Raw genomic sequence first — 267,377 nt, forward strand, 5'->3', positions numbered from 1 at the left:
CACAACCAAAGCAGCTCTTAATTTGAAATTTCGAAGCAAACACCCGCTCTGAACACGGAAGTAGCGGAAGCATAATGTTCTTCATGTCAACTGTTTTACGAGATCGCGCAAAAATTCGTTTCTTTTTTTAACCATCATTTTTTTCTCCATGTCCCCTCGGGGGACCACACGGTCCACACGGAACTATGGCTGGATGAAAACGATGTAATACATAAGGCACACCTACAAGTGGCGCTGTAAACAGATACACAAAGCCACGTGACACACCAAAACAATAAAAGAAGAACGAACGCATGCACATGTCCGGCTTGTCTACTATCGTACATTGCACACTGGGTTGTGTGAAAAATGAAAATAAAGAAACTATAGTACATTGCAGTGAGGTACGGTGAGTTTTATGGCTGGTGAGGCACTGACTCCTTCCGGTAAAAGCTGCTCATTAAGAGGTTAACAAGAAAAAGAGGAGAATAATTCACTTCGGTTAAAAATTGGTTTCTACTCTTTACTTCTGAGTCCTATTTATTTATTTTTAATAACTGAAAAACACTCTTGGGCTTACCTTTTCTTTGCAGACCTCGGATAAGCGGAAGAAGATGGATGTCTTTATTATTTTAATCATTATTGGATTTGTAATGCTTATTGGTGTAACAGTAAAATATGGGAAACTATGACCCCTAGTGGCCGGAAGGACCAAATAACAGGAATTGCCTATCATATTGGAACTTCATCACTTCTTATGCCTATGCCTCTATTTCAACATTAATAGAGCATACTGCATAATACGACATATCTGTGCACATTTACGTGTGAGCAATAACAACAACACAGAACAATAACCACCACAATAGCGGTAGCTGCGTCTACATTCAGTCTTCAGCTTCCGAGGACCCAGCCTTGTGAAGTTGGGCCGTCTACCGCAAAGACGCTAGATACATAAGAGTACTTTTAGCCTGTTTTCTGCTTTCCGCGGGGTCCGCGCTGAATATTGATGTGTCGGTCGCGAACGAATCGGCTTTATAAGCCGGTTCTTTGAAATGAACGACAGGAGCCGGTTCGCGTCGTTGGAAGCCGATTAGTTTTTTCCTCTTTTTTCTTCCTTTTTTCTGTTAAAGGCGGATGTCATTGGTCAAGATGCGTGGCGGAGTGGCTGTCTCCACACTGAGCAGGGGTAGGGGCGGGGTTAAAAACGCTGTGGTTCTCTCTCTTGTTTGTGAGAGATTTTACCTATTTTGACCTAATTTGTTTATTGAAATGGGTCTGGGTTTTTTTTTATATATAAAATAACATATTATATTTTTGTAGCTGTTTATTGAGGCTTAAATAAACTCATTTGAATAATGAACATTTGATATAGTAATAAATTAATTGAAGACAACAAAAATCTGGAGAGCCACTTGGGAGCCGAAAGAGACGGCTCTTTTAATGTTTTAATGAGCCGATCCAAAAAAATGTCTCTCTAAGAAGAGCCGAAATTTCCATCACTAGTGCGGAACTGGTGGTCCTCCCCCAATTCCGTCCGCACAGGATACGCAATCGGTTCTACACACGCGCGAGACTACGTCACTTCCTCCATCCGCGAATTTTTACGACAGCTCTTCTGCAACGTCACGTGCTGTGGTATTTATTGTTATAAATGGTCAATAACCATACTTCATATATGTAATATATTGGGCGTGGGGGTGTTCTTAGTGATTCTTATTAAAAGACGTTGCTGGCATGCGAATGTTTCTAGCTTTTTTTTAAAAAAATAATCTTTATTTATACACATGTACAGTACACATGAACAGCATATAAATAAACAGTATATAAATAACAGAAAACAAAGACAACATAGGCAGTGGTTACATTAAATAAAAACTAAAGCCGAAGAAATTGTTAAGGTTTTGAGAATCTTTTGTTGTCAGACTTGTTTATAAGTAGAATATATTGTTCAACATCTTTGAGGTGCCTACTGCACCTGCCACCTCAAACCAACGTGAGGGTCGATAAGGAACACTTGCTTCCCTTACTGTCATTATTCCACTTTGCTTGCCATCTCGTTACCATTTCTTTCCACACTAAATGACACTTAGCTTGTGCTCTTAGTGCTTGCTTTGCATATTTGTCTGCCAACTCAGTTCCCAACATTCCCACATAGACTGGAACCGACGCAAATCCAACATGAGTTCCCACACTTTGAAAAGCATGATTATTATTTCATAAACAAGGTCACTTCTTTCACCCACATTCCCTGATTTGATATTTTCTAATGCTGACAGTGAGTCTGTACATATTATTCTTAGTGGCTTCATTTGTTATCATTTTTAAAAATCCCATTCATTTATTTCCTCATTAACTGAAAACATGTGTGCTCATACCTTTTATCGCTATATGAAGTGCATGCACACTCTCCTTCTCCAGGAAAAGTTCTGATACTTTGTTGTAAGAGTCTGATCACCATCCGGTGAGCTTGGGTATAAAATCTATCCACCTCAGCAGTCAAAATCATTCATTCATTCAGCAGAGCATAAAAATATTTTCCATTTGACTTGCTGCTCTCCGCTTGGTGCTGCTAAAATATAAATAATAATAATAGGCGGCAGTGACAAGCACCTTCCAACTCACGTACGCCCCTTCAGGATGAGGAAGGTACTGCAAGCGCCTCCCACATGACATTTGAATTACACACGGTGCAGAAAGTCATGGTGTATAATAAATGTTTCTGCATCGCTCTTATCTGAGACATGCTGACAAACAGAAACCAGCAGGCGCGATGACCCAACTCAGTGCACTCACAAGGTAGGCAGGGCTCGTGCCCTGAGAAGAGATGCTTGACGCCGCCTCATTTTAGGTTTCCACCCTGTATTTGAACAGGAAATGTGCAAATTCAGCAGTTTTTACTCAGCAAACTGTTAGAAAAACAATTGGAATCCTACAGAAAATACGTTTACAATACAATTCGGTGGACAAATATTTTTTGCTATCGTTCCTTTTTAAAAATTTTCATCATAAGCTCTGACAGCACGTGTCTCGGATGCTTAAGTTTTACTTTCGCATCCCAGAGCACATAAAGACGGTGCATTCAAGCATGTTGCATTCGCTTCCTCTACACTAAACAATGACCACAATCATCCCCTTGTGTTTCAGAGGCACACGGCCTTTGGGCCACAATCCCAATAAACACAGCCGACGGACACTGGGACTCGCACACACACCCAGGTGTGACAAATAGAAAAAGCGACTATTTAGTGCATTGAAAAGGTCAAAGGTTTCTCTCCAATGTGTTTCTTCAAGTGTCTTTTCAAAATATGATTTCGTACAAAACTTAAACCACACACTGAACAGCTATAAGGTTTTTCTCCAGTGTGTATTCTGGTGTGTACTGTTAACTGGGATTTCTCTGCAAATCGTTTACCACAAACTGAACAGGTAAAAGGTCTCTCTCCAGTGTGTGTCTTTAAGTGTCTTTTCAAACATTGATTTCGCACAAAGCTTACGCCACACACGGAACAGGTAAACGGTTTTTCCCCCGTGTGTTTTCTCATGTGTATTTTCAATTCATTTGTTCGCGTAATACCTATACCGCACACTGAACAGGTAAAAGGTTTCTCCCCAGTGTGTATTATTGTGTGTACTTTCAACTCATCTTTTCGTGCAAAAGCGATACCACACACTGAACAGGTGTATGGTTTCTCCCCAGTGTGTATTCTTGTGTGTACTGTGAAACTTGACTTGCGCAAGAATTTTTTACCACAAAATGAGCACGCAAACGGGGAGTCTCCTGTGTGGATCTTCGTATGTACCATCAGATTTGCCTTGCTGGCCAACGTTTTGCCACACTGAGAGCATTTCCAGCATCTGTTGTCCGTGTCAGATGTCACATCATCAGTGTCAGGAAAGTGTGATAATGTGTCGTCAGTATCTGATAGCGGAGCTAGGAGTCCGTCTGCTGGTGATCCTCCACAGCGGTGTCCATCAGCTTCTGTCGTGTGTTGAGCTGAGCTGCTGCTTGGAGACTCCGCCTCTCTCTTCTCACTTTGACCTTTGTCGTCTTCATCTTCACTCTTCACAGAGACATTAACAACTTGGAGCTCCAATCGTTCAAGCTGCTCTCCCTCCTGGCTCACGCTGTGCTCCTTCTCTTCCCCTTTAATGTTGGAGGGCTGTGGCTCCTCCTGCTCCACCTGAGAGATCCGCTCCTGCTGCTCTGGGGGAAGATCTTCCCTGATGTCTGCAGGACACAAGAAAACAAAGACATGTGTTACAAAAGTCAAGCCTTGCTCTGTAAAACTTAGGTCACAACCGGATAAGATTTTTTTGGCCGTGCGATTTTTGGCGTTTCTCCCCAAATCGCCGTTTTTTATTTTGTTTGTGGAGAACGCAGTTGTGGTGACCATGAAGGACTAAGATCTTGACACGCATGGAGGACCTAAGAAATATCGGCCCGAGAGCTGGCCGCGCTAATTACATATGTGGGGTGCACGTGTGGCGCACAAAATACATAGGAGTCCAGCAAGTGTGACATATAGAAAAAAAAAGACATTTTGCCGAAACCTGACACCAGAAAAACGTACAAAAGACACGCTGGCTGTACGGACGACGCACAAAGATGTACGAAGTGCGTAAGCGCCCGTTGAGTTTGTTTGACATGACAAAGAACCTCTGCGGTCGGTCTATGGCTCCAAAATCAGCACGTCGCACGTCACACACGTCACACACGTCACACACGTCACACAGTGCATTTCTTGCGTTTTTGTTCATGTAGACCGGCCGTGGGAGCCGTAGACTTTTTTAGGCGTTGCATATGTTCTGACAACATTTCTGAGGATCTCTTGGCCAGGTCATGTTTGTAAATTAGTACATTTTACATGATAAAATAAAAGCCAAAGAAATAAAAACATGACTAAAAAACTATAGTCATGCATGTAAACATAATTAGCTTCATTTACTGCTGCTGTTCTCACAGTGGTAATTATCCTGGTACTTCTAACACACACACGGCAATTCAACACCTCCTCACCAGCGTGTCTTCTCATGTGTCTTACAAGTGTTGTTCGGTCATAAGAGCTTTTGTTGCAGATTGTGCAGAAATATTTTTTGTCTCCGGGGTGTCTCCTTATGTGTCGTTTTATATCTGAATTCCGTACAAAACGTAAGCCACAGACTGAACGTGTGGAAGGTTTCTTTCCAGTGTGTCTCCATGAATGTTCTCTCAAATGTGCCTTCTGGGAAAATCTTTGACCACCAACTGAACAAGTAAAAGGTTTCTCTGCAGTGTGTCTTCTCATGTGTATGTTCAAACATCGTTTCCGTTTAAAGGTTAATCCACACACTGAACAGGTATAAGGTCTTTCCCCAGTGTGTTTTCTCATGTGCACTTTCAAGTCATCTGTTCGTCCGAAAGCTTTACCACACACTGAACAGGAAAATGGTTTCTCTCCAGTGTGTATTCTTATGTGTGTTGTCAAATTGCCTTTCACGGAGAATCTTTTTCCGCAAACTGAGCAAGTAAAAGGTTTTTCTCCAGTGTGGATCCTCTCGTGGCTATTTAAATTTGACTGGCGGCTAAAGGATTTGCCACACTGTGAGCACTTCCAGAGTCTGTTGTCAGTGTGAGGCGTCATATCTGCTTTCCAGTCTTCATCGTCAATGTGAGGGGGTGGTGACATTCCCTTGTCACTATCTGATAGCGGAGCTAAAAGGCCGTCTGCTTGTGATCCTCCATCAGCCTCTGTTGTCATGCGTTGTTGAGTTGAGCTTCTGCTTTGTGGTTCCACCTCTCCCTTCTCCTCAATTTGACCTTTGTCTTCGTCATCTTCGCACTTCACATGGACACCGATCACTGGGAACTCATCCAGTCTTTCAAGATGCTCTCCCTCCTGACTGACGCTGTGATACTCTTCCTCTTTAATATCGGGGGTCTTTGTCTCTTCTTCTTCTTCTTTAATGTGGGAGGGCTGGGGCTCCTCCTGCTCCACCTTGGAGCTCCCTTCCTGCTGCTCAGGGGGAAGATGTTCTTCACTGACATCTGCAGGACACAAGAAGGCAAAATTTAGGTTAAAAAAGTAAGTAAATAAGATAAATGGTAATGGTAATGGTAAAAGAGAACAAAAGTACAGTCTTCCCTTGTTTATCGCGGGTATAAGTTCCCAAAATAGCCCGCAATAAAGACATAAGACATATTGCTGCAGACGAACCAAAGATTAATTTACAAGCTAGCAAGCAAGCAAGCGAGCGGTGACACAGGAGACAGCAGGACGGCACAACGGAGACAAAGTACCGAAGGTACCCATATTTTCATTTGAGAATCGATTTTAGAACACGAAGAGCTCGTATCGGTATTTCAGTGATATCCGCACATCACGAGTTGACTGTCCAGTCAGAGCCATATACCTGTATTATGTAACTTGATGCTTTCACTTTTCATTTCACTTCATTCAAGCCAATTAAGTAAACGGAACACTCGCAAGATGCCACCAAAATCACACTCCGTCCCTCTCAAATCCACTCAGAAATGCAAGCGTAAGGAATCGTACCATCGGCCGAATATAGAGAGCTGAAAATCACGTGTGGTATCGTGAGATTAATTTCAACTAGTGCCTGGGCTCCCAAAGTGGGGGACGTGAATAAAAATTAAAAACAATTAGCGCCTAAAACTCTCAATTACGAGTGCGCCTGAACGCCTCAGGGCGCAATGGAGAGTGGAGCAGAAAGCTGGAAGGAGACAGCACAGCACACGCTGTTGTTCATCGCTCTGTGTGCATCATGTGAACAAACAAGTAAGTTTGATGATTGTTTTGTGCATTCATAGTGTTTAATCTCAATGATTTTATTTGTATTGTGTGTTCCAATCCCCACACGGTGCAGCGGTGAAAACCTGTCACTGTGAGTGGGGCTTTATCGTTGCTTCTAAGTATTTTTGCACTAAGATACTGCTTTATCGTGATTGTTAAACTTTCCCCGTCAATTTGGTAATAAATTATTATGCAGATTTAAACCATAGCCATCAGTGGACAAATAAAAGTGATGCTAAAATTCAAGCCATTCAAACAGAAGGATGCCACCATCAGACTGGAATAAGACATTTAGGATGATTTCTTATGTATTTATCAGTGCTCACGTGAAACCTTATCAAAATGTAATCATGCAAAATACACATTTTGACCCAGAATTACTTTAAAATTACTTAACCAATTAACCATGTTCAATATTTGCAGAAGATATGTTGGATGTTTACTTTTTTTTTTTTTTTACCATTTGTCAAGTGCTCGTGTGAAACGTTATCCAAAAAGTGACCATGCAGAATACACAATTTTGAAATTACTATAAAATGAATACCAATGAATGATGGTCAATATTTCTAGTTAATTCATATTGAAAGGATTTGTGCTTTTTACGTGTGCAGGAGTGGGGGTACATGGCTTCAGGTCAAACGTCTGAAGGGCCACGCCGCTGTCAAAAGTTTGCGAACCACTGAACTCGAGTAAACATGTTGATAAATGTTACAGCTGAGAGCAGCAATGAGTGTCTTAAACTGTCTCGTTCTCATGAGCAACAATGTCAAAACAAAGCACCAATCTCTTTAGGAATATTGTGAATAATCAAATATAAAGTTAGTAAAAACGCGGGCGCAAGAATGAAACAAACCTGCTGTGTGTAACCCAAATTGAACAGACTTCTTGAAAAGGGTGTCCAGCGGTTGCTCGTTATCGTCTTTTATTCCAGAAGTTTCCTCCTCGTTCTCTGCCATCTTTCTTTCGTTTTTCTTCACACTCGATCTCTGCTTAGCTACGTGTTGCTAACTTCCGCAATTGTTGGCAGCTAACAAGCTAAGCTAGCCCGAGAAGCGCTCATGTACGACACAGACAAATATTAACGATAGATACTCTATTATACGGCATGTACGTGTACGAATGGATTGAAAAACAGCACAATAACGACCATGATAGATTTAGCTGTGTCTACATTCCACTTGTGCAACCCTGTCACGCCTTGTGAATTTGGAGGTCTCCTTCTTCTTCGTCGTCGTTTAATGACGGATGCAAACTATACTAGTGCAACAGCGCCACCCTCCGGACGTGAATGCTCGCTACATGGCTTACAGGCTATAACAATACAGACGACTTTTGGAATTTCCAATTTGGGGGAAATTTGTACGGTCTAGCCTTCCTCACACTTCCTGGTTGTGTGACGTGATCTCAAGTTTATCCTGTTGTCATGAACGACGGTAGGATATCAGATGCCATCCACAGGACGGTAAAAGGAGAGAAAAAAGAACAAAAGTAGAAGCGAAGTTGTTTTTTTTAAGTTTAGGTTTTATAGGAGAAAGAAAGAGAAGCTCTCCATTGGGAGATTTAGTTCCAGCTCAAAAATAAACCCGATATAAGTATGAAGGTGTGTTGCTAAATGGTGATTTTGTGTATTTGTTTTCAGGGGATTTTGTAGGAGGAAATCTGAATTGGTGAAAACACTGATTTTCATGGCAAATGACCTTTTCTTTCACATTTGTAATAAATGGATGTCTGTGGTATTTCTCTCATTTTTTTGTACAGTGGAGGAAATACTATTTTTTATTTACCTTGCCCCCCCCTACAAAGACACAAGGATGTGTATTTGAACAGAGAGAGACAGAATATCAACAAAATAACTGAGTGAAGGTTTTAAATGAATTTGTATTTGAGTAAAACTAGAGAAGCACTCAGAGGGCGCAGACCTCCGCCAAGCGCCATAGTTCCCCACATATTGAGATTCACACCAAAATAATAATCCTAAATTTTTGGATTATTTTGTCCAACCTGTTGGAAACTTGCCCTGTATTTTTTTTCCCAAGCGCTCTGACCATTTTTTCCTGACAACGATCCGGATCGTCCACAAAATGTAATCAGTTCTTCCGTATCCCATTCCCGACAATTCCTGAAAATTTCATCCAAATCCATTCAGAACTAGTCAAGTTATTCTGAACGCAAACAAACAGATAAACGCAGGCAATACATGTTACCTTTGCGGAGGTAATTGTATTGATCTTCAACCTTAATGTGTCTTTGTACTCTTGTTGGTCAGCAGGTCAGATGTTTCTTCGAGTTGGTCACCGGGGTTACACACATCTCAGGAGGAATTTTACGTCCACTCTTCTTTACAGGTGCTCTCCAGTTTTGAGGCTTTCTCTTGGCAAGTCAAAGTGTCCGCTCCCTTCACAGGTTTTCACTGGCATTAAGGTCCCAAGACTGGCTAGGCCATTCCATCTTCAGCGTTCTGACTGAGGCCTGGAAGTTCTCATCCAAGACTCTACTGTACTTGGCTTTGTTCATTTGGTGAAGTCTGACTGAACTCTGAGGGAGAACGTTTCCACCTCCATGTTTGACAATAGGGATGGTGTTCTTGCGCTCATCTTCAGCATTTCTCCGCCTCCAAACACAGTGAGTCGAGTTGATTCCAAAGAGCTCAATTTTGGACTGATCTGACCGCATCACATTCTCTCAAGTCTTGTCAGAGTCATTCAGGTGTTCATTGGCAAACGTCCGTCTGTACATGTGTCCCCTTAAGTAGGGGTCCCTTGCGGGCATTGCAGATCGATCCATACCTGCAAAGTGTGTTACTACTGTTTTTCTTGGTCACTGGGCTCCCAACTCCCTTGAGATCAGTATCTAGGTATTCCCTACGAACAGAATTAGGGTGTATGGAGGTCAGAATTATAGCTGGTTTGAGCATCAAATACTTATTGTCCTCAATCAAATACTGTACATATTCATTCATAACCTTTATTTTGGACCACTTTCTGTTCAAATAAACCTACTACAAAAACTATGGACTGTTCATGCAAAGGGGTAAAGTTCCAAAATCAGCAGCAACAAATAATGATTTCCCCTGTTGATGTAAGAACAATGCTACTGCGGTTTTTGGTCCAACAAAAACCCAATCGCATGAAAATCCAAACAATTTATTCCCATAAAAAATAAAGCAAATCAAATTTATTTGTTACAGACACCCAAAAAATATGAACAAAAACACATTTTATGCAGGACATCACTTTTAGCTTTATTGAAGACTGCTGCTGGCGAAGACAAGAAGGAGTGGGGAAGGAGAAGTGGAGGGGAGATGTACCTTTGTACTTTGCTGCAAGTCTTACATTCTTTATCAAAGTTTTTCTTTGGCCCCATGGCGGGTTAGTTCGCAGACGTACTCAATAAAGTAAAAGCGTTATGCAAAAACTGGGGGAAAATTTTTGGTTGAAAACCAAATGGTATGAAAAGTGGGGCGTATGAAAACTGAGGTACCACTTTCCTGGACTAGTCAATGTTATGGCAATGCATGGTGTACTCATACTTGCATACTTATTTCAATACACCATTTCATTCTCCGGTCTTGCAGCCTGTAATGTGCATACAAAGAAAGCACTGCTCTTCGTCAAATTCAGCACGGTATCTGGGAAGAGACCTTTTATTTAGATGAACTGCACAATGGCCATGTTCTGTTGGAGTCAACTGTCAGGATTCACGCCGCGGTCAAGTAAGTTCATTCACCATTTATTATGCACGGATGACTCATCATAGGTCAGGCAGAGAAAGACGTTGGGTGAACACATGAAGTAGCAACAAGGCAACAATGTCAGCATCACATAAAGAAGAGAAATAGTCACTTCTTCAGGTGAATCTGGTCTACAGTACACAGTGGTTGAGATGTTGTCATCTTCTCCTTGTCAGCGGTAACATTCTTTGTCTCTCCTCCTTCCTTCTCTCTATTCTCTTCATTTTGTAGTCCCACTTTGGGATTTGAAGGTGATGATAGTTCTGTGTCTTTTTGAGATTTTCTGGTATGAACGAAGGCGCTGGGGCCTTGCAGAGCCTCACCTTTGGTATGACGATGCCTGGTCGCACACTGCTTCTCCTCAACAAATGAAGCGGCAGCAGACTCGCCCGCCTCATGGCCACCGTGGATGCCGCAGCCATGTCGGTCAGCAGCTGAGGTTGGAGGCTGGCCCTCCGATCCCTCGCCTTGGGGATGAGGAGGACGCGTGAATTCTGGAAAAATTTCTTGTAGTGGTTCAGTCTGTCCGGGCCAAGGTGCTTAAGCTCTGCCAAGCGTTGTCTCCTGAGAATTTCCTGCACCGCATAACGCCGTTTCCCAATGCACGGAGGGCTTCCCGGGCACACTGTTCGGCAGGCTGTCGCAATAAATGGACTGCTTAGACCGGTAGTAATTCTGACCATGTGTTCTAGAACACCGTCATCCACAGGGTCTACCTTGTTGTTAAGGTAAAATCTGTAAGGCCAACAGGACAGAAGGTTGATGAAACGCTTCCAGCAGGACTTTGGTTCCTGAGCTTGGGCAACCAAATCCTGCAGAAGACAAATAAGGAATACAAAAAATGTTGTTCAAGTGAAGAACACTTTTTTTTTTTTGCATCAATGTCCTCCTGGAAGATAAAAAAATGGAGGTTGACATGGGGGTTTGCTCAATAAAAACAGTTCACGCAACTATATATACACTCCTGCTGAGTTAAAAAATGTCAAGAATGCACATTTTGCACTGTTGGATCTTAAGGAGGTTCTAAGTAAAGATTCAAAATGCAAAAAGAAGAAATGATAGTGAAACAAAAAAGCAATTTACTGCAAAGAAACATTAAAGTGAAATAGGCTGTTCATCAGCTGATCAAAAGTTTAAAAACCATAGCTAAAAAAAACAGCCCCACCCCCCTAAAATAGAAATAAAATGAATAAAAAAGGTGTGAGTAATGAGAATCTGCACTATTCTTGTTAATGAGGTGAAAAATGGGTTGGGCATGCTTGATGCCAGTGTTTCCAGGAGGCTCGTGGGAATGTTGCTCCAGGTGCTGAAGATGGCTTCACAGAAGGCATCCACTGTCTGGAACTGATGTCCATTTTTGTAAATCCATCCCCAAATGTTTTCAATTGGATTTAGATGAGGGGAACATGCAGGATGGTCCAAAAATAATGAGCTGATTCCTCTGGAAGAAGTGCTTTGTGAAGTGCAGCGCTTTCCTCTTGAAAAAGTCAGTCATTACCACTCAGACGAGGGCCTGCAGTCATGAGGGAAGCAACATCTCCACATAGCCGGCTGCCTGCCGTTTGACGCCCCTGCACAACCTGAAGCTCCATCGTTCCATTGAAGGATCATGATGGCGCCCCCTCCACTGTGCCGTGTGGAAAACATCTCAGGTGGGATCTCCTGGTCATGCCACTAATGTTGGAAGCCGTCAGGACCATCAAGGGAGAATAAAACTTTCTTCAAGCTTTTAATGTCCCATGTTTGGTGCTGTCCTGCAGATTCCAAACTTGAAGGAGAGGAGGCCTTTGAAGAGCTTTTTTCTTCTTAAATGCCTTCTCTGGCAGCTGGCGTCTGATGGTTATTGGACTGCACTCAGCACCGGTAACAACCTTCATTTGGGCTGAGGATGGTCCCGTGTCTTGATGGACAGCCAATGGGATCATCGAGCTCATTTTTGTTGGGTCTACTGCTTTACTTTTTTGTTCCATAGGGTTGCCGGGTTATGCTGGAGCATTTCCCAGTTGACTTTGGGCGAGAGGCGGGGTACACCCTGGACTGGTTGCCAGCCAATCGCAGGGCACATATAGACATTCATACCTATGGACAATTTCAAGTTGAGTTTCGACATTTTCAACATTTTTCCCTTTTAAGTGCTGTGCTCTTCAACTTTTGATGGCCAGCCTATTTTACTTTAATGCTTCTTTGCTATACATTGGAATACATCAAAAATGGTTTTGTCTCTCACACAAGCAGTTTGTATTTTCAGTATTTAGGAATGCAAGTTACAATACAAAACACGTTTGATTGATTGGACTATAAAAACTACCTCCAGCATAGGCCACTCCAGGTTGAAGGAGTCACAGAACTGTTCAGCACTTGGCTTCAGCATGAGCTGATACATCAGGTAGGCTGTCTCATAGCGGCCCGTGAAGAGAGCCCACTCCCTGGGCGTCATCATGCGGCCGCTGTCCCGGGCTTGGACATCACCTCCTGGAAATATAAGGAACGTGTATTACGCAACCTGCATGTTTTTTTGTTTTTTTACCCTCATATTGGTGTGGAGTTTTGTAGTTTACCGGTCATAATGAGCATTCTACAGCAGTCGGCCCGACCCTGCATTGCAGCCTTCATTAAAGCTGTGAAGCCGTGACAGTTCCGCCTCTCGATATCCAGTCCGGGAAAGTAGTTCAGCAGGTAGTAAGAGATGATCAGGTGACCTGCACGGCAGAGAAAAACAATCTGTAAATAGCAAACAATTGAAAACATGTTTATTAAAGTGGCTTTGCACATTTTTTATGTGAGACACCAACATCCTACATACCTTTTATCTTCTCCTGGAGCTCCGATCTATAATCCATGAGGCTTAAAGTTGGACTTAACATTTGAAGCATTTGAGTCAAGGTGGTCCAACACTCAGTATAAAGCCGATGCGAAATTGAAGAGGGAAAGTAATCTACCTAACAAACATGTATACGTATAAAAATGCACCCGAGCAGCATTTTCATGTGTCAGATTTTTCCGACGCTTACTTCTGGGAATTGTTACATTCCTACTAGTGAGGATAGGCGGCATATCTAGAGAATGGATGGATGGAAGGAGCAAACTAATTTGCCACTTACTAGCCACCCACGTTTCTTTACACGCTTGAGAGGCATTTTGATGACCTCATCTTTTGCGCCGGCAAATACGGGAGCCCATAGGCCAACACACCGCATTATGTTTATTATCGGCTTCCATTATGGAGAAAAATCCCCATACCGATATTGACCAATATTACATTTTTATAATATGGGCCGATATTATCGGACATCCCTGATATATTATCAAAACAGTGGTTTATTTGGTCCCAAAAAATGTAGAGAATAATATGTGGGACAATAAACATTTCAAAATGCACCTGCGTTGTTTTGTGAATCACTTAAATAAAAAAAGTACTTTTCTTCACACCAATGTTAAAATCTCGTCTCGTTCTCGTGGACCGAATTGGGTGTATCGTCTCGTCTTGTGAGTTGGGTGTCTGGTGACACCCCCTGGCAGCAGCGGTGCTGATTGGCGTTGATTCAATTTTAGCACATTTTTGACCGAAAGACCGTCTGCTATGAGTGAGAGCCACACATCCACACAGACACTTGCTATCAAATACTGGAAAGAGAAAATGGAATGGGTTCTTGATCAGCACAGGTGCCGCCTATCCGCAAGGTGTCATGGACATCAGCAGAGTTGCACATGGACGAAGGTCATACTTCGAGTACGTGAACAACACTATAGTTTATCATACATATGATAAACCATACATATGAGGTGCTGTGTTTACCTGCTTGTGCTGCAGTGATCAGGGCAGTGTTACCCTCATTATCCTGCCAGTTGACGTCAATATAAGGGCACTGAGCGAGGGCGATGACCACATCCACATAGCCATGGTAACAAGCTACGATCAGTGCAGACTGAAACACAAAGACAACATCAAGCATTCACAAGATGTAGACTAGACAGTGGCACACGATGAATCTCTAATAAAGCTACTTCTAAGACATTGGAGGGAAATTTCTCAAGGGGGGCGAGGCTATATAATTAAACACCTATAACTGTAACAGCCCACCTGGAATTATTTGTCGCTTTATAACGTGCACGGGCCATTTAAAAGAACATTCATGTTGTTTAACGGGCTCCACGTAAGTGTGCGCTGATTCTATGACTCTATAGATAATGAACACATCATTCAACATATAATGAGTGCCCAGCATGCCTTGTGGGCACTTTGTAAATGTTTGTTGTTAGCTACCCACACAGACTGATAGTTCATTGTTGTTGTGCTTGAACTGTTACGTGTCGTGCCGTTTGTTTCAGACTGCCGTTCTTTGTGATGACCGTCTGCCTGTCAAGCTAACTGTGGGCTACTGCTTGCACATTGAAGAGTGCCATCTTAAAGCATGCCGAAGTTCCACTGACTATGCAGAGTTACGATGCCATCTACTGGACAGAGTTGTAATGACAAACCATTCAGACAGTCCTATTATAATGTGATTGCTGATAGTGCCAAATCCTTAAAACAAACAAGATGGCGGCAAATCCTTCCAACACTAATTGTGGCGGACCGCCACAAATAAATTAATGTAGGTAAACCCTAAATTTGAATGACAGCAAATACCGTGTCTTCGCTTTTGTTTAGTTCTTTTGCACTATTGGCTTTATTTCTATGTCATAATCCTGAACAATTTTAAATAAAAAGTGTCAGAATCAGCAATATTGGTCGTCTCCTTACTTGTATCAGACCGCTAAGAAAATGTGCAGTATCACCTACACCTAGTTTCTACAAGGATAAGCAATTTGTGAGGATGATACCACTATTTCTCTTTCAGCCATTCAGTTTTAAGACGTTGGTATCGTTTCCCAAGGGATGAGGTCAAGGACTTAGCAAGCCTGTTAAAAGCTGAGCCCAATGCCAAGCTGCTTCTCAATGTGTCACTACACGGTCGACACATCCCATCTGCTACCAGGAGGATTAACCTGGTGCTTTGACCCCACATGACAATTAGATGTTTCCATTTGTCACAAAGCCCTCGATAACATTTGCTTCAGAGTACTCTTACTCTTCTGTTCCTGTCTGTCTCCTTCACTTCCTCCTCGGTCACTCCTTGCCTAATCATAATCTTGACGATGATGGCGTTGTTGTTGCAGCAGGCCTTAAAGAAGGAGATAGGCTCCGGGCTGGCTGAGCGAAGACTGCCAGACCCGACTGAACTGTCGATGGGGTAGAAGGAATCGTCGGAGGCGATGCTCCTTGTGTCCAAGTTATCCGACAGGGCCTCAAAGTCCAATTCCTCAAACTCCTGGTAGATATCATCCTCATCCTCCCAGTAATTCCGCGTGTAATCAGGTTCCACCTGGTCATATTCTCCTGGTTCCTCACTGTCGTCACCATCCTTGTCGAGATCAGTGATGGACATGACAGGCGTTGCTCCAACCTCTTTGTTTGGTCCACCGGCTCCTCTTCCAGCAACTCCATTCTCCCGAAGTTTTCCAGCTTCTTCCTCCGTTATTAACACCATTTAATCCCTCCCTCCCCCCACTCACTTGTTTGAATTGTGGCGGGATACCAGGACATCTCTAGCAGGACCTACAGCACATCCATTTTTGGGGACGAGGCTCATCACAGTATGACATCACTGCGCCTTCCGCCAACCAAGAGTCCAAAGCAGACGTCTCTCCAAACGCCAGTTATGACGCATCCCATTTCTGATTAGCCAAGTTGAAGCAGCCCGACAGTCTCCCTTAGTCCTTAAACGCTGACAGATCACCAACAGTGACCGTTGTTCTGTCACGGCATAAAGCTGTCACCGTCTTCTGGAAAAAGGAGCACATAATAATCTTGATGCAATATTACAAAATCACCACCAACAGCTCTAATCTAATACTTCCCTATGGAGGAACCTTGGACTCAGCCTTTCAAAGGCCAGCAGAGACTGACGCACACTAATCCATTGATTTACTCTCTGGCTCCAGCCCTCCACCCTGCGTCCCTGCAAGACTTCCTACAAGTGTTCCTTTAGTTGTGACACTTTGCAGGAAAAAACACATGGTCCAGAGCCTTAACAATGACTGAGGATGATGTATTTACCAGTCAGCAATACAACCATACAGGCAATTCATCTTTTATTTTCTCATTACAGGTAACTGCATTTTCTTTGAATGCCGCCAAATTCAATGCAAGCAGACTTTTATTTACTAATGTGTTGCCACAAAGACGAATCCTTATGTGATCAGTGCAAATACAAGAAATGATCAAGCTAGCCCAAGCACCATCTCATTTAATATGCTACACATTAAATTGGATTTTACAGCCATGTGACTTCATTTGCATACAGGATAGAGCAGCCACGCCTCGTCATAAAGTGGGTCAAGCCTGAGTCACCTTCACCTGGAGTATCTATTTCTGTGCAATGGAAATACTTCAGATCTAGCTCATTACATAGATATTATATGCTTACGTGCCTGTCAACATTTGCATTTGAAAATAAGGGTCATTTTCCACAGAATAAGCAAATACAAATGAAAATGTGAAAAACTAAAAGACAGGAGGCAAAGTGTGGTGGCCGGTTTGTCAGAGTAAACTCAGATGGATTATGTCCCGTCGCAACATTCCTCCAGTACACATTTCTAACCCACCAACAACCTCACACAAAATGGCAAAAAGCAAACTCAGCAATGTTGTTTATGCAGTGCAATGTAGTGAGGAGTGTAACAATGTCGACATCGGTGAAAGCAAACAACCTATTCTACACAAACGTGTGGCACAAAATAGGAGGGCTGTTTTTTCAGGCCCAGAGTCAGCTGCTCATTTGCATCTCCGTAACAAGGAGCATTCCTTTGAGGACAACAACGTCCCAATTCTGGATAGAGAGGAGCGCTGCTTTGAAAGAGGCATGAAAGAAGACGTCCACGTCAAACTTGAAAGGCCCTCTCTGAACAGAGGAGGTTTAGGCCATCACCTATCGGCTGCTTACAATCATGTCCTGACATCTCTCCCCTGAAGATTGTCACGTTCTAGGGCCCGCCAAGCACCTTATTCCACCCACCATGCATTTCCTAATTCTTTTTTTAAACCTTGCAGTGCTTTTGTGGCACACTTGAGTCGCCAAAATAGTCAGATGCAATCTGTAGCTTGTACAAAAAAGCAATCCAAACAACACGACGCACAAAATAACCTACCGGCTGCACCATGTGGGCAGACAAATAAATATCTACGCACAATGGATTAAAGGTGAAACGCTATCTTCAACCAACAAGAAGAGTCCAGTTGCCACCAATCAACCTTCTGCAGATCACCACGATCTGGATGGCTGAGAATCACACAGACATCAAAGACAAAGAGTTTTTGCTAGTCTTTAGTGAAGATGAGAAACACAAAGTACCTCAGCTTTTGTTTCCTGGTACTCAATTTCTTCACCTTTCCATCTTTCTTGTGCATCTTACCCCTCACTCGCCCTTCTGCTTTGTGTCGACGCACACGACACCACACATTTTTGACCAATCACATGCAGTTTTAACAGAAAATAAGACGAGAGGAAAAAAAACCCAGACTCGTTCACTTCAAAGAACCATCTCTAAGAGCAGTTTCGTTCACAAATGACCCATCACTATTTACAGCTATGTACTACGTACAGGTATGTATGTTCATCCCTGCTGCTGTAGACCTATTTGGATATTTGATTCAATTCTGGTTAAGAAAAAAAAGTTCTGTAATATCCCAGATAAGATTTTGGACATGGATTTACAAGCCAGATCATCTCAGAGACATCACGTATGTCTGCAGAGCTCAACGATAAGCATCTAATCAGAGGGAGTCAAAGGGATTTGAGGACCGACAATTTCACTGACAAAGCAAAGGAAAAGCTGGAAAATTTGTGATTTGAGTTTTTTTTTTAAAAGGCTATTTAAAGTTAATATTGTCATAATCCTTTGGCCACACAGACTGTTAAGACTGTTAGCTGAAACGTAATTGGATTGGTCCGAAATAGCCACACATCCTGTTACCTAGAACTAGGATCCCTCGCAGGCCAGACACCACTCATTTCAAAGCATTATTTTGGTTTAGTATCTGACATCCCAGTTAATAAATATATTAGTCCTATTTGATCACGTGATTAAGCTCTTGGAAATGTCATTATTTATTTTTTTGGTAGGCACCAGCAATGTACTGATCGTCCCTTGCGCATCACCTGTTTGGTCACATCTCAGTCAACCGGCTTCTGCTCAAGTCCGGACACAAAGGAAATGTGGAGTTATTGCATGGCGGCCACGTGAATCCTGCAAATGTTGGAAATCATTTTGAAAATGTTACTTGTTGATATTCCAAGTGAATAAAATGTTGTTGAAAATGTTATTTCTTGAAAATATGCATTTTGTCTTTGTGTCCAGGCTTTTAGGGAGTATTGTTTCACTTCATTTCTGACATGATGATTTGCCTTTTCTGTTGTAAGACAGTTCTGGCATCATACACTTCTCCCAAGAAACTGCACTTGACAAAGAAATCATGACTACTATTTATTTCCTTTCCCGACTGATGAACAAACCTCCGTTACTGTACTTTGCCTTGTTTTCAAATACAGAAATAAGTTCATTCACCTCTAGAAATGTCTCACAGGTCAAGGAGCTATTAAAAGGACATGGAGCAGTATTTCACAAGAAAAACAACATCCGTGAATAGATTTAAAAGGAAAAAAAAAATCCAGTGTCAAAAGCAATATAAAACAAACATACAAAAAAAACCTCTTTGCATTGCCATTCACTGCAAACTGTGGTTAAAAATACAATGTCTGTGTATTGAATATGACCACAAACTATGACAAAAAACTCAAAAATATGAATTTGCATAAATAGCAAACTTATTTAATGTGAATTTAATGCAATACATTCAGGTTCAACTCACAAAATGCAATTGTGGGGATCTAAAATACTGAAATAAATGCTTTGTGTGCCAACATTTGCATTTGGAAATGAGGGAAATTTGTCAGAAAATAAGGGAACTTGAATGCCAGGAAAAAGGGGGAAAATACGGGAGCTTCCCAGGGAAATCGGGAGGCTTGACAAGTATGGAGGCCTGTCACGATAATCAATAAATCAATTAACCGCACATTAACTAAAAACAAAGTCAATGATTTTTCTGGCCTCGATATATTGGCATGTGTGTTTGATTTCCTTGTCTCTACCAAACAAGTCATCCTGACAAGAAGCAACATTTGTGTGGGTGTCACAATCTGTCAGGCACGAGTAGAGCTGTCGAGTGCGTGACCCCGGTATGCAGAGACAAGGCGATGGCTTGCAAAAATGAAAGTTCTTTAATGTTGTAGAAAGGAGTAAACAAAAGGCGACAGAGAAAAGGGCTCGTGGAAAACCATGTGACAGGTAGAATCAAGGTAAGTAAACTGTAAGTGACGGCACTGACTAAGAGACGGGGAGCATGAGTAACACAGACAATGAACCAGCGCCACACATACGACGGCGCTGGCCTTTTAACCGCCGCTAATAAGAAATGCCCGCAGCTGTGCAGCCGCCAGGCGTAAAACGGCTTTATCTTCCACCACACAGGAAGTACAGCTCGCCAAAATAAGGGCGCAAACATGACAGTGAGGGGAAGTATTTCCCAGTGGACCAGACTTGATCGGCAACAGGCTTTTAAAAAACTATTACTAAAACTCAACTCTTGAATCCCCGACGTCACTTCCTGTCCGTTATTGAAGCACACACGTCTTAACTATTTCTTAAATGTCTTATCTTCTTGTATTATATCAACTATTACGTGATGGGAGTGTAAAGGTGATTATAGGGGTTTTAATTCATGTCTAGAGAGCTCTAATAATCGTAACAATTGTATTTAGAAATTCATAAACAGGTTTTCTATGTTGCAATTACTAAAATATTCCGTTTTATTAACATTGAATCCTACCTCATGGAAATCACTTTATTGTAGTGTATTTTAGCTTAATTCTGAAATTTCACCTGAAGGCTGAATATCCCTATGGTATACAGTATATAGATCTATATGCACTTTATTCAAATGTATTAAATGTTTTGCATTAAACAATAAGATATTGAGCTATAAACAAAGAAAATCCAGTTTCTTGATAGCAGTAGTTATTTAAGGACAGCATGCGCAATTATGTGCATTTTATTTTCATTCTCCATCATAGAAGCAAACATAAAATCCCCAATCAAATCCTGATGATGTCAAGCACAGTGAAACACTTCATCAAACATTCAACCATTTGCAAGAATGTCAAGCGTGAGTGTGAAAGCTGTGTACATGTCAAAAGTAGAAAATGTGTAAGGCAACTTTACACTACTGCAGTCTCCTACTTCACTTTTTGTTGTTGTTGTTGTTTAGCAGGGATTGTGTGACTCTGCAATGTCTCTCTTCTCTGGTCTTGTCTTCCTGGCCATGCCAAGGTGCATGTGTGATTTAAATGACTGGGCATCATACACCCACACAGTGTCTACACCCTCCCCGACAGTGTGTTCAGGAACCCAGTTGGGAAAGGGGAATCGACAGGCGACCACCTTAGCGCAGCTTGGTAACTCCTTTTCTAGCTTCAGCTCCAATTGGTCCATCTGTAAACGTCATCATCCAGAAATCACGGTATCAATATTTCAACTTTCTGTGGGGATTTTGCTCTCTTTACCCCATTTTTGCTGTTTTATATGATTTTCTTGCTCAAGTATAATTATACATTTTTATAATGTGACTTTGGGCACCCCTAATTTAAGCACATATTACATGTTGCATTGTGTGTGTGCTCATGTTATGTCAAGTTAAAGACTGGATGGGGAGGTATGTGCCAAACTTACCATCTGAGGGACTCCAAAAATGACAACATTTGAGTACTGAGAAAAGCTGACCTACAAAAAAAAATCAGGAAAATCAGTTAGGAATGAGGCAGTAAGATGTCTGACTGTCTACATCACCACACGAGTCTTACGTGCTTTCTGAGAATGGACGTACACTGACCTTCCATAAGTCAGAGATGTGAAAGGAGGTGGAGTGGTAAACTCCCTCCCTCCAGGCCTTGTAGCGAGAATAGCACACCAGCCAGGGGTTCAATTCAAAGCCTGATGCTTGAAATCCACGTCTTGCTGCTTCTATCACCTACACAACCAAGTCACACAAAGTGGAGTGCACATGCCTAATGAAACATTGCCATTGTATTCTATTCCATGGATGGGCATAGTAATAGATTTATATCTAACGGGAAAATCTTGAGTCAGTAAAATAAATCGAGTTTCCCATCACTATGAAACAAGCCGTTCTTATATGACTCGAAACGTCTCTCGTAAAACAGAAGGTGTGCCATCCAAACTACCGTTGAGATAAAATACATTTCATGTCCACAGTTTACCAACAACATTCTACTTACGATCCTTCCATCTCCGCTCCCAATGTCCACCAGGGTCCCTGATCTGACTCGTAGTGCGTTGAGGACATTCTCTACCTGTACGGTGGTCGCAGGGACAAATGGAAGGCAGATTTTCCTCAAGGCAGGGGCCACAAAAGGAGCAGCCACCGCGTAGAGCGCAACAAGGGAGCTTCCGACCACCCCAGTTACGAAGAGACCCATTCGGCTTCTACTCTTGCTTTCTTTGGTGATACATTGTCCCGTCGACTCCATAAAAGGATCATCTTCCGACATGATGGGCTTCCTAACAATACATAAAGACGGGGAATTTCGCCGGACGTACCGGCTTTAAAAATAAAACACACTGGATTCGTATTTTGACCTTTGCGTGCACCACTAAAATGATTCCGATGGATGGCTTGGCTCGCCGGGCTAAAGTTCCGCGCTGCCAATTGGACCCCATTTCCGGAAAAAAACACGACTTGTAAAATGAATCACTACATTTATTTCTTTAAATAAGTATGTAGAGAATAGTAGTCAACAAAATATTGCAGCTAAAACAAAACGATGCAATACACAGGACAATGGCAAAGTATCCACACAAATTCAAATAATACTTCTGAAATAATTAAAAGCAAACATACAAAATAATTTATCCAGGAGTGGAAGTGAAACAAATCACAAAATACCCTGAAATTTGAGGTTAACATTGAAATAAATTAAATCGATCTATTCTGTAACACTTGTTTGAATATAGCTTAATTTGGTTTAAAGTGTTAGTGTTATTGGAAATATGGCAGCTTACAAAGACATGAACAGCCCATTATTTATATGGTGGGTTTATTTTAACATAGAGACACAATATCAACATATTTTTGTACAAACACTAAATCAAGGTAATAAAGGAAAAAGTATTTGAGTGAAATAAGCATTTGATCCACACGCAAATGAATCCTGTCAAATGCAAATTAATTTAGAACCTTTCTTTCATGTATGATTTCAGGGATCAAACGATTATTTCCGACACCGTACTTCCTTGCAATACAAATTTCAATCACAATTTCACAATCATCCGTTGCCTCCATTCTTTCACTGTTTACATGGTGATCGTGCCACATCAGAAGTCATTAGACAAAGTACGGTGGACAGTGTGGTCCAAACCTGTCATGCCGTGATGGATCTGATGATGATAAATATGGTGCCTGCTGGTAGTTGGGCCATCGTCTATCATTAAATCATCATCCTCTCCTCTGTAGCCATCTCCCCCATCCTGAGAATAGCTATGCTTCATCACCAGGATGTTCCTGTGACTGGCTGGGGTGGTGTGGTGGGAGAGCCGTGGTGACTGTTGGTTCACCATTCCTGGAGGTAGCGGCGGTACATGTGCCCCACCATCAGGATCCGCAGCGGCCTCTCTCATGCTAAGGTTGCTGCGGCTACCGTGGACACTGCCGTGCATGCTTCCCTGCTGGGATCCACAGTGGTGGTCGCGAATGCATTTGGAGGAGGATCGTCGCAGCTTGTGGGACTTGTCAAACTCCTCGGCCATTGCGGCGTCAGTTAGGTCGCCTGATGGGACGTGTCGTAACGTGCAGAGCTCATAGTGGGGAGGCTCAAACTCTGGATGGAGGAGGGCGGGGTCAAAGTCATCTCTGCGAATGCACACAAACAGAATAGAATTATTTCACTGTAGTTTAGATTCCTAGATGGTCTTAACATTTTGATGAGGAGTGTATATTTTGACATTCCAAAACAAATCAAATGCTTCCCTCGCTCACGGTGCAAACAAATATAACACGCAGACTATGCGGGTATTGAAAGAAACACTCAAAGCAGGCTGTTCTTAGTCTACATATGGATTTTTACATACAAAAAAAAAAGAGTCCACTTTCATAACAAGATGATTTGAGAGATGACTCAACCTGCGGATGATGTATTTCTTGCGAGGCTGTTTGACCTGGATGATGACAGAAATGATGAGCAGAATGACCACCAGGCCGCATGTCACACCAATGATGGTGAGGTTAGTGTTGTCCAGAGAGTCCAGTATGCTGGGTTTCCTTTTCTCTAGTGAGACGCACAATGGTGAAAATAATATTTGTCTCAGGCATGGATGTGGGAGTGCAGATGCAGTAGCTGCTGGTGCTTTGGTGTACCTTTGCAGTGATTCTCGTCCCATGGATACACACAGTTTTGGATGCCGTTGCAGACCAAGGTGTGGTTGATGCACATGTTGCTGTGGCAAAAGAAAGTACCTCCTTCACACGGAGCTGGGAAGAAGGTCACATACAAAAACGCCAAATAGTGTAACTCCTTTTATAATGTGAAACAATACATAAAATGTGTAGAGTACACATAATTTGCCAGTTGATATGGTTCAAATCCATATTTAAAGGGTCCCTATCCTACTCATTTCAGGAGCTTTTAAAAATGATATTGGATCCCAGTGGGGCATTATTCTAATTTTCTTTGAATAAAACACTCCATAAATGTCAAGGCTTGTGTACAGGGTAAATCTTCTCCTCTTGGCTGACATACTCAGATTCCACAGTCTCCTCCCTGACCACGCTGTTGTCTCTGTACTCTGTTGCTGTCGGTACTTGGTATTCAAAACTGCTGCTCGTGAAGTGGCGAGAGCAGAGGAGCAGTGACCATCAGGTATGTCTTTAGCTCCCGGGAAAGCAAAAAAGTCTTCCCGATGCTGCCGATTCCTACATTACATACAATTCTTCTGTGTACATTTAACAAATGCAATAAAATCTGCACACATTTTGTGTGTAAGAAACTAAATAAATACATTTATTCATCTCTTGTTTTGACGCCAAGCAGCCAGTGTTGCTAACCTGGCGATTTTGTCGCTAGATCTGACGACATTCCCAACCCCCCTTGACGACATATTTTCTCAAAAGCGACAAATGTAGCGAGTTTTTCTGGCGTTGAGGAGTTTTTTGGTATTTGGGGACTTAAAAGTGTTCTCACTGAGCAGCAGCGGATGCTGTTGACAGGTCCGCCCCGCCCAAAGGCAGTCACAAGCCAGCAGTGTAGTGGCTTCCGCGGCACACTGACAGCATGATGTGGAGCTCTACGCGATGTCGCGGGGGTGGAGCTCGCCCTGTTTAACACAGTGAGCTCTAAAACGCAAATGTTTCTTAATCTTCACTGAGGCCGGATAAAAGAGGACGGTGCGTTTATTGTATTGATATTATATTGTTCGTCTATTGCTACTCTTTATTAGTAAAATTAAGTGGATTATTTTACAATTCTTTGGGTAAATGTACGTAATTGATACTGTATTGCTATATTTATTGTGACGCTCAGTTGCTATTACATATAATCACCAGAAGAGTGTGCTATTCACCAACCACAGCTGTTGCTGGTTAGCTGTTCCATTGTGCTAATTTAAAAAAGTTATAAATAGCCAACGTGTGATGGGAGAACTAACGGCTTAAATATTAAAGTTATTTTAGTTTGATGAAATGATGGGCATGGCCGCACGGTGGTTAGTGGTTAGCATGTTGGCCACACAGTCAGGAGATTCGAATCTCCGCTGGACATCTCTGTGTGGAGTTTGCATGTTCCCCCTGTGCATGCGTGGGTTTTCTCCGGGTACTCCGGTTTTCTCCCACATTCCAGAAACATGCATGTTAGGTTAATTGGCCACTCTAAATTGTCCATAGGTATGAATGTGAGTGTGAACGGTTGTTTGTCTAATGTGCCCTGCGACTGGATGGCCACCAGTTCAGGGTGTACCCCGCCTCTCACCCGAAGTCAGCTGGGATAGGCTCCAGCATGCCCGCGACCCTAGGAGGATAAGCGGCATAGAATGGATGGCTGGAAATGGTGGGCAATTTTCAATTAACAAATCAAGAATCATGTTTATTTGTAGTTCTAAACGTAATTAATGTGTTTTCAATCACTTTTTTGTCTCTCCTACGAGGTTATGATTTCTTCCTACAGCATTTTACATCATATGCAAATTAGATGATGATGTCATCTAGCAACTTCTAGGACAGCCAATAGCTAATTTTCTTACTGAGAAGTTGGCAACAGTGCCAACAGCAGCCTGGGCAGTTTCTTGTTTGTCCTGGTTTGCCCCGTTTTCGGTTTTGTTTAGGGATTTACTCGTGTGTATTCTTGTTTAGGGGTACCGGTGAGGTGACAAGACGAGTTGGTGTGTTCACCTCAGCGTCCCTTTTGTTTGTTTGGTGCCGGTGGATCAGGATGTGTTTATTTTGTCACTTTGGGACATGGGAGGGGTTTAGGTGGGTTTTTTATATTAGTTTATTCATCAATAAACTTGGGTGACTTGATTATTTTAACATATTGAATATGTCCCCCGGGTCATAACAGACACACACAATAGATGCATGGTTCTCATTCACACAAGCTTAACTCTCACGTCTACACAAACTTAACTTTCGCTTTTTAGAGGGGCGCAGCAACCTCTATTTAGACCGTGCACTTTCATTCTGGGCTCTTAAATTGTGTGATCATTGGCTACTTCTCAGATAGCAATGACGTCCGAAGAAGCAGGAAGAAAAGCTAAAGAAAATAAATAGCTTTTATGGACAAAAGATGGAAATTAACCACTGGCTAAAATCTGGCATATATGAAAATGTTGTCTAATATGCACTGTCCTTGTCTTTCTTAAATAAAGAAATGTACAAATCTGCAACTCTACATCTGAAAAGACACTTTGAGGATTCCATTTTCAAGAAAAGGCGACCAGCAGCACTGAGCAGACTTCCTAAAGTTGTGATGTGAGGAATGCAAATGATCTCGTGCAATTCTGATGACGTTCTCATACCCGACCGCTCATGACATTCAGATGGCGTAAAAATGAAAGCAGGGATAACTTAAAAACACACTAAGCTAACAATATGGCACTTTCACATCACGTAGACCAAAAGTACAACATTTTTAAACAGCTGGAAATGTAGGCTAGAAAAAATGGATTCACTCACGATCAAGGAAGGTGGTGAAGAGGATCTTGAATTTGCTTTTCCTGCTTCCCTCATCCGCCCACAGCCTGACCACGCCCAGTGATGATGTCAGCATGACATCGTTGGCAACGGTGGAGCAGAACTTATTCTTCAGGTGCTCAACCGAACTGCTGCCATCATAAATGGCAACAAAGTTACGCTTGCACTCGTTTGAGTTGTGCATCTCATACTCCAGAAAGCGCATGTAGATCTGTCGATGAGACGGGAGACTTTGAATCCTTTTATGTACCGTATACTGTATATACATTATATACATATGCACTACATGTACATATAAATATACAGTGGTGTGAAAAAGTGTTTGCCCCCTTCCTGATTTATTTATTTTTTGCTTTTGTTTCTCACAATTAAATGTTTCAGATCATCAAACTAATATAAATATTAGTTGATGACAATAAAACTGAACACAAAATGCAGTTTTTAAATGAAACTTTTTATTATTAAGGGAGAAACAAATTCCAAACCTACAAGGCCCTGTGTGAAAAAGTGATTGCCCCCTAAACCTAATAACTGGTTGGCCCCCCTTAGCAGCAACAACTGCAATCAAGCGTTTGTGATAACTTGCAATGAGTCTCTTACAGCGCTGGGGAGGAATTTTGGCCCACTCATCTTTGTAGAATTGTTGTCATTCAGCCACATTGGAGGGTTTTCCAGCATGAAGCGCCTTTTTAAGGTCATGCCACAGCATCTCAATAGGATTCAGGTCAGGACTTGGACTAGGCCACTCCAAAGTCTTCATTTTGTTTTTCTTCAGCCATTCAGAGGTGGACTTGCTGGTGTGTTTTGGATCATTGTCCTGCTGCAGAACCCAAGTTGGTTTCAGCTTGAGGTCACCAACAGATGGCCGGACATTCTCCTTCAGGATTTTTTGGTAGAAAGCAGAATTCATGGTTCCATTTATCACAGCAAGTCTTCCAGGTCCTGAAGTAGCAAAACAGCCCCAGACCATCACACTACCACCACCTTATTTTACTGTTGCTATGATGTTCTTTCTCTGAAATGTGCCATTACTTTTACGCCAGATGTAATGGGACACACACCTTCCAAAAAGTTCACCTTTTGTCTCGACAGACCACAGAGTATTTTTTCCAAAGGTCTTGCGGATCATCAAGATGGTTTCCAGCAAAATTGAAATGAGTCTTAATGTTAGTTCGCTGACGAAGCTCTTCGGATGAGGAGCGAAACGTCCGACACCTTCTTTGCAGAAGTACAGATGACATCTCAAGAAGCCTTTCCCTCGTTGGACGCATTGCTACCAACTTTGGGAGAGACATCCTTCTGCTGGTACGTATCTTAGAAAAGGCCACTCTTAAATTAGCAGATTTAAGGAACCACCTCAGATTCAATCTTAGATGCAGGCAGAGTAGGTTAATCCCCAAATGCATGAGGCAAGCGTCCCTTGAGCAAGGACATTTGGCAAGAAAAATGCAACTAAACTACATCAGAAAAATACAGAATTTGAGAATTAGGAGACTTAACATAGAGAAAAGAAATAAACAGTCTGAAGTAGAAAACTTCTATCAGAGATTGCAAACCAAGCTTACGCACGAAACCTATCAGGAGGTTTGTGAATTTATTAAATCGGGTTATATGAAGCACCATAGCAAAACCAAAGAAAGGCATAAGGGAAAATTCCAGAAACTTCTATTGGAAAATCGACCACAGCTTGTCGTAAACACTAAGGAGGGGGGGAAATCAGATCAATACTAAAGAAAATTGGATCAAAAATCTGTCAGACAGAAGCCTCTCGGAGACAGAGAAGGCAGTATTAACCAAGGGTCTCAACTTCTCAGTGACTCCTAAAACGATACCCACAGTAGACTATATCACAGCAGCTGAATCGGCCATCAGGAACAATAACCTTTCTAGAACAGAGGCAGGGGACCTTCGTCTGAGAATGTCGGCCCTTCTCAGTAGTGCTAAACCACCACCGTCCAATATCATGGTAGGTGAGAGGAAAGCATTAGCGGCTCTGCAGAAAGATGAGAGCATCACCATATTACCAGCTGATGAGGGCAGATGCACAGTGGTTCTCAACACATTGGACTATGAAGAAAAAATAAAAAGTCTAATTAGTGATGCCAACACATATGAGCAACTTAAAAGGGACCCATCCAGTAGGTATAAGAAAGAAATCATAGACTGTCTCCTCTAACTAATTGACAGACAGATGTATCATAGGTTATACCCTGGGGAGGCTACACCATGTATCTATGGCCTTCCAAAAATTCACAAGGAAGGGTTTCCCCTCAGACCCATTGTCTGTAGCATTGACTCTACCACGTACAATGTAGCAAAATATGTAAAAACAGTCTTATCCCCATTGGTAGGCAACACTGATCATCATATAGAGAACACAAAAGGGTTTGTGGCGAGCATCAAAGACCTCAGATTGGAGCCAGAGGAAACTTTGGTGTCTTATGATGTGACTTCACTTTTCACATCTGTCCCCACTTCAGCAGCAGTCTCGGTGGTGAGGAAGACTGCTCGAGGACTCAACTCTGCATCGGAGAACAAAACTTAGTGCTGACCACATCTGCCAATTATTGGAAATTTGCCTTAACATTACATATTTTCAGTTTAGAGGGAAATTTTACAGACAATTTCATGGTTGTGTCACCAGTCTCACCCATAGTGGCGAATCTGTACATAGAAGAGATGGAGAAACAGGCTCTCACATCCTTCTCAGGGACAAAACCTAGGCACTGGTTTAGATACGTGGATGGCACCTTTGTCATGATGAAAAAACAGGAAATTCAGTCTTTCACAGATCACATCAATGCGGTGGACACCAATATCAAATTTACTCACGAGGACGCTAAAGAGAACCAACTAGCCTTCTTAGACTGCAAGGTAATTAATTATAGGAGAGGACAGACAGCTACTTACAGAGGTCTTTAGAAAGGCCACACACACTGACCAATACCTGCTTTTTGAATCAAACCATCCACTACAACATAAACTAGGGGTTATTAGGACCCTCCAACATAGAGCGGAACAAATACCAACTAGTTCTGAGGGAAGGAAAAAGGAGACACAACATGTCCAGAGAGCGCTCTCTACCTGTGGGTACCCACGGTGGGCTTTTAACAAATGTCAAAAGAAGAGAGTAGGGAAAGAAACCCAAAAGTCCACAGAAGCAAAAAGGAGAGGAGTGGTAGTCCCTTATGTAGCTGGGGTCTCCGAAAAACTCCAGAGGATCTTATGGCAACACAAAATTCCTACCTATTTCAAACCAGTAAATACCCTGAGACAAAAATTAGTGCATCCTAAAGACAAGGCTCCAAACCAAAAACAGAGCAATGTGGTCTATTCCATCCACTGTAAAGATGAGGAATGCAAAGAGCACTACATTGGGGAAACTAAGCAAATGCTCCAAAAAAGGCTTTATCAACATCGCAGGGACAATTCTAGTGGTCCTCAATCAGCAGTACATCTACACCTTAAAGCAACCAATCACTCTTTTGAGGACAGTGAGGTAAAGATTTTGGCCAAAGAAAACAGATGGTTTGAAAGAGGAGTAAAGGAAGCTATTTTTGTCAAACAACAGAACCCATCATTGAATCGGAATGGTAGTTTGAGGTTTAATTTGGACCCTGTGTTCAGCAGGTTACTGAGACCAAAACCCACAGCTCTTAGTCTTGCAAATGAGGTGGAGCCAGGGCCGAGCCAGAACAATAGATGCTAACAAGCCAGTATCAGAGTCGTTCATACCCAACTACAGGGAGCTACACTTCCCTTTGATCGGAGGTGCTAATGGAAGGAGAGGATTAGACCACAACTCCGCCCAGGCTTAGTGTAAGGAACCGATAGGAGGAGGGTTTTGGCACACCAATTCCACCCACTCTTACTGTATTTAAGGCCTAGGCTACCAGCACTTGTTAGTTCGCTGACGAAGCTCTTCGGATGAGGAGCGAAACGGCCGACAGTAGTACAGATGACGTCTCAAGAAGCCTTTCCCTCGTTGGACAACTCCTGTATGACTGAGAGCCTACACAGACTTGAGTCTTAATGTTCTTTTTGTTCAGCAGTGGTTTTGGTCTTGGAACTCTGCCACACATGCCGTTTTTGCCCAGTCTCTTTTATGGTGGAGTCATGAACACTGACCTTAAAAGTGAGGAAAGTGAGGCCTGCAGTTCTTTGGATGTTGTTGTGGGGTCTTTTATGACCTCTTGGATGAGTTGTGGCTGCGCTTTGGGGTTATTTTGGTTGGCAATCACTTTTTCACACAGAGGCATGTAGGTTTGGATTTTTTTTCTCCCTTAATAACAAAACGTTCCACTTAAAAACTGCATTTTGTGTTCAGTTGTGTTTTCATTGACTACTACTATGATCTGAAACATTTAAGTGTGATAAACATGCAAAAAAATCAGAAAGAAATGTATATTATAGTTATGATTGTTCACTTTTTACACTTCTTTATGTGTGCCAAGCAGCAGTGCGCCAAAGACAAGGAACACTATCACCACGGAAGTGAGAATGAACATCATAAAAAGCGTGTAGACGTTCCCACCAATACTGGCTGCTCTATGGGTCTATGTTGCAACCATCGTTAAGGATAAAGATGATTGAATGCTAGAGGGGTCATGGATTCCGTGCGCTATTACCAGGAAGAAGAAGCTGAAGAAGAGGTGGTGATCCTCCCAGATTAGGCTGGGACAATAGGAATATTGTAGCAACTGTACTTGTTTTGAAGCAAAACGCTGCACTAAAGGATCCCAGCGGACTTGTCCTCTTGTTATTATACATTTTAGATTTTGGTCAGATTTCCCGCTATATACGACAAGGCCAAATTCGTCAGCCAAAAACAAATCAAGCATTAGAACAACTGAAACAGACCTTGGCTTTTGGCGGGGCTCGAACATACCACCTGCAGTCCACAGCCTCTGTCTGCAGTGCCCGGTTCTCCCTGGTGATCTGAGTAGATTCCACGTAGCCTTCTGGACCATTCAACTCAAACTCACAAACTGTAAAGAGCAGCATTTTAGTGAAATTATTTTTAAAAAATGACATGACACCAAATCTTGTTATAACATTGAAATTTCCTGTGTTAGATGTGTACTCAAATATTGAAATATTGGCTTTTTTTCACCTTGTATGGTCTATTCCTGGATGAATTTCTGTTGGGGTTTTTTAATATATTTTTATTATGTTATGGCCGCTCGTTGTGTTAAACAACAGACGAGACATTAATACAAGTAAATAATACAAATAAATAAATAAATAAAGTGCTATGAGTGTGTGCGCGTGTTGTGTGCGGCGTGTGCGAGTGCTGCGTTGAGGAGCCTGATGGCCTGTGGGTAAAAACTGTTTGCCAGCCTTGTGGTCCTGTTGTTGTTGCTTAATTTATTGGTATATATGTTTATGTGTTTATGTTTCTTATGTTCTTATTCTTTCATTTGTTTTCTTTCTTTTCTTGGGAGAATGAACAGAATAAGATTTTCATTGCATGGTATAACTGCTGTTTTACCATGCACATGACAATAAAACTCTCTTGAATCTTGAATCTTGAAAAGGGCTTTAGCAGGAACACTTGAGGTGACGGAGTAAGCTTGTTCACATTTCTAAAAGACACCATTCGCCTCGTCAGATTGGCAAACTTTGTGGGTCCATACTTCCCCACAGATGGAAATACAAAGTCAAAAAGCCACAAGACGTTGGAGTGTGGAAGAGCGTGCCAAGGTGGCAGTCAGTTAATCTACATTTCTCCTGCTAATATTTTCCACAGTAGCCAGCCTAGTGCTCATGGCGGCTAATGCACTGCTAATTCCTATCTGGCTTGTTCTGACACGCAAGCTAGGCGGTTAATATGCTAGCTGTTGTAGCTGTCACTGCCAGTAAAACATATCATGTTCCTCACAAATCAATATTAGTCAAAGTTATTCTATCCATCCATTCTCTTTGCCTCTTAATCCTCATTAGGGTCACGGGGTCAATGTTATTATTGTTGTGAATGTCACTTTCTTGGCATGCGTCCACGGCTGTGCTTTTTTGTGTCGCCTATAAGTGTTCTAGAGCTGAATTACTCGCAGTGTCAAATAAAAACACCTTAATTACGTTTAGAACTACAAATAAATTTCATTATTGGTTTGTTCATTTAAATTTAGCCATCATTTCATCAAAATAAAGAAATTGTAATATCTTATCTCGGTCATCTCCTCTCAAAGTCTAGACAGCGTAATACAGTCAAACCTGTCTATAGCGGCCATTGAAGGGAAACGGCAAAAGTGGCCGCTATAGACAGGTGGCCGCTATAGACAGGTTGGCGGCCATTTTGAATTTGTGCGCACACATATTAACATGTATTCACAAAAAGACTGGAGCAAAACCAAGAGACATAGGGGAAAACGCTCTGTTGACACATAAACAGGCAGGTAAATCTAGGTAACAGCTCCGGTGTGGAAACTAGTAATATCAATAACAACAATGAACCAGCGCTGCACATTCGACGGCGCTGGCCTTTTATCCGCCACAAATGTTAATTGACCGCAACTGCGCCGCCACCAGGCATGAAGCGGCTTCCTCTTCCTCCGCGGAGAAGGCACAGCCCGCCAAAAAGAGCGCAGGAAAGGGGACGCTCACTCCTGTCCTGCAGAACGTCACAAATTTCGATCTTTGATTTTTTTTAAAACACGATTTTTTTAAATTTTAGTGAACGAGCCCGAGGATATATGGCTTTTAATCTCTAATTAGTCAGCATTTAAGTGATATTTTAGATGTTTTATTCAGGTGTTTTGGCTATTTTAGGATCTATTCACGGCATTGCAAAGTGGGAAAATTACCGTTTTGGCCGTCATTGAATATTTTCAGGGTGGCATTGCAAAGTAAGAAGACGGCTTTTTTATGTCGAACTAGGACTCCGTAATTAAAGTCTACACACGACGACTTCATTACTTAAAAAACTAAACTTTTTCGTGCATGAAGCTTCTGCTTGAGTCGGCATTTTGGCCGCTATATGCGGTCAGATATTGACCAAGGGATACAAAATGGGTGGCCGCTGGCCGCGTTAGACAGGTGACCGCTATACACAGGGTCTATAAACACGTACATTTTCTGAGGGGGATTTTTCAGTGGCTGCTATAGGCAGGTGGCCGTTCTATACAGGTGGCCGCTAAGACAGGTTTGACTGTAATTAGATCCCGCTCTGTAAAACAGGGTGAGATACACCCTGGCGGCATCGCGCCTCGTGCATGCGTGATTCATGGATGCACAGAGCTCCACTATGCTCTCAGCGTGATGGCTTGTGAGTGCTTTGGGGCGGGGCGGACCTCTCAGCAGCACCCCCTGCTGCTCTGTGAGAACACAAACTGCAGAACAATACGTGCTTTGACAAGTCCTCAAATACCAGAAAACTCTCCAACGTTGCTAGAAAAATAAGCTACATTTGTCGCTAGTCGCGTTTGAGGAAATATTTCACAAAGAGGGTTTGGAATGTTGCAAGATTTAGCGACAAAGTCGCCACGTTGGCGACACTGGTTTGAATCTGGCTCCCGGAATTTTGTCTGCCAGTGATACTTTTCTAAAAACAAAATTTGTTGTCACGAGCACTTTACGTATTGTCATACCCACATGGCAATGCTGGCAGTTCTCCCAGACCTTTGAACTCAGGATCTAAAAGCAGAAGAAAAGACTCGTTATGAAACATTTACAAGCATTTTTTCCAAAGTTTAGTAGGACAACTCTGTGTTTTCATGAACAGTACAGTTGCACTTGAAATGATTCAACTCGCATTGTAAATGACATTTATTTTCAAAATGTATAAAAAAAAGTGAGTGTTCGTATTAGATGTGTTGAGCTTTTTGAAAGCAACAACCGAAAGTCAATAACTCGTTCTGTCATTAAATAAGCTTTAAAAACATGAGGTCATGACACACATTTCTTACGACACGAACCAAAAACCTCCGTTTTACCCATCCACACGCTGAGCCCGAGTTTAAAAAAAACAAAACCCTGCTACATATTGTGTCCTGAACCTTTGTGCTGATGAATCCACTTGCTCGGTGGATTATAGATCCAGATTTACCATCTTAGTTCTTATTAATCCTCTCATGTTTCTTGCCCGTTTTGGCTCCAAGCTTGCACAGATTATTCACATTGATTTCTATCTGCAAGAAGGTGCAGTACAACAATGCACTACCAGGGCCTCATCCAATAGGAGGATTAGATGTGCAATCAATTCATCTAAAGCTTTCTCTGTTGTTTTTCCATCACATGCATGTGTCATATGCATTGAAAAACTACCACGTGAAGAAAACATCATGGACGTTTTTTGTAAATTGGGGGAAAATAAAGGTAGAGGGGCCAGAATTTCCACCCGGGTGTGGTGCTGATAATGTGGTGCAAGGCCTGACTTTGCCGGCCATAGGATGCATTATGCCCATGTTGCCGAGCAGACTGGAAGCTGTGCTGCGCTTGCAGTACCGGGGGATTTTTTTTCCCATGAAAGTTAAAATACGGGAACCTATAAAAATGGGAGGGTGTCATGAAAGAGAGGCAAAGAGTTTCTTTGGGAAAAAAAAACATCATACAAATGTGATTACTGATGGACGCAGTAATATTTCAGAAGTGAGATGAGGTTTACTGGATGAACACAAGATATGCAATATGCATCAAAACTAAATTAGACAGGTGTAGAAATTCGGGCACCCCTGTCATTTTGTTGATTTGAATACCTCTATCTACCAAGCCCTGGTTAATTGGAACACAAAATGGGTTTTGTGAGCTCATTAAGCCTTGAATTTCATAGCTAGATGCATCCAATCATCTAATCAAAGGTATTTAAGATGGCCACTTTCTCTTTGACCTTTGCACACCACGGTATTACAGAGAAGAAGGATGCTGTCCTTTCATCCTTCCTAAAAGATTCAGTCATTTAGCCTCTAGCAAATAAAAAAGACACAAATACCTTGGTCTTTACATCTGAATGGGATGCTAATGAAGGTGATACCACCCAAACTACCATCGTTGAGGGGCAGAGGCCCCACTCCACTGTATGCTCACCATTGTCATTCGGACACCACTAAAGAGACAACCATTCCTGTCTGGACCTGCCTCCTCCTTTAGAGGATAAATAGACTGGATCTTGCACCGAGCTCTCAGACTAGAGTGTCCTATCTAGTCTGACTGTTGTGTGTCCCGCCTAGTCTTTGAGCGTGAACTGATGAAGCCTGCTCGAATGAGAGCCCAAACGGCTTCTAAGACAACCTGAACAGTCCAGTTGTGATCCATTCAATGCCCTGACAATACAATGACATGCATGAATGACAATATTCACATGCACATTGTCTTCCATTGGCTATTGTTTTTCTTTCCTGACACAACCCTCCCATTTATGCGGGCTTTGGACTGGCACTGGAGAGCTCCAGTGGCTGTGTATTGGGGCACTGGCTGGGAATCGACCCAGCTACAGAAGGCAGGAGCATGTGCCGCTGCTGCTACTCTATTTTTTTGCTTGTGAACTTTGGACTGTCACTTATATAGCACTGTTCTACCTTCAAGGTACTCAAACACTGTTAGCACATTTACCTACTGATGTGCAGCATCAGGAGCAACTGGGGGTTCAGTATCTTGCTCAAAGACACTCTGACATGGTCACGAGAGGACGGAGGATCGAACCGGCAACCTTCAGGTTGGGAGACGACCACCCTACCTGTTCGGCTAAAATCTTTTATTCCTATAATCATCATCAACAAAACACAAACTCATCGAACGATCTTGAAATCTTTCAAGTGAAAAGTACCGGTATCAGCATTGGCAATACTGGCCCTGTGCTACAAAATTTGCAGTATCGTCTTCCCCTACAGAAAAGCTTCAAATGATAAAGTAAAGCAGTTTATTTGGGGTCTTTTCCAGTTCAAACGTAAAAAAAAAAAAAAATCGCCTAAAGGAATTTCAGTCTAATAGAAAGAAAACATTTTAAAGATGTGTGTATACAAGGTAGTTTAATTATGTCCCGCCATTATTGATGAGTGGTATTAGACAAGAGATAAGCATTTGGCAAGCAAGACATGTAAGCAGATGGGAAACAGACTCTCATTATCTGCCGGTAAGGACAAATATGTTCTAAAATGAATCGTTTCAAAATCCAAATGGATTATTAGGTGAGCTTAAGTGGATGGTTGGCTGCAAGCAAAAAGAAAAGAAATGGACGGACAGACAGAAGGATGCAGATTAATCTTTGCTTGTCGTCATTGTAGGTGGCCTATAAAAGCTGCTGTTAATAAAGCCTCAGCCTCGGCCTCGCTTAAGCTGCTGCTGCTGCTGCGGCTCAGCGTTGACAAGCTGGATTCCCCTGAAGACAAGCTTTCATTAACTCTTGTGCATGTGTGTGTGTGTGTGTGTGTGTGTGTGTTTGTGTCTACCCTCCTCCCGCACCAGTTGCAGATCACATTTCCAGCAGCGTGAAACCACATTCTACAATATTTAAAGGAAGTTGTTTCTCGTACTGAATTGCCATTCGTAAAAAACAACAGCCGAAAATGCTCCCCACTCCTGCAACGGAAATTCATGTCCACGTGTGCACACAGGCAGTTTATGTGATCAAAAAGAGAGGGCAACTGCTGTGCAACGTAACAGCCGTCTGTGTCAAAGCCAGAGAACGTTAACGGACGGTGATTCCATGCCAAGAAGAGGAGTTGAGTGCTCGGAAGTGTAAATAATACCCGACAACACTATGAAAACTAATGAAAAGCTTTCTCAAGGTAGAGGGCGGAGTGGAGTGAAGAAAGCAAATGGAATGTAAAATGGATGAGATGGAGCAAAGAACACGGATGAATGATGGGACTGTGATTGGGCTCAGCGTCACACGCAGGTTGTATGCCAGGGCAATCTCTCTGCTAACTGACACCATATATTTGACATGTTGACACTGGCTATATTTTGTTTGCCTACATTTTGTTATTTAAAGATTGTTCACTTCCTGTGTCTAAATGTCCACATTTTCTAATTAAGCAATTGAATAAATAGCAAATAAAGTAACATCTTTATTATTTATTATTAACACAGAACACCTCTTTATAGTTTTACATGCATGAAACAATTTACAATGCATATACGTGAGGAATGAAAGGGATACATTAGCATTTTAGGTTTATTTTACCTTCACTGAAGACATCATTGCTGATGTGAGCGTTCCCAAAGACACCATGTGGCAGCGAGACACCACACGGACACCACCTTGCTGTTTTGCTGCGAGTTCTCTCTTGAATTCAATAAAGTTTCACACCTTCATTTATCAAAATGCTGCCATTTGCAAGGTTTTTGGCTCAATTTTGGGTTATTGAGGTGAGAAACATGATTAAATTCAAGAAATAAGTCATGGCAAAAGAGGAAGGTGGTGCCTGAGGTAGTGGCCTGAGGCATTGTGAGCGAGGTGTCACTACGCCAGTAACGTAGTTCTTAGGCGTAACAATGTGAATAACAATAATTATAATAATGTAACAATGTGAATAACAATAATAATAACAATGTGGCTGCAGCTTGGTTAATATGCAGGTCACATTACGGAAATGGAGCGTTGTTGGTCCCATTATGTGTATTGTAACTTCCAACGTCTTTATACAGCACCCAAGCCCCAAGCCATGACTCACCTTGTGTGAAGTTGTACCGGGCTGAAAAGCCGATGGCCTCCAGCTCTCCATCAGCCACAAACTTGATGTACAGGTACCTCCCACTGGAGCGGACATACATGGGGCTCTCCTGGCCGCAGTAGCGTCCAATGATGGGTGAGAAACCAAAGGGCCCATCACGGACCTCGATGTGGTCAAACTTGCACTCCCACGACGGCTCGATGGAATACTTTTCATCAAAAAACAAGTCGATGCACTGGCGGGGGGACGCTGGAACAGAAGGAGCTCTTTAGTCGAGACTGGAGGCTGAGATTATGTTTAATGTAGAAGCAGACTCACCTTCTATAATGTAGACGCATTCCCTCTCAGGTGGGTATTTGTCAGGGTAGTTGGGTGACGTGAAATAGCCTCCATCGGGTTCCTTCACCCAAGCCCCGCACTGCCCAGCTGGTGTCACACCTGAGTTGTTGGTCACTGGCAGCAAAGGTGTCAAAGTGTTTTATTGTCGTATACCAGTCCAAAGTGTCAACCATTTCCATAAAGCACTGAGAAATAATTACGGTACACACAAAGGCGCTGCAAAGTCGCAGATTTTTATCAGGACACTATTTTTTTGTGGGGAAACCCACCATTATTATGCTTACAATCTCTAAAATTAGGCATTTTCTTGGTAAAAAAAAAAAAAGTTGGGATGCTCCGATCAGGGTTTTATGCTGCTGATACCGATCATCCATGAGCGAAATCGGGAAACCCTGGGCCCACGAGCACCACATTGGGGACCTCTGGGCTATATGATATGAACGGGGAACCATAAAATACTTTTTCAAAATCACTGGTGGAGCTTAAGAGGATCAGACGGTTTCTTTTAGGAGAATTATGATACGAGAGCACACAGCACGCAAACCCAGATTCCTCCACCGACGACGACGAACGGCCATCCAGTCTGACGAATCCAACCACTTTTCGGGCTATAAGCCTTAGACCTGCGACTGCCACGCACACGTTTGGCTACATTAGCCGTCGCCCGACCGGTGATCGCATTGCGAGCTTTGAAAACTCACCACACACTGCCCCCCAAATGCGGTACAAAACTTTTTAACGTGGCACCCAGGCGAAACATATTTCGCAGCATGTTTTGCAGGGTGCAAAACTTATATCACTCTCACAACAACAGGAAGTCCCACACGGCAGACATGTTTGTTTTGGGCTTTGCGAAGGGAAAGTGGGTGCTGCAATGGTGGCGGAGCTGATCGGCGGACGTGATCGGCGTTATTAAGCAAGTATCGCATGCTTTTTCAGGGAAACCGGACGATACTGATCGGTGGCCGATGATCGGAGCATCCCTGGTAAAAACCCATCTCAGAAGAAGCTTATCAGCCCAAACGCTTAGCAAAATAACACAAGTAACGTATGTGGAACAAACAATGTAACTGTGTGGGGCTAAAAAATAGGCACTTACACACTAATATACAAACAAAGCAATACTATTTTATAGTCATTTATAACCGCAAGGCATGCTGGGTAAGCAAATTAATGTTACGTACAGTCGTGTCAAAGACATAGTCCAAGCTTGATTGGTGTGTCAAAAACAGACAACTTTATTACTCGTCTGAGAACACATGTGCTGTCCTATATTGCAAAAGCACCAGTTTAATGAAGCCTCAGGATTACGCACCCTACTCCTAATCCATAAAATAGCCATCATAACTCCCCTGTTTACATATGAAGAACAGCAAAAGGCTTTTGGCTTTTTTTTTTTGGTGTTTGCACTTTGCTGGCTCGGCTGAAAGGAACATACCTTGTGTTTTTGTTTTAGTGGCCGTTGCACCCGACAACTCACGTGAGATCAAATTTTCTGCAAAAGCTGACAGAAGACATGAAAGGTTAAATATAAGATGATAAAAGTTGAAGAATCTGCTTAAATGTATTCTTGCAACCACTGTAAAAAAAAAAGAGAGATGGGACAGAAAAAGAAGAAGGCACATTTAATATCGAGCAGGAACTTCTAAAACATGCTTACCCACGTACAGCACAAGTTTGCACAGCATCTCCGTTCCCCGGGAATGCATAACTCTCACGAGTAGATCCATCAAATGTCACTTCCCATTGCGCAACATATTCTTCTGCACATAAATTGTTCTCCAATTGGGACAAATCCCACCACAAAATAGCTCAGCGTCATTCTTCCCACAGCTCAAGGATTAAACGTCTGGCTCTCCCTAACCTTCCTATGTTTTTGCGCCACCGTTATATTAGAAATCCTCTTAGAGGAAACTGTCCTTGACAGAACAGGAAACAATCTGCTGTGTTTTCCTGCACTTTTGCATGAATTAATTACATCTACGTGCGTGTTTAGGAATGCAAGGACAAATCAATCCGTGTATTCAGTGTGATTACTGTAAAGCACATATAAGGTAATATTAAGAAGTACCGTACTGTATTATTACTGACAGTAATAGTAACAGTACTGTAACACCCCTCACAGTAACATAGTGCTGTGCTGTATTTTTTACCGTATTTGTTAGTGCTAGTATAAGACTATTGTAGTAAGAATTATTGCATTCATTTTTAATATTGTAAATCAAAAACTGTAATAACCGCCTACTGTAAAATCAAGACACATTTAGCCACAAAAAATGCATTTATTCTTGTTAATGCCAAACATTACAAACAATACAATGAATGAAACAGAATATGGCTTCTGGGTTGAATCTGGTCTGAACACGCCATCATTGTACATTTTCAATACGTTTTCTTTTGACGACCCATCAATAATAGAAACTTCTTCATTTGGAATTTCAAGCTTTTATAATTCTTCAGGTGGGTCTGATCTTAGGCAGCATTTCTTGTGCGTACACATCAGGGTAGTGTGCTGCTCTCGCACTTGTTCATTGGCAAAACTGATATGAAAGTCACCAGTGATGTGTCGGTCGCGAACGAATCGAATCTAAGAGCCGCCGGCTCTCTGAGATGAACGACAGGAGCCGGTTCGTGTCGTTGGGAGCCAATTAGGTTTTTTCCTCGTCTTTTTTTTTCTGTTAAAGGCGAATGCCATTTGTCAAGATGTGTGGCGGCTTCGCTGTGGCCACACTGGGGTTAAACACACGCTGTGGTGCTCTTAGAGCCGATCCGTTCGATTTGACCTATTTTGACCTAATTTATCTATTGAGATGGGTGTTTGTTTTTATCATAGTATATTATAATATATTTCTATAGCTGTTAATTGAAGTTTAAATAGAGCAATTTAAATAATAAACATTTGATATCATGTATTTTTTACATTTGTAATTCATTGCACACAATACACATAATTTGGTAATAAATTAATTTAAGACAAGTAAAAAATCTAAGGGAGCCAGTTGGGAGCCAAAAGAGCCGGCTCTTTCTATAGTGTGCAGAGCCAAACGAACCAGCTCTCTAATAAGAGCTGAAATTTCCATCATTAAAAGTCACGGTTACCTCTTCAGTTTGGTGATGCTAACTAATGTTAGCAAGGTTTTGCAACGCCAGCAAAGACATACAGAGTCTCCAGAAGAAGGCAATAGCGGTCCTTCCTCAAATGGACCACAGCCGTTAGACAACCACGTCCCTCGGAAAAGAAAAAAAACATAACCATAACCGTACTTCATATATGTAATATGTTGGGAGGTTATTTGATAAGTGACTCTTGTTAAAATACTTCTTTAGCATGGGGACGTTGCTACCGTCTTTTTTTTTCAACCAACTTTATTAATGCCTTACAAATTACACTAACAGTGCATAATAATAATAATTAAAGTAAGATACACCAGGGGACATGAGCAATGAAAATGAAATTGAATTAAGGATATTGAAGTAGGAGCACAGATTTATAGTCTTGATAGCTTTTTTGTTATTAGCAGAGGATATTGATTTGAAGTACAGCTTCAGTTCTTTCATGAAAACATAAAAAAGGGGTTTCACTCTGGCAAATTTACATTTGTCGATGTAGAATTTTGCAAGAATTAAAATGAGATTAATTAAAAAATATTCTTTGTCAGCTGGAGCATCATTCTTTACAAAGCCAAAAAGGACATTTTGCAGGAGGAGCTCAGAATCACAGCAGATATGATCTAAAATAAATCTACAGTTGCTACCATCTTATGACATCCACCAAGACTGAACTATGTGAAAACTTACGCAATGCACGTAGCGCCGACGTGAACGTCATATCCGGTTACGAATAACATACATACTGTAAATAAATAGAATAAAACACATAAAATGCAGTTATCTTTCAATGTAAACAACCACCGAGTGCGATGATGGATTAATCTAGAGCAGTGGTGTCCAAAGTTCGGCCTGGAGGCCATTTGCGCCCGCAGCACAGTCTAAAAATGTAATTTAACAAGGAAACTTTAAAAACAACAGCAGCAAAAATGGAAAAATCAATCAAAAGTCAAACTATTAAGATGTAGTTAAACTGTAATCTTGCAAGGCAAAAAAAACATAATTTCACAAGAATAAAGTCACAGTATGAGGAAATATTCAAGAAAAAAGTTTTATTGTCAAAAACAATGAATAAACTTATAATTTTTGGAAACTTGGGTTTGGGGAAAATTCATAACGTGGGAATAAAGTCAAAATATTAAGAAATTATTATATAAAGAAAATATACAAGAAGAAAGTTGAAATATTTTGAAAATTATATATATAAAAAAAAATCAACAGCAGCAGAAATTTTACCAGAGTAAAGTCAAAATATTAAGAGAAAAAAAAAGTTTTCTAATGAGAAAAAAGTTGCAATTTTATGAGAATAAACTTGTGAAATGAGAAAAAATATAATTTTAGTAACAATGTTGAAATAATGAAAAAATACATTGTTCTAAAATATAAAAAAAAAAATATGGGAATAAAGTTACAATTACAAGAAGAAAATTTACAAGAGGAAAGCCGAAATGTCTGTGATTATGAGGGGCACTCTAAACTAGAACCAGTGGTGTACGATGTTTGTTGTAATACCTCGAGAATAAACGCAGAATAGAAAGGGGGAAAACATTTCAAAGTGTAGCTATTAATAACGGGAGGGAACCACAAGGGGTCGCACTCTCACCACTTTTGAGCTGTACTGTACAGTACTGTTGAGTAATGCGTGGGAGTCAATTACTATAGTCTGCGGTCATCTTTCCAAATAAGGTATTTTTCCACTAATGACTTAATTTGGAAAAAAATGTATGCAGTGAAAAGGTAATAATTGCATCATTTTGTGATATTTATTGTTGTATTTATATATTTTTAAATTTTTCACAAATAACTTCGTCACCAATTTTTTGTTGTGTGCCCCAATAATTAGTCCTGATTCTGATTATGATGACGATTAACAAAATAAAAGCAACCACTCAATAATCCTGAACATTTTCAAGTAAAACGTGTCGGCGTCAGTATCGATATCGAAATCTCTCAACAGCCATGACAAAGATCCAGTTTTTTTAATTGATATTTGGTAATTAAGTACTTTTATGAAGGAGTAATTCTGTTACTATTTCAGTTACCGTCCGGGCAAAGTCATTATGACTAATCGCGTTTTTTAAAAAGTAATTGAGTTTGTAAGCCGTAGCTTTGTGACGTCACACAACCGAGTCCAACGCATCCCCGCGGGTGCGTGCGGGCGCGTGGCCAGGCGGCTGGGGGCCAGGCAGGTTGCGGGGGCGTGGCCAAGTGTGTTGAGCGTTGCTAAGGGCAAACTTGGCATATAAGTGCAAAATGAGCGGTGGTCCCACGCAGCCAGCAGCGTACTGCGTGACCTGAGGAATTCGGCAGGTACCTATAGATACTTCAGAGCTTCCAAGTGTGGAGGCGGCGAGCACTGCGAAAGCTGGCGATGGGGCGACCCACTGGATCGTAGAAGATAAATCCATCAGCACCTGGCCCCTGTGAGATATTGACATCATCTTGACCAATCTGACAGGTAAGCTTGTGCTCTGATTTGTCTTGATGTTTCGACATAGTATAACATTTACTGGAGATACTAACAGGATTTGCTTTCATGTGTTCAGATAAGATTTCAAATGCTTTACATTTCAATCAGCGCGTGCAGCTCAGTCAGTTTGTCATGGCCAATAAATCTAGCCTTGTGGTGGAATATTACGTGTGAAAACTTACAGTGGTCCTACTGTGAGTAGCGATGCTGTGACCTGCCAATGCACTCAAAGCCCTTCAGAGCTGCATTAGCCTCTCAGTTTCAAGTCAACCTTTCTATAATTACTGTATTGCTAACCTTTAGCAGCAGTAAAGATCCAAGGTGAGCTGCTACAGTACCGCTAAACTGCTTAAGAAGTGTTAAATACACATATTCTATTGGCTGTTATTAGGAATCCTAATATTGTTGAGTGTAAGAAAGTTGCATAAAGTGGGCAAGAAATTCTCCCTCTAAATTAGGGGTGGGCGATCCTGCAAATTTTGGTATCGTTTCGATACCAAGTAAATACAGCTCCAGTATTGCTAATACGTTTTACTTGAAATTTTTCAAGCTTGTCGAATGAGTTTGTGTTTTTGCCTTTGCAGGTGGTCCTCACACCATGTTTCGTGGTTCCGAACTCCTTCCCATAAGTTGATAAAAAACTTAATTTTGATCCGTAAACATGAGACTCACCGGAGAAGTCGTTGCAGCATGCTCTAAGGAAGAATGACATCACTTATTAGTTAACTTTTTACACGTCATTATGTCTCCCAAGCGGCAGTGCGCCAAAGAAAAGGAAAGCCATCACCATGGAAGTGAAAATGAACATCATGACCATCAATATTGGCCGCTTTTCTGGTCCCACCCGCTCAACTGTCGCGACCATCACTTGAATGCTCATGAATGCTAGAGGGGTCGTGGATTCTGAGCGCTGTCACAAAGAGATCTGGGAGGAGAAGAGCGGGTTATCCTTCCAGACTAGACTTGGACAATATTAAAAGAGGGTAGAAAGGCCTGATGGTGAGCGTCTGGTGGTTGGGCCTGCGTCTGTGTGGCCCGGCCGGGCACAGCCCAAAGAGGCAACATGGGTTCCCTTTCCAGCGAGCTCGCCACTCATAGGAGGGGCCAAAGGGGCCGGATGCAGAGTGAGATGGGTGGCAGCGGAAAGCAGGGACCTTGGCAGCCGGATCCTCAGCTGCAGAAGCTAGCTGTTTCATGTCATTCTTGTATTTACACTTTGTATCTCGGAAGGGAACTCGTTCGTAACCCGAGGACCACCCGTGTATTAGCTATAGATACATACGTGTGTGTATCCGCCCATCCCTACTAGAAATCACTTTCTTTTCTTTGCGCAGGCAACCAAACATATTCTTCCCTGAAAAATCACACACCATGAAGCCGCCTCTTCCATTTCCACGCTGGTTTGGAGCGGTAAGCTTGTGGCTGTGTTTGGCCCAGACTGTCATGCCGGCGGTCCTCACCAACTCCACGCGATTGGAGTCCCTCTTGGACAAGTACAGGGACAAGGATGAGGCGTGGTGGACGGCCAGGACAAGAGGAAAGCGAGCCATCAGCGAGGGGGACATGCACCTGATCTTAGACCTACACAACAAGTTGCGGGGTCAGGTCCACCCTCCAGCCTCCAACATGGAGTACATGGTAAGTAGCCTGTTTTCATTTCATTTGAAATCCGTGTGCTGATACTCATTTCAAAGCTTTTTCCAATTTCAACTACTGTTTGTGCTCAGGTCTTGATCATTGGCGTTGTCACTCTATTGTTCTGTTCTTTTCTGGGGTTTTGCTTGAAACACTTCCATGGAAATCACTCATGTAGGTTTTGCGTACAGTAATCTTGCTTACTCATAACTAAACTAATAACGAAACAGCTGTCAAAGCAAGACATCTGACCTGCAGGGTTCAGGGTGCCGGTGTCCAATGTGCAAGATGCGTCAAAAATGCTTGCGTGTCATTCACTCATTTGTTTGGAAGTAGGCTGGAGCTTCTCTCACGGATATCTGCAGCTGTGTGTCGGACGGCACGTTAAGTCCCCGCTCAAGCTTGACAAAGTCGGCCAGAAACACTTGGCATACCCGTCGTGGCAGCGTTGCAAGCGAATAGCACAGAGAGCAAGAGTGTGAGGTGCATTCGCAGACATCGGGTTGTTAGAATATTTTCCACTGTCCGCTGAAAACACTTCCCACCAGTTGAGAAGCGCTGGTTTAGAGTGTCCAATTAAACTAACACACCGTTTTTGGAGTGCGGGAAGCACACCTGTCAGCTAGGGATGCTCCGATCAGGGTTTTATACTAACGATTCCGACACCGATCTTCCATGAGTGAGATGGGCCGATACCAATCACACGGATTAAGTCTTTTCAATGTATTTATGATGAGTGGTATTGATCAGTGCCACCCTTAGACAATTTCAACGGTCCCTGGCAAATAGGTAATTTTAAAAAAGAAACTTTTGGGCGGATTGTCTTTTTTGGGGGTTTTATCCCCCCCCCTGTAAATCTGTCAGGTTTCAGGGGTGTCCAGCTTTCATCACTACTATAGCTGGCAACTATTTGTCGTTTAAGTATGACTGGCAACATTTCACTGCTGTATTTACCAAGCACATCGCCACTCAAACAGTCTTTATGCTATTTTGTGCTCATTTGTCATTCTATAAAGGGATAAAGTCTGAATTCCATCCATCTTCCATACCGCTTATCCTCATTAGGGTCGCGGGTATGCTGGAGCCTATCCCAGCTGACATCGGGCGAGAGGCGGTGTACACCCTGGACTGGTCGCCAGCCAATCGCAGGGCACATATAGACAACCATTCACTCCCACATTCATACAGATGGACAATTTAGAGTCACCAATTAACCTAACATGGATGTCTTTGGAATGTGGGAGGAAACCGGAGTACCCAACGGAGATTTGAACCCAGATCTTCCCGATCTGATTGTGTGGCCAACATGCTAACCACTAGGCCACCGTGCGGCCAAGTAGGAGGTAGGCGGATAAACACGCTGGCATGGATTGGAGTAGTCTGTGTCAAGCTGTCAAACTGAAACCATTGAGGTTTACAGACTAGCGTTGTCGGCTCAGTATGGGTGTTGGCAACCCTACGTGACACAGCACACACGTAGGGTTTGCCGCCGCATGCCGATGGTTTTTTTCTGATCGACTTTGACAGGAATTCATTGGCATATGCCGACCATGTGTTTTTTTTTAAACTGGCCGATACTGATTGGTGGCCGATCGATCGGCGCATCCCTACTGTCAACCCTCCCTTGGACTGTCCCCAAGAAACCCCCATATGTTGTCTTATTTGTCGCCCTCCCATTTAGTTTACTGTAAATGTCCTGTATTTTATCTTTCTTCCAAAAAAAATCCTCTCCTGCATCGAGGCGGAAGGAATTTCCCTTATTTTCCGTAAAATTTCCCTTATTTTCTCATGCAAATGTTGACAGCTGTGATGGGAAGAAATGGAGGTACCCCGAGTAAACCCACGGGGGGGAGCATTGGGAGAGAACATGCACACAACACACGGAACTACCTGGCTGCGAGGCAGACATGCTAACCGCATGCACCACTATGCTGCCCTTCACGTGTCCTTCCAGGGTTTGCACCCTGTTTAGTGTTTGTGTTTATATAGAATACATGTATTTTTAACTTCATCAGTACACAGTAGAACGACACCGTGTTGTAGTATCATCAACGCAATCATATCCTCATGCTTTCATACCCTAGCTTACCCTGCTGGCGCAGCTGCCGTGCCGTCCTCTTCTACCCCGTTATCATTTCCTGATCTGCATGCCTTCCCTTCTCTATCCCTCCCTCACTCCTATCGCTTTACTTTTTCAACTGCAGCCTCACAGTCTTTTCCCTGCCTCAGCTCACCTTCTCTCTCGCCATCCCTGCTCACTGCAAATCCTGGGAAACCAATGTTATCTTTCATTTGATCCTCCGCGCATTTCATTTGGGGTGCCGTGGCGGTCAATGTATTTCAAGTCTGTCAAAGCTCGCCGTTTGAAGTGAAGGCCGTGTTCGTGTAAATGTAGGTTACGTGCACTAATCCACTGTTTCTTCAGTGAGGGGTACTATTACCGATGATAATGATGTGGTTGATGAGGGCCAAGTTGGAGGTTTGCAGGCCTAAGGGTTCTTCTCCCTGAAACTCTTTGTCAATACACAGCAGCTTTGTTCATCAAAAACAGAAACCACACCCTTTCTTGTACGTTCCATTACAATGTCAATGTAAATGACGCCTTTTATGTACTTCAGATTGGGAAAACAGCAGGTCAGGTGGTAACATGACATATTTCTTACGTCTAGAACAGTGGTGGTCCTTTATACCCTCGCCACACTAGAGGGAGAATGTGCCAGAATGGCGTCTGAATGAAAATTTGTTGTTTTATTCCTGGATAATCAAAGTGCATTCTAAAAATTCTGACTGAATTCTGACTGCATTCCAAATATTCGGGCCCATTCTTGTAGCCGGACTGAATGTTTGAGCATGCTAAAGCTTTCGAGGTGGATTTGAAGTGGAAAAGTGTCGAACGGCATTGGAAATGTTACGGTATTCCAACAGCATTCCAAACATTTTGATCGCATTCGGGGGAAAAAAAACGCAGCCAGCTGCCGCTGAAACGTCGCTATGAAGCGGCGCCTTATTCACATCACTTCATACGCCAAGGAAGAGAGGAGCCAAGGTACCTCCACCAGCGGCTGCCAGCGTGGACAGTGCAGAGATGCTGACACCCAAGAAGCCCGCTGGAACATCATTCACCATTGACACCTTGCAAGGACACGCTGGAGGGATTATGTCTCACAGCTGGCCAGGGAACGCCTTGGTGTCCTCCTGGTGGAACTGGAGACCGGGAAGTCTAGACTTCCCTACTGAGACTGCTGACCCCGTGACCCGGATAAGCGGAAGATGTATAATTCCGAGAAGGAAATTGACAAGAAAGTTGAAATTGTAAAAAAAAGAGACAGCAGAAACGGAAAAAACAGCTGTAATTTTAGGCGAATAAAGTCAAAATATTAACAGAAAAAAAGACACAATTTTATGAGAATAAGCTCGTAATGATATGAGGAAAAATAATGTCATTTTAGTAGCCCATCCATCCATGTTCTGTGCCGCTTATCCTCACTGGGGTCACGGGGGTATGCTGGAGCCTATCCCAGCTGACTTTGGGCGAGAGGACTGGTCGCCAGCCAATGACAGGGCACATAGATAAACAACCATTCACAGTAGTTCACATTTAGTAGCATAGGTTGAAATATGTATAAGTTCTTAGCAAATATCAAAGTGGAAAAGGCGCATCCTTTCCTTTTTCACTATGTGGCCCTCACTGGAAAACCTTTGGACACCTTCTGGACTACATGAATGATCTTGGTATCAAAGCAAAGGGGGGATTTGGAGTGTTCCATATTTATCATACAGTGCCTTTGCTACTGTGTAGGTGCAAATGAAGATGCTCCTTCCGTTAGTTTTTGCGGTAGAAGAAGGATATTCGTACATTTTGAACAGCGTTCAAACGGCACAGAGTTTGTTGCGTTCGTCTTTTGTCATATGAAATGATTCACAAACATACGCTGGTTTCCGTCTGTTGGCTTGTTTTCCATGTTTGCCCGTTGAAGTGCTTGTGGCCTGTCTTTGTGTTCTCACCAGGTGTGGGATTACGAGTTGGAAAGAAGCGCCGAGCACTGGGCTCATACCTGCCGATGGGAACATGGGCCGAGCTACATGCTGACGCAAATAGGCCAAAACCTTGGAGCTCACTGGGGGAGGTGTGTATACAGAAAGCAGACATGAGAGATGAAAAACAATGCAGCGTATCTCTGTCCACCAGGGCCAACATGGTACGGCCACCTCATGGTAGCTCAGTCCGCCTTGCAGCATGCCCACGGCCCGCTGCCGTTGGTCCTTTGATGCTCATATTGCTTGCAATTCCTTACCTTTATTATCTCTTTTGTGATCTCATCCCAGCCGCTGCACCAGGAAGCTCACTTGCTGCTTCATCATGTACATTTGAAAATATATATTTTTTATTTTTTTAAAGGAGGACTTTATTCCCGTAACATTATAACTTTTTGCACAACTTTTTGTTGTATATCTCTCATATTATGACTTTCAAAAATACTCTTTTTTGTTTAATATTTCAACTTCATGCTACTAAAATTACGTTATTTTTCCTCATAACATTACCTTCAAGTTATTTTGTAAAATTACGACTTTTTCTCATTAGATTAGAAATTTTTTCTATTTGTATTTTGACTTCATTCTTGGAAAATTACTGCAGAATTTTACATTTTTGCTGGGATTTTTTTGTTTTCTTGTTAAATATTATTTTTGACAATGTGCCGCAGGCTGCACTTTGGACACCCATGTTGTAGGAAGTATTTTGTCATGTAACATTTTTCTCTCATGAACTTTAAACGTGTTGAAATGATCATCTTTGAGTAACGTTTGAGTATCTCATTGCCGGGCTGAGGGTCCTGGTTTTCGGTCATCAAAATGCGGCTCGATGACGGTTGACAGCAAAAGTGCAGCCAATATTGATGAGCATTTCTCGTCTCTCTGAGCTTTTTAAGATGTTCATTTGGTTTTGCAACTGCAGACTGAGTGCTTGAGTGTACGTGAATGAATGTCAACTGTTTTTATTGCTTTCCGTTCATAAAGCTTCAGGTGACGTGAGCTAACACGAACATCTTATTTTATACATGCGTTGTCTGTGATCCAGCATAAGACCCCTCCTTCATCTCCTCAGGGACCGTCCTCCCACCTACCACGTGCAGGCCTGGTACGATGAGGTGAGGTACTACAGCTACCCGTACTCCCAGGAGTGTAACCCACACTGCCCTTTTAGGTGCTCGGGACCTGTTTGCACTCACTACACTCAGGTAACGGCTCTCAAATGTACCGTGCATGCCTGCCAGACTAAATCATGTCTTCACCATAATACAGATTTTGGTATTGGGTGTAGTTTGTAACTGTGGTGGCTCCTGTGGCTTTTGTTGCACGTCAAAAGAAATCTCCAAAGCACAAAAGTGCCAAGTTAAATAAATAAATAAAAACATAGGTGTAAACGTAACTGAAACATTTGCAAACATGATTTATTTGGACTACTTTGGACTGTGTTTGTGGGAGGTCTTGTGTGTTTTCTCTCCATATTTCTCTGCACTCTCTAATTTCCAGAGCCTCCTCTCAACCAGTGGACCTTTTTTGGAGTGAAAAAGAAAAAAAGAAAAAAAAAAAGTTGAATTCATGGGATAGCTACTCAAGGGCTTTTATTTATTTTGGCTGACAAAACGCCTTTTCAGCTTAAATGCTGGTGGAGCTATAGCGGGAGTCGAAACAAAACAGGAGACTGTGCCACTGCAAGACTCCAGAAATGCTGGATCTGAGATATTCCAAAATTCGACCCACATGTGATTAAATCCGTGTGATACACTCGTCCTGCTGTAGCATTGTCACTCCAGGCAGTAAGTATCAGCTTTGTAGACTACGAAGCTGAATACTGTGTGTGCAATTGGTTTATTTTCTAGTTGGTGTGGGCCACGAGCAATCGCATCGGCTGTGCCATCAACGTGTGTTACAACATGAACGTGTGGGGAATGATCTGGGCGAAAGCCGTCTACCTGGTCTGCAACTACTCCCCACCGTAGGTTTTTGTCTTCCAATCAGATCCAGCTCCTTTTTTAAAGCGGTTGCACGTACAGTCGTCCCTCGTTCATTGTCGTGAATTGGTTCTAGATCCGACCACAAAAAGTGAATTTCAGTGAAGTAGGATTCCTATTTATAAATGGAATGTTTTCCTAGTTAGAGCATAGAAAACCTGCTTAAGACCTTCTAAATATTCTTTTTTTAGCATTATTACAGCCTAGTAGACATGAAATGACACTCGTCTGGTCACTTTTACTCTATTACCCAATACAGTAGACATAATAAGACAAAGTAAGACGTCTTCGACATACACAAGACACTACGTTAGCACTGACAGGATACTCGGCGTCTATTGTCTCAGTGTAACATTCCTGACACCTGGTCGCCATTGTAGTACTACTAACATTCATACAGGAGCTGCTGTCAGCCACAACTCACGCCAGTCACTGGCAACCTCCACACACAGTTGCTAACACTCAGCAACTCTACACTAGCCAGCTGACACACACGTCACTTCCCGAGCACCGCCTCTTAAAGGCACACACAATGTCACAGACATTACACTACACAGTGGTGTGAAAAAGTGTTTTTCGGCATGTTTGTCAGACTTAAATGTTTCAGATCATCCAATGTGGCTGAATAACAACAATTCTGCAAAGATGAGTGGGCCAAAATTCCTCCCCAGCGCTGTAAGAGACTCATTGCAAGTTATCACAAATGCTTGATTGCAGTTGTTGCTGCTAAGGGGGGCCCAACCAGTTATTAGCTTTAGGGGGCAATCACTTTTTCACACAGGGCCATGTAAGTTTGGATTTTTTTTTCTCCCTTAATAATAAAAAGTTTCATTTCAAAACTGCAGTTTGTGTTCAGTTGTGTTGTCATTGACTAATATTTACATTTGTTTGATGATCTGAAGCATTTAAGTGTGACAAACATGTAAAAAAATAAGAAATCAGGAAAGGAGCAAACACTTTCTCACACCACTGTATAACAGCGTCTAAATGCCTTATATTCAGCCATTTTTATGATTGATCATGCTTCATTTGGGCCAAGAATACATACAATTTGCTTGAACACTGTCAGCATGTGTTGTGACTAATAGCAGGCTGCAGTCAACCACGAAGCAGTGACCATTTATTAACTAATTTCTGTTTGGAAAAACCGAAATAGCGTGACGGAGCGACGTTTGAACTGCAATGTAGCGAGGTACGACTGTATAATCAAAGCGCGTCATGTTCATGTTCATTTCTTTGTTTCTTACAGCGGCAACTGGTGGGGTCACGCTCCATACAAGTATGGCGCTCCTTGTTCCGCTTGCCCAGCCAGCTACGCTGGGGGCTGCAGGGACAATCTCTGCTACAAAGGTGCGTAGATACAGTTTGGCTTGAAACCGCCTTCCATTTCCTTCAAAACACAAATCAAAAAAAAAAACGTCTGACCCCAATGCCCACTGCCAGTGTGCTGCGCCTTTGTCCTCGCATGTTGCTTGGAAACCGTCACCATGTGACCCGCAGGACTGTGTTGGGAAGTGTTCAGACCAGGAGTGTCCAAAGGTGTTCCAGCGAGGGCCACATAGTGAAAAATAAAAGGATGCAACTTTGTCACGTTGATATTTTGGAAAGCAACAAGTTATACTGTGTATTTAAAGAAAAAACTTTGTCATATTGGTGGGAAGCCCTTTATTAATACCAACTTTGCTCTTTTAGACATTTTTTCCCCTTTTTTAAAATTCCAAATATTTCATAAATATTATTTTTTTATTTTCTCCCCGTAATATTATGAATTTATTCCATAATATTTTGACATTATTCCATTAAAATACGTTTTTCTCCAACCTAGTTTTCCAAAAACTACAACTTTATTTTGTTTTGTTTCTTTCTCATAATATTACACCTTTAAAAAAAATGTCCTTTTTAAAATATTTAAACTCTACGTTATTAAAATGACATTATTTTTTCTCAGATGCAATTTTTTTCTCTCATTAGAATACGACTTTTTGTCTTAATTCATTCATTTTGATTTCATTCTTGGAAAATTACAGCTGTTTTTTCCATTTCTGCCATTTTTTTGTTGTAATTAGCACTTTATTCCCACAATGTTTTGACTTACAACCTAATTTTCCACAAATTACAACTTTATTCGTTGTTTGTTTTTTATGATATTACAACTTAAAAAAAAATAACATCACGCTTTAATATTTCAACTTTGTGCGACTAAAATTACATCATTTTTCTTATTACAACGTTATTCTTGTGGTATTACAATTTTTCCTCGTTAGATTACGACTTTTTCTTTTAATATTTTGATTTTATTCTTGTAAAATGACTGCTGATTTTTCCATCTTTGCCGTTGTTTTTAAAATGTTCTCAATATTTCAACTTTCTTCTTAAATAATCTTTGTCAATTTCCTTCTTGTAATATTTTTGACTTTATTCCCATAATATTTCCCAAACCTAATGTTCCAAAGTTTGTGACAGTTTGGTTTATTTTCCCTTTGATGCCTTACTTCCGGTTTTCGTGCCCTTATTTTGTATTTACTTCCATTTCTGCTCCATTCTGCGTTCTCATGCTTTGCTTCTCTGTTTTCCCGTTTTTCCCTGTTTAGTTGTTCTATTTAGTTCACGTGCAGGCGTCTCAGTTTGTCGGAGCATCGCGTGTGTTACTGCTCTTTCGTTGGTATCCTGTCGCACGGCAGCAGTCCTGGATGAATATACATTTTATCTGTAATCGGGTCCCATCGCTCGCATCCTGGGGTCGCCGCCACAACGCCAAAGCCAGGATGTGACAAATACAACTTAAAAAAAAATGTTCTTTTAATATTTCAACTCTGTGTTACTAAAATGACATTCTTCCTCCCCAGAATATTGTGTTTATTCTCATCAAATTGCAACTAATTTTTTTCTCTTAATATTATGTTTTCATTCTTGGACAATTAGAGCTGTTTTTTTCCATTTTTTTCTTGTAATTATGACTTTATTCCCATAATATTTTGACGTTATTCTCATCACATAAGTTTTTCCGCAACTTAATTTTCCAAAAATTACAACTTAGATTTTTTTTAAATAATATTACGACTTAAAAAAAATGTCTTTCTTAAAAGACTTCAACTTCATGCTGCTAAAATGTTATATTTCCTCGTAATATTACATTATTCTCGTAGCATTACAACCTTTTTCTCTTAAAATTTTGACTTTATTCTTGTGATGCTTTTCCGGTTTGCTGTTTTCTTGTTAAATTAGATTTTTAGAATGTGCTGCAGGCTGCAATTGGCTTCCAGGCCGCACTTTGGGCACCCCTGGTTTAGATACTGCGTTACCCAGAAGGCTTTGTGCTGTAGACCAGTAAAGGGAAGAAGGTATACCACGAGTGAGTACGAGGGTTGCGCTGTTAGAACAATGAAAAGTTGACATGTCGTTACGTGTTGCTGTTCCTGGCTTGACCCGGAATGAGGATTTTTATTTTTTGATAAAATGGGAAATTTACATGAGATGTTTTCAAAATGGGAGAGCAATGGCAAACAAGGGTAGGTGAATTTCCTGGTGAAAACTGGAGGGTTGACAGGAAGTGCGGCCGTATCGTATTTTATTGGCCCTCAGAACATTGTAGAAAGAAAACTAAACAAACAAAAAACAGAAAAAAGAGCAAAAAGGCATTTCTGACACAAATGTCTGCCTTTAAATTAGGGTTGTGTGATAATATCAACCACCGATACTTATCGGCCTGATATTGACATAAAGGTGTGATATCGGCCAAGATCGGCATCGTTTTTTTCGCTACATTGAAAGCCGATATAGAGCTTTTACCGTCAACGTTGCAGAACTTCAACATCAACAACAATGAATCATGTCGTTAATACTGTGCCGCTCGCAAGCCCGGGAAGAAGAAGTAACTATTTATTTAGAAGCAGAGTAATGACTGAGCTCACAACAAACTTACCTGCTCCGTCGGAATGGCGGGAGGGTTATCATTCCACATACCGTTCTTACGCACGGTGTTGTTAAAGGAAGAGCCAAAATACATCACACAGCAACGTAATAGGTAGACAACAACAGACAAGACACTACCAACAAATACGTAATACATTCATTATCTCCTCAGAGATGGGTGGAGGAGCCAGCAAAACAAGTGTACTCATTTAAGAGTATTGTTACTTTACTACAATTTTACTCAAGAAAAAGATATGTGATGCTACGCATAATCGGTATCGGTTGATATCGGAATCGGAAATTGATAGTTGGACAATGTTGGCGTATCGGCTATCAGCAAAAAAGCCAATATCGGACATCCCTACTTTGAGTATATTCAACTCATTTTGTTTTGTTTTTTAATGAAAATAAAAACATCACCGTATTTTTTTTTTTTTTTTACGTATTTCCCAGACTACGAGTCGCATCAGTCAACAAAAACATTTGCATTTCTTTACACATTTATTTCACAAAATTCAAGACCAAGAAGAGACATTTAACGACACAATAGCACACAGAACAACAAGCTGGATAGGTGTCCAGTATGTTAACGTAAAAACTACACAATAGCATAAGGAACATACCTGGGGGGCTGAATAGGCTAAATGAACATAACAAGCAAGCCACCGGTAAGCTAAGTTCACCGAGTTCCCGATCCCACGACACAGAATTCTTCATCACGGTAATGTTCGCTCCTTGGTTCGCGTCTGTCTGTATGAATCAACATTTAAAAACATGTTCAATTTTAAATATTTGGATTTACAAGCCGCCAGCCAAACTATGAAAAATAATGTGAAAAGGTCTGTAAAATATGGTAGTAATCACAAGCGCTTCCCCCCCTGACAAACGTAACAAAAGTTCAACATGACATGGTACCGATGTTTTCAGATGGGGGTGTTGACAGGCGTCCAGCTCCAGAGACCGAGGAGACCAACTACATTGAACCAGAGCCGGATGCAGTGAGAGAGAGGGAGCCCCAACCCAGGGCCCAAATACCAAACCCTTCACAGCCCTCCGAGGACGTCGACAGAAACCGAGTCGTCAGCACTGAACAGATGTGTAAGGAATGTTCCTTGCAGTGTTCCTTTTCCCCCCAAACGGGAAGGTTAAGGGATCATTCCAACAGGTGTTACTCTGGAATTGTAACTGTGAGCCACGTTCTTCTTGCAGCCCAGCAGATGGACTGTGACACGAAGCTGAGGGATCGGTGCAAAGGCACAACTTGTAACAGGCACGTTCATGCTTGAGATTCATGATGTTCTTCCTACGATCTCAGTTCTGCAACACCGGTGACCATGTTTTAACTGACCCTGCCCAGATACGAGTGTCCACCCGGCTGCCTTGACAGACATGGAAAAGTGGTTGGGAGCACATTTTATGACATGGTAAATGATCACCAACACTGATGCAACCATTGTGTTGCACAGTGGAACCTGTTTAAGTTTACCCTGTTTGGACCAAGTCATCCAACTCATGTTCTTATTACTTCAAGCACACGTCGACAGACACGGTCAACCGCACAAAAGGGGTCATTTCTATGAAAAACGGGTCAGTTTATGTGGACATGTGTTGTAGTATTGTTAAGTTCATCACCAGGTGTGTCCTATCACATGCTTATTCAATCAATAGATAGCACTGAATGCTTACACTCACTTTCAGATTGGGTATAGGATGGGTTTTGCCTGTGCAGACTGCATTTAGAGGTGAAAACAACATGAAAACCAGAGAGCTGTCTGTGGGTGGAAAACAAGCAATTGTGAATCGGAGAGAACATGGAAAAGCAATCAGAACCATTAAGAGATCTAATTCAGTGGTGTCCAAAGTGCTGCCCGGGGGCCATTAGCAGCTTGTTGCAGACTGTTTTTTGATTGGCCCACGGAAAATTTGAAAAAAAAAAAAGAAAAACAGAAAGCAGTAATTTTCCAAGAATAAAGTCAAAATATGAAGAAAAAAAGTCATAATCTAAAGAGAAAAAGTTACCAAGAGAATAATGTTGTAATATTATGAGTAAAAATAACGTCATTTTAGTAGCATAAAGCTGAAATATTAAAGAAAAACATTTTTAAATCAAGTAAATAAAGTTGTAATATTACAAAAACAAACAAAAGTTGTAATTTGGAGGTCAGTGCAAATAGCTACGTAGCTAGCGTTCATTCTACACACACTTCATGTACTACGTCCAGTTAGCATTTGCTATCAAACATTACACATAAACAACAAAGGAACATGATTTTGCAAAAGACAATGCAGCCCAAGTCAAGGCAACATATTAAAAGCCTTTCAGCAATGGGAACATTTTCCAATTCATCATGAAATAATAGTTTCAAAAAGGGAAGTATAGAAAACATGCATTTCTAACAATTGACTTTTTTTCAATATAGCTAGCCGCTACACGTGAACACATAAGTTTTGTTAGAGATAGAAGGACATCTTAACACTCACTTAGTTTATCCATAATCACAATAATAAAGCTGCATTGAAGGAGGTCAAAGCCGCAAAATTCTAGACTTTGTTTTTGTTGATACTTCGATTAATCGATTATCGTGACAGGCCTCGCTAGTCGGCGTATGTGACGGGAGATAAGGTTTATCTGTTTAAACGATACCTTGCTGTGTGTTTTCTTGCTTTGCAAATGACCCAGCAATCCAGCGTGTGTGGAGCTGCGCTGCATGCCGGCGTCATTGACGATGATGGAGGATGGCTGGATGTCACCAGACTGGGTAGAAAGCAGCAATTCCCCAAGTCGCACAAGAACGGCGTGCAGTCAATAGGGTATGAACTCCACTCTAGTGCTTTCTGGCGCCGCAGTAGAATGTGTATGACGTAACGTGGATTTTCATTTTAACGTCACAGGAAGAACAGAAGTGCCAACTCCTTCAAAATAGAGTCGGTGCCAGGTAAGAAGCAGTGTACGTTTTCCACGAGAACCTCTCCGTTATCATTGTGTTGTTTCCTTCTAGTGAAGGCGGTCTCATGTGACACCACCGTGGCGCTGTTCTGTCCGTTTAAGAAACCTGTGCGACACTGCCCGAGGTGACCCGACGACCTTATTTTGCTGTGACTATCCTGTTTTGTTCAAATAGACGGGGATTTTGAGGGGATCCTGGGATTCTTTTTTTTAGGTTGTACTGTCCCAGGAACTGTCTACGTGTGAGTCAAGGCAGAGTCATCGGAAGCAAATATTACTCTGATGTAAGTCATCAAAACATTTCGTTAAGGACGCTCTGGTTTGATGCCGCCGATTGGTGAAATCCAATACCGATACCAATCACATGGATTAAGTGTACATTTTTCAACTGATTTATTAGGAGCGCTATTGGCCGTGGGTTACGTTAGGATAATTCCAAGGTCCCCTGGCTGCCATGGGGCCCAAAAAATAGCTAATTGTTAAAAAATAAAAAGGGGGGCCCAACATGATTTGTTTTTCATGGGGCCCAGACTTCCTGGCTGCACCCAAGGAAGAATCAAATCACCTTCATTGAGACAAAAACATATTTGACTGTTTACCTCATTATGCTCGATTGTTTGTTCTTCAAATGGCGTATTAAATGAAAGATTTTTAACGTGTTATCCCCGCCAGATATTTTTCATTGTATGTGACTCTTCCGCACGGCAGACATGTTTGTTTTGGTTTTGTCACGCCTGCGCAGTGTGAAGGAAAGTGAGCGGGGAACGCTTCTCCAAGACATTCCAGCAAGACACTACACTGCACGCAGGCTGCAACCGTAGCAGCCAGACGTGATCGGCCTTTGCGGTCAGCGTTGAAAGGCATTCATCGGCGTGTGCCGATCACATGCCACGGAAATCGATCAGAGCATCCCTAATTTTGCCCCGGTTTACGTACATTTTCACTACGGCGTGCGTCCCGTCCTATTATTAATACACAGCGTGAGCCCAACTATGTTCTTAATGTATTTTTAATCACAAAATGTCCTTTGCGACTAACAAAGAAGCTCGCTTCCTAACAGCCGGAAGTCAGCTACATAGCCCGTCTATGACGGTTGACTCTGAAAAATGTTAACACAAAACTCCTTTTTATAGTTTTACATGCATAAAACAATTCTAAATGAATATAAATGATGAATGAGAGACATAAATGAGCTTTTAAGGTTATTTTTACCTTCAGTGAAGATGTGATTCTTGACGTCAGTGTTCCCAAAGACACCATGTGGCAGCCAGACACCACACGGACACCACCTTCCTGTTTTGCTAGGAGTTTCTGTTTTGTTAGGAGTTATAATGTTTCTCACCGTCTTTATCAAAATGCTGCCACTTGATTCTCCTTCACCTCAATAACCCAAAAAAATTGAAGAAATAAGTCACGGCAAAACAGTAAGGTGGTATCTGTGTGGTGTCTCGCTACCACATGGTGTCTTTGGGAACACGCTTCACGTCTTCAATGAAGGTAAAAGTAACCCACCCATCCATTTTCTATGCCGCTTATCCTCATTAAAGTCACGGGGGTATGCTGGAGCCTATCCCTGCTGATTGGCCTGTCTCCCTCCCTCTGTAACTGGGTGTTTAACTTTCTAACAGGCAGGCCCCAGTCAGTCAGAGTCCACAATCGCACATCCAGCTCAAGAATTGTGAGCACTGGGACCCCACAGGGGTGTGTGCTGAGTCCGCTCCTCTACACGCTCTTCACCTATGATTGCGTGGCCTCCCAGAACAACACCAGCATCATTAAATTTGCGGATGACACTACAGTCATCGGACTGATCACTGGTGGTGTTGAAACATCATACAGAAGAGAGGTGGCGGACCTCATAGCTTGGTGTCGTGATAACAATCTCCTTCTCAATACAGATAAGACTAAAGAGATGATCATCGACCCAAGAACAAGGGAAAAGGAGCCGCATAGACCCCTGTTTATTGATGAGACTGAGGTGGAGAGGGTGAAAACCTTCAAGTTCCTTGGCACACAAATCAGCGAGGACCTCACCTGGTCTCACAACACCCAACAAATTATGAAGAAGTCCCAAAGGAGACTGTACTTCCTGAGAAGACTGAGGAAATTTGGCATGTCCACCACAATCCTGAGTTGCTTCTACAGATGCACTATGGAAAGTGTCCTTACCGCCTCCATCACTGTTTGGTACGGTAACTGTACAACACGTGATAGGAAGGCACTCCAGCGGGTGATCAAGACCTCACAGAACATTGTTGGGGCAGCCCTCCCCTCACTGCAAGACATTTATAAAACTAGAGTCCTACGAAGAACACACAACCTCATCAAGGACAGCACACATCCACATCACTCATTATTCACACTCCTACCGTCAGACCGCCGGCCAATCGCAGAGCACATTTCGACAAACAATCATTCATACCTATGGACAATTTAGAGTCGCCAATTAACCTAACATGAATGTTTTTGGAATGTGGGAGGAAACCGGGGTACCCGGACGAACAGAACATGCAAACTCCACGGGTCCCAAGTTGAGACCATTTGAGAACCCGTGCTGTAGTTAACCATAACTTGCCTTTGCCAACAGTCTTCATTTTTAATCAATCAACAGTTCATCTTGAGATGCTTTTGACAACAGCACCGAATGTCTTGTGATTACATATCGTAGATATCAGTGATATCATATCGCCTTTTGTTTAACTCAGTGGTCAACTTATTTGTGGCAGAAATCGAGTATCTGCAGAGCAGCCATTCATGCTGGAGTCATCCAGAATGAACCCGGAGGATACCTTGATGTGATGCCAGTGGACCGAAGGAGGCAGTACAGTGGCAGTCACCAAAATGGCATCACTTCAGAGAGGTATGAACCACAGTGCTGATGGTGCTGGTTTTGTCTCATATTTTCTATTTAATACAGAGCAGGGATAAACTTGGCTAGTAATCCTTGGTACAGATATCCAACATTGCCGAATCGTCTCTGCCTAAACTTTGTACAACTTGATTTGAAAACATTAACCACTGATAGTGCTGTCTTTGCACAACAACCCACACATTCGTCCTCTATCAATCCCTTCCCTTTCTCCACGCTTTCTGCAGCTTACTAAACCCGACAGGAGGAAAAGCCTTCAGAGTGTTTGCTGTCATCTGAAACATTGTACCAAAGGACACACTCATCGGCATCGCACGAGCAGCCAAAAGGACCCGCAAGTAACCCAGTCAAGCACAAGGAAAACACACAAACTCTACACAGAGAGCCTCGAGCAGATTGGCATCCAGAACTTCCAGTACAATCCACTGCCACACCACACTGCCCACACACTCCCTAAAAGGTACTTTCATTTTGACAAGCCAAAAAAAGACTCCAGCACAAGAGCCACACACATTTCAAGTCTGGTCAAAATCCAGAACTTCGACAGCCTGCTGTGCCGTTTTGTGATAACTAGGTTGTGATTGGACCATTTCCTCCAGGGGGAGTGGTTAAGCAAGTTCATTTTCAAGTTGGGAGAATGACCATTGAGCTTTTACACACATCGGAAGTGTTTGGCAAGCTTTTATATGCTGGCTACGTACGCATAAAAAGTTAGGGATGTTCAACTTTCACGTAAGATTTCAGGATGAACTTAAAATTAGGGTTGATACCGGGCCGATATCAGCAAAAAACTGAGTGCAGTTGTCCCTTGTTTATGGCGGTTAATTGGTTCCAAAGTGAATTTCCGCACAGTGGGTTCCTTATTTATGAATGGAATATTTTCATAGTTAGAGCATAGAAAACCTGTTTCAGACCTTCTGATGTTTTTATGTTTTTGTAACCTTCAAGATTCAAGATTCAAGAGTGTCATTGTCATATGCATAGTTACACTTGTATTACCCAATATAGTAGACATAATAATAGAAAATAAGATGTCTTAGTCACAAATAAGACATTACGTTAACATTGACAGGATACTTGGTGGTAATAGTAGTAGAATGCTAACATTCACACAGGAGCTGCTGTCAGCCACAACTCACGCCAGTCACTGGCACGCTCCAAACTGCTAAATGCTAACACTCAGCAACTCTACACTAGCTAGCAGACACACACATCACTTCCCAGACCCTGCCTCTTAAAGGCGCACTCAATATCACAGATACTACACTACATATAACATCTTCTAAATGCCTTCTATTTGTATGTTCCTTCATTTAGTCTTTTTCATAATTGAAAATGCTTAATTTGGGCCAAGAATGCATTCAATTTGCTTAATTATGCATGTTTTTACTAATGTTTTTACTAATAATAGGCCACAAAATAGATCACAAAACTGTGATCATTTATTAATTAATTAATTTTTAAACAACTTCAATAGAGTGAGGGTGCAATGTAACAAGGGAAGACTGTATCAGATTATATCTACCTGTATCTAAAATCTCCCACATAAGCACTCCGATACATGCAGTCCATTTCCAGACTCCGCTCCAGCACTTCTATCCAGCAGCGCCCAGACAGAGCACATGTGATCGCAAAAACAGCGTGTGCTAACAAAGTAGCAAGGAGTAGGAGTGATGTTGGCCCCTGTGGCCGTATTTTTCATTAAAGTCTGAAAAAGATGAGTGTAAAACTTGTCATGCACAAGTTTCCCGTGGTGGCACCGACTCGGCGACGTTTAATACGGCCGAGCTCATCACACATCTGAAGCGGCATCACAAAAAACAGCATGAGGATTGTCGCAAGACCACGGAGGCGAAGAAACAAACCTTTGGCTCTCTCAAACAACCAACGCCATCGAAACATTTGCAAAACCGGCAAAAAGTCATTAGCGATAGCAGAAAATGCTGCTCGACGACCAGTCGGTGGTGAGTAATGTTTGAGTAATATCACTTGATCAAGCCTTTTCTAACGTTCCACACTACTAAACAACTATGTATGATTTGTACTGATACCAGATCAATATCAGCCAATGCTCAAAAGTTGCAATGTCAAATCAGGTACAGTATGTAGGATGATTTTACTCAAAATAGGATCATTTGAAGCTTCCGCTCTGATAACTTGTCATTCCCATCTGGCAACACTGATACCAATTCTAACTCAATCAGGGAATGTATCGGTCGATTCATGGATCACCATTCTGAATTTTACGGTCTATTCCTTGTTGGAGAACATCCTTCATCCTGAAATTTCACCCAAAAACCGAATATCCCTAACTTTTTGTGAGTATTGCGTATGTATGGTATTATTTTCACCGGAATGCAGTACTTCCCTTTTAGTACAACATTATTTCTTTTGAGAATAGGAATGTAGTAGGAAATGTCACAAGATCTTACTGAGATTAAAATGGGACAAGCCTTTTTGTGCAGAAAAAAACTGTCTCATGGTCACTCTGCCTGGGACGGTAATAAATAAATGAATGAACCACAATAAATGAAAATGAAGTGGATAACCAAGATATTGCCATGTGCATGCCAGTCTGTTTTCCTCGTCTCCTGCCTCCAAACAGGCAGGAAGAGGATTCAGCACCTTTCAGCACCTTGGTGCATTTCTTCCATAGAACAACTGCATGAACGCAGTGAGCCCTTTTGTCAGTCATGCAGTCTCGTTGTCTCGGTGGGTGGAGGCGGGGCTGCTAGCATACACACAGAGTGCAGGAGAGTGTAACGTAGTATAAATTAAATTAGTAGATTGCAATATATTGTTTTTTTTTAAATATTTCTTCATTGTACTTTTCTTACAAGTCATCTTGTGTCATTCTCGCAGATCCAATATTGTTTGTCTTGTTTCATACAGGAAAGGAAAAAAGAAACACATGAACTGTATATTTGTGTACATATTACATTCAAATGTTGTAAATAACATAGAAACTTGCAGAATGTGCTATGATATTTGTGTTGCTTGCATCATTCACTAATTTAACCAAGCAAGCATACACTGTATGCTTTTATTTTGGTAACATACTAACAGTTCCATTACATATATCCATATGTTAACAGTGAATGTTGGCCTCCGCCAAGGCTGCCCTTTGTCACTGATTCTGTTCAGAACTTTCATGGACAGAATTCATAGGTGCAGCCAAGGCGTCGAGAGGGTCCAGTTTGGGGGCCTTAAGATCTCGTCTCTGCTATTTGCAGACGATGTGGTCCTGATGGTCCTTTACTGGGGCGGTTTGCAGCTGAGTGTGAAGCTTCTGGGATGAGACTCAGCACCTCCAAATCCGAGGCCGTGGTTCTCAGTCGGAAAAGGGTGGATAGCTCCCTCCGGGTTGGGAATGAGGTCCCCAGGTGGAGGAGTTCAAGTATCTCGGGGTCTTGTTCACGAGTGAGGGAAGGTTGGAGCGTGAGGTCGACAGGCGGATCGGCGCAGCTTCTGCAGTATTGCGGTCGCTGTACCGGACCATCGTGGTGAAGAGAGAGCTGAGCAGGAAGGCAAAGCTCTCAATTTACCGATCCATCTATGTTCCCACCCTCACCTATGGTCATGAGCTTTGGGTCATGACCGAAAGAACGAGATCGCGGATACAAGCGGCTGAAATGAGTTTCCTCCGTAGGGTGGCTGAGCTCACCCTAAGAGATAGGGTGAGCAGCTCGGTCATCTGGGACGAGCTCAGAGTAGAGCCGCTGCTCCTTCACATTGAGAGGAGCCAGTTGAGGTGGCTCGGGCATCTAGTCCGGACGCCTCCAAGGTGAGGTGTTCTGGGCATGCCCAGCCGGAAAAAGGCCCCGGGGTAGACCTAGGACACGCATGAGGGACTATGTCTCATCGCTGGCCTGGGAACGCCTTGGGGTCCTCCTGGTGGAACTGGAGGAGGTGGCTGGGAACCGGGAAGTCTGGACTTCCCTACTGAGACTGCTGCCCCACGACCCGGACCCGGACAAGTGGAAGAAAATGGAATGGAATATGTTAACATTTGTGTTAATATTTTTTGAATAATAATAATATTTGTGCTACTTATCACAGCTTTTATTTTCAAGATTTCTTTCAATGGACCCCTGGCTGGCCAGGTATGTGCCTGACAGAATTGCAATAAAATCACTTTGTGAGAAAGAAAAAAAAATGATGTTTTTGTGCCTTGAGACATTGTCGAAAGCAGAGCAAACTAAACAAAACTGTTGGGGTTACGAACCAGAACTGGCGAATGGAAAAAAACACGAGTAATTGATCCTTCCATAATGTCTATTTTTGACACATGGCTCGCTCCTCCCCTTCCAAACCCTCGTGCTCGCTTGACGTTCTGCCACTCTTCACTCAGAAGCTCACAAGCTAAATGCTAAATGCACAAGCCCAGTCGAAGCCCTAAGCAAGCAACGCACTTATTAAATGCATTCAAAGTACAGAACGTATAGAAACTTCCCACTAGTGAATGGAAGATGATCCATGACGAGATGGAATTGGAGTCACGGTGTCGCCAGTCGCAGCACACAACTGTGGTGCATTAAAGGGCCGCCGAACAAAATCTTAACGCTTGATGAAAAAACATTACCAGTGAAGCATAAAGACATCAACATGTAAAAACGGTGTATGCTGTACATTTGACCTGTATTATCACATATTTATGAATAATTACCAACTTACGATCAATGAGATGTGATTTCTGTAGCAAAAAACATCCTATAATCACAGAAAAATATGGTATTGTTTTTTTCTGTAAATTTGTGGGGCCGTGAATACTGAATCATGAATGTGCAACAGTCATCAAAAAGACAGAAAAACACCTTACTTTCATCCCTGTGTTTGTCTTGCACACCGTATGGGGCGTTGCAAGGGAGGGAGAGACAGGCTGAGACAGGAAGTGTCAGTAATGAGGGAGTGGACATGCAGCCAATGTTGACGCAGACACTTTTTCTTTTCACTTTCCTTTTCTTTGATGACTTGGGAGATGGGCCGCACGGTGGTTAGCATGTTGGCCGCACAGTCAGGAGATCGGGAAGACTTGGGTTCAAATCTCCACTGGGCATCTCTGTGTGGAGTTTGCATGTTCTCCCTCCCACATTCCAAAAACATGCAGGTGAGGTTAATTGGCGACTCTAAATTGTCCATCGGCATGAATGTGAGTGTGAATGGTTGTTTGTCTGTATGTGCCCTGCCATTGGCTGGCGACCAGTCCAGGGTGTACCCGCCTCTCGCCCGAAGTCAGCTGGGATAGGCTCCAGCATACCCTACTGAGGATAAGCGGCATAAAACATGGATGGATGGACACTTGGGAGACACAATGAAGGGACAAAGTTAACTCGAGTAAAAAGAACAAAAGTAACGTCATTAGTTGTATTTTTTGCGTGCAGTATTAATCATTTCTGGGAGTGCGTCGTAAGCATGCAACCACAGTAAAAAAAAATGTAAATGAGAGCGAATAATCTCTTTTTAGCAATAATCTTTGACTGAAATCACATCCCACATTTCACCAGGGAACTTCTTGGTATAATATTAACCACAGAAAAAGTCCAGTTTAAATATGTAAATAGCTTGAGAAGGAAATGACCTCTTTTCCTGCGTATCACATAAACAAACCAGAGACTAAAAAAGACTTTCCAGGAGAAGAAAGGCAAACATTGCATGTCAGAATTCACACGAGCGTGCTGCAGAGGTGGCCGCTGGCACGAGTCTCCTGTGAACCGCTGTGGTCACTTAGCCAGCCTGTCAGTCACAAAACAGTCAGGCAGCCATCATGCCAGTCAAACGCAAACATCTCCAGGTGTTTAGAGGGAATTGGCTACAGTGGATGGGCTAAGATTTCAGTGTGTGTTTGAGGAGTCCATCAAATGCACAGTCAGCTGGTTTGGTCAGACAATCCCCCCCCCCACTGACTGAAAAACAGGTTTGACACTGAGGAACAGAAATAACAAAAACAGTATACAGTACCATTTCTTAAGAATTCTGTCATCTTTAAGTCATACACAGCTTGGAACAAAGTCCCGGTTTATTCATCACACACCCACTTACTGGAATTGCAGTGTCATTATATTATTACCCCTTTTGCACACCTCAAGCTTACTTTTTCATGATTGATTCATTTCTTAAGTGTCTGTGTGAACGTACTGTGACGGCTCATTTAACCAAAGTCAAATTCCTTTTTTGTGTAAGCGTACTTGGCCAGTAAGGCTGATTGTGAAAGATGACAAGAACAGAAGAAGAAGAAGAAGAAAGGACTTCTGGTCCTATGCTGAAGTTAAGTGACAGTTCCTTTCCTGTTGCCCGTGCCACCCTTTGTTTGTTCTTACTGATTTTGACATAACCACAAACATGTGAGCGATAATGAGGAATATAGAATACTCCAACACGTTGACATAAACGGACCCATAGAAATGACCCTTTTGGGTCTCAAACTTTGTCAACAAAGTTCGGTCAACCATGTATGTCAACATCATCCATCCATCCATCCATTTTCTATACCGCTTCTCCTATGTCAACATCATAATAAGTAATAATAATATTAGTATTAGTAAGCCTTCCTGGGAAAGTCTATTCCAGAGTGCTGGAGAGAAGAGTATGACCGTTAGTTGAATCTCAGCTAGAGATGTGGTTTTCGTCCCGGTCGCGGAACACTGGACCAGCTCTACACCCCTGCAAGGGTACTGGAAGGTACATGGGAGTTTGCCAAAACGGTCTACATGTGCTTTGTAGACTTGGAAAAGGCCTCACGGTGTCCTGTGTGGGGTTCTCCGGAGGTACGGGGTTGGTGGCGTGCTGCTACGTGCCATTCAGTCCTTGTACGACCGGAGCAGCAGCCCGGTTCGCATTGTCAGCAAGTCAAGCCTGTTCCCGGTGAACATTGACCTCCGCCAAGGCTGCCCTTTGTCACCGATTCTGTTCATCTCTTCTATGAACAGAATTTCTAGGCGCAAGGGGGTCCAGTTTGGGGGCCTGAGGATCTCGTCTCTGCGATTCGCAGACGATGTGGTCCTGATGGCCTCATCAGGCTGTGACCTTCAGCGTTTACTGGGGCGGTTCCAAGCTGAGTGTGAAGCTTCTGGGATGAGACTCAGCGCCTCCAACTCAGAGACCATGGTGGGTGATGAGCTCGGCCACCCGGGAGCGGCCCAGAGTAGAGCCGCTGCTCCTTCACATGGAGAGGAAGCAGTTGAGGTGGCTCGGGCATCTAGTCTGGATGCCTCCTGGTGAGGTGTTCAGGGCATGTCCAAGGTCCAAGGTCCCAGGGCAGACCTAGGACACACTGGAGGGATTGTGTCTCACAGATGGCCTGGGAACGCCTTGGTGTCCTCCTGGTGGAACTGGGAGAACTGGCCATGGGCCGGCAAGTCTTGCCTTCTTTACTGAGACTGCTGCCCCCACCACCCAGATAAGTGGAAGAAAATGGAATGGAGTAGATGGAATAGTACCCCAAGTAATAATATGAGTGTTTTACATGTTTTCCACCAAATACTGTATGAGTAGTACCCACTGACAATGAGTATATATCATTAATGCAATCCAGAAAGTCCAACAAACCCCTAATGTATGCTAACCCAATCATATTTTCCCATAAGTAATGATGCAAATCCAATGAATTCATTACGGACACCCAAAAATGTTAATAGGCAGCAATTATAGTTCAAAATGCATTCTAAAAACATATACCTGACAAATGAAAGGGATAAATGAACAGTTAACATGACTTTTACCAGAGACTTGTGGTGTTAGAGCTAACAGTGACAGAGTAAACCACGGATGATGTCATGATGTCATAGTCGGGCGACAGAGCTGGGCAACAATGGCTTCCAATGGCGGTTTCCATTTGGAGAGCATGCTAACAGGGACGTATGTTACAAACGCAGTGTATTAATAATACGACAAGATGCGTGCCACGACAGAAACAAGGTTCCACTGTCACTAATAGAAAATAGATTGTAGTAATTATTGGAGAACTGATGTCACTGTTGTGAGAAAAGCTTAGATAGAAATTGCAACAAAAAAGTCAATAAAGTAAACAAATAATGACAACTGACAATATGTAACACAATACACGGCGCTTCCAAGGCTTTTCTATGAGCTCCTTTCTATGACGGTACTTTAGGCGAGCCAAGTGCCCTTCTTGGAATTCTGGGCCTCTCGGCAGGACTCAGCCCCCTGACCTTGATTTGTTTGAACGTAGCACAACATAACCTGACATCTTTGAAAAGGGCCCCAAATGAGTTTGCGAGCCACACTACTAAGCAAACCACCGCATACGTCGAATGCGTCAGTAAATCTGCGCCAGGGCCTTCCAAATCCTTGACCTCAAACCCAACGTAACTATATTCTATACTCACGGCATTACCTGACATCCCGTGAGCCTTTAAATGTTGCTAGTTACAGGCCGTGAGCTCTCAAGCCCACAAGATTTCAATGCATTTAAATCTGAGGGGTCTTTTCATAGCATTTGAATAAACAGTCCAAGCTGGTATTTTGCGCAGGTCTAACACACTCCTGCGTTGCCAGTTTTAGCTATAAAACCTTTTTGATTGTGTGTGTCGAAGCAACATAGCAATTATCGGGGGGGGGTTTTGAGATATGTTTGAAATCTGAGCACAGCTGGACACGACCGACACACACCAAGAGGGCATGCGTGTGTGTGTGCACCTCGGAGGTTGAAAGTGTAGTTCTGCATGTGTCTGGCATGTAAGGCGCTTTTCTAAATATGACCGGTACCGCCATTCTCACGCTTTCTAACTGCCTCTTTAGGCGGGTGACTCCTGTGTGGACACACACCACGCATGTGGTATCTGCGGACAAGTATCGTATGTGGAGCATGTGGTTGAACTTCCTCTCTTCAGGCCTCCACCACTCAGATTTGGACAATGTTTTTTTTTTTTTTTTTACATAGTTAGCAGCTGTGTTTTGGTTTGCGAAACATGCTAATCATCTCCCACCGCTGGGTTTTCTGTCAGATGAAATGTGTTATATATATAACAGGTTCACTTGACTTTCTTACGGTGCAAAGCAAATGAGTCCAAGTCATGAAATGTCACTTTCATTATCCAAGGTACATTTGAGATACTGTAATAGTACGCATGTATGTTTTACATATTCTCATAGTGACTTGTTGAACATTTAAGGACCGGTTAAAAGTCAGTTTGTCTGTGCGATTGCCATAAAATGTATGAATTGTCATTTAAATGCAATTTCAATTCAATATTTCCCCCCCCTACAAACATACACTCCTCATCAAAATGTTAAGACCAGTTGAAAAACTGCAGGAATGTACATTTTGCACTGTTGGACTGTTGGAGCTTCAGAATGCAAAAAGAAGTAATAAAAAAGTCATTTATTAAAGTGAAATAGGCTGTTCTTCAGCTTCTTTTACAGGCGGCAAAGTGTTGGTGAAAATGTGGGTTGGATGTGATTTAGTGTCCGGTATTCACACTGTCATGATCTCTTGATATCTTCCTCCCATTGAATGCGGTGGGGTCGTTGCGCTGCGTAAGCAGGGCCTCTCGCGGCGCGCCATTGCTGCTGAGGTTGGATGCAGTAAGACGCTCATTTCAAACTTCTCATGGAACAAAAAAAGTCAAGTGGTAGACCCAAAAATATGAGCCGGAGGATCCCATTGGCTGTCCCGCAGAGACAGGGTGATCCATGGCCCAAATGAAGGTTGTTACTGGTGCTGAGTGCAGTCCAATAACCTTCAGACGCCATCTGCCAGAGAAGGCTTTTAAGACAAAAAAACCTCTTCAAAGGCCTCGTCTCCTTCAAGACCACAACATTCAATTGAACAATGGAGCTTCAGGTTGTGCAGGGGTGTCAAATGGCAACTGGCTATGTGGAGATGTTGCAGGGGGCATCCCTCTTGACTGAAGGCCCTCGTCTGTGTGGTAATGATTGGCTTTTTGATTTGATAGATACTTTATCTCCAAGAGAAAACGGGACAATGCTGCACTTCACAAAGAACTTCTTCCAGAGGAATAAGATCACTCTTTTGGACCATCCTGTGTGTTTTCCGTATCTAAATCCAATGGAGAACATTTGGTGATGGATTTACAAAAATGGACATCAGTTCCAGACCGTGGATGCCTTCTGTGAAGCCATCTTCACCACCTGGAGCACCCCGGCTACTTCGTCCAGCTCCTCTTGGTGGATCCCAGGCCAGTTGAGAGACATAGTGCCCTGAACTCCTCCCCAGGGAGGCGTCCGGGAGGCATCCAGATGCCCGAGCCCCCTCATCTGAATGAGGAGGAGCAGCAGCTCTACTCGTTTCTCCCGGATGACAGTGCTTCTAACCTTATCTCTAAGGGAGAGCCCAGCCACCCTACGGAGAGAAGTCATCTCGGCCGCTTGCACCCGCCACCTTGTCCTTTCGGTCACTCCTCACAGATCACGGCCACAGGTGAGGGTAGGAACGTAGATGGGCCGGTACACCGAGAGCTTTGCCTTTGGGCTCAGCTCCCTCTTCAGCACAACAGACCGATGCACAGTCTGTTTCATTTCACTTCACAAGATAACCGCCTGTCTTTCTGCTTGAATGTGTTCTGCATATTACTAGGAAAATATGATCTAATTGCTTTGGCGGGGGCAGCGTGGTTGTCTCCCAACCTACAAGTCGCTGGTTCGAGCCTCCGTCCTCCTGTTGGGCAAGATATTGAACCCCTAGTTGCTCCTGATCCTGCATCATCAGCAGTATCAAAGTGCTTTGAGTATTCGTGAAGGTAGAAAGCGCTATACCGCTGAAAGTCCACATGATTCTGAATTCAGTCCTTAGAAGGCTGATTATTTGTGGTCTCAACAAATGACCAATGTACTTTCTCATCTGCTGAACACTCTTACCCGTATGGATGCATATTCCTTTTCATAGCTCAAAAGCCTTTTGAGAGCAGCATCTTATGTAGTCATTTGGCTTATGCAATGCGCTATACTTCCCATGTTGTAAAAACACTCGCCCCCACATGCTGATTCAAACGCCAGGTCAAGGACTTGGCAGGTTTCCCCTGAACCACATGCAGGGTGTAGATGCCAGCAGTGTGGCAGAGGGTCAGTGCATCGTGCAGACTCGCTCTCCTTTCCCTCATTGCTCCCATTGCCGCCGTCCTTCCAGAATTACATGAAAATTTTCCACATTTGCTAAAAATAGCTAGCAGAATCCTGGACAAGCTGCCCGGTGCCGCTCTGTCGCTTAACGTACAGTTCTCATATTAATACACTTTATATTCATTCATTCATTTTCTGTTGTCATGTTTATGGGTCACGAGCGAGCTGGAGTCTATCCCAGCTGACTTTGGGGGAGCGGTGGGGGCCACGCTGGACACATTGCAATCGCCACGTTACAAATTGAACATGTGAAACATTCAGTGCTCCAGTTTTGCTCCAATATTGTGCTTTGTGGGTTAGCGGTTGTCATTCATCCTGTTTGATGACACCAGAGGTAGTCCAAAACCTCATGTGTGTTTGTGCGGCTGCCTGGTTTGGGGGGGGAGAGGTCAGTAAACAGGTAGAAATTCTACAAATAGAACCAAGTCACTTAACAAGATGGTCTTGAGGGAGGCCAGCCGGTTCCCAGCGTGCGTCAGCACTGACCTTTTCTGTTTACTGAAGGGATTTTCATTTTACCTTTTTCTAATTTTCACTTTAGCCACATGACTTTTGCCCAACTTGTTGATAGAACATTACTCAAAAAGCTGATTCAAGGCTATTTTGGTGGCGTCTATTAGCTTTGGACAACAAATAGAGAATAATTGGATTGCTGTCAGGCTCAGACTCCATCTGAATGAAGTTGACAACGATGCCATCTCTAGTAGGAATACCCAAATACATCATTTGATGGATTATTCCCTCGTGCTTCTTTTCACAAAGTGCTCGGGAGCCTCCATTCTCAGTAATTCATCTGGCAGTGGCCGTTTGCCAAAGATCTTTTGGCAATCACCTTCCTTGCGTTGCTGCCAACAATAACAACCTCTCCTGTGAGGGAGTCGAACCGTTTCTTCTGCAGCCCACGTGGACCTACAGCACCATCTGCTGGTGTTGCATGCGAGGCCTTGAGGCCGGATTCTCGCCGGGTCTTTCCGGCCAGTGATTCTCAACCTGATAGAAAGTGTGTCCCCTTCCGCGGGAACGCGCACGGCTGCGGAGGGGGCGGAGCTGAGGAAACGTGGATCGCGATCATGCTTTGATTGTTAAAGATTGCTATCGCGAGACATTTCTACCGAAATAAATTGTTTTGATTCTGCACATTACGTGTCGTCCAAGTTAATAGCGTTCCCTGCACTGTATGACAATGTCTTTTATTATCCTTCTCCTAATAATAGTGTAGTTTGGCGATCAGCCTGCTAACTAAACGGAGGCTAAATACTGTGACTGTGTACTAGATTCAAACGCGCTTTATTTCAACATTTTGGATCAATATGTTTCTGATCAGTACAGTAGATGAGCATTTCATCTACAGCATATGAGCATTTTACCACACTGCCAGACTCAGGAAGTTGCTGTCCTCCAGAATGACGTCCTCTGTGTCCAGATGACGACGCATAGCTTGTACCTGCACGCAGTCACATACAGTCTGTATCAGCTTGCATGATGTGGGGCCTCCAGGTGCCGGCCTCACCCTTTGGGCTTACGAGGTGAAATATCCACCCCAAGTCGGGGATGAGGCAGATCCACGGGGACCATGTCAACCCACATCTGCACCTGCCTTTGCATACACAAACATGAGTTAAGGACAAGAACCTACACGCTTCCATACACAGTATCAACCTTCTTAAAAATATTCAGGTTCCTCTGTGATATTCAGTCCCACCTGGTCCATCAAAGGCCGAGCCTCGTTAAACAACGTTCTGGCCTCGATGTGCTCCGGCACCAGCTTGCAATCCACAGCCGGAACCTCTCTCCAACGATGTAGGATCTTCAAGGACAAGTACTCATAGGACTCCACAGGTTCCTCATCTGGGATAACATACGAGGTTTGGTGCTGCGTACCTTCATGCATGAAGAGCATCTTGCCCGGTCCGAAATGAGGGCCGTCCAGACCGCTTTCTCTGCACAGTGTGATCCGGAGCTCTGAGGGCTTCAGGCAGTCTCTCCAGGCGTTGTAACCATCACAGGTGGACACAAGCAGCAGGTGAAGATGGAATGCCATACACGTTGTAACTTCCGACTGGAACTCACTGGCTCTACTCAGTGGGGAGTCGTCCGCAGGTGGCCCGATGTCGGCTGTAGAAGCGGTTCTCCAAGTCAACCGGTGTCTCTCCTATCAGGTCGTCCCCTCACACCATGTCACAGTCATGGCACCAAGAGCAAAGACGGGAAGATTGCCTGCATCTCCTGCTGAGGCCTTCCCTCGGAACAGCTCGTACGTGTTCACCCAGTCATTCAAAGATCCAAACTCGACCTCCAGCTCCTTGTTGTACAGCTGCAGAGTGCAGGGCTAGCCAGGAGTCTCGAATCTGTTAGAAGGCGGTCCTCGCATTGCAACGTTTCGTTATGTACGCACTCCCATAAAAAGGGGCAGATCTACTAAAGGTTTGTGTGTACCGGTAAGAAAAAAAAAAAGACGTGCAACCTTGATAACGTGTGCAAAGCTGATGCACTGTTCGTTTCTCTCACGTGAGCACAATAGCACTGGCACTGCGTGTTTGCGTCCATGAACATGCAGAAGATATACAGATGATCAGAACACACACACACTATTGAGACAAGGAGATGCAAATGTAATCATTTTGCACCTGCAATGTGATGTGATTTAGCAACCCTGAAACCTGTTTGCGGTCGGTGGTTTTGAGTCTATTTTTAGCATGTTTGGAAGGCAGGTGCAAACTGGCACGGCCGCGGTCATTGTGTGCGAATGGCAAACGATGCAGAGACAGAGAATCTTCCGTGTGCTCGTCAACATATTTGTAGGGTGAGAAATAAAATGAGTAGAGACATATCGTCTATCCAGCAATGCCATTTTGGAGCTACTGGAAGGGCTGATTTGGAGCCAGTCACTAATAGGAGCCATGCCATATCTCTATGGCAGGGGTGTCCAAAGTGCTTTTTATTTGGCCCACAGCACACTCTAAAAATAGAAATTAAACAAGACATTTTTTTTTTAAACAGCAAGAATTGAAAAATGAGCAGTGATATTACAAGAATGAAATCCAAACTTCAGGAGAAAGAATTTATCTAACAAGAAAAAGTCAGAATAACATTGTGAGGAAAAATCTTAGCAGCATAAAATTGAAATACTAAAAGAAAAAAGATGTTATTTTTGGAAGATTTATGAGAAACACACCAAAAAAAATTCACATTTTTGGAAAATTAGGTTGGGGAAAAGTCATATTATGGTTAAAAGGTCATAATATTATGGGAATAATGTCATATTACAAAAGGAAAATTTATAAGAAGAAAGTTGAAATCGTTTGAAAATTAAAAAAAAAACCCATCAGAAAGGGAAAAACAGCTGTAATTTTAAGAGCGTAAAGTCAAAATATGAAGAGAAAAAAGGTGCATTCTAACATTTTAAAAAGTTGCAATTCTAGTCCCATGTTTGGTGCTCTCCTGCAAATTCCAAACCTTGAAGGAGACGAGGCCTTTGAAGATGTTTTTTTCTTCTTAAAAGCCTTCCCTGGCAGATGGCGTCTGATGGTTATTGGACTGCACTCAGCACCGGTAACAACCTTCATTTGGGCTGAGGATGGTCCCGTGTCTTGATGGACAGCCAATGGGATCCTCCAGCTCATTTATTTGTGGATCTACCACTTGACTTTTTTGTTCCATGAGCCTCAGGATGTTTGAAGAAGTTTGAAATGACCGTCTTAACTGCGTCCAACCTCAGCAACAATGGCGCGCTGCGAGAGGCCCTGCTTATGCAGCGCAACGACCCCACCGTGTTCAAAGAGAGAAAGCTTTTTTTTTCCCCTCTTTGCCATCACAAGACCATTTTGCCTTTTAAAGGCTTTGCTCTCAAACTTTTGATCAGCTGATGAACCGTCTATTTCATTTTCATGCTTCCTTGCTTGTACACTGCTTACTTGCTAAACATTTGTCTCACTTTTTGCATTTTGAAGCTCAACTTAGAACCTCCTTAAGATCCAACAGCGTAAAATGTACATTCTTGCAATTTTAACACCTTGTTTTTCTACCCAACATCCAAGGAAATGTACATGTTTTTCCATTGACCAGCATCTGTAAGGGAATACTTGTATTTGTTCTAAAAACTCCTCTTTGAAATGAGTAGTAAGCAGTTGACAGCGAAGTCGGGTGACGAGGAAGAGCAGATACGTTTATTGACAGCTAAGATACAGAGGAGAGTTGAAAACATACAAGACACAAACGTACCTCAACTGTTGGTTAAAAGCAAATCATTTGTGCTAATGTGAAGCGTTATCACAAACTGAGCTCAAGTAAAAAAAACAACAAAAAAAAACGGTACAATCCCCGAAAATAAAACTTTCAACGCATCAGCGCAAAACGATCCAACAACAAAACACAGAAATGAGAGGTGAGCAGACTCCAGTCTCGACGATGAGCGGGGGTTGAGAAAAGCACGTTTTTATGCATTTACAATCTGTTTAATCAACAAGGAATCAAATAGAAACTAAAGGCACATGTACGTTGGACCAAACATGTCTCACAGGTGTTGTCAAAAAACGCTTTTACCACGTGTTGCTTTTTGTCGGAAAAGATTTTGAAGTAAATATCACACGTGGCTTTCTAGCTTTCATCTTCATTGTTTCTCAGAGGTGTCCAAACCTTTTCCACACAGAAAAAACTGAAGTATATTTGACATTCTTCAACTTTTGTTTACATGCAAAAACCAACGCAATGTAGGACAAAATGTGCTGTGCACTTAAATACGCACAAAAGCTACGTTACTCAGCGTTCAATTTCAGGATGAACCTAAAATGCACTTGTGTGTGTGTGTGTGTGAGTGTGTGTGTGTGTGTGTGTGTGTGTGTGTGTGAGTGTGTGTGAGACATCTGGGACTACCAGTGACTATCATTGAAACGCCCATAAAAATGTCTATTTTAGACACACTTTTCAATTGCCATTGTTCACTCGTAACACTATCCAGGTTTAAGCCAAAAATATGCCTCACACACTTATGAAACACATTTACAGTATAAAATGTACGCACACTCACCACTAATGAATGGAATGGAGTCACGGTGTAGCCTTTAGCCTGGTCGTCAGGCTAGCAGGTTAGAGAAGGCGTCTCTCCACGCCGCGTCTACATCATCACCACTGCTTTCCTGTTCCAGTGCCCGCACACGACGATGGCGCGTTCGAGGACCGCCGCACAAAGTGCGAAACCTCAACATTTAAAACAATGAGACAAAAACATTGTGGGCTTTTTCTAAGAGTAGCACACGCACGCTGTACATTTGAGCTGTATCATCACACATTTAGAAATTATTACCCACTTAGGCTGAATGACACGTGCTTTCTGCAGAAAATACAGCCTATTTTTGGAGGAAAAAAAAATCTTTTTTGGACCAAAAATCTGCAAATTTGCAGGGTCATGAGACGAAATGTGAACGTTCTCAGTGCATTTTATGTTCATCCTGAAATTCCAAATGAAATCCCATTATATATATATATATATATATATATATATATATATATATATATATATATATATATATATATATATCCCTTTTTGCGAGTAGTTGTTTAACTCAGCGTTGTGTTATAGGAGACAAAGTAAACCTTTTAACATGAGGTCATGTTTTCATTTTGTGCTGGGCCAATAAAAAATGAAAAAAAATAAAATAAAATCTTATAGGTTGAAGATAACACACTAACAGTATGACTGACAGGAAAATCAAAGCCCAGAAAGTAAAAATCCAAGGACAGAAGGCATCGAGTCTACTCAAGACAGCACTATGCACACACTCAGCACCCCCCCACTTACAACTGCAACAGCCGGGAGGAAGCAGGGCAGCTGCTGTTTTGTGGGTCACAACATAAGAACCTTAGCAAAGTGCCTCCTACCCGTCAAGAAACTGAAGAAACCTCCAACTGGACTGTTTGCACAGAAGAATGACGTTAGTGTGGTAAATCTCCCCCCCAGCAAAAGGGTTAGACAAGCGACCTCCTGGCTTAGTGTAGCGCTGCCGCGTTGGGTGTCGCCTTTAGATGGTGGACTTGGAGAAGGAAACTTTGAGATGGTGATTCCCGCCCATGTCGTAGTTGTGAAGATCTATGAGCACCTGGATGGCCTCCTCTACTGACGACATCTGGATCAAGGCCATCTTACGGTCCCTGGAGGAGGCGGTGGGGGGGAAGTGAAAAAGCAATATTACTACTATGAAATGAAGAAGAAGTTAGAAAGATTTCAATGTTCTTCAACGCTTCTTACTGAAAGAACTTAAAGGCCTTCACCGCACCCCCGCTGTTAGAGAACAGGAGACGCAGGTCCTCCTCTCCAATTCCCTCCCTGGACGGACACAGACACGGGGACACACACACACACACACACACACACACACAGTGAGGACACTGAAACTCTGAAATCAAACAAACTGAATAAAAAGACTTCATGTAAACTTCATGTAAAACTTCATGTAAAAAAACATCCCAACTATGCTTTTAAAACTTCCCTTTCAATTTGGTTGATCATTAAAATTCAAAAGAAGGTTTTAACTTTTTTGAGAGTGTTTAAACAAGAGAGAAATGCGAGAAAATGTTATTGCCTGTCTGACAAAAGTGTATAAAGTGTATGGTGAGGGGGTTTACAGTCTTAAAACACAGTCATTGAAAAAAAAAAAAAAATTGCGGATTTCACTTATTGCGGGCTATTTTGGGAACCTATCCCCCGCAATAAATGAGGGAACACTGTATACACAATGAATATAGAACTATATGATTTGTACCGGATATTGGAGAGATGAAGTGTCGCAGAAGGGGGGAAGATGTTCTGGAAGTTTTTGGATCCTGGTTTCTTAAAGCGATGCAGTGGAGAGCCAGAAAAATCTAAAGAAAAATGCTCATGTGAAGAACAACATGCATGATGTTCTTCCTATTTAGGAGACAATTGTGCTTTTACCTTTAGTTAGGAGTTGGTCATCCAGTCCTTCTCGGGGCAGAGCCACAGTTTGGTGTTTGGACAGCGTCACTCTCATCACTTTACCAAACACTTTCTGACCATTCAGGTGGCTCATGGCTGCAGAGAAACAAAGCATGATTTGATGTGGGCATCATATAAACAAAATGGCTCACTATGACCTCATTACCAGAAATAGGGTGCAAGGTATGGGATGCTCCCATCGATCAGCCACCGATTAGTATCGGCCGATTTCCATAAAAAAAACATGTGATCGGCATATGGCGATAAATGCCTTTCAAAGTCAATGACAAAAACCGTTCGCCATGTGGCGGCGACATGACAACACGACATGACATGAATGTGCATGTGCACTGTGTCACGTAGGGTGCCAACACCCGTATTGAGACAAGGGACGCACTTGGTCCTGTATCAACACGAGTCTGGAAAACCTCAAAGCTTCAGTTCGACAGCTGGACACACACGTCTGGAACACATTTGTCACAACACTCATGTGTGCGAGTTTATTTATGTCTTATTTTTCCTCTTATTATGTCTACTATATTGAGTAATGGGGTGTAAAGGTGACTTTAGGGGTGTTATTTCATGTTTAGAGGGCTCTAGTAATGTGAAAAAGTGTATTTAGAAGGTGGTAAACAGGATTTCTATGTCTTAAATGTCTTATTTTATTATGTCTACTACACTGTGTAATAGAGTGTATAAGGGACTATAGGGGTGTTATTTCATGTCTAGAGGGCTCGAGTAATGTTAAAAAGTGTAATTAGAAGGTGGTAAACAGGATTTCTGTGTCCTTTTTTATTATGTCTACTATATGGGTGCCATAAAACTCTAAACCATGTTTAGAGGGCTCTAGTAATGTTAAAAAGTGTATTTAGAAGGTGGTAAACAGGACTTCTATGCTCTTACTACTACTACTACTACTACTCCATTTACAAATGAGGAATCCTACTTCGTGGTCAGACCTGGCACCAATCAACCACTCCACGAGTGATTTCTGTATATGAACAAAACTGGCCAGAGCATCCTAAAAACTCACCCAGCTGAGCCTGGTTACCATCTGACAACTGGATTAGGGCGCTGTCCTTTTTGTTGTACAGGATCTTCACCCGCTGCACGTCACCATAGACACCTACAGGTAGGGAGAGGGACAGAGAGAGAGAGACAGAGAGGCGGACCGAGACAGGGAGAGAGAGACAGACAGAGAGAGAGAGAGAGAGCACAAGGTGGAGGAGAGGATGAGGACAGAAAAGACAGAGCAGGAGAGGAGGAGCCGACCAAGATAAAAGGAGAAGTGTGAAGGATGGAAGGAATTCAGTTAGTGCTAGAGAGACAAAGGTTAAGAAAGGACAGGATCTTCCCATTTGAGTGGATAACAATATTTTTACATTACGACTGTCAACCATGACATGTTTACAAACTGGATTTTTAAACAAAGCAAAATAAAACATAACATGACGAAAGATGAAAATGCTATTTTTTTATAGCACAGATGTAGTTTGGCCTAAAGCAGAAGAAGCTGCATAAGAATTTGTGTGAATGCAGAAATACAGCAGTCATTTGAGAGAGAACAAAACAAAGCAAAAAGTAGCGACTGGTTGACAGTCTTTAAGTTTAGAGCCTGGGCGGAAGATGATCCAACTGTACAGTTCCACTGCTCGCTGTGCTTGGAATGAATAATACTGCATACGTCAATGCACTCCATTTATACATCTTCAAAGTGTGACAAGTGAGAGTGAAAAGATATTGAGAGACTTAATGAGTCTTTTTAGCCAACACTACGGACTGTTGTGATCAACGCATCCATTCTGGTGGTGAGAACAAACACACAAATCGTCTGTGACGTGTTGGCGTCGACGCCATGACGAGTACAGTAACTTTTTTGCTTTATAAGTTGTTTAATTTGAAATGCTAATACTTTTGAATCAAATTGTCTATCGCAAAGAGATTTACATCGCTCGTTATTAAGTTACTCTTGGGTGTGAATTGCTCTTGTAGATAAATAAAGTATCAAAGTTATTATTAAAGACGCTCTCAGTGGCAAAGATGGGTTGAAATTGTAGAAAGTAATCTCTCACCGTCTCAGACGGTGAATCGCGGAAAACAGAAGGGGAAGGGGTGTTGCGGTATACTAATTTAGATCAAATCGCTACATGCATCTGATGTATAAAAAAATCTGCCAACATTAAGTACATACTGAATGTACGCATGCAGGCGTTCAATGTTCAAGAGCAGCACATTTCTCACAAGCTGGATATGATACATTACAAACATAAGAATTAAGGCAATTAAAAGCAGAAAATGGCACAAACAAAGTCATGTTTACATACTAGGGATGCTCCAATCAGGGTTTTATGCTGCCGATTCCGGGGACGTGATTTTTTTTTTTTTTTTTTTCCCCAAGGGACCCAGAATTCCTGGCTGCACCCCTGCTAAGTGAAATGTCATATCATATATACTAGGGATGTCCCAAACCTACAGTATCGGGACAAGCTGTCAATCCACTGTATTTTGAAGATCGTATAATATCTGCTTCTGCCACGAGATCGGGCCGATCCGGTTGCCATATAGCGTTGGTATCTGGGCAACACTCCAACATGGTAGGTGCGGTAATGCGCCTCAAACCTGGTTGCCACTCAACTGCCGCCACCCACAAGAAGAAGAAAACGCAACGCCACCATTCAGACATGTCCGCGGTGCACCATGGTGAAGTTAGTTTCATGTGGGACGTTGGCTATTCGCCTCCGTAGCTACAGTGGTATTTCCCCCCGTGGCCACCATTGGTCACTCTCCGGCCACCTCACTGGCCATCTAGACATTTCAGGTATCAAGTTATTGCCACCCCCTATGTGAGTAATGGTCTCACCTTGGCCACCCCTATCCCCCTCCAGGGTACGAGTTTGACACGTGCTCTAAAACTTCCAGAGGATGAGACACCTTCTTTCTCTTGGAGATGAATAAAATATCTATCATCTATCTTTGGCAAATCCAATGTCTTCCATCACTCAGAAAAGCTGCTCATCTCGTCTGATGAATTCAATTACTTTTTGGGTTATTAGCTTAGCTGTTTGACTGTCATACACATACGGCCGAGTGCTACCCACACGGCTGCGTTACCTGCCGTGACCGGGAGCATCCAAAACTCCCCATACTCCATTAATTGTTGTTCTTCATATGCTTTTAACGTGCTAGCCCCGCCAGGTATTATTTGTGGCAAGTGTTAGCAGATAACTTCGACACGGCAGACGTGATTGCTTTGTTTTGAAGGAAGTGGGAGGACTACACTGCATGAAAGGATCACTGCAGGATGCAATAGTGCTAGCCACAGGTGATCGGCTTTTGTGATTGGTGTGACCCGCATTTTATTGGCATATGCCGATCATATGATTTTTTACGGAAATAGTCCGATATCGATCCGAGCATCCCTATTTCATACATAATTTTTTTTAAATCCACAAGGATCCACGGCACTGTATGAATGAATATCTGTTGTGTGCTTAACGTATGTACATTGTATGCCAGCGCTATGGCAATGCATATTGTATTATGGCAAGTTTGAGTCCCAGGGAGGAACTGAATTTCCAGTTTGGGTTTTCAGCTGGAAATGTTTGGGAAAGCCTCGTAAAGACTACTTCGGATCAATCATATATTTAGGGGTGGGTCGTTCCTTTGTGCAAATGTGTTGCCAGAAAATAAATCCATGTCTCATTATATAATATTATGGCAGACAGTACAGGGCATGCCTCTCATCCATTCGGCTGTTGGGTTGGGGGCGTGGTTTGTGGTTGATGTTTTGGGCGCCAAAGAGGAGTTTCTTGTCTTGACATTCATTTTGTTTGCGGTTGAAGAAAAAAAAAGTCCTGCTTGAGCCCAACACTGCATGTTCTTATCAGCTGGATCACGTCGGGGTCACCAATTCATGTTCATGTTCAGGTTTTTACAGTGTTGTATTTGCACACAGTAAAGCATGTGAACGATGTGACGTGCACAGTGCGATTTAGGTGTCTTTGTTCTCAGCATGAAATAGATAAGATGACCAGCAGACCACCTCGTTCAAACTCTCATCTTCTAATGCTGACACAGCAGTGGATATTAACTCATCATCAGTGTACAACATGATAGAGGAAGATAGTTACAGTATATTGAGAGAGTTACAAGGAAAAAGAATGTCCACGATATCAGTGAAGAAAAAGTGGAGCAAACTGGATAAACAGAGAGAGATAAACAGAGTGAATAGTAGAGATTGAACATACCGAAGAGGGTAAAGAGACTTTGAGGCGTGACCATCTTTACAGAGAGAGACCGCAGAGTAGAGGACAGGAAGAGAAGCAGAGGAGGAAGAAGAGGAGAGACGAAGGTAGAGATCGGACCACCCAGCATTGGACGAGGGGGAGATGATGGTTTCCATGATGATGAGGGATTGGAGCAAAGATTGTTTGGGAAGGAGTCAAAAATGGCAAAAGTCAGGTTAGACCGGATTCCAAAAGGTTACAACGGGAACAGGGAAGAGAAATCAATGTACAAATTAAATAACGGGGTAAACATACAACATGAAAGAATGCGGGGTAATAAGGGGTTGGGGTAGGAAATGTGGGTGACAGGGGAGGAGCAAGGGAGGAAAGAAAGGAGGCAAGGGAAGGGGAAAAGGAGGAGAGGAGGACAAAAACCAAAGCAGAGGTCAGTAAACAGCATCAGTGGAACATCAGCCGAGTCTGAATGATTGCTGGACGGATTCCCAACACGCGCACACACACACACACACACACACACAGCACACACACACCCACCCACCCACAAACACACTCTGCTGGATGCACTCACCAGTGAAGGAAAAGGACACAGAAATGAACATAGCAGGAAATAAAAACATGAATGAAAGGTTTGTGGGATACAGATCAAACCAAAAGGGGGTCACCATTATGTCACTGGAATTCAGTATCAGGTGGTTGACTGGTGGATGATACAGTTATGACAAAAGAGCAAAAGGATAAACAACAACCTTGTTTTTGTCAAATATCACAAAGGCACCACAGCTCAATCTGCAAATTACAACTTGACAGCAAGCTGCCTGACTTTTTTTTTTTAATATATTTTTTTAAATATTACAAATTACAACGACATATAATATATATACACTGTATATATAAATAAAATCAACAGGTGGTCCTCTGTTTACGGCGTTCCGTGTTACGTTTTGTGCTCAAGAACGTGCGGCCATAAATGATTTTAAAAAGTTCTTTTGGTCCGTAAACATGAGACTCGCTTAAGAACTAGTTGGAGCGTACGCCAGTGGAAGAAAACACGCCCGCTCAGCCACACTGAGGAGGAGTAACTTCACTTATTGGTTAACTTTTTACACTTCATTATGTCTCCAGAGCAGCAGTGCGCCAAAGAAAAGGAAAGCCATCACCATGGAAGTGAAAATGAACATCATAAAAAGCTCAGAGAGAGGAGACATGCCCACCTAGGGTGGCTGCTCTTTTGGTCCCGACTGCTCAACTGTCCATTATTAAGGATAAAGATTATTGAACGCGGAAAAGGGTCACAGATTCTGTGCGCTGTTACAAGGAGATCTGGGAGGAGAAGACTAGTCTGGGACAGATAGAAAGGCCTGCAAGACAACCACAGGGATAAAAGTAAAGAGTTGTTCTCTTTTTATTAGTCTTCCATTTCACCCTCTCATTACTGTACAGTGGAACCTTGGTTAGCATCATTAATTCGCTCCAGAAGGTCCGACTAACCAAAACGGACATTAACCAAATCAATTTTTCCCATAAGAAATTATGTAAATCCAATTAATCCACTCTAGAAAGACAAAAATGTTAACACAACACATTTTTATAGTTTTGCAATGTGAATTACATATAAATGATGAATGTAAGGATAAACGAACATTCAAGGTTACCTTTACTTTCATTGAAGACATGATTGAAAACAGGAAGGTGGTGGTGGTTGATCTCGCTCTCTTGTGTCTTCAGGGACGGTAAAAGTAACCTTAAATGTTCATTTAGTCCTTTCGTTCATTGTTTACATGAATTTAGTATTGTTTTATGCATGTAAAACTATAATTGCAAAAATATAAACATGCGGTTTATGTTAACATTTTTGAGAGTCAACTGCTGATGACATCATAGATGAGGGATGCAACGTCCAGTTAGGGTTGCCATTTTGTTAGCCTTGTAGCTAGCTAATCGGATGCTAACAAGGAAGGATGTTTTGTGATGAAAAAATACATTAAGAACACTAACTCCGTGTACTAATAAAACAAAAAGACGAGCGCCATATTGTACGCTAACCGGAGAATGCACGTAAACGGGCAAAATTGTGGCGTAAATTTTCAACGTTAACCGAAAAACACGCTAACCAGGGTAGACGCTAACCGAGGTTCTGCTATATTTCATATGTCCTTCATGTGTGCTGTTCTTCTGGCTTACACTAAAACTCAGCTTCCTTCACAGTCTAAGAACGGAACTAGTTTGCTACCTGAGGACCACCTGTACTAATCAGTTTACAGATGTCTACGCTTATGCTGGTTGGACCTCCAATTTTGCAACCTGAGACGAGAGTTTAAAGAGAATTTAAACATAGTTTCAGTTAGGCCGTGCTGTTCCTGCACTAAATGTGAACGAGTTCAACTATATAGACAAAAGTATTTGGTCACAGTCCTGCTTGTTCATGCTGCCTGCGGGGCAGAAGGACTTCATCACGTGCTACAAATCGATGTGTAAACAAGACAGTTGTGTTTATGTGCAACTGTTGCTCACCGTTTAGGCCCTAATGCAGTGGTTTTCAACTGGCCTCATCCTGGGACCCACATTTTCCCCATGGTCATTAAGGTGTGAGCCACTTTTATAGACGTAAATGCATGCTAATTGAGTTTTACTTTTTTTTTAAAATTTAATTTAAACAAAACTACACAGAATTATATGCGCAAAATGTATTTCACAGCACAATATTAAGAGGACAGTCATCTTCAAAAAATATTAATACTAGAAAATTATAGTTATTCATATTTGTATATACCAAGCAAAAAGATGCCAATCAAAAATATATTTTCTAAATATTTGTATTTCAAAATAAAAATGAAATTACAATATAATTTAGCACATTACACAATACCAAATGAATTACATTAGTTTGAAGTAAAAAAATATTAATTTTGAAATATTTTTGAACATTTTAAAATAAAAATGCATCAAAGTATTTTATATAATTTTGTAATGTATATTATATTAAAATATTTCATGAAATTTGGTGATAGGTTGAATTTTTTTCTTGTGAAATACAAATATTTGGAAAATAAACATTTAAAATAAAAAACATAGTTCAGACTATCGGGAAAATTACAAGAAAATATATAAATATATAGTTTTGCAATTAAAGTAATTATTTTGAAAGAAATATTTGTAAAATTTGTTATTTTAAAATATAAATATTTTTAATTACATTAAATATTTTAATGTCATTTTCTGAAAATGTGAGGTATGCCTTTTATTATTATTTCATGTTATAGTTTAATTTGAAACTATTTCATTTATATTGTCTCTAATATCAAATACAAAATCCTAAAAATACATTTTGGTCTTGTCTGTGACCCACTCTCAATCAGTCAGAAATTGGACTAGACCCTTTCCCCCCTGAATCGGGATAAGGTAAAGTTAATCTGAGTATCATCAAGGCATTCTCGTCTTGACCTCTAGGTCATCACAAATGGTGATCCAGTAGGCTCTCTCTCTGGTCTATCACTGACCCCCACCAAATTTCAAATGTTAGAGAACGGCTTCTGAAAGTAGACGCCGTTTTGTTTTTTCCTTTTCACTGATCACATGGCCAAATACTTTTGTCAATATAATGTACCTTAATGGGACCGCAGATGTTTACATGGACTGAAGATGACTGAAAACCAATCCAACTCATCTATGAAGAATGGCCACACCACACGCAACCTGAGCACAAGGCTTCTTCTAACTAGGGTGGAACCTCTAAAGTCCAACGCCACTCAAGTTAAACAACCAAAGAAAAATACGGCTATCTTTTTCGCAAGGCTTACTCAAGGACTGCTACGCAAAGAACGTGAAATAACAATATACAGTAATCCCTTGTTTATGGCGGTTAATTTGTTCCAGACCCGAGTGCGATAAGTCAATTTCCGCAAAGTATTTCCTTATTTATAGATGAAATCATTTTCATGGTTTGAGTATCAAAAATCCGTTCACCCTCTCTCACAAACATGCTAATGGGACTGTCTGTGTGGCTTGTCATTACAACTTTATACAGTAGGTGGCATCATAACTGCTTCTGAAAAGGAAATTTGGGGGAATTTTGCCTATCATCCACAATCCTTATGCAAGACATGAATACACGTCTCTCTCTTTTCTGTGCCTTCTAAAGACATAAAAACAAGTAAATAGAGGCAGGTGATTAAAGCACGTAATGAGACACACCTGTGCCGCCTACAAAGGCCGCTATTAAAACGCCTCAAAAAGCTCCAACAAGATTTTATGGTTTTATGTCCATGCTGTGAGCATGTAGTAACAGGTACATTCATGATAACATGTAAAATGGCATTGTGAGCAAGTGCGTGGTGAAGCTAGTCGCTAGCCAGCTAGTAGCTAGCCAGTGTGATGTTGCGAGGTGTCACTACACCAGCGACGTAGTTCTTGGGCCACTGGATGCCTCGATGACAGCAAGTACGGGAGCCCATAGGCCTATATATATATATATTATATATACACATACACACACAGCGGTTTTCATTATAGGGAAAAACCTGATAGCGATATCAACCGATATTCCATTTTTATGGCAATATTGGGCCGATATTATCGGACATCCCTATTTTGTAAATATTTTTTACGTTGCTCGTTTTGTGAAAGCGAACAGTAAATTCACAAGAGTTACATTTATTGTTTATGGCAGGAGCCCTGACGAACTCCAGTCACAGAAAAGGGCCGTTTCCCAAGTAACGTCAGCACAGTCGGCCCTCTCAGCAAAAGCAGAGTAAACCAACGCTTGTCAAGGTAGCTGGTTGACTTCATTCAGTATATTTTTAATCAAAATAGTAGTTCATGCCAAATCACTGAAGACTGCTATGAAGGAACGCCTTTACAAGAAGCATTTGGCTTGAAAGTAAGGTATAAACACATTTTGGATGCTAGGACGCTATTCCTGATGCTATGCTACACAGGAAAAAGAAGACGACGTCAGACGAAATACACAATAAAAAAGGCTCTAAAGGCCCCTTTACGCTCTTGAAGGAACCGATTTAAAACCATAATTGAAAGATAAGCAACTCCAAGGTAATTTACACTTACCATTCTGTTTGAAGCTGACCAATCTTCATCTCCATCGAACACCTCTGCATCAGACACGCTAGTTTCATTGTCTGTGGTTGATGTTTCTTCCTCCTCAAAAACTATTGACACATCGCTGAAATCTTCGCTATAATGACTGTAAGCATCCTGTCTCGTATACCGCCATGTTCGTTTACTTATGAGGGTCGACCGCGCTGACGTCACTTGGGAAACGCCCCTTTTCTGCCACGGCAGCTCGTCACAGCTCCCGCCATGAGCAACTAATGTAATTTTTGTGAATTTACCATTCGCTTTCACAAAACCAACAACACACAACATTTTTTACACTGGATGTTCAAACCCAACATTAAAATGTGCAGCTACTTACGGTTTTAAGACATATCGCCAATATTTCCTGAGAAAAAAAACCTATGACATCTACCGGAACAGACTGCATTGGACCTGAGAGGTTCCACTGTACATGCAAGAAATGCCACTTATACTGTCATTAGTCACTAGGGGGCAGTGGTCACAGCACATTGCCACATGGAGACAGAAATGTGAAAAGCACCACTCCACTGTAAAGATGCTCCCAGTAGCCAAGATGGGTTGAAGTCGTAGAAAGAAATAGTCTCAGACAGTGAAATGCGGAAAACAGAACAGGAAGGGGTGTTGGAGTATACTAATGTATATCAAATCGCTACATGTAGTTGATGTACAGAAAATGTGACATTATTAGGAACATATGTATGCAGGTGTTCAAAGAAAAGCATATTTCTCTGAAGTTGAAGTGAACAATAACATATTGGTTGTTGAGATGATACATACTAACATTCTGTGCTAGGTTACATTATCACAGTAAATGAGTGCCAGCAGTAAAGTTAAGTATGTGCTTAGTGTACCTCTTCATTCAGGTTGGATGCCAACAGGACTCCTGACACTCCGGACCCCGACAGAGCGACACGTCCTGCAGCAGCAGCCGCGGCAGCAGCGGCGCTCAGAGGGCTAATGGCCCCTGTATGCAAACACAAGAACACACAAAGCTCTTCAACATGTCAAACACCACTATAAAATTATGACAAAAATGCCTGGAAGGTTTGTTTTTCTTGCAAAATTAAGACAACGTCACTGAAATATTCATATTTCGAATTTTACAACTTCACTATCACGGTTTTTCAAAAATATTTTATTATTCCATCCTGTTTCGTGGTTGAATATAGCCTATTGCTTATCCAAACAGTCATATATAAGCAAATGTTACTTTCTTTGCCTAAATGAAGCATTTTCAAGCATAAAAATGACAAAATTAAGTAAAATACAAATATAAGGCATTTAAATACACGTTCAATGATGAACTGTAGTCTCTATACCGGTCACTAGGTGTCAGTAGCGTTACTGTAATTTTTGGCGAGTGATACAAGAATCAGACTCGATCCCCAGAACAACGGGCTTTTATTGCAGCTTTCAACTGTCTCACAACAGGCACAATAACCCCTAATAAAAGTCCAAATAAAAACACAGAATAATTTAGCAGCTGTTACCCACACAAAGCAGAAACTCAACTGACGTCACTTCCTGCCCATCTGTTTCACGTGCTGTACAAAAGACATTTACAGTAACACACGAGCAAGTATTTTTAATGTTTTAAATGTCTATTTTCTTTTATTATGTCTACTGTATTGGCTATTACAAGTGTAAAGCTGACTATAGGGGTGTAACTTCATGTCTTGAAGGCTCGGATTACAGTATGTTAAAAAAATGCTGTAACTACAAAAACATTCCATTTACAAATAAGGAATCCTACTTCGCTAAAATGATCACTTATCGCGGTCGGGTGAGGAACCAAATAACTGCCATAAATGAGGGATTACTGTATAACAATTAGAGGTGCAATGACACAATGCAATTTACTTTTTTTCCCCCTTTAGAAGGGTTTGCATGGAAATGGCCACTAAACATTCAATGGGGACTTTTACTGTATGTGTATGCATTTTACCACCGAGTTAATTTTTCCACAATTTGGATAATGAAGATGAAAAATGCAGTTTTGCATGCAGCTTGAGGCGCCATAACTGAGCCGCCTGCAGGGATTTCATCTTTGCTGCGGAGGAGCAACAGCGAATCAAGAGGGGACCATTGATGTCAGCTGACTGATTCCATGTGACGGTTATGACTTGGGTTACAGTATCGTTCTCAAACCAAGACCACTGTGCATGCACTGTTGCACCACCAATAACAATATTGTGCATATACTTGACACACAGACATAATCATACAGCTTTATGTATTTATCTGTGTACAAAAATGTATGTACCTGCACCCTGCGAGAGGGAAAGAGATGATGAATAACCTGCCGCACTGGAGTACGAAGCCAGCGCTCCAGATGGGGTACCTACAAGAGAATCATATCTACAATTACACCAACAAATATTCAAATACATAGACTGTTGGAATATTCAATACACAATATTCCTGTCTCTGATGCTTCCTGGACGCCCCACTGGCAAGGTGTTCAGGGCAGGCTAATCCTGGGGGAGGAATGAATGAGCCTGCTGTGTCAATGCCTACGCCATATGTGATGTGGGATAAAGCAGATACTGTACATACACTATGCTGTTGTATTTACCCAACAAAGAATGATCCTTGTTTGACTCTCCATCTCCGGTAGGTAGGTCAGGTCGGGTGTAATCTCGACTCTTGTCGTTGTTGTACTTGACATTGAGGTTCACCAGCTTACTGAAATCGATCCTCAGAGTACAGCAAGAATTATAAATGTTCTGTCCATCAAGAGACTGGGAAGGAAGAGGTGAAAAGTGAATAGGATTATAGTTGTATGAACCTTGCAAACAAAAAAAGTTACATGTAAAAAAAACAGTTTCTACTAGAGATGCACTTTTTTTTTTTTCCAAACAAATATCGACAACTTGGCGCCTCTCAATATCGATATGGTACCAATAACCAAAAACTTTTTTTATATCTACTTTTTTCAAAGTTACATTTAAGTGTAGTTTGTGCACACCTGGAGGTAAGAAGGACTGGAACAAATTAGGATTTGACCAGCTGTACCTGTTGATTTGTCTTAATCAAATATCCTGACATTAATACTACCGCATCACTACACTATCAGGAAAATCAGAGAACTAGAGTATAGAGAAGAGGAAGCCACCTGCTGTGGCCCAGCAAGGTGCACTGTATTCTGGCACACGCTCCGAGCAGCAGCCATGGAGGTCTCTGGCAAACCTTTTGCACTTTACAAACGCCGCGCCGCTGGCGTTTCAGGTGGCGGATAAGGTTTTATTGTGTGCTCGATGGTTCCCCCCACCCATCGTGAAGCATTTGGTACAATTAGCACGCGAAATGTCTTCCTCGGAAAGTAACTGTTTGTTTACAAGTGAGTTCAGGGGAAGTTACGACAGGCTGTTAACGTCACAGGCGGGAGAAAAAAGCAGCGCTTGATTTGCTCACCCGCACAGTACAGGTAATCTCGCCTCATTGGAGCATTTTTTTTTTAATTATTGGTTATCGGAGCCATCTTCAATCTTGTCAGATTTATCAGTATGATGTCATAATTCCCTCATATCGGCCCGATAATTATCGCTCCCTTAATTATCATGCACCCCTAGCTCCTACCGAGAAAAAAAAAAAAAAAAACAGTTAAGATATTTTACAGTATTCAGTTGCTAAATGTCCAAGGTTTTGGGCAGTCAAAAAAAGAAAACCAAGCATATCATGACGGAGCCAGAAATGTGTAGTTTAGACCAGTGGTTCTCAACTGGTGGGTCGGGACCCAAAAGTGGGTCACAGAGCCATTTTCAGTGGATTGCGAGTCTTTGGCTGGGATTTTCCTTTTTTTTTTTTTTTTTAAATAATGTAATGACCTAGTGTCTGTAAATGCACCTCACACTCTTCTCTGCGCATTAGCTTGCTCCGCCACCATGAGGTGCATGCCATGTTTCTGGACGACTGTCAAGCTTGAGTGAGGGAGGAAGGACATCAAGTGGAGACTCAACGTACCGTCCGTCCGACACACAGTTGCAGATATCTGCTGGAGAAGTGTGCGCCATAAAGAAACTGCGTCTCAGTGCTGCAGCTCATGCTGCACTGCAAACAGTCCCTTCAAATATAAGACATATGAGAAGTTTGAGTTGAAAAATTCCCACAATTTTTCATTGAGGGGTGATGTGGTGGCTCTCAGCCAAACCATTAGAGAACCACTGGTGTAGACGTTAAATATCTTCAAAACAATTGCAGCCCTTAAAAGGAGTAGCGTGGATGGTGTTTTAGTGAGCCTTTCATCACATCCTACCACTTTAGCCTGCTGCGCGTTGGTGGGATCGCTGAACTGCAGAAGTGCTTGAAACTGGTTGTTCTTGGTGAAGGTGATTATCTTCATGACAGTCCCAAATTTACTGAAAATCTGGGGGGAGGGAGAAACAATCATAAAAAAACCAACAATTTAGGGCTGGCATTGCAATGAAAATCTATGACTAAACACTAGTAAAGTCTCATCAAATGAAATCTATATACTGATCTCCTTGAGTGGTCAATGAAGCCATGACTTGCATTTTGTTGATATCCAAACTATACTGTAGATGCCCTTTTTTTGAGGATGTTACTCCGAGATCAGACCAGGAGTAATTGAGAACCCATAAAAATGTCTGGGCTTTGCTGCTGTGTCTAGGCACTACTGTATTTAAGTGAGTTCATTTTGCTTGAGCTTGACATTTATACACTTACCACAACACAAAACAGGAAGCCAAACACCTACCTCACTCATGGTGCGACCGAACACACACAACTGGCACGTGGGAAACACAACGTAACTGCGCCACAATGACTATGCGGGTATCCAAATAAAACGCTTACAAACTAATATACATGCAAAACAATACAGCCGTCGGTCGCCACATCACGGTTGGAATTTCGCAGCTTCACTCTATCGTGGCTTTTCAAAAATGTATTAATAAACGATGGCTGTTTTTCGTAGTTGAACACGGCCTATTATTGGGAGATAAAAAGGTTTGAGCAAATATTCTTGCCCTAAATCAAGCATTTTCAAGCATAAAAATGGCAAAATGAACTAAAATATAAATATAAGCCATTCAAAAGACATGGTATGCAGTGTAATACACTATCCGTGACTTGTTGTGTGCGCCTGGGTAACTTCCCTGGACAGGGCCTGGGAAGTGATGCGTGTGTGACATCAGCTAGCTCGAGTTGACAGTAGCTGAGTGCTAGCAGCAGTTTAGCAGTGTAGAGAGTGGCCTACAGCAGCTCCTGTGTGAATGTTCACTGCATGTGTTTTCTGCTTGTTAATAAAGCCATTGAAGTGCCTCGTCAGTCTATCCTTACTCTACACTGGTCACGAGGTGTCAGTAACGTTACGTTGATGCGATCACAGGTTGTCACACGCTGTCAACGTGCGAGTCCATGTTATGTCTTTTTTATGTCTAAGATGTCATTAATTCATTCATTTTCTATGCCGCTTGTCTTCGTTAGGGTTGTGGGGGTATGCTGGAGCCTATCCCATCTGACTTTGGGCGAAAGGGGGGTACACCGTGGACTGGTCACCAGCCAATCACAGGGCACATATGTACAAACAACCGATCACACTCATTCACATCTCTTGACTGTGTGGCCAACATGCTAACCACAAGGCCCCCGTGTGGCCTCTAAGATGTCATATTTTCCATTATTATGCCTACTATATTGGGTAATATGAGTGTAAAGGGGAATATAGGGTTGTTATTTCATGTATTGTGGGCTCTAATAATGTTAAATAGCATATTTAGAAAGTTGTAAACAGGTTTTCTCTGCTCTGTGAAAATATTCTATTTATGAATAAGGAATCATACTTCACAAAAATTCATTTATCACGATCGGGTCTGGAACCTATTAACCGCCATAAATGAAGAATGACTGTACTATTTTATACAAAATTCATTTGCGGGTAAGTTCCTGTTGGAGATGTTTGTGCATGGGCAACCCAGCATGCCTTGTGGGTTGCCTTAGTAGTTGCACTAGTAGTATTAGTATATATTTTGTATTAGTTTTTTGTTCCACAAGTGTTAACTGTTATTTTGGCTGTACCGTGAGTGAGGTAGGCATTTGGGTTAATAAGCAGTTGGTTGTTGGTTTGTGATGTGTGAGAAAGGGTGTCACTGTCAAGCTGATTCACTGCAAATACTCATTTTTTTACAGAAGGGCAGGAGTTCCCGCAAACAAAAACAATGTCTTCACCAGAAATTCCACAAATTTGCGGGGTTGTGAACACTGCATCGCCATTAAGCGGGAATGAACTGTATATGCTAGCTTTTTATTTGTTTTAAAACAAAGTTGGTGGTTATTTCCTCCTCCTCCTTCTCATTCAAGCAGTACTAAGTTTGTATTTCACAGTCTAAAAGCAATTCATTATTGACTGTAATAAAGTATGTTCAGTCTAGACAAGCACTGCTCTATTCTTCACCGAAGAGGTTCTCTTTGCGGCTGAGAACATCATGGCTGAAACATGCCAAATTACCTGCTGCAGAACATCGAGAGTGACAGGATAGAACATGTTGTCGATTATAATGCGCAGGACGGGGCTGGGAGGTGGTGTGAGGTCCAAGATGCCGGGGTCAGATGATGGAGAACTTCCATCCTGAACTGCCGAGACAGCCTGCAGCACCGCCTGGGCTCTCTGGGAGAAGATAAAAACCAAAGTGAGATTACGCCTGGTTATTCTGAAGGTAAACACGGTTTCAATCCCAACAAAGTCAACACCTGGTTTAGAGCAGAATCGGTCTTCAGTTCCTTATGGTTGGAGTACTGGATAAAGATGGGACTATTCCTGACCTAAAAACGATAAGAACAATTGATTTCGGTCTGCATTGCTTGCAGATGATGATGTCTGAGAGGGCCTGAGGCATTTCGGACCTGTGGTGTAACGGCTGAGTAGTAGTTCACCATCGTAATGGCAGCTTCCTCTGTGCTGAGCTCCAGGAATGCCTTGGAGAAAATGTGAGTTTAGAGAATCAGAAATCAATTCCAGGACATCATGAGCATATCGTAAGAAAATGTGATGACAGCGTGACTATAGCACATTCGCCATTCAGCATTCATGGACTGGCAAATTTGCACATTTTTGGTCAAATTTTACGAATTAAAACACCTCATTCGCCATACGTTAGTAGTAGTTTACAAATACGTGATAATACAGTGTTCCCTCGCTACATCGCGGTTCACCTTACGCGGATATGCAATTCTGCATAGTTTGTTTTAACAGCATATGAACTCTTGTGTTCTTTTGGTGTATTAGAGCGATGTATTGGTGCTCTGTTGTATGTGTTTGTTATTGTATTTACTACGGCTACCAGGAGAGGGTGTTGTATACTCATTTGAGAGTAAATGTCATCCACCTCGTCAGCCGGCTAAATATAGAGCCACAACAGTCTTCATTGGCTACGGGAGAACCCGCTCATTGTGTTCTGCGTTCTGATTGGCTGTAGACCATTGTCAATCAATGTCCTTTGTGCAGCACTGCCTGTTTCCTGTTTGGTTGCGATCGTAGTTGTATGATCGCTAGGGCGCCATTATGGGATACTGTAAATGAATCTTCGGTTCGTGGAGGACTACGGAGGTGTAGTAAAATGCTAAAACAGGAGCAATATGTTTTAACAAGGATACAAAAACCCTTCAGCCGAACGGCGCCGGGAGGAAAACACGTCAGAAAAGTGTATCCGTGAGTCACTTAATTTCTTGTGTCCAAGAGATTGATCATTAAAATTCAAACCAAGTTTAAACAGAGTGTTTAAACAAGAGAGAAATTTGAGAAAATGTTAATGCCTGCCCGAGAAAAGTGTATAGTGAGGGCTTTTATAGCCTTAAATCATATAATATAATATGCAAACAAGTAAAGTTGCAATTATTGCTGCCGGAATGGAATTACTAACTGAGTCACGAAAGTTTCTTTGTCTATTTAATATTGGCTATCAAGGCTACGTATGATGTCCAATTCGGATTTCTTGTTCAAATCTGACTTTTTACATGGTCGTTCATATTACCAAAGAAATGGGACTTGTCAATGTGAACGCAAATGTATAAACTGTGCGTGTTAAAAAGCCTGTAACAGACATCTCTGCCCTCCAAGCATAATGTCCTCGTAAAAGTGATGTCGGTTGTCCATTCACATGTCATTTGTAAGTATGTTTGCAATATTTTGTGCATGTAAAACCATAATTGTCTATAAAAATGCGTTCTGTGCTAACATTTTTGTGTGTCTGGAACAAATTAATTGGATTTACATTAGTTTCTATGGGAAAATTTGCTTTGGTTAGAGTCTGTGTTGGTTTGAGTCAGACCTTCTGGAACGCATTAGTGACACTAACCAAGGCACCACTGTACTTGAAATGTGTTCGTAAGTGCATGAGGCATATTTAGGGATTAAACCTAGATTGTGTCGTGAGTGAACAATGGCAACTGAAGAGAAAAGGGGAGGGTTCTAGAACAGTCACTTTTTGGCAAATGTTGATCCAAAATTAGAGGAGAATGTCAAGCTAGCAGGAGAATTGGAGGGGAAGTCAAAATACACATTTTTAAAGGGTGTGTCAATTAGCTGCAGTTTTTCCACCACTTACTGGTGGTCCTGGAAGGTAACCCCCGCGAAAAGCAGGGATCTACTGCATAAGGAACAGTCAGTAACTGTATGAAATTGTGTTGCTTACCTGGTTTTTCCCCTTCAACATCAGTATGTTGGTAACTTTTCCAAAGGGTAGGCCCAATGCAATGACTTCTGTCTCTGATACTTCACTGGGGAGTTTCCTAATATGGAGAACTCTGGACGGAGGCGACTCATCCAGACGCTGTTTTTTACTGTCGCTGCCGTTTGCTGAAAACACAAACACACACGCACTTAAACCAAAAGCAGTCTTAAGTTGGGCTGCACACACAAAAAAAAAAACATAAAAAAAAAAATAACACCTCGCAATCTCGATTCACAGACCTGGTGATACATATTTAAAGATAATGCTTTGTGTTATTAGTAGGGTTAGGCATCGTTTGAATTGGAGCCATTCCGGTACCGATTCCTCGTTTCCATTCCGCGAATCGAATTAAGAGGCATGATGATAAAAGGTTTGCACGGTTTAAAATGAGGGTGGTAACCAAGAGTTCTTTTTGGATGAAATGTCTGAGCTTCTCCATGAATTGTGTACATCTGAATTCAAAACTGAAACTGGCAAAATCCAACAGAATGCGTACCAGGAAAGTAACAAAGCGAATTCAAGTGTCAAAATGTGTTCCTTGAAAAAAAATAAAAATAAAAAGGCAGATCTGGATTCTACTCTAAATGACAAGAACTTTTTAAAATTTTACTTCACTCTCCGCGGCCCTCAGGGTCACTTTTTGTCCTTTCAGGTAGGTTTTTGCTAATTTTGTTGCTCATAATTTTGGTTATATTATGGCATGGCATACGGCATGAATTTTCCCAACAAGGATTTTTGTCATGAAAAGAAAAAACAAAATCAAATTTGTTCGTAGGTCAACCAGATACTGGTGGCAAATTTTAACCATAAATACGACAAATTGGGCAGTTTTTCAACAAAATGAAACCGTGACATTAGAGAATGTATGATTGTGTAATGCATTGAAACATTTTAGTTATAATGGAAGTCAATTGGACTTTTTGCCCTTTCAGGACCTCAAAGGGTACTAAATTCAGACTGACACTGCACAAAAAAACAAACAAAAAAAACAAAAACAAAAGGATCAAAATCTATTTTATTACTAATCTTAAGTATATTTATGCCTGATCTTTAAAAAAAGAAAAAAATCCCTAGCCCCGTACAGTGCTAAAATGTATTATATGAAAAAAAATCACTTGGGTTTTTTTCTTCAAAATAAAAATTATTTAATCAAACGGGCATTTAAAGAGTTAAAAAAAAATACATGTGGCATTTTTGACTCAGACCGAATTTGATTTTTTTTTTTTTTTTTTTTTTAAATCCAAAAATATGTTTTTATAGCAGTTTTGGGAGGAGACAATTGTGTCCACTGGGGACCTCGAAGGGTAGTAAATTAAAAAGGAACCCCTGAGGGTTAAAGGGGCCCTATCCTGATCATTTCAGGGGCTTTTAAAATATTATTAGATCCCAGTGGGGCATTATAGTACTTTATTTTAAGAAAATACTTGTGAACAGGGTAAATCTGCATCTTGGCAATCTCGATTTCCAAGCAAGAAAATCGTGCTTCACATTTTTTGCAGAACCGTGCATCCTTATAATAAAGAGCCGGCATTTGATGAACTCACACAATGTACACATTTTACTTGCACTTCTTTATCAGCCTGCTGTGGTTTGAAACACGGTCAGCCAGGTGTGTCACCAGCTCTCGTGCTACGAGATCTCGCGAGTTTGAGCCGTGACGATATTTCCATTTACAGAGGAAGCTCTCTCGCTTGAAGAGGGTAACCAGAAGTCAGACAGAATCAGATTGAGCGCTGCTGTGAATGATAATACAGGTACATGTAATATGAAAGTGGCAGTGCCCCAGTGCAGGATTGGAAGTACACTTTTTGGGGGGGAATTTTGCCCATTATACACAATCCTTATGTGAAACATGACCACACGTCTTTCTATTTTCTGCACTTTCTAAAGAGGGAAAAACAGCTAGCATGTGGGAGCTAACAATGCACATAATGGGACACACCGACAAAGTCCTAAAAAAGCCTCCAAGTAAGGCCAACAATGTCGTATTTACATAAGTGAGCTGTACATAAAGAAAGCCACAGTGACACTTGTTGTTATAACAGCTAACACCAAGAACTATCTTTGTGGCGTCGTGACACAGCGCCTCACGCCACTACCGAGCGCTAACGGGTCCACTCCAAAACAATGCAATAGGACACCGATGTGTACTGACTGGGAAACAACAACAAGCAGATGAACAACTAGGAACAGACAACCAAATGATGTGTAAAGTATTAGCCCACATGCCCTGTTTTGTTTCTACACGGCTAAATGGACATCATCTAATGTCACATTGTCACGGTGACTTATGGGCGCCACACACGGGAAGCGACGTCGCCTCTACTCCATTCGTTTTCAACGCAACCTGCGCGACAGGGCGATCATCGCGAGTCACCGTCCAGCCAAGCGATGCGCAAAATTCGTGCGCGTGAAAGTTTGTGCTCGTGCATGCCATCGTGCACACGCTGGCTTGCGACGCGACCCTAGAAGGTTGAAAAATGTTCAACTTTCATCGCTGTCGCCCAGACGAGGACCAATCAGCGGGATTTTCATTGATCCACCAATGAGCGGACAGGATGCTAATCAGTACATTCTCCCGCGTAAACATGGAGGGGAAAAAAAAAAGATTTCCTGAAGTTATTTGACATTTAAAATAAAAAAACAAAATGAATATAGAGATATAAAGAAAAAAAGCAGCTGCACGGGAACTTGTTGGCGCCAGAGTAAACATGCCGGGTAAGTTTACATAAATTTACAGATATTTAAGTACGTTTATCTTCAACACTAGCAGGATCCGGTACTGGCAAGAGTACTCAACACCGCTTTTTACCCTCTACTTTGTTACCCACAAACTCCCTCCACATCTGACAGCCAATCAAAACTGTGGGAGATTCGTAATTCGCTCTGGATGGGAACGGGTCGCTGGTCACAGCCGTTTGTCGCCTCCCGTGTGCAGGGTTTGCTACGCGTTGGCCATGAATTCCGCCAATCGCAGTTGGTTGTTGCCTCCCGTTTTTGTGGCGCCCATTACTCCACAGACAGTTGTCCGTCTACTCCAGCTGGTCTGGGGCGTCTTTTCCACTTAATTTTGAGTACCACTGCAGGGTTTGCTAGCGCTAACAATTCTTGTGATGCAATCTCTTGGAGCGATGTCCTCCTCGCCATACACACCAAGCCTTCCCATCCGTGGTAACACTGATGCCACTCAATGCAGCAAAAACACTCCATTTCTGTCGGCATGCCTTGGCAAGCTCCACGTTTACACCACCGAGTCATGCTAGTGTAATGACTTGCGCCCCCCCCCACATTCAGGGGTCTTTACATTCAGTCTCAAAAAGATAAGGTTTTGGATCCTCATCTGTCCAAAGCGGCAGCTCTCACAAAGCCTGCCATGATTAGTAGTAGCACAATGCGCTTGTCTAAAAAAAAAAAAAAAAAAATAGCGAGGACCGGAGCACAAAGGACATGTTAGCTCTGTGTCTTATAAACTTAATGTGTCTTCCAAATCTGTTTTTAACGGGCCTCCAGCTCCCCAACTAAGATTTCCATCTCAGTTTCGGTGAAGTTCCGCTTCTTCGTCTTCGGCTTCTCAGCAACCGTGATTCCGAAGAACCGAGCGCAATGCAATCAAGGGTCGTTAAATATGGAGGCCGCATTCATGAGCCACTTTGCATTGACCATTTATGGCGAACTGAAGGGGTGCAGAGGGCGTGACGTGGGGTGGAGTGGGGCGTACGCACATTTGGACAGCAGCTGAGGCACAAATTGCGTGAATGTGTGCGTACGCCACTTTTTTGTTTTGTTTTTTTTAGGTCTGAATGTTTTTGTCTGTATGCACATTTTGGGTTTCTGGCATACAAATGATGTCATTTTCGCACCCACGCCCCCTCGAGCGGTCCTTTTAATGCGGAAAATTCACGCTCCGCGCACCTCCAAATTTAAACTACGCGGACGGAGACATGCGGAGAAAAACGGCAGACGAGCAGGAGATCCTTGCAGATGAAGTACAGAAATACCGGCAGTTATGAGTCAGCCTCCCCTGACACAGAGTAGTTTACGCATAAAGAAACACTGAAACAAGTTGTGCTTTAAGTCAAGTTGTTCATTTTCGTTTGCTGTGTTCAGCATGCCTTTAGTAAGCACATTCCCCTGCCGGGGTACAAGTCCCTGCGGTGGGAAGAATGACGAGCTGCGATTGCGGCACTCCTATTAAGAGGGCGCGTGGACCACTCTCTCTTCCTTTTCTGTCGCAGCAGCAAATAAATACAAGGCAATTCCTCTTCTTGAAGAAGTAGACACGCAAGTGTCGCCGTGTTGGAAGTCAAGTAAACAATGGCAAACTTCTTTCGCTCTAGTTTAGTACTGTGGTAGACGCGTGTTTTCGATAAACTGCCCCCTGCAATTTGGGAGCAGACGCAGCACGGAGGATAAAGTCGCACACGGTCTCTCGAGCGGATGCCCGCGCAGTGATATAGCCGCTTTAAGAGAGAGTTACCTCCGCTGAACAGGCAAGCCCGGCTTTACTCTCAACATAGCTCGCCAACCCACTAAACTCGTTTCGCAGTATACCCCTTTGGTCTCGAATAATGTTGCCAATAATATTGTTTACATAATAATCTGGGGGACAATCAACGTTTCAAAATGCACCCACAAAATGCACCCACACTCCGTTAAATGAAAAAGCCTGAATTTTTTAAATTCAGTTTTCTCGTGGACCCACTGCATCATGTCAGGTGACACCCCTACCGTCAGCTGAGCAAATGATTTCAGTGTTCACCATCAATGATTACAAATGAGGTTCTGCTTACCAGTCATGGAGTTCGGGCTGCTACCGTACATGCTGAGCTCATCTGAGCCTCTCTGGAAAATAAAAACGGAACATAAAAATAAGTTTGCTTGAAGACAAGCACGTTTGCATGTGATTTATGGGGTTTGTGCTTTTGGGTGGTTTCTGTGTTTGGACTTTGCGGTCGGCCACCGTAATGTGTCAAAAGGAAAGAAAGAAAATCCCTCTGCCCACCATTATTATTATTATTATGTAGTAGTACAAAACCATTCGAGAGTAAAACATTAACTTACCTTCACACCAACTGCAACATCACTGCCAACGAACAGAATGCATGGATAGTGAAGAGAGATGACAATTCAGATACAATTAAACATTTGAGTTACAACAGCAGTCGCAACATAATTAGAGATGTGGGGGAAAGACAGCATACGATCAGCAGCAATAATTTAGTAAATTAAGCATTCTTCGAGCTTGAACTTGCAAATGCACTAATGTAGGCCATGTCTGTCTTATTCCTAACATGTTATCGATGCGACAATTGACAACCTGCACATGTACAATGACATTACTTCTCAATATCGACGTAGCATGTTAACAGTCTGCTAATCTTCCCAATTGAATTGTGCATCTATCAGGTTAGCGTGCGAACGTGATTGTAGTTGCTGGACAGTGTTACTGTTACCGGAACCCCCACCGTTCTAGCGGGTGTCGACGTTGCAACAACGGCAGAACGATGAGTAAATCATACTTTAGTGGATGCCTTTGTTGCAAATACGACAACCGACATTCATTATTAGTGCTAGCGAGCTGGCGCCAGGTCCTTTGTACGGTATCAGCATACGGTTTACAGCTCAGCTAACGGCTAACATGACGGAGACAAATGGTGGGAGCTTCACTCCCGTCATGAATGCATTTTTCGGAAGACACAATTCAGACATGCGCGTCCACAATTAAGGCGAAATATACCCGTCCATTGCAGCTCTTTGTCCTCTTCTGTGTGAAGCTCCCTCAAGCACAACGCCCGAACAACTGGGAGCCAACAGGACAGGGAGCTCACTACCGCCACCTTTTGCTTGGGAGGAGCACCAGTGATGTGCGACATCACCGATTTCTACGGAATAAAATTTAGGCGAGTATCGGCAATACCGACCCGATTCCGATACTTTGTGCAAATTCGCCTAATGTGTCTGGTACATAAAACAAAATTAGTGTATTTAATGTCATAGCATAAACAATACAATACATTAAATTGTTAAATAAATAATTTAATTTAAGTCATTTCCTTATTTTAAACCCTGAATATATTGAGGGATGATTTTCAGGAGTGATTTGCAACATCTCTTTCTTTTCCTTTCGGCTTTTCCCTTCAGGGGTCGCCACAGCGAATCAATTGCCTCGATCTAACCTTGTCTTCTGCATCCTCTTCTCTCACACCAACTACCTTCATGTCCTCTTTCACTACATCCATAAACCTCCTCTTTGGTCTTCCTCTAGGCCTCCTGCCTGGCAGTTCCAAACTCAGCATCCTTCTACCTACAGTATATATTCCCTATCTCTCCTCTGGACATGTCCAAACCATCTCAGTCTGGCCTCTCTGACTTTATCTCCAAAACCTCTAACATGTGCTGTCCCTCTGATGTACTCATTGAATGATTTGCAATATAGCCAAGCTAATATACAACAACAGAAAAAAAATAGGACAAAGTCATATAAAACATGTGAAATTGGTATTTAAAATCATTGAAAAAAATAACTCAAATAATAAAACCATTAAAACAAATGATAGATTACTAAGAACTACAGTCATGTGAACAAATTAGGACACCCCAAGGAAGCCTGTGTGTTTTCTAACATATTTGGTCATATGGATATTTAATATCAATTTTAACAATCTTGAGAGATTCAAGTAATAGAACTAAACAAATAAAACTAAAAAAATGATTTTTTATAACTTTCTGTAAAATGTCATTTTAAATAAATGCAATTTCTGTTGAAGAATAAATTAGGACACCCCCACATTCAATCCCACTTAAAATGGCTAAAATCAAACACAAGTGTATCAGATCAGGTGCACATGATTAGAACATCATTACCCAGTGTTTTGAAGGAGGCTTGCCTTATTTAAACCTCACATTTAGTTTGGTGTGCCCATGACTGTTGAAGTGAGAGAAAACACCAGGGTGAGATCAAAGGAGCTGTCTGAGGCCTTCAGAAAGAAGATTGTAGACGCTTATGAGTCTGGTAGGGATTTAAAAAGATCTCAAAAGAATATAAAATCAGCCATTTCACTGTCCGGAAAATAGTCTACAAGTGGAGGACATTCAAAACAACTGCCAACATGCCCAGGTCTGGCCGTCCAAGCAAGTTCACCCCGAGAGCAGACCGCAAGATGCTAAAAGAAGTCTCCAAAAACCCTAAAATGTCATCACGGGACCTACAGCAGGCTCTTGCTACTGTTGATGTGAAAGTGCATGCCTCTACAATCAGAAAGATGTGTCTCCTATGACCTCGTCTATGGCCGAGTCAAAGCCCAGATCTTAATCCCAGTGAGATGCTGTGGGGTGACTTGAAACGGGCTGCACATGCAAGAAACCCCTCAAACATCTCACAGCTGAAAGTATTCTGCGTTGAGGAGTGGGGCAAACATTCTTCAGACCGATGTCAAAGACTGGTAGATGGCTACAAAAAGCATCTCACTGAAGTTATTTCAGCCAAAGGGGGTAACACTAGCTATTAGGTGGTAGGGTGTCCCTTTTCCTCAGTTAGAATATGCATTTTTGTTGATATATTTTGTTTAATGAGTAAAACAATGTTAATTGTTGTTGTTTACCTGCAATTAAATCACTTTCTTTTCCAGAGATAAAGAAAAACAAGATCAGACATTGATATGTGAACATTTCTTAATAAAGAACTGAATATTTAATGGGGTGTCCTAATTTTTTCACATGACTGTACTGTAAGAATGAAATCTTTATTACCAGTTCTCAGTTTGTTTCAACAACATTACCTCAAATGATTGAAGTATCACAAGTATCGATATTTTGATTTGAGAATCAATTTTAGAGCACGAAGAGCTGGTATCGGAAAGTATCGATGTTTCAGAATAAGGTCTAAGGAGCACTATAAACAAACAATAATAACTAGTGTCATCTTTGCTGTATGTGTGGTGCCAGTGGTGGGCAAATTGCTTAAAAAAATGTCATTACTTACTCTCCCCAAAAAGTAAGTACATTAGTAATGGAATTAGTCTTTCATAATAGTAATTAGCTACCAGGGAAAGCAATTATTGCGTTTCTTTTTTGAAAAGCCTTGAGATATGTCAAGTAATTAAGATGTAGCTTGGTAGTGGCGTGTGCCGTCGAGAGATGTCTCATGAGATTAAAGGGACCGGCTCAAGATGACTTTTTTTTTTTTAACTAAAACAATTAAAGAACACCACCACCGGCTAGCATATGTTACCACAGTGGCTTAAAAGAACAGATTGCGCACCAAAAAGTCTATATTTATAACAATTACGATTAAAACTGCATAAAATAACTGGCATTCATGGCTGTCACACACTCATCTGCTATTAAATTGCTCGTTGTGACAATTTACATTCATGTTAGTGTTAGATAGGCTGTGTATTCATTTCAAATTAGAAAAATTTGCCTAATTAGTGAGCCAAATTGCTGTAAATAGCTGATAACAAGCATTACTACTTTGGGTGCGTGTGTTACGCGGGGCGTACTTTACATTCTCAAAGCAGGAAGCCAGGGAACCGTTGTATAGAGTCCCTTTAATGCTAAGGCCTGAGCTCGTGGCTTGGAACGCTCTGACCAAAACGCTCGGGGGCAGTGTTTTCCTGAGACTGACTTAGCTTCCTGTGTGATAGTAGTAGTGAACAATGGCGACTAAAGCAACATCCAGATCGTCGCTATAGATATCGGTGCATAATAACCCACTACAGTGAAATAGTAATTGATTATATTCGCCATTAATGGAAAGCAAAGTCCCCGTGAACCGAGTGGGCATAGAAAATGGATGGAAAGCAAAGCTGTGTTACGCACAGTACAACTCCTAATTGATGTTGGTAGAATAAGACAAAGCATGAGGTTAGGTTGGGTAGATACTTTATTGATTCTGAAGGAAATTCTGCCATCTGCATCTAATGCTAGAGAAGCCATTTAAGTCCAATACTATCATACAATATTTGTTTAAAATAATCAATGTGGAGTAAAAAAAAAAAACAGGTTTGATTCATAGATTATGAACTTGAAACAATCATTTCTGCAAAGATCAGTACACAGAAGAAGTAAGCAGTTTGAAAGCTGTTAATGCACCCATCATTGGTCATAAATCACGAATGACATGGATCAGTGGCAATGTGTCACGTACTGTTAGCACCTTAAGGGCGGGACAGCACTCATATGTAACATATGTGTTCCTTAAATACTAGTTTTATCGAGACCTGATGATAACAGCCAATTCCAGGATGTTACGTGGAAATGAAAAGGACATGAGAACAACATGAGACCCACAAAACAAGGGGGCAGTCTTATCTGGTACCAAAACCCCAGTAGCCACTTGTAAATCCCTAAATTGAGTGGGATGGTTAAAAGCACATTAATATCAGCACTGTGACAGATTTCCAAATTGACATCCCTGCGTCTTAGGCCTGAAATGGTGACTTTTGGCTTTAGTTGCCTCATCCTTCAATAGACAGGACTGATGGGCACACCCCTCTTGGGCTGATAGGCTGTTGTCCTGGCAACCATCTTGATGCAGTCTATGATTGGACAGACACTCAAGCACAGCGTGCACCCAGTACAGTTGTCAGTTACAGACGGAAGATGGGTCTCCGGGTGGAAGGTAATAGCCTGTAAAGACATGAAACGACGGACAATGAAGAACTTCTTTTACTCACAGGACACTTCAATATGTACACCTGCATTTAGTAAGCACTGACAGCCTTTGAATGTTATGCATAGTACAACCATCATAATATAACCATGATAATGACACAGTAATGCGTGTCAGACGGTGCAAAGGTAGAATTTTCCATAAAGACCGCACTGGCTCTCATTACAATGTGCGGGTGTGCCTAATGTGGGAGCGGACGAGTGTTTGCAATGTGTCTCCTATGACCTTGAATGACAAAGTCATCTCTAGGTCACATTCCTGAGGTCTGAATCACATCTGGGCTGGATATACCTGCATGGCAACCTGCCTCATCTCCTCTGGCCATTGCTCGTCTATGAACTAGAGTCTATGAACTGTGGAGGGCTTTGAAGGGAAGATTAGCCAGTTCCTATGCTGGTATGCCACCGGGCATGTCCAAGCATGGGTCCTGGACCAAGTGGGAATATGCAGCTGGCCGTAAGACCACCTGGCAGAACTTTGGAAGATGGAGGCACATCACATCAAGTTCCTAGTCCAGTGAGTGTATGATGTTCTCCCGAGGCCCGCCAACTTGTTCACCTGGAGCCTGGTGGACTCACCTGCTTGCCAACTGTGCTAAGGGATCATGAGAACACTTCCTCAGGTGCTACAGGCAGTAGCGGACACTATCTGCACTGGAATTAACATCAATAAACAGCAACACCCCTCCAAGTGTACCATCAGCTTTGTTCCAGCAGATGAGAAGGCCCAGCCCCCAAAGAAGAAGACCCAGGGAGGTCTGCTGGCAACAGAAAAGGACTGGCAACTACTGGTGCACCGTGGGAAACAGCTGAGATTCCCCAAACAGCACTGCAGAAACAACACTCAGGTTGACATGGTGTTGATGTCCGGGCAGAGCAGACCGGTGGTGCTACTGGAGCTAACTGTCCCCTTGGAAGATCGGATGGGGAAAGCTCTGGAAAGGAAGAAGGCCAAGTAGCTGCCAACCCATTGGAGTAATGTGCAGGGGTTTTGCAGACCAGTCCCTATATCAAGTCCTTGGACTGCTAGGCTCCTATGGTCATGAGCTTTAGGTAGTGATCGAAAGGACAGGATCGCGGGTACGGCTGAAACTACTTTTCTTTGTAGGGTAGCTGGGCTCTCCCTTACAGATAAGGTGAGAAGCACTGTCATCAGGGAGAAACTCGGAGTAGAAGTGCTGCTCCTCCACTTAGAGAGGAGCCAGATGAGGTGGCTTGGGCATCTAGTCAGGATGCTTCCCGGACGCCTACGGGCACGTCCAACCAGTAGGAGGCCTCGGGGAAGACCCAGGACAGAGACTGTCTCTCTCCAATGGTTTCCCTGCTTTGGCTGCTGCCCCCGCGACCTGACCTGGGATAAGCGGAAGAAGCCGGATAGATGGATGGATGGATGGATGGATGGATGGATGGATGGATGGATGGATGGGTCTCCTAGGCATCTATAGGCTGCACAGTCAAAGGGCCATGAGAAACATTATGGAAGCTGCTGAAAAGGCTTCACGGTGGCTCTGGTTGAGGAGGGGGGCTGTGTGGTGTAGTGCATGACCTGAACACAAGTCGAGGCCTGATCACACCCGGCTTTATCACCCAGGTGAGGGTGTCTGATGTAAGACCTGAAACACCCGGTGAGCCCGGGTACATCACTGAAGACCTACCTGATAGCCTGAGTCGTTGCAAGTCATGTAGCATTTCCCACAGTTGATACACATCTCTTCATCTATCACAGCCTGGACCTGTTTGGGATAAATTAGATTATCATCATATTTACATAAATTCACCTTTTTTCAAAGTAACTCCATATCTGTATATGAACATTCATGTTATTAAAAAAATCTACATTAGTGATCATAGGAGGGAAAATTTGTTTTTTTTTTAGTTAGTTAGGTCAAGTATTCAAACGCTCCAGACAACACTGAACGTCCGATACAAGTAAGCCATGAAGAAATGAGTACCTGCTCCATATTGTTAAGTTCTTGGTACGCTCCAATGTGGCGCAATGCTCTTGCTATCACGTCCTACAAACAAGACCATAAACACACGTACATACAACACACATGTTAATGCACGGTGCGCGCAGCTTTAAATTGAACACACACCAGGCAGATTACTGCTCCAAATGTGTGTGTGTCTGCACCGCACCTTGACAGCTGGAACTGGTTTATTAGGTGTGCTAATTCTGGTGATGTTGGCTTCCTCTGCATCTGCGCCAGCAGCGCCTTTCGTCTGTTTCTTGTACCGTGCAATGGCCTCCGTCCTCTTCTCAAGAAATGGTCCAAAACTCGGAAGACTCTACACACACACAAATAACATCACGCATCACAAAACAGTACTCGCATGTTTTGCACTTGGATAGCACAAAAGGCCAGCGATGGCCTTTTTCCCCTTGATGAGAGCCGTCAATCTACAGTAAGGAGAGGCATTCATTTGTTTCATTCAGACGCCATTTCATCAGTCACTCATATTTTAGTAGCCTGCAGTTGATATGCACAAACTTTTGTCAATTTGTGAGATCGGACTGAAGCCAGGACAGAGCGGAGTCGATGATATTGTAGCTGGTCTTGAGGCGAGACAGTGGGATAGAATGGCTGATCAAAAGCTCCGGTGAAGTCCAGGAGGATGAGGAAGCTGAGATGGCCGCAGTTGGAGGAGAGAAGAAGATGATTAGTGACTTGGGACGGAAGACGGACTGAAACGCTTCAAACAGGGTGTTTGAACGGCATGAGTTTGAATTTGTGCAGCAATGACACGCTCAAGAATTTTGGACAGGAAGGGGAGGTCGGATATGGGCCGGAAATTTGCGAGGTTGTCAGAATCAAGACCAGGCTTTTTGGGTCCTGGGGCGATAGCTGCCAGCCTGAGAGACCGTGGTCCCATATTATCGGACATCCCTAGTACTGGTAGTTGTACCTGTCCAACCAGGTCTTCCAGTCTTGGAATGGGTTTTCCTCTCTGGTGTCTCTCAGTTGGAGGAGACTGACCATCCCAGTCCTTCAGGTCAAGGCTCTTCAGGTACAGCAAGGTCTTCAAACCTAAGTGCACAAACAGCATCAACATCAACACGGTTGATTCATAATATAGCAAACATCTTAAATCAGTGCAAAATACACAAGTATACTTTCATACCCACACAGTAGTCCTCAATCAAAGTGAAGTCCTGGTTCTGAACAGCACTGCACACCTTTGGTTACCAAACACAGGAAACCACTGAGAAATGTATACCTTTAATCTCAAATGTACGTACTGTATACCATATGGATGCTTTGTAAGTCAGAATCCATGTCTCACTTTACAGTATAAGGCATATAGGACTTTTTCCAGGCAATCAAAAAATGGTAATGATAATACTGGAAAAGCAATATGGCGGTTAACTGGTTCCAGATCTGACCGCAAAGTTGGATTCAATATTAATACATGGAAAATGTTTATAGTTAGAGCATAGAAAACCTGTTTATGACTTTATAAATATATATTTTTTAACATTATTAGAGCCCTGTAGACATGAAATAACACCTACATAGTCACCTTTACACTCCTATTATTCTTTGTTTACACCACATTGCTCAAGCTACGGCATCTCTGTAGGGACGGAAGAGCCAGTCGGCGCTTTAGACTTAGCAAACTCATGAGTTAACTAGTTAGCCTCCAATTTGTTTATTCTAAACTTAAGAAAGGTTTCAAATGCCAAAAGCCAAAAATGTAGCACTTCCACACGGAACGAGAGGAGAACTTTTTTTCAGTCTATCATGTCGGTCATGTCATGGCTGACTACATGCAGTGTTAAGGTCATGTAATATAACATCATGTCTCATCAATGTAACATTACTGATGCCTAGTGACCACAATACTACATATAACTTGTCTTTCAATATATTTTTTACTAATAATAGGCCATAGTCAATCACGAAACAACAATCATTTATTAATTAATTAATGTTCGAAAAACCACGACATTCGAGCCACAATGTAGCAAGGGACAACCGTAATCAAATATAAAGAAAAAAATCAATATTATAAATATAACGATTACATACACAAAAGGTCAAATGTAGTATGTGTTTGGGGTGCAGCGATACACAAAATTTACGGTTCAGTTTGGTTTGATGCGTTTGTGTTACGGTTCGATATTTTTTCGATACAAAAAATAAATTACCCTGCCATTTTTAATTTGAATTCTATTGAAATTGCCAACATTTTTCACATTTTTCAACATTTTCAGCATGGTATGAATATGGGAGGCGGAACTCAGTGGCTCTATGCTTGACATTGCAACCTAAACCAGAGTAGTTCGTCGCAGATCCACTGAGCTTTCAGCACAGAGCGGCGTCTGAAGTTGATCAAATAAATATGAAACTGCGTATTGTTCGATACAGGGGTCACGGGTTGGTACGCATGTGTATTGAACGGTTTCGATACAGATACATGTATTGTTACACCCCTAGCATGTTATTTTTTTGTATTTCTAAGTACAGTGCAACCTTGGTTAGCGTACACTCCGGTTAGCATGTTTATCTATCAACATTGAAAATTTTGCCTCGGATTGTGTACATTTTCCATGTAGTGTACAATATGGCACCCGTTTTGTTGTGTTATTAACACACCGCATGAGTGCAACTGTGTTCTTAATCGAGGGAAAGGCTTCTTGAGACGTGTTCTTAATGTATTTTCTTTTCTTAATTAATTTTCTTTTTAGCCGCCCATTAGCTTGCTAATACATGACAACAGGAACCGGAAGTAAGCTTTGTCGCCCGTCTATGGTGTTATCGGCGGTTGACACAGTAGTTTTTTTGCTAACTAACACAGTTTTTCTTTCGATCATGCCTGCAAGATAGCCCACGAGTGGCAGCATTTTGATAAAGAAGGTGAGAAACACTACTGAATTCAAGAAATAAGTCATAGTAAAACACTGCCATCTTTGTCAACAATCACGTCTTCAATCAAGGTAAAAGTGACGTTAAAAAATGTATCCCTTTCATTCCTCATTTACTGTATATGCATTTCAAAGCGTTTTCTGCATGTAAAACTGAAATTGCTCAACTATAAAAACACGGTTTGTGTTAATATTTTTGGCTTACTGGATCATTGGTTGCCAATTATTTCTGGGAAAAATGGATTTGGTTAGAGCCAGTTTTGGTTTGAGTCGGATCTCCTGGAACAAATTAATGACACTAACCAAGGTTTCACTGTACTGTACTTCAATGAGTCCACTAGCGGTCTTATTCCTTACAGGACTGCACATTTGGTTACTTAACATCAATATTGAGCCTTATCAGCAATATTTTTACCTGCAGCACCGAGGCACCAGCGTGCAGAAACTGTAGACCAGTTTCTGCAGAGTCAATGCCCCCCGTGGCCAAAACTGGGAAGCCCGGAAGCGCTCTTGCAATGGCTGAGACAGCTCGAAGAGCGATGGGTCTGATGGCATTACCTGCACACGTGATTATTATCAGTACAAGTGTAGTTCTGTGTTCTAGTTCTAGTTCTATATCATTAATATTACTTTATCAGCATTACTCAAAATGTTCAGAACTGATTTGAAAGGTGGTGCGTTTCTGAAGCCACTGATGTAACACAAAAAGTTTCCAGTAGTTTTTGATTAAATAGGGCATGCAGCTTCACTATGGCCCAGTAATTAAGATGTTTAATTAAGAACTGAATCAGAAATTCTAAGGTTTTTTTTTTACCCATAGCAGAGTTCTGCATTGTCACATTACTTTGGCTTGACTAGGGCAAGAACAACTCCTTTAACAACAACTAAAGCCCACGTCACACTAAGCACAAATCAAGCAGAACCAGCCGGAATGAAAAAGTTAAAACATTTGTGGCACATTCGGGACAGGATTTGAAATTCGTATGCCATTTGCATACTCACATTGTGTTTTGAACCTGTCTAGAATCATCCTTGCACATTTGACTAAAATGTAGTTGGAACACAGTAAAAGTATTAACAATACGGTTAAAACACAGTAAGAATATTTAGAAAGCATTTTGATCGCTGTATTACTGCCATTCCATTGCTTCCCCAAGTCTGGTTGGGAGGTGCTGCATCATCAGGGATAAGAGCTGCCTTCTTCAGGGGCTTCTTGGGTTGCAGCACCTCTTTTCAGCACCTTTGCACTGTCAACGCCGGCAGCCTCTGGTGGCGTTAACTTGGCTCCTTTTTTCCTTGGCGGCATGACGTGATGCGAATTGGTGACGCGTCAATGGTGAGTGACGTTTTAGCGGGCTTTTTGGGTTCCAGCACCTCTATTCAGCAATTCTGTACTGTACATGCCGGCGACCATTGTTGGAGTTACCTTGGCCTTTTTTCCTTGGCATATGACTTTTCAGTGGCAGCTGGCTGCGTTTTTTCCCCCGAATGCGATCAGAATGTTTGGAATGCGCTTGGCATACCATAACAATATTTACAATGCAGTCAGAATGCAATTAGAATACCTTTCCAATGCCGTTAGATATTTTTCCACTTAGAAACCGCCTCAAAAGTTTTTAGCATGCTCAAAACATTTGGGCTGGCCACAAGAATGGGCCCTAATATTTGGAATGCAGTCAGCATTTTTAGAATGCACTTGGAATATCCAGGAATAAACTAGGAATTTTCATTCTGACGACATTCTGGCTCATTCTACCTGTAGTGTATAACTAAAGTGGCACATTTGCTGACACGTTTGTGTGTCTTTACCTGACACTCCTCCATATGTGGTGCGTTTGCCAGCCCCAACACTTGGCCAAGGCGAGCCATCTGCCTTCAGTCCCATCATTCCCGAGACTGTGTTTGTAGCCGTAACTCCATCTGCTCCACCTGTAAAACACATTTCTTACCAGTTTTTGCTCCTGCCTTCCTACCTTTTCTTATTCTCTGGCAGACCTTATTCTCTGTTAAGATGCATACCGCCATCTACTGTACTGAGTTATAACGACAGGCTACATTCACAAACAGTCCAGTTATAATGTGTTTATGAGCAAATCTATTTGTTGTGGTCCAAATTAATTTGTGGCGGCCTATCTAGGAGTCACGGAAGAAGCGTACGAGTGGAATATTATTTTGTGTATACCTTCATAGGCAGCCTTGGCAATGTCAACAATGTTGGTGACATTTGGTGTGAGTTTGGCAAAGAATGGGATGGAAGTAGCAGCTCGCACCCAGCGACAGATGTTACGCACCAACACGGGGTCCTAATGTCAAATATAAATAGTCAATCCAATAGTGACTCCTTACTTTCTTAATGTAATGTTTGAATGTACGTGTAGAGTATGTATGTACCTGCCCGCAAGCCAGGCCCATGCCTCTCTCTCCCATCCCGTGAGGACACGACAGGTTCAGCTCCAAGGCATCAGCTCCTGATTTCTAAACAGATGTTATAATTACTGTTAGCATCCCCAGGTGTAACTTGTCGATAACTTGTCGATATGGGGACTACACCTCAGCCATCTGGGCTATCTCTGTCCAGTCTTCCTTGTTATAACCGCACATGATGCTGGAGATGACAACCTGACAAAGAAAGTAGGATTTTACAAAAGCCATCGCTTCAATTAAAAGGTGAAAACACTTACATTTTTGGGAAAGTCTTTCTTAAGCTCGGCAACTGACTGACACCAGTAGGCTGCTGTCTTTTCACTGATCAGCTCAATGTTAAGGAACGACCCCTGACCTGGTCCATACACGTGACCAGAGGTGGTACCGCGCACAATACGAGGAGACACGTTGGTCACCAGGTCCTGCACAGGTGGAGAAGTAGAGGCTACTCATGACATAACAAGCTCACTAGAAGAATTCAACATTGTCAAGCAAGTATGTGTTTACTTTATCCAGTCCAAATGTCTTGGTCAACGCAAAGCCCCAGCCTTGTTCAAAAGCTCTTCGGATCATGGCTGTGCTGGTAGTGGGAGGAGCAGAAGCCAGGCCAAACGGGTTGGGAAACTTTATTCCACAAACCTCGACACTGATGTCCACCCGGTCAATGGCACTGTAGAACAACGGCATCTTTGGTACTGCATCCACCGTGTGGCCATGCAGGGACTGCAGATGGAGAAGGAGCGTCAAGTTGAAAATGTATCTCTTCACATTAGCCCCGTTAGCGCATTAAGACCCTGGAGTGCCTTAGCTAGTCTTACTCCCACACAACCAACCAACCAAGTCATGTGTTGTTTACAGTATTTCACTCAATCCAATACAAATTTAATTCATGTTTTTTTCTGTATTGACTCCAAACCGTGACTTTTTTCATACCATGGTATACCTTGAAACCGGTGTAGCTGGCCAAATTAACCACCAGCCAAAACATGGCTTGGGCCAGAGTATACCCCAGGGTGTAAACTGGCCCGGGCCAGTTTATACTTTGGGGTATAAAACATCTAAGGCCAGAATATACGTCTCTGGGCCAGCTTATACCCCTAATGTAATACTGTATACCTTTCACCTTTTTTTAGATAGTTCGTGGATTTATTATTATTACTACTATTATTATTATCATCATTTGCTAGGTAGTTATTAGTATGTAGTATGTTGTCAAATTGTCCAAATAAACATATATTTTCAGCAAACGTTTGTGTTAATCATTGTGTTATACTACTAAAACTTCAAGTATAATCTGGCTCAGTGGAGTATAAATCTGCAGAACACAACTGAACACTGCATTTAACCTGGAAAATGTAAGCCAATATATGAATGTTTTTATTGCATTTCAGTTTTAGTATGTGGTTATTAATATGAAATATATTTGATAGGCGATATAATCAGGCCCAGGGGGAATAAACTGGCCTAGTCTGTTATATAAAATGGCCTAGGCTATAGTATACTTGGGGTATAAACTGGCCTAGGCTACTTTAACCCTGGGAATACCCGGGAATATTCTAGTTATTAGAGAAATGAAGTACCTGAATGTATCTGTGAATATGCCATGAGGCCTGTTTTCCATCATTCACTGATTCCACCGTGGTGTTTGCCAGTCCAGCAATGTCCCCCCCTGCAAATACCCAGGGCTCACTGGTCTGCATGGTTTCCGTGTTCACCTCAGGAGTACCCCAACGGGTCAGCTTGACTGGAGCCATGGCATCACTCACTACACACAGAATAATAATAATAATAATAATAATAATAATAATAATAATCAGCAGACATAAGTAAGGACAATAAAAAGAGAAGAGAACCTGAATAATGTGGAAACTTGAATATTGTCATAGTGGAATACTGGCGCATGATCAGGTGGCATTAGAGTTCGATTACCTGTTGGCTCACTGAGCATGGAACCGAAAGCACTGATGATGTAATCTGCCTTCAGCCTCACAACTTGGTCCTTATCTTCCAACCAGTCGCCTTCCTCAGTCTGCTCAGTGCGACAAAACTGTAAGCCAGCAACTCGCCCGTTCTTCATGATGACCTCTTGCGGAGACAGGAAGGGGAGGAACTCACACTGTTCCTCCTTCGCCAACTCCATCTAAGCAAAAAAAACAAAACAAAAAACTTACTCAACTCTTTCTGGTTGTCCACACGTCCAATCCTCCATGCACATCCATACTTCCTCAGGAACAGCTCTGACGTTGGTGAATCCCTTCCTGAAGCAGACAAACACTCTCTTGGCTCCGCAGCGGAGGGCAGAGGTGGCGCAATCGAAGGCAGTGTCGCCTGCTCCCAGGACGATCACCGCTCCTCGCAACTCAGGGAGAGCTGAGCGGCACTGACACATACCTGAAGCCACAGCGACAGAATGATGCCGCATTCGTTTGTGGGGACTTTTTTATATTGTGTGGACTGCAATACCTCTCTTGCTTGCTGTGGCCACCATGGGCAGAAAGTCTTTAGAAGTGAAGAAGCCTTGATCCATGGTTAAACCTTGAAAGATTTTTGCCCTGTTGGCCTGGGGGAGACCTGAACCCACACACATTTGAAAAGTTACCAAAGTAGATCCCCACATAGTCGCCATTTTGTTCTTTTAATCTCCAAAAGTGGTCAGTTTGTGGTAGAAATTCATCTTCTTTGTCCTACGCTGGTGAAAAGAGCTGCACAGAAGTCAGCCAATCTTCAACTTGTTCTTGATATGCAGTGGATCATATCTACACTAGTGGTTCTCAACTGGTTAGGCTGCGGGATCCAAATTGTGGTAATTTTTCAATTCAAACCTTTCATATAGCTTATATTTGAAGGGACTGTTTTCAAGACAAAGTGAGCTGCAGTGCTGGGACGCTGTCTCTTTATGGTGCGCTCTTCTCCAGCAGATATCTGCAGCTGTGTGTCAGCCAGTTTACGTTATGTCAAGTCTCCATTCAATGTCCTTCCTGTCCCACTAAAGCGCGACAACGTCGGCCAGAAACATGGCGCGCACCTCGCGGCAGTGTAGCATGCGGATAGCACAGAAAAGAACGTGAGGTGCATTCAAAGACACTGGGTCATTCAATTATTATTTTTAATTTTTTTCACAAGCAAAGACCCGTGACCCACATTTGGGTCCAAACCCACCAGTTGACAACCACTGACCTACAACCTCACTCACAGGCGCTTATCAACCCAAACGCCTGCCTCACTCACGGTGCAACCAAAAATAACCACGTGGATTATAAATAGATGCTTGCACACTAATATACATGCAAAACAATGCCTGATTTATAACCTGAAAGGCATGCTGGGAAGCTCACCGGAAGTTACCCAGCATGCCTTGTGGGTTTTAAAATAGTATTGTTTTGCACGAGTGTAAACCTGTGTGGTACAGTTCCATGTGTTATTTTTGGTTGCACCATGAGTGAGGTAGGCCTTTGATGACCTCTTGTTGGAGGACCTTCTCAAGCACACAACCCACGCTTCATTAGAGTGGCAAAAAAGAACATTTTTATGGGCGTCTCCAGTTTTTTTTTTGCATTTGTGGCAGTGAAGTCACTTACCGATTCCAATGAAGACGGCCTTGAATTGTTCCTTCAGGGAAGTCAGAGTCATTCCGTTCACACCAAGACCTTTCTCACACACCACCTGGCACCAACGCCAAGAAAAACATGTGATGTATTGCAATATGATGTGAAATATAACAATATGTAAAGACAAATATACTTAGTGAGTGTTTCCATCAAGAATGGTTTTCATTTTTAAAAGTGCATAAACTGAGCTTATCAAGTTACTCTGCTGAGGAATTTACGTTTTCATCAGCATGGATTTGTTTGTACGTGTGCGTCACACAATCAGACTTTTAAAAAAAATTTTTTTTTGGGGCCTTGTCCTCATTTCAGCGTTTTTTTTACCAGTGGGGCACTAGAGTAAGTTTCTTTTAATAAAACACTCCATAAATCTCAAATTGTCTACAGGGTAAATCTGCCTTCTTCTCCTCTTGGCTGAAATGCTCCGACCATGCCTGCTCTTTTAGGGGTCAAGGGTCCACTTCCCCGATTACAAGATGCTTATGTAGCATCCAAATAAAATTTCATCCAAGGAAACAAACCATACTGTAAATAACTTTGCAGATGACAAAGGTTTCAGCCTCGGTGGAGGTCTGCACTTTCTCGGTGCTTCTTAAACACTCATAACCAGTAAGTGCTTCTTAAATGCTCCTGACCAAGTTGCTTGCGTCCATACCTTGACTCCCAGGTCCTTCATCAAGTCAATTTCAAACTGCACGACCTCATAAGGAAGGCGGAACTGGGGAATTTCTGATGTGCTGCACGAAAGCACAAACACATTTCTTCTTGAGTTGGCTGAATGTATTTATTATATTTCCAGCACTCTGATGGATATATTCCCAAATATGCTGGGCCATTTACAGTGGAACCTTGGTTAGTGTCATTCATTCGTTCCAGAAGGTCCGACTCTAACCAAAACGGATGCTAACCAAATGAACTTAACATAAGACATGTTTTTATAGTTTTACAATTATAGCTTTACATGCAGAAAACAATTGGAAATACATTTAAATGATGAATGGCAGGAAAAAAAGAACATTTACGGTAACTTTTACCTTCACCGAAGACGTGATTCTTGACGTGAGGGTTCCCAAAGACACAATGTGGCAGCGCGACGCCACACGGACACCACCTTCCTGTTTTGCCATGAGTTATTTCTCCAATTCAATCGTGTTTCTCACCTCAATAATGACATGAAGGTGAGAAACACGATTGAATTCAAGAAAGAACTCACAACAAAATGGAAGGTGCTAGTGGTTGATCTCGCTGCCGCATTGTGTCTTTGATTATCGCTCCCTTGTTATGTCACGGTTTTTCAGAAATGAATTAATGAATAAATGCTGGCTGTTTGGTGGTACACAATGGTCTATTATTTGTCAAAACATACTGAAATACAAGTGATATGTAGTGTTCTGGTCACTAGGAGGCAGTAATGACACAAAACATTGAGACATTAGCTTACGTGACATTGCCTTAACACTGCTTGAAGCCATGAAGTCAGCCATGGCATGTCCCACATGATGCAGTGAAAAAAAGTTCTCCTCCCATTCCGTGTGGAAGTTTTTGGCTTCTTAAGTTCAGAAGAAATAAATTTGAGTCTAACTAGTTAGCTCGCTAGCTTGTTAGCCCGCTAGCTCAAGTCCCTGCTGCATAAGTGTTGCAATGCGATGTAAACACAGAATAATAGGAGTGTAAAGGTGACTATAGGGGTGTTATTTCATGTCTACGGGGCTCTAATAATGTTAAAAACTGTATGTAGAAAGTCATTAACAGGTTTTCTATGCTCGGGCTACTAAAATATTCCATTTATTAATATTGACTCCTATATTACGGCTGTAATTACAAAACTATAAAACGTGTTTGTGTTAACATTTCGGAGAGTCACCCGCTGATGAAATCATAGACGGAAGATGTAACGTAGTTCTGGTTCCAGTTGCCATTTTGTCAGCTAGTTAATGGATGCTAACAAGGTGCTAACATTTTCTGATTAAAAACATACATTAGGAATACAGTTCGACTCGCGCAGCGTATTAATAGCATGACAAGATGTGCGCAAACCCAGGCAAAATTGTGGCCTACATTTTTCACGTTAGCTGAAAAACATGCTAACGGTGGCGGACGCTAACCGAGGTTCCACGGTATATCAGATCAACTTTGTTTTGACAAACATACTGCAGTATTGAGTACTACCCAAGTTACTTTCAGATGTGACATGATGAATGATGATACCTTAGCCCACCGGTGTACTTCTGTTTCTCAAAGACGGTAATGTTATCGTATCCCAGGCGGGCAAGAAAAGAGGCACAGCTGATGGAGGCGGGGCCACAGCCAATCAGGGCAATGGGTGCATGGTAAGGCGGTGGCATCTCATCGGGCGGTGGCAACTCAGGATTTCTGATCTGAGGGATGCCCATCTTACTAAACACCTGTGAAGATACAATCACATTGCAAAGCTGCACATAAAAGCAAAGAACACCCTGTGGTAAATATCTTCTTTCTTGGAATATGAATTACTAATGTGCTGTAGCTCCTGTTTCAATGTGTGTCGTAATGAGCAAAATAACAGAGGAGTTCGAAATTAAAGTGTGGAGTCTCCCTATTTATGTCTCTGCTGGGTAAAAGGACTTCTCTGGCTGGCTCAATGGTGCCAGCTCGGCGACTTTGTTGCTAAATCTTGAATCTTGAAAATTTGGCGACATTCCAAACCCTCTTGGCAACATATTTTCCAAAATAGTTACTTTTTCTGGCGTCGTTGGGGAGATTTCTGGTATCTGGGGACTTAAAAGTGAAAGCACGCATTGATCTGCAGTTTGCGTTCTCACTGAGCAGCAGCGGGTGCTCCTGAGGCGTCTGCCCCGCCCCCAAAGCAGTCACAAGCCGTCAGTGCACTGTGAGCTCCACACTGAGAGCATAGTGTAGATCCACGCATCCGGGAACCACGCATGCGCAAGGCGCTATGCCGTCAGGGTGGATCTCGACCTGTTTTACGGAACTGTTTCTTAATCTTCATGAAATGACTACTCATTACACTCAAGCCTCATTGGGACTAATGAATGAAATACAGAATGACTCATGAAAAATAAGAGCAAAAATGGGAAAGTTTCTTTGAATAACATGCTTTTTCACCTGTATGACAAAGCTGAGATGAAATATATATCACCTGTTAGCATTTCTACATGTGTTTCATTTTTCACTATGTGGCCCTCGCTGGAAAAACGCAGGACCCCCCCGGCTTACAACAGTGTTCTAACATCTCTCCCCCAAAGATTGTCTCCTTCCACGTGCGCTAGACATCATTTGAACGTATCAGAGTGTCTTCTAGAGCTTGGCGGCTTGTTTTACCTCAGTAGCAAACTGCTGCAAGCCTCCGATGTTAATCGGACCTTCCTCGGAGGCGTACAGGTTGCAGCCCCCCACACACAGCTCTGACGTGGGACACACCATTCCACAGGTCAGACCCAGGGGGTTGTCAGACAGGATGGCTCGCGCTGCTCCATAGTAGTTCTGACACACAGAAAAACATCATCTGTGTCTCGCATATTGCATCGGACACTTTGTGCACGGTAGAAAGTGTGCACGTGTGTGCATGCCAGACCTTGTTGGAGATGCTAGTAATAAATGACTTGATGTCCAAGTTGGTGGGGCAGCTCTTCTGGCAGGGAGCATCTGCGCATTTCAGACACCTAATGACACAAGTGACGTTTAGTCGACAGCTTAGTCAGCTGATGCTACTGGTACACAAAGTTTAGACCAGGGGTGTTCAAAGTGCAGCCCGGGGGATGTTACAATCTTAAAATATGTAGTATATATAATACTAGAAAAGCACTCAGAGAGCGTAAACCTCCGCCAAGCGCCATAATGCCCCCCATACTGTGATTTACACCCTAAATATTTATCCTACATTTATTTTATCTACATACTTAGATTCCTTGACCATTACAACATACCATGGAAGGGTTTGAATAACTTAAAAAATGCTAACAATCCTGACATTAGCATAACAGCACTAAGTATTTGTATAAGTGCCTACCTCTGAAAATGCTATGAATGTTAGTATATTATGTTAGCATACTAACATGCTAATGTTAACATGATAACACCTAGCATGATAGTGGAAAGTTTCTGCTTAAGTTCATATTCATGAAAATTGCAAGAAATGCTAGTATGTTAGCATGCTAGAAATGCTAACATGCTAATGTTAGCATGCTACCACCGAGCACAGGGGTCACCAAGGTTTTTTCTTGCGAGAGCCACTTTTAGAAAATGAAAATGGCCACGATCTACTCATTTTTGTAGAAATGATTTTCATACCTTATTTCAACCCAAACAGATCAAATATGCTTGTTTTACCAAAACATTCACAAAATGCTGGTATCCACAACTCACATTTTATGTTTGGCTACCTGGTGCCCGCGGGCACCACGTTGGTGACCCCTGACCTAGCATATTAGTGTCTACCTATGAAAAGGGCTAGAAATGCTACTATGCTAAAGTTACCATGCTAACACCTAGCATGATAGTGGTAAGTGTACTGTATATGTTTCTAGCCATGAAAAAGAGCAAAAAATGCTAGTATGCTAATGTTGGCATGCTAGCAATGCTAACATTAGCATGCTAGTATGATAGCGCAATGTTCCAGGAAGTCTAAATGTCCCGAATAAGTGCTCTGACCATTTTTTTTGTGGAGTTATATGCACAAATGCCGAAAATGGCTCGCGCCTGGATCCAGGCGTTGATACAGATCACCCCCAAAATGTAATCAGTCCTTCAATGTCCCATTTCCGACAATTCCTGGAAATTTTATCCAAATCCATGCAAAAACAAATGCAAAACTCTGAGAAGAAAAAAGCTCCGAACCAGTCACAGTGCAAAAGGGGTATTGGCCTTCACTGGAAAAACCTTTGGCTTTGGATGTTAGGTGCTCATGAGGGACATTGACAGAAATGCTTTTTACTGTTCTGAGCAACACCTTATCATTGATTGATTGTAAAGATGGATTGTGTGATTTTTGTATTTTTTATTCTCACCTTAGAGCTTCTCGAAGAGCTCCACGCTCACTCAGGGTTGTGTGTTTGATATCATCAAAGTTGTTTTCTAACTTCACACAGGACTGAAACAGGAAATACAATGGAAGCATGATGGAAGTTGTGGAAGTTGACACACACTCAGTGCTGTTTGGTGTGGATTTCCTCTGCGAACATTACTCTCGTAGCTTTGTGTGAGCGGAAGGGAAAGACAGCGAAAGATGGAAAAACATACGTCGCAACTCCTGTCAGGGTTTCGCTTCCAGTGTTTCTTTTCTTTCTTCTTGTTTGCTGTGGACATGAGCTGAGCGTGAGTCTTGACCCTCGGATTCAGAGCCAAGATGCTCTAAAAAAAAAACAAAAAAAAAACACATGAAGCACACGTCAGTCCAAGAAAACACGAGCATCCATCTTGGCGCTTTCATTCTTTGCCTGTTATCTGAAAAAAAAAAACCCAGAAATGATGGAACGTGGTGAGAAGTTTGCTTGTTTGAACGGTTGGGCTGGAGTAGATAAGATACTGAAGAGCTGGCAGGTCACTGCACCAAGGCTGGACGATGGGTCCAAGGTCAAAACAACATGCAGCATAACACAAATGATGCCAAACAAGAACCATAAAACACACGCAATGGGAAACGCTGCACATGCCAAAAACACACACTACATCTTTCTTTAACTCAAGGGATAGTTCAGATATCGTGAGGTGAGGTATTTTTATCATTCAAATGTGTTAGTCTTGAGAAGCCAAACTCTTTACTTAAAGGACCCAGCAACTAACGAAAGTCTGACCAGAACTAAACTCGCGGGACGAAACGGGCGGGTAAGTCACTGCTGATGGGGATGTCATACAGGTTCATGTCAAAAAAATCCCAACTATTCCGTAAAAGACAGAAGGCAATTGGCGGAATGTGTGATCTCCATTTCTATTTCTTTAAAATCTATGTCACAACCGGTCGCACGGGCTCCGATGAGCGGTCATGTCAAGCGAACTCCACGGGCGCTTACGTTTTTGTCAGGTCGCAAGACAACCTCACGCACTTCATACGTCGTCCGCACGGCCAACGTGTGTCTTTCGCACGTTTTGGTTTGGGCAAAATGTCAGTTTTTTCGTACGTTGCGGACTCTGTCGTGCGCCACACCTGCAGCCCACATACGTAATTAGTGTGGCCAATGCACGTTCAGATATTTCGTAAATACTCCAAGCGTGCCAAGATTCTACCTCTTCACGGTCACCACGAACAAACAAACAAACAAAAAAAACCAGCCAAAAATGGCACGGCCAAAAAAATCATACGTCTGTTTGTGACCTAAGCTTTAATGTTGTAAATACGGATGTCCCGATCCAATCTTCAGGATCAGGATCGGCTGCCAATCCGCTCTATTTTGAAGATCGGATAATATCAGCTACCGCCATGAGGTCAAGGCGATCCGGTTGCCGTATAACGTTCGTAACGCTGGGCCACACTCCAACATGGTAGGTGCGTTAATGCGCCTCAAAAGGTGGTTGCCACTCGACTCCCGCCGCCCGCAAGAAGAAGAAAACGCCACACCGACATGCAGACATGTCTGCAGTGTATCATGGTGAGGTTAGTTTCACGTTGGATGTCGGATATTCGGCTCCGTAGCTACAGCGGTAGTTGCCCCCCACTGTGCCTGAACTGCTGTGTCATGGTGCGGGGTGGTTGCACGGGAAGTGCCGCTCTCACTGCTAGTTGTTTATACTAGGGACTGTCAATAAATTACTATTGAACTTTTTTTTTTCAATCCACTTTTTTAATGCCTCAAGTCGGTGCAAGTTCAGACTAACACTTGGTGACGCCTTCTGACGCATCACGCTCTCACTGGCTGATTATCGGGGCATCGCCTAAGCTCTCATCTCATTGGCTGAGTTATACAGCACGTACGTGAGTTTGTGTGAGAGACAGGCTTGTCCCTTCAAACTCCTTCCTCTTCGTAGTCGCCCTGAAACTAACTTAAACAATTAAGTTAAGTTACAAATTAAAATTTTGCACACAGCATTATCGTGTAGTGCGTGTGCGTTTGTCTGTGAGACCAGCTGACTCTTAGACTCTTTGAGTCGCGTTTCGACTCAGGCTAGTCCTCCTCCTCCTTCCTGCCTCCACTTGCGCTCCTGATCAAGACATCTCGTGAACGGTAGGATTGTTTTTGTTTTTCAGTTTTATTCATTTCCAGTAATCTTATTTATTACCTTATTTTACATTGGAATGTTACTCTACTATGTTTGTGCCAACGTTTTCTTATATTTTCCCACCATATTTGGTGGACTTTGAATATTTTGAAGGGCCAAAGGTGTGAGTTTGGGAAGATCTTGGAACGGATTAAGCTATTTACATGTATTTTACGCTTCGTATAACATAAAACCCCTATAACGTAAAGGTTCTCGGAACGGATTATTTACGTTGTAGGGGCGTCTACTGTATTCTAAATCACCACTAACTGATCTACAGTAAAACCATGTCAAATGATTAGTCCTACCCTAAGAGTATTTTGCACACCCATTTTTTCAATTTGATCTTTTATTGGATGGACTTTTATTGCATTTTTTATTGGATTAGGGACCTGACTCTCTGAGGTTTGGTACAAAAGCCAAACAATATTGTTGGTCATGATGTGTAATAAAAAAGTAAATTCAGCAATACTTTGGTTGCATTATTTTTAACGCTTTGTAGAGCCATATTCAGGTCCATAAATTCATGTTTGTAACAAAAGCTTATTATTAAAAAATAGAAAAAAGATTGGTACTGGATCGGATCGGCAAGACTATAACAAAAGTTGGATCGGAAGCCAAAAAAATGTGGATCGGGACCTCCCTGAATGTAAAGCTGGGATTGGTTTTGACTTGGGGTTGTTTTCTTTCCTTTTATTATAAAAAAAAAAAATGGTTGGTCTATTTTGTAAAATACTGTGCAACCTCGGTTAGCGTGTTTTTCAGTTAATGTTGAAAATTTGCGCCACAATTTTGCCTGGGTTTGTGTGCACTCTCCGGTTAGCGTACAAGATGCCGCGCTTCTTGTCATGCTGTTAAAACACCGCGTGAGTCCTAATTTGCTTTCTTTTTCATCACAAAACGTCCTTCCTTGTCCTTCCAAAACGGCAACCGGGAGCCGCTATGTTACGTCGCCCGTCTATGATGTCATCAGACTCTTAAAAAATGTCAACACAAAGCACGTTTTTGTAGTTTTACAATTACAGCTTTGCATAAAACAGTTCAAAATGCACATAAATAACGAATGAGGCGGATAAAGGAACATTTAAGGTTACTTTTACCTTCACTGAAGACGTGATTGTTCCCAAAGACACGACGTGGCAGCGGGATCAACCCCACCACCACCTTTCATTCATGTCAACAAGCAGCCTTAAATGTTCATTAATCCCTTTAATTTATCATGTAAATGCATTTCAAATTGTCTGCATGTCAAACAATAATTGTAAAACTATCATGAATAATACTGAATTATTAATAATGACCGATAATGTAAGACGCACCATGAACAGGTGGAATGTGGTATTTTCAATGACCGCGCGTCATTTCAACGTTTGACAAAAAAACATTGTCAGCGAGGCATAGAGACATAAACGTGCCAAAATGTTTTAACAGTGGTACGTGCATGCTGTGTTACAAACAGCCAACTGTCAGAGGAAATTAGAGAAATCCATGATTTTTGCGGGGGCGTGCAAGCTGAATGCCCAATGTGCAGTAAAGCAGTGATCCCCAACCCCCGGTACCAAATAACCGGGCCGCACAGAAAGAAAAAATAATTTCCATGTTTTATTTTGAAAAGTGGCTGGATTCTCTCTGTTACATCCGTCTCACTTGACGCATGTCCATCGTGCGTGTGCTAACTTTCCCTCTACTGCTGCTGTATTTTTAGCATTTTTCTTTCACCTCATATTTGGTGTCAAATGCTGATACTATGTGGGAATGCATAAAGGTAAGTTTTGATGACTTATTGAGTGCTAATGTGCATTTTTGTCTCAAGTTCATTCATGCTAGCACACTGCCTTTTACCGCACACGTCCAATAGCGATGTAATAATGTCTCTGGAAAAATTCCAGGCTTGAACTGGTGGATGGTGGGTTGGCATTCATTTTGTACTTTTAACACAATACATAATAAATGAGATAAATTAGATCGATAAAATGTACGAACAAACCCCACGCGGTCCGTGGGTCAAAAAAGGTAGGGGATCACTACTGTAAAGTATTTCTGCAGCTTAAGACCATGCAGGCCTACACTTTCTTTTCTAATTATTAACATGCTAACAGAGATCTACAAGTACAAGGTCTCAGTCATGTTTCCATACAATCAATTTTTAAAGAGAAACACGGAATTTGTACAATTGCGTAAATTGATCACAACAGTGTATATTTTATCCCAAGATAAACATTCCTTTTGCCTTCCTTTTAAGTCAACACATTAGACAGAACACACACGTTACCTCGATATCTGGAAGATCTTTACTCAGCATGATGCTCTTCCTTGCAGTTTGTTGATCACAACTCCCAGAGGAACTACTGGAGACTGAGCAACCTTATCAGCTTCCCGTGACACAAGCCCAAAGACCACTTGGGTGCCTTTTCTCTGCGTAACTTTGCAACTGGGTGAAGTTGATTGCACTCTGCCAGGGTCAAAGTTTAGCACTGCTGTGCTGCGCGTACGTTGAAGGGTGCATTGAACCTGCACGTTTGGATCAATCAGTCATCACAGTCAACTGCCCGACCGTCCAAATTCCACCTCCAAAGATATTTATCTCAACAGCTATCTGTGTTTTTCACTCTTAAAAATGAAAACAACCACTGCATTATGTATGTTATATATCATCGGCAAATTCCCAAACAAAAAAGCAGAACAAAAATACAATTAGATAAGCCTAAAAAAACAGCACGACTGTATTTCTTTACTTCATTACTCGCAGCTAAGCAAAGCTGACACATCTTAATCAGGGATGTCCTGATCTGGTCTTCAGGATGGGAGTCCGCTGCCGGTCCACTGTATTTTGAAGATCGGATAGTATCGGCTTCCGCCACGATCCGGTTGCTGTATCACGTTCGTAACTCTGGGCCACACTCCAACACGATGGTGATAGAAATTTAGGCTCTTTTTAGAAAGCCGGTTCTTTTGGATCAGCCCACTAAAAAAGAGCCGGCTCTTTCAGCTCCCATGTGGCTCCTCAGATTTTTTGTTGTCTTAAATTAATTTATTGCAAAGTGATGTGTATTGTGTAAAATGAATTACCAATGTAAAAAATACATGATATCAAATGCTTATTACTTAAATGGATTTATTTAAACCTTAATGAATGAACATCATGTAACATGAAAAAACAAAGACCTGTCTCAGTAGACAAAGTAGGTCAAATCTCTTCATGCAAATTTGTCATGAATGAATGAGCACCACAGCGTGTATAACCCCGCCCCTCCCCCTGCTCCGTGTGGACACAGCAACGCCGCCACACATCTTGACCAATGACCAATGACCAAAACTAATCAGCTCCCAACAGGCTCCCAACAACGCAAACCGGCTCCTGTCTGTTCATTTCAAAGAGCCGGCTTTTAGAGCCGGTTCGTTAGTCAGGTGCGGTAATGCGCCTCAAAGCTGTTTGCCACTCGGCTCCCGCCACCCTCAAGAAGAAGAAAACGCAACACCTCCATGCAGACATGTCTGAGCGTTGCAGAATGTCATCACAAACACTACTAAACATGTCGAAACCGCGTCGAAAAACCTTGGAAACTCCTCTTAGGGAGCATGAATGGAAGCTGGCGGGGTTAGCTTAGTTTAGTAGAGTGTGTTAATGCTGCTGTGTGTGAGTGTGTGTGTGCGACTCAGGCCTGATGAGTATATTTTCACTATATTGTGTTTTACCGCTTTAATGTAAGGACCATTTTACAATGCCCACTGATGACGTGCAGGTTCTGAGTGAAAAAGGACGAGAGGAACGTTTATTTTTGCACCCAGCTCGTATCAAGTAGTCATATGTCGGTCACGAACGAATCGGCTGTAAGAGCCGGCTGGTCAAGATGTGTGGCGGCGGTGCTGTGTCCACACTGAGCAGGGGGAGGGGCGGAGTTAAACACGCTGTGGTGCTCTTGGAGCCGATTCGTTCGTGAGATATTTGCATGAAGAGATTTGACCTATTTTGTCCTAATTTATCTATTGAGATGGGTTTTTGTTTTTACATTTTATAATATAACATTATGTAATATTTTTTTCCAAATATCCCACACTCTTTGCTGGTAAAAAGAGTGGAAAAGATTAAAAAAACACACACAATTCAAAAAAATTTAAATGGAAAAAAACGAAATTGGGGACAAAATAAAACGGATTTCATCGGACCCTAAGAGAGCTTGTTTTAAAAAAAAAGTCACATTCTAAATCCCACCACAAATATGAGTCCTACCCCTAAAACGCTTTGCGCACTAATTTTTTCTAATTTGATCTTTTATTGGATTAGGGAGCTGACTCACAGAGGTTTGTTACAAAAGCCAAACAATATTGTTGGTCATGCTGTGTAATAAAAAAGTAAATTCAGCAATACTTTGGTTGCATTATTGTTAATACTTTGAAGAGTTATTTTCATAACCATACAGTATATTCAGTTCCACAAATGCATGTTTGTAACAAAAGGTCATTATAATCAAATTACCGGATCGGATCGGCGAGACTATTACAAAATCGGATCGCATCGGAAGCCAAAAAATGTAGATCAGGACCTCCCTAATCTTAATCATTCATGCGCTAACATGTTACTGCTTTACTTCTATGTACAGTAGATCGTCGCCTTTTGGGGGGCGGGGAGGTGTCGTGATCACCAGTCACTTATTAGCTTTCATTTCGTCTGTTATCCGGGAAAAAAACTGAAATGATGGAACTTGGTGAGAAGTTTGCTATCAAACTTTTGCTTTCAGCTAAAAACCTGAAACCTGATTTAGGAGAAAAAAAGGATTAATTTTGGCCAAAAGAAACCCTGAAACATTTGCTTCATATGCATGTTTCCACTAATGATCAGTCGTATTCAACCAAATTGGCGAGGGATGATATATGTATGTATATATACAGTATAGACATATAAATATAAATATTTATACACTAAGTCCCCAACTAACGAACACAATTGGTTCCAGACGACCGTTCTTAAGTCGAATTGTTCTTAAGTAGGAGAAAAGGTAATATTACCAATGATATAGGTACTACATGTACGTGTATACATATACAGTATATGTGTATGTATGTAAATATGAGTTTGGATGCAGTATAATATTAAACGAGGATAATTAATGGAAAAAAAAACAATAATAAAAATGATATAATAATACGTAATGATAAATGTTATTTACCTTTGAAGAGGAGTGGTTGAGCATATGTAGTTGTGGTGGAGGAGGAGGAGTTATTGAAAAAAAGGACAAATGGTCGTCGTCGTTAGACTCTTCTAAAAGAGGTAGGGTTCTGTGGGTGGTGTACAATTAAGCAGGCCTATTAACTCTTCATAAACTTTAATCACACGCTCTGCCTGGGTTGTATCATAAAACTCTTAGCCTTCCTCACTCCTCTTCCTCTCTTCCTGTATCTGTTGGTCCCATTAGCAGTGTCACAGTGCCCTCTGCTGGTCAAGCATGTACTAGTATAAATACGGGTTTGCCGGTCAAGCATATAGCAGTATAAATATGGACTTATAAGGCAAAACACATGAAAAAATAGATCAGTCGGCTTGTGTTCGTATCTCTGAATGTTCGCACGTCGGATGTTCGTTAGTAGGGGACTTAGTGTATACACATTTACATAAAAAATATATACTGTATACACAAATTTCTATTTATAAATATATTTATTTAAAGCACTTCATTTTTATTATTTAGCACAAAAAATATATTTTTAAACAATTCCCCTATTACTCGTAAAGATGCGCGTCGGTAGGGGTGAAGCAAACAGGGTCCGCAGGCCCTTCCAACTTGGCGTCCCTTACTTTTCAGGGAGTTGGCAACCCAAGAGAGAAAGTCTAGCAACACCGGCTACCGCTACAACCGCGCTTACGTCGTCGTGCGGCCGCCTCCACCTCACTCTGAAGCGGCTGGCAGTAGCACGCGACCCTGCTGCTCTCCAGGCTGCTTGGGCGTTCCGGCTAGCAGTCGCCAGAGAAGGCGTTTCTCCGAGCCGCGTCAACATAATCCACAATGCTTGCCTGTTGTAATTACAGTAACGACTTACTATCATATATTAAATTGTCCTCACCTTGCTGCAAGTTTTGAGGAGTTTTAAGAAAGTTTACTGTAGAAGCTAATCCTGCTCAAGGCACAGACATAGGGCGCCGCTCAGTGTTACCATACGGGAACTGACAAGTAATATCATTTGCCGTATCTCATATGATAATCATATTGGAAATGACGGGATGTACCAAGGAACAGATGAACCGATGCGGCATCCACTTCCGTATTATGCCCTGCGCGTGTTTGGCCGCCATGATGGGGAGCAGAATCCAGAAACATGGCATTGAAAACATGTCCTCGGCACACTGCTCAGCCATAGACGGCCCAAAAGACCCGATTTGTCATTTACCAAGTTCCCCAAAAACAAAGACAGGTATGTGTGATAAAAATGTTGTAGATTTATAACATTAGTTCTTGTAAATAAACAGGACATTGGACAAGACTAAAAGTGTATATTGTATGGGACTCCCACACAATACATCTTTGAGATAATTTGTTTTTGTGGGAGATCAGTTGAATGAATGATAAATCAGTGATGAGGATGATTTAGATTATAGTCTATCAAATGTACTAGCAATGCCATTACTGAAATAAATGTTAAATATCCATATTAGTACTTTTACATCAAATTTCTGTTGTTCCTTATGGTTATTATTATGATGTATTATTACATATTCTTATTATGTATGTTGATTGTTAAGTGTTGGTAACACTGAAAGGAAAAAAGTAAATTAAAGAAGGAAAAAGTCTACTACCACGTTTTATTAACATGTACATGTAGATCATATTTCTGCAGTATAAGTGTCAAATAATTAAAATTTTTAATCAGATTAATCAGGAGTTTCACATGAATTAATCAATTTGAAATGTTGTCTGAATATGCCCATTTTTAATGTATTTTATGAAAGAAAGATAAATGTATTATATATATTTGCATGTGTTAACAGCTCCAAATGAACTGAAGATTTCAATCAAGCTAAAAGATACCACACGTTTTAAAAAATCTATTTACCTAACACTAGTTTCTTTAATACTAGCAGAACATTTGAGTCACACTTTAACCGTGTTATTGTGAGCTATGAGGGGATGCGTTCAAACACACGTCACTTAAGTTGAGTTCACATTTTGAGTGTATTTTCTGTGATTTCCGAGCAAACTTAAATGCAGGAAATTGTACTTCCGCATTTAGGGTTACAAATTGAGTGATAAGAATATCCACTTATTGTTTTTCTTTGTCTTTCTGTTTATTTAGACGCATATAAAGACGTTCTTGTGATGTTGGCAGTGTCCCTGAATGCATCTCCCGGCCGTGTAGTGACAATGAGGGAGTGTTGTTCCGACAAGTAAGGGACAAAAGTCATGTTTGTGAGTTGGAAATATGTATGTTGTTGGAATTGCATCCTGTGCTTTCCATGCACTTTGCTGCACCTCCTACATTGTCTTGCTGTCATTCCTCCTGTTTGTATGTACTTTGTTCTTTTGCTGCTCCATGTGAGTAGACAATCATTTATTAAATGACAATCATTTATTAAATGATTGTCAACTCACACACACAACTGCACTGTGGGATGTTACACAAAGTTTTGTTTTTACATATACATACAGTATATATAGATATAAATATACATCTATATATACCTGTATGTATATACACCCTATAAACTCTTAAGACCAGTCGAAAAATTGCTAGAATTTGCATTTTGCACATTTGGATCTTAATGAGGTTTTAAGTAGAGCTACAATATGCAAAAGCACGAAGGGGGAGTGAGACAAAAAACATTTGGAACTTGTAATGTAAACAAAAAGAAAAAAACTGAACTAGGTTATCACCTGATCAAAAAGGCTATAAAAGCCTAAATCTGCTCAAAATTTTCATTTTCTGTCAGGCTGTCATGCCCTCCTGATGGCTAAAGCTAAGAAGCTTTCTCTTTTTGAACGTGGTCGGATTGTCGAGCTGCAAGGCGTCTCGCAGCGTGCCATTGCTGCTGAGGTTGGGCGCAGTAAGACAGTCATTCCAAATTTTTTGAAAGCTCCTGAGCATTATGGAACAAAAAAGTCAAGTGGTAGACCCATAAAAAAAAAATCACACCTGCGCTGAGCCGGAGGATCCGATTGACTGTCCATCAAGACACAGGGCGGTCTTCCACTCAAATTAAGGCCCTTACTGGTGCCGACTGCAGCGCAATAACCATCAGACGGCATCTGTGGGAAAAGGGTTTAAAAAACAAATTTAAAGACCTCGCCTCCTTCAACACCACAAAACTGCCCGTTTAGACTTTGCCAGGGAGCATCAAACATGGGACATTGAAAGGTGGAAAAAAGTTTTATTCTCTGATGAGAAAAAATGTAACCTTGACGGTCCAGATGGCTTCCAACGTTACTGGCATGACAAGGAGATCCCACCTGAGATGCTTTCTACCCGGCACGGTGGAGGATGTCCATCATGATCTAGGGTGTTTTTTCATTCAGTGGAACACTGGAATTTGAGGTGGTGCAGGGTCGTCAAACGGCGGACTGCTTATGTGCAGATGTTGCAGTGGGCATTCCTCATGACTGAGGGCCCTCGTCTGTGTGGTAACAGCTGGGTTTTTCAACAGGACAACGCTGCAGTTCACAATGCTCGCTTGACAAAGGACTTCTTCAGGGAGAATAACATCACTCTTTTGGACCATCCTGCATGTTCCCCTCATTTAAATCCCATAGAGAACACTTGGGGATGGATGGCAAGGGAAGTTTATAAAAATGGCCATCAGTTCCAGACAGTTAATGCCCTTTGTGAAGCCATCTTCACCACTTGAAGCAATGTTCCCACTAGCCTCCTGGAAACACTCGCATCAAGCATGCCCAAAGTGGTTAACAAGAACGGTGGAGCTACTCATTACTGAGTCCTACTGACAACATTTTTTGTTCTGGTTTGTAGAGTTTTTTGTTGTTTTTTGAGCGATGGTCTTAAACTTTTGATCAGCTGATAACCAGCCGATTTCAGTTTAATTGTTGTTTTCAATAAATTACTTTTTCAAAGTGCTTTTTGTCTCGCTTCCCCTTCTTTCTTTTGCATATTGTAGCTCTACTTAAAACCTCATTAGGATCCAAATGTGCAAAATGCAAATTCGAGCAATTTTTCAACTGGTCTTAAGATTTTGATCAGGAGTGTATACACATATACTGTATATGTATACATATATATGTGTATGACACCTATAAAAATATCTGACACATGGCTCGCTTCCCCTCAACCATATACATTTTATTTTGGTATGCATGTGTGTCAAATGTCATTGAGAGAGAGAATTGAGGCAGCCGCAGCGAGTAGGGCAACGACTGTAGCCATGGCAACACCTGAACAACACAGAAGAGCAGAATCAGAATACAAATGTTCCACCAGGAGTCACTATAAAGCTGAGCATGTTGTGAGATTTGGCTAATATCGTGATCAAATGAGACAATATATAAATCCAATTTATTACTGTGGCACCTAACAAGAAATACAGCAAACAAAAGCACTGTGTTTTACCTATGTAGCGGTTTCTGATAGGCGCTTGTACTTCAACATTTTCAACAGGGGCCTCTGGAAATAAGCAATCTAAAAAAAAAACATGATCATTAAAACATAATGATCAATATCGTAACCACTTTGAAAAACTTTAAAGACACGTACAATTCTAAAATACAGTGGAACCTGAAAATTCACGTGTGCTGGGGAGGTGTAAAAACTGGAATCAGCCTTAGATTTGCTCAAAGATATGCCTCTAAAGTTGCACAGGAGGAGACAAAACCATTATTGTCTAAATGGCTGGCAGTACACCTGACAGTAAGGGCGTCAGAAGATCTCACCAGAATAAAACATGACAAGATTTCTCATTTGTTGGCACTAGGCCTGAGACGATAATAAATAAATAAATAAATGAATGAAAGAATGAATCACAATCAATGAAAATGAAGTGCATAATCAATATACTGCCAGGTGCATGCGCGTCTGTTTTCCTCGTCTCTCACCTCCAAACGCACAGAAAAAGGGTTCACTCTGTGCATTGCTTTCAGCACCTTAGTACGTTTGTTCCATAGAACAACGGCACGAACGGAAAGAGCCCTTGTGTCACTCTTACAGTCTGAGTGCAAAAGAGTGTAACGTAGTAAAAATTAAATGAGTAGATTGGAGTATATTGTCATAGTATTTTTTTCATTGTACTTTTCTTAAAAGTAATGCCAAACTCTTGTCTCGTTCTTGTAGACCCAATCTCATGTATCATCTTGAGTTGGGTGTCTCGTGACACCCCTACCTCACAGCGAATGCTTGACCATTTAGGTTCCACTGTATTATTCATAACATAACATTGAAAAATAAGCCCAAAAAAACAATTTCCCACCTGCTGGTTTAAGGATTTCAGCAGCAATCTCCAACTTAGTATCCAAGTCTTTATCTGCTGTGTCAATGTCCAGCATTTCTTTCAACCTGTCAATCACCTCAGTTGGGTCCTCGTCGTTGAACTGGTAGTCACACACAAACAAAGGCCCGCTCGCTTTTACAGGCGCAAAGACACGGTGAGGGAGGCAGAATTGCTCTGAAAGACATTTGAATAGATCATTCATTTGAGAATACGAAGGCTTGGATGTTTATTTCCTAGAGAGAGAAGAGACTCATTGCAAGTTATCACAAACTCTTGATTGCAGTTGTTGCTGCTAAGGGTGGGCCAAACAGTTATTACGTTTAGGGGGCAATTGCTTTTTTTCCTCCCTTAATAATAAAAACGTTCATTTAAAAACTGCATTTTATGTTCAGCCGTGTCGTCCCTGACTAATATTTGCATTTCCTTGATGATCTGAAACATTCAAATGTGACAAACATGCAAAAAAATAAGGCATCTGGAAGGGGGCAAACGTTTTCACACCACTGTATATTTAGTAGGGCTGTCAAAATGGCGTGTAAATGGCAGTAACTATTTTATTAACTAAGTTAATTTTTTTAGTGTAACTAACGCATACACATCATGGTAAGCCACATCTCTCTGCACAGTGTCGTGTCCCCACAGAGCCACACAGTTTGCTGCTCCTTCATAACTTTATTCTGACCTGAACACATCAACAGCAGTGCAATTCCAACAGCTTATAGGTACGTTATAGGTATGTCCAACTCACTCACACCTCTCTCGTCAGCTCGTTCTTTGAACCACACTTCCTCATTGTCCCGAGACCACAGCGAGTTGCATTCACTGACACTCCCAACATCACAACATCTTTATTATGTATGTATGTATGGTCTAAATAAGCAGAAAGACACAGAAAAACAACAAGTGGATATTCTTATCACTCCTTAACATAGATCTTACTGCGGAAGTACAATTTACTGCATGTAAGTATGCGCGGAAATCCCCCCAAATACACTTAAAACATGTGAATTAAACTTAAGTTACGCGGTGTCTTTGAACGCAACCCTTCATTCCTCATATTAAGTAGAGATGTAAATCTCTGTAGACCGTTCCATACGCATCTAGATACACGGGTTAAGATACCATACAAAAACCATACATTTTAGAAACAGAACGATTTCATACGATTTGATAACGTGTACAAACGATTCAATTAGATACGATTCAGCGGTTACATTTGCTGATTTGTGGGTGGTCTGCGGGGGGTTGCAGCCCCTGTGCATTTTACTTGACCATCAGCAAGCCTGTAAAAAGGGATCCGGCAGTCATGTGACTACGGTTGGTAAAGCATGAGTTGAGTACATCATGCCGGAGACGTACCTGTCCCTTGTTTGTCTCTGCTGAGTCCCTTGATGTCTTCTTCTGAGCTCAGCAGCTCTTCAAGCAACATGTGAACTCTGGTGACCATCGAAGAGAGCACGTCTCTCTTAAGCAGCTGAATGAATATATTGAACGTTTCATGACAAAATGATTTTTCCTCACAAAAATGTCTACTGCCCTAGAAAAAAAAAAAAGTTACCTTCTCCGCCAGTTTGGCCTTGGGTTTGTTGCTGTGCAGGTAAGCTCGGCTGTGGATGGTCCCTCTGACTGACAAGCTGCCTCCGCACGGCCGGACCATATTTGTTAACCTGTGCTCTTCCTGTCGTGCAGAAAGATCACGTCTCCATTCAGACAATAATCCTGAATCTTTGTATCTTTCCTTCTAACCCCTACAGTATAGAGATGTATTAAATGCGTTTGTGTATTACCGGTGTGATGAGCAGCTTAGCGGCAAACGTCTGTCTCATGTTCCTCTTCTGCAAAATTCACAACAAGATGTCAGTTAGCAGCTACAGTACTTGACTTTAGCTATTAGGGCTATCTAATGTATGTAATGGCACTGTTGGCTTGCCTTTAATTATCATTGTCATGGAGTAGACACATTACTACCCCACTTACACCTTTTTTCATGGAATGAATGTGAAACTGTTAGAAAAATGTGTTCATAGAAAATGTAATGTGCTTTATTAGTTGTGTTCTGTTATATGAGGCTCTCTGATGTGCTAACATGTGATGTTCGATACTGCTATGTTTTAGGGGTGTCGCGAGATGAAAAGATGGAGGTACGCTATTTAAGTGTGGAAGTGACAGGGCACGGATGTCGCCGTGCGCCATAATGCCGTGCAATGCACGTCTGAAAGCCGTAAAAAAAAAACCCTCCGCAATGCAACCCAGCCCCCAACCAACATCGCCAAGCAGGTAGAGCTTGGACACACACCCCTTCCTGGCAAAACATGCATGGGTGTCCAAAGTGTGGCGCAGGGGCCATCTGTGGAATGTGGCTCATTGCAGAAATAAACAAAACCCCAGCAAAAGGGGACAAATACAGCAAAAAGTCATAACATAACTAGAAAAAGCTAAAATTATTTTATTATAAATTTGTTTAAAATTATAAATATGAAAGGACAGCTGGACAGTCCTGACGTAAATAGACAAAGACAAGTAGATAAGACAAAAACAGTAAGCTGTATTATTACAGTATTATTATTATAATATATTATCATAACAGTGGTTTATTCGGTCTCAAAAAATGTTGACGATAAGCATCAATTTATGGGACAATAAACATTTCAAAACACACCTGCATTGTTTTTGACTCAGTTCAATTAGTTTGTCCAGACAAATTTTTTTTATTGTACTTTTCTTAAAATTCATGTTAAAATGTCATCTTGTCTTATTCCCGTGGATCCTACTTCATGCAATGTCTCATCTCGTGAATTGGCCGTCTTGTGACACCCCTAGTACTGTGTGTTTTAATAGAGTCCTTAGCGTAGACGTCCTCCATATGCTCTACTCCTAATTCCAAAAGCCTTGGGGGTCTGGGCATGTGAGATATAGCTTTAGCTTTTCATTTTAGATCACCCTTCCCCTTGCATAGGCACCTCCTATATAGTAACATCACTCTCTGTGGAAGATATTTCTCTCTCAAAGCTGTCTGTGTAGTCATTTGTCTCCTTGCATACAAATTTGACCTCTCATTATTCTTAAAAAAACCTTTCTAGTCTCTTAACTAGTTTGAAGCCAGCAGCAAATCTTTCCTTGACAGACTCTCTGAACAGTGCAGTATGGGGCGGCAGGAACTCAGTCCGTCAAGGCTGGGCTTGGTTCCAATCATGCTTCAGACTAAAAGAACTTGCAGCTCCAGTAGTTGGTGGAGAGATGCGAGTCTGCTTCCAGACTAATGTATTACTGAGCAAGGGACCTAACATGTGGTCTGGTTCTGTGGTCTAGTGTAATGTATGCAATAAACAGTAAGTGGATATTCTTCACTCTTTGTAACGCTTACTACATAAGTACAATGCGCTTAATTTAGGTATCCTCGGAAATCCCAAACAATACACTCAAGATATGTGAACTTAATTGAAGTTACGTGGTGTCTTTGAACACAACCCCTCTTTGCTCATAATAACTCGGGACGGAAATTCTATTTGTGGTAGATTATTCCATACGCATCTACCTGTAGTTACACGGGTTAACATACCATTCAAATGCCATTTCTTTTAAAAACAGAACGATCCGATACGATTCAATGGTTGCATTTGTTGATGTTGACATGAATCTTACATTCTAAAATAAAGAAGCCAATTGTATAAAAGTATCATTCTTGCAGTATTTCCAAACGTGTAAAAGAGCACATCACATCCAGCCACCGGGCCGTGGGAACACTTAAAAAAAAATGAAATAACTTGTAAATAACTACATCAGATTTTATGCAAATGGATATCAACTGTGAAAAATTGGGCCATTTTATTAAAAAAATAATATACAGTACACTTACAAAATCCCCCAGTTTTTATGTTGAAGTTGTTTGTTGCGAGTGGTGACTTTGTTCGAAGGTCCTTGAACGCACCATGTAACTTTGTCCCACGCTGCACACTGAGACTACTATACTGTATTTTTACCCTTTTTCTTTCACCTCATATATCAATGTTAGCATTGGGAGAGTGCCTTGTATTTTTTTTTTTTACTTCCGTTTGCTGTACGGCATTTCCTGCAGGGGCTATTGTCTCATCAGTGTAACACTACACACACCTAGTGACCAGTGTGGAATACTACATATCACAACATGTCTTTTACTTTGTCTTCTGAATGACTTATATTTTATATTTTAGTTTATTTAGACATTCTTATGACGGAAAATGCTTCATTTAGGCAAAAAAAAAAAACGACGTGCAATTTGCTTAAATATGCATATTTTTGACTAATAATAGGCCACATTCAACCACAACATAGCGGTGATGGTACAGTATTAATAGAATTTGGAAAAATTCAAAAGGTCATCAAACCGAACACCCCCTCACTCACAGCGCAATGAAGCATAACAAAAGTAATACATGTGGAACACACAATATAACTGCACCACATGGACCTTGCGGGTATCCAAATACAGTTATTTAGGATGTTTCGCCATTCGTGGGTGGTCTGAGAATGCAATAGAGAGAATCTACTGTACGATTTTTACTCAAGAACATGTTAAAAAAAACTGTTGGAATCATACACAAAAAAACATTTGTACTGTAACACAAATCACTGACAAAATGAACTCATTCAATACCAAAGATGTAGTGATTTGTTTTTATAAACCTGAACGCCCAATCCCAACAATGTATTCATATGTCTTTTACGTATAAATTCAGAGGAGATGACACGACTCCCCACTGACTTCAGAGCAATTTTAAGCCATGAAAACGGCCACAAGGTGTCAGAAGTGCATTTGATAAGCGCTCGGCAGGGATCATGTGGACGGAAGAATGGAGGAGGAAGTTGGAGAGCATGGAGGAGTGTAGCGTGCAGAAGGTTACGCATTGTAGGGAAATTTAAACGCATGCACACGCACACACAAGCGTGCACGCACTCACAAACATGCGTGCACGCACGCACACACACATGCTTCAGTTCCAAGTGTGAAAACTGTAAATAGTTCATGGTGTTATATTTGTAAATAAATTCTTATTTTGATGTAAAACAACCCCTTTTTGTGTAGTTTATGTTGGTATAGTTGTTTTGATATTTGAGTGGTCACAAAAGCAAAGCATTTTTGTGTCAAAGTGAAGTCATGCTTTCACAAAAAGCTGTTTTTGTCCCTTTTCTAGTCAGGAACTGAAATTTTCCTGAAACTTACCTATGTTCTAGCGCTGATTTTCTAAAGAACAGAAAAAGGTAGAAAAAACTTTTTTTTCCTTCTTTCTTTTGGTAAGTTCCATGTTTATATAGCCATAGAACACAATATTGTTTGTGGCTTGAAGGATCAGTCAAAATCATCTAAAATGTCCCGTATGAAGGGGTTGTCTTTTGAAAATGGACTGGGATTGAATCAGTTCATCGTGAGATGAATCCCACATATTTAGTCAGTGTTGGTACAACCTGTCCTGCTGCGAGCTCCGCATCCTCTGGCAGCTGCGTGCCGTCAATCAGACAGACTGCATTCTCTATCTGGTGCGCCCACACTTTCAGTGCCTCCTGAAACAAGGAAGCCCTTCAGAATAGATACATGCATAGAAGTTCTTTGCGACAAAACACAGTACCTTAAGACACTTATCCATGCTCTCTGAACAGATGCTTCTGTCTGGAAGCGGAACCAATAAGTCCACATTTACAGAACAAGTCACCATGGACCAGAAGGAACATATGCCTGGCTGGTATTTCCAATCAGCGGGTTTGGCCATACTCTGGAAAATAATTCACAAAAAGCCAAATAGATGTTACAGGGTATATGTGCTGGTAGGCGTGATGGCCATGTAACATCTCTGACAACCTTGCTGCTGGTATCCCAACAGAGGGCCACAAATCATTGGACACAAGGTCCCCGGTCTACGTACGGGTTCCGTTCCCACGATGGTATTGTGAGTCGACTTTTAGTGTATGTCAGAACTAGTAACTAAATTGACACCTAAGTCACTCGCTCTGTACACAGAACACATGTAGGGCAGAAAATACAGTAATAAAAAGATTAAATACAAGAATTAACAGAAAAAGAGAGAACAACACTGTAGTTTTATCCCCGTGGTTGTCTTGCACGCTGGAAGGGGCGTTGCAAGGGAGAGAGAGAGAGAGGTTTATTAGGAAGTCAGGCGTGGATTTAGAGGGCCCGTTTTGAGGCACCCACGATTTTTTTTGCCACAATAAAAGCTAATAAAATGATAAACCATCCTGGATTCCAGTCACTCAATCCCAGTGAAGGTACATGTTCTGAATTATGGGCGCGTGGTGGACGCATATGCCAGAATGCAACCGAGACACATGCTATTCGTGAACCCACTGTCAGGCTGATAATTTACATTGGACATTGAACGTGTGCTGTACATGGCTATTCAGGTGGAGGTGCAAAATAAAGGTTCCTGCATCATGAATATAAGGAAAACTGTTGTCTATTCTCAATGAAAATTAACCAAAAAAGCGATCCCCAGTGACATAAAATTATACTCAAATCCTCGGACTTTACAGCTGCTTCAAATTGGAAAATATTTCAGGAAATTGAGCTAATTTGGATTTCTCCTAGTATCGGTAATTTTATAAATAGAATGTTTTGGATGAAACGATATATTCCAAGGATAAAAATAACACCAAACTCTTGAAATTAAGGACATAAAATTGGCCTCAGATATCACGAGATTGCAGGAAAATTTTTCTGGGGGAGGCCCACCTGGACCCCCCGCTCCATTTCCATTTCCACACCCTCCCTTTTCAGAAAAGCTAGAGCCGCCCCTGGAAGTCTCAATAATGAGATCACTACGCTGGGTCATTTCATAGTAGTAGTCCTTTCACATGTTCAAAGATGCCATCTGCATCCTGGATGGTGGTTTGAGTGGCTTGGACTGGAGATGCAGCCACGTTTGTCCACTTTCTCAGCATTTTACAATGTCACTTCACATTTCACTTTTACTTTCCTTTTCTTCGACGCACTGCCATCAGCAGAATCCGCCTCACGCTTGGGAGACATAACGAAGGGAAAAAAGCTACAAAAGAGCAAAAGTGACGTTGTCCTTCCTCAGTGTAGCAACGCATGACTGCGTGTTCTACTGGACGAGTTCTTTTTTCCTTTTTGTACAGTATTAATGATGTGTGGGGTTGTATCATCAACACAAAACATCATAACAGGGGACTCACCTTGGGATCTTTGGTATCAAAGGTCCTGCACATAATTCTGATATGCAGGATTAAAGAAGATGAGCAACGCGTCAGTCAGTCTTTCAGCAGTGAGAAAACTGTGCTCAAGGATACTTTCTGGTTTTGGGGTTGATGTGCAGCGTGAGGCAGTCCGTGACATCATCATCGGCGGGCTTCCACACATGCTCAGAAGATATCAGACTCTGCACCGTGAACACCAGCTTCACACAAACAAACACATCCACCCAAAATATCATTCATTCATTATGATTCATTTAAAAGATCAAAACCAGCTAGTGTGTTTCTTTGTGGATTTGGGGAAAATGTCAGGATGTTTTAAGGAGTGAGACCTGCTAGAAAGCAGTTATTCAGGTTGAGTCCTAACATTTAAACTGAATTCATATTTTTCAGCAGTGTTTCCCATACATTCATTGCCACAGAGAGATCTGGCATTTGGTGTTATACTGTAGATTTGGTAACAATAGTAACATTAAGTAATATGCGGATGAGGAGTAGATTACAGGACATTGATGGTGTAGAAAGACAAAACTACCATAATTTCCAGTGTGTAAGCCGCACCCACTAAATTTAGAGAGGAAAAACACATTTGTACATAAATAAGCCACACTGGCCTGAAAGCCACATGTGCCCATGTCATAAAAAGACATATTGTGGCACGCATGTGTCCATGAGGACCAGGCAGCTCTTGATTTGGCACGAGCCAATCATGAGCTATGAGAAAATTCATGACGAGCTTGTCAACCCATCAGAAATCGCAGGAGGTCATTACTCAATATAACAGTCTGACTCACGGTGTCATCTTACAAACACTAAAATCATCACACAGCAACTTAACACTCAAAAGGTAGCTAACAAATATACAACACAAGTACCAATACAAGTGTAAAATAAAAAAAACAACTAATTTAACGTATACATATTGTTTATTTCCTAGCTGCCTTTTGAGTGTTAAGTTGCTGTGTGATGATTGTAGCATTCTTTGTACGATGACACCATGAGTCAGACTGTTATATCAAGTAACAACCTCCTGGGATTTCCAATGGATTGACAAGCTTGTCGTGAGTTCCTTTGCAGCTGGTGATTGGCTCCTGCCAAAGAAAGTGCTACCGTTTCCTCCCTGACTCGCAAGAGGCACAGTATTTAAACAATTAGTAGTAGTTCTGAAGGAAAAGAGATGTCACGAGATGAAAAGGTAGCCATAAATTAGCCGCAGGATTCAAAGTTTAAGAAAAACATAGCGACTTATACACCAGAAATGACGGTACTGAAATCATTGTGATTTTACAAAGGAGAATTGTAGATAACCAGTGGTATTAGCTTATGCAAGCCTGTGTTATTACTGTAATTTCCAGTGTATAAGCCGCTACTTTTTTCTCACACTTTCAACCCTGCAGCTTATACAGTGATGAGGCTAATTTGTGGTTGTGTGACATCCGGTGTGCTTCGGAGCAGCCATTTGTGCCTCAAGCGTGTGACATCGTGATTGTGCGGCGGTTCGGGTCCGACAGTGACAAGGACGACTTTAGTGGTTTTAGTACCGGGGAGGAGGACAAGGACAACAATGAACGACTTTTCTGGTAGGCTACTGTGTGACCAGCTGTGTTAGACACACTGTCCGGCACTCTTTGAAAAAAAGCATTTATTTAATTCAAAGTTTAAAAAATCTTTCTGTTAAACATCTTTATGTGTGCCATGTTTCAACGTGGACACCTGCAGCTTATAGACCGGTGCAGCCTACACTCACATGTACAAATATTTTTGTCTCTAAGTTTAGTGAGTGCGGCTTATATACCGGTGCGCTCTACAGTATAGTCCGGAAATTACGGTACTAATTATGTCAATAAATGTAACTACTACTACTATTACTACTGAGCTATTGACATTACAACTGACAACGGATACATTTCTCACCTTGGTAAATGTTATGTGTATTGTTGGCTTAGGTTTTGACAAGAAAAAGTCACACATGGGACATAAGAAATAAACTAAACGACTGTCAGTCATTGATTGGAGTGAGTGTTTTGTCGCTGGTTCTGAACCTGACAATAAACCAAATCCAGGCTGCGAGCCCCTAAGAAGTGTTCAAATTCACCTCACCTGCCGAAGTGAAGTTAATGTGTCCTTGGCATCTGCATCAGTGATGACAAAGACTCCTAAAACAGACAAACCCCCAGGCAACATTCTGGACACCTGAAAAAAAAAGGAGCAGTCAGTCCCTATTCCTACATACAGACCTGGCCCATATTTTAAATGTACAACTACTTTTATTTTACTTTCTAAAGACCCAGTGGGTGTGCTTTGTGTCGTACCTGTCTAGCATGCTCGTTGATCCACTCCTTGTCCAAGGTCTTTCCAACACCAACAAGGCCCTCGTGCCTTGAAGGTGTCCTGCATGCCATGACAACAAAATCCCTTTGAGGTGAGCTCTGAAATGTAAAATAATAAAGGAATGATTTGATTGCACTATGCTCTTTAAACATTACCGGCATATCCGGCTTCACATTACACAATTTGTGGGCCATTCATTTGTGTCCCCAGAAAATAAAATGTATACTGTAAATGCACAATGAAATCAGCTGTATTTTTTTTTGTTCTGCACATTGAGTAGTTTAATATGTGTATTATCAGATTTACAGATGAAAAAATTAGTGGTGCACGTTAATAAGATATCTTATGAGGGAATTATAACGTCACACAAATCAATCCAATGACATTAAAAATAGCTCAGATAACCAATCATTTTTAAAAAACGCTCCAATGATGATGCAAGATTACCCGTACTGCGAGGGTGAGCAAATCAAGCGCTCCTTTTTCCTCCTGCCTGTGACATTTAACGGCCTGTCGTAGATATGACAGGTAGTACGTAGTAGTAATGTCATGATATTCGATTAGGACAAATCAACAGGTACTGTTGGTCAAATCCTAATTTGTTCCAGTCCTTCCCACCCCCAGGTGTGCACAAACTACACTTAAATCAAAATGTAAAAAGTCGATTATCTAGTTATCTGTCATTGGTGATCGGAGATATTGTGCACCTCTAGAAAAAGAATGAAAGAAATCCAAGTTTATTTTGAGGGAGTTACAACAAGCAAATGACGCCAGCGGAATGGCTCCTGTCCTCATTATCTGCAATTTACACATTTATTAGCAAGGACTACAATGTAGTAATCTGATGTATACAGTGCATACAATTGACCATGAGCTCAACGGTCCTCCATAACAGATGTTAATACTTGAACTGACCTGTCCAATGAGCAGACCTGTGATGTTATCTGCTTGCTGATCACACAGTTTGGAGAGATATACCTCCACGGTATCGTCTACTGTGTAACCGCGGCCCATGTTGCCTGATGGTGAAAACAAAAGATACATTACACTAATACAGAGCTATTCAATGTTTTTTCATTGTGAGGCTGCAACAAAAAGGAGTGTCGAATGCAGACATGACAAAAACAAAACAAAACATAAGACTGTCAAAAGTTGACTTAGTTGGACTTGGCTGTGAATTAATAAATGTTTAAAAAACACAGTTTCCTCTGTTGAAATCTAGTTTGGCGTCATACAGAATCAGGGCTATATGTCAAACTTTAGCAAGCAGGTAAATGCGATACGCTTACGATAGACGGTCACGGGAACGTCCTTGAACAATGGCCAATCAATGTACCGTGTCGAAAATGCATACAATAAGGAGGGCACATGCAAAAATATACATTAAAAGACAAGGGACTGACTGCAAATCCTGACAGTTTGTGGTGGGTCATCAGAAGAACAAAAACTGTATTTACCACAATGCTTTGCGTTATATTTAGACTTCCGTCGCATGTCGCTGCCGTAATACCTAAGACTAAGTTTTTACTTCAAGATAAAAGTAACATAATGAGTATAAACAAAACTAGTAACTTGTTTTTAATCATAATAACGCACCACGGTGAGGTTTATATATTCAAACACTTCTTACAGGCCGTAACAACATAGACGCAACAGACCATGCTGCATGCTATTCCGAGGAGTTATCTGTGTTCTATTTTGAAAGTGTATCGCCAACTTCCTGTTGATGTGTGGTCGAATATTAGACTTTCACAGACTGGCTCGTATCGGTATTGGTGCGTTATGAGTAAGACACTCTTATTTCGGCAGCGCTGGCGTAAATAATTGTAATAACTTTGTGCTGGAATAGTTGAAGAGATGGCGGTCGTCCTGCTACAGGCATTGGAGCGGTCGGAGCTGAATAAACTCCCCAAAGGCGTCCAAAATAAGCTGGAGAAGTTTGTAACGGAGCTACAGAATGCTAACGAGGCGCTCAAGACTCAGCAGGAGCGAATCAAAGCGGATAGTGGTGCGTGGGTGACACGCACGCACAAACACACACACACGTGTGTTTACTGTATATATTTTTACATTTAATGTATTCTAATGTTCTTCATCTGTTTTCTGGTGAACTAATCAATAAACTCTGTCGACCATGTGTAACGTCATTGCTACTGCCGGCTAACGTTAGCTACATTGCTAACTTTGGCGGACTGATTCAACCAGAAGCTTTTTTTTGTAAACTCAACTGTTTTACGTTGTGTCGAAAAGAAAGCACGTTACATTTAGTGGAAAGTTTGCGTGTTAAGTGTTCTGTTAGTTTTGTGACTGGTCAGGTTTTCGTTTAGAGTACATAGAAATGGACTATGATTGGTGCCATTGGGCATTGTTGTCTTTCACCTACAGAACAGCAGTATTTTGACATTGAGAAGAAACTTGGGGAGAGTCAGGAGCAGATCCTGTCAGCCACCAGAGACCTGCAGACAGTCAAGGAGGAAAATAAAAGACTAAGTGAGTTTTCAATGGAGTTGTTATACATTACATAGCCATTGATTATATATCATATGCTTTGATTGTGCAGGTGAAGAGCTTAGTACTCTAAAGGGAATAGATGGAGACACTCCTGAAGATAAAGCCCCACCGCAGGTAAACATGCACATGTGCCAAGGTTATAGAATGATAATCCTTGTTGCGGTTTTATAACAGCTGCCTATCCCTGTGTTTGAATGCAGCAATCCAAAGCCAGGTATGAGCTTGAGGCAGAAAAAAGAGAACTGGCGAGGATGCTGGAGAAGAGAACTCAAGAGGTGGACAACCTCACGGGTAAGACGGGAAAAACGGGTCCACTGCACAGCAAAAAAAGCAGACAGATTACAAACACAATATTTTATCTCAACATATGTGAGATGTCATTTTTCTTTCTTTATACATTTGTTCATTTACAGAAAATGTAAAGCATCTGAATGAGAAACTGATAGAGACCAACAAGGTCAAGGTTGAGCTGCAGTTAAAACTGGACGAGCTCCAGTCCTCTGAGGCATCTGTGCAGGTATACACGGAAATGGCTGCTGGTCAGAGTTGTGTCAAAATGAGTCTTACACCATGCACCTGTAACATATGAGGGATTTTCTGATCATAAGGTACATTGTCAGTATGTTTCTGCGGCAATGTTTACATTAATGCACAAGCAGGTCCACTGTCTTTCCTGGATGCATCGAACACAGAGGGTGGTGTTTAATGATCATGAACCGTGCTCGTTCCGAGATAGCTGCACATTATTGATCCAATTTACAGTTATTTCATTTTTAAACAAATTTAGATGACATCACATCACATATGTGATGGGATGACACGTATGTTTGCATTCATGGTAACACACTCAATACTACGTGCTACTATTACGACTGGAATAATCAACATTGCGTGTCCTGGTTGTGCGTGTTCTTGTAGCACCGGGAGAAACGTATGGAGCAGGAAAAGGAGCTACTGGATAAGAAAATTGAGTGGTTGTCGGCAGAGCTGAAGACCAAAACGGAAGAACTGCTAAACACCAACAGAGAAACGGGCAAAGAGATTCTGGAGCTGCGGGGTAGTCTGAAGAGCAAGACTGAGCAGGTAACGCACAAATGTGTAGTGAAAAGTCCATAAACTACATTAGTAGATGTTTTGGCTCTTTTCTTTTTTCTCGCATGGATTTAACTTAAAGTTGGAATTATCTTATCTTATCTAATTATTATTAGATTTTGCTCCCTTCCCTTCTTTCTTCAGTTGCCATTATTCATAAGACTTAAACACTTATTAAACACTAGTACTCACCACTATTGAATAATAATGTAAGATGATTGATGAACAGATGGAATCGGAGTCACGGTGTAGCCTGTCCCAGCACATAACAATGGTGCGCTCAACGACTGCCGAAAAAGTGCAAAATCTCAACACTTGATGAAAAAACGTTATCAGTGACGCATAAAGACGTCAACATTTAAAAATTGTGGGCTTTTTTTTTAAGCAGCGGTAGATGTTTACCATAAGGGTTTCCGCTACATGTAATTGATTGTGGCTTGCCCACCACTACAAAATAAAAGCCATACCCATACCTCTGCATTTTAATTTTTTTATTTTTTATAAGAAATAGCAATTTTTTAATTACTTATTTATTTATTAACTTATTTAACGTTTTTTAACAACTAGCAGAACATGAACGGAGGACATTGCAAAACTGTTAATTTAATGGCAAAGTTGCTGAGAGCACCGCCAACATTTAAATTGTACTTGTCATTAAATACAGGAGTCATGTTTGAAGAAAACAATTATAAAATACTAAGAGGTGAAGCAAATATTGTTTAGTAAACTGCTCAACATCATCTGGTGAGCTACCTGTCGGAGACCCCTGTGATAGCATCACTGTCTAAAGCTGTACGCACTACGTGTTTCTGTTGCACAACTTCGACACACAACTAGTGTTTTGAAGACAAGCCATAAGCATTATGATAACAAGAGAGCAAGATTGTTAAGGCAACACTTGAAAAAAGTAAGTTGTGATGATGACAGTAGCTTGCCCGTGGGACAAAAACAAGCTATCTAGAGCTATCAGCCAGGCATGTAAATGAGAAGGTGAAAGTGAAATGAGATTGAAACGTGAGCGATCACACACGCTGTCATAGATAGGCTTTGCATGTGACAAGCTGTCGTCAATTGTCTACACATTTTACGGGCTATTGTTCATTCTCCCGATAATAAGAAACAAAGTGAAAGTCAACACAAGACGTGTCGCGTATCTGGTCACATATGAGCAAGTGCCAGCAAGGCAGACTTACGGTGCGTGCTTATCAAAATAAAGCACAGTGAAACATTTTTATAATATTTTAAATTGTTTTCAAACTGATTGTGGTCAATATCTACGTAAATAAGAATCTATATATGTATGTATATATCATATCCATTCATACAATATATTGCTTAAAATGGTCTTCAAGTAAAAAAAAAACCAACTCATTTTTAAGGTGTGGCAGCTTTTATTTTGTAGTGCTCAATTACATCAATTACATATAGTGGAAAGCCGTTTTTTTTGTATGAGAAAACCGCAAATTTGCAGAGCCATGAATGCTGAATTGCAAATATGCGGGGATCCACAGAATCCCATTAACGATCATCACCTACGTTATCGCATTATTTGAAATTTCAAATAAACTTGGTGATGAAGATTAGGAATGCATTGCTCTGGTTACTTTACTTCCTATGCTGCCGCCGCTGGGAACACATTTGTCTTTGTTGTGTTTATAACGTGTGGTGTGACTGTTAAACATATTAAACTGAACTTAAACTGATTTCTCACCAATAGTTGACCAGACTGGAAAGTCAGCTCAGTTCTCTGAAGCAGGCCAGCGAAAGCAAGCATAAAATAGCTGAAGACCTCAACAACAAACTGAAACAGGTCGGTAAACGTATCTACTGTATGCACCAGTATAGCCCATGTACTCTACCTGTAACGTATATACTCGTCCCTGTTTAGCGTATATAGAACTATGGGCAAAGCTGTGACTGCAAAGTAGGATGCACTCCCATGAAGCATTTAATATTGTACCAAAGGAAAAAGAGAGTTGTGTGCACGGTGGAAGAATGTGTAGGTGGAATGAGGTGTCACCCGCTGAGGAATGAGGAATTTTGTAACTTTAACCTCCATTAAGTCTCCCAATGTCTCAAAGAAAAGGAAAGTGAAAAGTGAAGTGAAATTAGACATTGTAAAATGCTCAGAAAGTGGAGAAACGCTGACCAACGTTGGCCACATGCTTGGTGTAAGCCATTCGACTTGAAGGATAAAGATTGATGGTATCTTTAATGATATCTCTTTTTCTCCTGTTTCATGTAATTATTCGATTTCATATTTTTATTACTGTATTTTATATGTGCTTCATGTGTTCTGTATTCAGTGTGAGTGACTAATGTGTTCGTATAATTTAGGTGTAAATGATACACTAAAGCTTAACTTGCAACACAGGAACTCGTACGTAGACCGAGGACCTCCTGTATCCATAGTAAATATAAGTATGTGTTGAAGCATGGAATATTATCCATGTATGAAGTGACTGCTCATACTGTCTGCATGGCTTCCAGGCGAAGGATGAGCTGAGCAGCATGGAGGAAAAATACCGGAATGAGCTCAGTGCTCATGTCAAGTTGTCTTCTCTCTACAAGGTGAGACCTCTTCAGAACTTGCAACAAATGATCTATTCTATGAATCGATAAACCTATATGTGTTATAAAAGTAAAAAGAAAACTCTATGAGGGAGATGTTTATTCAATATCTGTGTTAAGCTAATTGACCTAATTAAGCAAAGAAACCTGCATTTTTCAAGTTAGGATGTCCCGAGCCGATCTTCAAGATTGGCTGCCGATCTGCTGAATTTTGAAGATCGGATAATATCGGCTACCGCCATGAGGTCGAGGCGATCCGGTTGCCGTATAACGTTCGTAACTCTGGGCCACACTCCCAACACGGTAGGTGCGGTAATGCGCCTCAAAGCTGGTTGCCACTCGACTCCCGCCACCTGCAAGAAGAAGAATACGCAACACCACCATGCAGACATGGTGAAGTTAGTTTCACGTGGTACGTGGGATATTGGGCTCCGTAGCTACAACGGTTCACTGTGCCCGGACTGCTGTGTTATGGTGCGGGGAGCTCGCACACAGTGGTGGAGCTACGTTGTGGCCGTGGCCACCCCACTGGCCATCTAGACATTTCAGGTGTCAACTTATTGCCGCCCCTGTTTGAGTAATGGTCTCACCTTGGCCACCCCAATGAAAAATGTCTGGATCCGCCACTGCTCGCATGGGAAGTGCTGCTCTAACTGCTTGTTGTTTATACTAGGTACGGTCAATTAATTACTATTGCGCTGAAGAGAGTTTGTTAAAAAATGACACATACAGTAGTCTAAATTGATCTATAACCATGTCAAATGATTAGTCCTGCGCCAAAAGTATTTTGCATGGCCATTTTTTTCAATTTTATCTTTTATTGGATGGACTTTTATTGGATTAAGGACCTGACTCACGGAGGTTTGTTACAAAAGATATATACCAATATTGTTGGTCATGCTGTGTAACAAAGTAAATTCATCAACACTTTGGTTGCATTATTGTTAATGCTTTGAGAACGATTTTCGTAACCATATTGAATTCCACAAATTCATGTTTGTAACAAAAGCTTATTATTAAAAAAAAAAACGGGGTCGGTATCAGATCGTCAAGTCTATAAAAAAGTCGGATTGGGACGTCTCTATTTTCAAGCCAATTCATGCAAACGAGACGTATTGTGTTTCCCTTTTGTCCGTTGGTACCTTCACAAAGACATGGTGACGTGATTATGTGTCTGTAAAAGAACAACGTATATCAATTGACACCTAATATCTACTCTGCATATTAATTTGATTTTATTGGTGCTGATTTATAGTGATACAAGTCATGGATTGCATCCCCATCATTTATTTTTTTGACCCCACAATTTACAGGGAGTGGCATCAGACATGGAAACTAAGAATCAAGAACTGAGCAGAGCTGTGGAAGAACTCAGCAAACTGGTTAAAAGCACTACAGAAGGTAATTATCCAGTTGCTGTTTTACTGTGCATATGACAATAAAACTATTGAATTTAATTGAAATGAATTGAATACACCCCTAGTATTGAGCAATAAAAGCCAGGACAAACCGCCCAAAGCGCAATTATGGTGGCGTTTACACTGGTGACGTTTACACTGTATCGTAATCACTCGCCACTTTGCACTTCAAATTTCACAGCTTCACTCGATCACATTTTTTTTGTTGTATTCATTAATAAATCGTGCTTTTTTATGGCTGAATATGCCTTATTTTTAGTATTTAAAAAAAAATCATATTTAAGTACGTTTTATGCATTTTTTGCCTAAATGAAGCATTTTTGAGAATAAACATGGCTAAATATAAGGCATTTAGAAGACTCATTCAAAGAGGTTGTGATGATATGTGGTACTTTACACTGGTCACTAGGTGTCAGAAATGTTACTGTAATGTTGGGTGAGACACAACACCAGACTTGATCATCAGAACAACAGGCTTTTATTGCAGGTTTGAATGATCTCATAACAGGCACAAAACTCAACTGTGAACCCGCAAAATCACTTCCTGTCCAGCCACCCATTCAGCTTCCCTAGCAGCGGCACACATTTACAGCAAAACACCCGAGCATGAGTTTTTCTTATGTTTTAAATTATTTTCTCTTATGTCTGCTATATTGTGTAGTACGAGTGTAATGGTGACTATATGGGTGTTATTTCATGTCTAGAGAGCTCTAATAATGTTAAGACATATTTAGAAGGGTGTAAATGGGTTTATGAAAATATTCCATTTGTAAATAAGGAATCCTACTTTTTAATTTGTACTTGTATTTTACTCTTAATGTGTTACACTGCTCGCTGAGTCAATGGCACCTTCATTTTGTTTGTATGCCATACACAAGCACCAAACCATGTACATACATTAACTGTGTGTGTGTGTGTGCTTCAAAATCATCATCTCTCTGATTGGTTTTCACTTGCAGCAAGCAAAATGTTGGAAAAGAAGGCGTCTGATGCAGAGGAACTAAAGACACAGTTAGAAGCAGAGCTTCGAGAGAAGATCAAGAAAATGGAGAAAGAGCTGGAAAACTCTTCTCTGAAGGCTTCTGGCAAACATTGCTGTAAAATCAAATGACCACTTCTCTTAGCCTCTTATGCCTGTAGGCTCTAAAATATTTAGTTTGAAACATCTTTGCCGCAGGTGTGCCTTCTTTGACGGAGGAGCAGCTAGAGTCCATGTGTCCGTCTGCAGCTGCCATTGCCGCAATTGTCAAGCCTGGCATGAAGTTCTTTGATGTGAGTTCAACAGAACAGACATTTGTACATTCATAATCTCTTGACAGATATACAATAGTCAGATTAAAATGGTCACATTGAGGATGGTGCTGCCTGTGTATGAGTCTGTTTGCTACAAAGTAACCGTATTGACCCTTGACACTTTTCCCTTCCCTTTTTGTTTATGGTCGTAGCTTTACAATGCATATTCCGAGTGTCAGACTCAGCTGCAGCTAGAGAAGCAGGAGACCAGAAGGGTGAGCAAAGTGTTGGATGACATCGTCCAGGAGGTGGAATCCAAAGCACCCGTCCTCAGACGTCAGAGAGAAGAGTACGAGACCATGCAGAATTCCATGGCCTCCCTGTGGAACAAACTGGAGCAGGCTCAAACGGTCTGAGATGCATCCCACCTTTTTTTTTTTTTTTTTTTTTTTTTAAGATGAAAATAAACCAGAATAACTTATGATATAATGCCTTACATACAACATGTCTGCCGTTTGTAGGATATCTACAGTTTACAGAAGGAGAAGGACGAGGCCAAGCAGCATTGTGACAACTTGGAGAAGGACAAGCTGAGGACAGAAAGACTTCTAGAGGATACATCTACCCAAGTACTGTGCATATAGCCACATACATAAAGATCCTTACTGTCACTTTGTTAACAATATCGGATTTGGCAGTCACACAGCTCTTTGTGGCATTATAAAAACACAATAAAAGCCAGAACCCAATCAGTGAACTATAGAATGGCTACTATGAATGATCATACAGTAGTATGGAAGTGGCAGTGTGCAAGGCATTATTGGAAGCGCACATTAAGTGCTTAACACACACATTGCAACCTACCTCGGTGTTCATGCCAGTCTAAAAGCTGCATCAACCCCTCTATAATGCAACCCCACAGACCCAAGATAGCGGGGTTTGGACACATTACTCTGTCACCTGGCAAAGACTGTCCTTCTTGGTGAAACCGAGACAGTCTGGCTCGCCGAACACGCATGGGTGTCCACAGTGTGTGACAGCCCTAATAACTATACCGTATATACACAGTGGTTAGTAAACATAGCAGTGCAAATGGACAGGTGCTACGCCCCAATACAGTAAAACTGCATATTTTAGAGTGGCCTTTTATTGTCGCCAGCCTAAGGCACACCCGTGCAATAATCATGCTGTCTAATCAATATCTTGAAAAAACAAAACAAAACCTAATAATAATCATTTCATTTAATTAAATGATGGGTCAAACATGGTAAGCAGAGTAGAAAAAGGTTGTCAGTTTTCTTGTAAGATGCCCTTTCTCTTCTTGTGAAAGAATGTTCTCACTGTGGTTGTGCTTTTGTCCAGGTGTGTGCATTGCTAGTCGAGGTCGAGGAAGCGAGGGGCAATCGGGTGACCAAAGACGACGGCAGCTCCGCCGACATTTCCAGCACTTCTGAGGTCATCAGGCCGCACCAGCTTTCCTTCCGCAGTGTAGAGGAGCTCCAGAGGCAAAACCAAAGTCTGATGGAAAGGCTAAGAAAGTTGGAGGATGAGAAGAGCAGGCAGCAAACCCATATAACTACAGCACGGTAATGTGCTATTACCACTACTTTTTCATCTGTTTTTATTTTAATGATGCAGAGCTCTAATACAACACTAAAGTGGTAACTGGGTGACTATCACACTATGGCTGGGTTGTCAAGAGCTCTATTGCAACGTATGAAAATGTTTTATTGACCAAAAGCGCGGACCAACTTTAAATTTGGTTAGGAATGGAATATTTTCCCAATGTTCCGAACAAGACATGTTGAAGGCTGGTAGGAATGGAAGATTTTCCCTCTGCTCTGAACAAGACATTGAATGAAGGCTTGTTGATAGCAGAGGGAAAACATCCCATTCCTAAGAGTTGGGCTTTAACCTAATCTGTATTGGGAAAATGTTTTCCATCTGTTGCCATCCAGTTTGTCCGAGTTGGAGACCAGTGTGAATAAACTTCAGGCTGAGGTGGAGCAGCTGAGAGAGCAGAAGAACCAACAGAAACAACTTGCTGATTCCAGTGCCAGACAGAGAGACATGTACAAAGCTTTGCTCACACACAGCACTGGCTTCAGCCTGCCCCCTCAAGGTGACACGAATGCCATGTTGAACAACATTTTGGGCCTTATTCTTGCTTAGGATTTGTTGAAATGAGAATAACAACATTCATAGGCATAAAAACGGTACAATGTAGTGAAGAAAACAACAACAGGAACAGTCAAAAGCCTTAAGATGGTCTTATAGAAAAAACAAAAAGTGACAAGTTAGGCTTACATTATAATATCATCACATTAGGGGAGTAGAGGATAAACAAATGCCAGTAATCAGTATCACCGATCAGAAGATGACTTGTGGGTACATTTAAGATTTATTCGTCCAGGGGTGTCCAAAGTGCAGCAAGGTTCTGCACATTGTAAAAATACAATTAAACGAGAAAAAGAAAAAAAATGGGAAAAAAACAGCATTAATTTTACCAGAATGAAGTTGAAATATTAGGAGAATAGTCACAATATTACAATAAAAATGTTTTAAATTTTACGAGAATAAACAGGATTATTATGAAGAAAAAACTTATAATTATTAAAATAAAAATTTAATAATAAATCGGATCAATTCAAAATAAAATTAATTTAAATTAAAGTTGACATACTGAAGAAAAAACACATTATTATTCTATTATGGTCATTTTATGAGAAACAAAAAACACAGCCACAATTTTTGGACAATTGGCTTGTGAAAAAGTTATATTATTACGAGAGTAAAGTCAAAATATTATATGAATAAAGTCACAAGAAAAAGAAATTGTAAATTTTGAAATATTTGGGAAGTAAAAAAACAACAGAAATAAAGGATAAACGTGTAATGTATACTAATAATAGGCTTTTTCACCTATATCACAAAGCTGGGATTGTCATGAAATCTATATAACTTCTAATATCTACATGGCTTTACAAAATGTCAAATATCAAAGTGGCCCATCCAGTTTGGGATTTTTCAGTATGTGGACACCCCTGTAATAGCCCGTAAAGGTGATGGCTTTATTTTTGTGTTTGTTTTGAATGGATTTCCACAGGTCCAGATTCTTCTCACCCTGCACCCGGTCGGCCGTCAGCCCCAGCGACACGTTCCACCCCTCAAAGAGCTGCTGCTGCTGAGTCAGCTCAGACGGCTCAGGCCAAAGCTGCTTTAAAACAGGTATAAACAAATCATATTCATCTGTATAGTAATGGCGCCAGTTCCAACGTAAACGGTAGTAACTGGACCAAGGGGGTAAAAGTGATGCCTCATTTGGGTGCTAAATGAATGCGGGCTCAGCCACCTCCAAAAAAGAGCTTGACGGTGACATTCTGCAAGTCACGTCGTGTAGGTAATGTAGTATCCTGACAGTCCGACACTCTTTTTCAACTTTATTGCCAACCTGTACACGCCAACGGCAGTGCTCAGTTTGAATATTTACAATAATGTGTGTTTTCTTCCCCAGCTGAATGACTCCTTCACCTTGTACAAGAAGGAAAAGGCAGAGAATGACAGAATGTTGAATGACTCGCATGAGAGACTGGAGAGGCAGTTGACTGATGTTCGCGCCAGTAACGCCAAACTGACTTCTCAACTGGAATTTAGCAACAAAAGGTTCGTCATATATAAGAAATGTTGGGAACCTATCCACTTTTATGTCATGTTTTTGGGATTTTTTTCTGCTCAATTTCTCAAGTTTTTCTTGATGTTTTTTTTTTTTTTTTTATGCCAGGTACGAAATGCTCCAAGAGACTGTGACGGCGTTCCGTCGAGAGATCGCCTCACTCCAGGACAGGAACCAAAAAATGGCTTCAACATCCCAGCGACATGAGCACATTATTCACACGATGAGCCAAGACTTGCGGCAAACTAATGAAAAACTTGCACTTGAGGAGGTGAGGAAGACCACTTACATGGATAGATTAAATACTTTTTAACACTTTGAAACAAATATTCTGATTGCATTGCATTCACTGTTTTGAGGCACAAACCTCATTTGCATCGGCTTTTTCTCTTTCAGCAAAAAGACTGAAAACTATTCCACATTGAGTGGGGTGTTGCTATTATGTGCCCTGCTTGATCATTTGGTTTTCTTCATCTTTACCTTTTGTCTGTAGGTGCGTGTTGAGAATTTGACGAAAGAAAGAGACATGTTAAAACAAGCCGAGAGTCGGTTCAATCGAGAGAAGGAGTCCATGCTGGCAGAGCAACGTAACCAGAACCTGCTGCTTACCAACCTCAAAACCATACAGGTGCTGTTACCAGACAACCTTTTCTGTCTCAATTAAAGTTTTCAATGCATACCTAAGTTATCTTCATTTACAACTATGTCCGATATTCATATTTCCTGGACTTTTTGTTGATGTTTGCTCACTGATAAAATTAAACCGACCATAGAAATGATGGAATTATGGTCTTTGTAAGGGGGTAAAATCATTACAAAATCCAATAATTACCTCCACTGCATGTATAAAGCACAATGTTACAAAATGCTATGGTATATTATGGAGTAATATACCATAAATAACATACCATGTACGGTGTTGGTAGCTGTATGTGGTATTCCTAACAATGTGAACAGTCCTCCTCCTCTCTTATGTTGATATAGTTAACTATGGAGCGTACAGACACAGAAGCACGTCAGAGACTAAGCAGTAAGATTGAGCAGCTGGAAACCGAACTGGCCTCAATGAAGACTCGGCTGGAACAGGAAGTAACTCGGAGACATTCACTTGGACGCATTATGGACGTAAGTAACATGGCTGTGAAGAACAAGGGTGTCTATACTTTTTTTTCATCAAGGGCCACATACTGAAAACTCCAAGGATGGACGGGCCACTGTGATATTTGACATGTTCTACACCAGTGGTTCCAAACTTTTCACAGTCGTGTGCCCTTTCAGACGTGTGACTTGAAGCCATGTAGCCCCCCACTACTGCACACTTAAAAAACATAAAACATTTTGATAAGTTTTACACGAGCACTGATAAATGGATAAGATGTGAATTTGTCTTGAAGGTGAATAAAATATCTAGGTATTGGTCCGACATATTTTATTTCAGCCAGTTGGATTCTTCCGATTTGAATTGGTTGAAGTTGAGCTTCACTTGCGATTGTCCACTTGCAATCGCTATGAATTAAATCTGCATATTAATTTGATACCAAATTAAAAGGGAAAGTTGAACAAACATATTAAAGCAGGATACAAAGTACAAGAATGCATACAAACACCAATAAAGCCTCATCTCCATTCTCTCATCCTGACGCACATTGTCAGGTTTTCACAGTGTGGGGATAAGAACACCGATATAAGTTCAACCTTTGAGATGAAACATGATGAGATGACATGAGACATGAGATGAAACTCACTCACTCACTGTATTCATACAACTCACACAGAGCAATGATGAACTGCATGCCGTGTCTCCTTCCTTCTTTCTGCTATGACTGTGCGCTCTGTGCTATGAGGCGTTCAAGTGCGCTCGTAATTGTGAGCTTTTGTCGCTAATTGTTTTTCATTTTTATTCATGTACCCCCATGACAATTGGCATACCCCACTTTGGGAACCAAGGTTCCCCAGCAACCCATGTAGATATACTAAGAGGTTCTATATATATTTAAAGAAAAAACAGCCTGCATGTAATTTTTCTCCGTTATGACACTTTTTTTTTTGCTCGTTTTTCCATTTCTACTGTTTTTTTTTTTCCCTGATGTTTCTCCTCTATCCATTTGAACTTCTAGGCTCAGTTGGTAGAAGCTAAGAAGCAACTTGAGACACAGAACACCCTGCAGCAGAAGACACGGGAGTTGTTAAAGAACTCTGAACAGCAGGTGGCTGCTTTGAAAGCTCAGCTGGCCTCTACGTCAACAACGGAGGCTCCGACCACCCCCGTAACCAGAGCAGCAGCCCTCCGAACACCCGTCAGAGGTCGGCATCATTTAATTTGCTGCTATTCCATGCTATACTGTAACTGATGCCCCGTTTCCCCCTGTTCTTGTCCAGTGCGCTCTCCAGTGCAGACCCAACAGCAGCCTGGCCCATCAGAGCAGGAGCTCGCAGAGATCAAAGGTCATCTGCGTGCAGCTGAGGAGCAGAACAGCAAAATAGTAGAACAGCTAGCTAATGCTAATGCTACTGTTGAGCAGTACAGGGCCGTGGTACTGACTCTCGAAGATAGTCTGAAGAAAGAGAAGGAGGTACAGTTGTTGTCATGCCACTGCGTGATAGGCACGCATGCACATTGATTACTTTGCTGGTGTCCTCCCTTAGCAACGCTCTCCTCTTGAGATGAGGCTGAAGGAGTCTGAAGAGATCCAGAAGCAACTAGAGGACAGAATATTAGATTTGGAGAAACAGAATCAACAAGAGCAGGAAGATCGGAGGAAGGCTTTGGACACAGTGGAGAAACAAGTAGGCCTTGTTGTGTGTGTTGTTGTTGTTGTGGGAACCCAAATGAAGAACATCTATGCTCAAAGACAGAAGTGTGAGTAAAGGAGCCAGGCTATATGAAGCAGCAGGGCATCCACAAACCGGAAGGTTGGCGGTTTGATCCTCGCTCCCTCTACCCAGCCACTGTTGTTGTGTCCCTGGGCAAGACACTTCACCCACCTTACCCCCAGTCGTGCCCACACTGGTGTATGAATGTTTGGTGGTGGTCGGAGAGGCCATAGGCACAAATTGGCAGCCACGTTTTTCTTAGACTACTCCAGGGCAGCTGGGACTACAGATGTAGATTACCACCACCGGTGTGTGACTGAGGAGGAATTAAATACCTTCACTTAATTTTGAAGCACTTTGGGTACCCTGAAAAGTACTATATAAAATCTAATCAATTTTTCTTGTTATTATTATCTTCACTACAATGTAGATTTTAAAGCGTTGCACCTTCCTCTCCGTTTCAGGTTAGTGAGTTGCAGCGCAGTCTAAAAGCAAGCCAAACAGAGCAGCAGGAGGCGCTGGAGAGAGCTGCTAAAGCTGTCACACTGGAGCAGAAGGCCATACAGGAGAGCCTGCTGCAGGTACAGTAACATACTCACCAGTCGTCATATTGAGCTTGTTTTTGTTATTTTATTCCAATTGATTTGTTGCGATGAAGGAGGTTGTATTATTCGCCTGTGTTTGCTCATATATATGTTGCTTGTGTAAAAACTGCTTAACCTCTTCCATCAAACTGTGTGCCGGGATGTGGCATTGGCAGTTACGCATAGCTGATCTACATTTGTTTATTTCTTCAATGATTACTTATCGTAGGGTTTGTGATGGAAATTTTATATTTTAGCATTAGCTCAATCGATTTGAACAAATACAGTATTTCTGCTAATATGTATTAAAGGGGACCTAATAATGTTTTTCCTCTTGTCTGACCTACAGTATAAATGTTGTTACAATGTTGTATTCTCGAGGTTTGCGCATTTGGAAGTGAGACCTGAAAGCAGTTTTTTTACAGAGTTTTTTTTGTTTAACACCGAGTTCCATTGACGTCATTGGAACGCGGACTTCCTTATCTTGGCATGCCCAGCACCCCCGCTCTGCTTCGCTCTGTTCACGGTGTTAGCACGTCGAGCAATGTCTCCCAGGAAATGTTTGTTGGGGTGTGCCTAGAGAGGCAAACGTCAGGCAGAAGTGGTTGGAGTTGCTGATTCCCGGCCAGCAAGAGAAAAATATGTTAATCTGTCAACGGCATTTCACACGGGACTGTTTTGCCAATACGAAGCTGGACTACTTGACAAACTGTCGCTGAAGTCCGAAGCCTTTCCAACGTTACTTGGTCGTATTAAAGAGTCAAAAGAGCAAGCTGTTAGTAACAATTTATCAGTGTCCTAACTGTCTTTTTTTTGTAAGTAATCGGACAAAAGGGGTTCAGCAACTGTCCGTAAGTCCTCGGGAGGGTTTGGGAGTGTGACCAATCACAGCGGAGTGGGCTCGGCGGGAGGCGTACCCGGAGGAGGGCTGGAGGTGGAGTAAATTACACAGTTTGGGTGGGAGGCAGGAAACACTGCAGGAACAGATGCAGAGTCTGGAACATCTAGAAAGCTTTCTTTGCGGATTGTCATTCGTAGCTGCTCTATAGGAGTCCAGAACTCAGTACAAAATTAGTATAATAGGTCCCCTTTAATGTCAGACTCATTTGCTAGCAGAACAAACTATGCTTTGTTATGACTATTTGCTTGTGCTTGAGCCCTTCTGTCTCCAAAACAAGTTTCTCCAATGGCGTTTCCACGTCAACAGGTTCTGATTAACCCGGAATACATCCTTGCACCTGATGATAAAGTCCTGATAATGTTTGTATAACTATTCTTAGGTCCTGTCCTTCAGGGGGGCACTTGCAACAGACTCTCAACTGTCTGTTTCAACTCTTTTCCCCTTCTGCAGAATAAAAAAGACAGATCTGTCGTTGAGCAGTTTATTTCTTCTCTCCACCGGTGCTAAGGGAAATTTTCCATGACATGCTGCAGTATGGTGCCACATTTTTACTAAGAAAGACAGTAGAACCTGAAAAAATCCTGCTTCAGCTGAGGTCAGCATAGCATTGGAGAGCCAAAGGGGTCATTTCTATGAAAAATAGGTTAGATTAAGTCGATGTGTTGTACCAATGTCAACGTAACAAGGAAAACCTGCACACAGTGACTTCCTTTTAAGTGCAAAGTAAGCTTCATTATCAATGCATGGCCGTATTAACCACAGCAACTAACAAAATGCACCCGTTTTCATTTTGTTGTTGTTGTTGTTGTTGTTGTAGATTGTTAGCCACTGGAAGAAAAATTGGAGCATGTATGAAAGTTTTATTGTCATTGTAGCCAAGACGCATGTTAAATAAGAGCATAAAATATCATCAAAATATGCACAAATGGAGGAAAATGACATGCTGGTGTAGGATCAAAAGTCTTTTATTATTACCCGTTCTTCTTCTGATGCTACTGGCCAAAGCCAAGTAAATGTGCAAGCAATGGTTAGTTTCCATGTTGATTTTGCTTACGTCGACAGCGGCCATAAGCGGCTTCCTCTGTACATGAGTTGTTTCTTTCCTGCCCTAGACTAAGCAAGCTGGTGAGGCTCAAGCTAAGTATGAGCGGGAGTTGATGCTCCATGCCGCCGATGTGGAGGCCCTTAAGGAGATAAAGAAAACATCTCAACAAGAGGCAGCACGGAGGAGAGATCTGGAGGAGCAACTGAGCAAGGCCAACTCGCTCGTGCAGGAGAGAATTTCAACCTCAACCACTTTGGAGAAGCAGCTGAAGGTGGGAGAACTGAGCCGTGACATTTCATTAGGGACATTTCAGTCGCTCATTGGTATGACTTTGACTCCCTCAGGATGAATTAGCCAGTCAGCATCGTCGCTGTGAAGAGCTGGGAAAACAGAACACTCTCCTGCACCAACAGATGGATGAAATGGCAGCAAGGAGTCGTCAGCAGCAGCCTCAGCAGCTTGACCTATCATTTAGTGAAGAAGGGAAGACCCCTGAGCAGATACTAGAAATACTCAGGTATCCAGCGTGACAGTTTCCCACAGGTTTCAGTTTCAGGGAGCAACTAAGCTGGAGAAATCTGTGATTGCCACCAGGTTTGTGCGGAAAGAGAAGGAGATTGCTGCCGCCCGAGGTGAGGCCTCAGAAGGAGAAGCTCTCCGCTACAAACAGCGAGCAGAACACCAAGATCGGGAACTTAAGGAGCTGCAGGAAGCCCTCAATGCTGAGAGAGAGAAGATGCGGGTACGAAATGGATGGGTGGCTTGTGTTTGACGCAAGCAATGATGATTTTAGAGACAAAGTCAGCTGGGATAGGCTCCAGGACAAGCAGTACAGATAATGGATGGATTTTTCTGTCTTTCCTCTGCTTCAGAACACAGCAAAGACTGTGGCTCAGCAAGAGGCACAGCTGAAAAACATGGAGAAAGTCAGTGCGCTCCAAGAAACCATCAAGATGCTGAAGATGGAGCGAGAGAAATTAGAGCAGGAGTTGCGGCAAGCACGAGCCAAAGTAAGCTCATGTTTTGTCATATACAGAAAGGGTGCCCATCCATTCTTTTCTCATCTCAAAAAAGAGCTTTGGAGAAGGGGTAGAGTGCACACGTGAAGGTTTGGGGAAAATAAAATGAACTTGGCCCTTCTTGGGGGAGCGGGGCAGCCCCATACCGCATACATGTATATTAGTAGTGGGAACACTGGATGATCCAGAGCAATAACAGATATTACCCGTCCGCATTTCATTTGCAAGTGGGCCGCAACTAAATCCAAATAATTTTCTTTTCGTCAAAAGAACTATCTGACAGGACTTTAAGCACATTTTGACACTCATAAGACCCTTTTCTGTATATTTGTCCAACTAAGGTTCAACATCTCAGACACATTCCAGCTGCATCTCTTTGTCCTAACTATTGAACACGTACACATTAATCACATGTAAAAAAAAAAAAAAAAAAAAAAAAAAAAGTTAAATTTGACAGCTAGAATTGTCATTATTTTTGAGCTACCTCGTGTTTTTGGCGGAAGGCAGGAGTAAACAGTGCTTGTAATATCCTGTTGTTATTTCTCCTTTGTCAATTAGGTGAACAAGCTAGAGTCCAACATCAGCCCGTTGCATGACTCCATGGCTCAGCTTTCAGACAGAAATGGCTCCCTGCAGGCTGATAAAAGGTTGCTGGAGGAAGATCTTAAACACTGGAAAGCCAAAGTACAGGTGGGAGACCCGCACTGGGATGCTAGATGCTGAAGTTTTTGTATTTGTAAAGCACATTATAAATTTCTTCAGATTTTTATTTATTTTATTCACTTCTACAATACAGTGTGGTAATCTCCTTTGCTGACGTATGGAAGTTCTGTTCCTCCTGTCTTTACCATGAACAGTATTCATGAAATCTCCATTCGCTATCCCTCCGTCTACACAGAAGCTGGTTAGCCAGCAGAAAGACGGGGACGTTGAGGAGAAGCAGAAACTTACCGCCGAAAAAGAAGCGCAGCAGAAGCGCATCACCCAGCTTGTTGAAGAGACCGCCAAACTGAAGACTGAGCTGGCCAGGTAAAAAAAAAACAGAAGAACAAATATCAGTGTGCAAATATCAGTTTAATTGATAAATTGATGAGGCGTGTTTTTCTTACGCGTTTCCTGAATGTCAATGATATCATCCCAGATGTAACACCAGCAGTAACTCAGCCCAGTCTCAGTTGAAAGCGCTCAGGGAGTCTGTGACTCGTCTGACCGCAGAGCGAGACACTCTAAAGAAAGAAGTAGGAACCAAGAACAACGATATTCTTGAGAAGAACAAAACCATCACACAGGTGAAGAAGATCGGACGTCGCTACAAGACCCAGTTTGAAGAGCTAAAAGTCCAGCATGACAAGGTGCGGCTGCCGCTGTAGCGTTGCTTATTGGATTTGTGGCTGCGCTACAATGTTTTGAAGGGCTTTAGGAAGATCCTCTGTGTGTTGCAGCTGGTGGCGGAAACGGCAGCTAAAACACAGAGTGAGCCGGGTCCGAGTCAGGAGGTGCAACAGGAGCTCACGAAAAGCCAAGAGGAGCACAACAAGATCAAAGGGGAGCTGACGACGCTGAAGGGGGAGATGCACAAAAAAATGGAGGAAGTACGTAGCATATTTTAGCCATAAAACATACCAAACCATGCTACCAAAACAAAATAGAAAATTCTGTGTACATAGCTCTGGAGAATTCTGGCATTAAATGCAGCTCTACAGTGTTACTGTTTTTTATTATTATCATCATTTTTGTCATTGTGACAGACACATCTGCCATAGTCTTGTTTGAGTGCAGCAATTGGTTAGCTTTGCAATACTGAACTGTTATAGCGAGGCTGTTGTTAGGCTGTAGTGGAAATGCGCTAAATCACTGGAAGGCTATACAGTGAATCTCTGCATAGTCGTGATGCTGCGTTTTTGACCCTGGAATTCTGCGGATGTTTTATCAAAGCTTTATTTTTGTATTTATATAATTAAATTTCTATAATTTTTTTAAGTTGCCGTACATCGGGCATAGACAGCACAGGCTTTGTTAGCTGCCTCGTTAGCATTGAGCGCCATTGGTACGGCCGCGCTGTTGTGGGTGGACATATTACTCAAATGGAGGGACCTTCATGAGCCACTTGATTGCATTTATTTGCATTTTGCTTTTGTTGTTTTTAACAAGAAAATATTTATTGTGTTGTGACTTGAGTTGCAGGATTAGCCACTGCTTTGACAATGGCATTTTATTTATTTATTATTATTTAGAAAGAATTCAGTTATTTTGTTATGTACCGTCAAACAGTGATATTTTTTCTCACCCAGAGAAAACCCACACCAACATAGGAAGAACATGCAAACTCCATGCAGAAAGGACCCCTAAGGTCAGATTTCTAATAGCAGTACATGATGGATTCGAACCGGGAACCTTCTTGCTGTGGAGCAGCAGTGCAGACTCCTCTTCCACCATACCAGAAATGCTGGAATGTTGAAGTGACGAGCATTTTTTTTTTCTCCAGGCCAAGAACTCTCAACAGGAGCTTCAAAATGCCCAGAAGGAAAACCAGCAGACAAAGGAAAAGATGCAGGAGATCCAAAACCAGCTAACGCAGAACCAGAATCAACTAACGCAGGTAAGCATGATGTGGCAGGTGTGTGTGCGTGTGCGTGCGTGCGTGTGTGCGCGTGTGTGTGTATGTGTGTGTGTGTGTACGTCAGAAATGTGTTAAAAAGTGTATTCATCTTTTGTCACACTCAAATGTTTTTAGTTTACAGCAGAAAGAAAGGAATTGGCCTCACTTTTCTAATGCTTTTGGATGCCACTGGATTTGCCACCTTTCCATTCTTTTGTTTCTGTAGGTGCAAACCCAGTTGTCCCAGACACAGACGCAGCTGCAGCAGAGTCAGAAAGAGCTTCAACAAGCCAAGGTCCACACACAGCAGGTAAGCAGCACTCGCTGGAACACCACCTGGGAATTTATAAAGTATACTACCTCAAAATATCATACAGTTTCAGGAGTATTTTTGACACGTGTTTTTAACAGATCTGCACTCATCATCCATTGTCGAAATTTCAGATGCAGAACCAGATGAAATCATCGCAGTCTCAAGCTCAGGCGCGTCAGAACCAGATTCAGTCCATGCAGAAGGAGCTCCAGCAGGCTAAAGAGTCTCTCCAACAGAACCTCACAAATCAGAAAGAGCTGCAGGAGACCCACCAAACACACCAACAGGAGGTTAACAACCTGAAGACGGCTTTGAGCCAAGCAGAAAGTCAGGTGAAATACTGGGTGGGGAAAAAGCAAGTTATGGTTTTCTTTTAAGTTCTTTCAGCGCCTCATGCTCTCTTCTAAACAGGCCTCTGAGCTCCAAGGCCAGGTGGACACCCTGCAGAAGGTAAGGACATTATTTTACACAACAACAACTGTACATATAATGCAGAATTGAAATGAATTCCAGCATAATCATTCTTAATCAGATGATGGACGGGCGAGAAGCAGAAACCAAGCGCCTGCAGGAACAGCTACAGGAGGTGAACCAAGCCAATGAAGTTCTCAGAACTGCACAGGCTAACCAGAATCAGAGTACCCCGCCAGCCCAGCCCAGTGACGGTAACACCACAACTGATGCACATCAGGCATCACAAGAGGAGTTTGTAAAACTCAGACAGGAGGTAGAGTTTTCCACTGTTACACCACCATTGACCTTGATTTGCAGAGTGTGCTAAGAAGTTCAATTGAAAGATGACGGCAGGAAGTCAGTGTTGATTCAAAGTGACAGTATTGTTTTCTTGCAGCTGTCTGACAGCAAGATAAGGGAGGAGCAGCTCAGACAGCAGATGGCTGACAAAGAGGAGAAGACGAAGAAGGCCTTTGTTGGAGCCAAGACCAAAATCAACCAGCTAAACTGTAGGTCACACATCAGACTGTACGTACAAACACTGAGCTCACGAACACCTTTATTTTCTTATTTGGATTCAGCTGCTAAAGAGAATTTGAGCAAGGAGGTGGAAGAGCTGAAACAGAGCAAGGAGGAATTGGAGGTAAGGATGAATGCCCTGAAGTCCCAGTATGAAGGAAGGATTCTTCGACTTGACAAGGAAATGAGAGACCTGAGAGAGAATCAAACTCACAATGAGCCCAGAGAGGAGACCCAGGACCAGAGTGGGTCTAAGGTGAGCAATCTTATTAATTAGAATAGTCCAGCCCAACACTAACAGATACATAAATATGTCTCTCAACTGCAGGAGTGGGCAAAGTTTTTGTGCCACGAGCCGCATTTATAATTATATAAATTAAATAAAAACAGTAGTCCACCTGGAGTGATTTGTCTCATTTTATGTGTAAAGGTGTCGTACAATCTGCTCTATGCGCCTGTGTCCCTTTTTTCAGGACATCAAATAACAAAATTTAATTTGACAGGTTTTTTTTTTTTTTTTTTTTTTTACTGAATAAGACACTGGGAAAGTACACGAACAAAGGACGTGTGATATACAGTATGAACCAAGAAGGATAAAATATTGACTATTAACCTCAATCCTAGCCATTTTTCAAAAGACTCATCTTTCAGGGCACACAGAATATTGTGTTCTATGGCTATATAATTGTTAATAATTGTTTCTACCTTTTTCCGTTCTTTAGTAATCAGCAGTAGAACATAGGTATGTTTCAGGAAAATATCAGTTCCTGACTAGAAATGGGAGAAAAACAGCTTTTTGTGAAAAGATACAGTTCAATCAGAAATATCGCTTTCACACAAATATTTTTTGCTTTTGTGACAGCTCAAATATCTAAACAACTATACTGACATAAATAACACAAAAAAGGGTTTGTTTTACATCAAAATAACAATTTATTTGCAAATATTGCGCCATGAACTATTTACAATTTTCATATTTGGAACGAAACTGTGCATGTCTGCAGGCGTTAAAATGTCCCAGCAATAACACTCCTCCATGCTCTCTCACTTCCTGGTTCCTGTCATGCGTGATCAAATGCACTTCTGCTACCTCGTGGCCATTCTTATGGCTTGAAAGTGCTCTGAAATGTTAATGCATTATTGCAGAGTTGCATCATCACCTCTTTTTGCCTCTCGCGCAAAAAAACCCCTAAAAGACGTGGAAATGTTAGGATCGGGTGTTCGGGTTTATAAAAATGTACAACTGCGTCTTTGGTATTGAAAGAGTTGAAGTATTTACTTCCCAGGCAGTGCAGTGGGTGGGTTACGTTGTGTGTCACATTTGTTTCAGTGTTTGTTTGTTTGGTGGGTGAGGTAGTTGCCTGGATGGCTGCACGTGAAAAGCTACTTAAATCATCGAAAGGTCGTCTATGGAGACTTGCAAGTCATGTTGCTAGCTTGCGTGTTAAAAGTTGATATATTTATATACTTTGGAAGCATCTGGCGGGACAATTCAAACCCTTGGTGGGCCAAATGTGTTCCCGGGGCCGTAATATGCCCACCTCTGCTCTACTGTATCTCTGCAATACTTCCCTTTTTGTGTCATTTCTCTTTGAATCATGAAAACTAAACTACCGGTAGATCTTATTTGGTTCATTAGTTTCCAGTCTAAGGTCTTTTTCTCTAAGATTATTAGACTGTTTATCACATCAACCTGTTACTGTACTTTTAGTCGGGTGATCAGAACAGATCAATGGACCAAAAACAGATCTCTTTGAAGACTCCGGCCCAGGACAGAAGCAGGTAGGGGACATGTACACTCTATATTTATATTCATTTACACTGAACTTTATACTTTAAAAGCTGATTACTTCATTTAGTGTCAGTGTTTCAGAATCCATCTGCGACGGTCCAAATTTAATTGTGCCCGGCCGCCACAAATAAATACATATATGGGAAACGCTGACTGTCTTCTACTAACATTGCGTAACGTGTGATTTGTTTATCCATTAGCTCAAGCCTGTCTGAAACCCCCACTGCCAATATCCGGCCCACTCCAAGTACTCCATCTCCTAGCAACAAACCGACCCCATCCCCTGGCAGCAAGTCAACCCCTCGTGCCAGCATCCGACCTATGGTTACCCCAGCAACTGTTCCCATGCCAACACCCACTGCCACTGTCATGCCAACGACTCAGACCGAGAGCCAAGAGGGTAAGATCAAGAAGTTGCTTTCAACAAATACAAATAGAAAATACGATATCCCTAAAGCCAGTCATTCTCAACTAGTCGGTCGCAGAGACGATTTCAGCGAGTCGTGGGTTTTTGCCAAAACTAATAATAATGTAATGACCCGATGTCTGTGCTGGCGCGGGAGGGGAAGGACATGCGGTCCGTCCGACACACAGCTGCAGATATCTGCTGGACAAGACGTACGTCTCACAGCTGCAGCTCATGTTGTGTTGCAAACAGTCCTTTTTGAATATAAGATATTTGAGAAGTTTGAGTTAAGTTATGGCTTGCCATTGAGGGGTGACGGTGGGTCCCTCAGCTACAGCAGTTGAGGAGCACAGCTTAATGTGACAGATTATTGGTTCTGTGATGTAGCTGAGTTAAAAAAAAGGCCTCAACATCCAGTATGTGTGCAAATACATTTTGAATGATTCTCTCTGCAGTGCTGATGACCGCGGGAGCGACTGTCCACACCGTCATCTCTGGCCTTAACACACCAACATCGATAGCGCAGCCAACCAGCACGCAGGCGACGGCGTTTGTCCAGCCCACTCAGCAGCAAACAACCACTCAGGACGTTGGCTCCACAGTCGAGACAGAGCGACCATCTACGTCCTCCTCTCTGATTGGAGCTGGTGAGAAGGAATTGATCTGCAACTTCCAAGATCCTAAGTGTGGTGTCTTCTCATTAAATGGCGCTTCTGAATAAATAAATAAACCCATCCAGGAATGTTTACTAATAGTTGGATTGACACCCATAATACAAGTGTATAACATTGTGAATTTGGCTTCAAGCAGGATCCAAACGCAGCAGAGAGGAGGAGGCTGAGGAAGCGGAGGTTCGACCAGAGAGTTCTCACACTCCTACGACTGCCAAAAAACTCAGACTGAGACCCACGATAGCCCTGCAGGTACAGTAAACACAAAGGCCCAGACTGTCTCTAAATCTTTCTGATTGATGCTTTCTTTTACAAAATGCATTCGACAAATGACGCAAAATGCTACAGTACATTACAAACAAAACCACAACATTTGAGTTACACTAACTTGCTTTCTTACATATAGTATCTGTGCTCAGAAAAATTCATCTTAAAATTGTAGTGATTATCAAAAAAAAAAACTGAAAATCATTTTGTTGACAGTTTTTTTTTTATACTTAAAGGCAGAAATGTGAGCATAAAGTAAACCACCTAATACTGGGGTACCCACAGCATGGGGAATTTTTTATTTTTTTTAAATACATTTGTAAATAACTTCATCAAATTTTATATAAATGGATATCAATTTTGAAAATATGGACCATTATTTTATTCAAAAATTAATGCACAGTTAGAAATCAGCTCAATCGTGGTGGAATCTCATCACAAACACTTAACCCGCCCCCTCCTGAACTGAACATGTCAAAACGGTGGCGAAAAAACTTAGAAACGCCTCTTTTACGGAGCATGAATGGAAGCCAGCGGGGTTAGCTTACGGTAGTTTAGCAGAGCATGCTAGTGCGGCTGTGTGACGTGCGTGTGACGCAGGCTGGATGTGAGTGTTTTTTAATGTAAGCTAGCGTTTTGCAAAGCCCGCTAACGACGTGCGGTTTTTGAGTTAAAAAGAGGAGAGGCACATTTATTTTTGCACCCATCTCGTCGTAACCGTTAACATGCACAACACACTTTTGTCTTTCAAAATAAGATCACTGTTTGCCACAATGAAAGTGACACTGATTCAAAATCAGAAATATTGTGATTTTTATTTAAATACAATTTTTTCTAATTTCTACTGTTTTCTATTTTTTTTAATTTAAAAACTCTTGACATTCCACTTACAATGTTCAATACTCTTGAGAAAGTAATTTATTCTTTTGATACCGCGTGCTTTGTTATGCCATATATTACATTCATGACAAAATGGTCTCAAAATAATGTGGACAACAATATTTATCGGCAATAATTCCATCCTTCCATCTTCTATGCCGCTTATGCTCACCAGGGTCACGGGTATGCTGGAGCCTATCCCAGCCGACCTCGAGCGAGAGGCGGGGCACGTCCCGGATGGTCGCCAGCCAATCGCAGGGCACATATAGACAAACATTTACACTCACATTCATACCTATGGCCATTTTAGAGCCAATTAACCTAAGATGCATGTTTTTGGAATGTGGGAGGAATACCCGGAGAAAACCCACGCACGCACGGGAAAAACATGCAAACTCGGCACAGAGATGCCCAATGGAGATTCAATCTTCCAGATCTCCTGTCTGTGTGGCCAACAGCATGAAAGCAACTACTGTAATTAGAAGAAAGTCAGACAAAAAAAAAAATCCAGTTTTGACAATTGATTCATTCACTGTAGTTCCGATTATCTTACAGATGGAAGTTGATGAGGAGATGGAAGAAGATTTAAGGGACGAAGGTGAAAGACAAGTTTCACCGGATAATAGTCAGGTCAGTTTACGTTTGGGGCAGGGGGGAACATTCCTGGCCTGAACCACATGCTTAATCTGTTGTCAATGTTCTAGGAGCTCCCAGAAGATGGTTTCCCTGTTATCCCTGAAGAGGATGACATAGAGGACGAAGGCATGTCCCAGTCTGTCCCGTCGGATCAGACGTCCCCCCAGGAGTCCAGTTTGACTCGTGAAGTCATCGTTATTGACACAGACAGCGAAAGCCGTGAGAGCAGAGGGGAGGGAGGAGAGAAACCGGAGAACACTGGTGAAGAAGAGGAGGAGGAGGAGGGTGAAGAAGATGAAGAGGAGGTGCAGAACTGTTTGCTGTACCTGTATCTCCGGGTTTGATCCACTGTCTGTTCTTAAAGCGCTGCTGTTCTTCTATAGTACAAGGTGGAAGAGGATGACGATGAAGAGGATTATGCCGGTAACCTTGCTGCGAAGGATGGAGACGAGAGCAACGAGGAAGATGGGGAGGCTGAAGAGGAGGGAGAGGAGCCGTTGGTTCCCGCCATTGCTGAGGAGAATGAAGCGTCCCACAGCTGTGAGCATCATCCATTGGCTTTTTGTCCTTGGTTTCACTCACCCTAACCACGCATCTCCTTTTACCCCCTTCCAGGTGAAGCCAACCTCACCAACGCTGAGTCAGAACCCCAAAGAGGGCCTGCACACCTTCCCCCCACCTCCTCCCCATCAGCGCCCTCCACCTCTTTACTCACACTCCGTCTACCGCAACCCAGAAGGCCCTCCCACCCGCTCCCCCCACGCCTGTACATCCAACCCCCGGCTTCTGAGCTAGGACCCCCTCACATGCAGGTAAATGCATGCCCTAGGGGCTATCCACACAAACGTTTTCAGGTTGAAATAGAAAAAACGTTGATGACCCCTGATAAATGCAATAGTACATTTAAAAATGGACACTTAATCCATGTGATCGGTATCGGCTGATTTCACTCACGGACGATCGGTGGCATAAAAACCTGATCAGAGCATTCCTGGCTGAAACTCGTGAAAGCTACTTGTACAAAATGAAAATGGCTCATTTCAACCCAAACAAAGCGAATGTGCTTGTACATTAGCAAAATGTTGGTGCCCACATCTCACATTTTGTATCTCAGAATGCATTTCATTCAAGTGTTCTCACAGTATTAACTGAAAACCTGAATGAAAAGCAGGCTTGCAGGCGCCTCATGTGGTCGTGGGGGTGCTACCTGGTTCCCGCGGGCACCATGCCACCTTGGTGACCCCTGGGCTATATGTTATGAAAGGGCAACCATAAAATTTAGATAAAAACATATTTGACTTACTTTTTCAAAATCACTGGTAAATCTTAGAGGATCAGGCGCCTTCTTTAAGTGTTTGAGTGTTTGGACACGAGAGCAGCTTGATGGCGCTCCAGCAGGACCCCCATGCAAACCCGGTTTCCTCCAGTCCGATGAATCCAACCACTTTTTGGGCTATCCGCCTTAGACCTCCGACTGCCACGTTTTGGCTACATTAGTCACCGCCCAACCGATGATCACATGGCGAACCTCAAACTCATCACACTCTGCCAAGTGCCACCGCCCAAATGCCACACCAAACTTAAGCGTTTACATTTTTTGTGGCATGTTTTGCAAGGTGCAAAACTTATATCACTTATATCAACTTTGATCACTCTCACAACGACTGCTAAGTCCCACACGGCAGACATGCTTGTTTTGGCTTTGTGAAGGGATAGCGGGCGGGAGATGGTCGCTTGGCTGAATGCTGCAATGGGGGCGGAGTTGATCGGCGTTTTAAAGCAAGTATCGGCATATGCCGGTACCGTGCTTTTCTGCTGAAATTGGCTGACACTGATCGGTGGCCCATCAATCAGAGCACCCTTAGTTTCAGCCTTTCATCCACACGGACACGTTTTCAAGTCGAAACTGAAAAGAATGTGATGGTTTCAGCCTTTTGTCCACACGGAAACGACGTTGTGGGTGCCCTGAAACACTGTTTTATGAAAACACTTCCAGAGTGGGAAAATCTGAAAACGCCGGCTTGTCGTTTCCGTGTAGACAGATGAGACCGCTGTCAACATAAAATCTGAACATTTGGACGGACATTCTCCTGCTATTTTATTGTGTTATTCTCCAAAATGATTCAAATAAATGATCACTGTTTCCTGGTTGACTACAGCCTATTATTAGTCCCAAAAAATGCATAATTAAGCAAATGTTATGCTTGGCCTAAACATAAAAATACTGGAAATGAAGTAATATACAAATAGTTAAAGGCAATAAAGACGATGATGAACTGTACTGAAGTCTACACTGGCCACTAGATGTCACTAGTAACATGCACCAGACTTCATCCCAGGCTGCTTGTGTTATTTTATCGTCATTTATCCCACAACAGGCACAATAATAACATAATCATCAGGGCTGTTAATTTTCAGATGATTGAATCATGACTAATCACCATTTGCCACGATGTGTGAAATATGCCAATTTTTGCTTTTTTTATGAACAGAAAGATAATGACACAACACAACGATGTATATGTGTATGTATTACGTACATTTTATTAAACGCCATAAAATGTATTCAATTTAAGCCAAGTTAAAAGATAGCGCACACCTGAAAATATAGTTTCTTTAATTGTAATAGAACATTTGAATCACGCTAACCGTGTTATTATGAGCCATGAAGGGTTGTGTTCAGACACCGCGTAACTTAAGTTAAATTCCCATGTTTTGAGTGTATTTTCTGGGATTTCTGAGCATACTTAAATGCAGCAAATTATACTTCTACTGCATTAAGAGTTACAGCGTGAGAGGTACGAATATACACTTACGGTTTTTCTTTGTCTTTCTGTTTATTTGGACCACACATACGCACAATAAAGACGTTGTTGTGATTTCCCGAGTGTCAGTGAATGGAACTCGCTGTGGTCAAGTGACTGAGGAAGTGTGGTTCCCAGGACGGGCTGACTGGGGACGTGTTAGTGAGTTGCAGATACGTATATGCTGTTCAGGTTAGAAAAGAGCGTCGGACGATGTGTGACTGTGTGGGGACGCTGTTGGAGCTCCGTCATAACAGAGACATGGGGCTTGACATGATACACATGCGTTAATGACGCTAACACTTTTAATATACTTCACTAAATAAATGAGTTGCCGCCGTCAATGTGCTATTTTTGACAGCCCTTATAATAATAGTCATCATCATCATCATAATAACACGGCTAGCTAAAACTCATCTCTGAATCCCCATCGTCACTTCCTGTCCACACATCAGGAAAGTCTTATTTTCTCTTGTTATGTCTACTACTTTGGGTAACAGGAGTGTACAGGTGACTATAGGGGTGTTATTTCATGTCTAGAGGACTCCAATAATGTTTTAAAAAATAACATACTTAGAAGGTTGAAAACAGGTTTTCTAGGCGCTACTTACAAAAGTATTCCATTTATAAAGAATGGCTCCCACTCGGCGTATTGTGGTTGGGTCTGGAACCAATTAACCACGATGAACGAGGGATCACTGTATTCCAAACGATGAGAATTCAAAGGCTACCGTGTGGCGTGTTTGCACGGGGAAACTGAAAAATGTTCAACCCCTGCTCTGTGTGTATCCAGAGGCAGTCCTCTCAGCTCAGACGGCCGTCGGTGGGCCGTGGACCACAACTGACACCTGGTGTGGGTAGTATGGTAAGTCATTTTGCTTGTGAAAGGTTGTCTATTATGTGTGGTGATGTTTTTTGTGATAGAAAACTAGTAATTGGACATAGTGTATGCTTGGTTGTGCTGTTGGTCTACAGGTAATCATTGATGTTGTTTTGCAGCAACATTTCTTTGATGATGATGATAGGATGGTTCCCAGTACTCCCACCCTGGTTGTCCCTCATCGTACTGACGGCTTTGCTGAAGCGATACAGTAAGGACAACTCACGTGCAATAATCTTTGTCAGACTGTTGAGTAGAGATGGGTATCATTGACATATTATGCTATTATGGTGCTAAATTGGTGCCCCGATCGGTATTTCAAAAACATTTTCCTTTCTTTATCTTGTCTGGCACGTCAGTTCTCCCCAGGTAGCAGGTCTCTCCACCAGGTTTAGGTTTGGGCCACCAGAAGATCTGCTCCCTCAGGCGTCAGCTTCCCACTCAGACCTGGGACAGTTAGCCTCTCAAGGAGGTACAACACACACCAAATAACTTTAAGAGAGAATTAATGTAATGCGCCTCAAAGCTGGTTGCCACTCGACTCCCGCCACCCGCAAGAAGAAGGAAATGCAACACCATCATGTAGACATGTCTGCGGTGTACCGTGGTGAAGTTAGTTCACGTTGGATATTCGATAGCTACAGCGGTAGTTCCCCCTCACGGTGCCCAGACTGCTATGTCATTGTGTAGGGAGCTTGCATGCAGTACTCTCCGGAGCCCTTGGTCACTCTCCGGCCGCCCCACTGGCCATCCCTATGTGAGTAATGGTCTTACCTTGGCCATCCTAATGAAAAATGTCTGCCTGCCTCCGCCACTGCTCGCATGGAAAGCTGCTCTAACTGCTGGTTGTTTATACTAGGGACCGTCAATAAATTACTATTGCACTGAAGAGAGTTTGTTTTAAAAACAAAAAAAAAAGTAATATATTCTAAATCACGCCACAAATTGATCTATAAACATGCCAAATGATTACTCCTACCCTAAAAGTATTTTCCTCGCCCATTTTTTCTAATTTTATCTTTTATTGTTGGGGAGCTGACTCTCAGAGGTTTGTTACAAAAGCCAAACAATATTGTTGGTCCAGCTGTGTAAAAAAAAAATGTAATACAGCAATACTTTGTTTGCATTATTTGTAATGCTTTGAAGGAGCTATTTTCATAACCATATTCAATTCCACAAATTCATGTTTGGAACAAAAGCTTATTATAAAAGGATCGGATTGGCAAGACTATAAAAAAATCGGATCGATCGGAAGCCAAAAAATGCGGATCGGGACATCCCTAATTATTATATGTTAATTATGAATAATTATATTTCATGATAAAGTCTAATTTTAATAAACTGTTTAGATTTTAAAAAAATGTTAAGTGAATTTTCTTGTGCATTTGCATTTTATTTGCTGGAGATGCAAATGTCACCGATTAGGGCCTATTAAAAAAAACAAGCTGCGGACCAAAATTGGCCCGCGGGCTGCACTTGTCTTCACACCCCTCTTGTGTGACTAAAACAATCATGAATGGCTGTGACTTGATTTGGATGGCTTAAACATAGCAAATAAAAGAAGGTGTGTTTAGGTCTGGGCATGTATGAGTCTCCATTGTTTCTGGCTGCTCATGATGAGGACGGAGGAGGAAGAAGTGTCCCCACCACACCTTTGCAGGTGGCTGCACCAGGTGAGACACACAGACGCATAGGAGAAAGTCATTCGTCTTTTCAATGCACCACTTGACTTGTTATTTTCCTTTAGTGACAGTCTTTACAGAGTCTCTGCCGTCAGACAGTGGGGACAACATGGCGTCCCAGTCTGTTCCCATGGTAACCGCCTCTACGGGGATGTCTGCACCCGGAGACGACGGGGATGAGGTCTTCATGGAGCCGGAAGGAGACGGGTGGGCTACTTTTGGTGAAGAGGAAATGTTTGCTGCAAAATGCAACAGTGTGAGGATGCTTGATGTTTGTCTCCTGCAGTCCTCCCGCTGAGGCGTCTTTGGACAGACATGCAGATGTGGAGTCAGCGGGACAGCAGAGTGAAGAAGCATCGCTTCCATCCACCAGTCAGGATCCTGGTAATTCCTTCTCCATGTCAATTTCCATTCTTTTATCCCAACGGTGTTTTATGGTTCATATACAGGATTATAAACTGGCAGATGTGTATTTGTAGTTTCTTTTTGAACTAGTTGGTGTATTTATAAACAATACAATGCCATGTACTGTATACTGCATATGTTGTTTGTAATCACAAGATGATGGCAGATCATAATGACGAACTGACAAATCGTCATCATTAGGACAATGTTTGCAGTCTCGCCTCAGCTCTCATCCGCTGTGTTTTTAGACATCAGCAGCATCACCCAGAGGCACACAGTGACGAGTCAAGCTGTGATCAGCACCCCACCCAGCAGAGGCGCCAGAGGGGGGAGAGGGGAAGGCCGCTTGTTAATCAGTCGCAGGGGTAAGAGCACAGGGGGCGTTGCAAAATAATAAGACCACTACGCTGCCTTGTTATCACTGTCCATTTTAAAGTAGAAGATCCTTTCACATGTTGAAAGATGGCATTTTTATCCCTGACAATGGTTGCGGCATTTGGGCGGCTTGGAGTAGGTGTGCCACCATTGTTGATCGCCGTTTGATCGCGTTCTGTGCATTTTACACTGTTTAATTTCACTGTGCTTTTTACTTTTACTTTCCATTGCCATCAGAAGGAGGCCTTATGCTTGAGTGACAGACTAGAGGGAAAAAAGTTAACAAAAAGAGCAAAAGTGACATCCTTACTCAGTATAGCAAAGCTAGTTCTTTCTTTTTTCACATTATTCATCATTTATGGGAGCGCTCCGTAAAAACTTCATAGCACGTGGACCACCTGTAATATCCCGTCCATTATCTAAATCCTTGTATTCGTCTTTTCAGGAACAATTGGTCGATCAAGAGGAGGAATGGGCAGAGGGGCTTCGTAGACACCATGGCGCCATCACCAGTCATGTACCAAACAAAACACACATGCTGTAGCAATCAACATTGACATCGGTCATGATTTGTTTTTGTCTCTGGTACCTTTTCAGTCCCGGCTTTCTTATTTTATTAGTTATGAGTCTAATTTGTAATACTACTGTGTTGTTGTAATAAAGGTGAATACTGAGAAGCACTGTTAAGAGTGGTTCATGTGTGGCTTTTCAGCTGGACGCGAACAATGGCGATTATTTCATTATTTATTTCAAATGATGCAGAGATGGTCAACAACTTCCCAACTTTTAAAGTAAAAGCAAATGTTATGGTTAAATATTTGCAAAACAAAAGGTGAACAATAACATTGTCACTTTTCACAAGTAGTAAAAAAAACATAATTTTAATATCTTGACATGCCTTTTGTGTGCATAACTATAATTTCACATCGTAATGAATGGGAAATTACAACATCTTTGTAATGTTCTGTCGAGGCCTTAACGTATTCTTTAAATATTCTATTTAAAAAAAACCAACACAAATTGCTTCCAAACGGCACTTTGCACACGCGTTTTCATGGCTAAATTAAGTCATGCAAGTCATTCAATGTCGTCATTCACAGGAACAGTAGTTCAAATAAACAGCATGCACACAGTATGTTATGTGGATAGATGATATTCCGAGCTATTCAATTCATTAGCCAATACACGCAAGTGTACGTAAATAGACCAATAGCTATACAAAATAAAAGTCTAAGAGCATCAAGTTTCAATCACACTCCTTTAGTTGTAAAATTAATACGTGTCACGTTTTTTATATTTTTTTATTTTTATATTCTCACAAATTTGTGCGAGAGCATAACATTTTAAAATGTTTACAACATGATGAACGTGATCATTGTTTTATTTTGAAGCTCCGGGTTCAAGCACGAACTACGATAGGTACTTCCGGTAGTCCTCCACTATCACTAAAGCGGTAGCGAAACTGGTAACTAACTGTTTCTTTAAATTATTTTTTATACTGTATTTTTTTACATTAATCGAACTGTCATATTCACAGACAGATGTGTTTTCGTTCGTAAGAGCTAACCAGCTAGTGTGTTTGTAGTATACCCGGAAATTCTGCTATCCTCCCAGAATTCCGTGCGTCGTATAAAATATAACTTATTACATGCCTGTATGGTTGTATGGAATGGGTTTTGGTGTCTGTCTTAACATCGTAATGCTGTATGGCAATAATTGGACTGAATAAGTGTTTGTGTCAATGTTTTGTACTGTGCACCGTCACTGAAACGTGTAGCTTTCGGAATGGGGTGACCACGGCGTCAGGTTAGCGATCAGTACACTCTTGTTTCTCTTCAGATCGAATAAATCTTTCGCCTTTTACTAAAGATTTCCGTGGGGAGGAACAACAAGAGTTTTGATCAATTTTTTGATGCTCTGCGAAAGCGGAGCTTTCTGTCTTGTCTGAAACAAGTTAACAGAATTAGCAAAACAAAACCCTAGAATAATAACACAATATAAGAAAAGAGGTTGTCGTCTCAGTGGGTCGTAATACGCCCATCTCTTGTGACGTATTAACTTGCACATTCATAGATTCATCTATCTACTGTAACTCACGTCATGTAGAGGTAGGTTGCGTCACTTCCGGTGGTGTGGGGGATCAATTTCTCCAATTGTGTATAAGTAGCCCATTAACCCAAAACCAGTATTTTTATTTAACACGGTAAATATTTTACCTTACGTTCTTCCTGTGCCAGCGACACTAAAATAGGACGACTTTAAACACTTAAAACAGTGGACGACAAAGACGTTACTCACCGGTACCAGCAACAACAGGATCATTTCCGGACGTACAGTAAGCCACAAATAAAAAACACTTATTTTATTTGCACAATACAGCACGAACAAAGACGAAAACACTGAGACTATTTTGGTTTCATTCTGAGCATGTCGGATGCCGATTACATCATCACCTGTTTATGTAATCACTGCAAAATACATTTTTTAATAACTCAAAAGGTATGACGGCACAAAACATTCATTTAAATTGCATAAAACAAACGAAGAGGAAAAAAATGAGACTTTTAGTTGAATTCTAATCATATTTAGAAGGATATTTAAAATGAAAATTCTCTTTCTTTGTGCTAGTGTATGTTTTAGCATGCATGCATGCATGCTAGCGTATTGTAGCTTCGCTGGGAGCACTTCCTGTTCCCCAGCGTGCTTTGCGGTACTGTTTTGGTGCAAATGCTCATAAAGTTACATGTTTGAGCTACATAGTTGTTAGTTATTGTTCTGCACAAATAGCGGTAGTGTCTTGTATGTTTTTGTTTATCTGCTGCGTGATGTTTTTGGTTTGTTTTTGGTATGTGATGTTTTTGATTGTGCACCATAGCTGAGACTGTTGTGTTGAGTGATGACATTCCTGATTTCCTGCGGCATTTACGTTCGAAGGAGAGTACTACGTAGGGTTGGTGATATGAAACCTCATGGAACATCAGACCACCGGAGACCACTGGCTTGAGGAAAGAGTACATTCATCTAAGATTCATGTGCACATTTTTTGTGTCCACGAGTAACAAAAAATGTATGACCAAATAATGTCTCCACATAAATTGAACACATATGTGCATAATAAAATATTTTTTGAATGTATTCTTTGTGTACATTTTCCCCAAATGGTACTATCATATGACATGGCAGGTTGTGTAATAATTTAGAAAAAAGGCTTAGGCTTATGCAGGCAGAGGACAGTGAAAGTGCTTGTGGAACTACAACAATGATGTACGGGACAGGGGAGATTTTATTCATTTTTATTAAGAAATAACATGTTTTGGTTGGTTGTAAACCATTTCTTTTTTTGACACAACTTCTCCAGCCTTTGAAGCAGGCAGACAAGCAGGTTCAGTGTGTGGGCGATGCAAATATGGTGCCGAACCTTCAGCTCTCTCTCACACAGGCAACCATATTGGGAGCATGTCAGGTTCAAACTCCTGTGACACTTGTAAAACACAGCAAAATTACAGAAGAGACAAGACAACAAGCGTATCTGTTTACTCACGAGGAGAACGAAGGGACGCACCAGAGTTGCCTTCCCAAACCGCTCTGAATACGTTCTCTGAGCTCGCTTTTTATTTGGGTATTCTCTATCTACAAGGTTGTGCAACTCTAAGGGATGGGGTGAGCAACGCAGCTGCACACCTGTACTTGTCTTTTTCTATGTGTGTGCGTCTCTGTGGCAGTTATCAGTAATACAGTACATGTGTGGCATGAAGCACATTTCAGCACAGCCTCGAAGGACATCGGTTAGTATGCGACTGCATCCTTAGAGTCAACAGCCACGGTGGTGCCATGAGTCGCCACTTTCTCTGTTGCTGAGTCACCGCTGCATTCCTAAAACAGACATTCCTACAGGGCAACACACTTAACACTATTACGATGTATGAGTGATAATATTGCTGGTTGACTTAAGTCCAGTTCCAACAGAGCACCATCAGTGACCATACATGTCACCTTACTAGTGATAGCTTGGATCCAATTTGGACACAAATGTCCTGAATCCAACATAATCCACAATACTGAAGGGAAGACAAGGGCTTCAACCAGCTCTTGTTTTCTGGTGGCTGGTTAAAAGAGAATAAATGAAGTGTTTGTTAAGCATCTTCATTTACACAATAAACAGTCAATATGGAAAAATTGTGATAGACTGTAATGACCTACCTTGGCTGGGTGAAGCTCCAGTTCTTCTCATTGCAAGGCGCGGTAGTGCCTCAGCATGGATGAGGTGTTGTTATTGTACCCCAACTCCTTGGAACACAAACACTTCACCTTTGAAAAAAATGTCAGATACAAAATACTGTTCTCCATAAACAAACCTCACGTGTCAGGAATAATGTTACATTTAGCTTACCTTATTAGGAGTTATCAAATCAAAATGTTCCCACGCAGGGGAACTCTTCTCCTCACTGGCTCCAATCTTACCTAGTCTCTCCTCAATCTTCAAACTATCTCCAAAGTCGATAAATGCTATCCAAACTCTATAACCTCTATCCAAACGCTGAAATGATTGCAACTCATCAAAAAGTCACATTTTGAACGGAGCCTGAGGGGTTTGTATTGCCTTCAAACCTTGCACCAAAATCTGAAACACTGCCCAAAGCAGTCACGTGGTACAGCCGGGCAGCGAGGCTTCAGACGTCATCATTTTCAGCTCCTCCCCTGAATGAAGCGAGCCTCGATGATGACGTGACACTTTTTGTTGGCCCCGCGACCCTAATGAGGATGAAGCGGTATAGAAAATGGATGGATGGACTTTTTGTTGGCTTTATCAGGAAGTATAAAACACCCAAGTGTGCAGTATATGAAAGCTTGGCCTTTTTCGCTTTAAAATTTGTTATTAATCCTGTCATGATAACAAATTTTGCTGTTCGATAATTGTGCTGCAAATTATCATCGCTAATCGATGTTCTCGACATTTTTGAGACCATTTTTGTCATTGTCATGAGAGATGTAATTCACATTTGAACCACTAGGTGGTACTCAAGTAGAGTGCACCTGTGTGAGCCAGAAGTTGCCTGTATGTATGTATGTTGCTGGCTGAGTTGCAAGTTGTTGACAGTAAAAGACGTTTGAGATCAACCACGTTGTTGTTCTTAATGTTTCACGGCAACATCACAATTATATGGCATACAATTTATGCCACATTGTAACAATAGGAATTGTTATTGTTGTTTGTGTTTGACACGGACGTGTAAAAAGTGACGGACACAGAGTTCAGAGTGCACTCCTATGGATGTATGTGTGCAGGTTCATTGACGGTGATAAAGGCACCACAATCGGTAGTTTTTTTAATCCAGTTCTGTTTAAAACTGAAATATTCCCACACTGGGGCCGTTGCGTTCCTCATTAAACTTAACGAATGCAATATTATCACTTGTAAAACTCTGGGATTTGGTACATTCCCTTTCCAGATGGTGTAATTGTAATTTGGTTTACTTTCTGTTAACGTGTTTTACACTTCTCGGCCACCGTATTTGAGTGAATTTAGTGTCAATGTGTTTTGTACTTTGCACCGTCACTCACACTTGTAGCTTTCGGAATGGGGTGACCACGGCACCACCGAATGCTTCAGTACACTCTTGTTTCTCTTCAGATCGTATAAATCTTTCGCCTTTTACTAAAGATTTCCGTGGGGAGGAACAACAAGAGTTTTAAGCAATTTTTTGATGCCCTGTGAAAGCGGGGCTTTCTTTATTGTTAAAAGTCAAGAAAGTCCTTAGTGTATGATGAGGCTTGCTGAACATTTCCTTTTTTCTGCTTAGCATGTAAGTTATGCAAGTGATAGTACATTTAAGGGCCTAATTTTTTTTATCTGCTATTTAAGTAATTCATGGTGACTTAAATGAACAGTGCTTTGATGTCGAGTAAAAAACAGCATTGCACTATAGATCCAGCAGAGGGCGCCGTTTCATACGTCAATTCACTCAATGCCTGCACTGTATGCTGCTTCGTAAATAAAGTACGATTTAAACTTAATTCTTAAAAAACTTGAACTTATTACATGCCTGGATGTTGTGTGGAATGGGTTTTCCATGCGCTCAGCTTCTTCATTCTGTTTAAAACTGAAATATTCCCACACTGGGGCTGTTGCGTTCATCATTAAACTGAACTAATGAATAATAAATAATGTTAATCACATTCGATAACGCTGGCATTTGGTACATTTCCTTTCCGGCTGGTGCAATTGTAATTTTCTTTGCCTTTTGGTAACGTGTTTTGCACTTCTCGGCCATCGAATTTGAGTGAATAAGCTTTTTTGTGTCAGTGTGTACTAAATCGTAGTACTTTGCACCTTCACTCACACTTGTAGCTTTCGGAATGGGGTGACCACGGCGTCGTCGTATGCATCAGTGCACTCTTGTTTCTCTTCAGATCGTGTAAATGAGGGGTGTCAAACTCATGCTATGGAGGGCTGAGATGCTGCACCTTCAGTTTGAGGGAAAGAGCTCATCAATTAAATCACCTGCTGAAGAAACTGGTTGGAGAGAAAACCTGCAGCATTTCGGCCCTCCAGGGCACGAGTTTGACACATGAGGAACAGCAAGAGTTTCATTCAATTTTTTGATGCCCCGCCAGCAATCACAGGCGGGTGACACCGTCAGCTCCTGCAGCACACTATCAGCCTCTCCCAGAATCACCATCTCAGTGATTAGCATGTCGCGGGCTCCGAACACACAGCTACAGCGTGCTTCTCGTGATAAAACATATTGCTATGCTCTCATCAATTCTGTAGTTTTATTTTACTGTGCGGTAACTTGCTTCAGACTCAACTCTGAACTTGGCCTACTTTTTTCTCTCCAGTGAGACTCAGCGCACACACTAGCCTACCTCCCCTTCCCTGCTCATCCAACTCTAGAGACATTCACGGACTTGTGGTGACTCGAATATTTCCAATTCTTTTCCAAAATGCACTTTCCCTTCTTCGGTGTTAAAAAGAAGATTACCGAACTCAGCGAAGGGAGCCGCAACAAGTAGGCTGTAGAGCCATGCGGCTCCGGAGCCGCGGGTTGCCGACCCCTGATCTAGACAAATGAATGTGCAATGGGACATCTTGTTGTGGCCTGTGGACCTGCCTTGTGGGTTGGATCCACACCAACAGTTTAAGGTTTTCTAGGTTGGCAAATGCGTCACTCGTTTTATAGGTTGTGTCATTCTGGTCCAAACAATGACTGGAGATCAAGGACAGACATGTCAGATCCCAGCCAACACTTTACGGGTGCTAAGATGGTTGATGTTACACCTTTTTCTTTATTTTTGTGCAGCAGAGATGGATGACAGACACAAATACAAAGGTCAGTTGACTTTATTGTTACATACAAGGAGCAATAGTGAGACACTTAAGGAACAAACCCTAGTGGAAATAGTGATATAACGTAAATGCTCAGTCTACTGAGCGACATCACCAGGGAGGGAGAAGGAATGGAAATGGAACCTTGAACCTAGCTGGTGCATCCCACCCAAAATGTCCCCACACCCACCTTGCAGCAGCGAAGGTTTGGTTGTCAACTGCGGTCATGTTCAACATCATGTTCTCACCTGTCAGGTACTAGCGATGCCTCTCCAGTACCTTGATCGCCGATGCTGCGACGCCCTCATCTACAGCCTTGTATTCCTGCAGGTGGTGATAGAGTCGGAGGTCATTCCAGGCAGCTCACTCGCAGGTCAGCCGCCAACGCTGCATAGACGCGTGTGATGAAGCTGGCAAATGCACTAATTTTCGGCACATGCTGCCGTGTGGTGATGGTGCCGTGGGGAAGCAATGCGACGTGCTGCTCCATCAAGGCCAGCTTGAGAGTGTAAAGCAGCTTAGCCATCCATCATGCCTTGTGGAGCGCTCCCGGTCTCGGCAGCCTGTGGCATCTGAGACCAGTGACACAACCCGCCTTGGTCGGCTAAGGATGTCATATGGAACAAAGACACTTTTGTTCCAGTCTTCTTATGCCTGTGGGTTGGAGCATTCTCAGATGGTGGACAGACTGTGTTATCTCTGTCAGCATCCTCCTCTGGCTCCTTACGTCATCCATCACCAGGTTGGTCGTTGCAGTCATCTCCTCCAACTCTTTTGGTATACTTTGCCTGCACGGCTGCTGCAGTAGCTTGACGCTGTTCTCGCCTCTTCACCTTGTCATCCAGTTTTTGGTCAAAGCCACCAAATGTGGCCACTCTGTTCGTCTTCATACTGGCAAGGAAAGCTTGCCAGTCTTCTGGACTGTCAATCAGCTTTTCAGCATTTGGAGGCTACAGCGGAATGTGGCATCCAGCCAGTTCTCCATTTTCTCCAGTTGTTTCACTGTAGTCTTACTGAAGCGATCGCCCTTGGGGATCTTCCGCAGTTTGTTGTTGGCATTTGACCAACTCTAATTTTTAGTCTGACTTGGACCATTTGGTGAGGGCAGAATTTTAGCTGGATCCCGGGGTTTGTTGTGTTGTAGAGTGCCTGAGAATGAAAAGGATCCAAGGACAAGGATAGGGTTTACATTTATATCTTAGCATACCCAGTAGCACTCAATTATGATGTACCATGCATGCATAAGCCTCAAATCTAAGCTCTCACAGACAGCCTCATGCTGATTCGTGACACCATCTGTCTTGTGAGAGACAGAAACATTCGCTAAGTAGTCCTAGATTTGTAGCGTGGGTGGGACTGCTGTACCGGGATATTACCAGCAAATTTGTGGTTAACAGGAATCTGACAAAATCAGTCAAAATTAACTGCGGCGTCCGTCAGGGATGCCGGCTATCTGCCCTCCTGTATGTTTTATGTAAAGAACCTCTGGCACAGATCTTGGGAAGGGACAAATGGATCAACGGGGTGACCATTCCAGGGGGACTCGCACCAAAATGTATTTTATACATGGATTTTAACATTTGATGCACGGACATTTTATCTGTTAAAAGAGCACTGGACCTGACTGACTGGTATGGACGGGCCTCTGGGTCAAAACTCAACAGAGAAAAGACCCAAGCCCAGTTTTATGGACCCTGGACCAAAACTGAAAAGACAGGACTTACCCTGACTGACCAAAAAATACTAGGAATTAAATTTGGTAAGGATGGGGGAGGGGAAACAAATTGGGGCGACATGGTAGGGAAAGTTAGGCAAAGACTGGTGTTTTGGGGACTGAGACAGCTGACTCTAGAGGGAAAGGTGTGATTTTACCTTTACTTTTATTGATCAGCTGTTTTTACCCCCAAAAGAGGTGTGTGCTTAGACCTGGACCGAGCCATTTTTTATTTCCTTTGGGGCTCCAAGCGGGAGGAGAGACGTTTTGAAGAGGCCAAAAGAAGGAAAAGGAGTGCCAGACCTGCAACTATTCCTTGGAGCAAGATATCCCTGCACCTGAGGATTGCAGTGGCTCCATCCAGTGCTCCCAAGACCAAAGCGTTGGCACGATACTGGATGGGCTCCTACTTAACACGGCTTAAACTGATCCCCCCAGACCTAACAGTACCTGTGTCTTATTTACCACCGGCATATGCTTTATAAGGACTTTAAGACATTTAATCTGGAAAAACAAACTTGTTTTAAAAAAATCATCGCTCTGTCATTTCTGTTGTGCAGGAGCGGGATCCAGTGAGCCCAGTGCGCGGGCTTGCAGATGTTTGGGGCAACGTCAACCAGCCTGCTCTCCCAGACTTCGGGACCTGACATGGTGGCCCACGAGATCCTCCCAGTCAGGTCCGTTATGCACTCCAGAGGAATGTCAGCGCACCAAACTTGCCCCCGACTTGGTTTTGGCGCCCCTGAGTCGGTGAGGCACCTCCTGCCAGAGACCTGTGGGCGACAAATTTGCCAGCAAGGGATGTCCTAAATGCACAGCTCGTGCTCTATGGGGCGAGCCACCTAAAGTTAAAGTGCAAGGATTTTGAAAAGCAGTGGCTCGCCCTCGCCGCCATCAAAGAACCATATGACCATACCTGTGCCCAATAATACGGTGTGCCTTATGTGTTAAATACAGAACTAGCACCTGTAACTGAGACGCCTTTGGTGCACACATTCTATTGTTTTTCAAGTCAAAACATGTTTTGTTCAGTTTCAAATATTTATTGGTTCAGGCTTTTTTGTTAGGGAACAGCAAGTTGACAACAAGTACTGACACATTCAACAGCAGCACTCAAGCTTCAATTTGACAGCTGAAATGTGGCTAACCTCAGAAAGATCAAATGGTCCTAATGGTACAACATCTGGCTAGATGTGAAAAGCAGACAATCACATCAAGTGGAACCAAGTTATGGGTTCAAGTCATCGTGCCGGGATCCATCCGTCTTTACATCTTCACCAAGTGAGGAGCAGAGGGATCAGAGTAAGGGCCAGTGGCAGCAGCAGGGCAGCGCCAATCCCGGAACTGGTATTTGTGGTGGGGGTGGCGTTGGCCTTATGAGAAAATGCATTTGACATAAAAACTCCATTTAAGGAACTAAGTGTCCATTTAAGGAACTAAGTGTTTTGCCAGAGAGTTAAATCTGCTGTATAACAATTCCAGAACATTCCATATAAAAAGTATATACTGTTCATCGATTCGTCATCATCTTTGACACGACCGCTATCTGTGCAGAACAAGAACTAACAAGTACGCATCTCAAACATGTAGCTTTATTTGCACGAAAACAGATGCTACAAGACTTTCGGTCCTGATTATGCTTTTTATTCGGAACCACCTGCTACACTTTGGCTTATCCTCACAAGGGTCGCGGGTATGCTGGAGCCTATCCCAGCTGACTTTGGGCGAGAGGCGGGGTACACCCTGGACTGGCCGGCCATTGGCTGGCGACCAGTCCAGGGTGTAGCCCGCCTCTGGCCCGAAGTCAGCTGGGATAGGCTCCAGAAGACCCGTGGCCCTCATGAGGACAAGCGGCATCGTAAACGGATGGATGGACGGACATATATAAAGGCAAAGCTTTGTGACATTAATAAACATTTCAGCTTTCTATCCTTTTGGTTTAATTTCGGGCAAAGAGAATAAAAAAAAAATAGGGATGGATGAGAAAAATACATTTGACGTAAAAGTTTCAAGACTTTATTCATGCCTCAACCCCTAAAGGAGCATAAATGCTTTGCCAGAGGGTTCAACCCAAAACATCCTAAAATGTATAAAATACAATTGTAGGAGAAAATATTAAGTTGAAATATAAAATAGGATTACATTTTTGCTGAGATGATATATTTACTATGAATTGTATTTCTCCATGGTTACATGAAAATAGTTAAGAAGAGAGTGCGTGACGTCACAATCAGAGGCGTGTCTTGCGTGTCAGCAGTGGGAGGAGCGAGCAGGTGTTCGATGCTTACCGTTAAATAGACCTGAATAGAAGAGAACACAAAGTAGGGACAGATGAGAAAAACGTATTAGACAAATTTTGCAGTTAACTCCATTGAAGGGACACGAGCGCTTTGCTGGCGGGTTAAATCTGCGCTGTATAACAATTCCAAAACACTACAAAGTATAACATACTATCTGTACCAGGTGAAACGGTCTGTTTATTTCCTTAAGCAGAGTAAGAACCAAGCTCAGATTGAGCTAATAAAACCCAAATGGAATCGCGAAAGTTCATCACGCAACACAACAGTCTCAGTCATGGTGTCACACAGCAACGCAGCAGATAGACAAAAACAAACAAGACGCTAGCGCTATCCTAGCAGAACAAGAACTATGTATCGCAAACATGTAGCTTCATTTGCACGAAAACAGTACCGCAAAGCACGCTGGGAAACAGGAAGTGTTCCCAGCGACGCTACAATATGATTAAAAATATGTTTCCATTATGCGATGATGCATTTACAATTCAATGTTCTCTACATTGTTACATGACAACAGTGAATAAAACTGATTATTGGGTCGTTCTTTAAACATACATATTTCATCAAGGCAAACATATGGGACTTTTTGTCCTTATTATGCTTTTTATTAGGAGCCACCTGCTGCACTTTGGCTTATCCTCACTCGGGTCACGGGTATGCCGGAGCCTATCCCACCTGACTTTGGGCGACAGGCGGGGTACACACTGGACTGGTCACCAGCCAATCGCAGGCCACATATAGACAATCAACCGTTCACTCACACATTCATACCTATGGACAATTTACTCAAGGCACACCTTGACGATTTAGCCATCTTACGCCAACGTATGAAAAAATTGGCCAATACGCTGGCGTACGTCCAATAAATTATGGCTAAATTTTGTATAAATTAGAGCACGCTGAAGCACGCCGGCATACGTCGAGCATAAAGACCACAGCTATCACCACTTGTTATAAAAAATGTGTTTTAAAACAGCTACGACAGCGCATACACGCCAGTAAATTGTACACCAGCCTGGAACATGTCCTGGTGCATGTACACTCGTGAAGGGACAAGCTAATGGTGTGAAAAGGATAAAGGTGTTCATAAAACTGATCACAAATGATCGAAAGAGGATGTTGGTGTGGATCCCCTCCTCTTGCTCCCCTCCCCTCCATCTCCGCTCCACTGCATCTTCCAACAAGAGCCTTCAATAAAAGGTAAAAGTGTCAAATGTTCATTTATCTATTTTACGAGTCATTTATAACTCTGCTGACTCCGCTCCGTCTCCGAGGAATGAATGAATGAGCGAGCTAACGAGTTAAGGCGGTGAGGCGTTGGACGTGCTGCCCGGCCGAGGTCCCGCCCTCGAGACCATACACCTCACGGTGATTGGTTCGTTCGGCCAATGTCCCGCCCTCGAGATCATATACCTCACCGTGATTGGTTCGGCGGCAGAGGTCTCGCCCTCGAGACATATACCTCACCGTGATTGGTTCCTTCAGCTCCGCACACGACAAGTGCCGTTCATATCAATGTTGCGGGCCACACGAATATTAATTTTTCATATTAAGACGGGGCGCAAACTATCGTCCCGGGGGCGCGAGCCTAAGACCCCTGGTGTAGGCTGCTTACGCTACCACTCATGGATTTGTGACTCGCTAATGCATTAATAAGATTAAAAAAAATAAAAACAAGTTGGTTCCATTCCCAGTGTCGCAGTGCCCTCTACTGGTCAAGCTGCAAACTTACCTGCAAATACAATAACAGCCTTCATCTATACTCGCCAAGAAGACAGTTCTGTCTCAAGCTATGTTGACGTATTACGACTTGTACGTAACTTACAAATAACGTGTGAACGGGCGTCAACGATCGCATTTGTGCATGCACAAAGTTTTTGTACGACTTGGACGTACTATGAAGTATGCCGGCGTGCTTCAGCGTGCTCTTAACTTATACAAAACTTACCCATCACTTATTGGACGATTACATTTTTGCTGAGATGATATATTTACTATGAGTTGTATTTCTCCATGGTTACATGAAAATAGTCAAGAAAATTGATTGAAAATTTTTGTCCTCATTATGCTTTTTATTAGGGGCCGCACTTTGGTGCAAAGCAGTGATATTATTCCGATCTGATTCCGATACTTTGTGCAAATTTGTCTGGGACATTTTAAAATGTTGTCTTCAATTTCATAGCTTATATACAAGACTTTTATTCATTAAATACATTTAAGTGATTTGAATAATAATTTAATAAGTACAAGTAAATTGAATATGTTAATATAATATGTTCGTACTGAAGCCAAGCTAAATCAAGCTAATATTCAGCACAAGACGTGAAAATGAACATTTTTAGCGCATAAAGAAATGGTATCTACTGATTGCAATAAAATACAAAACAGGAATACATTTACACGGGAGACTTGACAGACAGATCGCTTTAGTTTTATTTGTTGAAATAATATATTATTGACGGACAGCAATTACCTTGTGGGCGATGCACACAAGCAGGAGGAGCAGAGCAAAGGAGGAAATGATGTACAGCTTCATCTTCCTGAGAGGGATGATCGAGAGACGGCACGGCTGAGACTGAGAGTGTCGGGGCGGCGGGGATTTATACCACCCATGACGTCACATAGACCGATGGAAGGATGGCTTTATTGTCTTTCATTGTCACTGAGCATTGAACGTCACAGAGTGCCGTTTGTGGTCCTGCTTTGAACGCCGCATTTGAAAGTCACTGAACGCCACTTCTTTACTGCCGTCCAACTTTGAACGCCACGTACGCGGATGCCTTTTTTTCCTTGTTGTTGTTTTGCTTTTCTCCAAGTTTTGTCCCGTTGGGATCAAAGTTCTCTTTTGTAAGGGAGACCAGCTGACCAAGAGACATTTAAAACAAGCCAAAACGACAACAAATACAGTACACTTAATCAAAACGTTGGGCAATGCACGCACATTTTCATCTTGGCGCTTGCAGTTTGCAGTGTGTAGAATTGCTCCACAGCATAGTGAGAGCCGTGTCTGACATTTGGCTCATACCTCCAGGTATAGCGAAAAGGGAAAAACTATGAAAACGCCTCAATGCGCACTTGGACCTGAATGGAAACGATATGACCATATGGTGCTTTGTTGGCCGCTGTCATAACACAGGCCTCTCTCAATGTGGATGGGGGGCCTTTATATAACGACAAAAGAGCACAAAATAGCATAAAGACTGTTTGAGTGGTAAATGACGCAGTGTACAATCGAAATAAATACAGCAGAAGACAAATAGTTGACAGCTCTAATAGTGATGAGAGCTGGACACCCCCGCAACCTGGACACTCCCTTTATTCTCTTTTAAGTTAAGCAGGACAAATGTCTATTTCATAAATAGATTTATTTCTACTGTTTTATTCTGTTTTCTGTTTTGTTATGTTGAACTCAAAAAGAAATTCGGAACAATTTATTCGTGTGACTCCAAAACATGCATCGAATTCAATTCAGGTTTGTGTCAAATAGTGCAAATAGTTTCACACAAATCAAGTTAAATAAAAGAATTGTCCCTGAAGTTTCTTTTTGAATAATCACCCATTTGTCAGGGTCCCTTGGAATTGTCTAATGGCGACCCCGGCCGATACCACTCATTATAGATAAACTGACAAAACAACAGTTAAGCCATGCGATTGGAATCAGCAGCGTTAAACCCTGATCGGCGCATCCCTAATTAGGAGGAAAAATGTCATTTTAGTAGCATCAAGCTGACACATTCAAGAAAAAAGTCATCATGTTAAAACAAAACAAGCAAACAATAAACAAACAATGACAATTTGGGGGGAAAATTAGGCTGCGGGAAAAGTTATAAAGTCAAAATATGATGGGAATAAAGTCGAAAATGTACAGTTCTTATTATTAATATTCATTATGATTATTACCAGTCATAACATGATTACAGAAACAAACACAAGACCGAATAAAGGGTCGTTTTTAAAAAATAAGGTTGCAGAAAAAGGTATGTTCGAAGAATAAGGCAGTAAACACGTACAGGTACATACGCACACTCACAGTACATACGTACTGTACTTCCCCACATTACTCACCGAGTTAACCAGGGTGTTGGTTGTGTTGTTGGTTTTATTACAGTCACGGTGATGTCACGCATGCAGCAGGGAACAATCTGGCAACTGAGTGGCAAACGGGCACAGCTAAAGTAGTCCCAGGATTAATTGGCTGCAGGTGTGACCAGAGGTGTGCTGCAAGCAAGCACAGATAGGCGGCAGCAGAGCAGCACTACAGAACATGACAGAAGCGCTCGCTTGCCCTCATCAACATCAGCGTCGGTATGATGCAGTTCAGCTCTACACCACTGCAACTACAACCACAATAATACCTGACGGACTTTATCATCCCTGTAAAAGTAGATGTTCTCTTCCAGCCTTCGTGTCAGAGTTGATTACAGTATGTGGCTGTGCTTAATCAAATGTCTGCTGAGTTTATACCAGGGGTGTCCAAACCTTTTTCCAGCGAGGGTCCCACAGTGGAAAATGAAAGGATGCAACTTTGCCACTTTGATTATATATATATACATACATATTCCAAGAAAAAAACGGCATCTCAAAAGCGTATAGAAGGTGAGGGTTTTTCTCAGCAATTCTGTAGATTAAAAAGATTCATTACCTCAATTAATTACAGCTCATAATTAATTCATCTCCTGTTTTTATTTCTTCACAGCACCATTTCATGATCAATTTCTGTATTTCATAGCTTTAAGTATATCCTGTGGTGTGGAAAGGTGTTTTTCCCCTTCCTGATTTCTATTTTTTTGCATGTTTTTTCACACTTAAATGTTTCGAATCATCAAACAAATGTAAATATTACTCAATGACAACACAGCTGAACACAAAATGCAGTTTTTAAATTAAACTTTTAATTACGGGAGAAAAAAATCCAGACGTACACAGCAGGGTGCATCAAATGAACATGGTGAAATTTTAATTCCAAAATATCAATTTGGCTGGCCATAAAAAAATAGTCTGGGGCCGCAAAACATCACACAGCTTATAAACTTGTCTAAGTTGTAATCTTTTTTTAAATGTTACAGCAAGAAAATTCCACAAATAAAAGTGCAGCAAGCGTGTGTAGGCCTACTCTGAAATCATTTCAACGCCTTTTTCAGTGGTTCCCGTGTTTGTTTAAAATGAAAACAAAATGTAGCCAACTTTAACACGAAAAAGCTCATCAGAGTTCACATTTTTGCATATGAGTGCTGTTTGCTGAATAGCGTTTATGTCTGTGCTGAATTGCCATCAATGACCATTCTGTTGAGCCTGTCCTTGACTGTCTTTGCAGAGGGAGCCATTCACTTTCTCAATCATTTCTTCTTTATTTTTTCATTTGAGGAATAGATGCTGATATTTTTATGAACGATTCTTTCACGTGTTCTCCATCTGAGAACGGCTTTCCCCTCCTCACGATCTCGTGCAGCCCAGTGTTGCCAACTCGGCCATTTTCTCGCTAAATCTGGGGACTTTCCAAACCCACTCGGTGATTTATTTTCCCAAAAGCGACTGGCGACGAATGTAGGGACTGGTATTTGGAGACGTAAAAGTGAATCGTATTGTTCTGCCCTGCCTCACAGCAGTCACAGGCGGGGTGACCCGTCGGCTAACGCAGCACACTATCCGCCTCTCCCGGAGTCACCACCTCGGCGATTAGCGTGTCACGGGCTCCGAACACACAGCTACGGCGCGCTTCTCGTTCTAAAACATATTGCTATGCTCTCATCAATTCTATGGTTTTATTTTACTGTGCGGCAACTTGCTTCAGACTCAACTCTAAACTCGGTCAACTTTTTTCTCTCTAGTGAGACTCACAGTACAAACTAGCCTACCTCCCCTTCCCTTGCTCAGCCAATCAGCAGTCAGAACGCACTAGATGCATTCATGGACTTGCGGTGAGTCGGATATTTCCAAGTCTTATCGAAAATGCGCTTTCCCTTCTTCGGTGTTAAAAAGAAAACCACCCAGCTCAGCAAAGGGAGCCGCAACAAGGAGGTTGTAGAGCCGACCCATGATCTAGAGGCAGTTTGCATCACTTCAGTGAGCAGGCGGGGGGAGGGGGAAATGGTCCAACTGTGTGTTAGTAGTCGCACATTAACACAAAACCGCTGCTACCAAAAGAGATGGAATTGGCAGCTTCCCGGGTGAGCTTTCTCCTCTCCACGCCTTACCACCTCATCCATGGTCCCTGCTTGGCAAGAGAGACAGCCTTTGCGCTTCTTTCCGCCACCTCCTGGCGGTTCTACTGCTTCTTTTTTTCATGACCATAAGGCACAGCAGAAATTCGATTTAAAAGTACTGATATGGGTAATTAACTTGCAGTATTTACACAATGCAACATTTATTTCAGTAACTGTATGGTTAATACATTTGATAGACTGCAGCTTAAAGCATCCTCATCACTGACCTCTCATGAATTCAGCTAATCACCCAGATAAACAAAGCAGCTACTAGTGTTATAAATCGACAAAGTTTTTATGACTTTGTTTTGGGGAAACTTGAAAAATGACGCTTCGAATGACAGAGCCAATCAGCTAGTGTGTAGCATAACCGGAAATTCTGCCGTCCTCCCAGAATTCTTTGTGAAAATAAAAGTCTAAGAGCATCAAGTTTCAGACTAACACATTTAATTGTGAAATTAATATGTGGCCTATTTTTCATATTTTCCTTAGAATTTTTTATATCCTCACAAATTTGTGCAAGAGCACAACTTTTTAAAACGTTTACAACATGATGAACGTGATCATTGTTTTATGTTGAAGCTCCGGGTTCAATCACAAACTAGCAGAGGTACTTCCGGTAGCTCTCCACTATCACTAAAGCGTTAACTAAACTGGAAACTAACTGTTGTTCTAAATTAATATTTATACTCTACTTATTTAGGTTAACCGAACTGTCATATTCACAGACAGATTTGTTTTCGCCAAAAAGCTAAGCAGCGCGCGTGTTTGTAGCATACCCGGAAATTCTGCGGTCTTCCCAGAATTCCTTGCGTCGTACAAACTATAACTTATTACATACCTGTATGGTTGTATGGAATGGGTTTTGGTGGTAACTGCCTGTCTTGGTATTGTAATGCTTTATGGGAATCATTGGAGTGAAAAGTTTTTTAGTGTCAATGCGTTTCGTACTTTGCACCGTCACTCACACTAGTAGCTTTAGGAATGGAGTGGCCACGGCACCAACCGACATGTCAGTACACTCTTGTTTCTCTTCAGATCGTATAAATCTTTCGCCTTTTACTAAAGATTTCCGTGGGGAGGAACAGCAAGAGTTTTATTGAATTTTTTGATGCTCTGCGAAAGCGGAGCTTTCTAATATGTCGAATATAAAGGTCATGACGTACAATTGCATGTAGTGGTTAATCGAAGGGAGGCTGTGTATGTGTATACATTGTATATAGTGAGCGAGGTACTTACACCGGCCAAGTTAGATTCTCCGCTGTTCAAATAGACGCTTGGTGTCGGCGGCCAAAGTGTACTGCACTGTATATCCAGCAGAGGGCGCCCTAACAATTAACTCGTTCGTCTTCATGCGAGCTACTTCGTAGTAATACTACATGGCAATCATTGGAAAGAATAAGATTATTTTTTGTCAATTAATGATGGAAATTTCGGTGGTTTGTCGTTTTTTTGTCTTAATTTATTACCAAATTAAGGGTATTGTGTAAAATTAATTGCTAATGAAAACAATACATGATATCAAATATTTATTATTTAGATTGATGTATTTAAACTTCAGTGAGCAGCTACAAAAATATAGTATGTTATATTATACCGTAAATAAAATACAAAAACGCACACCCATATCAAAATAGGTCAAATCTCTTCATGCAAATTTTCTCACGAACGAATCGGCTCTAACGTGTGTTTAACGCCGCCCCTTCCCCTTCTAAGTGTGGACACAGAGATGCTGCCAGAGATGCTGCCAGACATCTTAACTAATGACACCTGTCGTTAATTTTAAAGAGCCGGCTTTTACAGCCGATTCGTTCGCGACCGACACATCACTAGGGTGTCAATGTGTATCGTATTTTGCACCGTCACTCACACTTGTAGCATTCGGAATGGGGTGACCACGGCACCACCGAATGCTTCTGTACACTCTTGTTTCTCTTCAGATCGTATAAATCTTTCGCCTTTTCCTAAAGTTTTCCGTGGGGAGGAACAACATGATTTAAAAAATTTTTTTTTTTATTTTTGATGCTCTGTGAAAGCGGGGCTTTCTAATTTGTGAAATATCAAAATCAAGGAAGTGCTAGTGCATCAAGTGGCTTGTCCGAAGGGAGTTTCTCCCCGTGTTAATTTTGTGAATGAGGTAGTTCCACGGGCAGAATCATTTTCTCTGCTATTTAAATAATTAATGGTGGTTTAAATAGTCGTTTGATGTCGGGGGGAAAAGTGTACTGCATTGTAGAGCCAGCAGAGGACGCGATCTCAAGGCAATTCACTCATTCGCCTGCTTTATTTACGAAGCAAATCTCCACGCGTGCGGTGCAGGTATACGGTGTACAGTAATGTACTTAAACGCCTTGAGTGAATTGACTTGTGAGACAGCACCCCCTGTTGGAGCCTTAGCTGCAGTACTCATGTTTTCTCCTACACATAGCGGCATCAAATCACATTTTGTACTGTATAAGTTTAAAACTGAATTATTTTGAAAGCAAATAAGTTGACTGTTGACTGCGACACAGTAAAAGAGAAGAAATGACGCTCCGCTTTTAACTATTCACCATCCAAAAGGGCATCAGCATCACTTACACCAGACCTGGGCATCATACGGCTAGCGGGATGACGCTGACTGGCCCGCCCTAGCTGACTCTGACCATCGTGTAAGATTAATTTCTAAACGTACTTTCTAATTTCACCTCATTCATGGACTAAAGCTGCACTGCTTTTATTCTGAAAGTGCTGGTTTTTTTTTAAAAGGCACGTACATAATGACGTAATACGTATTGACGCGTAAGACGCGCGCGTGATTGAACGTTATCAGAAGACGACTTTAGCCCTTAAATGGTCCGCTCAGGTTAAAAAAAAGTTTGTTTGGAGCAGATCGCCGTGTTTAAGAACTACAATCTGAGTCTGCATTAGCAGACGGGACACCGGGAGAAATATTTAAAAAAATGACTGACGCGGAAAAAGCGCGAACATCAGACGCTTTGTTAGCTAAACTGCAAACGCAGCAAGGCTTTTTTATTTTTTTTTTTTTTTTTTTACCAAGCTCCATACATCCAGTGATGCAATAACCAATATCAGCTTTGTGATATCCACAAAATAGCCAAAACAGCAAGCCATTCTCGTTTTTTGTGAAACGAAAGGCAAACACACCCCAGAGCTTTCAGATGAGGACTGGATGGCAGGTTTTGCATTTGCTGTTGATGTGACGGCCCTGATGAACGAACTGAACACCAAGCTGCAAGGCAAGGACCTTTTTCTACTTGAAATGCACGGCGTGGTGAAGGCTTTCACGAGAAAGAGTTTCTTTCAAGACAACTGGAGAGCAACACTCTCACTCACATGCAAACACTGAAAGAAGGTCACACCATCAGCTGATCACCTGTGCAGGTACTCAGCCATGTTAGGAGCATTGCATGGTGAGCTTTCAAGGTGCTTTGAGGACCTCAGAACAATGGAGGGTGAAATGCACATGATTTCCTTTCCCTTTACCTGCAGTGACATCCAGTGATGTTCAGCTGGAGCTCATTGACCTGCAGTCTGATGCAGTACTGGCAGGGCACTTGAAGTCAGGATCTCTGCTTGATGTCTACTCTTCTCTCAAGGAGGAGAACTTTCCTAACATTAGGAAACATGCGCAGAAGATGTTTGTTCTCCTTGGCTCTACCTACATTTGCGAACAAACATTTTCAGTGATGAAATGTACAAAATCCAGATATAGATCGTCTCTCACTGATGATCATCTGTCAGCTGTGCTTCGCATCTCCACTTCAGACATTCAACCTGACTTGGATGCACTCGTTAAAGCCCAGGAGAGGTTAGATTTCTCTCACTGAACGAGGAAATAAGAACACACCAGATGAGGTGGTCAGACCACAAATGTAGGCATGTTAAGGCACCAGATAGCAGTGACCTGGGACACTATCTGGAAGCCTTTTTCTAAAAATCCTTGTTCAGTGACAGTTCAATATGTTGTTTCTTGCTTCATGTTTGGGGCACAAAGACAATGTTGTCTTTAAAATGATCAGAACCGTTACATAACTGTCCAACAGTCTATGAAACTCAAATGTGTTTTGGAGTGAATGTGACTGAAAATGTTCACTAATGTGAGTCACAAATAGTAAAACATGTTAACATTTTGTCTACCATTGTTTTGGAAGGCAATCTCACTTTGTAATTGCATAAATTTTAACATACAGTATAATCTTGCCCGCTTGTCAAAACAATGCTATTTACTGCTTCTTTAAAATAAAGAAATACAATAAATATTATATGTAATTATATTATAGTTCAGCCTTTTGGCTCAGCCCTCCACAACATTTTGTGTTTCTTATGCGGCCCCATGGATGATAATTGCCCACCCCTGACTTACACGTTCATTTATTTGTTTTGATTTCCACAAACGTGAAAGCACCGCTCACAGAGAGCAGCAATAAATTGGTTCAAACTCAATTAGTTCCCCTCCACGGAAATCTTTAGTGAAAGGTCAAAGGTGAAAGGTGAAAGGGCTTTTTCTTGGGGAAAGTCAAACACTTACAGATACTCAAAAGTATGACCCCCCCCCCAGTGTAAACTACATTTACATGCAGTATGTACAACCTTTCAATAAATGTCCACCTTCACTTACCGTAAAGGACCGTGTATAAACCGCACCCCCATTTTCAGGCTCACGGCGGGGAAAAAAAAAATTTTTGTTCATAAATGCTTGCCAACTCTTTCATCTCAAACCAACATGCGTAAAGGTACTAAGCAATTTCAAAAAGAAGAAGAAAAGACAAATCTGCCGTCCATCCATTCATCTGCAATGGAATTACATAATGCTGCATTGCTCCAGTGTGAATTTGAATAAACTCCAACGTTTATTCAAGCATACGAAAGCATTTTCAGCAACTGTACAGTAGTCCTCTAAAGTCAAAGCAACTGTCTGACCCACAGACGGCTTCCCAAATGGGCTTCTGGTCAATTTCTCCCTGTATTCATAGCCAGATTCTGGCCTAGCGGACCCAAGCGTCCACGAACTTGCGTCTAGCGGCGCCAAACTTTGACTGGGCGTTGTTGGAGCGGTGATGAACTTTGCCGTTGCGGAAAATTGGCCGCTCGTAATATTTTGTGCAGCTCAAAACTTTCGGAGCGGTAGGAGGGACCATCAGCGGTGGCCGAGCGGATACGGCGTTGCCTCAACGGGGTCCAACTTCTGTTAAACGGTGGTGAACGAGCGGTGATTAATTTTTTTTCACCGCTCCAGGAACGCTACAGCAAAGTTCAGGCGGTGTGACCGGGCTTGTAGTACGAGTGATCTTCCGCTGAAGCGTTGTAGAAGCGTTGTCTGATATTATTTTTCAGTCCGAGTCTGGTCACAGACCTGTCATCGTGTATAAACCGCACCCCAATTTTTTGGTGGAAAAAAAGTGCGGTTTATACACGATGCTTTACGGTAATCGTGACCACTTGGATGGATGGATGGATGGATGGATGTACGCCAACTATTTACATTGTTCCTGTTTTGTTGGTTTATTGTAAACAATCATCACCTAGCGCAGGGGTGGGCAAACTACGGCCCGGGGGGCTACATCCGGCCCACCAGTTGCTTCCAAAGTATTTAATTTAAACTTATAACATACAAGCTGGCATGATGTGGTCTGATGGTTTAAGTGCTCCTGAAAAGAAAGGACACATGCACACATAGCAGATAATACGACACTTTCACTGCTAAAATGTGGTAAATCATTCCAGGTGAACTGTTAGAATTATAAGCTTGAACTAGTGTGCGTATATCAAATATGTAGCCTGGCCCCCCCGGCCAATTTTGTAAACGCAATGTGGCCCGTGAGTCAAAAAGTTTGCCCACCCCTGAGCTAGAGGGAACTGACCAACACGCAGAATCCACTTTGATGACTGACACTTGTTCCACAAACACCAATGAGGCTATTAAAAACATGAGAAAACTGGTTTTCGCATTATGCATGCTTTTTGGCAACATCGCTCACTGGCGCACATTTACACACAAACACCTGCTACTACTACTGGTCAGTCTTTTCAAATCGTAAATCCAAGGCAATCATATTAGGGCGGGGTGTCCAAACGTTTTCCACCGATGGCCACATCGTGATAAATGAAAGGACGGCTAAATTTCGCCCCTGTTTACGTACATTTTGCGGTTAGTGTACATGTTCCGGCGCGCGTCTTGTTGGGTTATTCGTGCGCTGCGTGAGTCCAACTGTGTCCTTAATGTGTTTTCATCACAAAACGACGGAACCGGAAGTTAGCTAAGTAGCCCGTCAGTGATTTAATCAGCGGTCGACTCTCAAAGATACATAAATAGATACTTTATTCGTCTCTGAGAGAAATTTGCATTTCCGGCAGCTCTGCAAAAATGTCATAATGCACCAACACACTTAAAAATAAAACAAACAAAGCAAGATAGGAGAGATAAGAAAATAGAGTAAGAATAAATAAACTAGAAAAGCACTCGGAGAGCGAAGACCTCTGCCAAGCGCCATAGTTCCCCCCCATATTGTGATTTACACCATCAATATTAGCCCTACGTTTATTGTATCTACATATTCCTTGACCATGAAAACATACCATTAGCAATTGGATTCGTCATGATATCAATATTAGTTCAGTAGTTATTCACAAAAAAAGCATTCTTTTTTAATGGCAGTTTTCTTGTGGATCCAGCTCCATAGCTTTTGAAGATACAACAAATCCGTTGGAACACTCCAGATTCCACAGTGTATCGACTATATATAATAGTGTTTGTTGCATATTTATAGCTTCATTTGTTGTCTTCCAATGATGAAAATTCCAAAGGGGCTTTTTTTTTTTTTTAATTATTCCATTATCTGGATCAGTCTTTGATACTTTGTAGAACCTGTTGGTTGTATCTCGCAATGTTAAAGAATCCTTTAAAAAAATTCCTGGATCCAGATGGTGATCCAGAATTTAATCAAAATTTAATCTGTTCTTCCAAATCCCATTTATGACAGTTCCTGAAAATGTCATCCTAATCCATTCATTTCAAGATGACTTCTGTTAGCATGGTTAGCTTTTCGCTTGCTAGCTAGCTCAAGCTATAGCTGGCTTATTGTTGGCTAGCTCAAGCCTGGACTTGGACACGGCAAACTCTGCGAGGAAGAGAAGGTAATTGTCAATATAAACTGAACAGTGTTGGTACTTAGTAATGTTTCGACGTAGCGTTACATTTGTAAATTAGCAAGATGGAAAGTTCTAGTCATGGTGTATTAGCAGGTCCACGGGGTATGTTCTTTACAACACATACATGTTGCCTGCTTAGTAGCTTCCATCTGTGGAAAAGGTCACTGAGGATGCGTATATCCAGCAGATTCAAGTTGCAAACCGGGAAACATGCCTGTACGTGAAATTTTGCGGGATTTCGCACATTGGTTGGCCTCTGATCCAAACCTACATTGTGTATTCTCTCACAGGAAGATGTTTATATCTTTGTATGTGTGTATTTTAATGTACTTAATGTATGCCTTTTTCTGTCTGTTTTTCTGATGTTTAGTGTGTGTGATATAAGCTACTGAATGCTTGAATTGAGGATCATTAGGTATCTAGCTAGAAATTAAAAAAATGAAGTATAAGTAGAAAAAAAAATGTAGCTACAAATATAATAGTATATTATATACTGTATGTGGAGTACCCTGGAGTAAACTGTTTAATTTGTACATCAATGACATTTGTAAAGTAACAAAGGACTTAAAGTTGGTCTTATTTGCGGATGATGCGACTGCCTTTTGTTCTGGTGAAAGCACACAAGAACTCGTTAAAAAGGTCAAGGATGAAATGGTCATATTAAAGTCATGGTTTGACAGGAACAGATTATCCTTGAACTTAAGTAAAACTAAAATAATGCTATTTGGAAATAGCAGAAGGGAGACGTACGATCAAATACAAATAAGTGGAGTGGATATTGAAAAAGTGGAAGAAAACAACTTCCTGGGGATCATAATAGACGAAAAGATGAGTTGGAAATCTCATATTAAATATATACAACAAAAGGTGGCGAGAAATATTTCAATATTGAATGAAGCAAAATATGTTCTTGATCAAAAATCACTCCACACTCTTTACTGTTCCTTGGTATTAGCATATTTAATGTATTGTGTGGAGATATGGGGAAATAATTACAAAAGCAATCTTCACTCACTCACTGTACTGCAAAAAAGATCTGTGAGTATAATTCATAATGCCAAGCATAGAGAACATACAAACCCTCTATTTTTAAAATTGCAGATATTAAAATTCGCAGATTTAGTAACCTTACAAACCGCCAGAATAATGTATAAAGTTAATAATAACTTGTTACCAAAAAATCTCAAACAGTATTTTTCAATCAGAGAGGAGAAATATGATCTTAGAGGAAAATTAAACTTTAAACATTTATACGCGAGAACTACGCTGAGAACCCACAGCATTTCCGTGTGTGGAATTAAACTATGGAACGGATTGAGTAAGGAACTCAAACAATGTACAGAGATGAGCAAATTCAAAAAACAAGACAAGCAGCTGATGTTTGCTAAATACAAGGCAGAAGAGTCTTGATCATCACAAAGATGTTCTGTCAGGTTTGTTATTTTTTTACTGTTATTTATTATTTATTATTACACTGACTATTATATAAAACACGACATGGAATGCAGGAAGTGAACAATACTGTAATGTACTGTACTCGATGTGGAATGGATGGGGGGGTAGGATTAAATAAGCTTTGCTTCTTCCTGGACATGTGGAACTGTGAAAGGACGATTCATGAGATGTATTCCATTGTAACCTTCATGTTCAAATAAACTCAACCAATAAATAATAAATCATACAGAGCGATAAGTTGCTGTTGGTCCAACGGTTGTGCCGCCGGTCAAGATTTTGGGATTAGTCGCCATTGCCCAACGGTTGTGCAGCCAGTCAAATAGCCAGTCAGGAGATCGGGAAGACCTGGGTTCGAATCTCCGTCTGGCATCTCTGTGTGGAGTTTGCATGTTCTCCCCGTGCGTGCGTGGGTTTTCTCCGAGTCCTCTGATTTCTTCCCACATTCCTAAAAAAAACATGCATGTTAGGTTAATGGGCGACTCTAAATTGTGTGAATGGTTGTTTGTCTATATGTGCCCTGCGATTGACCGGTGACGGGTCCAGGGTGTACCCCGCCTCTCGCGTGAAATCAGCTGGGATAGGCTCCAGCATACCCACGACCCTAATGAGGACAAGCGCCATAGAAGATGGATGGATAATTATGGCTTTATTCCCATAATATTGTCTTTACTCTTGTAACATTTGAACTTTTTCTGCAAACTAATTTTCCAAAGTGTACAACTTTATTTCTTTTTTGCTTCTCAGAAGTATTTTCTAAATTTGTCATTAATATTTAAACTTTATGCTACAAAAATGATATTTTTCTTCATAATACGCCATTATTCTTGTAAAATTAGAACTTTTTTTCTCTTAATAGTTTGACTTTATTCTTGTAAAGTTTTCCATTTTTGCTATTGTTTTTTTTTTTTAGTTTTCATGTAAAGTTTTATTTTTAGAACGTGCGGTGGGCCGCAAATAGCCCCCAGTCCACACTTTGGACACCCCTGGTCAATATGATGACGTGAACAATAACTGGATGGCTGTGAATTTTAGATTTGGTCGTCTGAGAACAACGCAGATACCTGTTTTGCTCCTGATGGTGTCCGCTCTCCTGGCTGGTGCGGCTCCAAATATCCACGTCTACATTGTGGCACAGTTCCTGGTTGGAGCTGCTCGTTCAGCTTATAGAATTAACTCCACAGTGTAAGGTATGGCATCTGGCAGGTGGGGACTCTCCTGTTTGTAACGTCTAACATCACCTGTGCCCTATGAATAAATGAACAACACTTCTCTACCTAATCTGAGCGTAAAAAAATGTCTTTATAGTTACAGAGTGGATGGAGGTCACCAAAAGGTCTTTTGCCTCCTGTTTGTGCCAAATGTTTGGTGCACTGGGACAATGTGTCTCGGCTGCACTGGTCTACGTACTTCGTAATTGGAGAAAAACACAATATGTGTTGGGAGCAGCATATTCTCCCCTTGTCCTCTACATGTGGTACGTAATCTCAACTAGTTCATGTATTGCTCTGTACAATCCATCATTTTTGGCAGCCAAGTTACTCTTGACTTTTTATGAAAGGTGGATTCCTGAATCTGCAAGGTGGTTGTTGACTCTAGGAAGAATCGAGGAAGCAAAGATATTGATTAGGAAAGTTGCATCATTAAATAAACAGCAAATCCCAGAGGATACGCTGGACTGCATGGTACGCTTTGATAAAAAACACACAAAATTATTAACTATGGTCTTTATACTACACTTTAATAATTTGATCCTCGCTTGAATTACAGTTACGGGAACATGAGGAAAAGGAAATTGAAAGAGGAGCAATAAAAATTATTTTTACCATAAGAAGCCTGCTGAAATACTTATTAATTGTGTGTTTTGTCTCGTAAATATAAATAACTGTGTTATTTCGTTTATATGTGCTTTCATTGATGTTTTTGTATTATTTTCTTGTATAGGTCTTCAGGCGTGATCGCCTACTTTTGTCTTAATCTCGATGTGGGTAGATATGGTTTGAGCATCTTCCTGGTTCAATGCCTGTTTGGATTAGAAATACCCGCACATCTTCTCTGCATCTGGTGTTTGGAATTATTGGGAAGGAAAAAGTCCTTGATCATAACCCCTCTGACAGGCGGGGTTTTTTGTCTCTTAACCCTGGCTTTCTCTCAAGGTCACTGTCATCTTTTACATAAATGGTCCCTTAGCTTGGATATGTGACACACTTAGATGTTTTTTGTTTTTTTTTAATTCGCCTTGAACTCTCATTCCAGGCAACCCCGTTGCCATTACAGCTCTTCTAACCACAGGCAAGTTCTTTTTGACCTGGGCTTCTTCTATGGTCTACTCTCAGGAGCTGTTTCCTACTTCAGTCAGGTAAGCAAAATCTGTGTCACGGAACGTCAGGCACGAGTAGAGGTTGTCGAATGCTTGACCTCCCTATATGCAGAGACGAAGCCATGGAGTGCAAAAGTAAGGCTACTTTAATTATATAAACAGGAGAAACAAAAAGCGACAAAGAAAAGGCTCTGTGACAAAAGGTGCAAGTAGTCCAGGTAAGTAAATTCTTTAAGTTACAGCACTGACTTGGAGACGAGAAGCATGGATAACAAAGACAATAACAATGAACCAGTGCCGCACGTACGACGGCGCTGGCCTTTTAACTGCCGCAAATGACAATTGGCCGCAGCTGTCCGTACACCACACAGGAAGTACAGCTCTCCATAATAAAGGCGCAGGACAGGAAGAACTTGCTCCTGGGGCTCCAGGGCAGCTGTGAGACATAATCCCTCCAGTGTTTCCAAGATCTGCCCCGGGGCCTTCTCCCAGCTGGGCATGCACGGAACACCTCAACAGGGAGGCGTCCAGGAGGCATCCGGACTAGATGCCCCATCCACCTCAACTGGCTCCTCTCAATGTGAAGGAGCAGCGGCTCTACTCTGAGCCCCTCCCGGATGACTGATATCATCACCCTGGAGGAAACTCATTTCAGCCGCTTGTATCCACGACCTCGTTCTTTCGGTCATGGCCCAAAGCTCATGACCTTGGGTGAGGGTGGGAACATACATCGACCGGTAAATTGAGAGCTTTGCTTTTTGGCTCAGCTCTCTCTTCACCACGACGGTCCGGTACAGCAGCCGAATTACTGCAGACGCTGCGCCGATCCTCACGCTCCAACCTTCCCTCACTCGTGAACAAGACCCGGAGATACTTGAACTCCTTCACCTGGGGCAGGACCTCATTCACAACCTGGAGAATCAATCACCCCTTTTCTGACTCAGAACCATGGACTCGGATTTGCAGGTGCTGAGTCTCATCCCAGAAGCTTCATACTCAGCTGCAAACCGCCCCAGTAAACGCAGTGTAGTGTTCCGCGACAGGGATGAAAACCACATTGCACCTCCTGTAGCCGAGGTTCGACAAACAGTCTTACACTTCTCTCCAGCACCCTGGAATAGACTTTCCCACGTAGCACACCCTCCGGTCAACCTTCTTGAAAAGGGGGACCACCACCCCGGTCTTATTTATTGTTCCAACAGTTCAAAATGTAAATTCTTGCAATTTTTTAACTGGTCTTAAAATTTGGATCAGGAGTGTATACTGGTCTTGTCTTCATTCTTAGCACAGAAACCTGTCATTTAATCAAGATAGGGTCACCATTTTATTTCCAGTGTCCTTTACTTCCAAGTCTACATTTCTCTCTCCTCAGGCAAGCAGCCTTCAGCTTGACAGCCATTGCTACGCGAATAACTGGTCTTCTCTCTCCATCAATCAACATGTTGGCTTTTTATCACTGGCACTTACTCATCATTGTCTTCAGCACACTAGTCGTGCTCAGCGGATTTCTGTTTTTTTTCCTTCCTGAAACCAGGTGCAAAGAACTGCCTGATTCTACCAGTGAGGTCCAGGGCAACGAGTAAGCTATGTTTTGTAGATCATTGTTTATCTGTGGAAACCAGTAACAGCCGTAGCACAATCAGGATAGAGTGTTAGCAAAACTGTGAGATATGACCTTTGAGCTGAGCTTCAAATGGTTCTAATGTAAAACTATAACCAGATTGTCTGGACATCACATCCAGTCGTAAAACCACATTTTTACCATGTACCATGACCATGTACTGTATAATGCTCTCAGTCAATCCAAAGGCAAAAAAGACAAAAAAGCTTTCTCTCTTTGAACGCGGTGGGACTGTTGAGCTGCATAAGCAAGGCCTCCCGTAGCGTGCCATTGTTGCTGAGGTTGGACACAGTAAGAAAGTCATTTGAAACGTCTTCAAAGATCCTTAGGCGTATGGAACAAAAAAGTCAAGTGGTAACACGGCCCTGAGCCGGATGATCCGATCGACTGTCCGCCGTGACACAGGACCATTCTCGGCCCAACTGAAGCTCCCTACTGGTTCCGAGTGCAGTCCAGTAATCATCAAACGGCATCTGCGTGAGAAGGGTTTTAAGAAGGAAAAAAGGTCTTCAAAGGCCTCGTCTCCTTCAGCGTCACAAAAATGCCAGTTTGGAATTTACATCCCTCCTGCCACAATCCCACATTTTTAAATTATTAGGCAAATTGTTGACCAAACTGTACAATGCTCTCCGTCAATCCAAGTCTGTAAAAATAGTTAAAAACTTCAATATTTAACGATGGAAATGGGGATTTGTCTTTCTAAGGGGCCGCAGTGAACTATTAATATGCAGAATTATCCGGCAGACAAATTACAAATAGTTTTTTTTACCCAAAGGTTCTGGTAGAATAACAAAGGGTAACATTTCCACCACTCAAAATATCCAGTGGCCAATACAGAGATGTAACAAATGGGCACTTCCATCTCATCATTTCATTGATCCATAAAACATTTGAAATGTCTTCAGGTACTTCTTGGCCTAATCTTGTGGGTTATTCAGTCGCGTTTCAGCCCATCTGAAAGGCATTCTACAATTTGTGACTTCTCATTTTCAGTTCAATCTCACTTCACCTGAAGTAATGAAGCTACCTAGCAGTTTCAATTTGGAGTAACAGTATTTATGTGAAAAATGTTCAAATAAACAAAGACAGCAAATGACAAAATATCCCGCAGTAAATTCAGCACATGTATATTACACTAATACACAACGAGACTAAAAGTACGCTCAACTAGTCACAGACCAAAACAAAAACTAAAAAGGACAAACCTGGACCCCACTGAACTCAGAGCTATGGGCTGATATCAAAGCTCCCCCTATTGGTCAAAATCATTGAAAAGGCTGTGGCCCAGCATCTTACAGCATTCCTGGAGACACAGCAAATCTTTGACACATTTCAGTTTGGGTTCAGACAACGCCACCTGACGGAAACTGCTCTGTTAAAGGTGTCTAGTGACATCATGATGTCTGCCAACTCTGCTGCCTTTGATACGGTGTACCGTCATGATGGACAGACGGAGGGACCAGGTTGGGATGTCTGGCCCCGTACTAAACTTGTTCCACTCCTCCTTGACTGATAGAGGCTTCAGGGTATCGACTAACAATATCCAGTCCGACCCAGCTGACCTAACGTGTGCCGCAAGGCTCTGTCGTGCGGCAACTCTGTCCTGTTATATGCCCTCCCTCTTGGTCACATAATACAGCAATTCAGTGATGTCTCCTACCACCTGTTCATGACCATGTCCAGGTATACTGCTCCTCTAAGACCTGTGAGTTCCACAAACTGAGTTCCTTAACAAACTGCCTATCAAGCAGTGGCTAAACAACAACAGCTGAACTCTAGGAAAACAGAGACTCTTACCATTGCCCCAGGACAGTGCTACCTAAGGGGTTAAGCAGCATCTCGGTGACCTAAGTCACTCAGCAAAAACTAACATGAGAAACTTTTTTGACCAGTGCATGTCACTACAACACCACTCCAAGCACCTTGTGAAAAACTGATTCCTTCAACTGTGCAACATCTCCAAACATAGACCCATGGTTTCCAACAAAGAACTCGAGGTGATCATTCATGCATTCGTGTCTTCCCAAGTAGATTATTCTAGTAGCCTCTTCACATGTCTTAACAAAAGGGAGCTGACTCGACTACAATCTGTTCAGAACCCTGCTGCGAGACTTTTGATCCGCACCAACAGGAGAGCCCACATCACGCCCATTCTCAAAACACTCCATCGGTTACCTGTCCCATATCATATTCATTTTAAAACTCTTGTGCTTACTTTCTGAGCTTTACACAGCCAGGACCCAGCATACATTGCTGCTCTGATCCAGCCCTACAGCTTGGCTCGCAGCCTGAGGTCTGCTGAGCAGCACCTGCTGATGGTCCCTCTCACCTTTTTCAGCACGCGAGGTGACAGATCTTTCAAAGCAGTGGCACCACGTCTCTAGAATGACCTCCCACTGTCCCTCCAGTCCATAGACTCTATAGACTTTTAAAACCCACCTCAAGACACTTGTTCAACTCAGGGCTGTGAGAAACCGACTGCACTTTGTTTGCTTTTACAGTTTTGTCTTTATTGTTTTACTACTATTTTACTTGGTAATGCACCGTACAGCACTTTGAGATCCTGTCTGTGAAAAGCATTTATTTACATACTTAGATGTTTCCTCACAGTATTACACCATGAACATGCCGGTGCCATCAGCATTAGCTTTTAGCTTGTTAGTTAGCTTGCGCATTAGCTTGTTGGTCATCAAACGTTTAACCTCATTAACTACAAAATGCACACATATACGTAACGCATTTACGTTCAACAGCACTTTTAAAAGTTCAATGTCACACTCATGAGCATTAGAACTATTTCTATGAAGGAACCAATACCTGAAAAGGGGAATATTTGAGTAAAGATAGACGGACACCATTGTTACCCAAGCCACTTTTGTAATGACTGAAGAGGAAGCAGGAGTCCTTAGTACAGCATAGCTCAAAAGCGCTGATTAGCCCAAAATCAAGAAGTGACTCCAGACAGACTGAACACGGCAGCACAAAATCAACCAAATTTTAGTATGGATATGACTGTATGCCGGGTTTTTATAGCCATCCTTAACACGCCAACAGCAGTGCTCCTTTCCAATACCGTATTCTTTAACTCTCACATGCATTTATTTCTCCGTCGCTCTCCACACCAGCAACACTAACACTTCTTCATTATTCAACGATCACCCTCACGGTGAGGTGCATTCACAAGATTCAAGATTCAAGATTCAAGAGAGTTTTATTGTCATGTGCATAGTACAACAGCAGTTATACCATGCAATGAAAATCTTATTCTATTCTGAACATCATCATTAAAACACAAGCAGGTCGCTACACTAACTACATTTTGCTCTAGTCATACACGACTCTTGCATGCAGGATTAACTAGCAAACGGTTGTCCAGTGGTTCTCAATTATTTTCTTTTCTAATACTATTTAGGAACTGATATTATCTATTTATTTATCTGTACTGTACAACCTGAACCCGAAACTGAAACCAGCGAAAGGCAACGAAATGGAAAGCAGTGAGGCCTACAAGCGTATTTAAGAGTCAAATTGCATGCTGAGAGTGACAAATACATACATGTCGTCAGCCTCCCAGTTATGTTCTTTATGCTATTTATGCAACGTACATAAATACTCAAATACTCAAATCAGAGGTGCACGCTCTTACTACTGTATAAAGCATACAACATACAGTATATATAAAATCTAACCGGTAAACTTTGAAACTACTGTGCTAAATGTTAATGATCAGTATTTCACATTCACAGTTTCAAAGTTTACGGGTAATCAAAGTAAATAATATCATTCAGTAATTCACAATTCAATTCAATATGGCAATAAAGATAATTACGCATCCTCAATAGTTGTGTACATAAACTGAGTAATGGTAAGACCGCATGTCCGTCAAAATACCACGTAGTGTTCATTAGGCACACAGTTCATGTATTAGCATTTCCCATCAAACATTACAAATATAGAAGAAATGAAAATGATTGTGCAAAAGACAATGCAGCCAAGTCAAGGCAACATATTAAAATGGTTTCAGCAATGGGCACATTTTCCAATGAATTATGAAATAATACATTAAGAAACAGAAGTGCAGTAAACACGCGTTTCTATAGTGGAGTTCAGGACGCAAAGCGAAGCCATCAAGCAATTCACTTTTGTTGTACCCTCCTGGCCGCTAGAACTGAGCGGATAAATTTTGTTATTCATAAAGGCATCTTACAGCTGAGTTACTTCATCCGTAATTGGAACAATAAAGATGAACGTTGAATCTCCGTGTGTAGATCGCGATGTCTGTTCACCAATTCATCTTTGCCAATAGCGAATCAGGAGAGGAGCTTAATGTCATCTGACTGATGTCGCGATCGACCGTTAGCTCACGATCGACGTAACGGGCACCCCTGATTTAATTATTTCAATTCTGTTCCACTTGCATGTCACAAAATTCTGTAAAACTAAAAAGGGATTGTTTTTGAACAAAATGTGTATGTTTTCCTTTTTTAAAGCTCTGGTTCGGACAGTAGCGATTTGGCACCAGTATCGGATGATATGTGAATGATACCCAATCCTACTTGTGAGTTGTGATTATTAGGCATCATCGTAATTAGTTGATTAATTGATGGTGAGGAATTCAACTGATTTAAAAAAAAATTCTATTGACTGATGGCGTCCTTAACCAACTGAAGAAATAGGGAAGCACACTACTTTTCTGCAACAGCAGAGGCAGCCTATTTATTTATTTTGTGGTCTGAAGAAGAAGAACATGACATCAGCTATGGGAAATTGAAGTACATCCATGCAGACTGTGCTCTGTCTCAACTCCTTTGTGCAGCATTATTCTGAGATTCACAGATTCTTCAAACCTGCAACTGCAAACCTACACTCTTATTGAAAGCACATCTTGTATCCTTGCATTTCTTCAACTTAGCTCACATTTGCTGGACTGGCCCTTCACTAAGATCATGTTGACATGCTCATGTTTTTTAAAATGTTGTTTTATACATACAGTGCTACACCAGTATGAAATTTAAGTTTTGTAAACGTGTTAATTGTGATCCAAATTGCGTGCAAAGGTTGTGCTCAAGCCACATCTGGTTACTGACTAAAGCACAATGGTTAAACATTCATCTGAGCCTGAACACAGAGGTTTCCCACGTTGTCTCACACGTCTAAATATGGGTTTTGGAGAAATTCTAAAGACCATAGGAGAATTTGGAATTTTTCAAAAGCTTATTCTTTTTGGATTAACCTTTCCGAATGTAATACTGTCTATGTCTTTTTCTAGTTTTCTTTTCATTCAGTCGGATCCAGAGCGACACTGTAACACAGACTGGATTCTCCAGGCTGCTCCCAACCTGACGTTGGATGAGCAGCTGAACTTGACCATTCCGCTGCAGCAGGATGGTTCTTTCAGCAGGTGCCACATGTTTGTCCCAGTGGATTGGGACATCAGAACCATCCGGGAGCATGGAATCAATGAAACCACTGTGTGCCAGAATGGTTGGGTGTACTACGACACAACGTATGAGTCCACCATTGTCACTGACGTGAGTGCTGACTGTTGTTATGACATATTTACCCAAAAAGATATATTTTTTTAAATTTCTGTTCTTTGTTGTTGTAGTTCGATCTTGTCTGTGACAGGTCCAACATACTTGATGTTGTGCAGACAACCTTCATGGCTGGTATTCTCTTAGGTTCCGTAGTTTTTGGTCCTATTGCTGAATCGTAAGTAACTTAAATTACACAACCTGGACAAAGCTTCAATAACCTCTGAATCGTTGGACAATTTTATGCTTCCAAATCAAGCCAGGGTGCAATTTTAACCAAGGTTCATAGACATACAGTGGGTCTGGAACCAATTAACTGCGATAAACAAGGGTCGACTGTACTCCAAAACATACAAACAAACATACATACTAACTAAATTCAGGTTCGAGTCAAGTAGCATAAAAATAGCTTTTAAGCGTCAGTTAGTCCTAGGAATGTGGTGACCAAAGCTGCTCAGCTGCCTCTGAATGCAACCAAATAAAGAATGAACTATGAATGATGTCAGACCTCACCGATGGATGAAAATGACCACAGACACACTCCAAAACCTTTTACAATGTTTTCTTATAAATGTGGAGGCTCCATATTTTTTAAAATTTTCACCTCCTATAGGGTATGCCAAGTAGGGGTGGGGTAGATAACCGATTCTTAGATGCATCGCGATGCGGACGGTGACGATTATTCATCGATTCATAAATGTCAGTAATCCAAGCTGATGGAACAAAAAAACGGAACAAAAAGACGGACAGCGGAGGTCTATAGTGGCACACCTAAGCGTAAGACGCTACCAGAATGGCTGAGCGTAAACCCCGATCTGCACCCGCTGGATTTAAACCGGGCGTCTGGAAGCACTTTGGCTTTTGTGGAGTTGAAGGTAAAAATAAGCTGGACAAAAGCCAGACAATATGTAGGCGTTGTCATACTAGCTTTAAATATTTTGGGAACACAACAAATATGAGAAACCACATAGCATGTTTCCACCCGAACCAGGAGGAAAAACAGCTATCTAAAGTAGCTTCCAACCAGAGAACCATTGAGCAGGTGATAACTAATTTTCCAACCAACTGGGAAAAGTGTTTCGGCTTGAAACACTTTCATTACCAAGGATTTGCGGCTGTATTCGTTTGTTGAGAAGCTGGGCTTTCATGATTTGTTGCGCACTTTGGAACCAAGATAAAAGATAAAAACTGACACTGTAATTGTGAATAAGGGCAGCCTAGTTTTTTTGGTTATTCATAATATACAGACGTCTGCAAGCATTATTCCTGTATGAGAGCTGCTGGTACAGAAATCTATATTTTGTAGGAAAGCTGTGTTTGACTTTGCTATACAGGAAAAATATTTTGTCAGAGATTCTATAGTCAGGATTTTAGTTTGAATTCAGATCTCTTTTGTTTATTCGTGAATAATGGCAGATTTTTTTTATGTTGGTTACTCATAATATGGTGAAGTTTGACATTTTATAAATGCCGCTACTGGTGCACTTTACTTTTCCTGCTGGTTCTGTGCAACGGGAAATATGTTGGTAGATGTAACCTTCCAGTTATTAAAAGATAATGGAAGTAAATTCATCAGTTTCATGTTAATTTTATTGTGGATCATTACACATATGCTTTAGAGAAAAAAATTATACACGAAAAAACGGACAAAACTATTGATCACAAAAAAAAGATGCATCGTTAATCGTTTTATCATCGCATAACAGGCTTCCGAATCGTAGTTGCATCGAATCGTGAGGTGGCCAGAAATTCCCACGCCTTATCCCAAGTACAGTCAAAGTTTTCCAACTGCCCATTTTTGTATGAGTCGGTTTCTTGGAAATTTTTGCCAAAATTTTGCCCTGGTTCTCGTGCATTGTCTGGGTTACTGTACAATAGTGCACGTAACAAACGGTTGTATTTTATCTTTTGGTCGACAGCATTGCTTGTTTATTCAGCCGTCTTGGATCACGCACTCAACAACGTATCTCATGACACTTCCTTGAAACTATACTTGTTTTTGGTAAAGTGAAATGAGAATGTTACACAAAGTAGGTAGTGTATAATTCCAAGGATTGCCCAAACAAAGCACCCTATGCGTTGGTGACTCACTGTCTTGCCAGTGCCGGCAATTTGATAGAGAAGGTATGAAACACTATTGAATTCAAGAAAGAACTCATCGCAAAGTACGAAGATGGCGTCAGTTTGGCCGACCTCGCCAGGATGTACGGGAAGTCCGCATCAGCAATAGGTTCCGTCCTGGAAGAGAATGAACAAATCAAGGAAGCTGCTGTATTATTGCGAAAGCGGTAAAGGGTTTCACGGAACATAGGTCAGATGTTGTTGGTGTGAAACGTTTTGGTTTTCGTCTGAGATTTTGGAATGAATTAATAACGAAAACCGAGGGACCACTGTGCTTTGTCCATGCGGTGTACACAATATCTATTAAGATCAGTGAACAATATATTGCTATGAACCTATAACCTACAATTTGAGTGTCAAGTTTAGATTTGGTCGTCAGAAATCAACGCAGATACCAGCTGTGCTCCTGTTAATATGCACTGTTGTGAGTGGTGCGTCTCCAAATTTCTACGTCTACATTGTGGCACAGTTCCTGGTTGGAGCGGCTCTTGCGGGTTACAGGATTAACTCCACTGTATTAGGTGTGTCTTCTAACAGGTGGTGTGTCCCTTTTGATGAATAATATTAATGCTAATCTGTAAAACATATCTTTACAGCGACAGAGTGGATAGGAATCACCAAAAGGTCCTTTGCCTCCTGTTTGGGCCAAATGTTTGCTGCACTGGGACAATGTGTCCTGGCTGGACTGGTCTATGTGATTCGTAATTGGAGACTAGCACAATATGTGGCGGCAGCAGTGCAGTCTGTTGTTGTCCTCTACATCTGGTACATTTCTTTTGCTGAATTCATTTCTTTTGGTAGCCAGGTTAAACTAACGCTTGACATGATTAAAGGTGGATTCCAGAATCTGCAAGGTGGTTGTTGGGTCGAGGAAGGAACGAGGAAGCAAAGAGGTTGATCAGGAAAGTCGCATCAATAAATAAACAGCAAGTGTCAGAGAATACACTGGACTGTTTGGTAAGTTTCCTTTTTTTTTTGGAAAATAATAAAATTATACATTTTGGCTATCATGGTATAATTGAATCATTGTTTCCTTTTTCTTATCATTCTATTACAGGGGTATGAGGAAGCAGAAGTCCAAACCGCAGCAATGAATATCATTTTAGCCTCACCAATCTTACTGAAATATTTGTTAATTATGTGTTTTGCCTGGTAAGTAAAGTACAATCAAAAACATTTTTGTATCTGAATACAGTCATCCATCAAATTCAAATTTTGCGGCTTCATGTCCAAAAATGTCCAAAAGTATGCTTATTTTACGTATTTTTTTGCCTAAATTAAGCATTTTCAAGTATAAAAATGGCTAAATGAGCTGAAATACAAATATTAGGACACATTCAAGGATGCTGGGAATGATATGTAGTATTCGACACTGGTCTCCAGGTGGCAGTAATGTTACTGTAATGTTCAGTGATACACACGAACGTCAGACTTGTTCACAAGAACAGCACACTTTTATTGCAGATTTGAATTATCTCACGACAGGCACGATAATCCCTAATAACAACGCGGTCTCCTGTGGCTGCAGTAACTGGAGCAAATGGCGTGAACAGTATGCTCGGCATATAAGGAAGTCCGGGTTGCATTGAGGTCAGTGGAACTCGGTGTTAAAAAAACAGCGTGCAGAGCCGTCTAAAGCTGCTCTCAGGGCTCACTTCTGAATGCGCAAACCTCATTATCTGATACGTTTAACACGAGAATACAACACTGTAACAACATTTATAGGTCACAAAAGAGGAAAAGCATAATAGGTCCCCTTTAAAAACATATTCAAAAGGTCATAAAAAGGGTTTTCTATGCTATAACTACAAAATATTTAATTTGTAAATAAGGAATCCTACTTTGCGGAAATTGACTTATCACGGTCGAGTCTGGAACCGATTAATCGCGATAAACGAGGGACTACTACCCATGAATTTTATGGTTCATGATATGACAGGAAAATCATTGTTAAAAATAAGTCTCCTCCCATCTTTTAATATCGCTGTTGTATCATGTGTCATTCCCAGGTTTTCCCTCAATGTAGGCTACTTCTCCCTTATTCTTAATGTGGGTACGTTTGGCTTGAACATCTTCCTGGTTCAATTCATCTTTGGAATCTCGGAAATGCCTGCACACCTTCTCTGCATCTGGATATTGGAATTATTGGGGAGAAAGATTTCCCTGATTTTAACACTTCTGGCTGGCGGGTTTGTCTGCCTTTTAACACTGGCTTTTTCACAAGGTGACTTCAAATAAAGGTCTACTCTGTGTTGATATCACACACACACACACAGAAATCCTTCATTGACTGTATATGATCTCTCATTCCAGACAATACTCTTGTTATTGTGGCTCTTGTAGCGATAGGGAAGTTCTTTTTGAATGGGGCTGGTTCCATATGCATGGTCTACTCTCAGGAGCTGTTTCCCACTTCGGTCAGGTAAGCAATCTTTACTGGTTATCTTGTTGCGCGAGGGTGAGGAACGAGGTATACTCTGCGCAATTTTTTTTGGATCAATCAATTGGGATTAGAGCTATACTGTAGGCCTCCTAAGTTTCCATTGTATTTGTTGTTTTCCGGTTTCTCACATCAGGGGTTGCTAGAGTGAGTCACTTTCTCATTATTTGTTTTATGTCCAGTTGCTATCCAAGCTTGGGACTGGCATTCCAAAGGCTGGTGTTGGGGCACTGGCATTGAATCAAACCTGTACCACCTACACAAAGGGTCACAAAGTACAGTATGTCACAAAAGTGATTACATCCCTTATGAAAATGTCAAAATTGTGCCTAAAGTGTCGATATGTTAGGTCTGGATATTGTTATTTTCCAACACTGTCTTAACTCTCTGTTCACTAGAACATTACAGGTTGTCTCTGACAACATCATGGAGCTAAGGGATCGTAGATACCCTGCATTCCTCTACCTTCCTGTTGAGGAGGCCACTCGGCCCGGCCCTTTTACAGGGCGAAAGTCCGTCTGGGTGCTTTTATTCTAGCAGCTGTGAGTCTAGGAGTCTCAAGGACAGTTTACAATTGAAATCAAACAGGAGTGGATACAAGCAGTTGCAATGCCAGCGCTGGAGAGAGGGATTAGCTGCCAACAAAGGCAAGGTCCCGTTTCTCTTTCTTTTATGACTTCTGTCAAAGGGGTGGTGCAATTGGTGTAAACTTCCATTTTTTCTTTTTGGGATCTTAGTTTAAACTGGCACAAGCCAGTCTAGGCTGGACAGCTCAGCGCTCCTCAGACAGAGATAAAGAGTTGACATATCTACTTGTAGAAAATAACATGTTTGTGTGTGTGCGAGGATAAAAAAGAACAGGGATAGATAAGGCGTCATTCCATTCTTAACACCTCACAGATGCTCAATAGGGTTTAGGTCCATCAGCTTTTCCTCAGCTTTAGCAAGGCAGTGGTGCTCTTGGAGGTGGGTTTCAGGTCCTTATCATGTTGGAATACTGCCCTGCGCCTCATGCTCTGCTTCGGTATTTCACAATACATGTTGACATTCGTGTTTCCCTCCATGAACTGTGCTAAACCAATGAACTTGTTAAATCGCCGTACGGTCTTGGCCACCATGCTGCAGCTGCCATTAAGTGCCATGTTGAACTAGCAGTGAGCAGTATGAGAGAGTGTGAGAGCGATAACACCAAATTTAACACACCTGCTACCCATTCACACCTAAGACCTTGTAACACTCACGAGTCACATGACCCCAGTGAGGAAAAATGGCATTTCTTTAGTGTTGTCCCATTAAAATATATAATACAATATTTGCAGAAATGTGAGGGGACTACTCACTTTTGTGACATACTGTATCTGACCCAAACAGTCCCACTTTGCAGTACTCTTTCGTTGGGATGCTGGTTACTGTGGTGGTACAATTGTGGAGGGTGGGGCTTGATTGATCGGAGAATAACCCACCTTCCTCTGTGTTACAATAAATGAACTGAATAGAAAGAAAAGAAAATGTACCACGTAAAAACACTGCATTGACAGAATGAGGGTTCACGTCTCACTCTCCTCAGGCAAACAGCCGTTGGTCTGGGCTCCATTTCTATGAGAGGAGCTGGCCTGCTTGCGCCACTGGTCAACATGTTGGCCATTTACAACTGGTTCTTACCCATCATTGTGTTCAGCAGCCTCGCAGTGTTGAGTGGAGCTCTGGTTTTCCTTCTTCCTGAAACCAGAAGCATAGAACTGCCCGATTCCACAAGTGATGTTGAGGGCAAAAGGTACGTCAACTAATGGGCCTGTTGTAATGTGGCAAGATGGATGTAGAGTAGTGTTTTGTAGATCATTGTTAGTCTGTGGACTGAATCAAGCTATTAACGGTTCTACTGTAAAACTGTAACCAGGATGTCAAAAGTGTCAGTCTGAGTATAGAGAGGATCCCCACCATATTTGCCATTCAGCATTTGCAAAAATTTGCCCATTTCTTTTATTTGCTAATAGTAGCTTAACTAACGCTCACACAGAAAGCAAAAAAAGCTAAAAGTAATGACGCTGCAGGAGAAGCACTTCTGCAAGACAGCACTAAGTATACTGAAACTGCCACAGCAGTTCTGTAGTGTCCCTACGTCATGCCATGTATGTATTTGCATTTAAATATGTGTAAAGTTGCTACAATTTTAAAATGCTAGAAGTTGGCATGCTAGCACCTAGCAAGCTAGCACTAAGTACCGGAAGTGCCAAGGCAGTTCTGTAGTGTCCCCACATCATGCCATGTATATATTTGCATTTAGACATGAGCAAAATAGCTAAAATGCTGACATGCTAACAATTAACATAGTTAAGTACTAAAAGCGCCAAAGCAGTTCTATAGTGTCCTCATAATTTCATGTATATTTTTGCATTTAGAAATGAGTATAATTTCTAAAATGCTAACAGGCTAACTGCTAGCATGCTATCACCTAGCAAGACAGCACTTATTACCTAAAGTGCCAAGTCAGTTCTATAGTGTCCCACCATCATGCCATGTATATATTTGCATTTAAACATGAGTAAAATAACTAAATGCTAACAATTCACATGCTAGCACCTTACAAGATAGCATGAAGTACCAAAAGTACCAAGGCAGTTCTGTGTGTCCCTACATCATGCCATGTATGTACTTGCTATTTGCATTAAGACATGAGTAAAATAGCTATAATGCTAACATGCTAACAATTAGCCTGCTAGCACCTAGCAAGATTGCACTAAGTAGTGTCCCTACATCATGCCATGTATGTATTTGCATTTAGATATGAGTAACATAGCTAAAATGCTAACATGCTAACTGTCAGTGTGTGAGGCATATATGTATAAAGAATGGCAAATAAAGACAGGAGAGGGTTCTGGAGCTGAATCTAATAATTAAACCAGCCACCTTAATTGCAAATGTTCATCCGAAATCAGAAGCGACGTCAACATCAAGCTAGTAGGAAGGTATGGAGGTAGAGGAGTGAGGTGGCGGAGCGTGCAGTGGCACCCTGCATAGCCCAGGCTTTATAGGCATCTCAATTAGGAGTGTGTATTTGCTATTTAATTGCGGGGATCTACTGTACTGAGAGATTTAGGATATGACTTTAGAAGCAGCAAAAAGTCTCAAAAATATTTTGATAGTTACACATAACATGTTGCTTTAAATAGCTGATTTATGTTTGTTGTCTTTCCAGAAATATCATCACCACGAAAACAGAAAGTGACTCCAAGCAGACTGAACACAACAGCAGAAAATCTACCAAACTATAGTTTACATATTGTTTGTCTACATCAGGGGTGTCCAAACTTTGTCCACCGAGGGCCACATACGGAAAAATGAAAGGAAGCAAGGGCCACTCTGATGTTTTGTAAAGCAACACCTGTAGATATGCTAAGAAGTTATATACGGTATGCTGTATTTCAATAAAAAAATGCATCTCAGCTTTGTGACGTAGGTGAAAAAGCATATTATTAGTGTGACCTTCTGTCTTTGCTCTTTTTTTCCCCCATTTTTGCTGTTGTTTGTTTTGGTCTCACTTTTCAATAATGTACACAAAAATACAGCAGTTACTGAAGAACTAATGAGGAACTAATGAGGAACTAATGACTAAAGCACATAAATTTAAAGTGGTTACTGAAGAACTAATGACAAACTAATGAGGAACTAATGAGTAGAGTAGTTACTGAGGAACTAATGACTGAGTGCTGAGTAGAGTAGTTACTGAGGAACTACTGAGGAACTAATGGCGAACTAATGAGGAACTAATGACTAAGGCACCTAAATTTAGAGTGGTTACTGAAGAACTAATGACCAACTGAGTAGAATAATTACTGAGGAACTAATGCTGAACTAATGACGAACTAATGAATAGAGTAGTTACTGAGGAACTAATGATGAACTAATAAGGAACTAATGACTAAGGCACATAAATTTAGAGTAGTTACTGAAGAACTAATGAACTAATGAGTAGAGTAGTTACTGAGGAACTAATGACTAAGGCACAGAAATTTAGAGTAGTTACTGAAGAACTAATGCCGAACTAATTAGGAACTAATGACTAATGCACATAAAAGTTAGAGTAGTTACTGAAGAACTAATGATGAACTACCGAGTAGAGTAGTTACTGAGGAACTAATGAGGAATTAATGAGGAACTAATGACTAAGGCACATAAATTTGGAGTAGTTACTGAAGAACTAATGATGAACTCATGAGGAACTACCGAGTAGAGTAGTTACTGAGGAACTAATGAGGAACTAATGAGGAACTAATGAGGGACTAATGACTAAGGCAGATAAATTTAGAGTGGTTACTGAAGAAGTAATGAGGAACTAATGAGTAGAGCAGTTATTGAGCAACTAATGAAGAACTAATGAGGGAGTAGTGGTTAGGGTTAGGGCTAGGTAGGGTCGTTCCTCATTAACTACTGTCATTTTGTGTACCTTATTGTAAAGTGTTACCTTTGTTTTTTTTTTTCATTTTCCAACTAGTTCAACCTTTTTCTTGTAAATTTTCTCACGACTTTATTCCCATAATATTCAAACTTTTTCCTCACACTAATTTTCCAAAAACATACAACTTTATTTTGTTTTGTTCCTCATGATATTACAACTTTTAATCTTTTAAAAAATAATAATAATATTTCAACTGTATGCTACAAAAATTATGTTATTCTTTCCTCATTTTACGTATTTATTCTTGTAAAATTGGGACTTTTTTTCTCGTTAGAATCCAACTTTTTTCTCTCAGTGTTTTGACTTTATATCTTGTGACATTGCTGCTCTTTTTTCCCATTTCTGTTGTTGTTTTTTCCCCAACTATTTCAACTTTCTTCTTGTAAATTTTCTTTTGGCGCAACAGAACACTGTATGCCAAAACAACCGGGCACAGAGACACTTTCTTCCCCAGGTCAATCCTCACTCTTTTTTTTCTGTCTTTGAATGTAAATACTGTCTTTTGTAGAAATGCAGATACGTGCCCGGTTTATTAATCACGCACCCACGTACTTGAATTGCACTTGAATTGTCATTATATGATATTATTGTCCCTTTTGCACATCTCAAGCTTACTCATAGTTTACTTCTTGATGATTTATTTCTTTCTTAAGTGTTCTTTATTTGTACAGTGAGAGCAAAGTCAAATTACTTGTTTATGTAAGCATATTTGGCCAGTAAAGCTGCTTCTGATTCTTGTAATATTATGACTTTATTCCCATCATATTATAACATCTTGCCCAAGCTAATTTTCCAAAAATTATATTGTTTTGTTTGTTTCTCATAATATTACGACTTTAAAATAATAATAATAATAAAAATAAATAAATAGATTTTAATTCTATGCTCCTAAAGTGATGTTATTTTCCTCATAATATTATGAATTTTTTCTTGTAAAATTGCAACTTTTTGTCTTGTTAGAATCCGACTTTTTTCTTTCAATATTTTGACTGGCTGTGGAGCCGTTATGTGGCCTGACTTGAGGGGCATTTTTGTCTGGTTCGCCTGCCCTGCTGGGGCCGGCTGATGCTGGACCTTGCGCTGGGGGAGCGGCTTGCCGTGCTTCCCTAGGACTGACCTGGGCCGGGGGCACTTCTGTGCACTTGGTGCTACTGGACCAAAAAACCCCCCCATATTTTGACTTTATTCTTGTAAAATTACTACTGTTTTTTTAATTTATTCATTTCTGGAGTTGTTGCTGTTTTTTTCCAACTATTTCAACTTTCTTTTTGTAAATTTTATTATGACTTTATTCCCATCATATTTTGACTTTATTCCCATAATGTTATACATTTTTCCACAAGATAATTTTACCAAAAAATCCAACTTTATTTTGTTTGTTTCTCATGATATTATGATTTAAAAAAAATAACATTTTTTCTATGCTACTAAAATGATATTATTCCATCCATGCCGCTTATCCATCCTTAAAATGATATTATTTTTCCTCATAACATGGACGACTTTTTCTTGTTAGATTGCAACTTTTTTCCCTTAATATTTTAACTTTCTTGTCAACTATTGTAGATTTTTCCATTTTTGCTATTGTTATTGTTGTTTTTTTCAGTTTTCCTGTTAAATTATATTTGTAGAGTGTGCTGCGGGCCAATAAAAAACAGCCACAGGCTGCAAATGGCCCCCTGGGCCGCACTTTGGATTTGGAATGTTCAAATGTTTCTTAGAGGACCTGTACAGTACAGGTTTTATGACGGTGACACGTTGAGCCTCAACTGTAATCATTTACTTTACATAAAGAGTTTAGAAATTAGAAGCTGCAAGTCAACCAGCGGCACAGAACGGATTGTGTTCGACTTTGGACGTCCCATTGTCTAACATTCAGCATTTCTTTTATGGCTTCTCTTACATTTTCTTGAGAGTTAAATGACGCGTGTGTTTTGACACCAGTGAGGACGTTTGATAAGCCAGCATGCAATAAAATGTAGTGAAAGCTCAACAACGCTGTATATGACGTAACCCGGAGTCGTAATACCCTGCCATAATACTGTAATACTCAAATAAGGAGCCTGGATGTGTTTTCAGACATACTGTGGCTCGTAATGGAGGTTGCAATGCAAGGTACCAGCTCATCAGGAGGACACCTGATGTCAGTTATTCAGCTTGAAACTTGAACATACCCCTGGTATAGCACAGTCACCATGACTCATACGGTAACGTCTTTCAAAACAATGCACTCTTGCCTTAAACGCTGCCTCATCTTTCTTGGTCCATTCAGTTAAGGTTTAATGATTAACGTGTGTGTTTTAAAAGTCATCATGTGGCGGCACGTCGACCGAGTCAGCTCGAGAAACATGGCTGATTTTGGAGAGATCCTCAGGAACATCGGGGAGTTTGGAACGTTCCAGAAGCTCATCATTTGCACACTTTCTTTCCCAAATATTATTTTAGCTTTTGAATTTGCGTGCATCTTTTTCATCGAGTCAGATCCAGAACGACATTGCAACACGGACTGGATCCTCAAGGCTGACGCTAACCTGACCACACGGGAGCAGCTGAACTTGACCGTTCCTCTGGAGCAGGATGGCTCCTTCAGCAGGTGTCGCATGTTTGCTCCGGTGGACTGGGACATCGGAGACATCAGGGAGCACGGACTCAATGAGACTACAGTGTGTCAGAATGGTTGGGTGTACTACAGTTCACTTTATACAGCCACCATAATCACTGATGTAAGTGCGGAATGACCTAACAGGGGTGTCCAAACTTTTTCCACAGAGGGACATATGCTGAAAAATGGATGCATATTTTGTACAGCAACACATGTAGATATGCTAAGAAGTGATATATATTTCAAGCTCTGTGATATAGGTGTTTTGCTGTTTTTTTTTTTTAATTCTCCAAATATTTCAACTTTCAACTTAAATCATCTTAGTAAATTTTCTTTTCATAATATTTTGAATTGATTTCCATAATATTATAACTTTTCCCCAACTTAATTTTCCAAAATGAAGTTGATTTTGTTTCATCCTCATAATATTACGACTTCAAAAATAATAATATTTCAAAAATGCTACTAGAATGACAGTAGTTTTCCTCGTAATGCTGCAATGACAGATTGTGACTTTCTTTCTTTCTCTTTATACTTGGACTTTATTCTGGTAAAATGACAGCTGTTTTTCCCATTTCTGCTGCCGTTGTTTGTTTTTTGACTTTATTACCATAATACTTTGACATTATTCTAGTGACATTATAAGTTTTTCCGCTACTTAAATAAAAAAAAATATATTTGTTGTTTCGTTTCTCATAAGGCTACAACTTTAAAAAATATATTTTTTCTTTAATATTTCAACTTTATGCTACTAAAATGACCTTATTGCTCCTCATAATATTACAACTTAATTCTCGTAAAATTCAGACTTTTTCTCATTAGATTACAACTTTTTTTTCTCTTGATATTTTGACTTTATTCTTGTAAAATGACTGCTGTTTTTTTCATTTTTGCTGTTGTTGTTTTTTGTTAAATCATGTTTCTAGAATGTGACGCGAGGCGCAATTGGTCCCCAGGCGGCACTTTGGACACCTCTGATGTAACACATTTAGCCAAAAGGATATTTTTTCAATTCTCTTGTTGTTGTTGTTGTAGTTTGATCTCGTATGTGATCGGGCTCCTTTGCTGCAAGTGGCACAAACAGTGATGATGTCGGGCATTTTGCTTGGTTGCCTCTTATTCGGACCTTTCGCTGAATCGTAAGTGATGAACGTTTTTGTACTGCTTTGTCTGGCCGGTACACACATAAAAAAAAAATCATCACGAACGCAGCCTGAACAAAACAATCATTCCAAATTGCATATTTACAATCCGAAAGTGAAATCATTTCATACTGAGCTGGCAAGCTTGTTGCTGTGTGGCTTCTTCAGTTGCGTGCCAATATTACTGTCGCCACAAAAACCGGTACAGATATGACCCAATATCTCGTTTTTATGCCAATATCAGTCGACTGATATTACTGGATGTCGTATCAAAGACTAGATAGGACATCCCCAGTCCTAGAGCCGTCCTATAGTCTGGTCTTACATTATTTCCAGTAGTAGTCTAGTCCTAGACTAGGATAGAGTTGTCCTATCTAGTCTTTGAACTGATGAAGCCTAACACAATTATTTGTTTAATCTGACTTACAAGCCTTACAACAACAGACTTGGCCAAAACAATTGCAGTAGCGTTACCAGATAAGCTAACAGCTAGCGTAGCTGCTTTTTTTCCTCTTCACTCTGGTGTCCCTGTGGGACATTGTTGCCTTTTACAGGTCAGTCCAGGTGCAACATTAGGTCAGAAAGATCTTTTGAAAACTCTTTATGTGTGTACCGGGTTTCATAAGACTGAGTCACACAAGTTGTGCCGCATTCTAATCTGTGGTGTTTTGGTGCCTTCAGGTTTGGTCGTAAACGAGCAGTTCAAATTCCAATGGCTTTCACCCTCATCTTTACCATCACCACTGCATTGTCCCCCAACTTCCTGCTATACCTGCTCTCACAGTTTTTCATGGGCCTTGGCTATGGAGGATTTCGCCTAAACTGCCTTATATTGGGTAAAGTACTGCATTATTTTGGAGATAGTTCCTGGTATTTTGTAATTTAGTGTTTACTCGAACATAAGTGCTATTTTACTTTAACAAAGTTGCTCCATTACTGTTGAATGTGTGAATAAAATTACCCGGTATGATGCTGGATGTACCAATCAGTGGCAGGCATTTGGTACCTGAGCCTTCGGTAGGGACCAGAATTTTTCTTGGGAGACATTTAAAAAAAAACCCTCCCAAACGTGGCCATTCACCCTGCCTGGGAAACCTGGGTACCCTGGCATCTTAACCCATTAGACCACCCAGGAACTCTCTCACTACACACAACTGCTAGGTCGCATCCTTCACCGTTTTTGCTTGTAACTTTGAGCATTAGTAACTTATTCATTGGGCGCTCAGCCAAATGTAATGAGCATAAATAGAAGGGTGGCGACCAAGGGTTCAGACAACTCCAGACCGCTACACTAACTTATCATCTGGAGCATTTACCAATCAATATTCATAAAAAAACATGACAAAAACACAACATAAACCTTTAAATAAAAATACAGCTACTCACCAGAGATGTCAGTTTCTCCTCCTCAGTCAGCCATTGTGGGCGTAACTTGGCTTGTAAGTCAGTGATTCTGATAAAGGCTAGGCAGGCGAAGGAGGCACACCAGTGGAACCGTTACATGTGTGTGTGTGTGTGTACGTATATATTACATCTCAGTCAATACTTAATTTTGCTCCAGGGTAAGGAATGATCTGCTCAGCCTTTCAGTGGAGCAGGACAGTGATAGTAATCGGCCACCGAAACTGCTCTTCTGTTGGGAGATGGTTTTGTGCATTGGATGATGGCTTATTAATGAATTCATAAATGATTAGATGAGAATATGGTCTCGCATTAGTCAAAACAAATTGAAATTCAAGTTATATGTAGTATTCTGGTCACTAGGGGGCAGTAATGACACAAAATATTGTTGGGACATTACCTAACATTACATTACCTTAACATTGCGTCAAGTCATAAAGTCAGCCACGGCATGTCCGACACGATAGAGTGAAAAAAGTTCTTCTCCCATTCGGTGTGGAGGTGGGACGTTTTTGGCTTCTTAAGTTTAGAAAACAAATTTGAGGCTGACCGGTTAGCTCGCTGGCTTGCTAGCGAGCAGCCGTCTCGAATCCCTGCAGCATAAGAGTTGTGCAATGTGATGTAAAAAAAGACTAATAGGAGTGTATAGGTGTGTATAGCACTCTAATGATGTTAAAAGCGGTATTTAGACAGTCCAAAAGGTTTTCTGTGCTCTAACTACAAAAATATCCCATTTATTAACATTGAATCCTATTTCCTGGGTCTGGAACCAATAAACCGCTATAAACTAGGGACGACTATACTAACAAAGCAATTGTAGACGGGATGAGGCACAAATGTATGAATTAGCTTCTCTTGTTTCTGTGTTCTGGTAGCCACCGAGTGGATTGGCGTGTCCAAAAGGTCGTGGGCAGCATGCATAACTCAACTATGTGGTGCAATTGGACAGGCCATCCTTGCTGGTGTGATCTACATTGTCAGAGACTGGAGACTCGCTCAACTCGTCACTGCAGCTCCACTAGCAGTCATTTTCATTTATATATGGTAAACCTAACCCGTCTGTATAATGTCCTATTATTTCCCTGCCTTCATCCAGTACTCTTCCATCATATCCTTGTTAAAAATCAGGTTCCTTCCAGAGTCAGCCAGGTGGCTGTTGGACAGAGGGAGGACAGAAGAGGCTAAAATGTTGCTGGCAAAGGTGGCAGCTGTCAACAAACGCCCATTTTCAGACTTTCATCTGGAAAAGGTATCAAAGCCATAGTTGTGTTGTTGAGCAATTGTCAAAAGTAACATTTGGGGCTTATTGTAAATACTTTCCTTGTTACTCAGGTGTAATGGAAACGTCTCAATAGGATTCATTGACTGTGTAATGCTTTGGCTCCACATAACTTGCTATTGACGCCTTTTGATTGCTGTTATTAATTACCAGAGAGGAAACTGTGAACAATTGTACAGCATAAGATTTCCCTTTTGTCATCAATAATTGCAACTTAACATAATGGTGAATTATGTCCATCAAAGCAATGACGATATTAGCATTCATGCCATATTCAAGTGTGCGCGATTATGTGGTTAAGTACAGAAACACAGTACAGAATGTTACAATCTTCTTGAAATTTATGAACTACAGTGGAACCTCAGTTAGCATCCGACCCGGTTAGCGTGTTTTTCGGTTCATGTGAAAAATTTACACCAAAATTTACCTCGGTTTGCGTACATTTTCTGGTTTGCGTACAATATGGCGCGTGTCTTGTCTTGTTATTAATATACTACGTGAGTCCACATGTGTTGTTAATGTATTTTTATCACAATACGTCCTTGTTAGCATGCTATTAGCTAGCAAACAGAATGGCAACTGGGACGAGAAGTCAGCTAGGTCGCCCATCTATGATTTAGTTATACAATTATAGTTTACATGCATAAAACAATTCTAAATGCATGTACATGATAAATGAAAGGGATAGATAAACATTTAAGGTTACTTTACCTTCAATGAAGACATGACTGTTCCCAAAGACACGCGTTGGCAGCGAGATGTACCTCTTCCACTTCAACACCACCTTCCTCTTTTTTCATGAGTTACTACTTGAATTCAGTAGTGTTTCTCATCTTCTTCGTCAAAATGCTACCAGTTGAAACTTTCTCTGGCTCTATTTAGCGTTACTGAGGTGAGAAACACTGTCAAATTCAAGAAGTAGCTCATGACAAAACAGGAAGGCAGTGTTGAAGAGGAAGATGTTAATCTCGCTGCCACACTGTGTCTTTGGGGAACAGTCTTGAATCATGTTTTCAATTAAGCTAAAAGCAACCTTAAAGGAAAACTGAGCTTTAAATCGCACCATCATCCACAATCCTTATGTGAGACATGAACACAAGACAAAGACAAGGACATACTGTATGTTTGTGTCTTATACTAAGGACTGTGAATGTCCATTCAGGACATTTAGCCTTCCCGGTATATTGCGGTATCATGCTAGTTGCCAGCATGGTAACGTTAGCATGTTATCATTGCTACCATTGCTACCATTTTTATCCATTTTCATAGGTAGACACTTATATAAAGACTTAGCACTATCATGCTTAGGTGTTAGCTTACTTACATTAGCATGTTACCATTGCTAGTATGCTAACATTAGCATAGTAGTATTTTAGCCATTTTCATTGCTAGACACATCTGTAAACACTTAGCACTAGTATTCTATGTGTTAGCATGCTAACGTTAGCATGTTAGCATTTCTAGCATGCTAACATTAGTATAGTAAAATTGTTTGCCATTTTCATAGCTAAACACTTATATAAACACTTACCTCTATTATGCTAGGTGTTAGCAATTGCTGTCATGCTAACATTAGCAATCTAAATACTGCATATAGATCAAATTAATGCAGGACTAATATTTACGGTGTAAATCACAATATGGGGGGAACTATGGCGCTTGGCGGTGATCTGTGCTCTCAGAGTGCTTTTTTTAGTTATTTATACGCATTTGGAATTGTTTTCTGTATGGAAAAGTGTAATTGTAAAATTATACAAACATGTTTTGTGTTCACATTTTTGGCTTTCTGGATTCATTGGATTTACGTTCTTTCTTCTGATTCTGTTAGCGTTCGTTACTGTTAGAGTTCGACCTTCTGGAACGGATTAGTGACGCTAACCGAGGGTTCGACTGTCATTTGTTTGAATAACTTGATGATGATGATGATGATGATGATGATGAGCATTGCAACACACCGACGCCTGCGTTGCGTTGCTTCTGCGTTGCAGATTGCTGTGAAAGAAGCGGAGAAAAAGTGTGCCGTTTCAATACTTATCCAGTCATCTGTGCTTAGGAAGTATTTCTTTACCGTAATATTTATATGGTAAGTAACTGATCCCCAAATCATGGACAAGTCATTTTAGATTTGTGTTACATTTGTGGGTCTCTTTTCTCTCTTTTTTCAGGTTCTCACTGAATGTTGCATACTACTGCATTTCATTCAATGTGGGGAATTTCGGTTTGGACGTATTCTTGACACAGCTCTTGTTTGGTGTGACTGAATTGCCTGCTCACATACTTTGTATGTGGCTGTTGGAAGCACTGGGGAGAAGAATATCGTTCATCTCAACACTTCTGGCTGGGGGGTCCTTGTGTAGTTTGATGCTTGTTTTTAGTCAAGGTAAGGCAGTTCCCATAAAAGGTTTCTGGGTGGAAATACTTGTGTCGACTACAGTTTAGACCGAAATGTTATATCTACCATATACTGTATAAAAAAAATTGTTACAGATTCTGATATAGACGAATCAATAAATAATCCCTCCTGGGGGATGCCGTTTTGCTATTTTTTTACTTTTATCTCCAAGATTTTATTAATAAGGCTTCTGACGACTTAAAACAGACCACTGAGAATCACAAGAGGCCAATTAAAATCTCCAGTTTATCGTCAAAGATCTGAGCGATGACCGACCGTGCATTCCAGAATGCCGCCAAGGAACTTAAGTAGGAAAACGCCATATTACCTCAATGGAAAATATCAGCTGTCGACAAGCAGAACGACTCGAAGGAACAGATCATATCTCAAATGAAGTGTAGAATGGATGAGTTGGAGCAAACCACACGCAAGATTGATGGAATCTTGACTGGGTTCCGCATAAAACGCGGAGGCCAGAAGGGGAGGGAAACCCACGTGAAATGGGCGTTGCCTCAACAGAACAGGTGGCCAACTTTCTGCGATCAAAGGTGTTGGAAGTGGATATCAAAATCGATACATGCCTGTCGCTGTACAGAAGAAATAATTACAGTAATTGGCGACTCTAAATTGTCTATAGGTATGAATGTGAGTGTGAATGATTGGTTGTCTATGTGTGCCCTGCGATCGACTGGCAACCAGTCCAGGGTGTACCCCGCTTCTCGCCCAAGCCGGCTGGGATAGGCGCCAGCATACCCTAGTGAGAATGAGCGGCATAGAAGATGGATGATGGATGGATGGATAGTCATCATCATTGTTCCTGTTCAACAACCAAAAATACAAAAAAGCGCTGCTGAAGGAAGGAAGTCAACCAAAAGGGACAGGGTCTGCATGAATGAGGAGCTGACAAATCACACTGCTGACATTACCAAGAAAGCACACAACTTAAGGAAGCAAGAAAAAATTTAACACACCGGGACCACCAACTGCAAAATCTACATTGCAGTAATGGCAAATGGTCTTCCACTTGTATAGCGCTTTGACACTGTTAGCACATTTACCTACTGATGACGCAGCATTAGGAGCTACTGGGGGTTCGGTATCTTGCCCAAGGATATGACATGACCACAGGAGGACGGAGGACCGAACCCGCAACCTTCAGGTTGGGAGACGACCAAGCTGCCACCTGAGCCATGTAATCCCTCCCTTTGAATTTTGCTGCTTCCCTCTGTCATGAGTTTTCAAGAGGTCAAGCACTCGACAGCTCCTCAGATCGTAACAGCGTTCCTGTCTGTGTTGCTTTGTGAAATCTATGTGCCCAGGAAGGAAGTCCACGTAATGCTTAAAATGACCAAAATACGGCAGAAATACTAAAAGTATTACATGTTATCATTTCGACATGGTTACAGCATGTACATAAAACCATAAAACGTTTTTGGAGGTGTTTTAATAGCGGGCTTTTCTAGGCGGAATAGGTGTGTCCCATTATGTGCATGAATTACCTGCCTCCTTTTAGCTGTTATATCTTTAGAACACACAGCAAAGAGAAAGATGGGTGCTCATGTCTCACATAAGGTTTGTGGATGATGGGCAACATTCCAGAAAAAGTGCAGGTTTCCTATCATGTAACTTTGCTACGCATATTCAAAATAAACCAAAGCATTACCATTACCAGTGGCTCATTGTTTTTGCTCTGGCATTAGGGAGTTTGTCCACTTCTTCAACGTCTGGGTTGACTGTAATCTGATTTTGTTTTTTTTCTATTCAAGGCAATCCTGTTGCTGTAACTGTACTGGCAACATCAGGACGTTTCATTATTAACTCGGCCGCAACCGTATGTAATGTTTATGTCCAAGAGTTATTCCCAACATCTTGTCGGTAAGACCATTCCCATGAACACTTCATTTCTGCTGTTTTGTTGGTAAAAGTCACATGAATGGATTCCAAAGTTCTTAAAAGTACTTACTGGGTTTGCATTGTCATTTCTGGAATATAGTTGCTGAACATAAACAATCAATGTACTGGAAAATGACTGAACTGCAGCTCGTGCTCTGAAAGAACATTTGCTCTAATACGTTCCAGACAAACAGCCTCTGGTTTAGGCTCCATTGCAAGTCGGGCGGGTGGTCTGATCGCGCCGCTGGTCAACATGTTAGCTCTTTACCACTGGTCCATACCCATCGTAATCTTCAGCAGCCTCACTCTAATCAGTGGGGGTCTGAGCTTCCTTCTTCCTGAGACACAAGGGACTGAACTACCAGATTCAACCGATGAGGCTGAGAGCAACAGGTAATTAAGGTTCAGCGCTGTCACTTTGTATTGATCTCAGTGGATTAGTGTCAATTCCACTTGAACAAAACAACAAGTATAGTTCATCGCTTTCTCAGGGCGTTGAATCATTGATCAATTCAATGCCCTGAGAATACAATGACTTGGATAAATGAGAATAATCACAGGTATAGTTCACAACTGTCAAGATGTGACATCTATGATGTGGAAATAATGATTTGATCTCCTCCTACTTGTTTTAGTGAAAGTCTGCCATTCTAGTCTTTGCATTGTGATTAAGAAGGATCTGTGTGCCTTGTCTGGGCAGACGTCTAATGACTTTGTTCCATTGGTGTTTGAGTTAAGCCAACAGACATGCACACATTTCGTATCTGATGTGACGAGATCTGACTGAATTCACGGCAGTTTCTACTATAGTGTGACGCTAACAATGTTTTTTAATATCCTTGTCTTGCAGAAATAAGAAGACAACCAAGAAAGAATGTGAATCAAATATACACATCAAATCAAGTAAACTGTAGCGCCTGCCAACACCAACAGCTTTATACAATGCTCTGTGTGTCCAAACCATTTTTAGAAGAAGATACACTGCCTGGCCAAAAAAAGGCACACATTCGCTGGGGCATTATTTCAGAATCGGAATCAGAATGGCCTTTCTTTGTCACTTGACACTTGTCACAGTCTGTACATATACAACTTACCATACAATATGACGGGGGGCAGGACAGGATGACTGGGCGATAAAAGGGGGAGAAGAACTGGCAAAAACCTCGACAACATACCGGTAGGCACAAATAAGTAACCTGGTCATTTAGCATACTGGGGGAGTTGGACGACCTAATATCATAACATAACATTGCTGAACATTTGGTGATGGTTTTTTGTGTGGCCAGGCAGCGTTTTGATATAAGTAATAGTCACATTTACATGAAAACAGGATTTGGGACTGAACGAATGAAACTTTGCACCGACTGAAATGTTTGTGATACCACAATTCCAGAAGCTATGTGCTAGGTCTAAAGTTCCCTAACGATAAGAGAACCCACCAACAGAAAAGTTGGATGCAGCTGTTACCTCCACACAACATTGGTTTGGTTATTGATTGGTCGTTGCGAGAACGATGACAGTGCTGACAATAAATTTCATGTTTAGGTTAAAAATCATGTGAAAAATGTCTCAACTCTTCCCCGTTTTAAATAAAGACTAAATACTAAACTATTTTCTGATGCGAGCACCTTCGTCACATACACAAGAACGGAGAGGCAACAGTGCGCAGGAATACGGCGGGTGACAAATATAACGCCGAGTGATTCGTGAAATGTGATTTATTTGGAGGACACATTTTTGTGGAGCAAATGTATTGTATTACTCTTTTTAAACGCATATTGTTTTGAGAAGCCAAACTCCTTACTCCTAACCCGAGCGACTACTGGAACTATGTTCTTCACCACCGAAATCTGGCCGGAAGTGGTCCTAGCGCACCAAGTGGGGGGTAAGTCTCCTTTGGGGTACTACACCTCTGATGGGGATGTCATGCAACTTTGTGTCAAAAAATCACAACTTTCGCTTTAAGCACATGGAATTGCATTTGTGAAGTGCTATAAATAAATCTGCCTCAGGCTACTAATTTGCTTGCAGTCTGTAAAAAGTGTGGTGATTAAGTGACAACTCAGCCATCGGGAATTCAATTCCAGACATTCCATTGTCGTGTTAAATGTGTGATTTGCCATGTTGGCTTTAGAAACTGGATGGAGAACCATCATCAACATGATCATTTACACAAAGAAAAGAGAATTCCACACGTCCTTGCATGGCTGGCTGCACTTTGGAGAGCTCTGGTTGACATATTTCACAGGGAGGTGGCGTGTTAGGAAATGAGTGCGTCCATGCCGTGTTTTCGTAGCAATATCACCAAATGGCTTCCGCAGTGCTGCACACACACACTGTGGCTTGTGCAGGTGCGCTGCGACGGCACTCTCGTGACCCCTTGTTTGATAACAGAGTAAATGCGTGACGGAAGAAACGCTTCCTTGCTTTCTCTTTTAATGCGCGCATGCATGAATAAAACGTGTTTTTAGGGCATGAGCGGGGCAACACTATAGTACGTCACATGGGGCAACTGCCATTCCTTTGTCTAGTTTGAATTGACCACCTAAAATGCTTCCTCTTCTTCTTCTTTTGGTTTAATGGCGGGTTGCAACCATGACTTTAAAGGTGCATACCGCCACCTACTGTACCGGAGTATGTAACACGGGCCATGTGTTTTATTTTATACAAATTCAGATAGATGACAGAAAACTAATAATAATATTAATAACACTATAATAAAATATTCTAATAATTATCTATATTCTATGATATAATCCCGTGTCCTTCAAGTATTCTATCACTGCCCTCTGTACATCTCTAACCTCCCCCCACCTGTTCCTAAGATACCCTCAATGCTCCATTCCTTTCCTATCTTCTTAATCCTTTTCCTTAACTTTACACGTTCTTCCCTGGATCTCTTGCAGTGTAGTAATATGTGTTCCACGTTCTCTTTCCTTTTGCACTCCATACATACTTTGGATTTGCATTCCCCTACCAAAAACATTGTGTGATTGAACCTCATCCTAGTTAACAGTTTCCTCTTTTCTGTTTTTCCTCTTCTCCCCTTGTGCACTGATAGATTTTTGTACTAGATCATATTTTCTTCCGCTACTACCCTCGCTCCACCTGCTTTGCCATTTCTCCATTATTTTCTTTTTTGGATTATTGCCTTTACTTCGCCTTTACCAGCAGGTATATCTATAATTTCATTCCTTCTAATCCTCATTTTAGCAGTTCTATCTGCTCCCTCATTCCCTTCCACCCCTACATGTGAAGGCACCCAGCAGAACCTTATTATAGGCTTTGATGGATTTCTAATAATAAATCCTCTCGACTTGATTCCATGTTTTTAATACTATATAATGCTGCCAGAGAGTCCACACAGCATACCACTCTATCTGCTTTTATTTCCTCTATCCATTGCAAACCTATAATGATTGCCATCATTTCTGCTGTATAAACATACCAGACAGCTGGTCAGGTAATCTTTTAATGATGCTATAATTCATTGTTGGTACATACATTCCAATCCCCACCTTCACTTCTTCGCTTTTTGATCCATCTGTGTAAATATCTAAATAACTGTAGTCTTTTTTCTTTTTTTCTTGACTTGTTTTAGGTCCTTTTTCACCATCTTCCCACTAACTTTTTAACTCTATTATATGTATATCTACTTTATATGTACTTCATATGTACTTTATATGTATATTTACTTCAGGACAGGAACATTACTTATGGGTGTAGAATTATTCATATGTATATTGTTTATGTTATATTTGTCTATTTTATCTTTAATTCTCCGTCCAAAACTATTGCTTTTAGTTGCATTATACTCCCAATTCCTCTAACATGCCTCTATCACACATCTTGGCCTAATTCCCATGCTTACGTCCTTTAATTCTACTCCAATATGTCAACATGAGTTGATCTCTTCTCAGGTCATGCGCTACTTCTCCTAACTCAGCTGCATTGCTTTCATTGGTGTTGATGTGGTTGCACCTGTACAGATCCTAAATGATTTGTGAATATTTCTTTGTATTTCTTTGAGGGCATGACAGTGAATGCCTGACAGAAAATGAACATTTTGAGCAGATTTGGGCTTTTATAGTCTGTGGTCTTAAACTTCTGATCAGCTGATAAACAGCCTATTTCAGTTGAATTGTTGTTTTCAATAAATGACTTTTTCAAAGTGCTTTTTGTCTCACTGCCCCTTCTTGTTTTTGCATATTGGAGCTCTACTTAAAACCTCATTAGGATCCAAATGTGCAAAATGCAAATTCTAGCAATTTTTCAACTGGTCCTAAGATTTTGATCAGCAGTGTAAGGAATCCTTCCATTTATGCTTAAAACAAGCACAACATTAGAACAGCTAGCAACTTTAAGAGCACACATTTCTTGTCAGTGAAGAGCAATCTTCCTAAATCTAGAACATGTAGTAAGGTTTTGCTTAACAGCCTCATAAAAGTAACTTTTATTGTAATTTATGAATCTTAATAAGAATATTTGGCTTAATCTTAACTTGTAATGGGAACATTTTACTTAAATCTAGTGATGTGATTAAAAACAACTTGCTTAAAATTAGACCCAATTTCTTATTTTAGGACTCATTACATTCTTAAAGTCACAAGAAAAATATTCCACTTTTAAGAATTCTAGCCAAGCAAATTTTGCTTACGCCATTGGCAGATTTTTGTGCTTGGAATGAGAAAAGTTGTCTTTTTTTGAAAGACATATCTTTATTCCCACAATATGTTGACTTTATTGTCGTAACATAACTTTTTCTGCAACCAATTTCCCAAAAATTGCAATTTTATTCATTGTTTGGTTTGTTTCTCATAATATCAGGACTTTAAAAGAATAATGTCTTTCTTCTTTAATAATTCAACTTCATGCTATTTTTCCCCATAATATTACGACGTCATTCTTTTTCACATTCTTTTTCACTTATAAAGTACATACAATACAATACAATACAATACATTTGATTACATCTTTTTTCTAATAACATTTTGACTTCGTTCCTGTGAAATTACTGCTGTTTCCATTTGAGCTGTTGTTGTTTATTAGTTTTCTTGTTAAATTATATTTCTAGAATGTGCCGGGGGCCAATAAAAAAACAGCCACGAGCCAACCCATTGGGAACGGCAGGAGGTCATTCCTCAATATAACAGTCTGACTCACGATGTCGTCTTACAGAGAACGCTAAACTCATCACATAGCGACCTAACACTCAAAAGGTAGCTACGAAACATACAATACAAGCACCAATACTCGTTTAAAATAACGGTAACTATTTTAATATCTTCCCATTATGCATTTCATTCAAAGCATTTCAAAACGAATTGATTCAGCTGCCTTTGTCCACCAGAGGGAGCCAGAGGAGCTAAACCGGAGGCTTTGCTGGGACGAAAGGAAAGTCAGAGAAAGTCAGTGTTCTGCATGTCTCATTGTTTAGTAGATGCATTCAATGTGAGCCTGTGGGAAATGTGTTGTCTTCCTGGAAATGACATAATAATGGTCACATTAGTTGAATACTTTGAATGGAGACACATTTTACTCAACACAATCACTGAAAATGTTGTGAGTCACGTCCGGAGTCACTGATATTAAAGTCCAAGTCAGGTTGCAAGTCTTTGATGTTGATGCGAGTATATATATATATATATATATATACAGTATGTCACAAAAGTGAGTACACCCCTCACATTTCTGCAAATATTTTATTATATCTTTTCATGGGACACCACTGAAGAAATGAAACTTTGCTACAATGTAAAGTAGTCAGTGTACAGCTTGTATAACAGTGTAAATTTACTGTTCCCTTCAAAATAACTCAATACACAGACCTTAATGTCTAAACTGCAGGCAACAAAAGTGAATACACCCCAAGTGAAAATGTCCAAATTGGGCCAAAAGTGTCAATATTTTGTGTGGCCACCATTATTTTCCAGCACTGCCTTAACCCTCTTGGGCATGGAGTTCACCAGAGCTTCACAGGTTGCCACTGGAATCCTCTTCCACTCCTCCATGACGACATCACGGAGCTGGTGGATGTTAGAGACCTTGTGCTCCTTCACCTTCAGTTTGAGGATGCCCCACAGATGCTCAATAGGATTTAGGTCTGGAGACATGCTTGGCCAGTCCATCACATTCACCCTTAACTTCTTTAGCAAAGCAGTGGTTGTCTTGGAGGTGTGTTTGGGGTCGTTGTCATGTTGGAATACTGCCCTGCGGCCCAGTTTCCGAAGGGAGGGGATCATGCTCTGCTTCAGGATGTCACAGTACATGTTGGCATTCATGGTTCCCTCAATGAACTGTAGCTCCCCAGTGCCGGCAGCACTCATGCAGCCCCAGACCATGACACTCCCACCACCATGTTTGACTGTAGGTAAAACACACTCGTCTTTGTACTCCTCACCTGGTTTCCGCCACACACGCTTGACACCATCTGTACCAAAAAAGTTTATCTTGGTCTCATCAGACCACAGGACATGGTTCCAGTAATCCATGTCTTTAGTCTGCTTATCTTCAGCAAACTGTTTGCGGGCTTTCTTATGCATCATCTTTAGAAGAGGCTTCTTTCTGGGATGACAGCCATGCAGACCAATTTGATGCAGAGTGCGACGTATGGTCTGAGCACTGACAGGTTGACCACCCATCCCTTCAACCTCTGCAGCAATGCTGGCAGCACTCAGGCGTCTATTTTCCAAAGACAACCTCTGGATATGACGCTGGGCACGTGCACTCAACTTCTTTGGTCGACCATGGCGAGGCCTGTTCTGAGTGGAACCTGTGATGTTAAACCGCTGTATGGTCTTGGCCACCGTGCTGCTGCTCAGTTTCAGAGTGTTGGCAATCTTCTTATAGCCTAAGCCATCTTCGTGTAGCGCAACAATCCTTTTTTCAGATCCTCAGAGAGTTCTTTGCCATGAGGTGCCATGTTAAACTTCCAGTGACCAGTATGAGAGAGTGTGAGAGTATAAAACCAAATTTAACACACCTGCTCCCCATTCACACCTGAGACCTTGTAACACTAATGGGTCACATGACACTGGGGAAAGAAAATGGCTAATTGGGCCCAATTTGGACATTTTCACTTGGGGTGTATTCACTTTTGTTGCCTGCAGTTTAGACATTAAGGTCTGTGTATTGAGTTATTTTGAGGGGACAGTAAATTTACACTGTTATACAAGCTGTACACTGACTACTTTACATTGTAGCAAAGTTTCATTTCTTCAGTGGTGTCCCATGAAAAGATATAATAAAATATTTGCAGAAATGTGAGGGGTGTACTCACTTTTGTGTATATATACTGGAAATGCAAAATCAATGTGGCCGGTGAGTCAAAAGTCATGCAAAGTAATAAGATACACAAAAAAGGCCAAACTATTTCTGATACTTAAAACATGGCCTGTACAGAACAGATTTATTCAAATTATGGCCATATCCATCAATCCACCTTCTATGCCGCTTATCCTCACTAGGGTCGCAGGTATGCTGGAGCCTATCCCAGCTGACTTCGAGCAAGAGGTCCGGGTACATCCTGGACTGGTCGCCAGCCAATCGCAGGGCAGATATAGGCAAACAACCATTGACACTCACATACATACCTATGGACAATTTCGGGTCGCCAGTTAACCTAACATGCATGTTTTTGGAGGAAGCCGGAGTACCCGGAGAAAACCCACGCACATGCAAGCCCCACACAGAGATGCCGAACGGAGATTCGAATTTCAGGTGGCCAACATGCTAACCGCTCGGCCACTGCATGGCCATTACGGGAATATGTGTATTCAAATTAGAACAACTCGCAGCATTCGACTTTGGAGGTTCCGCTATGTGACAGTCAGCATTTTGTTTATTGCTTCTCTTATATTTTCTTGAAACTATAACATTGTAACTATTATATAAGAATAGCGACACAATCAGTGTACAACACGTGTGGAACACGTGTGGAATGTCTGATAAGTCAGACTGCTGTAAAACGTAGTGAAAGATCACCAGCATTTGATATGATGTAATCCTGACTCATAGTTTTGTGATCTATGTTTTTATGCATAGATCCTTCCTTCCTTCTGGAGCTGCACAGTTTAAACATTAACATGTGTTGTTTAAAAGTCATGTAGCGGCATCTCAATTGAGTCAACCCTCTGAACATGGCCGATTTTGGAGAGATCCTAAGGAACATTGGGGAGTTTGGAACCTTCCAGAAGCTCCTCATCTGTGCAGTTTCCTTCCCCAATATTTTATTTTCTTTTGAGTTAGCTTGCGTACTGTTTATCCAGTCAGATCCAGATCGGCACTGCAACACGGACTGGATCCTTAAGGCTGACGCTAACCTGACCTTGCAGGAGCAGCTGAACCTGACCATTCCCCTGGAGCAGGATGGTTCCTTCAGCAGGTGTCGCATGTTTGCTCCGGTGGACTGGGACATCGGAGCCATCAGGGAGCACGGACTCAATGAGACCACGGTGTGCCAGAATGGTTGGGAGTACGAGAGGTCACTTTATACAGCCACCATAATCACTGATGTAAGTGTAGACTGTCGGTCGAACACACAATCAAAAGGATATGTTTTTAATTCCCTTTTTGTTGTTGTAGTTTGATCTCGTATGTGACCGTGCTCACTTACCGCAAGTGGCGCAATCAGTCATAATGTTGGGCGTTCTGCTTGGTGCTCTCTTATTTGGACCCTTTGCTGAAGCGTAAGTGATGAATGTTTTTTTTTGTCGCATTGCCTTTCCCACTTAAAAAGAAGCCATCACAATGAAGTCGCATTCTAACCCGAGTGTCTTTTTCTCCTGTAGGGTTGGTCGAAAACGAGCAGCTCAAATTTCCATGGTTGTGGTCCTCATGTTTACTGTCGCCAGTGCATTGAGCCCAAACTACTGGCTGTTTCTGCTCTCAGAGTTTTTGATGGGCGTTGGCAGCGGAGGTTTTCGGCTAAACGGCATTATATTGGGTAAGGTACTGCATCAACTACCATTTGGTAATTAACAAAGGAAATTTATATTAACTCAGATATTTAGTCATTACTGCCCATGTAGTCAAACTGGAAGTGTAAGATAGTTCAACGTACATTTTTGCTTCATGGGTATTGTGAAATCCCTAAAGTCATTTTACAATTTATTCCAAATTATTACAAAATGAGGAAGTGGTCACCACGATTTGCTACCGCCGTGTGGCCCATTGGTCATTGTATAAAGGCAGAAAGTCTGAATTCAACAGTTATGATGAAAAACTCAAAAAGCAAATATTGTTTGACCATTTGGTGAGCTAGGAGACCTCTGTGATAGAAAAACCATAATAAGGCTTTATGTTCATGAAATAATCACACACAATGTGTTTGGAGGACAAGACATAATTAGTATCATGACAACAAGATAGTTGTTCAGTGACACTTGAAAAAGTTAGTACGTACCCCATGACTGTGAGATCCACTCGTGGCTTCCCTGTAGGACAAAAACGAGCTCCAAACTAACCGCAATGCTTGTTTGATTTAAAAATAAAATGTCACTGTGGTAAAAAGTTCCATTTGGAGTCCGAAGACCAGAAGCGAGGCAGATAACTAGCGAGCTGCTCGCTAGCTGCCGCCAGTGCAAAGTCAGTGACAGCTAGGCAAACAAAGATGCAAGAATAATCAAACTGCAATAGGTTTCATAAGAGAGTGATCAAACACTCAGGCATTGATTGGTGTAGCCTTTGTCAAGATCAATACGTGGCGCGTCATTTTGTGGGCAACCCTACGTGACACGGCAGACATGTAGCATTTGCCACCGCACGCCAATCGGTTTTTGAAAGGCATTTATTAGCATACGCCGATCATGTGTTTTTGACGGAAATCGGCCAATATTGATCGGTGGCCGATCGATCGGAACATCCCTGGTGGCAATATGATCAGTGATCTTGTGCTTCAGGTCGTTGATGTCCCGTATTTTTGCTCAATAGACAATTTTTTGTTCAAATCCAATTTTTTATGTGGTCAAAAGCATGACGTCACATGCTTTGCCGTGTGTTTACTGAGGTAAACGCTGGCTCAGCCGCGCTGACGGAACTGTCCGCGTTTGTGTGCTTCCCCCACGGAAGGTATGTGAGTGGGAATGAGAATCCCACGTAAAGTTGGAATTTTACCAAAATTATTTTTTGCTGAAAAAGTTAGAATGTGATGAGAATAAAGTACAAATATTATGGGAATAAAATCATAATTACAAGAAGGAAATTTACAAGAAAGTCAAAATATTCAGAGAAAAAAGTCCTATTTTAATGGGAAAAAGTCACAATTTTACGAGAATAAACTTTTCTAAATTTTAGTAGCATAAAGTTGAAATTTAAAAAATGTGTTTTTTAAGAAGTTTTAATATTATGACAAAAAAAACAAGCTGTAATTTTACAGCAATAAAATCAAAATGTTAAGAGAAAAAAATGTCTTCATGAGAAAATGTCACAATTTTACAAGATTAAATTTGTAGTATTATGAGGAAAAATAATGTAATTTTAGTAGCATAGAGTTGGAAGAAAAATTATTTTTTTAAAGTCGTAATATTATGAGAAACAAACACAACAAAATAAAGTTGTAATTATTAGAAAATTAAGGTAAAATTAGGGTGGGAATAAAGTAAAAATACTATGCAAAGTCCTAATATTACGAAAAGAACATTTACAAAGGTTCTTTCAAGAAGAACATTTCCGTTTTTGAAAACAAGACAAGAAAAACTGGAAAAAAAAGAGAGCAAAGAGCTCATATAATAGCCTTTTTCACAGACATCACAAAGCTGAGATGCAGTGTTTTTCTTGAAATATATGTAAGTTCTTAGCATAGCTACATGTGTTGCTTTACTAAATATCAAAGTGGCAAAGTTGTGTCCTTTCATTTTTCACTATGTGGCCCTCGGTTGAAAAGGTTTGGGTACCCCTGTTTTAACATAACCATCGCAATAAGCCAAAGGAGTTGCAGTCTATTTGGTGGTTAGGGAAGAGGAGATTATGAATTTATGAACACACTTGTATTTTGTTTCTGTTCTGGTAGCCACGGAGTGGATTGGCGTGTCCAAAAGGTCGTGGGGGGCATGCATAACTCAACTATGCAGTGCAACTGGACATGCCATCCTTGCTGGTCTGGTCTACTTAGTCAGAGACTGGAGACTAACTCAGCTCATCACTGCAGCTCTCCTCGCAGTCGTTTGTGTGTATATATGGTGAGAATCAACTTATTACTAATGTCTGGTAATTTGGATGCTTTGTTGTCCTTGTGTCATGTCCTTGTCAACCATCAGGTTCCTTCCAGAGTCAGCCAGGTGGCTGTTGGACAGAGGGAGGACAGAAGAAGCTAAAGAGTTGCTGTTAAAGGTGGCAGCTGTGAATAAAGGCAGATTTCCAGACTCTCACCTGGAAAAGGTACTAAAGCAGTAATAACATTTTAGAGGCCTCAGTTACAAATACTGTAGGTCTGTAAATATTTCCTTTGAAGAAACTTCTTTAAGGAAAACTGAACTTTTTTGGGGGGGGGATTTCCCATCACCCACTAGCCTTATGCGAGACATGAACACGTATGTCTTTCTCTTTTCTGTGTGTTCTAAAGTTATAAAAAACACGTAAAAAGAGGTTGCTAAGATCATGTCCACACAGGAACATTCTTGACATTTTTTTTTTTTGGCAGTTTGAAAAAAAGTCGCATCCACACTGTGCAGGATTAGTAAACGGCTATAGAAAACAATAGAATAGACAAGGAACACCTGCTGCATGTGTGCGGCGCTGTAAACAGACACGCAGACGGAACCATGGAACACACCAAACTATAGAAAAAGAAAGAACGCGTGCGCACGAGTCCGTCGTCTTCCCGTTTCCAAGGCTCATCTAGACTTACGACAAAGTGGAATGACTTCATTTACTTCATTTTGGAGTATAAGACAACATGTCCGTGGAAATATTCATATATTATGTTGGCTTGTCGTCAAAGCTCACTTCTGGTCACGTGATGGCGTGTGGCCTACCCACAGCATTTTATCGTTTCGGCCGTTCATCCACACGGACACGGCGTTCTGGGTGACCTAAAATGGTATTTTTTGAAAACGGCTTCCAGAGAGGGAAAATCTGAAAATGCCGGCTTGTCAACGACCAGAACGACAAGCCAACATCATACCTGAATGTTTTGACGAGCATGAGCAAAATAGAAAAGCATTATTTAGGTCTTAATACAGTATAGTACAGTACTTAGTACACAATGGTATAGTCATTAATACAGTATAGTAGTCTGTGCAGTGTGAGAGAAAGTTAGATGGTGCGTTCAAGAACCATCGAACAAAGTGGGCCAAGACGTCGCTTACATTAAACATGCAAAAACTGGGGTATTTGTAACTGTATATTATTTTTTGAACAAAATAATGGCCCACATTTCCAAAAGTTATATCCCTTTATATAAAATTGCATTTTATGCCGTTATTTAGTTGTTTTTTTCTTTTTTTTGCGCCTGGGCCACACGGTGGTCTAGTGGTTAGTATGTTGGCCACACAGTCACAGTCTGGAGATCAGGAAGACCTGGGTTCAATTCTCACCTGGAGTTGTGGAGTTTGCATGTTCTCCCCGTGCGTGCGTGGGTTTTCTCCAGGTACTCTGGTTTCCTCCCACATCCAAAAACATGCATGTTAGCTTCATTGGAGACTCTAAATTGTCCATAGGTATGAACATGAGTTTGGTTATGTGTGCCCTGCGATTGGCTGGCAACCAATCCAGGGTGTACCCCGCCTCTCGCCTGAAGTCAGCTGAGATAGGCGCCAGCATACCCCGCGACCCTAATGAGGAGAAGTGGTATTGAAATGCATTGCGCCTTAACGTTTCCCATGGCCCGGTGTTTGGGGACCCCTGCCTTACAGCATGCTTGGGGATATGATGTGCTCTTTTACACATTTGAAAATACTGTAAAAATGTCACTTTTATAGAATTGGCTTCTTATTTTATCATGTAAAATTCATGTCAACATTAACAAATATAACCATTGAATCGAATTGTTCTGTTTTAGTTTTTTAATTGCATCTTAACCCCATCTAGTACATGCGTGTCAAATCCTTTACCATGAAGAGATTTACATCCTTACTTATTATAGATAATGACTTCTTTCTATCTGTGATTAATTGCGATTAAATATGAGTTAACTATGGACAAAATATGATTAATCATGATTGACTATTTTAATCGATTGACATAATAAGCCATCTTAGAGATAAATAAGATAAGATGGACTCACATGTTAGCATAGACAGCGTACTTCCTGGTGGCTATTGTCTCATCACTGTAACATTACTGACACCTACAGACCAGTGCAGAATACTATTCTCCTGCCGCTATTTACGGTTAAGGAGACACTCATGATGCACTTCAATTGCTTTATTCACAAGCAGAGACCACATTCAGTGAACATTCACACAGGAGCTGCTGTCGGCCACTCTCTACACTGCTAACCTGCAGCTAGCGCTCAGCTAACAGTCAGCTTTAGCTTGCTGACGTCACACACGTCACTTCCCAGGCCAGACTTCTTAAAGGCACACACAACAAGTCACAGATATTGTGTTCCATTTCATATCATGTCTTTTTAAACGTAATCAAAGATGGCATGATGTTGTGTTACTTTTGTACTGCAGATTCCTGTGAAAGAAACGGAGAAAAAGAGTGGCTTTTTCATACTTTTCCAGTCATCTGTGCTAAGGAGGTATTTTTTTACCGTAGTATTTGTATGGTAAGTTAAGTTACACAACTGATAACTAAGTCACTCAAAATAATTTTGCTGGTCTTTTTGCATGACTAAATAATTGTTGTTCTCTTCAGGTTCTCATTGAATGTTGCATACTACTGCATTTCATTCAATGTGGGAAATTTTGGCTTGGACGTATTCATGACACAGCTCTTTTTTGGTCTGACTGAAATGCCAGCTCAGCTACTTTGTATGTGGCTGCTGGAAGCACTGGGGAGAAGAATATCGTTCATCTCAACACTTCTGGTTGGGGGGCTCTTGTCTGTCTTGATGCTCGTGTTCAGTCATGGTAGGCAGTTCCTGTAAAAAATTATTGCATGGAAATATTTTTGTCTTCTACAGTTTAGAGCTGAACTTCATATTTGCCATGTAAGATAAAAATCTTACATGGCAAATGAAAATGGCCACTTATATTTTACATTTTATAAACCATCCCAATCAGTTGCAGTCATGGCCAAAAGTTCTGAGAAAGACACAAGTATTGGTTTGCACAATTTTTCAGCGTTTTAAGATAAATTTTGTCAGATGTTACTATGATATACTGAAACATAATTACAAGGAATGAGCCGGATAATGCATTTTTGCCGAGCACGAGCATGAAATGAGTACAGCTCGTCATTATCCGTAATCACGATGAAAGAAAATCATCATTGGGTAACTACTTATGTATTCACTCTTCACGCTCTGTGATTGGCGAGTCACACACAGCGACCACCCCTCCTGAGACAGACTCCCTGCGGGTGTACGCGGTGCATTTGACAAGACGGAGTTGGAAACGGGTCGTGTTGCGTGCTTTTTTCTGTCTGCTTGTTTCCAATTTGGCTGGTGATATAAAGTCAGTTCAAAAACTTTGGTCGCAGTACTGAACACTGACTTTTTGAGAAAACTGCAGCGAACAAGGCTGACAGATTATTTCCCTGTTTGTCATCACCCATTTCCGGCCAAACCACGCCCACTTCTGGCTAATTCCCTGCCCACTCCGAGTACAGCTACGGATACAGATCAGTTAGATGGGTGAACAGATACATATACAGATAGTGGAGTACTTGCTCATCCCTAATAATTACAAGCATGTCATACGTGGTAAAGGCTTTTCTTGACATTTCCATTAAGTTTATGAGAAGAGTTAATATTTACGGTATGGACCCTTCTTTCTCAGTTCATGGTGGCATGCTGTCAATTCACTTCTGGGCCACATCCTAACTGATGGCAGCCCATTCTTGCATAAAAACAAAGCTTGGAATTGGTCAGAATTTGCAAGTTTTTGTTTGTACACCTGCCTGACAACAAGTCCTCAAAGGGATTAAGGTCTAAGGAGTTTCTTGGCCATGGACCCAAAATATCCATGATTTTGTTCCCCGAGACAGTTAGTTATCACTTTTGCTTAACGGCAAGCTGCTCTCTGAGGGTGTTTTGGTACCATTCTTTATTCATGGCTGACTGTTGGCATGACACACGACTAATGCTAGCGCTCACTTCTTCCGGATGCCCCAAAGAATCGGAAGGGGGATTCATCAGAAAAAATGGTTTTACTCCAGTGTTCAGGAGCCCAATCCCTACACCTTGTCTGTCCCTGATGTTTTTCCTAGAGAGAAGCGACTTTTTTGCTGCCCTTCTTGACACCAAGTCATCTGTTGTCATTTATATGCATTTAGAATTGTTTTATGAATGTAAAAGTATGATTATAAAACTATAAAAATGTGTTTTGTGTTAACATTTTTGAGAGTCAACCGCTGATGAAATCATAGACGGGCGATGTAACTTCTGGTTCCGGTTGCCATTTTGTTGGCTAGCTCATAGGATGCTAACAAGAAAGGATATTTTCTGAGAGAAAAAAATATATATTAAGAGTACAGATGGACTCACACAGAGTATTAATAACACAACAAGGCACGCGGCATATTGTGCACTACCCGGAGAATGCGTGTAAAACAAAGCAAAATTGTGGCTGAAATTTTGGACATTAACCAAAAACCACGCTAACAGGGGCAGATGCTAACAGATGTTCCACTGTAGTTCTATTTTTGTCTGTGTACACTATTAACAATGTATGGCAGTGCGTAGGTAACCACTAATGCTATAACTCGGAATGTCGTGAACCAAGTACGGCCTACACACGTGCCTTTCCTTCTCAAGGAAAAGCTCTTACTTTTGTCGTAAAAGCCCTTAGCCACTTTTTCTATGTGGAGAAGGACGGCATTCACCCTTCACGGTGAGCCAGAGTACTTTGCGCCTCTTCGTATTACATTTCTCTGCAGTTTATTGTCCATCTTGTCAATGAAAATTAATATGATAATTACTTAATAATTTTTATAATTAGCAATTCACCCTTAACAGTGAATAAGCTAAGCTAAGATGGTAATGATTTAAGATTGCTTGTTCAAAGCTTGCTTTTTTTTTGCATTTAGCATAACAATTGGGTTCTTGTCCACTTGTTAAACCTGTGTGTTCACTTTAATCTCATATTTGCCTTATTCTGTTCAAGGGAATCCCATTGCTGGTACCACATTGGCAACATTCGGACGTTTCACATTTATCTGGGCAGCAAGCATTTGTAATGTTTATCTTCAAGAGTTATTCCCAACATCTTGTCGGTGAGAGCATCCCCATGACCACTTCATCTGTTACTTGTGTTCAAAAACTTCAAAAAGGGCTTCAAAAAGTTATTGCACATTGCTTTGAAAATATCAGACGTGGATAAATGAAATTAGAAAAAAGATGATGGAAATGCAGAGTTGATCTCGGTGTGCATGTTTTCTTGTTTCAGACAAACAGCCTTTGGTTTGGGCACCATTATTTGCCGATCTGGTAGTCTGATTGCTCCATTGGTCAACATATTGGCAACGTACCACTGGTCAATACCCATGGCAACTTTCAGCAGTCTCATACTGATCAGTGGTGGCCTCAGCTTCTTGCTTCCTGAGACTCGCGGGATTGAGCTGCCAGATTCGGCTGACGAAGTCGAGAACAACAGGTAAACATTTTGGAAAGAGATAAAAAGCGATCCCTCTGTTTTTATTGGTTTTAAATAGGGTCGATTAAAATACTTAATTGTGATTAATCACATTTTGTCCATAGTTACCTCGTAATTAATCGCAATTAAGCGCAGATCATTTTAAAGTTTTCAATACACCTATCAACATCCATCCCATCTAGCCATCCATTTTCCTCTGCTTATCTGGGTCTGGGTCGAGGGGGCAGCTGTCTCGGTTGGTAAAACCAGACTTCCCGGTCCCTGGCCACCTCCTCCAGCTCCACCGGGATTACACCAAAGCGTTTCAGGGCCAGCTGTGAGACATAATCCCTCCAGCGTGTCCTAGGTTTGCCCGGGGCCTTCTCCCGGCTAGGCATGCCCGAAACACCTCACCAGGGAGGCATCCGGGAGGCATCCATACTAGATGCCTGAGCCACCTCAACTGGCTCCTTTCGATGTGAAGGAACAGCAGCCCTCTGGATGACTGAGTCCAGCATGAAGAAACTGGACTGAAACTCATTTCAGCCGCTTGTATCCGCGATCTCGTTCTTTCGGTCACGACCCAAAGCTCATGACCATAGGTGAGGGTGGGAACATAGATTGATAAATTGAGAGCTTTGCCTTCCAGCTCAGCTCTTTCTTCATCACGGCGGTCCGGTAAGGCGATCGCATTACTGCTGATGCTATGCCGATCCGCCTATCGACCTCACGCTCCGCCCTTTTCCGACTGAGAACCATGGCCTTGGATTTGGAGGTGCTGAGTCTGATCCCAGGAGCTTCACACTCAGATGCAAACTGCACCAGTAAAGGCTGAAGGTCAGAGCCTGATGAGGCCATCAGGACCACATTGTCTGCAAATAGCAGAGACAAGATCCTAAGGCCCCCCGAACTGTATTTCCTTGACGCCTTGTCTGCGCCTAGAAATTCTGTCCATGAAAATTATGAACAGAATCGGTGACAAAGGGCAGCCTTGGCGGAGGCCAACGTTCACCGGAAACAGGCTCGACTTACTGCTGGCAATGCGAACCAGGCTCCTGCTCCGGCTGTACAATGGCACGTAGTAGCGCACCACCAATAGGTATTTACAGTGGTGTGAAAGTTTGCCCCCTTCCTGATTTTTTATTTTTTGCCTGCTTGTCACACTTACTGTAAATGTTTCAGATCATCAAACTAATTTAAATATTAGTCATTGACAACACAACTGAACACAAAATGCACTTTTTAAATGAAACTTTTTATTAGTAAGGGAGAAAAAAATCCAAAGCAACATGTCCCTGTGTGAAAAAGTGATTGCCCCCTAACCCTAATAACTGGTTGGGCCCCCCTTACCTAAGGGTGCTAAGGGCCACGCTTAGCAGCAACAACTGCAATCAAGCGTTTGTGATAACTTGCAATGAGTCTCTTACAGCGCTGGGGAGGAATTTTGGCCCACTCATCTTTGCAGAATTGTTGTCATTCAGCCACATTGGAGGGTTTTCCAGCATTTTGGGGTGGACTTGCTGGTGTGTTTTGGATCTTTGTCCTGCTGCAGTACCCAAGTTGAGGTCACCAACACATGGCGGACATTCTCGTTCAGGATTGTTTTTTGTCATTAACTAATATTTAAATTTGTTTGATGATCTGAAACATTTAAGTGTGACAAGCATGCAAAAAAATCAGGAAGGGGGCAAACACTTTCACACCACTGTATACATCTTCCTGGCATATGCGTTGGCTAGGTTTTCTTCTGATGGGACTGTCGGCTCAACTAGAATGACGTTCTTGGTTGACCTTGACTAAATGATATCAGGCTGCTTGGTAGTCTCTACTATTTCTAGGGGAACACTATTTGGCTGTGATCCTCATCTATCGGGAATAACCAGTCACTCTGATGCGATTGTGGGAGTAATGTCTGAGGCTTGTGTTGTTAGTATCTTCCTCCCGTTGGATTCTTCAATGTATTGTTGCAATCCTAATGCAATTGTTTTTGGTCATGTCGCCAATTGTACCTTCCATTCTGTAGCGAATAGTCACAGCAGTTCAGGGTGTTGGCACAGTCCTAAATTGGTCTTGCCCCATAGTCTTAGAAGTTGAATGAATGAGTGGCGTTGATCTGGAATGACAGAAGTTGGGGTGTCCACACATAAGAGAAGCATGATATGTCAGCTTGCATGTCACTCTCCCATCTTAGCCAATGTTCTTGTTTCACACAGCCATCAAGGTAGCCAAGTATGTGTTCTGTAAGTGGTTTCCTGAGCTTAACATAGTGTGCATAGTCGTGATATTCCTCCAAATACTACAACTAGAAGTAAACTAAAACTAAAAGATTTTAATATGGCATTAATAATACTGATTACATGCTGTAACTTGTCTGAAAAGTGAGGTTTCCATTTAACTTGAGTTCAGACCATTTCTTTGTTAAATGGATCTTTACCACGGTCAAACATTCCATCTACTAAGGAAGGAACCAATAGGAGGAGGGCATTGGCACACCAATTCCTAGCCTAGGCTACCACCACTTGTTAGTTCGCTGACGAAGCTCTTCAGATGAGGAGCGAAACGTCCGACACCTTCTTCACAGAAGTACAGATGACGTCTCAAGAAGCCTTTCCCTCAATCCATCTACTGTTGATGTGTGACTAATGTTCTGTTGTGGAGCTTGGAAAGTTACTATTTATTTGTAGTGACAATATTTGCATGAAATTCACAACTGTTTACTGTATTTTTAAGACACTCATTGTTTTTTAAATTCCCTTTTCTTGCAGAAATAAGAAGACAACCAAGAAAGAGTGTGAATCAAATACAGACATCAAATCAAGTAAAATAACATCTTTTTAGGATGGTCTGTGGGTCCAAACAATTTCCAGAGAAAGTTACACTGCCTGGCCCAAAAAAAATGGTCACACACTCTAACAGGTTTAGGGTAGAACGCGGGACACATTCGCTGTGGCATCGTTTCCACATGCTTCTGCATTGAATCGATCGCAACTGGACCGTTGAGGTTGGGGAAACCATAGGGTGTAACAGTACACTAAAATGTCATTTCGGTTCAGTTCAGTTTCTTGAAATGCTCGGTTCGGTTAATTTTCGGTACAAAAAACATTTTATTTTATAAAATGCAAACTGATTTTTGGGTGATATTTCAAATAAATTAGACTCAGACTTTTTTTAAATAGAAAAATAATAATAAAATAAACAGTTGTATTTTAAACAATTGTTTAAACATTGTGGCGAAATGTAATAAACAGTGACAGTTAAAGAGCTCTCTGTTGCACGTGAAGTCCAACCATCTGTCATAAGTGAAATAGCGGACACATGTGATAGCTCGTTGACGATATCACTTTTAGCTAAAGTGGTGGTATAACTTTATGGCTAAAGTGAGGACGTGATGATATTTCATTGTAAGGTTCAAGAACCTTAATCATATACAGTCATGGAAAAAATGATTAGACCACCCTTGTTTCTTCAGTTTATTGATCGATTGTAATGCCTGGTAGATGTAAATGTAAAGGTACATTTGTTTGGACAAATATAACGATGATAACACATGTGGCTCACAAGAGTTGAATTTAAGAGCTGATATCTAGCAAGTTCCATGGTTTTCTTGATAACAACCAAAATCACTTGAGTTCTTACATGAAAAGCTATAGCATTGTACTGCCAAAAAATGTAACTCTATGTAACTCTATGTCATTATTTTTGTTGTCATTGATGACGGGAGAGTCACATGTTCCAACATCCCAAAGATTCTCAATGGGTTTCAGGTCTGGACTCTGTGGTGGACAATCCATGTGTGAAAATAAGCCACATGCTCCCTGAAGCGCTCTTGCACAATTTGATTGCATTGCCATCTTGGAATGTGCCCGTGCCACCAGGGAAGGAAAACTGGTGCACGTTGTACAAAAGTCGCCGTTCGCCAGAAACCCAAAATCTGCATACGGACAAAAATATTCAGACTTCTAATAGCTGGCGCACGCACACCTTCACGGAATTTGTGTTTTATAGCTGTCACCTTTTGTAGAAGTATGTGTACGTAAACCCGCCTCTCTCCACGCCTCGTCTTCACCGCCGAAGGTCAAGTGACTCGGGAATGCGGCATCCACTGTCATTCGCAATCATGGCAAGAAGACGGAGAGGACCAAGAATTTCACAGAACTGTAGGTGGAAATACTGGCTGAAGAGTTGGCCATGATGATCAAATGAAATGATCAAATATTCAAGCGCTGCTTTGTTTTATGTATCTTTTTGTCAGGATACTAATACAGTACATGTGCGTGATGGTGTTTATGGTACCTTAAAACTACTATAACGAAATAGCAGGGGTGTCCGAACTTTTTCCAGCAAAGGACACATACTGAAAAATGAAAGGATGCAAGGGCCACTTTGATATTTTGTGAACTGACACATGTAGATACAGTATGCTAAGAAGTTATGTGTATATATTTCAAGACAAAAAGTGCATCTCAGCTTTGTGATAGAGGTGAATAAGCCCATTATTAGTACGAACTTCATTCTTTGCTCTTTTTTCATTTTCCAAATCTTTCAACTTTCTGCTTAAATAGTCTTTGTACATTTTCTTTTTGTTATATTATGACTTTATTCCCATAATAAAGTGTTTCCCCTAACCAGTTTTCCAAAAATTACGTCTTTATTCATTGTTTTGTTTGTTTCCCACAATATCACGACTTTAAGAAAGTAATGTCTTTCTTCTTTAATATGTCAACTTCATGCTATTTTTCCTCGTAACGACGTTCCTGTAAAATTACAACTTTTTCTCGTCTGGTTACTTCTTTTTTCTCTTAATATTTTGACTTTATTTGGTGAAATTACTGCTGAGGTTTCCATTTGTGCCGTTGTTCATTTTTATTGGTTTTCACTGGTTTGTTAAATCATATTATTGGAATGTGCCGGGGGCCAATTAAAAAAGAACCACCGGCCACAAATGGCCCCGGGCCGCACTTTGGACACCGCTGCAATACAGATTATTATATATGATCAGTCGGTGTCATGTAAAATAAGGCTTTCCACAAATGTTTTTTAAGTCAATAACGGCGTGACGGTTAAAAACAAAGCAAATAAGAAGCAAATAAACGTAAGACTCCAGCGTTCTTCTTTTTTCATTTATTTATTTGCTTTATTTGCTTCCATTGCATCGAGGATCAAAATAAATTTCTAACATATGACTTCCCTTCAACACTTAAAGGAAAACTGCCCTTTTTTTGGAGATGGCATGTGGGCACGAACAATGTACGTAACAGGATGCACCTATTTCGACTGTGCTGTGTGATACCAAGGATTTCGTTTCCAATCTGATACTGAATACAATTCAGGCTGGTATCGCAATACCTATCCGACACAGATACTTTGTGCAAATTCACCTAATCTGTCTGCTGATGCCGCACGGTGGTCTAGTGGTTAGCATGTTGGCCACACAGTCACAGTCTGGAGATCGGGAACACCTGGGTTCGATTCTCCCTTGGGCATTTCTGTGTGGAGTTTGCATGTTCTCCCCGTGTGTGCGAGGGTTTTCTCTGGGTACTCTGGTTTCCTCCCACATTCCAAAAACATGCATGTTAGGTTCATTGGCGACTCTAAATTGTCCATAGGTATGAATGTGAGTGTGAATGGTTGTTTGTCTGTATGTGCCCTGTGATTGGCTGGCGACCAATCCAGGGTGTACCCCGCCTCTCGCCCGAAGTTAGCTGAGATAGGCTCCAGCATGCCCCCGCGACCCTAATGAGGAGAAGCGGTATAGAAAATGGATGTTTGCTACTTCTTTCAAAGTAGTGTATTTCATATAATCGCATAAAGAACACGTCATTTAATTAACTGTGGTGAGCTTGTACAACGTGAGTCGGGTCGCAATCACCAGCGGAAAGCTCCGATGAGGAAGCGGGGAAGGAGGGCCGGAGTGAGGCAGAGGCTGAAGAGCCTAACCTGCACACGGAAAGCCCACCCCTTCCCTCCATTATGCTCGCCAATATGCGGTCGGTACGCACACACGCTGCACGCAACACACTCGTAGCACTTTTTATTTATTTATTTATTCATTCATTGGTATTCATGTCTCTTCTGTTCTTGTTGCGTAATTTATTGGTATTTATGTTTCTTATGTTCTCATTCTTTTTCTTGTGTTCGCTTTCTTTTTTTTGGAGAGAATGAACAGAACAAGAATTTCATTGCATATTAGAACTGTTTCCTGTTTTACTGTGCATATGACAAAAAAACACAAAAAAACTCTTGAATAAATCTTTATATAATCATATAAAATATGCGAAAATGGTATTTAAAGCAATAACAAAGAAAATAAGCAAAATAGTAAAACCATTAAAATAAACGATTAAATGTTAAGAACTACGATACGAATGACGAACGTTATTCACATGGCCCCGTTTACGATCGGCCATTGTTTCAACAGACAAACATGACCTCAAATGACTGAAGTTTCCAAAGTATTGCTATTATGATGACGTGATGTTGATGATGATATTTTGAGAATCAATTTTTGACCATGAAGAGCTGGTATCGGAAGTACAGATATTTCAGTATCGATCCGCACGTCGCTCCCGGCAGCCCAGGCTCTCGCGTTAAGAGACTCACTGTCAACCAGTTGCTAGCCTTGCGCTACCGGGCGCATGTCTCTACCGTCGATTAAAGGATTTATGGTTGAGTGTTATCGATACAGTAGGCTGCTACTGATACAGCTGAATCTCTTGCTTGTCAAACCGGATATCCGGTCGCATCAGTGGATCGTTCACAACCCTACATAGTGTGATGCATTTTGTTCCTGTACACTTTTGTTACAGTCAAAGTCAGTCAAAGTCAGTGTTAACCTGCGGGGTTGTTTGGGGGCAGGGGGTTGTGGAGGCAAGAGGGGGGGGACAAAACAGTGAGAGAGAAAAACAACCACATCATAAAAACAAGATGACTACAAATGTCTCCACCCACCACAGTGCACAATAGTGGAACAAGATAACATGAAGAGCAACGATGATAATATCGCATTGGCACAGCAACACTGAGGGCTGTCTGAAGAATCTTCTTAGCTGAATCTGACTCGACTAATCGTCAAATACAAATAAACATATCTCATTTGCAACGTTGTCCTCTTCAAAGAGAACGGCTTCAACACTCTGATGAACAAATAAACATGGTAAGTGAGCAACAACAGTACAGATGTCCCTCGTTTATCACAGTTAATTTGTTCCAGACCCGACTGCAATAAGTGAATTTCCGCAAAGTAGGATTCATTATTTATATATATATATGTATATATATATATATGTGTATATATACAGTATATATATATATATATATACTGTATGTATAGGCTATGTCTCCTCTGGTTTTTAGTCTACGCCTGGGGCATTGCAAGAGTGCCTGGTCACATGACCTCAGTGCTCAAACAGGCACCATAGCACAAGAAAGTTGTGGGTGCCAGCAATGAGAATTGTTCATTCTTAAAGGGATAGCTCTATTTTTTTTTGGTTTTTTGAGGAGGCATTTTTGTGATGCAAGTGTATACTCTTTTAAACGCATATTGTTTGTTGCAAACTCCTTACTTGTGAAACCCCGGCGACTACCTCGAACTACGTTTTTCATCACCGGAATCTGACCAGAAATGGATTTAAGGAACCAAGTGGGGGGTAAGTCGCTGTTGATGGACTACACTGCTGATGGGGATAGCACGGTAGAGCTATTATATAATAACAACGCAACCAGCGTATCACATGTGTGGAATGTTTGCTAAGTCAACATGCAGTAAAAGTAGTGACAGATTAAAACATTTATATGACATAATCCAGAGTCATAGTCCGCTGTCATAATATTGTATTAATCATGCAAGCAGCTTGATTGTGTGTGTGTGTGTGTGTGTGTGTGTGTGTGTGTGTGTGTGGGTGGGGGGGGGGGCTGTTAACATTTTGAGGTGTCTACAACAGGGAAACATGACCACTGTATAACTATTATATAACAATAACAATGCAACCAGTGTATCATGTGGCGGTTGTCTGATAAGTCAACATGCAGTAAATGTAGTGAAAGATCAGCAGCATTTGATATGATCCCCTGTCATAATACCGTAACAATCAAATGAGGAGCCTGAATGTGTTTTTAGAAATAGCTCATAATGCAAGGTAGCGGCTCATTAGGAGGACTTTGAGGGGGGATCAGACACCTGCTCAGACACTTTGACAGATTGCAAGGTGGGGTAGGGGTCCAAGCAAGTTGCTGTATCTCCAGACGCATGCAGTCCATATTTGTAAAAAGACTAAATAATAAAAGCCGTTTCAATCGGGGCTTTAAGCATACTCAACTTCATGCCGACCATAACCATAACCATGATTCATACTGTAAGCTCTCTCATAATACTGCAGTCTACCTGAAATGCCGTCTCGTCCTTCTGGAGCTGCACAGTTTAAACATTAACACGTGTTGTTTAAAAGTCATGTAGCGGCATCTCAATTGAGTCAACCCTCTGAACATGGCCGATTTTGGAGAGATCCTAAGGAATATTGGGGAGTTCGGAACCTTCCAGAAGCTCCTCATCTGTGCAGTTTCCTTCCCAAGTATCACATTTACTTTGGAAGGCGCTTGCATACTTTTTATCCAGTCAGATCCAAATCGGCACTGCAACACGGACTGGATCCTTAAGGCTGACGCTAACCTGACCTTGCAGGAGCAGCTGAACCTGACCATTCCTCTGGAGCAGGATGGTTCCTTCAGCAGGTGTCGCATGTTTGCTCCGGTGGACTGGGACATCGGAGCCATCAGGGAGCACGGACTCAATGAGACCACGGTGTGCCAGAATGGTTGGGAGTACGAGAGGTCACTTTATACAGCCACCATAATCACTGATGTAAGCGTAGACTGTCGGTCGAACACACAATCAAAAGGATATGTTTTTAATTCCCTTTTTGTTGTTGTAGTTTGATCTCGTATGTGACCGTGCTCACTTACCGCAAGTGGCGCAATCAGTGACAATGTTGGGCGTTCTGCTTGGTGCTCTCTTATTTGGACCCTTTGCTGGTCGTAAACGAGCAGCTCAAATTGCTTTGGTTATAAACTTCATTTTTATTGTGACCAAACTACTGGCAATTTCGACTCTCACAGTTTTTGATGGGCGCTGGCGGCTCAGGTGTTCGGCTGAACGGCATTACGTTGGATAAAGTACTGCATCGACTTTTGAATTAAATCGCATCTGTAGTCAAATTGAAAACGTGTGATAGTTTCACTTACATTTCTGCTTTATGGATGTGAATTCATACACGGCGTCCATAAAGACTCTTTATAATTGAATACAAAACCAAATGAATAGACAAATCTGTGGATATTATTATAAAAATGATATTTGATGCACCTCTGTATCGTCACCAAGAATTGCACAAAGCACATCAAGACGGTACTCAAGGGCAGTGGTTCTCAACTGGTGGGTAGGGACCCAAAAACAGGACATGCAAACTCCACACAGCAATGGGTGGGTTGCAGACAGCTTTTATTTTATTGTATGTGTTGCATTTTATTGGATGTAAAAGTCAAATATTCTGCTACGTTTAAAGAGACCAGTGTTAGGCAAATAGATTTTCAGCTGTGTAGCATCGTTTAGCTACATTTCAATTTTCAGTTACCAGTAATTTGGAGCCATGAAGACACACAAATATACATAACTGTACGGTTATACTGTAATTCTGTCCTGTCCTTTATCTTTCCGTTAATGAAAAACAGTAAAAATGGGCATATTTCAGACATAGTTGGTGATTCATGAGAGAACCGTGATTAATCTGATTAAGAATCATTTGACAGCTCTAATTATTTTTCTTACATGCCGATTTTTCGAGGAGACATTCTATTTGTATCATTTCTATCAATATTTAATTCCAGGACGGTCATCAGGGACTTTGTCAGCTGGAGTGAGCTTAACCAGCTACAACTCAACACCAGCAAGACAAAGGAGATGATCATTAACTTCCAGAGGAAAACTTCTCACTTTACACCGGTGAACATCCAGGGAGCGGACATAGAGTTGGTAGACAGCTACAAATTCCTGGGTGTTCACCTTAACAACAAACTGGACTGGTCCGTCAACACCCACGCCCTCTACAAGAAGGGCCAGAGTCGCCTCCACCTGCTGAGGAGACTGAGGTCCTTCGGTGTGTGCAGGACTCTCTTACGGACCTTTTATGACTCTGTGGTGGCCTCAGCCATCTTCTATGCTGTGGGCAGCACGGACAGGGACAGGAGCAGGATCAATAGACTGATCAGGAGAGCGAGCTCTGTCCTGGACGGTCCTTTGGACTCCGTGGAGGAAGTGGGGGAGAGAAGGATGTTGGCTAAGCTGACGTCCATCATGAACAACACCTCTCACCCGCTACATGACACTGTGGGTTCCCTTAGCAGCTCCTTCAGCAGCAGACTGTTACACCCACGGTGTAAGAAGGAGAGGTTCCGCAGGTCCTTCATACCGACCGCTGTCAGGCTCTACAACACCTGCACCATTTTGTATTCACTATGTCACTATGCATCCTTTACTTGTGTATCTTGCTTGCTGCTGTAACAAGTGAATTTCCCTGCTGTGGGATTAATAAAGTACTACTACTACTACTACTACTACTACTACTACAGCATTCTGCCACAAAGTCAGCAAATTCTCTTCGTCAAATGTATACTATAATATAATGTAAATTATATAATGTTATGATGGCCAAAACAATCAGAAGTATTTTTTCAGCCATACCTGTGAAAGGTAATCCAGTGATAAGTTTCATCAACATTAGCATTGCTAATGAACAATACAGTCATCCCTCGCTACCTTGCAGTTGGTTGACTATGGCCTAGTATTAGTCAAAAAATACTGAAAGACAAGTTATATGTGATGTTCTGGTCGCTAGGCGTCAGTAATTCCAGATTCAAGAGTTTTACTGTCATATGCACAGTAGAACAGGTAGTTCTGCTATGCAATGAAATTCTTGTTCTGTTCATTCTCCCAGCAGAAAGAAAGAAAGAAAAACACAAGAAAATGAATAAGAATAGAAGACCAATACATTAAGCAATAACAACAGAAGAGACATTAGCTTTTTCAAAATGGGGACTTGGAAGAGCCTTCAAAGCACCTTTCATGTTGCTGTAGACTTGCTAGGATGCTATTTGCCCTCGTGGGAAAGCCTACATGCTGGTAACATTCAGGGAGAACACTCCCGAGGCTCTGTGTCCACAAGACGCCGAAGTCCGATCTCCCCAGCAAGCGGCAAATTGCCCCAACCGGACCGCCGAGTCCGGTAAATCCTCCGTCCAGCCAGGCCTCCGCGAACACACAGCACTCTCCGAGCTCCTGTAGCTGCAACCCTTGCTCTCAGCTCGTCCATCCTGTCTTCGAGAGAGCGGACGCTAGCCAGCAGCAGGCTCGGCAGCGGTGGCCGAGTCGCTACAGCCTTTAGCCTAGCACGCATGCTGCCCCTCCTGCCTCGCCTCCGCCCCGGACGCTCCTGGGCATTCAGCTCACCAGGCCCGAAGGCTGCTGCGTCCTCCTGACGCAGAAGAAAGCCAGTCCGAGAGGCTGAACGAAAGCTCATGGTGAACCCCGCCGATGTTCAAAAGTTGTCTCTATGCTGCAATGCAACGCAGCACGTTGACTGTCCAACATGAACAACAAAATAGCAAAAAAATAGAAAAAAAACGGGAGAGTGAAACAGAGACGTCTGCCACGGAGGGCGCCATAATGTTACACTGATGAGACATGACATTAGATTACATCACCTTCACACTGCATGTAGTCAGCCATGACATGGACGACATGATAGAGTGAATTCCGTGTCTGATTTTGGTTTTATTCTGTTCAAGGAAATCCTGTCGCTGGTACCACACTGGCAATATTAGGACGTTTCACAATAATCTGAGCAGCAAGCATATGTAATGTTTATCTTCAAGAGTTATTCCCAACATCTTGCCGGTAAGATCATCCCCACGAACGCTTCATCTTTTTTCTTGTAGTCAAAGGAGCCATTAGTTGTTGGTAAAAGCCATAAGTTGAGCACATTTTAGAAGGGTTTGTTGCACGCCGCCTTGAGAATGTCACACATGGATGAAAGAAATGAGAAAAATCATAATGCAACTGCAGAGTTGAGCTTTATGCGCACTTTTTTTCTTGTTTCAGACAAACAGCCTTTGGTTTGGGCACCATTATGTGCCGGATTGGTAGTCTTATTGCGCCGTTGATCAACATACTGGCAACGTACCACTGGTCAATACCCATGGCAACTTTCGGCAGTCTCATGCTGATCAGTGGTGGCCTCAGCTTCTTGCTCCCTGAGACTCGCGGGATGAAGCTGCCTGATTCGGCTGACGAGGTTGAGAGCAACAGGTAAACATTTTGGAAAAAGATGGAAAGTCATCCCTCTGTTGTTATTTAATAAAATAGTATGGTGAGGCATGTAAGACGTATAAAAACGTGACTCAGGTAGAACTTTTTTTACTTGGATTACCTCCTTCCATCAATACGCTTCCTGGTATTCCTCTTTTGCTTGGTTCCATGAGATGCGTCCGTGGCTTGGACAGCTTCAGTGTTTTGGATTGTAAATATTGAACATCAACCTCGACCTCTTAAGGAACATGCAGCACATACCGAACACGCCTCCCACCACAAGATGACCTGTCATGATAGTCTTCAGCCTTTTATGGCATGCGAGGTTATTTATCAAATTAAAGCTGCAAGTAGTGCTGAAGGGGTGCACCTTCACGCAAGTCGGCGGGCACGCGTGCAGGACCTGACGCCAGTAGGGGTGCCAGTTGAGTCGATACATACCCGTACATGCCCCGACCTCACCCACCATGAACAAATTTGAAAATATCCGACCATGTAGACCAGGGGGGTCAAACTTGTTTTCACCGTGGGCCACATCGCAGTTATTATTATCCTGAGAGGGCCGATTTGTATAATTCTATCTTAGAATTTTGTTAATTAATTATTACATAAATTTGTCATTATAACTAATAAAAAAATAGTGATTTTAAATTGGATTTGACAACAAAAAAATATAAGGTTTTCTGTCAATATTGACAACAAATACATTTAGCAAGAAAGATTGTCTTTTTTTTGTTTTTGTTAGTAAAATTAATTTTGTTTTTACTTTAATATATTATTATTTATTGTAAATGTAATGGTAATTTTTTATTAAATTATTGTAAAAATATGTTTACAATTTTTTTTATATTATTGTAAAAATATTTTTATATATCAACAAAAATATATATTTATCTTAAGTAAAAAAAATATTACATTACAGCACACAGCTTACAAATAAAAATACACTAATATAAATATAATTTTACAAGAATATAAAAGTAAAATAATAATAAAAAATAATAAAAAAGTAAAGACAAAGTTAATATTAATAACAAAATTGCAATATATATAGCGATATTTTTTTAAATATTAAAATAAGTGTCCTTTTGACATGCATTGTTTCAAGGCTTTCGCGGGCCACTTAAAATGATATTGCGGGTCAAATTCGGCCCCCGGGCCTTGAGTTTGACACCTGTGATGTAGACGGTAGTTATGACCGTTATACGGTTCCACGAGACAACATGTGGTCATGATAAGACCCCAACCACTCACTGCTCCGGCCCTAATAAATAAAGCTAACTTGGCTAACCTTGGTCAGAAGTGGGGAATCTGACCAATTATCTGTCAGTGGGTTCCAGAGCTTAGTGTAAACCAGGGGTGTCCAAAGTGTGGCCTAAAGCGTTTCTTTTTAAAAATTTTACATTCTAAAAATATGATTTGTCAAGAAAGCAACAACAGCAAAAAATTAAAAAAATCTGCAGTAATTTTACAAAAATAAAGTGAAAATCTGAAGAAAAAAAAGTCATCTAATGAGAAAAAGTGATTTTGTGAAAATAACTTTGTAATATTATGAAGAAAAATAAAGTCATTTTCGGAGCATAAGTTTGAAATATTGAAGAAAAAATACATTTTTTTAATAGTAATATTGTGAGAAATAAACAAAACAAGATAATGTAATTTTGGAAAATTTGGTTGGGGGAAAAGTGCTAATATTTATGGGAATTAAATTCATGTTTTGTGGGAGTAAAGTCATAATTACAAGAAAAAAATTACAAGAAAGTCGAAATTGTTGTAATATTTTTTTAAAAAAAAGCAGAAATGAAATAAACAACAATGATTTTACGAGAATAAAGTCAAAATATTAAGAGAAAAAAGTCGTATTCTAACGAGAAAAAAGATCAGAATTTTACAAGAATAAACTATGAGGAAAAATTATGTCATTTTAATAGCATAGAGTTGAAATATTACAGAAAAAGTATGTTATTTAAAAAGTTTTAATATTATTAGAAACAAACAAAAATAAACAAATTGTTGTTGCATTTTTTGGAAAGAGTAGTCTGTCACGTTACTTAGTCTGTAAAGTTCCCCAGTGACAAGCTTTGAGTGAAATCCACAACCGTGTATCGTACTTTTTTCATAACTACTGATTGTTAAATTCCCTTTTCTTGCAGCGATACAAGGAAGATGAAGAAAGAATGTGAATGAAATACACACATCAAATCAAGTAGACTGTAGTGTCTGCTGCACTGCCAACAGCTTTTAGGCGATCTACAGGTCCAGACAAAACTCCAAATTTTAAAACCAGCTGAAAAATTGCAACAATTGACATTTTACACTGTTGGAGCTTATGGAAGTTCTAAGTAGAGCGTAAGAATGCAAAAAGAAGAAATGGGAGTGAGCCAAAAAAAATTGGAGTAAGCAATTTATTGCAAACAACCATTAAACTGAAAAAAGCCGTTCATCAGCTGATCAAAAGCTTAAAATCATAGCTCAAAAAAACCCGAAACACCCCCATCCATCATCCAACCATCCATCTTCTGCCGCTTATCCGAGTCTAAGCGGGGAAGCCCGGACTTCCCTCTCCCTGGCTACTTCGTCCAGCTCCTTCCAGCGGATCCCGAGATGTTCCCAGGCCAGGTGAGAGACATAGTCTCTCTAATATGTCCTGAATCTTCCCCGAGGCCTCCTACCAGTCGGATGTCGGATGTGCCCTGAACAACACCTCCCTAGGGACGGGTCCAGGAGAGCCCACCATTGAGTTTGACATCATCCCTCACCGCTGGTGTCCTCCAGTGGGTTCTGGGATTATCACCACGACAGGCACCGACCAACTTATGGCCACGGCTTCGACTCAACATCCATTGCCTCCCTTGGTACACGGTCGAAGCTCTCCCAGAGGTGGAAGTTGAAACTCCTTCTGGCGGGAGACTCTGCCAGACCTTCCCAGCAGACCCTCCCAATACGTCTGGACCTGCCAGGTCTGACCGGCATCCTCCCCCACCATCGAAGCCAACTCACCACCAGATGGTGATTTGTTGACAGCTCCGCCCCTCTCCAAAACATGCCACATGACCAAAACATATGGCTGCAAGTCCAGGAGCACAACCACAAAGTTGATCATCGCACTGCGGTCCAGGGTGTCCTGGTGCCAAATGCACATGAGGACACCCTTATGCCTGAACATGGTGTTTTTTATGGACAAGCTGTCCAATAACGAAGCACGTTAGTTGGGACACTCTTATGCCAAGGTGTCACTGTATAAATGACAATAAAAAATACCCTCAGTGCTCCAGTAGCTTCTCTCTTCTCTCTGGCATTTGAGATTCAACGTACTCTGTGACAACTCAACTCACAGCGACGGTAGATAAAAATAACTTTAGTCCTGTCGAGAGAGTCATCTGCCAGGGCTTTGAAGCTAAACTTCAAATACTCTTTGCTTTCTCCATTCCTGCTCAATATTTGTTGAGCCACACTGCTGCGTTTCCTCAAACTACGGTGTGAGCCGAGGGTCAAACATGATGTGCGCACGATAATTGCAAAAACAATATTGCCGTTAAAGGGAAGATCTGTTAACTCGGTATTAACGCGTTAACTTTGACAGCCCTAATGTGTTTATAATACAGCACTTTTCCACCAAACAATTAACCTCGCAACTACAGCATTTTTGTCACTTTTTTCAAATATGATTCATAATTGTATTATTTGGATGTATATTTGGAGTTTTTATGTTCATACAGGTTGCTCATTAAGGGGATAACAAGAGCAAGAAGACCATAATGCACTTTGGTTAAAGAAAATGTTCAAACACTTCTCAGTCCCATATATTTATTTACTTTTTTTATTAACTGAAAAACATGATTGTTTTAACCTGTTGTTTGTATATGAAGTACATGCTCCCTATTCTTCTACAGGAAAAC

The 267,377-nt window shown here is 41.6% G+C and overlaps 13 protein-coding genes, 1 long non-coding RNA gene, 4 other non-coding genes and 1 pseudogene across 24 annotated transcripts; 11 read left to right on the forward strand and 8 right to left on the reverse strand.

The window, feature by feature from the left end:
• Positions 1-1,782: 1,782 nt before the first annotated feature.
• On the reverse strand, positions 1,783-7,984 carry LOC129177390 (oocyte zinc finger protein XlCOF22-like). The gene is made up of 3 exons (XM_054768479.1): positions 7,627-7,984; positions 5,000-6,007; positions 1,783-4,210 (listed from the first exon to the last, which is right to left on the reverse strand). The coding sequence occupies exons 1-3, from the start codon at positions 7,727-7,729 to the stop codon at positions 3,225-3,227; spliced, it is 2,097 nt and encodes a 698-aa protein (XP_054624454.1). The 5' UTR covers positions 7,730-7,984; the 3' UTR covers positions 1,783-3,224.
• A 1,733-nt stretch (positions 7,985-9,717) lies between these two features.
• On the reverse strand, positions 9,718-16,841 carry LOC129177391 (ankyrin repeat domain-containing protein 33B-like). Its single transcript, XM_054768480.1, has 5 exons — positions 15,576-16,841; positions 14,300-14,429; positions 13,062-13,202; positions 12,812-12,975; positions 9,718-11,315 (listed from the first exon to the last, which is right to left on the reverse strand). The coding sequence occupies exons 1-5, from the start codon at positions 16,032-16,034 to the stop codon at positions 10,662-10,664; spliced, it is 1,548 nt and encodes a 515-aa protein (XP_054624455.1). The 5' UTR covers positions 16,035-16,841; the 3' UTR covers positions 9,718-10,661.
• A 1,507-nt stretch (positions 16,842-18,348) lies between these two features.
• On the reverse strand, positions 18,349-22,258 carry atpsckmt (fATP synthase c subunit lysine N-methyltransferase). The gene is made up of 4 exons (XM_054768483.1): positions 21,897-22,258; positions 21,491-21,628; positions 21,331-21,381; positions 18,349-21,093 (listed from the first exon to the last, which is right to left on the reverse strand). Exons 1-4 carry the CDS (start codon positions 22,167-22,169, stop codon positions 20,866-20,868), a joined length of 690 nt encoding a protein of 229 aa, XP_054624458.1. The 5' UTR covers positions 22,170-22,258; the 3' UTR covers positions 18,349-20,865.
• Positions 22,259-22,419: 161 nt separating this feature from the next.
• Positions 22,420-40,708, reverse strand: LOC129177101 (neuropilin and tolloid-like protein 1). The gene is made up of 10 exons (XM_054767876.1): positions 40,466-40,708; positions 40,244-40,309; positions 38,785-38,919; positions 38,467-38,715; positions 34,448-34,489; positions 31,718-31,845; positions 26,840-27,068; positions 24,032-24,145; positions 23,798-23,942; positions 22,420-23,527 (listed from the first exon to the last, which is right to left on the reverse strand). The coding sequence occupies exons 1-10, from the start codon at positions 40,533-40,535 to the stop codon at positions 22,993-22,995; spliced, it is 1,713 nt and encodes a 570-aa protein (XP_054623851.1). The 5' UTR covers positions 40,536-40,708; the 3' UTR covers positions 22,420-22,992.
• Positions 40,709-44,163: 3,455 nt separating this feature from the next.
• On the forward strand, positions 44,164-65,882 carry LOC129177102 (cysteine-rich secretory protein LCCL domain-containing 1-like). 3 transcript variants are annotated; one of them, XM_054767878.1, is made up of 15 exons: positions 44,164-44,371; positions 45,718-46,021; positions 50,027-50,145; positions 51,126-51,258; positions 51,904-52,019; positions 53,285-53,385; positions 56,875-57,045; positions 57,157-57,217; positions 57,305-57,371; positions 58,628-58,758; positions 58,840-58,883; positions 58,947-59,019; positions 59,109-59,178; positions 61,621-61,754; positions 61,991-65,882. In XM_054767878.1, the coding sequence occupies exons 2-15, from the start codon at positions 45,755-45,757 to the stop codon at positions 62,040-62,042; spliced, it is 1,539 nt and encodes a 512-aa protein (XP_054623853.1). In that variant the 5' UTR covers positions 44,164-44,371; positions 45,718-45,754; the 3' UTR covers positions 62,043-65,882. The 3 variants fall into 3 exon arrangements, 2 of the variants coding, with proteins under 2 accessions (XP_054623853.1, XP_054623852.1); XR_008569574.1 differs by lacking the exon at positions 59,109-59,178; XM_054767877.1 differs by having other exon boundaries at positions 58,840-59,019.
• Positions 65,883-77,004: 11,122 nt separating this feature from the next.
• ptbp2b (polypyrimidine tract binding protein 2b) lies at positions 77,005-103,671 on the reverse strand. The gene is made up of 17 exons (XM_054766935.1): positions 103,578-103,671; positions 102,902-102,923; positions 102,631-102,682; positions 97,802-97,965; positions 96,015-96,086; positions 95,862-95,933; positions 95,620-95,778; positions 93,406-93,516; positions 91,726-91,891; positions 91,414-91,491; positions 90,002-90,114; positions 84,060-84,093; positions 80,846-80,938; positions 79,792-79,908; positions 79,619-79,718; positions 79,105-79,182; positions 77,005-79,007 (listed from the first exon to the last, which is right to left on the reverse strand). The coding sequence occupies exons 1-17, from the start codon at positions 103,583-103,585 to the stop codon at positions 78,878-78,880; spliced, it is 1,569 nt and encodes a 522-aa protein (XP_054622910.1). The 5' UTR covers positions 103,586-103,671; the 3' UTR covers positions 77,005-78,877.
• Positions 103,672-106,706: 3,035 nt separating this feature from the next.
• Positions 106,707-128,183, reverse strand: dpydb (dihydropyrimidine dehydrogenase b). Of its 3 annotated transcripts, none has more exons than XM_054767739.1 (25): positions 127,872-128,178; positions 123,647-123,850; positions 123,415-123,497; positions 121,983-122,070; positions 121,730-121,891; positions 120,617-120,813; positions 119,064-119,145; positions 118,382-118,466; positions 117,267-117,374; positions 117,025-117,194; positions 116,733-116,943; positions 116,384-116,568; positions 115,311-115,526; positions 115,061-115,225; positions 114,930-114,998; positions 114,771-114,854; positions 114,562-114,682; positions 114,189-114,308; positions 112,795-112,937; positions 110,636-110,690; positions 110,420-110,541; positions 109,652-109,801; positions 109,465-109,527; positions 109,168-109,245; positions 106,707-107,470 (listed from the first exon to the last, which is right to left on the reverse strand). In XM_054767739.1, exons 2-25 carry the CDS (start codon positions 123,710-123,712, stop codon positions 107,306-107,308), a joined length of 2,988 nt encoding a protein of 995 aa, XP_054623714.1. In that variant the 5' UTR covers positions 123,713-123,850; positions 127,872-128,178; the 3' UTR covers positions 106,707-107,305. The 3 variants fall into 3 exon arrangements, 2 of the variants coding, with proteins under 2 accessions (XP_054623714.1, XP_054623713.1); XM_054767738.1 differs by having other exon boundaries at positions 123,647-123,757; positions 127,872-128,176; XR_008569565.1 differs by lacking the exons at positions 106,707-107,470; positions 109,168-109,245; positions 109,465-109,527; positions 112,795-112,937 and having other exon boundaries at positions 109,774-109,801; positions 123,647-123,757; positions 127,872-128,183.
• A 6,659-nt stretch (positions 128,184-134,842) lies between these two features.
• Positions 134,843-147,027, reverse strand: odr4 (odr-4 GPCR localization factor homolog). 2 transcript variants are annotated; one of them, XM_054767740.1, is made up of 14 exons: positions 146,960-147,027; positions 146,472-146,575; positions 145,538-145,654; positions 145,326-145,418; positions 143,322-143,428; positions 143,208-143,244; positions 141,626-141,769; positions 141,465-141,560; positions 137,810-137,857; positions 137,581-137,700; positions 137,382-137,496; positions 136,002-136,196; positions 135,149-135,217; positions 134,843-134,973 (listed from the first exon to the last, which is right to left on the reverse strand). In XM_054767740.1, exons 2-14 carry the CDS (start codon positions 146,568-146,570, stop codon positions 134,903-134,905), a joined length of 1,311 nt encoding a protein of 436 aa, XP_054623715.1. In that variant the 5' UTR covers positions 146,571-146,575; positions 146,960-147,027; the 3' UTR covers positions 134,843-134,902. The 2 variants fall into 2 exon arrangements, with proteins under 2 accessions (XP_054623715.1, XP_054623717.1); XM_054767742.1 differs by having other exon boundaries at positions 146,846-146,985.
• Positions 147,028-147,297: 270 nt separating this feature from the next.
• Positions 147,298-179,778, forward strand: LOC129177125 (nucleoprotein TPR-like). Its single transcript, XM_054767910.1, has 55 exons — positions 147,298-147,564; positions 147,942-148,046; positions 148,117-148,181; positions 148,268-148,358; positions 148,481-148,584; positions 148,986-149,150; positions 150,877-150,969; positions 151,650-151,730; positions 153,044-153,131; positions 154,108-154,245; positions 154,326-154,420; positions 154,594-154,791; positions 154,903-155,010; positions 155,744-155,967; positions 156,340-156,503; positions 157,488-157,609; positions 157,896-158,044; positions 158,163-158,325; positions 158,548-158,682; positions 159,039-159,179; positions 160,172-160,358; positions 160,434-160,627; positions 160,701-160,841; positions 161,333-161,449; positions 163,466-163,669; positions 163,743-163,915; positions 163,993-164,140; positions 164,271-164,408; positions 164,976-165,107; positions 165,316-165,446; positions 165,559-165,769; positions 165,860-166,009; positions 166,903-167,016; positions 167,243-167,326; positions 167,461-167,661; positions 167,741-167,779; positions 167,862-168,056; positions 168,180-168,291; positions 168,364-168,557; positions 170,013-170,083; positions 170,294-170,493; positions 170,955-171,146; positions 171,307-171,422; positions 172,872-172,946; positions 173,021-173,257; positions 173,336-173,492; positions 173,568-173,764; positions 176,550-176,621; positions 176,756-176,847; positions 176,996-177,108; positions 178,211-178,309; positions 178,384-178,525; positions 178,605-178,702; positions 178,972-179,088; positions 179,544-179,778. Exons 1-55 carry the CDS (start codon positions 147,414-147,416, stop codon positions 179,588-179,590), a joined length of 7,470 nt encoding a protein of 2,489 aa, XP_054623885.1. The 5' UTR covers positions 147,298-147,413; the 3' UTR covers positions 179,591-179,778.
• A 1,139-nt stretch (positions 179,779-180,917) lies between these two features.
• LOC129177948 (U5 spliceosomal RNA) lies at positions 180,918-181,031 on the forward strand. The gene has a single exon (XR_008569718.1). It is a non-coding gene; the product is annotated as a U5 spliceosomal RNA (small nuclear RNA).
• Positions 181,032-184,710: 3,679 nt separating this feature from the next.
• On the forward strand, positions 184,711-184,824 carry LOC129177946 (U5 spliceosomal RNA). The gene has a single exon (XR_008569716.1). It is a non-coding gene; the product is annotated as a U5 spliceosomal RNA (small nuclear RNA).
• A 4,349-nt stretch (positions 184,825-189,173) lies between these two features.
• LOC129177415 (uncharacterized) lies at positions 189,174-192,999 on the reverse strand. Its single transcript, XR_008569621.1, has 3 exons — positions 192,910-192,999; positions 190,428-190,439; positions 189,174-189,512 (listed from the first exon to the last, which is right to left on the reverse strand). It is a non-coding gene; the product is annotated as an uncharacterized LOC129177415 (long non-coding RNA).
• Positions 193,000-197,657: 4,658 nt separating this feature from the next.
• Positions 197,658-197,771, forward strand: LOC129177935 (U5 spliceosomal RNA). Its single transcript, XR_008569707.1, has one exon. It is a non-coding gene; the product is annotated as a U5 spliceosomal RNA (small nuclear RNA).
• A 788-nt stretch (positions 197,772-198,559) lies between these two features.
• Positions 198,560-198,674, forward strand: LOC129177938 (U5 spliceosomal RNA). The gene has a single exon (XR_008569708.1). It is a non-coding gene; the product is annotated as a U5 spliceosomal RNA (small nuclear RNA).
• A 7,496-nt stretch (positions 198,675-206,170) lies between these two features.
• On the forward strand, positions 206,171-209,146 carry LOC129177205 (solute carrier family 22 member 13-like; annotated as a pseudogene).
• A 4,722-nt stretch (positions 209,147-213,868) lies between these two features.
• On the forward strand, positions 213,869-223,220 carry LOC129177143 (solute carrier family 22 member 13-like). 2 transcript variants are annotated; one of them, XM_054767940.1, is made up of 10 exons: positions 213,869-214,715; positions 214,793-214,896; positions 217,206-217,360; positions 217,436-217,604; positions 217,673-217,796; positions 217,897-217,991; positions 218,849-219,063; positions 219,153-219,261; positions 220,847-221,053; positions 222,476-223,220. In XM_054767940.1, exons 1-10 carry the CDS (start codon positions 214,281-214,283, stop codon positions 222,549-222,551), a joined length of 1,689 nt encoding a protein of 562 aa, XP_054623915.1. In that variant the 5' UTR covers positions 213,869-214,280; the 3' UTR covers positions 222,552-223,220. The 2 variants fall into 2 exon arrangements, with proteins under 2 accessions (XP_054623915.1, XP_054623916.1); XM_054767941.1 differs by having other exon boundaries at positions 220,961-221,053.
• A 2,863-nt stretch (positions 223,221-226,083) lies between these two features.
• On the forward strand, positions 226,084-235,433 carry LOC129177458 (solute carrier family 22 member 13-like). Its single transcript, XM_054768626.1, has 10 exons — positions 226,084-226,458; positions 227,373-227,476; positions 228,161-228,315; positions 229,756-229,924; positions 230,009-230,129; positions 232,148-232,242; positions 232,325-232,539; positions 234,318-234,426; positions 234,631-234,837; positions 235,295-235,433. Exons 1-10 carry the CDS (start codon positions 226,084-226,086, stop codon positions 235,356-235,358), a joined length of 1,614 nt encoding a protein of 537 aa, XP_054624601.1. The 3' UTR covers positions 235,359-235,433.
• A 7,149-nt stretch (positions 235,434-242,582) lies between these two features.
• Positions 242,583-255,206, forward strand: LOC129177206 (solute carrier family 22 member 13-like). The gene is made up of 11 exons (XM_054768064.1): positions 242,583-242,957; positions 243,028-243,131; positions 243,234-243,388; positions 245,453-245,621; positions 245,700-245,820; positions 248,061-248,155; positions 248,245-248,459; positions 250,656-250,764; positions 250,938-251,144; positions 253,889-253,941; positions 255,145-255,206. Exons 1-11 carry the CDS (start codon positions 242,583-242,585, stop codon positions 255,204-255,206), a joined length of 1,665 nt encoding a protein of 554 aa, XP_054624039.1.
• A 4,399-nt stretch (positions 255,207-259,605) lies between these two features.
• Positions 259,606-262,555, forward strand: LOC129177214 (solute carrier family 22 member 14-like). Its single transcript, XM_054768087.1, is given in 4 exon segments — positions 259,606-259,980; positions 260,051-260,202; positions 260,204-260,291; positions 262,475-262,555. Coding segments are annotated over 4 exon segments (696 nt in total).
• The last annotated feature ends 4,822 nt before the right edge of the window (positions 262,556-267,377 follow it).

This window comes from Dunckerocampus dactyliophorus, chromosome 2 (assembly GCF_027744805.1).
Source record: "Dunckerocampus dactyliophorus isolate RoL2022-P2 chromosome 2, RoL_Ddac_1.1, whole genome shotgun sequence".
NCBI lineage: Eukaryota > Metazoa > Chordata > Actinopteri > Syngnathiformes > Syngnathidae > Dunckerocampus > Dunckerocampus dactyliophorus.

What these genes read in the sequence shown, in the direction of transcription:
- LOC129177143 (XM_054767940.1), top strand. Translation starts at nt 214,281, where the DNA reads ATGGTTAAACATTCATCTGAGCCTGAACACAGAGGTTTCCCACGTTGT. An exon ending in AGTCCACCATTGTCACTGAC is followed by an intron (nt 214,716 to 214,792) that starts GTGAGTGCTGAC and finishes TTGTTGTTGTAG; the next exon opens with TTCGATCTTGTCTGTGACAG. An exon ending in GTTGTTGTCCTCTACATCTG is followed by an intron (nt 217,605 to 217,672) that starts GTACATTTCTTT and finishes ACATGATTAAAG; the next exon opens with GTGGATTCCAGAATCTGCAA.
- LOC129177101 (XM_054767876.1), bottom strand. Translation starts at nt 40,535, where the DNA reads ATGGATCTACTCGTGAGAGTTATGCATTCCCGGGGAACGGAGATGCTG. An exon ending in AGAACTGCCAGCATTGCCAT is followed by an intron (nt 31,846 to 34,447) that starts GTGGGTATGACA and finishes TGCTCTTTACAG; the next exon opens with TTTGTGAGTTTGAGTTGAAT. An exon ending in CTTCACCACCTTCCTTGATC is followed by an intron (nt 24,146 to 26,839) that starts GTGAGTGAATCC and finishes CCTTCTTCCCAG; the next exon opens with CTCCGTGTGAAGGAGGTACT.
- LOC129177102 (XM_054767877.1), top strand. Translation starts at nt 45,755, where the DNA reads ATGAAGCCGCCTCTTCCATTTCCACGCTGGTTTGGAGCGGTAAGCTTG. An exon ending in CGTCAGCACTGAACAGATGT is followed by an intron (nt 57,046 to 57,156) that starts GTAAGGAATGTT and finishes TTCTTCTTGCAG; the next exon opens with CCCAGCAGATGGACTGTGAC. An exon ending in AATGGCATCACTTCAGAGAG is followed by an intron (nt 61,755 to 61,990) that starts GTATGAACCACA and finishes CGCTTTCTGCAG; the next exon opens with CTTACTAAACCCGACAGGAG.
- LOC129177206 (XM_054768064.1), top strand. Translation starts at nt 242,583, where the DNA reads ATGGCCGATTTTGGAGAGATCCTAAGGAACATTGGGGAGTTTGGAACC. An exon ending in TTTGGACCCTTTGCTGAAGC is followed by an intron (nt 243,132 to 243,233) that starts GTAAGTGATGAA and finishes TTTCTCCTGTAG; the next exon opens with GGTTGGTCGAAAACGAGCAG. An exon ending in GCTAAACGGCATTATATTGG is followed by an intron (nt 243,389 to 245,452) that starts GTAAGGTACTGC and finishes CTGTTCTGGTAG; the next exon opens with CCACGGAGTGGATTGGCGTG.
- ptbp2b (XM_054766935.1), bottom strand. An exon ending in CAGCCCGAACTCCATGACTG is followed by an intron (nt 97,966 to 102,630) that starts GTAAGCAGAACC and finishes TTGTGTTTTCAG; the next exon opens with CAAACGGCAGCGACAGTAAA. An exon ending in CTTCATCTCTCCAATATCCG is followed by an intron (nt 79,183 to 79,618) that starts GTACAAATCATA and finishes GTGTCCGTCCAG; the next exon opens with GGAGGGAATTGGAGAGGAGG.
- LOC129177391 (XM_054768480.1), bottom strand. Translation starts at nt 16,034, where the DNA reads ATGGTGTTAATAACGGAGGAAGAAGCTGGAAAACTTCGGGAGAATGGA. An exon ending in GATCACTGCAGCACAAGCAG is followed by an intron (nt 13,203 to 14,299) that starts GTAAACACAGCA and finishes TCTGCCGTGCAG; the next exon opens with GTCACCTGATCATCTCTTAC. An exon ending in TAGAATGCTCATTATGACCG is followed by an intron (nt 12,976 to 13,061) that starts GTAAACTACAAA and finishes TTATATTTCCAG; the next exon opens with GAGGTGATGTCCAAGCCCGG.
- LOC129177125 (XM_054767910.1), top strand. Translation starts at nt 147,414, where the DNA reads ATGGCGGTCGTCCTGCTACAGGCATTGGAGCGGTCGGAGCTGAATAAA. An exon ending in CTGGCATGAAGTTCTTTGAT is followed by an intron (nt 154,421 to 154,593) that starts GTGAGTTCAACA and finishes TTATGGTCGTAG; the next exon opens with CTTTACAATGCATATTCCGA. An exon ending in AGGACCAGAGTGGGTCTAAG is followed by an intron (nt 168,558 to 170,012) that starts GTGAGCAATCTT and finishes CTGTACTTTTAG; the next exon opens with TCGGGTGATCAGAACAGATC.
- atpsckmt (XM_054768483.1), bottom strand. Translation starts at nt 22,169, where the DNA reads ATGTCGGAAGATGATCCTTTTATGGAGTCGACGGGACAATGTATCACC. An exon ending in ACATCTCTGACTTATGGAAG is followed by an intron (nt 21,382 to 21,490) that starts GTCAGTGTACGT and finishes TTTTTTTTGTAG; the next exon opens with GTCAGCTTTTCTCAGTACTC. An exon ending in TTTTTGGAGTCCCTCAGATG is followed by an intron (nt 21,094 to 21,330) that starts GTAAGTTTGGCA and finishes TGACGTTTACAG; the next exon opens with ATGGACCAATTGGAGCTGAA.
- dpydb (XM_054767738.1), bottom strand. Translation starts at nt 127,901, where the DNA reads ATGCTGAGTAAAGATCTTCCAGATATCGAG. An exon ending in AAGATCTTCCAGATATCGAG is followed by an intron (nt 123,758 to 127,871) that starts GTAACGTGTGTG and finishes TTTTTTTTTTAG; the next exon opens with AGCATCTTGGCTCTGAATCC. An exon ending in TGGAAGACCTGGTTGGACAG is followed by an intron (nt 109,802 to 110,419) that starts GTACAACTACCA and finishes GTGTGTGTGTAG; the next exon opens with AGTCTTCCGAGTTTTGGACC.
- odr4 (XM_054767740.1), bottom strand. Translation starts at nt 146,570, where the DNA reads ATGGGCCGCGGTTACACAGTAGACGATACCGTGGAGGTATATCTCTCC. An exon ending in ATCAACCCCAAAACCAGAAA is followed by an intron (nt 143,245 to 143,321) that starts GTATCCTTGAGC and finishes CCTGCATATCAG; the next exon opens with AATTATGTGCAGGACCTTTG. An exon ending in GCATGGATAAGTGTCTTAAG is followed by an intron (nt 141,561 to 141,625) that starts GTACTGTGTTTT and finishes TCCTTGTTTCAG; the next exon opens with GAGGCACTGAAAGTGTGGGC.
- LOC129177390 (XM_054768479.1), bottom strand. Translation starts at nt 7,729, where the DNA reads ATGGCAGAGAACGAGGAGGAAACTTCTGGAATAAAAGACGATAACGAG. An exon ending in ATTTGGGTTACACACAGCAG is followed by an intron (nt 6,008 to 7,626) that starts GTTTGTTTCATT and finishes TGTGTCCTGCAG; the next exon opens with ATGTCAGTGAAGAACATCTT. An exon ending in ACACATGAGAAGACACGCTG is followed by an intron (nt 4,211 to 4,999) that starts GTGAGGAGGTGT and finishes TGTGTCCTGCAG; the next exon opens with ACATCAGGGAAGATCTTCCC.
- LOC129177458 (XM_054768626.1), top strand. Translation starts at nt 226,084, where the DNA reads ATGGCTGATTTTGGAGAGATCCTCAGGAACATCGGGGAGTTTGGAACG. An exon ending in TTCGGACCTTTCGCTGAATC is followed by an intron (nt 227,477 to 228,160) that starts GTAAGTGATGAA and finishes TGGTGCCTTCAG; the next exon opens with GTTTGGTCGTAAACGAGCAG. An exon ending in GTCATTTTCATTTATATATG is followed by an intron (nt 229,925 to 230,008) that starts GTAAACCTAACC and finishes GTTAAAAATCAG; the next exon opens with GTTCCTTCCAGAGTCAGCCA.